General features: G+C 41.1%; 1 protein-coding gene and 1 long non-coding RNA gene across 7 annotated transcripts; one reads left to right on the top strand and one right to left on the bottom strand.

Moving 5' to 3' along the window:
* Positions 1 to 6,074: 6,074 nt before the first annotated feature.
* On the bottom strand, positions 6,075 to 232,563 carry PRKAG2 (protein kinase AMP-activated non-catalytic subunit gamma 2). 6 transcript variants are annotated; one of them, XM_052807182.1, is made up of 16 exons: positions 232,392 to 232,563; positions 164,316 to 164,387; positions 152,676 to 152,955; positions 82,029 to 82,243; positions 62,788 to 62,878; positions 42,166 to 42,275; positions 26,048 to 26,129; positions 24,467 to 24,525; positions 21,303 to 21,348; positions 20,449 to 20,503; positions 18,442 to 18,568; positions 17,499 to 17,664; positions 17,126 to 17,163; positions 14,221 to 14,367; positions 9,847 to 9,940; positions 6,075 to 7,185 (listed from the first exon to the last, which is right to left on the bottom strand). In XM_052807182.1, exons 1-16 carry the CDS (start codon positions 232,494 to 232,496, stop codon positions 7,154 to 7,156), a joined length of 1,719 nt encoding a protein of 572 aa, XP_052663142.1. In that variant the 5' UTR covers positions 232,497 to 232,563; the 3' UTR covers positions 6,075 to 7,153. The 6 variants fall into 6 exon arrangements, with proteins under 6 accessions (XP_052663142.1, XP_052663177.1, XP_052663133.1 ...); XM_052807217.1 differs by lacking the exon at positions 232,392 to 232,563 and adding an exon at positions 177,579 to 177,739; XM_052807173.1 differs by lacking the exon at positions 9,847 to 9,940.
* Positions 63,774 to 72,646, top strand: LOC128150755 (uncharacterized). The gene is made up of 3 exons (XR_008238164.1): positions 63,774 to 63,909; positions 64,088 to 64,462; positions 72,308 to 72,646. It is a non-coding gene; the product is annotated as an uncharacterized LOC128150755 (long non-coding RNA).
* Positions 232,564 to 245,553: the final 12,990 nt, after the last annotated feature.

The following is a 245,553-nucleotide window of genomic DNA, read 5'->3' as shown; positions in this document are numbered from 1 at the left end:
CGGCTATGAAGTGCTGGCAGTTGCCTGTAAGGGAAGAGGGGTGTGTGTGGAAAAAAAGTCGTTAACTATGAGATCCAAGCGGTGGCGGGTTTCCCACTTTGAAAAAAGCGAGTGCTGCATGTGCTAGTGGTGACTTCGGCACTTAGTGGATGCAGAATTTAAGGGAGAAAGACATAAACAGTAAACCTGTCTTTTTTCCTCTCTACTGCTACTTAGTTTGAACACAGGTTTGGTAATATTTACCCATTCCACATTTTCTTGATAAGTGGACGTTGCTTGGAAATAGAAATAGGGTTTTCTATGTGCATCTTGTCTTTTTGGGGGATACACCGATACCTAACATGCAATTATGTACAACTCATTGGTACAACTAAACCCACCCAACAGCTTGATGATGTTAAGGGAGATGGGTTGTCTTCTCCCTGATCTGAACCATTCATTCCCATGTGCTAGCATTCATCTAGCCTGGTAAGAGGGCAGGGAACAAAAGCAAAAGAAAGCTATACACTAAAGCAGTTTGCTTCTGAAGAAGCAGACAAGCTTTAAGGAGGTATCTGCATTTTTGGTCTGATGATACCCTTCGTCTTTTGGATTATAGGATCTTGAAGGCTAAGTACTGGTAAGCTGTGAAACAATAGGTATTATGGCCTTTAGCAAATAGGTACAGGACAAAAGGATAGTTATTTCATGCGAAAAGGTGTGTGTGGGGGGTGTACTTTGTCAGTGATGGCTGCAGTGGATATCATTCCGCATGCTCCTTCTCCATGTCCAGCTCTTCCACTCACTACAGTACAGATACCCACTTCACCACAGCTCTGGAGTACCACACCGCAGGGATTGGTGCGATCCTGCCACACGGACGGATTTGGTGGGCCTGCAGAAAGAGTAGCGTGTGGAAATCCTGCTTTTGTGAACAGATATTGTTGAAAGCTCGCCAAGAGGTGTGGAGGGGCAGTCCTGCCTGATGTAGATCACTGTATCCCTTTTTGCTTTGCGTGTTTTAAAAGACCTAAGTCTTCTTAAAAGATGGGAGGATTGCAGCAGCCATAATCCTGCAGGACCATCCCTTGTGTAGCTCTGCAGCAGTGCTGTCATCTCCGCACTCACTCCCTCTGGAACCATGCCATGGTCCAAAATCTGGGCTATTTACTGAGCCAGAGGACTGAAAGAACTGAGTTAAGAGTTACCTTCCAATGACATCAGTAGATTTGGAAACAGGTGAAGTTTGTGGTAGTTGGTGCTTTCAACTTCCATATCCTTACAGTTCTTATGACTTGCCTGTTGTATTCAGGCACTGTGCTTTTCACTCTGCTGAAACCTAATCTGCATTTTCAGAAAATATATTTGTACCCTTCCACATACTCAGAGTGGCAAGCATCACTATTTTTTCATTTGTGAGCATTTCTGGTTTTGCTCCCTCCTTGATACCCCATTTCTCTTGATCAGTTCTGTTCCCGTACTCCCTTTTTCTTAACCCACTCACCTTTTGGACCCTTCTCTATTTATCTTGTTTCCGTTAACCTGCACTCCGTCACTCTGTACTCATTTAGGAGAGCTCACTACTGCAGGGTTTCTGCTCCCCCCCTTCAGCTGCTTTATTTACTGCCTCTAACTGCAATAGAGTTGTCCCACTTTAGGATACCCTCCAAGCTTGCTCAGTCTGTGTTGCAGCAGGAACACAGAACTCATCCTGCCTGGGCACAGGTGTTTTTTAAACTTGCAGAAAAAACTATGACTTTCTTTTCTTCCACTTGTTCTTTGGAAGGAATTGGCTAATAATCCTCATTCCATCAGGATCACATAAGTGCTTCATTTTATCTTGACTGGGACACTCAAAATACAGACAAATACAGAGCTTTCAGGGAACTTTGACATTTCTCCACACTCTAGGACTTGGTGATACTGCCGAGTGGCTTTCGAGAGCACTCTGGGATACTGCTACTCAAGCGGTAGCAGCTTAAGCAGAGGTGAGAGGATCTGGATTGCAGTAAGGCTGTCATTGCATTTCTGCCCAGGTGAAGTTTAATGCTTCTGGAGTGCTCTGGTGCAGAGGGAGAGCACACCTTCAGCTGTGAAAATCTAATCAGGGCATTCTGCATTAAACTGGAACTCCTGCCATTTATATATTTGGGGCTGAACAGCTTCACACACTGTGGCCCTTTGCTGAAGTTCTCTCCCGCTCCAACAATCTTAAGTGTAACGTTCGGGTTGTGATTTCACAGTGCAGTGTTCCGTAGCAACAGTAGCACTAGGGATTAGGGCTTTGCCTGTGCATTCCCTGGTCCTACTCCAGCTTCTTCATTTCTACAGTGTTTGCAAGTTGTGCTGTGAACTACAAAGGAGTTCAGAGGACTTTGGGACAAGTGACGTACACCATGCACCTATGCACTGGCTGTACTCCAGGCCTGCTTTATGTCTCGCTTCACCAGATACTCCTTCAAATCAAATGTAGCCTTTGTATCAGTTCAGATGATAAATTACATTAATTTTATTGTAAATGAGTTAACAACAGACATGGTCAATGAATGCAGCACATCAGGTGCAGCCTAGGTTCTGAAAGAGAAAATACCAGACAGGAGAACTGCAAGCACCAATAGAGTATGTGTGTGCAGCGAGATCAGGAACAGACATTGAGGGAGGCTGCAAAAATGGAACGTGTCTGTCTTTTGTTGCATATATCTGCGATGGAGGAAAAACCATGATAAATTTCATGTAGTAAACGTAACTCAACAGTTAAGTATTTTTATGGTAATACAGTACATACAAACCCATGAACACTCTGCTCCTCAGATTCCAAATACAGAACAGCTCTGACTTGCACATTCATTACAATTCCTGTAACAGCAATTACCAGTATAATTACCTGCTCTGTCCTTTGGCAAATCAGGACCTTCCCGAGGAGTTTTTTTGAAGTGTGTCCAGTGTTTGCAGTGGGCATGCTTCCACATGTACAGCATAGACTTTGCTGCCCACAGAGGTTACAAAGTACGTTCAGTTCAACCTTACACTTGTTCCTACTCCCTCCTGCATTTTCACAACGATCGTACTTTGCAATATTCAGATAGAAACACTGGCAAAATGTTAGTAGAAGCAAATTAAGGAACTAATTCAGTTCACAGGGGCTACTGACCTCACAGGCTTATGCCATACAGGTCCAGGTATGCAGCTGGCAGGGATGCGCTCTATAGATACTTCTTTTCTGAAAGAATGGGTTTGATGTACAAGTGTAGGTCACCTCCTGTTCCCATTCACTTCAGTGGGAACAGGTCTGACTGCCATCATCATGGAACAAATGGGTACTAAGAAAGTGACTTTCAAAACCACATTTAAATTAAGACCTGAAGTTAAGAGTAAAGAGCAGCGTCTGCAGAACATTCTTTTTGCATAAATGCATTATGTGGGTACAAGGGTAGTATTAAATTATTCAGAATGACGCTTTCCTCTGGAAATTGCCCCTAATAAGCGTTCAATATGGGAGCATAAGGGGTGAAAGTTCATAAAAGCTTTGGAAGTAAACTGGTTACTTCTAAAAGTGACTGGAGAGCTCAGTACGAACGGTTCATCAGCCTGCTGTGTGACAGCATTAAGCGCATGTCGTTTCACTTCCAGTTGGAACAAAACTGAAAGACTCCAACTTACCCTATGCTCTCTCCAAAGATGGCAAGGAGTGTTCTCAAAGCAATGCGTAGTCTTGGAACCACTTCAGTCAGATTCCTCTTGTCTGCTGTGAGGACAAGAGCTCAGGCCTCAGAAAGTGAGGCTGGTTCTTTCTGTGTTACCCAAACTTTCCCAGCAGAATAATATTCCTTAGTAAAAAGATGATGAATAGGTCTCGGATATGCAACAGTTGTAGTTCAGTTCCTAGCAAACAGCAAATACTGTCGGGGGGGGGGGGGGGGGGGGGACTTAAAGATCTCAGACCTTCTAACTAGAAGGATTCCAGAAGTAAAACAGGAAAATGTTTTCATCAGTCAAGCGATCAATGCCAGCAAAGCGTGATTTTTCCTGAATTAGTTCAGAGCACCTCTAGATACTGAAAAATATTGAGGGCTGAAGTCCACTAAGAAATGTTTTCTTACACCTAAACAGCTAAAAATACCCAGAGTAGGTAAAACCCAAACTTAATCTCCTCCCTTCCAAGACCAAGAAGCCCTTTAGAATAATTATCTTTCACAGCCCTCTCTTGCTGGGCTAGGAAATGCACAGGGAAGCACAGGAATCAATCCCGTGTTTTACAGTCCTGCTGGTTGAAATAGATCCATTTCTGCAGTGTCTCACATCCTCAGGACAGATAGATCTACGCTATTAAACAGGCTTTCAGCAGAGTCACTGGGGAAGCTTACTGCCATCTCCATTTGCAGCATGCTCCTGTCTGGGGAAAGAAAGGGAGTGCCTGGAGCCATTGCTGTGGTCTCAGATCTATAGGTACTGCTTGCTGCCTGTCCAAAGGAAAAAAAAATGTACAAGAACTTGAGTTTAATGATGTTTTATTCATTCTTTCCCATGGCTGAGGCCTCTCACGAGCCATGCAAAGTCCTAGGTCAAAGCTTTAGTTGCACTGTCACTTTAACCTGATACATGCGGCAGTGCTGCTGAGTCACCCCTCACTTGTCTACCCTCATTTACTTACTCCTGTCCCTCCCTGGTGCTGGAACAAGCATTTTTCTAGCTCTGTAGTAAACTGATCTGTATTAAAAATGACGTGATTTCTTTAGTTGTGTTTACTGCATCAGCACTGGTACTTGTGCCAGTACAAGCAGAGTGCCTTTTTGATAGCACTGCTGTTCATTCATGCTTGCGGAGCTACCACTGCAATTCTACTTCTCACAAAATCAAAGCTCAGAACTGAATTCCAGAAAGGGTGGAAATTCTCTAAATACAGTTTTGTATCACTGAGGAGGCTGCTTTCTATGATTTTGCTAGTCCTTTGTCCACAGCACGTCAACAGCACTTGTAATAATATTAAAATAGGAAGTCTGTACATGGTTGTTCAAAAACTGCAAATTCATTCTGGCTTTCTGCATACTAATTTATGCAGACAGGCCCAAAGCTGTCTGCATGGAACAGGGCCAAAAGGCTTTGTGCTAAAAAATAAAATATATAAAGAAGTACCTACCGGTGGTTCAACCCTTATCTCAAAAATCCCTTGAATATAGGGCTGAAGAATATGCTCATGCATATATAGCGATAGGTAGAGAGATCTCATGATGCATTTAGGCAACTCCCTGGCATCCCGTCTCCTAGAGGAGGCCACAGTGCAGGTGCTGGAGCCCTGTCCGGGCTTTCACAACATTGCATCTGTGGGGCTTGGGTGGCATTTGCAGGTAGTACTGCCGACCACTTACCCTTAATACAAAGTTCTCATCTACCACAAATTATCCCCTCCACACACCCCACAAAGAATGAGAGCCACTATTTTTAGTTTCTATCACTCCATCTCCCCAACAAAGAAATATCAGAGCTGTGCTGATGTCACCTCTGATGGTAGCAATTGGCACCAGACCCTAAGGTTGCTGTTGTTAGGCCAAACCAGCTACTTCAATTCAATACCATCCGAATTGCAGGGAACAGAGTTGGTATTTACCTAGTCAGAAAAGGTGCTGGAGAAGACTTGACAATATTTTTCACAGAGTAAGAAATAAATAAAGTCTAAGAGAACAGTTTCCATTACATACTACAGGAATATTTTTATACATGAAAGATGCCAGTAAGAAGAAAATTTTCACACATTTAGTTCAAAATTTAAATTCTTACTGAAAGTGAAAACGTTCTAAAGAATGGGGGTTTGATTACTATTAAAAACCTCACATTTTATAAAAGCAAACAAAACTGTTAACCTTTTACCTCAATGTTTATAAATGGAAAAATAATGGATCAATTTACTGCATTATTCCAGTACAGTATTCAGGCTGGAAACACAGTAAGAAGTAGTACTGCCTGCATTATTTCATTAGCATAAGCTACCTTTAAAGTCGAAGGAAAATAAGAATGCTTCTACACCTAGTTTACACTAATCAAAATGCACGTACATTTATACATGCAAAAGAACTTGGCAAGAACCGCTGAAAACAAACTGATGTTGTAGGGTTTAATTTCTTGCATCTACAAGAATCTACAATTATAAAAGTCTCATCTTCAAACTTTACAGTACATTTACATGAGCAAATACCCCACAGCTTTCCTCACTCCTCCACTTCTGTACAAATCATATACAATAAAAAGTTTCGGTTTTGTTGTACAAACATCGTTTTACACTTTAATACAGATGAAAATACTGTTCCCTGGCACCTCATTTCCTCCATGGTGCCTGTGTGTTACAGGACAGAGCACTTTTGATCCATGCTTCTGGAATCTTCAGCTCAAGTGATACAGACTGATCCACGGGCCACAGCTTCTGCAACAGTTTTAAATAATGAGAAAATCTACCACTTGTTTGTATAACAATCAACAGTTTATTAATGGATATGGTGAAATTTTAGCTATCCACCAAAGATGTGTAAAAAATTGTCATGAAAGTAAAAATAAATAAAGCTGTTTTTAAAATCAGTCTTGTTTTACATCTCAGTTCAGAATGCAACATTTAACACAAAACTGTCATTGAAGTTTTAAAGAAGTCTACTGATATTCAAATTACAGCTTTTATGACAAATCTAATGAGAACTGAAACTGATTTGGTTTTGTTTAAAGACTTTCACATTCAAATACAGTGTCTCATTTAGCACAATACTTCCTTTGACAGTGATGGGCAACAGTGATGACATATTGCTGTATTTTGACATAAGGCACTATGATATGAATATGCCATACACTTGCCTTATGTCACATATATCCATTGCTGACCAGTGACTTCTGTCAAATGCAAAATGAAAAAGTTTCAGAATACAGTGCATTTTAATGAAGGACATCATATGAAGTCTTCCAGCAAATGTTTTGAAGACATTTTGAAATACAAGCCTACATTTTAACATAAGCTTTTGTCATGCTGCTTTTTTTGCGACATCACTGGGGGGAATAGACTCATCATCCATCACTAAGTCCCAATACACATTCTCAACCATCCTGCTCTGTTCTATTGCAGTCACTGTTCTTGAGACAAACTTGACCCAGTAACTTTGTTCGAGTTCTCCTACAAACGTGTATACATTCACAGCAGTCATTCGCTTTCATTCTCCTTTTGTTTGGCACCTGTTAACAGAAGAGGAAAGCATGCGTGATTTCCTTATGCACATAGCACTTGGCTTCCGGAAAAGCACTGCTCATTCTGAATGCTGGAACTGTGTCTGACCACGTTATCAGAATCTCAGTACTGGACACCGTTTATAAAGAACATACTGCAGAATTGCTAAATGCTAACGTAAAACACAGTAAGGAAGGCCTTGAGACCATTATTGCTTTGAACTTCATTGGCAAGGTAGTCTAAGTAACTCTTCCGGGAAGTTACTAGAAGTGGCTTTGAAGATTCTCCCCAGCACAAAAATTTATTTTAAAAAAACCCAACCAAAAAGCCGCACCCCAAACCTGTCCATCAGCTTAGAAGCCAAGCTTAATCATCATAATAGCCTCAAAAAATGAAGTCCTGCCTGAGAACAAACGATGTAAGAATTCAGTTTAACTACACTGTGTTGATGGACCCATTTTTCCTGGCTCAGAGGCAGATTTTGCTTACAGCAGGGATCCAAGAGACCTGTTCAGCAGGACTATACAGCATCTAGCCTCTTCTCCAAGTACTCAAACTAGCCACATGCTGGGCAACAACTGAACCCTATGGTGAGTTTGGCTTCAGCATCCAACTCTAGAGAGCAAAAATCTCGTGCCAGCAACCTGGAGTTACTACTTGTAATGTATAATCAAACACTAGAAGATTCATTAAATACATCCAGTTTTCACACCACAACCGATACTTTTTTCCCCTAATGTAGGCTGGTCTTAATTCCTGCCAGTCAATAAATTTTCCTTTCTAGTCTGTGAAGAGAAATGGACACTTTTAGGGCATGATTTATCTGGTTGTTCTTACGCATCCACTTTAAGAGGTATATCACACTCTGGACTCTACAAACTAGATCTATGTTGCAGACATCCTCACTTCATGAGACAAATCCCAATCTAAAATCGGGCAGTTGCCTGTGGAACTGCAATATAATGCCTAACTGCTCCTAAAAAATGCCTTCCCTCACCTCGTCTCTTCCAGTGGCATGATCCTGCCCCCTCTGTTGCTCTAACCCCTGTACTCAGTACTAGACTCTTCTGTGAGCCAGTTTAGTGTGCCAAACTGACAAAACTGCAGCTTTTTTGCTGGCTCAGTTTCCTGTTTGATCAATGAGTTAAAGCAGCTCACAGAGGGATCTCATGAGCATGGGTGCTGCCCACACACTAAACACCAGAAGCACATGGCCCAGAGTATGGGAGCAGGAACTGCCCTTTTTAATTACAGAGCACTGTTGATATCAGCTCACAAGAGTTGCAACTTAAGTGTCCATGTAATTCCAGTATAACAAAGCTCTTGGTTTGTCAGTATCCAGATTCATCTTTTTTGTCTAAACTTTGCTCCATTAACAGTTAAGTTCTACTCTCCTTGGATCCTCCTACCCTCCTCATGAGGGAAACTACGTCCTCTGCCTGGAGAGGCACCATCTGCCTGTCTTTACATCTTCTTCTTAGGAGGGACATATGTCCCTCCATCTCCTTCTAGGCAATAAGCCCATTTGACCCAGGCCTTTGGGCTGATTTCTCATCCATACCTTTCACAGAAAGCTGGGTTACTTGCTCTTCCAGGTCCGTAAAAGGAGCCAGATACACTAACATAATACCTCCAACAGTATCACCGATTACTTCTTTTCAGAGGAGAAACCTTATTATTTTAAAAGCTACATTTTTTTTTAAATCTACAGAGAAAGACATTTACAGTATCATGTTATCTATCAGTGCAAGTAAGAGATCGCAGTTACGCTCACATTTAGACTTCCTTTTTTGAAGGCTGTACCCAGCTCTGTTTGTTTAGTCTAAGGGCGTTTTTTTGAAGCAAAATTGTAATCCTCAAGATGCTTTTTGTCTTCCTTACAAAGCCAAAAGAGGGCTTTGCTTTAGTTCTTGTGACACTGAAGTCATTTATGTGGTCAAAGTGAAGTTACAATTAAGAACATAAAGCATGTTAGTAACTTGGGCAAAACAACAACAACAAAAAACCCAACAAAAAACCAAAACAACAAAAAAACCCAAACCAACCCCACTCAACCAACCAACATAAAAGTAGCAGAAATAAACCTATCATTGGATACTCTTGTTAAAAGGAACCTGATCATGTTTAGTAATACACTAGAGATTTCTACTGGAGTAATTCTGGTGATCTAGGGTACTGCCTCTGACATAGTTGTGCCAACCAAAACCCACAGCGTAGCTGGACAACTGCAGGGCTCCCAGGAGGTGGTTTTGCAGAGCTAGTGGAAAGCACAGCTGCATCCACACTAGGAGCACTTGGCCAGAGCACAGAAATTCAGGAAGGTGGGGAAGGCACCCTGTTGTAGATGTTGTCTATACATACAACATTCAACTTCATCCTGTTTTTCCTGTTAAAACATTAATCAGGACCTTTTTTTCTAATAAGAAGATACATGAACAGCAGTAACATTCATGAAGTTTCTGCATGCATTCCTCAGTGAACAAAAGACTGGCAGTTAATATTTTGTCAGCTTTTTCCTGAAGTGAAATGAAAAGTGTATTTAAGAACTATGATCAAACAGTTACAGAAGTTGAAAATCGAAAGTTTGTCATTGTCAAATAAATTAAAACCAGTAGGGTGTACACACTACCAAATGACTTATGGCAAAGGACAGGAGGCAACATCCATACCTGCTGGCGTGAGTACCAAAGCTTGTAGAATGTCAGAAAGGGAGATGATACCCACAATGCTATCCGCTTCATTCACTACCACTAAACGATGAACCTGCAAGCAGGGAAAATATTTTGAAATATATTTGCCTGACTTAAAGTAGTAGCTGAAGCAAAGAACCCCAAAATCTTAAAGTAATGCAGTATGAAGACAAGTAGAAAAAAAAAATGGTTCAAAATGTTAGCAATACCAACTCACACAGCAATACAAACATGCTTGCCCTACATAAATGAAAACTAGTACATGTTTCAAAAGCACACAGCTATCTGACATGGCAACAAAATCAGATTTGAAGTGACAGCTAAGCCAAGATCTAGGTCTTTAAAATACTTCTGCTCTCAAAAAGTGGCACTCACATCAAACACTTTTCCCCAATTTACAGGCTCTGCCCAACTCAGCCTGTGATCTCAAAAAATAAGATACAGTAATAAAATGAGGCTTCCTGCTGAAAAATACTTTCTCAGAGAGGGGCACAGCACTAAAACTTGTTGTATCTTTACATGTCCAAGTTGGGTTTAACCTAATTTTTCTCACAGGGCTACACAATTGAAACTGACTACCAAGTTCGTTTTAAAATCTACATTTTGCATGAAGACAGAAAAAAAGATTCAACTTATCTGTGCAAACTCACTGTAGAGTTAATAAACACATGGACACAACTTGGAAGAAAGATTTATCAACAGTAAGACTGTATTTTTAAATAATGATCCTTACAAATCTATTCTAGGAAATATTTTATAGTACAAAACTTTTGTCCTAACTGTAGGGAAAGTAGGTGAATACTCCTATATCCTGAGGCTCATTGGCCAGAGCAGGCTACAGCAGTGAAAGACCACTGCAGGACCAGGAGAGTGCCCTAATGTCAGTGCTGGCACCAGAGCCTGCTGCAAGTGGGCACAGAGTTGTATAACTTAAACATCACAGCTGAACCAGCTCCTAAGTAAGCAATCCTAAAAAGGGTGTTTGTCAAAAGCTGAGAGCCTACTACATGTTTACTTTTTACCTAAGTGAATTCTCTCTCTTCACTATTTTAAGTTCAAACAATCAGATATAATGGTGAAGAAAGTGAAAAGAATTTTTCTCATCTTCTCACAGAGGTGACAACAAGAAAGCTTCATCAGTCTTGATTTAATAGATATGTTAATTTATGGTTGAGGTCAACCGCTTCATTGCTAGTCAGATACAAGGAAAGAGGAGCTCTGAATTATTTGAACAGTCATACCCACCTGACGCAGAGAGGAAAGAAAGGGGGGGGGGGGGGGGGGAGAAAATATTGTTGCATTTTCTTTTTGATGAAACTATATTGTGATATTTTAGATGGCATTATTAGTTTTTGTATATGCACATATTTAATTGTTTTATTCTTCTCTCAGTGTAATGAATTCAAGAAAAATGGACAATGTAATTGTTTCACTTCCAGTAAGATCAAGCACTCGTCTGGCAGCTAAAAATAGCTTGTAGTTTTGACTGACTCATTTTGACATATAATCTCACTGTGTGTGGCAGTGTGCTTCCCCCTCTCTCACCCCCAGCCGGACCTGTATTTCCCATAATCCTGATCAAGTGATAATCACCAGTGGATGTGTCTGCTGTGATGGCTGCATCCATCTCAAAGTGGATTTTGGGGAGACAGATAACAATACAATAACCAAGGGCTAATTTGAACAATGCGCCCACCTAACCACAGTGCTGGTCAATGTCCAACTCAAGCCAAATTTGGAAGAAGCTAACATCTGTAGTCGGGATGCAAATATGACTATGAGTCAATTATCTTACTCCATAAATAGTGGACAGCCCAGGGCCCATTGAGCTCTCCTGCACAGCAGCAGGATGCCAGGGTCTCCCCTTGCGTAGGGATGCCTCTCAAGGTTACTCCTCGAGATGGAGAGATTCCCTGCTGCAACAAATTCTCAGTGATTAATGGCATGCTAAACTTTGAAATCTTAGCTAAGTGATATAAAGAATTGATTGTGCATATACAATGCTTTAGACATAAACCACTGGCCAAGTCTGAGACTAGGAGTGGATCCAGCTGCACCTAAACTCCCCCCTGAGAAGGAGTTTAGAAAGCAAGGGGGTCCTTTCTGAACCTCATAACTCAACGGGAGGGTCTCCCTGACAGTTTTGTCTGACCCTGTACTCTATGCAGTAAGTATCAAGTAAACCTTGCCATTGAATCTTCTTAAACCACTGTCGCATTTACTGTCAAACTTTGTTAAATCACTGTTTTATATCAATAAACGTATTGCTGCTACTGTCTTATGAGGGAAGTGTGTCACTCCATCTGCAACGCTATGTTTAGACTGAACCAAAGGGTAGGAGTTGTTCTTAAAACCCAAATGTCTAAAACTTCTTAACATAGTAATAAAATTTATCTAAATTTGAAATTTGAATATCAGCAATGCTAAAATTATTCAATTTCAGGAAGAAAATCAAGCAGATGCACAAAGTTACAAGTAAACATTGCTAAATGGAGGTTCTAACAGATTATTAACAAAGTAGAAGTTTTGCTCACATCAAGTGTATGTATGGTTACAGCCCTGAAGATTAAAAAAAAAAAAAAAATCTTGTAATTGAAGTTAAAGCATCTAAATGGAGTTGATCACACCTTGGAGACAACTGAAACTGGTAATACTGATTTTCTTCTGCAGAAAGGCATAACAGGGGAGGAAGACCTACATACTCATTCACCTCCATGTATAAGAAAGTTCCCAGTACCAACAAACAAGAAAAACAGTACCAAAAGAATGGAAAGCACACAGATAAGTAATTTACAAGAGCAGTTAGTGAAGGATTCTTCACAAGAATGTACTTTCTGGCCCTGTGTATCGGGTTTGTGTGGCACGGTTTTGGTAGCGGGGGGGTTACAGGGGTGGCTTCTGTGAGAAGCTGCCAGAAGCTTCCCCTATATCCCACAGAGCCAAGGCCAGCCGGCTCTAAGACAGACCCATCGCTGGCCAAGGCCGAGCCCATCAGCGATGGCTGCAGTGCCTCTGGGATAACAGATTTAAGAAGGGAAAAAAAGTTGCTGGGGCACAGAAACTGCAGCCAGAGAGAGGAGTGAGAAGATGTGAGAGAACCAACCCTGCAGACACCAAGGTCAGTGAAGAAGGAGGGGGAGGAAGTGCTCCAGGCGCCGGAGCAGAGATTCCCCTGCAGCCCGTGGGGAAGACCATGGTGAGGCAGGCTGTTCCCCTGCAGCCCAGGGAGGTCCACGGGGGAGCAGATCTCCACCTGCAGCCTGGGGAGAACCCCACGCCGGAGCAGGTGGGTGCCCAAAGGAGGCTGTGACCCCATGGGAACCCCCACTGGAGCAGGCTCCTGGCAGGACCTGCAGATCTGTGGAGAGAGGAGCCCACAGAGCAGGTTTTTCTAGCAGGACTTGTGACCCCGTGGGGGGCCCACACTGGAGCAGTGTGCTCCTGAAGGACTGCAGCCCATTGAAGGGACCCATGCTGGGGCAGTTCGTGGAGGACTGTCTCCCATGGGAGGGACCCCACGCTGGAGCAGGGGAAGAGTGTGAGGAGTCCTCCCCCTGAAGAGGGTGAAATAGCAGAGACAACATGTGATGAACTGACCGTAACCCCCATTCCCCATCCCCCTGCGCTGCTGGGGGGGCTCGGTAGAGAATCTGGGAATGAAGTGGTGCCTGGGAAGAAGGGAGAGGTGGAGGGAAGGTGTTCTGAGATTTGGTTTTATTTCTCATTATCCTACTCTGGTTGATTGGCAATAAATTAACTTTCCCCAAGTTGAGTCTGTTTTGCCCATGATGGTAATTGGTGGAGTGATCTCTCCTGTCCTTATCTCGACCCACAAGCCTTTGGTTATATTTTCTCTCCCCTGTCCAGCTGAGGGGGGAAGAGTGATAGAACAGCTTTGGTGGGTACCTGGTGTCCAGCCAGGGTTGACCCACCGCACCCTGTTTCACAGTATTTCTATGACAGCAGTGCAGGACTCCCTATGCATTAACTAATTGTAGCCATTAAATTTCCTGAACAATATGCCAATCAACCCTAGCTGTAAGCTGGAATTTAAAGAATTATTTCTCTGCAAAACTTATGGCAGGCTTGGAATAAACTTGATTCTTTCAAAGCAGCTTTGCATGCAAATAACCAACTATTATTACAGATTTACTGTGCAATATTTTGCACATCCCTATAAGCACCTATCATCTAAGTCTATAAAGCAAAGTAATACCCAACACATGTAGTTATGAAAAAAATACTTCCACCGAGTAACCAAAATAACTTGAAAAGGATAAATTTCTACTGTTTATTAGTTTGGTAATACAACTTTTAACTTACAGTAAAGGGAAAAACACAAAACGAGCTCACCTCAGCCTTCACTATTCTATCCACAATGGTCTCCAGTGTTTCCAGCATACTACACTTCACAACACCTTCAAAATACTGAGAACGGTGCTGTAGGGCTTGCGTCACCGTGATATCTAGGTTATTATATGTTTTTTCAGCAGCAAGATTCTGGAAAAAAAAAAGAAATAAAAAAAACCCCAAGGCACATAACACATCTCAGTACTTAGTAATAAAGTACTCAATAAAGTAAATATTTTGGCATCAAGTAGATACACATTTCTGGTGTAAATTGAGTCTATTCCAAGTCACATATTAAATAAAGCAGATGCTCTTCAGCTTCAGTTTTTGGGAACAGTCAAGCATGCAACTGTGTTAAACACCATATGACAGACTGGGTTAACTGATAAAACTGTTTTGTGATATGCATTAGGCCAGTGAAAGTCTCCTTACTTTGCTATCTGATATTTGGCTTGATGTCACTCATCCTGCTTTTGCCATGAGTAGAAAATGTAAACATGAAGTTCTACAGATTTTAGAATATACAGAATATGCTTTAAGAATATACATTTTTTTGTTGTTTGTTTTTCATAAGATAGGGGAGAACACCAACTGCTCTGAACACCACCCATGAAGTAGATCTTAGTGGAGATCTAAGAGAACAAATTAGACATTTTCTTCACCTTTCTTATTTGTGGGCTCAAACTCCCTCTCCTGGACTGTGCTGGCACTGCCATTTGACAACAATTTTTTTGCGTGTGTGTGTGTATATGTATTTTAATAAGTACTATAAAAATAATATAAATGAAAACCTATCACCACCACTAAAACGAAGAAGATTAAAAGAGTTTGAAAGCTGACATTCTCAACTTTCATTTTAAGAACAGGACCATGCTTGTAGCAAGAGGACTTTGTCCAGACCAGCTAAAGCTTTCTTTGTAGGCAAAATCATAGCGATATTTTGTTAAGTGTTGGCATATCCTGGCCTCTTCATTTTGTGTGCCAAAGCACTGAAGGAAGAACAAAGACAGACCTTTACAATGAAAGCACTGGACCAAGCAATAAAATGAAATTAATTTTTGGCTAGAATATACTGTGATTGGTCAAGTTTTTGGATTGAATTACACTGAACATGACAAGATAGGTTTGAGATGATCATGAAGATACAAGCAGTTTTGGTTTACTCATTAATTCCTACTGAAGGACACTAGGAGAACATAAAAAAGCCTCTGCAAACTGAAGTCACCCTACACAAAATAACTAGTGTAATATAATGCTATTTCTATACCATCACACCATTCCCAGGTTTTTCCCATCAAGAACCTGAAAATGAATTCAGAACTCTATTAAAATGAAAGAAATCTATCAACTTAGCCAGCTGTATATACAGGCATAGCTTAAAATACTGATTTAAGTAAGCAATTAGCCACATGGTTTCAAGTTAAATATCACCAGTTGAATCTTGCAAATTCTATGTTTATTGGAAGATAAGATTATACTTTTTTTTTTTTTCTCCTCCTTCTTCTTTTAAAGCTTGAAGATCAGGTTGAAGCAGACTGATGAAAACCTGGAAGCCTCAGCAGTGATTATCTTTTAAGAATAGCATCTATCCCCTGGCCCCATTTAATAAGCAAACTAGTATATGTGAGGAAAATCTCAAATTATCAGTAGATGCCCTAACTCCTTCCCATGTTACTAGCTAGGAGCAAACAGTTATATCCTAAAGCCTTTGCGGTGTTTTTTTTCCCTGACCCCAGTACATAATTTTTCCAAAGAAATGATCCAGCATCTTAAAAAAATCCTATAATTTTTGTTGCCCCATCGCTTAAAATGAGGAAAGAAGTGAAAAACATAAGGAACCCTCTTCCTTTTGGTGTCTTTCTGAAAAAGAACAGCAAATAAAGGAAACATGTCCTGCCTCAAAGTCTAATGCAGTTACAAGATAAATTGAAACACTGAACCCACCAGCTGTGAAATTTCATTGTCTTTCGTATGTTAGATCACTTTTGCTACAGCTACTACCTATTCCCTGACCAGCTTTTATGGCAGAACAGGATCTTACACAGTAGAGAATCCCAAAGAACAAAAAGAAACAGCCAGAGATATTTGTATGCTTAAAGTATTTCCATTTGGGACTTTTCTCCATATTTCTGAAAGCATTCTATGCAGCATTTCAGACATCTGGATTCTTCATTAGCACTAGCAGGCTGGTGGAACAAGCAACTTGGGCACTTAAATCTCTAAAAAAATAAGGTATCTATCAAAAGTTCCAATTAGAAGGCAGGTACATACAGCTGGAGGGGGGACAGGGATAAAAAAACCTAAATATCTTTTTCCAGTTTCTGAAGACCACAAGACTGGAAGAGCCCTTGCTCTCTGAGGTTGGCAGACCATGGCATGAATCTGACTACACTGCTGCACTCCTGAGGGAAAACCAGAAACAGTGGCCTGAATTAGATCTAAACCAAAAGGAATACAGATGCAATACTTTGGAGCCAGAGACTCACACAAAAGCACGGGCCAATTCACTGAGAAGGTCAAGTCATACAAAGTACCCAGACCGCATGGAGAAATTTGCATTCTTTTTGAAAACAGACTGTGGAATGGCAGCAGCTGGGAAAAGAAAAACCTATCTCAAAAATAGAAACAAACATAAAAAACCCTATGCCCTCTTTTTGTAAGAGTACAGCCAGATCTAGTTTTGGGTAATATCCAGAGCAGTAGATGCCTGTGTGCAAGTAGTATTACTAAGGATAGCTTAAATAAAAAATAATAATAAAAAATGCTGTGGAGGGTGAATTGAATGTTTTACTCAGTTTGTTAACTACAGCCTAAGGAACAAAACAGCCAAAAGTGACATATTAACAAATTAATTTGCAAATGCTTACTGCATATAAAATATTTAATAGACTTTAAGAGGTATACTTACTATTACATCAAACTTGGAATAAATATCTACAACTTTTCCTAAAAAGAAAAACAAAAGTTAATAAAGTGCTTAAAATACAAAATTAGTCTTCTTGCTTCCTGCTTTCATTTGTTAACTTATAATTACACAGAAAGCAAACAGACAGGTCAAGAAGGAAAGATGGGAAAAAAACCCAAACAATCTATCCAACCATGAAGCTCTTCCAAGCCTATCAACCTATATCTTGCACAAATATTTCTTTATATTCCCCTTCTCCCCCACCTTTTTTTTTTTTAAATTTTTTTTTATTCTTTCTCCTCCCCCCGCCCATTAATCCAGGGTTCAGCACCATTTATCTTACCACACTTCTGTATACAGAAGACCCAACACACACCTGACTCATCCACAACAGGTAATGCCGATATCCTTCTCTCTACAAATATATTCAAGGCTTTAATGATAGGAGTGTCTGGATATATGAAGGCAATGTTGTGGTAAGTTCCTATTCCAAGTTCATCCAGATTCTTCTTCATAAAGGCAGGCTTTGGCATCTCTGACATCTAGGAAAGTCAGAATGAATTTATTTACAGTGCAGTTTTCTGCACCTACCATGTCTTGTACACCTACTGTGTTTCCACATGATTTGTATATATAATCAGGAAATCTGTATTCACTCATCCATCTACAGATTCCAAATGATTGTTACAGATTACAGTAATCTGCTACTAGATTAACATAAAGCCAAAACAAGCTCAGATCTAGACACATTACTTCTGTTCAAAGCAACTCTAAGACTATGTAACTATATTTTTTTTTTCATTTATTTTTGGAGTAACCCATCACTAAAAGCTTTTGATCCTAAGATATGTCATACCCACTGAAACTGCAGAGAGAAGACAGCAAAACATACTATACACTGAATGCTTATTTTGAACTCTTGTTCCTTTGTTTGGCCTCCTATTCATTCCTGTGACTAACGTTATTCACTGTAGCCTATGATAATCTCGTTTCTGGGACACAATTCATTTTTCTTTTCATGTAAACAAGCTTCTGAACCTGAGTAGATCTTCCAGAAAGGACAGCAAATTACTCATATAGCCAAGACAAGTCCTTGGTGTTTAGGTTTCTTTAAATGACTAAAACAAAGTAAAGGTAATGTACAGGTCCTATATCAAGCTTTAATTTCTCTGTTATCAAAAAAAGATATGCACAGAGACAATGAATATGGAAGTTTATCACAAAGTTTCTATACTAAAACTTAAATTACTTAACATTAAAGATGTCTACTGGGCGCAAAAAAAAAATCAGTTAAGCATAGTGTAATTTTAAATACTTACAAAAAGCTGGAGGAACTTGAGGATTCTTTTATGGGTAAGTATATAAAGTGCATTTCCACTGACTGGATCTATAACTGGCAATCTGTGGATTTTGTTTTTGATCAATGAATATACAGCATCAAAAAGGCTGAGGAGAAAAACATTTTTTTTTAAAATGGATGAGTTCTAGCTAGTAATGTCAAGTAATATATACACATATTTACAAACTCCCATGAAGCACATATGATGAGTAATTATTTGCATTACCTTTAATGTTATAGAAAACAGAAGTTAAGGGATTTCAAATTAAACTTTTGCAGCTGGTAAAACACATCAACAATGATATGCTCATGAACATCTAAAACCAGTAAGAAAATGTGATGGAAAGTGACTTTTTGTGGTAGAAAACATAGCAGAAATATTTCTTCACAGGTATAAATTGTTTTCCCAGTGAGTGCTGTGCTTACAGTTCCCCTGTACTCAGAATGAATATTTCTGTTCAGAGACAAACAGTGAAAAACAGTGTTCTTGCACTTAATGCATCTCAATGCCAAACTTTTATAACATTTTCTAGGATAAGTACATATATGCAATTAAGCCAAAACAATTAGAACTTCACTGAATTATCATGGGGGATTGGCAAAAAGTTATTCTCAGGAGATCTGAAACATTCCTCCAGATGCTGCAGACTATGATTTAGCAATACTCTGACCTGTGCAAGTCTGCTCTTCTTGCAAGTAACAGTTTTTTTTTTTTTTTCCTTGGTCCTAGTAAGACCTTAATAAAACAGCTGACCACCAATTGCAATAAATTAGTAAGTAATAAAGTTAGTAAAATTTGATAAACACCTACTTGCTGAAGTAGACTTCTTCCCATAGATAATAAACTATATGTTCTCAGTCCATTACAGGGATGAACTATCCCCATTTGATATACATGGAATCAAGATTCCCACCATTGCACTGTAGATTCCACTGACTGAGTAAGCATTTAACTACTCTTAAGTGCTGCAGTCTGATTGTCACAGAACCCAAGTCCATTTCTGGATCAGGTCTTAAGTTGATTTGCTGTATCCTTTCATACATGTCCTACTGCATCTTCTTTATTGCAATACTTCTCTTGCTGCACCTTTGACTGAAAACAATTGTACTACTTTGTCTTAACTATATTCTTTGCAACCAGCTACCATTCAAAATACATTCCTTATGACTTAATTGAAGGACTTATTCATGACTTAATGGCAATTCAACTGAGGATACAGTATAACATTACTTCGAGGTAATCACTAGAGCTCCCTTCACCAGTTTCCTTTGATAGGGCATAAGCAATCTTATTCCACAAACTGAAAGCAAGAATCAGAACTCCGCTCTTCAGTTCAGCGATTAAGTAGTACTCAAGTTGTTAAGTGATCAACTAAAGCTCTCTCTCAAGTTACCTTTGGTAAATAATGTGTAACGGCAGTTTAAAAACTATTTCTTTCAAATTCCATCAAGAAGAAAAGGACAGTCATTTATATTTTAAGGAACACAACCTAGTAGTAGAGCAGAACAAAACACACAGATAATGTCTTTTCTTTAGTTAAGGGAAGTCACTTGTGTTGAAAAGTACTGTAAGTTTTCAATTACTATGATTGCTGAGAACAAGACATCTGAAAGGCTCTGTACAGTTTTCGATTTTCGTGAAACGAACATGACTTGCAGACTGGTTTGAAGGGTCGTCATGTTGCCTTTTTGGCATGTTTTTGGGCAATTAATTTTGATCCATGTCTAGTTCATTTACCAGAACAGTTACACTAATAAAAGACAAAAGTTTAACTAAAAATTCTCTTCTTTGAATAATTAAAAAAAAGTCCTCACTCACAATAAAAAAAAAGCTCCCACACCTTCTTGATTATATTAAAAGACTGTCCTTCATTATTGTACTCTAGTTTAAAATATGAATTGTTTCTTATTATATAAAGTCTTAAATTCAGTGTTGAGATGGAGTTAGTTTATTTCAAGTTAAGCAGACTGAAAAGCAGAATCCTACCTTGCATCTGGGGAGATGTTCACTAAAGGTTTAAATGTCTCTTGTAAATAAAGCTCTGTGTATAGAAAATTAATAGACCATTACCACTTTGTATGAAAACATTAGCTTTTTTATGAAAGCATTTTATGAATCCATTCGTACAAAATTAAGTGGAAGACAGACAGCAATATGTACAGTTACCTTAGTTATTCTACCACTTATGCACATTCCTCTATATTGACATTAAAACCCCGAAAGTTTTAAAAGCAGGACTAAACTGATTACCACCAGGGGTCACTGCAACAGCGGCAAATAATTCTTTACCAGTTCCTTTTCTGTGAGGGGTCTGCTGCATGGAGTACTTCTATGTATTATTTCATGGCATATAGTCTATTTTTTAACCTAAAGCTTCCTCCCTGCATTCAGCACTTCCGTTTACACTCAGCACGCTGTATAAATTTCTAATTGCAACATGCAATTCACTCGGGCATAGCTTGCTGCTCATCCATCAGTTCACGCAATAAATAGGGTCATCTCTTCATTCTGCATCCTAGCTCAGATAAATTTCCATTCCACATATATTTATCAACTCTACAGCCATACATGCTGCCTTATTCCAGTTTCTTTTTTTCTTTCTTAAAGAGCAAGATGGTACTAATCACAAACGAGTGGCAAAGTAGTATATAGCCCAGTCCACATACTGTTTCAGATAGAAAAACAAGCAGCAGGAGCCAATGGACAAGCTTTTAATATTTTTGCTTTCATTAAAAAGTATGTGGAGAGAGACAAGCTAAATCTATGATTAATTAAAAATCCACTATAGTGAAAAACATTAGAACATATTAAATTATCAACCAAGTAGTAAATATTCTTACCCCTCCAGGTTTCTATCTTGTGCTCCTCCAATTCATAAATCTGAACCTAAAATTGGTAGATGGAAAGTTTAGCTTGAAGTATTAATTTTAAACCCAACATCATTAATGATATTATAAATATTTGAATAATTTCTTTACATTTCATTGCAGGCAATCCAACAAAGTAAGAACAGTCCAGAATAACATTTCTTGGCAATAATAAGAAGAAAGGGTGCAATCCTGCTCAATGCAGAGTACCATACTGGACCTATAATTTCAGGGGACAGGAAAGATCTTTTACCCGCCTAGGTTTGTAGTCTAGATCTCTTTTAGACTCAAAGACATCTCATCAGTAATTTATCTCACCTTAAAACAATCATGGCAGCATAAACCCTGTGATGATTCCTCACACACCCAAACCAGTAAAAAGCTTACCCTGATCACTTGACTCCTTAATGCTAACAGAGATGAATTTTACTGTTACTTGATTATAAACAAGCAAGAACACTTGGTTTAGTGGCTCAGTTCTATCAGAAGAACTGACATTGCATTCCGCCACCCCCCCCCCCCCAGTTTAATCTTTTACTGATGTTACATTCTTCAAATGTTTTCAGACACTGCATCTAAGCCATGCGTGCTCTCAGCATTTCTCCTGTGCCAGCAATGTTGCTCATCTGACCTGTGTTCAGTTGGTCCCAGGAACCAAACAGGCAAAGAAAAGTTACAAAAAATGTTAGTTTTCTGCTGGTTTAACTTCCTTAACTGGCTCACAAAAAGAACAGGCAAATGATACTGGACAAAGGATGCGGCAAGTCTGCACCTTTTGATGGCAGCTTATTATCGGATCAGATCCACAGTAACATCAAACCACTCTCAAGAGTCCAGTCTTCAAAGTTTAAAACAAAATAAAACCAAAAAAGACATGGTCACGTCACCAACTTCCAGCTGTTTAGCAGCTATTTCACTAAGTTCTTTGTCAAAAGACTGTATAACCTCCCTAGAGCAGCTCCTTCCATCTTGCTCATGGTTTTCTAAAAATATTTCAGCTCTGAAAGCTACCTTTCTCTAAAGGTATCAAGCTGCAAGCCAGCCACTTGAAATAGTAATTGCACTTGCTATAGCCTAGGCCAAAGGTACCTGTCATCCCTTACTTCTGTCTCCTCTATCAGGTACCTCTGCAAACACTGCAGAAGCTGAAGACTTTATAGGTGAAGGGTAGAAGTCTCCACAAAGCCTACTACATTTATCTTTGAGCTGAAGGAGACTACACTTAGATCACTCTCTGGAATTAGCATCCTTTGAAGAGTATAAAGGAATGTTAAATCGATATTCTATAATTGGACTACTCAAATATACCATTTTTGGCTGACATAAGAGATACCTATGTAAGTTAAATAATCTTTTAGGACACTTGACAAAAAAGGCAGTTAAGACAGTGGAGTGCAGTTCAGAAGATCTACTGAAGTGATCAGAAGAATAGGAGACCACTTTAGAGGCTGATGAGGCTAAACCTAGTTCTTGGACCACACTATAGGGAAAAACTACCTGGATGTTCCTCTCAATCATTTAAAGATATTATCTAGTACATGAACAGCAACATGCTTCACACTGTATGTGTTCTGATGCATTTAGAAAGAATGACTAAAATACTTACGAACTATATTTTCAGCATAATTTTACCTATTAAGACTAGGGCATTCCCTGATGGAACATTATTTTAATTTTTTTTTTCTTTTTTTAAATAGAAGAACACATCAATCACTCAAGTCAAATGTCACTTCTCGGCTATTCCTCCTTACTGCTGCTATTTGAAGCACAACCTATGGAATAGATGTTAGACAATGTAAACAGGAGTGACAACAGTCAGACCTTAGGTAAAGTTACATGGAAAAATTGGTAGTATTGAGGTTGAGGGTCATTACAATATGGAAACCATTTTAAGGAAGTTACCAGTGTGCAATCACTTCTCATTTGCTTCTCCCACCACCTCTTGTTAAAGAATTTTTTCCCCTGGGTATTTACAAGAAGAAAGGACAGTGTACCACACTATTGGCATCTGACAAGACTTTCACTATAATTTAAAAAATTAACATGAGTTTTGAGAAGCCTAATAGATTAGATGTCTGCTTCATCCCACTGTTCTTGATTTTTTAGCTAGTAAAATGTAGTACATTTGTTTTAATTGGTTGAGGGTGAATTGTGATTTGACAGGAACAAGAAAGGGATGTAAATGTATGAACATGAAAGCTAGGGAATTTCATCAACTGACTGCCAATGGGAATTTTAAATTACAGTTAATTGAAGTCAACAGATCTCCAACTGATTGTGCAACTCAGCCATGTAACTAAAATATTTGCATATATTTAACTCGTTTAACTTGTTTATTCTACACCATCACTCCCAAGAACAGAGTAACCTTTTAATGCATTCAAGCCTCTGTAAGCTAGCATTCCACTTAACTGCTATTCCTTTTGGAATAGCTCTATCATAGTTATGAGACAAAGATGATTATATAAAACACGTGAACCACACATAGCTACATACTTGATTTTTAAATACAATGAACTTTTTCACATAACTTAAAGACATCCTCCCCAAATGCTCTTTGGTTGATGTTTGCCATTTATATAGAGCTCAGATTGCTATTGAAATATGTGCTTTGAAACAACCTGAACACAAATAAATACAGTGATCAATAATCAAGTATTTTCCTTCATACTTTTTATATCACATCTAGTTTTTAGTAAGTGTGTTAAGCCAGGTCCTTCATCCCAAATGCATTATTCATTAGTTGCAAAACGAAGCGGAGCCTCGTATCCAAAATGAAGGCTATCATTATGGTAAGCACCACACAAAACATAATAAATGGTAGTACTCATTAAGGAAATTCCTCATGTTTATACATGTATAACTGAAGCAGACAGATTGCATTACCTGCCCAAGCTCATAGGACCTTCATAGCTAAAGCTGGGAACTGAACCTAGGTATCCAAATACCATTCTATTACCTTGCTCACAAAGCCATCTTTTCTTTCAAAAAAACACCCGCAGTGAGTATACCCATGATATATCTAAGCTTCCAAGGACTTAAATAATAGTAACAATCATCATCAATCTTTCAGTCCGATATTTCAGTCTCTGTACTGTATGGCAAATGATAAAAGTATTGCTTAACATCATACTTACCATTGGAGACTTATAGTATCTATGCAGTATGTTAATGAAATCTGTAATTGTTAACATTCCTGTAACAAGTGATATACAAAAAAAAAAAAATGTTCTTCAGATATATACTTAACATATAGAACTTCCAGTTTTTTTCTCTATTTATATTCACAGTATGTAATTTAATAAACGTTAAATCCATGTAACATACTATTTGTGTTGGACTAATCAACAGTGGAATTCCAAAACTATGTATAGTCACTTTCACATTGACACAATACTTCAGAATAAAAAACACACTTCTGAAATAATATTCAAAATTATAACCTATGTGCTTCTCCTCTTCTTTCAATCTGACTCAGAGAAAACCTTGAATCCAGACTGCATCCAACCCCAAAAGCATGGAAAGAAAAGCAGGGGTTTAGAACATCTTTAAGCATAGGAGACTTATCCTTGCCTTCCATTTTCTTCTCAAGTAAGACACATTCTCATTATGTACTTGCCAAGTCAGGCAGACTCTCAGACTCAAATGAAGGAACAGTATGATCCATTTTCTTGAATATTACTTATTAAAGAACTTAATATAATAATTTCCACAGTAATCCTCAATGTCTGTATTGAAATGTGACTTTTTTAAAAAAAAGAGATAGTACATCCATAGTATATACATTTTAACCACCAACACCAAACTATGTAATATAGTATTGATGATTAGTTTAGTTACCTGAAAACACTAATCTTTGAGCTTTCAAGTTCTAAATTTGGGAAGATGTAATTGCTCCACTGTTTACTACTCTTACATCTAAACTGAAGAAACTAAGAAATGGGGAAGGGAAAAATTAATCTGGAGGTCAGCTTTATATCACTAGAGCTTAGTTACAGACAGAAAATTAAATTAAAGACACATAGCATTCCTATGATATATTGCATGAAACTACTGCTCCACCCCCCTTGGCTTTAAAGTATTTTAACAAATGCTTTGTAAAGTATCTACCATTCATTTCCAAAAATCCTCCATTTACATTCCAGGTCAAGTAATAATATTTGTAACTGTGACTATGACCCTGTTTTCTAACTGCAACACAGATCTAACTTTGGAAATTTATTGTTGTGGCAATTAATTACATGACTTTTAAAAAAAGCAATACATAGATCTAATGTTTTTCTCCCAATATGGGACATATCTGTAGCATTCAACATTAGTTCTGGTATTTAAAGATTTTTCAGTGCACCTTACTGATAACGTGCAAAGACATGCTCGTATTGCATGTATATTGCTGTAACATTAAATTCTTCCTTTTTATAGTTCTTATTTTCAAATTTCCTTTTTGTGACCATTACCTTTATTTTTAAATACAGTGAAATGCACATATTTGAGACCAAATTTCAAAAGGTCAGGACCTAAAAGAATAATCATGATTCTCAAAGCACAGCAACACTATGAAAGCTGGGAACATTTCACTTGTCACAAGGAGGAAAAAGAAACCCTCTTTGTCAGTATAGCTCTAGGATGTTAGACAATGGCTAGCCCCAGACCACTTTCTGCAATAGTAAAGCACCCTGGAAATTCAAGTCATCCCGATTAATGTTAGAACTACTTACCTACAAAACTTTGTTTTTTACTTTCCCACAGTGGAGCTGCTCTCACACCATTTGCCACCAAGGCAAAAAAGGCTTTCTTTACCTGCAAAAAGAATGAACAACTAAACAAATCTTTGCTCTTAATTTAGCACACCAGACACCAACAGAAGGGTTTCCCCAGTTACTAGGAAAAAAATGCAGTACAAACAGGTAGGTGTCATTCAAGCTAGAACAAAGACTACAGACACCAAACAAAAACTTCAAGCCTTTTACTTCTAAAATGGTTAAAAAGCTTAGAAAAAAGCTTAGCAAAAACAACCTCAAATTTATTCGTGTTTGATATTATCCATAAAAGTTATACCCCCCAATCATGATGTTGAATAAATCTGTAATGAATTATCGCAAGTGTCCAGTTTACAGATATAGCTTAACACTTAAAGATTGTGCTATATTCTAGTTAATGTTCACTATAGCAAGAGTTGTATAAAAAAAGACTGAAACAATAAGTCTCGTTTCCTCTCCAGCTTTTAGACTCATGATTTATACAAATTAAAATGGATTGTTTGATTATTTTAAATATGACTAAGCTATGACTGAAAAGGACTAGATAGCCTGTTTTGCTGCTAAAGAAATGTAACCAAATGCTTTCCTTTAATGAATTAACCCTCCCCAGTTTCTCAATTAGAGGTTGTAAGGTTATAGTGTCATTCTCAAAAGAAAAGAAAAACCTCCCTGTGAACACTAGTTCTCTGAAGCATGAAGCAGTCAGGCTCTAGTGCACCTCAAAATCCTGATCTGGTGATATGCTTGAGCATGTTATCATTCCTGTCCTCCCCGTACCGCTAAATAGTCTTCACATGGAAAACACAATACAGAAGTGATGGTTCTTGTCCAGGTCTTGACCTGGCACAAAACTAGGACCTAGCCAATCTGTATCTCTACATCCATGAAACTGGTCCTCGGTCCAAATAACACAGAAATAGCAATCGCAATTGCTTGATGATTGCAATCTGAACAGACCACTATTACACAGTGGTATCTTAAGTGTCTACTTCAAATTATGTGCCAAGGGGCTCCTCTCCACAACAGATACAGGAATAAAAGGGCTTCACAGTCAATGGAATCAGCATCCAAAAAGGTAGGGGCAAACAAAAATGTAGGTAGGAAAAAAAAAAAACAAACAAAAGAGTAAGTCTGCAACTGTTAGCTACAACCTCCTTGGAAAAGTTTGCAAAGCCATCCATATGATAACCACTATCGTATGATACTTGACAGAACCTCCATTTAGACTCTATTTGGTGTTATAATGTAGCAATTTAAATTTCTAAAAGTTAGTAAGACTTCTACTCCGCACCAGAACACATCACCTCTGTCTACACTTCAGTAATTTGCAGTGCATGTTTCAAATACATGAACTCCAATCTAAGATTAGACTTCTGAAAGCAATCCGTATTTCTTGCTACCTCTATGCAGCCCAACTGCCTTCTCTCTGATCGTGAGAAGGAAATCTACCCTCCTGACCTCAGCAGATGACAATTCTCAAAGCTGCCTCCTGACTTTACAAATGCTTCTGCCATATCATCAATGAAGAGGAATAATGTTCTGCTTAACAGCCACCTCTAAACTGCATTAATACTGAAGAAGCCATATAGGGAAAAAAATACCCAGGACCACAAATAAGACCATAAGATACACACCACGTAGTATTTATCTCGAAAATGGTTAAACAGAAAGGTCCCAGAGGTATTTAGCCACCTCATAACACAAGCAGGAGTCAGGCAAAACAAACATTACCAAATCCACCACAGGAACATATGAACTCATAAGGAAGACTGAAACCATAAAGAAACCCTCCAGGCAGGCACATGAAGTGTTCCCACATAACAGCATCACACTTACAGTTAATGCAGCAAAAGCTAACAGCAGTGAGCTATTTGAGGAGCAGATACGAGATACAAGTGAGTTCACACAGACCAACTCCACCTTGGGGTAAAATAAGTTCTAGCCATTCTTCAGCAAAACAGAGTAAAGTACACTCAAACTGCCTAAAGCTGAAAGCCTGCAGCTTTGATGCATTTCCATAATAATAGCTGTCACACGAGTTCACGGTCACTGTCAGCTTATGGCCCAAGTCTTCTGCAAGAGTAAGATGTTCAAGCTGTATCAGAGCAAGAAGATAACAACTAATCTACTAGAGCCAGGGGGAAAATAGCTTTCTGTCAGATAGGAATCATGCAACAGAACTCCTCAAACAAGTCTACAAACTGCGTAATTGATAACCTGGAAAAGAAGCATGCCCACAGCAGAAAAGATGTGGAGAGTCAACTAACTATAGGACTTCAGGCAACCTCCAAATTCTTGCTACTACTTTTTCCTCAGACACAGTAGCAGCAAAGACCACCACCTAGTACAACGTTCAGATGGGCAAGATGGTAAAATCAAGGTATTGTTTTAGATTCAGCAATGATACCTCAAGAGAGGCAATTCCAAAGATATACTAGGCAAGTAGCTGAGCTTGTAGACAATCCAGAAGGAAAAGAATGTTTCCTCAAAGGATCAGTTCTTGCCCTGATTCTGTTTGATTTATTTGCAAGTTATTTGTCTCCAAGAATCTCAAGAATCTTCAGTTAGACAGTCTTGTCTAGCTTTAAAAGACAGATTTGGGAAAAACTGAGGGCTGCTGAACAGATACAGCTACTGAGATAGCTCACGCTTAAATCCTTCATAAAAGACAGTGAGGTCAGCTTAGGTATTAGGATATTAAACATTTGATGTAGTAAATCACCAAAATTTAGTAAAGAAATACTTAAACTCATCCCTCTGGGCTGTCCTAGACCACAGCTTAAGTGACATTCCTGTTTTCTTCAGTTTTATAGCAGAAAGTGTTATACAGTTACCTTTTAAATAAAGCAACAATGCCATCAGTTCTTAATGTTAATACTTGTCTCTTATTTAAATAATTACAAAGCAAAAAACCAACTTCATTCTTATTTGCTAAAACTGCTTGCGAGCACAAACACACACTCATCCACTCACACTCTCCTTTAGTTTCTGTGGTTTACCAATTTCAGTTGCCCAAAGTACTGCTTGGTGGCCAGCCAAAGCACTTGGGTGTGGAACTGGGCTTCCATCCAGCACATTTAGACATTTCAGCGATGTTCTTGCAGAAAATACCCACAAGGACCTTCCTTTCAGATTATATATAGTTTATAGCCTTTGAAGATCTAAACCACGTCCCATCTTTGGACCTCCAACAGCGTTGTTAATTCTCGACCCCACCAGCGTTGCTCTTTCTCTGATCTTGAGTGTTGGACTGGCCTGACCTTCATAAACCATTGTTCGTCAGCCAGATCCCATAGATTGTTGCTGTCCAACACCATGTACAAACATTCTTTAAACACAGCACTTTTGTTCTTATTAACCATGTAGTGGTCCTAACAAACACACTGAACCATTAAAAATGGGATTTATCTGCCCAAATTTAGACATTGTTCCGACATATATGCTGACCTTGAATATGCACCGCATCTCTTCATAGACAACCAGGGGAAACAGTCATTTCTGCGGCATGACTCACCAGCCTTAGACAGACATTAAGTTATATCCCACAGATGCCGTTTTCCCCCTCACTGACTGTAAGATGTCTAGACATTTACAGTTTGCTGAGGAATCGCACTTTATGTGACTACTTGTCTTCTGCAACATTCTGCCCCTTAAGTAGAAGGGTCATGTTATAGCAAAGGAACACAGCGACTGAAATCCTACGTGTATCATAGATCACCTCAACAATAGGTGCTATTACACTACAGTGAGCAGAACAAGAACAAGGTTTTCTTATTACAGGAACTCATTACACTGACTGTGAATATGCTGAATAAAAGAACAGACTAATTTGGGTTAGACAGGACTTCTGGAAGTCATTGCTTCTGTGGACCATTCAAATATTTCCACAATAAGTCTTAAAGAGGATGTAGTCTCTTCCAGTGTAACAGTCATTATCAAGAAAGACCGAGTTAGACCCATAACATAGGAAGTCCCTTTTTTTTCAGGTAGTAGAATATTTGTAAAACCTTGTCCCTTACGGTTAGTGAGCGCCAAAATAGCTTGATTACCAGGCAGTAACACTGGAAACTGTGGTAGCAGACAGAAGATTTCACCAGACTACAGAAAACGTTTTTCCTCACTGATGGGAAATACTGAAAGGGACATTCCTCATTATGATATGTCAGACCAGTAATCTTACAAGCCCTTGCAAAAATGCTCTCTCAAGTAAACATCTGTCAATGAGGGAAGCATCTGAAAGGAAAACTGAGTATGAGCCTGTTTCCAAAAAGTTAGTGTGTGTACACAGACACACTTTTACCTTGCTTTACCTAACACTATGTTATGAAAACTGTACCTACATGCATAAGCGACCAGTGGGTTTTAAACCTGTCTTCCAGGACTGTCCTATAAGGTAAGTAAGGTGACTGCTGTTGTCACAGCAGCTGAAATGACTTGTTTCATTTGCCTTGCAAAAAGGTTCTTGTCTTTGGCAAGACGTTGAGAGAGAAGAGCTGTCACAGTTCCTGGTGCTAAAAGGTCAGTGCTGAGTAGAGTAGAGAATGCTACCGTGCTGAAAGACACACAACTCAGCACCATTGTCTCAATACCAAAGTTGACCTGGAAATCCGGAAGGTAATAGAAGCAAGAAACATAGTTATGGAACACCTTCAGGTATGCCAGTACCAAGCAAGATGATGACGCAAAAGACTAGTAGCATGGACAGTGTTAAAAGATTTGCCAGAACTTCTGTGGTATGACTGCCATCCAAGGGCAAGATGATAAATGTGTACTTTTCTCGCTTCATCTTTCACTGTATAAACCAACACCAGGGCGTTAGCTTTACTTGCCTGAAAATCCCCTGATGTAACCCCAAGAAATGTCTATTCTATCAGATCAGAAGAGAAAGGAAGAAGCTCCATCTTTTATTTTTTGGCACAGAGCTCCCATAAAAGCAGCATCAGACCCAGCTGATCCTTGACACTTTTATCATCTCTGATTCCTGATGGATGGATGCTCAAAGGTGAACTAGAACACTCATTGTCATTTTCACTGGATAAGTTGACAAATTCCCAGTCTTATCTCATGATGATTTTTAAGGGCTACAAAACTTAGAGGGAACACATGCCTCAAATTCACATGTGGACCATGGTATCAAAACCAAGTATTTCAGGCGATCCCTGATGAACAATAACCCTTCCTAGCACAATAAAATACAAAGTTTCATACATAGTTGAAAGACATTTGCAAGAGGAAGGCATTCAGTCTTAGCAAATTGGGTAAGAACAGCTGAAGAAATACCGTAGAAAGTTAAACTGATATACCCATATACTCACATGCTCTAAGTATTAAACAGCAAGCCATGGAGTGCCTTCTCGAGGGGTCCCTTGTAAAGGGGAAAAAGTTTTCCATTTTCAAGGGATAACAGCATGTATGTCTTCACAACATGAGCAAATATGACAAAGTCACTCTAGAATACAGTCTTTGTTCTCACTGTTACAGTAAGAAGGCACAAGAAAGCTACCCCAAAACTTCTCTCTTAGAGGCTAAACACTTGCATTTCAATAGTTCTTACCAAGTAAGACCACCAAGAGTAGTACAACCCGTCTTTGTTGTAACAGGAAAACCATCAGGCCTCTGCTGTGACCTTTGTACTGCATAAAAACTGGGCAACCTACACTTTACTCCCTTGGTCTAAATGTGTTTACGAGCTGACTGACATGTACTGGATTTGTGTGGCAGGGTTTTGGTAGCGCGGGAGGGGGCTACAGGGATGGCTCCTGTGAGAAGCTGCTAGAAGCTTCCCTGGCTCTAAGTCAGACCCACTGCTGGCCAAGGCCAACCCCACCAGAGATGGTGGTAGCGCCTCTGTGATACCGTATTTAAGAAGGGGGGAAAAAAACCTGCTGTGGAACCTGCAGCAGAGAGGGGAGCGGGATGTGAGAGAAACACCTATGTAGACACCCAGGTCAGTGAAGAAGGAGGGGGAGGAGGTGCGCCAGAGGAGGGGATGCCCCTGCAGCCCATGGTGAGATGGCAGGCTGTCCCCCTGCAGCCCATGGAGGTGAGCGGGGGAGCAGATGCCCACCTGCAGCCCGTGGAAGAGCCCACTCCGGAGCAGGTGGATGTCCCCAAAGATGGCCATGACTCCATGGGAAAGCCTGTGCTTGAGCAGCCTGTGCCTGAAGGACTGCAGCCCATGGAAAGGACCCACACTGGAGCAGTTTGTGAAGTACTGCAGCCCGTAGGAAGGACTCATGTTGGAGAAGTTCATGGAGAACTGTCTCCCATGGGAGGGACCCCACGCTGGAGCAGGAGAAGAGTGAGGAGTCCTCCCCCTGAGGAGGAAGGAGCAGCAGAGACAACATGTGATAAACTGACGGCAACCCCCATTCCCCGTCCCCCTGTACCGCTGGTGGGGAGAGGTTGAGAAAATCAGGGGCACAGTTGTGCCCAGGAATAAGGGAGGGATGGAGGGAAGGTGTTTTAAGATTTGGCTTAATTTCTCATTATCCTACTCCGATTTGATTGGTAATAAGTTAAATTAATTTTCCCCAAGTTGAGTCTGTTTTTTGCCCGTGAACATAATTGGTGAGTGATCCTTCCCTGTCCTCGTGTTGACCCACAAGCAGGCCTTTCATTATAATTCTCCTCCCCATCCCATGGGGGTGGGGGGGAGTAGTGAGCAAGCAGCCTCCTGGTGCTTTGTTGCCAGCTGGGCTTAAACCACAACATTGACTCTCAAATGCTTTTGATGCGAAAAAGCAAGGAATGGGGCAACAGTTTCTAGCCCAACATAAACAGGACTATATTTCTTTAAGTAGCATGGCAAGTTCTCTGGCTGCCCAAATCTTGGCATATCTCCAAGAGAGGGAAAAAAATGAAGAGTCCCAACTATTGCTACCAGGGAGAGGCAAGCCTGATGATCTAGCTGCAATAAGACAGGTTTATAACATGTCTCCCCTGCTACTCCCTCACATCACTAGAATCTCAGGTAGTGCTTCTTCTGTATCAGAGGCTGTAAGGCAGATCTTGAACAAGGAATTCATCACTGGTTTTGTGTACTTGTTTGACAACGCAGCCAGTGAAGAGGCAAACCAAGGTAACTAACTACTTGAGTCATACCAACACCATGTCAAATAGCGTGCAAGCCAACTCTAAAGTCCAGCAAGTTATAACCCTTTCTTATCTGAAAAATACTCTTCAACAATGATGGGAGGTGCTCACACTGTCTCCGCTCCGTCCCATCCCCCCCCCCCGCCCTTATTCACTCTCAGCTTCTACTGAAAGTCTTTGGATCCCAGGTAATGCAATACGGTCCACTGGAGAAGTCTAACCACCCAATTTTCACCTGAACAGTGGCTTGTGATACAGTACTTGGGAACATAGAAAAAACACAATACTAAGTTGAAAATACAACTTTGCCACAGAAAGCTCTTTGGGCAACCCTCCTCTTCCACACTGTCAGCATCATCTTCAAAGGATTTATTTCTATGGCCTGAAAACTTTTGCAAACTAAATTGGAATCAAGGACTCTAGCATTCACACCCAAATCCCACGATCATCACCTTGATAATACAAAAGCTGTACAAGCTATATATTCTCCAAATACGTCATGCACTTTTGCTTTGAAGCAATTCATACCCAGATGGCAATGACATTTAAACACCTTCAATTGAGGAGAAATAATTCTTCCCAAACAGAAGATCTGAAGCAAAGAAATTTCAGGGAGGTGGACCAGTTCTCCACAGAATCTCCACATCAGCTTTCCCAGCAGTCAAGAGGAAATTGAAAAACACTTCTCCTAACTTGCAATCTAGGGATGACACCTACTATCAGAAAACAGTTAAAGTTCTCGCAGGAATTGCTCTCTTTATGTTTCCCAAGAAGAGGCCAACAAAACACTGGGAAGGATATTAAACATTAACTTGCAATTCCTTTTTTTTTTGGTCTTCAAATAAAGCTGTAATGTCCCATCCAGACATCTTTCTAAGTCACAGAAAACTACAGTCCTGTACAGGAGCTATTTTGAAAAGTTAAAAACCTCTTTTGTAGTGCATATATATAGTTCAGTTTTTATAAATTGGCCTGTCTGGAGGCACTAAACTGTATGCAAGACTACAACCAACCATCTCAGCGTGATGACTGTTGTATTCAAATTTATTTTCCAATTATTTTCTTCTTTGGTCTATGAATTTGGTAGAAGCATTTCCTCCTTGAAGGACTATGTCTTTAAAAGAAAAAAAAAAGGCTACTTAAGGACTTAACAATAAAGACTTTTGCCTAGGGCAAGGGCCAAGCAGGTCTTGAAGAGAAGAACTTCCTCCTTTACCTTAGTACACCGTCAAGTAAAGCAGAGAAAAATTGGACAAACCTGTTATTAACTGAGTGGGTACATTTGCTTTAACATCTGAAAAACCCCAACCAAAAATATCCACAAGCAGCTCTTCTAGCTCATGTTGAATTTTGGAAAGCCTACATGAAACCAGATAAAAATTCAGTTCTCTTCTACATTCACAGGAGATGGAAAGGGAGCACTCCTGGTAGATGATGTACTACTAGTGGCCATAGATTGCTTAATAAAATTTAAGAGCTGATGGAGTAACACCCTTCAGACCCAAGCCAAACCCCAGAAATAATAGGTAGGGTCTTATCCTCAAGTTAAAAGTATGCAGGCACATGTTTTAGATTTCTCCCCAGAAAGCAGGTACTATGTCCACATGCAGAAGTCTTCCCCATACCACATCCACATGCAAAGGTTGCAATCCAACTGAAGACACCAAACCAAGACCTCAACTGATACTCTATGTCAATATGCCCATACTGCAGCTGGCAATTAAGGGCTCTCTTTCTCCCTCTACCACCACACACGTGCTGATTTAATCAAGACCTCTTCTGGTCTGCTCATCCATGACAGCCGCTGGTCCATGATTATAGTCAACTGTTACTCCATCTCAATAAGGTACTCTCCTGATACTTACTTCCACCTGCTGTTTGAGGGGAGCCTAAGCATTCTAGTTAAAAAAAAAAATAATAAAAAAAAAATGCACAGCTCTGTTTTTGGGGGGGAGGGGAGGAGACTAAAAAAAAAAAATCACTTCAAGCCAGAATTTATGCTGCCAGATTTCATGCCACAATGGGTTAAGAGTAAGACATTAGGTAAGCCTCATTGGCAGAGCCATTGGGACCAGCTGCATTGGGAAGGTACAGAAATTCTTTCACAGATTAAGATCTTGCCAGAAAAAGTGGTGGTGGGGTGGGGAAGGCAAGAAGAATGATGCATGACTTTCACTCAGCTGAGCACAAACACCTTACCTACACCCTGTGTAGAACAAGAAATTTCTGCTTAATTGGTACAATGAATTCATAGTATCTTCTTCCAAGATTCAGGAATGAATGCTTCCTATTGGTTTTGAGAGCTGCAGGAATTAAGCTCCTATGCTTGTTGTGTACAAGCAATAGGAGCAGCTCTGAAAAAACACAAGAGTCTTCTCATATTATGCTACTGATTCCAGCCTGATTTCAGTGAAGGGAGCTTTTATGTGGCCTGCTCAACTGCCTTAGCCCACATGCCAGTTAGAAGAAATTACATTATTCTCTTACAGTTCTGTGGGACTGGTAAGCAAGGAGGGGTGTTCACACCTCAGAAATGCAGACAGTATATTAGTTTAAAATTTAGCAAGTTCGACAAGGAAAAACCTCAAAGCCAATTAAGGAAGAGACAGTCAACCCTCTTGTAAAACTGTGAGAACTCTGTTGTGACAGCAGACCCAGAGTCTGCTGTGTGTTTCTGGAAGCAAAAGATTCTACAGCATTCTTCCTGGAAGCCTGGTCTATCTGATTACCTTGGAGAGAGGCAACACCCCAGTCAAGAATGACCTGGAGGGAACAAGAACAATAAACCCATTTACTGAATAGAGTCAGCACAAGGAAGAGAAATACAAAGTCCTCTTCCACTCTTCTAATGTGGAATCCGTTGCATGCTCTGCAGAAGTTAGAAGTTATATTTACTTCTAGCTTGTTAAACCACTAACAAAGTTTCCAGAAGACTGTTCCAAATATATTTCTAGTTATGTGGTAGAAAAATAAGTATTGAGCTCTTAATAGCACGTGACGTTACTGACAAAAGCCTACATTAGTGATAACAACATCTGGTCCATTACCAACCTAGATAATTTCATTAAGAAGAAAGGTTAAACAATCTAACCTTCAAGTCACGCAATTGTCCAAGATTTCTTCAGGATATAAAAGGAAAGCATCTTTAGGATTTTGAAAGCTTATTTTGATGACTGTTTCCACATAAACTAATAAAAATCATGTTTATGGAAAAGTGCTGGACAAATACTTTAAAAAACAGGTTCAAGGCCATGGTGAGCAAAAGCTACATAAGTTTTAATATTAAAACATGAATTTACTTTTAACAGGTTAAGAATATCACTTAGCCAAAGGTTAGATAGAGCTTTTCACCCCACGAAAGCTTATACAAACTTCACAAGACACAGCCACTACATTTGCTAACATACCATTCCTGGGACTGCAGATTGCCGCTTGACACAGAGCAGGGAAGTCCCTGTCTTATACTTACCTCTTACATTCCTCTTGGAGGGTTAATTGCTCTGCACTACAAAATAAACTAATCCTTCTCATCTTTATGTAGGCTGGGCAAAGTCAAAACAAATTAATAAATTGGTATGAAGGTCAGACAAAAATCTGGCCTTAAGTAAGCTTATAGAGTTAAGCTTCAGAGACTGCTATAAGCTAGGTAAGAGCCATTTGCTTTAAACATTCAAAGAGTTCAGGGTGGGGGGGATGGGAAATGCGCTGGTCTCTAAAGAAAACATCACAACGTCAAACATGCAGTAACAAGGAAAAAAGTGAAATCACATTAGTAGATGGTGTTAGTTAGACAAAAGTAAACCAACTAATAGAATATGAACAAAGTGCTATATTTTGTTGACATTTTAATACAGGAATTACTAAAATTCCTATTTTCCTTCAAAGCATTATTAGCAGTTTCAAATGAAAAGATCAGATTGCTGTGTCACTATATGTGCCTGATACAAGTTAAAACCAACAAACAAAGGCAGATCTGGCTGTCATCTTATTTCCCCAGATCACTGCCACATTAAATGCATTAACAGTAGTAGAGTACTCAAATACTCTCCTGAAGACACAAGCTGGTACCCAGTAAATCTGCATTCAGCTCACTGCTTTCCTTAAGTCTATTATAAAAATAATCCAGATCCATTTATTGAATAATTAGAATGAAAAAGAACAATAAGTGAATGCTCATTCACAGAGTAGCCCTTCAGGGGACAACCATCCTAACCCCCTCAAAAGGGCTGTGAAATCTTTGTTCTCTTATTGTTTGCATCTTGGGAGATGTGCAAGAGATTAGAAAAAGACAGTTTATCCACTGTGAGCCGCACACTGTTGCAACTTGCCCAGTTTCCCCACCATCCACAGAGTCAAATTTCCAAACTTCACAGGATAGCTCATAACATCTAACTGTCTCTTGACTCCCTTCCTGGTCAGATCAGACTTTAAAAAAGTTTTTAATGTGCATCAAACAAAGATAGCATCTTCTCTAGGAAAAGCAAAAGGCTGAAGCTTGTCACGAACAAGGAATATTCATGGGTCACAGGCAGGGAAAAGCCACAGCACTGAAGCAAGTTCAATATGGTTCTATAAATATTTATGAGAAGCAAATACTTACAGGCTACATCTGTATTAGTAAACTAAAAGGGTGAAAGAACAGCCCACTGTCAGTCTAAATCTAGCACTCTCCCAGACAATATCTGCCACTTCTCAGGGTTCAGTACAGGCTAGGGACCATTTCGATTAGGCAGACTAGATGCAGATACTCTGTTTTGGGGGAAATATAAACTAAGCTATACTAACGCAAACTGAGCTGTGCCAGTTGGCCTCAGGCAGGTAAACATACCTTGGCTCAGTACATTTTATTTATTTAGTATAGATGTTGCTCAAGTCTGTGCCAAGTGGCACATTCTCCAGCTGAAGCGCAACACAGTTCACCCTTACCATATGATCTGATGCCTAACGGAAGTGCATGACATATACCACTGCTTTCACAATAGCCAAGTGTAGGTGCCAGTTGCACAGGTGTATTCTTGACATGTAAGACCAGACTAGTGTGCTAGCCCTAGAAGCAGCAACATGTTTGGTAGCTGCTGGAATTGAAAGGCCCCTGTGCCTTCTGACTAACAAATAAGAAGGACTGAAGAGACTGTCAGCCCACTCCTGCTCTTTATTAGCTACTATTTCTGCTATTGAAGGCCTTCTTTCGGTTTCCAGTGTAATGGCACCTTACCAGCTCCTCTCTTATTCAGGGTTAAAGCAAGATTCCTTACAAATCTTTACACTAAATCCTCAAAGACATTGAGACTAAACATTTACTTCTACGAATAGATGTTGCTTCAGCAGTATGACTTGTGCCATATTATATAAGTTAACAACTCCCACAGCTAACAACAGTTTTAGAATACTTTCCACAGTATCTCATGAATAATTTTCCAGGGTAAAAACATATGATGTGTGCTGTGATTGCTGACCAGTAGAGGGAGACGGGATACTGTTGTCAAATAAAAATCCAAGGGCAGAATCTTTCAAAGGATGCCATTAGGACACAACACAGCTCCATTTTTTCTTCTTCTTTCATTGATTGCTACTAGCTTATACTAAGGAAATGAAAGTGAGCCCTTATATATTCTGTTTTAGCTCTAGCATTATTAAAAACCTGAATTCAAATCTTTGGAGAACTTTTTCAAGGCAGCAGGCTTTTGTTTTGTTTTTTAAATTAGGAGAAACACTAATATGGGTAGGGGTGAAACAGATCCAGGAAAGACAAATATCTGCAAAATCCTCTCAGTTTGAGAGCTTTCATGGACACTGAATGTTTCACAAAGCTGTGTACTACATTTTCAAAATAAGAACTGATACAAAGTCCTGAAGTACTGGAAAATATATAATTTATATATTAAAAATTAAAACCCAATATTTTAAAAGTGTTTGTTTGACTACCCTTACTAGGTACATTCTCCACCATGTACTTATTCAGCTGTTTTAAAAAAAAAAAAAAGGCAATTCAATTTTTATATTCCAGACACATGTATGTGTACCAGCCACACTGATCAAGCTGAAGAAATATAATGTGTTTTGAAGATACTGAAGGTGGAACATTAATACAAGGTGCTAGGTAAAGAACTACAAAGGTAAATACTGAAGGGAAGTATTTAGAAGTCCTCCCAGCAGTGTAGCCCAGGATGAGCACTCACATCAACCTGTTTAATGATTCTTAGATAACCCTCTAATTTACTAGTTTTGCAAAACCTGTGAAGTTGGAAGACTGTGACAATGCCGGAAGAGGACTACTGCTTTACAATAATATTATGACTTTATAAATTAAGAATAATGCAACTGGGATTAAAGGTAATGGTGCAAAGTAAAAAAAAAAAAAAAAAAATGCAGTTTGGAGAAAAAAAAAGCTCCTCACCAGTAATCCAGGTTCAAGATATTGCCCACATTTGTCATATACTGAAGTCTGAATGAATAACTACAGACTTCCCTTCTACCACCACTGCTTTCAAATAACCGGAGAAGCGGACTGAGAATATGACCCCATGATCATAGACCAAGGCATGCCTTGTTCTTCTCCAGTTGTAATCCATGACCATCATCAGGGATCCCAAATAAGGTTCATTCACTCACTCTGCTTCTCCAATTATTACTTCACGCTGGCTCACCAACTTGAAGGTGAAACTCTAACTTCTTTACGTTAACAGCATTATCCCAACGCAGCTCCAGCAATGAAAACTGGTTATGTGGCACAATTTTATGTAATTCATCAGAAGACCTTGGGAATCCAAAAGGAATGGGTGACCTGCCCCCATGGCCCCAAGGTTAACTGGTTCATGGAATAAAGAAAATTCACCTTTCCAATTGCAACAGTGACTGAGCTCAAGCCTTTGACCCAGGTGACCACTGACAGCTGAGAACTGAACAGGTTGTAGGTCATGCCAACAAACTGCAGGTACCAACTCCCAACAGATTATCTCATAGTGTGAGAACAAATATCCCCTGGAATCAAAAAAGAAGCTAATAGTCTTTGAGAAGAGCTGAGAGAGTGACAATAAACACTACCATCCCAAATTCGACCTTTGAGGTCAAAGGAGTCTGAATTTTTTAGTTCAAAGTGGAGAGTCACTCTCTTTTGTGCAGAAGATAGGAAAAACTGCAGACCTTTTTCCCTCTGAGATGGTGAAAAAGTCAACACAACCAACCTCCCAAAGAAGCCACCTTCTGAGAGACAGAGAAAGAAATCTCTGAAAAGGAATGTAGCAAAAAGTATTCATTAGTATTATATCTAAATGTAACATACTCTTCATTAGAGCTTACAGTGCTTGCACAATCAGAATCCATGTGACTGGTGAAACGCAAGAGAAGATGCAGTTGAAAGACTATTATCAAAACAGTCAATAAGTGGAATATACAAAGAAAATCAACAATGTGAACATTTAAACTCTGTAGAACTGATGTCTGTGTGCTTGAAAGCTCTTCCCCTAAGACTATAGGCTACCTTTTTCCACCTCTAATCACAGATCAGGTGTCTTTTCACTACAAAATCCAGTGTCCAGTAAAGCACATTGAAGAACCCTAGGGAAATAAGACTGTTTCACTGATACCAAGGTGCATAAGGATAAAATATTTCCAGCAGAAGTCTGGCTTTCTGGGTAAAGGAGGAAATAATCTGACATGAGACACCAGTCACCAACTTACATTCAGCATTGCCTTCTTGGCTACCAGATCAGCTAGCAGCAGGAGGTCCTTTGGCACATGGGCAGAATCTTAACAGCAGCCATGCTCAAGTTTTAACATAACACTAGTACTAGATAGGATACTTACCTTTAAGGACTCAGCCAAGGCATCAGAGGCAACACACTGAAGCCTCAGTGCGCTCAGAGTCTAAATAAATTCAAGATGAAGGAAACTCCCTCACCAGCGAAATGCCTGGATAATTGAAAAAGTCCAGTGCTGAAGTTGAAGTTGCTTTTTTTGTACTGAGCAGTAACTGAAGCTCCAGTTCTTTTAGCCATGCTGCAGAATTCAAGGAGGATGCTGTTGGTCATTGTACAAACAGACTAATACATGTGCAGTGCTCTTGATCCACCCCATTACTTTGCCTTATGCAATGTAGGCCTTCCATCGTTTAGATCATAGCACTCAATCTAGCATTATATATGATTATCTGAAACGCAAGATGGTTCTGTGAGCATTTTGGGACTAAGTATATATTACATGGTTGCCTCTGACTGTGGAAAGCTGAAGTCTAATTGAACAGTACATTCCAGACCAAAATTACTTAATGGGCTTAGTTAAACCAGAATTGGAGCATCTTTAAAAGGAAAAATACGCCGAAACAAACAAAAACCAAAGCAAGACAAAAAACACCAATTCAAAATCCAGGAAACAAAAAGAAAGCCACAGCTTTCTACCACACTGCAGAACAGATTAGTCTGTTTCTATAGCAGGCAGCTAATGCCTTCTTTTGGCAAACAAACTCTTCAGACAGAGCCAAGAGTCTAGCAGATGATTTCCTGATTAAAAGCAAAATGAGAAACTGAAAACAAAAATTTTCTGGAGAATGTAATAATTTGCATAATTAAGCCATCCATTTTAGTCCTAAATTGTCTTACCAATATAGTGGGAACAGGCTCAAAACACCTGGATACTCTTTAACTATTGCACAGGGATCTTTACATAAAATGTCTTTATGTAAATTCTGATAGCCATGAAGAAGCCAATATAAGTTTGGGTTCATGTGAAAGTTTTTTAGATAGTGATTCCAACTGCAAAACAAATTATATCCTGTCTTTCTGTTCTGCTAGGAAGTCTTCCCCCAGCTCCTCCTCTAGTTTAACATGTAAGATACAGTTGAAACAATATGGTTTTGTACAGTCAAAGCACAGCATTATGGGAGAATTTATCTTCAAGAGATCAAATTTCATTTGACACTCAGGAAACACTCATTTAAAAAAAATGAACTGCAAGCAAAGGCAGACTGAAAGGAGAATACTCACTTGTAGCGTAGTGTCGAAAACAACAAGCTTAGAGCTTGTTGGAACAATGTCATAACACTTGTGTGACCTCATGAATCGCACATAAATGTCACTTTCCGATTCTTCAAGTGCTGTAAGTAAAAACATTATGTTGTTTTATTTAAGTAACCTTAAAAAAAAAAAAGTAAAAAACATGCCACATCAACTGAATACCACTTCAGAAGGACAACCCTAAAGCAAAACTCAAATTCACACTTTCCGATCTGGACAAACAGTCAGTTTTGCACTTTGCATTTCACACTTATCTTTCTTTTCATATTTAATATAACAAAGACAAAATGCATTGTTCTTCCTTGATGAGAAAGGACTTCCATACTAAAGAGTTATATTTCAAAAAACACCTTGTTTTTCTAACAGCAAACGATTGGAATATGCTTCTCAACTCTAGTTATGTACAGAGGAAGCCAGTTTGAAACTGAAGTAGTGTCAGGCTTGACTAACTCAAGCTCCTTAAATTAATATTTCTCCAATGTCATCCCTATCCAGTCCACTTTTCACAGAGTAATTTTGTATTTTCTAAAGAGGCAGCAGGCAAGTTATGTAATCAGTTCTGTTCTCTTCAGGCTACTTCACATACAGCATCACGAATCCAACGCTTTATTTATAAAAATAGGATCCACTTGGCTGGAATTGTTTTAGTGTGGCATATCTGTAGGAAGGACATGCAATCCAGTGCATACTAACTTAAATTACTTTGCATTTGTCAGAGTTTAGGTGCACATGCATACATTCTTCAGATCTGCTCAGGTACGTTAACTTTTTGTTTTAAAAGCAGTTTGGCCCTCCATTCTTTACAGCAGGTACCTAGAACTTGATCAAGGCTAACCCCTCCATCAGATATGCACCCTTTAGATCCTGTAATAATGCACAAAAATTTGGGCACATGTTAAACTTTTGAAGAGTGGAGAAAAAAGAAAACAAACAAAACAACCTTGAAATACCTACTGATCACTGAAGAACTTCATATTAGGAAGCTAAAAAACTCAAAATCGTCATTGGACAGCTAGATTTGCCCAAAATCAATCACCCAGCACTGGACAAATTATTTGTTGCTTCCACAGAGTGGCTCAGCACAGCTTCTTTAGTCCAATTCTACAGAATCAAAGCTGGACCTCCCCTGCAAGTGGCTACTCTAGGATACAGGCAGTCTCTTCTATGTACTAAGCAAGTCTTTCATCTCCAACTCTCATTACTCTTTAAAAAAAAAAAAAAAAAAAAAAAAAAAAAAAAAAGCCTTTTCCCCACTGAAACACAAGCAATGTGAAATACAAGTTCCATAGGAATACAGAGGAGAGTCTCGAACTAGGACGAAGCAGAAGAAAAAAAGAAAATAATTTGTTGGATTTATGTTCCTATAAAGGTCAGGACCAGAAGTAAAAATAGCAGGAGCTAGGAAAAATTGATAAGAGATTAGGAAACCATGTGAGCAAACTGATAGGGAAGGGACTAGGCAGACAGACTTTGACAATGCTGGTAGGAAGCAACCTTTATGAGATGATCCCAATGGGGAACGGGTATTGACTCATCAAGGGCATGTATAGAAGAGGTTAAAAAGGGTAGTTTGGGACAGAGAAACTCCATAATATACTAAAACATTATCATCCTCTAACTTTTGCAGTAGCATAAACTACTGTCTGTACAAAATTAATTTAATGACCCTGTGATTGAGTGAGTTGCTGGGGAGGGGTTGTTGTTTTTTTTGGTTTTGTTTTGTTGTTTTAAATACACAAACTAGAAGCAGGGAGGGGATGAGACACTAAGCATTAAAAACAATATTACAAGGACATTTAGATGACATACCAAGAACTCTGGTCTTTAGAAAGTTATGGTCGTGAAATGCAGTCCCTCTGTGTAGTCACAGAGTCCTTATCTACTTTAATCTCAACTTTTTCCATGGGACAGTACACAATGAGAACTGCACTTGAAATGGTAAGTCAAATCACCAGTAACTAAGACTGGCTACTAACATGATCAGTAACCATTAGAGAGATGCTGCACTGTCATGTCTTTCCCCAGCACTACAAAACAGAACAGGACAAAACTAATTTCTTCCAATTTTAGTCCCCTGCCTCTTTCAGTAGATACATTCCAATTGCTGCAGCAAGCAAGACAGCGGTCCAATAGTTCTGAATCACCTGCAGACCAAGTCTATTCCCCACACTGACTGAAACAGACATTCTCCAAAACCTTCACCAAGTACCCAGAAACTACTACAACCTTATGTACCCAGGGACGTTACTATTCTAATTCTGAACCTGTACTTCCTATTGAGTCTGTAGCTTTAACCGTGAGACTTTATATACAATTAAGTATACTACAGGTAGAAACAAGCATAGGGACACCTCAAATAGTTGATAAACTACAAAACAACCAACTATTTTTAGCTGAAAAAATTTACACTCTTAGCAGAGCACATCATTGCTCAATACAGTCTTGCCAACTTACCAACATTATGCAAATTTAATGTATCACAATAGCAAGCACAGTAACTATGAAGCAGGACACGTTGCCAGATTTAATCAGGTAAGGCTGTTAATGGCAGCCACAGTTAAGAACTCTGTATGGACCAGCACAGTGAAGGTGTGCATAGGTTATAGAAACCCTCCTCTCAACTTACCATATACTCCCAACTCTCCAAACACAATTTCAGCTGGACGTCAACAATCCTCACCCACTTAGGGTGCATGGGATTGGTTAGGTGCTGTCTCGCCTTACATTGTCTTCCAACTCAGGGGAGGCACCACAAAGCAACTGCTTCCCAAACTGACACTGGAAAGTTACAATTAGAAAGATTCAGAAGCACAAGATAGCTATCTGTGAGCACTGTTTAACACCCATATAAATAGCTAGGAAACCCTAGCAGGATCTGAACAAGGATCCAATTGTCCAGCTGGAACTGAGGTTTATTTCTACAGGAGATCCTTATACTATAAATAAGTATAATGCTCTGTTTCATTAGTTGCTAACTAAACATGCAAAACATAAGCAGCACTGATTTAAGTCTTATGTCCTACATAACTTCATCAAGTGTCTGTTGGAAAGGATATTTAAGACCTTCTAACACCTTCAACTACTTGGGGTTACTAAACAGATGCCATAGCCTAATTCTTTGTACAGGATTGTATGTGCACTATGTATATACAGCTGCTCAAAGGACAAAAGGTCTCTCAAGCTGAAGGCTTAACATATCTCAGGGGTACACTCACACCCGTCTTTCCTGCACAGCACGAGTGGACAGGGTGTAGTCTTCTTTACAGTTCCTCTCACCTTCCAGAGGACAAACTTACTGCTTTTGGTTGTATCCAATCACCACTGTGCTGCAAATACAAATAATCAAATATAAACATCCTAATCTCCACTAGGATATTTCTACTTTATTACCTCTTTATTTTCTAGTTCCAGTCTTATTTGTTTTTCCAATAAACGCTCATCCTTTCTGGCTACTATTAAGCTTCTGCAGTCTTATCCAGTACCTGCAAAGAAGTACTCCCTTTGGATGGACAAGAACAGATGCCTTTCAGCTTGACTTAAAAATCTTACTCAGTCTCTGCATGTCATCTTTGATCTGCATAGGAGATGATTCACCCAACATGCAGGAGCTGTGAATATATACTGGCCATTCTTTCACCATGAAGTCAGTAACATATTCAGATGTTGATAAGACAATGGTGTACTACATGAACAAGAAGTGACATAAAATCTCTGCTCCTGCTTGAGGAAGTGACTGAGGTATCCAAAATTAGATTTACTTGAGAAGCCTCATTTGCAGAAGCCCCAGTTACAAATTTAATGCTTAAGATGTCCTAAGCTGTGTCACACTGATGGGCCACAGAGAAGGACTACATGCTACAGCTCAACTTCTTAGATCAGGGACTTCCTTAGCAAGGCCTCCTCCTCCTTGGAAGCTGAACTGGACTTGCAACTGTGCTAAACACCATCTGTCCTTGACGTTCCCATCAACTGTATTCCTTCTCCCTTGGTCAGATGACCAGTGTACGCCTTTCTCATATTGCTTCTGCAACAACTCTTGCAAGGTGTGGGAAGATGGAAAGGTACTAGACGATTATGATTGCCCTGGCATGGCAAAGGCAGTTGCAGATAAGCCTTACGGAGTACGTTTGCAGGACCTTAGCTTAGGTCTAGATGAAGACTTAGGACACTGCCTCCACCCAAACCTCAGCTTCTGTAGCTCATGATCTGGAAGTTAGTTGGCTCACGGACAGAGCAGATTCCCAGCAGGAGGCATCTTAATCTAGAGCAGGATGAGCGGAGGAAAAGAATCCACTAATAAAAGTAGTTGAATGTGTACTTCCATGTGGGCATTCACTCATGAAACCTTATTTCTTGAAGATTCATGTGAAAGTTATTTTTTGCAAGTGGACATTCTCCATGTGCACCCCCTCTCCCCAAGTCATAGGTGAAGGCAAAAAAATCCAGATCCCTAGTGCTGTTTTCTGCAATTTTTAATAAAGCACAAACAGAAGTCACCTGAAAGGTTACAAGATTTTTTGACAGTTTAAGACCTGAAGTTAAGAGCCTCATCATACAGCCTTTTACAGAGTAAATTCTCTCTCTGCATCAGCATTTTATTTATTCCTACAGGTAGAGACCCTTTAAAGAGTGGAAAATCAATCTGCTTATATTTCTGCCACTCCCCAATCTTACTCACCTAAGACCAAATGATTTTCACTCCCTTCCTGTCTCCCACCCTTCACTAACATGAGACATGCTTTAACGTTTTATTTCAGGCAGTAAATATTATTTACAAAAACATCACAATTTTTTTTTTTTAGCAGAATAACTATTCAGCAATACTGCTTCAAGAGATTGCAGTGGGACTTGGTACTAAGTATAATTGTCTATTTAGAGAGCTCTAAGGTAGAACTATCATCTGAGTACTCCTCATAAATGAAAGGGAAACTTCTGCAGCATTACTGAAGCCATTTCCTCAGAGATCTACTGAACAGATGCCTTCAGTTCCATTCATACCTTCGCCACCATGCAGGGCGCTTTTCTACTGTAGCTTTCCCCTCAGAATTTCAAGGCCTTCAAAAGAAGAAAAAGGGGAGAAAAAAAGAAGCTCCTACAGATGAAGAACAGGAACACCCAGTAACATGTATGGTCAACACATATTGCAAAGCTTCCAAATACTGCCACATAAAAACCTATGGAAAGTTCCTCAGAAGTGTTTACTGCAAACCACAGACTGTATTTCTGTTCTATATTCATACTGGGCTGGCCCAAAAACAAGATCCTGGACCACATGTGCTTCCTAATTTCAACACTACAAAATCATGACCTTTCCTATTTATTTTATATTATAGCTATATTATGGTCCTTGTATTTCTGCACTGGTATCCAGTCATATTTCAAGTTTAGTCTCTGGTTCCAGGAGTGTTTGAAAGAAAGACATAGGGTTCCACAGAAACTGTGTTCTCTCATCTGCTTCAAAGAGTTAATTCCACCACAGACCACAATCATGCCACTGCAGCTCTCTATAGCACCCCTGCTCCTCATGGTTAGATTGAGAGCTGGTAGCTCTAGCACTTCTCAAACATTTGAAGAACACAAAAACCATTCTTACGGGCCTAAACAACTGTTTGTATAACTGCCATTTCTAAGTTTACTATGAAGTTAGGTGCCAAATTTTAAAAGCCCTTTAAAAAGCAAGGAAAAACCAGCCAATAGCAGTATGTAAAAAATATACTCAGCTAACTGTCTAGCTAGGTGAACAACTTAGAGAAGACACAAACCATATATATACACAATAATTCCACCATCCCCCCCTGATTTTTAATCAGAATCAGTCTGGGAAAGTGTGCAACTTTAAAAGCTTAGAGTTTTCTTAGAGCAGCAGGAGCTAAGCACTGCCAGCACCCAACACTAGACTCTTCAGCTTCACTACTATTAGCATAACCATCTCCTCTCAGCCAGTTCAGATGGTGGACAAAAGGGAATGGGGAAGGAAGTAAAAATGAACTTTTGTGATATTCTCACGTGTACTAAATAACCTAGTTACTGGAAAAAACATTTTCTTTTCAGTTACTGCACACATACATATCTGTACTTTAGGTTACTCCAAGTAATACTCCTATTATAAAAAAAGTCAAGTAATATGTTGAAAATCACATTTCAGATGCTAGAAAATTAAAATGTTACAGTTAAGAGACAAAAGATATTTTTCATCCCAATGTTTACTACAGAACTGATCCAACAGCAATACATTAGGTGAAGTTTATTGGTATAATTATGCTGATAAACTTTACTAAAAGAGGTGTTATACCAACAAAAGCACTCTATACTATTCTCTCTTATATCACTTAATCAAGTAGAATAGTATATATAGCCTTTTCTTGACACAGAAATTAAAAAAACACCTTAGACAAACACACATCATCACAGTGAAAACAGGAATTGGAGAGTTGTTCATGTACATCTGGCTTAAGCTGCAATTTAAAAGAGAAATTTTTTCACATCCCTAGCCAACGCTCCTTTGTCAGCAAATAGAGAGTAACTGTACCTTTTCAAAGGCCAGGTCTAAAGATACGGCTCCAGAGCAGCATAAGCAGCAGCACAGCATAGTAGCAGCAGCCGCTGATCCCTTTGCACTGGCTGTGTGGTTCCATTCCCTCCCTTGCACTGCTTCTGGATTTATACAAAACTGTTCCACAAGTTGGCTGGAAAAGCTGAATTTGTCACAAGTTATCGGCTTCCTGATAGTGCCAGTTTTAGGTCTATTCAGCTCCCATATCTAGCCATGGGGCAAGCAGATTATTTCTGCTCTTTCCTTACACTAGAAGCTATACAGTACAAGGACACCATCCTTGCTGTGGCAGCTAGCCATTAGATCAGGTTAGCTATGTCAAATGGTGCCAGAAGACACCACAGCGACTAATCACTTAAATAAGCCAGCGTGAGTTACCCTCTCTCCCTACTGTTACAGGTAACCCTTGGCAGAGTATACAATAGGTGAAAGATATCATTAACCTTATAAATTGTTCTGCCTGCATTTTTACCTGAAAGTTGTCACCAAAACTGGCTATAAAGTTTCATTTCACCCCCAGTCTGAACTTCCTGAATGAGTTCCTTAATATCCTTGACAACCTCTCCCACAATGTTCACAATGCAGGAAATGGTAATAGTCCTAGTGTAAGTCATTAACATGACACCTCTAATAGATCCTAAAAAATATCCAGAATGGATATAGTTAATCCACTCCAAGAACAACAGACATACTACATAGTAAGAACCACAAACTATTCCTCAGATGTTTCTACAAGCTCACCAACAGACCCTGGAACATGACTTTTAGGAGAAATGGAGGCACCTGAATGAAGAAGAGGGGTTTCAAGAACAACATTCCAGAAAAAAAATACTCAGGTAGGATTTTACCAGCATTGCTCAGCTAAGGGACAGACAGAAACAGATTCTGAAAAGGAATCCAGTACTACGCTGTAAACAGTATGTTGCTGTGATCACGTGCAACAGCTTTACTTGAACCTACCTTCTCTAAGAGAAATATGACTAATTTGTTAGACTTTTAGATAGGTTTGAATGATACACAGACAAATTAAAATGTACATGGTATATCCTGTGAAAAGCATGGGAACTGAGGGACTGGGAGAGAACAACAAGCAACTGCAATTTTGTCACAGAATAATGCACTAAGAGGGCATGACTTTCCAGTCTGCTGAGCTGTCTGCTGAAGAGCCAAGAACACTGAAAACAGCGGACAAGAAACAAGACACCAGAAGCTGAATCAATGTCAGACTTGGTAGGAGAAGAATACTAACATAGTTTAAGAAGGGCAAGCACAGAAAAAAGAAGCGATGTTGTACTGTATAATTTGATTTCTGTTTATTCAAGAGGAAACTTTTCTCAGAAGAAAAAAACCCCGACCAAAATAACCGCCCATGTAATCAGTCACAGGATAAGGCTGAGTTGTAAAAAAAGATGGAAAAAGTGGGAAGAGATGGTTACAAGGATGCCTACTCTAAGTGGCAGGAGATAAATCATCATTAAGATTTTAGAACATGCTCGGCACAACTTTGTTGGAGAGATGGCAACCAAGGCTAGCAAAGGATTACTTCTAATTTCAGAGGGGAAAAAAAACCAAACAGGTTTAAAGTCTAATACATAGCAAGTAATACGATGACAGTAATAGGAGTTGACTATTCCATCACAAGCTTCAAGGATTTGAAATGCAAGGAACCAAAAAGAGGATGTAGTGACAGAGACAAGATTTTTTTTTTCTTTCCGAAAGCTGCAAAAAGCTTTAAAATATCCTGGCAGACCACACATTGAAGTTACACAGTAGCATTATTCATGCAGCCACAGGCTATACGATATGCATGTTGCAGATTGAACGTTTCCCACCCCAATCTAAAGGAATGCATGAGCTGGCAGCTAAAGAAAGATCATAGTAAGTTTACAGATGTAAGATACTCTGATACAAAGAAGTGATAGGAAGCCTATCTAGAGATGAGTATCAGAAGCTTCTTCAGTGATCCAAGACTAATTCAATTACATATTAAAGCATGAATACATGACGTGACAGGAAGAATAGGGTTTTGAAAAGAAGTGTGAGCACACAGGGACAACATTAGAGTAAGTAAGTTCTACCCTGCTAACTGTATCTCACCCTACAAGCAGGAAGAGGGTCTAGAGGTACACAAAATAAGAGGGGAGAATAGGTACATTAACAGGTAAATAAAAATGAATAGAGAAGTAAGTGCACAATGTCTTGTTGCTTGAGTCTTCAGAAAAAGGTTAATCATTTCTAATAATAGTGACAAGCTAGAAGAAACCATAACACATCTTAAAACATTTCCATTCAAGAATTATATTCTTAGTTGCTTAAGACACTTTTGAACATAACATTCAGGACTGCTTGCATCTACACCTTTTTTTTTTTGCACACATTTTAGTATGTCTTTTGAATTCTAGAGTTTGTGCAACTGTTCAGTCACTTTAGATCAGTAAGGTAATTGAGATGTTTTCTCCCCTTGTCACAAAGAGTTGTCTGATGCAGAGACAGCAGGTTATTATGCGTGTAAACAGGAGTCACCCTAGTCAAAAACAACGATTTCTGAACTCTGCAAGCTCATGAAGGAGAAGATACAGTACCAGTCAAAAGGAAAGCCAAACAAATTCAAAATCAGTCAGAATTCTTAGATAGGTATCAAAGCAAGTTATTAAAATCTGTGTATTTTAAGTACTTACAAAAGCAGCTCATCAAAAGCAAAGAAGAAAGCCAATACTGTTGTGTCAAGAACAGTTCAGTCTAATCAGTTTTTACTCAGAATAAAGTGATCAAATGGATGGAAAAAAAGAGGGCAGACAAAATTAAAAAAAAAAAAAAATCACAGTATGCTTGAGACCCTCATTTCAAAGCAAGCTTGGATACTACTACATGTGGAAAAGATACTGTAGAATCACCACAATGTAGCTGCACAGCAAGCAACTGCAGCTGCAGCAAAACTAGTAAGATGTCTTTTTTTTTAGTGGGTTTGCAAGACTGGATGACAACTGTCTGTTTTCAAAAAGATATGAAGTCCAGTTCAAACTCTTCTCAAAACTGGAACATTTGCAAGGTCCACCTTATGCGAATTAGCTAGTGCAGAATGGCATGCAAATTCATGCTACATGTCTTTAGTTTTCTACAAGTCACTCTGGAAGAGCTTTTACCAGTAGCTTGACATTTCACAGGGAAAACATTGTCAGAGAGTCTCAGAGGATTGGGGCTTCCTTTTATCCAGCATTCTCCTTAGTGATCTTCAAAACAGGAATAGAACATGCTTCAAAGAGTTTGCAGTAAGAGTTAGAAATGGTTGCAAGACTTTAAACCTCACAGTATCTTCAAACTGAATTCATAAGTGGTTTGGAGTTAATATGATCTTTCAGAGAATACCAGAATCTGACATGAACACTTAACTGGACGAGTGCAAATTAGGGGAGTGACTCAATAGCGCTACTACTGAGAAAGAACTACCCTGTTATTAATTTGATTTGCTATAGCAGAAGTAGGGAAGAAAAGGCACAGTTTGCTTAAATGAAACAACAAGCAAACCAAAAACCCACCCCAGCTGTTAGAGAGCTATTAATGCATTCCAGAAGCTAGTTAGAACAAAGCAACCTTAGGACATAGTACAGTCTCCTCCCTTAAAGATCCTAAACATGGAATGAGACAAGTGTCCACAACTGCATAAGCCCATCCTGCTTTAGTGAAGAACAAAAAAGATTGTTAATTCCCGAGAATATTTCAAAAGATCCACTCTTCTGTTTTGAGGCTTAAATATCTCCACTTCTTCAAACTTCAGTAGTAGCTAAGACTTGTAAGAGAAAACTAATATAAATAGCTGCCTGAAACAATGAAAAATTCAGATTGTGTTTCAATCTTCCTTGTATTCATAGCACACTTCAAAATCTTGCACTGGATTTTGTTTCTCATTTTTGGAGTTAGTAAGTCCTGGTAAATGGGCTGAGAAGTTAAAACTCCTTTTTTACTGTAGCTCTCCATTGGCAGTGTGGGTAAACAAATGATTACGTGAGATTTGAGGCAGACAAAAGTGATGAGCAGCTTAAGAAACTTCACATGCCAGAGCTAATCATAGTAACTCTGAAGTTTCTTGTCCAGGCAGGCAGAGAAACTTACTTGTTTACAAGCAAGAGCTGCCTTGTTTAGGGACTAACTGGTAAACAGTATCAGAAGTCCAACTTTTGAAACAGCCCACTATCACTTAAATCAACTTTTAGTCAAAGTTAAAGATTTGTACTTTGAGGAGAGGTACATCACTGTGGTTTTGTGCATAAAGGTAGCAACTTCAGCCTGCAACCTAATAATGCTTCTAAGATTTTCACCACAATAAAGAATAAGTTGACCTGAAGAATTTTCCAAAACATGTTCAAGATCTTCCCTTGACAACAAGCACTATGATTTTTCCCTAAGCATCCCAAACGAAGATCTAATTTAAGATGTCGCCCGTCTGGAATGCAGGCATGCTCTTCAAGATTGCGAGACACAGGCCACAAAAAACCAAGAAACTAAAAATGGTATTAAGCGTCTGATTATTAATATCAGCAACCATACGCTGGAGAGTTGCATTCAAGGAAGGTTTAAGGTATGCAATTGATGAAAGAATAAACCAGCCTGTATCCTTAGTATCTATACTGAAAGATTGGTAAACAATTTGAACTTTTGCTGTTTCTTTAAAGCAAGCATAAGTCCTACTATATACACAGTTTGCACACACTTTTAAAGAGATAGCCATTTAAGTCTTTTAGGAACTAGTTTAAGATCAAACCTAAACAAGCAGCTTAACCAAAGTATTATTCACATGACAAGTATTTTCAAATTGAGTACACAGCATCTTCACAAGCCACAGTTGTATCCTTACTGAACAGGGCAAATATCTAACCTTTAGGAGATCTTCTACTGAAGACTAACAAATCTGAACTCAAAGCATCATTTATATAATGCTTTAAGGAAAAAATAAATTTTTAGACTTAAGTCTTAAGGACTTTGGACTATGTTTGCTGAAGAAACAGTTTTGTCAGGTCTAATAAACTGTTGGGTCTCAAATTCCAAATGACTACTTACAGCATCTTAACTTGAAGATTTTAATAATTCAGTATTTGTATTTTAATTTCTCTCTAGTTTCCCCTTACACATTTCTTCTCCTTCCCTCCCTATACATGCCAACATTTTCTAAATAGCTATTATTGCTATTTCTTATTAGAAATTATAAATCTATATGCACACTCTAATAAATTATGAAGTGTTCCATTTCAATATACCACTTAAGAGATTTACCTAATGGCAGGCGTAGCTGGAAGCTTAACAGAAAAAGAATTAGCAGTTTCCTAACTAAAGCAGGTGAGATCCAACACACATTCAATACAGTACATTCAGACAGTTTTCTGGAACCTAGTTTAGAAGTTCTATTGATCCATTCTCTATACCACAGATAAACTGCAACTTCACCCAAAGCTGATCTTCCTCTGAACTCATATGATGTCCATACAGAGCATTGTTGTGGTTTTTTTCCTTTGGTTTTTTGTTTGGTTGTTTTAAAGGAACTGACTCAAAAATACCAGAGACTTCAAGCAAGACTATGGCAGGAGAGATACATGCAACTGCTTGTGTAGAGCAAAGCATTCAGCTTCAGCACTATGGCGGAGTCATTTATTAACAGCAACCACACAATCCCTTTCACTGAGTGATCCCGCTCCATCCTGAAGTGACTCAAAGCATTAGAAATCCATCCTACAAACTCACTCCTATAGTAACTATGCTGGAAGTTAAGAGTATTATTTCAAAGCTTATACAGGAAGAGTTTATAGCCATTTGTTCTTGTGCCAATGTTGTTCTTCAGTTAATTTTCCTCCTTGGTGTTTACCCCCTTTCCACTCCTTACAGGATGTTTTCATACATACAGTGGTATCACATCCCTTCTTGGCTTTCCTTTTACTAAGCTAAATGAGCAAGGCCTTTTAGTTTCCTCCTTTAGCACAAGTTCTATATTTCTGGTCTCAAGAATGGCCCTCTTCTATGCCTATCCTGGTTTGCTCCCTTCTCCAGCACCTCAGATATCTTCTTCCTCTGTGTCTTTGCATCAGTAGAAACCCATGAAACTAAGCAGCAGCAAAGAATACCACAGTGTAAGGGAATGGTACGGGGGGAAAAAAAAAAAAAAAAAAGTTTGATTCTGCTGCTTAAAATGCCCAGTGTCAGAACCAAATACTCAGTCACAATGCACAGAAAAGTAAAATAACATTGTAAAAAAAAAAAAAAAAAACCAAACCCAAACCCAACCAAACAACCCCCCCCCAACCCAACTTAAAAAAAAAAAAACACCCTAAAAAAGGCAAAAATAAATTTTCACAAATAAAATCACTCGTCTAAAGCACATGAAAACTGCTTTTAGACAAAAGCAGGAGTGCCATTTAACTTCTGCCACAGTCAAAATTGGCAAATTCACCAAACTGGTTCACATAAAACAGCAAAATCCATATAAAATTCAGCAGAGGAGGAAAGAATCTAAAACCAAGCTAGATTTATTCAAATACTATTCAAAAACTACCTTGAAGATATCTACATCACATTCAAAAACCTCTTAGATGTGGTTTACTCTTAGAAGGATAGGGTTATTTAAGCTTTCCAAAGCTCTGTCTAGATGCCAAGCTGAACACCTAAAAGTCAAATTCAACTTTGCTCTAGCATAGTTATGCTTTTATTTGTATTAAACTGCTTTGGCTACATGTTAATCCTAGCCATTGGTGCAACCCTTCCACAGAAGGATTTTCCCCTAAACTCCCAGATTTTCCTTTTGTCAGTCTTCTCTACTCAGAGGAGCCATGGTAAAGCCCGCACAACGTGCATCCAAATGCAAACAGTCTCAGTATGGAGAGGTACATTTTGTTTCAAGATGCAAGAACTGTTATGAAAAACAGTAACAACAACTCCTGTACTTATGTTGGAAATGTTACATTCCTTAAGATGTTTTGGGCTTAATCTGCTTCCCCCCAAACCCATGCAATGCTAGTATAGTTGTAAGTTCTGGAAGTCAAAATATTCAAATCAATAAAGTAACTGCAGACAGCTTAAGTACTACCCAAAGAGCAAGCTCGTAACAAAAAGCAGTGCTGATGTAAGTGACCTGACTTAAAGAAAGGCTCCACAGACAAAGCCCTGTGATTATCCACCATCAAGTTATCGAAAACACAGTACACATTACAAAAAGTCCTATCTTAAAGGACAGTCACGTCTGTTGCAGATGATTAGTAAGCAGAAACATTTCTTATGATTGTTTAGCAACAGCTATATTGAGCCAACTTACACAAATATTCTATCATTCTTGTGACATTGGCATTACTTCAGTTTAAACCAAGTCACCTACATCTAGTACTCAGTCATGCCCCAAGGCACTAAGTTTTCCAAGAGCACTGACTTGACCACAACAGCCAAATTTAACAGTTGAGCTTATCAAACTACCAAGACAATACCAGTGTTTCATCTATACTGTCCTCCCTGTGTACGCAGGGCATTGGAGAGGTGTATCAGACAGAACATTGCAGACCACCACCTAGGAAGTTTCTTGAGGAAAGGACTCTGTAGTCACCCTACTCAATCCTGGTAATGCTCAGCAAAGCAGTCACAGGCAAGTAACAGCATCTTGTAGTGATCTATAAGGCAACACTGACATTGTCACATCTTCCATGTCTATCATTGCTCAAGCACACAATGCTGTACACTCAATACCTCTAAATTAGGGGGTTCTCAGGACACTTGGAAGTCGAGCTGACATTGTCCAAAGTCTTTGACCTTATATCAAGCTGTTGTTTACCAATCATGATAGCCCACTATCAAACCAAACAGCCTCTGCATCAAGGGAGCTCTGCGTGGAAGTTATTAGCAGAGTTGACATTGTCCCTCATCTGATGCAGGTGAAAGCAATAGCACTAGCTAGAGCGGCTAGTAAAGGTTACTGTAAAACAGTACTTCACATTGGCCCAGACACTAACATGTATATATCTGAAGCAGTAATGTCTTTCAAGTGTAGGAAAATACCAAGTTGTCTTAATATTCCTCACAGATAGCTGCTGGCCAATAATGGCTTTCACTCGGAAGATAAAGTTTGCAAATCATGCAGGTGCAACACTACCTGGACACCATCAGCCCCAACACTTCCTGTAAAACTGTTTTCAGTTGCTTGCAGCTTTGCCAAAGCAATTACACGGACTCATTGCCATGGTAAGCATTTTTCCGTAGTTTTTTTTCTAGGAAGTCTCAGCTAGAATGGTTTCACTGTTTCCAAGAACAAGTTAGAGAAAATAAATATTTTGACCACATTAAAATTTTATGAAAGCTTTTGCATCGAGAGGCTCCTGCATCCCCCAAGACCCAAAGCAGAGAGTTTCAGAGCATGCCCTGTGTAACACAGCTATATTTTTTTGCTGTACTAAAACATCACTTCCCAGATTGGTAGGGCTTAAAAAATTTTGTTTCCTGAGAAAGACTGCATGCTTTAGCTGCTATGAACTGCTTATTTCCTAGTCAAGACAGAGTAGAGCCTTCCTCATTGTAAGACTAAACACCTTGTTAAGAATAAGGGAGTTTTACCTTACGTAGGAGCAGGAAAAGTTAGGACTGCTTGGAGATAGCAAGCACTGGGCTGACAAGAAGAACCACGTGCAATACTTGCACAAGGTAAAGACGCGTATGCGGATTGTGGGAACAGTGTCTGTCCAAGACAACAAAACTCTCAATAGCTTCTTTTACACTGGACAATTACAGTTTTATACTTTCAATTACCTATCATTTTATACATAATTTTCATCTTTCAACTTTGAAGGTGGAAATTTCCAGGAGAGGAAAAAAAAAATCTATGAAATTACTGTATAATAAACTGGCAGACAAAGGACCTGAGATTGCCTAGGACGGCAGGGTACTTAATCATAATTTCTTGCATAAACTAATAAAGTTGAACATTTGAATAACCCAGATACGTTATTCTTTAACTCTGGAAAGTACATCACAGGAAAGCCCATCATCCCATTGATACTCTTTGTTGCCGAAGGACGGAAAAGTTTAAGCTGAGTAAATTCAGTGGAATAAGTGGTTGTCTATATTTTCAGATGCAAGTGTTCACTATTACTTCAGATCAGATAGCCAGGACAAAAAGCACTCAGAATAAGATTTTTTTAGAATCTGTTATTGTGCCTCATATCACACCACAAAGTAACTCTAAAGCAGGAATAGAAAATAATCCCAAACTCTAAGATCATATGAAGTCTATTAATACCAATTATCATCTCTGCTTAATAATTTCTTGCTAGGTCCACTTGGGATTCTCATCTGCTATGGAAAAGTTCATGTGAAACATCCCCTATCACTATCACCATGTACCCTGATATCTCAAAGCATATCTTGTGGGCAAAATGCCCTTTCTGTACTCCAGAAAGCATCAGCTTTAACAATCACATAATGGATGTTTATTAGGAATGAGTTACAGTTGCAAAAGGATGCCTTAACTTTACTATATCCTAACCTGAACACTTGATCCTTCAGTCTTAAGAACTAAACAAAATCTAGTATGTACATCAACATGCATTTTATTACAAGCTTCTTTTAACTATTTTTGGCCCCGAAGTGACATCTGTTTTCATACCATGATTCAGATATTCAGTTGACAGCAGGAGGCTGGCAGACAGGAAGAGCTCAATAATAAATTACTTTTAACAAGAAACAACAAGCAAATCTGTAGAGCAGGGAAGGAATGACCCCAGACACAACAATTAGTTAAGAGGAGATGCAATTACTGGTGAAAGTCTCTTTCAGGAGACAGCCAGAAACGAGTATGTGACAGAAGAGATGGATGATACAGGATGAGCAAGATGAAGGCCAGAGCATTACTAGGAGAGATTCCACTCTAACACAAACTGTTTATCAAATAACTGTTTAAATCCTGCTTTCTGCAACAATCCAGAGAAGTAGAGCATTCAAGAGCTAGCACATCAGTCCCATGACGCTGATGCTACAATTGCTGCACGCACTTTGCAGAATTCTTTTTTTCAGACTAGGAATTGAGCACAGACACAGGAGAACCCTGCAATTAAGTTAACTCTGTCTGCAGAAAACACCTCAGAAAGATTCCCTGAGTTACCAGATGCTACAGAAAAGTAGTTAGTTCTGCTTCCAGTAGCTACTACTTTATTACCCAGGCTGAGTAAATGGAAGAGATTAACATGGATGAGAGCCAACTTTGCAACAAAACTAGGTTCCAAAATAACACACTAAAACTATACCAATTACATCAATACAATTGACAGGCATGCATTTGCTACTCATTTGCTACTCTAATCCAGTTTCTCCTCTCACAGCACAGGTAGCTGTTGGAATACAACCATTTCTGGAATTCTACCTTAACAAATTAAAGCTCGTAAGTGTAAATTGTTAGCTAAAGCCCTTTTTCATATTAGATCTTCAGAATAATTTCTCCTTGCTCTTTTCCAAGCTCATCGTATCCTCCATAAAATAAAACCCAGAATTACTCTTGACATCGATCAGAAGTAAAAACAACCTTAATATAGAAACATGACTGCACAAACACTAGAGCTGAACAAGCAAACCCACAATATGTATGAAGATAACCAGTTTTTGATCATTTATATACATTCATGAGAGGTCCCTCAGCACTAATCTATTTCAGGCTACAATGAGAAACTCCACACCCATCAGCAGGTAGCTTTCATACTTTTTGAGGAGACGTAGGTAGGTCACTCCCATCCAAGGAATACCGAGCAGGATGAGTTCAGAATATTTTACTCTAATAAGTTTTTCTGTTTATTTTTAAACAAAGCATCCTTCAGTTAAAAAGAGACTCTGAACTTCTTATGTGAGAGTTTTTACTTTCCTGCTCTGACTGCTGTTGGGAAAAAGGTCCTTTAGGGAGTCCTGAATAAAGTAAATATCCACTGGCCTATCCAGTCCTTCTCCTCTATGCACATAATCAGCCTACAGCCTGTCCTATTTCAGCTGTAGTGCAGTTGATGCTGTTCAACAGCATCTCACTAAGATTTGCTCTTACACATCACAAGAGCAGTATTATTAAGCCAATGCTAGACAGAACTAGTGGCCCACCAATAAGAAGTTGCACTGATCCTAGAGAATCCAGCCAGATATATGAAGACGTTTTAAACCAAAAAGATGACCAGCACTTCTTTCTGCGACAATAACATGATGTCTAATACTGCCCATGCTAATTATGTACAAAATAGTTTATATACATTCTTTGTATATAATGCATATAATGAAAAAAATTGTCCTTCAGTTGACAATACCATTTCATTTAAAAATCATATCATCAGACTAAACTCCGCATATTTCGTTACGGTACTACTGGGACAATAAATCTTTCTAGTACCATTTTTTCAATTTAACCCTCTTGATTAGAATCCAAATTAAACGAACGCCTTCTGTTCTTTCACATTCTCATTTGTATAACCTTTGAGGAGAGTGACAAACAAAAATTCATTTCAGCATACCGAATGGCATTCGGTGCACACACTGAGCCTCATTTTTCAGCTCTTTTTATTAAGCTCTCTGTTTCACGAAAACTGCAGCATGATTTGACGCACAAGATAGTTAGCAACTGTTGATGGATACAGAAACTGGAAAGCTAGCAAGAGCAAATACTCAAAAGTAGAGGCAATCAGGAAAGCAGTTCCAAAACAAGTTTCAAATCTCTCATTTAACTCACAATTTTAGGTTATCAGTGGAGAGACTTTGGCAAAAGGTCATCAGTTACAGTGTGGCTTAATGAACCACTTAATGAAATTTATCAAGATTTCAAATAAGTTTCTCAACTCCTGAGCGCTTAGGACTTGCCATCCGACAAAAAAGTGAACACTGTCAGATGTCATTTTACTCCCCCACCCCCAATACTAGCACAAATACAACTACAGCAACTAGTGCAAAAATTTAGGTCATAAAATATGTACTGCAACTAAGCTGCTGCATTTCCATCTGCATCTCACTTTTCTATGATTCTTCTTCTATAGGCTTCCTCATATAGAAGCAATCTGGACAGTAAGTTTTGGTCTGACATTCACACTCTCAATTTTACTTACATCTTACCTTCTGAATACAGCACTCTACATCCTTTCCACTTGGCTTTAAAATTAGACATAGAACTAGGTTTTCATTAAGTCTGAAAGGCTAGTAAAGCAACTGCTTCCTTTCAAAATTCACATACTACTTTAAACTGGTCACAGGTTTGCTATTTGGCATTATCTTTTGACAGATCCCTGAACTGCTCTCACCCACCCAGCCTGAGTACCCACATACAAAGCCTTAGTTTTAAAGCTAAATGAATTAAGAGACAAAGCAAAACAGAAGCTTGAAAGCCAGGGAAAAAAAATATTTAAAAATTACCAAACTTTCCAAAGAACTCAGAAAACACTGCAATAAGATAACCCAAGACACAGAGATATTCAGCCTACTCAAGTGTCTCCAAATAACACTATGTTACACTGTTAAAACTGCAAAGGTATTTCAAAACTAAGTTGGTTTTTTTTTTTTAACTAGACATCCTTTTCAGATATGTAAATTTATAAGATGTTTAAAATAGCTTTTAAAATGGCTTAACTATTAGTGATTCAGCAGGTTTTAGGATCTCCTATTTGACAGTAACAAGCTTTACGTAAAAAAATAAATACTTAAGTCAGTAACTTTCTAACTCTCCATGAGCATAAAATGAAGGCCTCACTAAAAACAGTTAAACAGGGTGAGGAAAAAAAGCTACAAGTTAGCAACAAACCTCTTGCACCAAATATTCCTATTTAACGTTCAAGATTCACAAAGGCGCAAGTATTTCATTGCAATTCAAACTCTGTCTGGACTCCTAAAAAAAAAAAAAAGCTTAAAGAATCCAATTGTTAAGAGCTTCCTTTTCTCACGCACAGAAAGCTTAAAATAAAAGGTGTTACTTTTTCAGACCAGTCCCACAACTGTAGACAGCATGCTAGTAACCAAGAAGCTGGCTTATTAACACACTGGCTTAGAATTTCTTTTCACAGAATGACTCAGCCTACTATTTTCAAAGTTTTCCTTGAATATTTGTCCCATATTTTACAATAGCAGTCACCAACTACGGAAAAACATATCCCATAAATTCTTAGCCACTTTACAATACTGAGCATAGTGATTAGCTATGCGTCCACATTTGCATCCACTAATCTAATCCCTTCTGAAAATGAAAGCTCAAGATACTCAATATAGATCTTTCAGAGGTAAGCAAATGCTTTGTGCAAGTTCGAGAAAAAACATTCATGCTTCTCCACTGCACCATTTAGTGCTTCCAAGATAGAAAAACTTGCCAGGAGTTCCCCTATCAAGAACACCACACTCCGTTAAAACTGCAGCTCTTAATAGGACAGCGAAGAACAACGTAAGAGGGCAGCCACATAAGGAAAATTTAGTTTACAGCTGTCTGCTTTAAACAGATGTATGCATGTCCATAAGGAGTAGAAGCTTTAGTTGAAAAAGCTTTCCATCACTGCTCGCACCTTGCTCTTAAAGTCTATATTTGGTATCGCAGACATATTCGAGGAGAATGAGTGCTTTACAGGGAGGAGGAGGAGGAGGAAGAGGGGATGCCATGAAGGTTGCCTTCCCCTCAGTGCCAGGGACTCTGGCTTACTGGAACTGCAGATGAAAAGCACGCACCGCCGAAGCGGCCGCGGCCCGGCAGGCGCAGGCATGTGCTGCCATCGGCTATGAGGCGGCGTGCGAGTCGGGCTGCAGCCACAGCCCGGGCTGCAGCCACCGGGACAAAAGCACCGCAGAGGGATCGGGCCGGGAGGGGAGGGGAAGGGAAGGGAAGGGAAGGTTGCGACCCGCCCCGCAAGGACACGGCCAGCGCGGGCGGCGGCACCGCGGCCGGCCCGGGCACGGCGCAACCCCCTCCCCGCGGCGGGCTCCTCGTCGGGGATACCCCGCTCCCTTCCCTCTGCCCAGAGCCCGCTGGGCGTGTGGGTGTCCACCGACCCGCCCCCCGGGCCCCCCTCTCCTTGAATTTTTACCTTCATCTTCGAGCTCTAGTTTCTCCAGCATCCCTTCGGAGGCGGCCGGGAGCTGAGAGGGAGCCGGAGCCGCTGCCGCCGCCGCCGCCGCCTGCGGGAGGGAAGAGAGGAGAAGGAGATGAGCATCCAGGCGCGGACTCACCGGCCCCGCGGCGGCATCGGAACAGCCCGGCGCGGCGGAGGGGAGTGGCGGCGCTGAGGGGGCGGCTGGCGCGGTTCCCGCCGAGCGCTGAGGAGAGAGGGAAGGCGGGACGGGCGCTGCGGCCGGGCGGCGGCGGCGGCTGCCCCCTCGGCCTCCCACACGCGCACGTCTCGGTGTGGGCTGCCTCTCACACCCCCCACCACCACACACACACCACACACACTGAGGGGGGAGGAACCGGGACTCGCCCTTCCTCCCCCCTTCGCGGCGGCTGCGCCCAGCCCATTAACCCTGCGGCCCCCGGGCTCCCCGCCGCCGTGCCCCCCGGAGGCGCCGCCTCTCCCCCGCACGGAGGCAGCGGCCGTTGGCGGCCGTGAGGCCCGCGGGGAGGCCGGACGCCCTTTCGCAGAACAGCGCTTCCCGCCACACCTCGCCGCCGCCTCTCCCCCGGCCCCCCCCCCCCCTCCGGTGGAGGGATTGGTACGTTCCGTTTTGCTGCAGTCGAGCCCGTTGGTTAGCAGCGGGAGGGGACGGTAACTACCACTTCCGCGCGCAAAAGGGAGGGGTGGAGGGAGAGGATTACTGCCCCAAGAGCTCTGCCAGGCCACCCGCCTTTCGCAGCCCGCTCTGCAGGCTCGGCTGTTCGCCTGGCTGCTTCGGAGTAGAGCCGTGCAAGAGGAGGCGGAGGGGAGGAAAGCCCTCCTCCCCCCCTCGCGAGACGGGGTTGGTATGGTCCCGCGCGTTCACCTGCAAGGCAGCAGCGGGGAAGCCGGCAGTTCCACTGCCCTCCGGGGTGTGTGTGTGTGTGTGGGGGGGGGGGGGGGTGTTGAGGGGGTTTCCCCCGTGTGTGACAGGGAGCTCCCGCACTGGGCCAAGCCGCCATGCCGAGGTACCCGCTCCGGGAACAGACGCGCTCGTTTCCATTTAAAACGCTCGAGAAGTTACAATTCAAGATTAGCCCGAATGTCGGCATCTTCTGTGTAAGTCGCGCGGCTCCATCAAAGCTGGCCGCTAACCCTCGGAGCAGCCGCCTGAGGAGGAGGGAGGCGGCCTTGCGGCTGAGCGCCCTCCTCATGACGTGCTGCAGCTCAGCCAGAAGTTAGGGGGGACTTGACCCAGGGATTAGTGAGTGAAATTCTAGTTTACATTATGCAGCAGATCAGACAAGGTGATCCTACTTCAAAAATCACTCTTGAAGAAGCAAAAAAAAAAAAAAAAAAAAAAAAAAGTGACTGCCCCGCCATTGCCGTCGCTACAGGCAGTAATGACAGTTTCGGAGCTGTTCTCGACCGCACTGGGTGTGAGGTGGCCTGCCTCTCTGAGCTTGCCCTCCAGCACCTGAGCACATAATGCTGACAGCCGAAACCACTTGCTGTTAACAGTGGCTGAAGGATGGAGTTTGCTCCGTGGGAGGCAAGAATAGGATTTATTGCACCCAGCTTTACAAGTCTGCATCTGAGCTTCTAAGCCAGGCTACAGCAGAATCAATGGAAATAAGGAAATATTTGGAACAGATTCATCATTTAGATTGTGGTAAGCTATAGCTAGGCTTCCTTAACTATAACGAATAGGTCCCCACTGACTGTTTAGGAAGCCCAGCAGGACCAGTTCACACATGGATGCTGTAGAGGTGGATAAACAGATTCTTTCTTTGGCAATGGCAGCAGATCTTGTGAGCAGACATGCATGCATGGTGCTCCAAAGGAGTCACAGGAGCCATTAGAGAACATTTAAAATCTATTGGTCCCTAAGGAAACGTTCAAGCTTCAAAAGTTCAGCAAGTCCTTCAAGGAGGGAAGGTTGAATAGATCTAGGATAGCACAGTAATGTGCATATAACATAGGAAAGTATGAAAGATAATTAGAACTAAAGCTATGATAGGAAGAGAGCGCCTAAAATTATGGGAAAACAGAAAGCTGTCTGTCATTTCTCAAGTCCAGAGACGTTTCAAGCAAGGAAGCTGACCACTAGTGACAGCTTCTTTTTCCCAAGCTGCCTCTTTCTAGGAACACTTTTAAGGATAGACGAAGTTAACAATATCCAGTTTTTCTTTACTGTAAAGGTCCTTTGGAAAGAAAATCCTGAAATACTCCATTCCTGGTGGTATTTTTAAGACTGCTAGGATTCAATAAATACTCTCAACTGACCAGCCACAGAAGATACCAAAGCAGTTCATATTAATTTATAATATTTTCAGCCTACTAATTAAAATGCTTTGGAAGCTTTTAATTATCTCTGGGAGGTATCTTTAAAAACTCTAAATAATTTATCTTTCTTATCATGTACCTTGATACTGATAAGAGTTTTTAACCTCTTTTGCTAACCAAGAGAAGAATAAGATGACATATTTGATTGGAAATAACTGTCATGATTTTGTTTCTTTTCTTAAAACAACAAGTATTTACTCCCCATAATTATTTAGTAAGCACCAGCCATGAGGAAGTACAACTCCAAGGTTGTTTGCAGCTGGAAGTGACACTGAGTTTTCAAAGGTGCGCGTTTCATTTCACCTGCTACAAAACACGGATATGTTTACAATAAGTAAGTAAGTCAGTTAAGCCTATTTCATGCAATGAGGTACACTGCACTGTGAACCTCCGAGTTTACTGCAAGATCAGGGGTTTACAGTGGCAGTATCTACATTCAGACCAAGAGTACTATGAGAAACTCAGGATAATATAAAGGCAGTAATTTAATATGTAACAGAGATTTGTAATGGAAACATTATAGCTATGTTGTAACATCCACACTGCTCAAAAAACCCCAAAGGAAATAGAGAACAAAAGGCTGAAACTCCATCCTTCACTCTGCCTGCAGCCTCACAATTTGTTTAAACCAATTTTGGAACAAGCTGCTGGTCATGGCGTTCATTTTGCTCCTTGCTTTGCATTCTAGCTCCTTGTGGTTTGTAGGCAACACAGTGAATCAGAACAGGAAACTGATGCAGCTGAAAAACAAAGGGACTAAAAGAAAAGATTGTTTTTTATCCAGATCAGTTCCTGATCCAACTCACTGTGCAGTTGTATCAGCTAGCACCTGCACAAGGAGCACCAAGGGCAGGAGTGACAGTGGGACCACACCTTCTGGAAACAACCCACTCTTAAGTCAGCTTAAATCAATGGTGAAAGCACCGTCTTGTTCATTATGAACTACTACAGCATTAGACAAATTAGCAGATATTTTTAACAGTCCCAGGTATTACCTCTTTCTACAAACCCTGCCTGCCATTTTACAACAGGATTACTGGTTAAAGATAGGGAAAAGATCTGTCCTTCAAAGGACCTATATTTCCCACCAAGATGATATTATATATTGTAACATTTCAATATCTGTTTATTGTGACTATTAGTTCTACTGCCACAGGAGGTTTCTACTTACTATGACTAAGGGATTTGTCTAGATCATGGTTTAAATGTTCGCTATCAGAGTGTGTCAGGTAACCCATTTTAACTGTTTGAGATACCCAATGTGACAAGACAGTATATACTTCATATATTAAATACTGCTAAGCAAAATAAATTTTATATATAAAAGTTTAGACGAGAAATATATGCAAAACCAAAACTGCCTCAATATATTTCTTCTTTGTCAGGTTTCAGTTCGTTTTTTACAAGGACATTACTTATGCCAAAAACCATAGACCTACAACATAACGCTAATACAGAAGCTTAATACAGCAGTGCCAGCAACCTTTGTAGAGGCAAAGTAAAACAACTCAAGGTTGATACAACAGCAAAAGTCATAAAAAGGTGGATGTAAACAAAAGAAGTTTTAGGACTTCTGGGGAGGCGAGAACATAATTTTTAATAGGTAACTGCTTACTTTGTCTCTGACTGTTTTCTTTAGCTTGCTAGGGTAAAGGGAGTGACTAATAATCTGCAGAAGTAAAATCAGCCCTGTAAATTGTATATGCACTTATAATGAATATGTTAAAACCTATTTGATAATCTAGAAGTCCTTTTAGTCCTATGTCCTATTGAAGGAATCCCATTATTTCCATAAGAACACACTAAGTATTTAAATTGTTGGGACGGTTCAGGGTTGTGAACAACAATTAACATCAGCAGAAAGTTATTTTTTATGTAGTTTCCTGCCATCTTTTCTCCCTGAATTAGCAGGAATGCATCCGTTGGGATAGGGATCTATCAGTGGCAGTCATCAGACCAGCTATATCAAAATGCTTTGAACGACACCTACTGTGTAGCTTTTCATATTGAATGAGTTACCATAGGCTGCTGCTTTTGCAACCAGTGGAGAAACAAACATTTCTAGGACATCATTCACATGGTCTATTATAGACAACTACTTAGGATAAAATGATTTGCAGTCACTGTACTGACGAGATGTCTACATCTCCATTCGGTCAGGTTCATTCTGCTTAGCATAACTATCTGTAAGGGAAGGTTTGGGGAGGGAGCCAAGAAACTATAAACTACTCGGTGTAACTTTGATTCCAAGATGAATAAGAACAAATACACCCATTTTAAGTAGTTAGAGGAAAGAAAAATCATCAGTAACAGCCAACATGTATAAACAATGCCAAGCCAATCTGTCACTTTGATAACAGGTCAGAAGTCTTGTGGTAAGCAGATGCAGCAGGAGTTAACAGGACTTTTGACACTATCTTGCATGACACTCATGCAAGCAAGCCAGATGATAGTCTAGATGAAACGACTGCTAAAGGTCACAACAATATTCACAAGGAAGGTAATAAGATTTCTTTATCTAACTGGAAGGGTTTAAGAGAGGGTTCCACAGAGGTCTGTGTTCTATCTAATATTATTTAGTGTTTTCACTGATGATTTGATGAAGGAATAATGAATAACCTGATTGTATTTTCAAATGGCTCAATGGTGAGAGATGCTGCTCTTTTAGGGATAGCCTTAGAACTTAAAATGATCTTGAGAATTGCTGCAATGCTTTGAAAAACAGGATGCACTTTGATAAGAGTAAGTAGAGCGCGTTACACAATAATCAAATGCAAAAATAAAATGGGAAAGGATTGGCTTGCAGCAGTCATGCAAGCAAAAGACCTGAGAATGAAACACAATGTCAGATTCTTAGAAAAAAAATCACACTGTCTACAAATGTGTTATAGGTAAGACACGGAGAATCTGTTCTACTCATTCCCTGGTTAGATGCCAGCTGGGATACTGCATTCAGTTTTGGGCATTGAACTCAAGAATGAACCAAGAGAATCCAAAGAAAAGCAACAACAATGAACTAGGAGTTCAGAAAACATGACCTGTAAATAAGGACTTGAAAACCTCCCAGTTTCTTAGTCTAGAAAAAAAAAAAAAAAAAAGAGGACTGAAGGAAAATGTAATAAGTCTCCAAATACCATGTTTTTGCAAGAAGGAAAGTGATAAACTATCTTCTGGGTCCACTGGTTATGGGATAAGAAGTTATCTACTTAGCCTTTAGCAAGGAAGTCTTAGGTTGGACTTTGGGAGAACTTTCTGAACATAACAGCAGTGAAGTACCAGCACTCTTTGCTGAAAAAAACTGTAAAATCTCTGTCATGGGAGGTTTTTAGCAACAGATTAAAAAAAAAATAAAATTGGGAATTATTTACATATAGTTGATTGTGTTGTGGGGGAAAATGAATTTTTAATGTCCTTTCCAGACTTACTTTCTTATGTTTCTATTTTTGTCCAAACTTTAGAAAAATATATTTAGTCTTAGTATGATAATTCAATGAGAAGTCTTTATATGTATGTTTTGTACAAAAGCCAGTTTACTAACAATCTAATACAAATGTAAATTTGCTTTGCCTTCCCCCCCAAACAAGTAGCCTTAATTCTAAATTAGAAAAATTCTAAAGCAAATATTGTTTGAGTAATAATAAAGATTATGTATTCATCTTTGATGACTGGCTAGGAGTAGAAAGAGCAACCTAAGAAAAGAAATGCTGCTGCAAATGACAAGTCTGTGTGGAACAGCTTACTCAAGTATTGCAACAATAATTTATTTAGAAATAGGCATTTCCAGGTAAATTCAAGGCTGCCTTTCTCAAAGCTTTTCCTGACTTTTCTACTCTTCCTTTCACTCTGATTAATGAAGGCTTAATACCGATATGCTAGGGGTGCCATCTGCACAGCTCATAGTTCAGCAGTAAAACTGAATGCCCTTTGAAGTACTTCAGAAGAAAAAAAAGCTACTTACCTTATAAAACCTAATGGATTGAAGAGCAACAAGAAGGAATTCCCATCTAAATGCAAATCAAGGCAAACCCATTTTGAATGCAAGAGTAAACTACAAATGGTGATTTTCCCACCATTTGCTAGTGCTCCTTATTACAATTACAGTTCTATACAACTCAAGTAGTTAACAGCTCTTCTTCTGATGAGCTGTCAATGAACAACTTAGAAATTTTCTAAATGTATGTCATAGATATGCTTATTCTGTTGCAATCTGTTTGTGCAAAATTAATTTAAAACACTTACTGCTTATTTTTGGTTTAATTTAGTCTGGTTCATGAAGTGGAAAAAGACAGAAGTTATTCGAAAAAAAGGTTTCATCTGCTGGTTAAACTGTAAATTAAACTCCTACTTGTTTTCTGCCAGAGTGTGATAACTGATACCAGTGATATCACTAGAACACTAGAATCAGTGAGGCTGAGATTAGGGTCCCATCTCGGATCCCTTCTGTATTTAAAAATGCTAACTGCATGGTGAAAAGGCTGACTGTGGGGTGGCAGTCTATGAGTCTATTAGGTGGTTAGAGAACATGGTCAGTCCCAGTGAAGAGCTCTGGGCCTGGTTCCGATACAAAGTTCTCCTTACCTCGAAAAGCTCAGAGTGAACAGAGCAGCTGTCCAGGAATTGTAGTTTCTACCATTTAAATGGATAATATAAATGGAACAGCAATCAAATTTAGCCAAATCCTAAGGAAAACAAAACAAAAAAAGGAATATAGGAGTGCATTCGGCACTAGGAAAGATGACGAAATGGACAACTTGCATTTGTACTAAATCTTCACTGCAGTTACAGTACTGAGTGTTGAAATCTGTTTACCCTGAAGACATGTGAACTGAATGTGCAGAGTGATTTCACATTTTTAGTGGAGAGCCCTTCCTAAATATATCTGTGTGGAAATGAATTTGCAGTTTAATCCCAGTAAGTTCTGTCACTGACTTAATTGAGAAACAGGATAGATTTACAAAACCTCCTTTGATCTAACACCAGAAACAAAGAACCTATCTTACACATGAAGAGTGTCCTGCAGCACCTCGCTTTAAGGAAAAAAAAATGGTACCAGTGACAGTAGAGTTAAGCACTTCTAAAAAATAAACTTCAAAGGAAGTAAAAGACCAAGGAATTGTCTAGATCTCCAGCTAAATTCTTACAGAGAAGTCAAGGCAGAAGTGGAGAAGAGGCAGGATTTGTTTACGTAACCTCTAATCTCTAGCTGTGTGTCTGATCCTGTATCACTCTGCAACTCAGATAAGGCAGAGTTTTGAGTCAAGAATATCAGAGGCATTCTCTGCATAAGCCTTTGTGGCCAATATTCATTCCTCAGATTACTCATGTAGAATATAGGTGGAGTCTGAATCAGTATTATCAGCGTGACACGTTATTCATCAAACAGCCCAACAATTTAAATTCTGCCCTCTTGAACACAAAGTTCAGAAAAGTTAAGTACTTGTGAGGAACTAACCTGAGCTTGTAAAGAAGACTGATGTTACAAGCGTGCTACCAGATTCTGCAAACACAGGGATGCTACTTAGTTTTAATCCATTCCAGAGTTTTTAAGTGTTCTTGTCTTAAATGTTTGTTATCGTATATGCTCAAAAAGATATACTTTAGCTGTTTTCACACATATGCTTGAGTGCTCCTTAGTCTCTTTGAAATAGGATGTACCTCTTATCAAACTGAGGGCCACGGTTAAGGGCAAGGGGAAATTATTGCCAGAGAGCGCTGCTGTAATCAGGTGATAAGCATGATGACAGTAGATATTTTGTTATGACAAACATTTTTAAAAGCCCTAAAGAACAGATGGTAGAAAACAGGTAAGCATCCACTAATTTAAAGTGAATGGAAAAGAAGAGTAAGTCTGAGCCCATATTTTCATGGGTCTTCATTCACTGTCATTGAATACAGAATTATTTGTGTTAGTTAAAGTTAAGCACTTACTTACTTAAGTACTTTAGCTGGATTGAGGCCAGAGTACTGATGAGTAATCTGCAGAAGAGAGGCCACTGAGAATAACAAATTTAAAAAAAAAATACTCAGAGCCAAATCTGATTTAAATAAACACATTTACTATACACCATTTCGCTTTCTTCATTTTAGTGTTGTATTTCAAAGCCTCGGTCATGGATAGTGACTTCACTGTGCAAACACTTACTACACCAGCTTTCAATGATGGTATTTCTTAAACTTAAAATGAAACACCTTTTCCCTAACAAAGCCTGAAGTTAATTGCTACTTCAGGCTTCAGTAAACTATGCAAAATTCTAGTAACCTATTAGTAGCCTACCACTAAGATGTAATTTTCATGATCATCAGCAGTTTTGAAAGGCTGGAAGCAGATCTATTGAGCCTAGATGTTAGCAGGATGATGCAGGTCAGAATTACAAGGGTGATTTACTGAAAAATAGAGACAACCTTCAGCTCAGAGCTGAATCACTCACAATCTCAACAAAACTTCTTCAAGAAATTTACATAGACCTGGACTGAACAAATAATTCACTCTGTGGCATGAACAGCACTAAGGAGCAGGTAACTGCAAGCTAAACATGGAGCAAATGAGCTGCGCTATAGATGGCCACTTTCTGCAGAGCTTATCATGACTGAGGATCTCAATACTCTATAGGACTCCAGAAGGAGTATTTGAAAGCCATATCAAAGAGGCAGGCAAAGATAATGAAGTATTTTTCAGTGCAGTTCTAGGAGGACTTTAAACACCTAAGAAAGACTTCCTCATAGCACTTGGGCCTTGTGTGTTTACATTAGATTTCAAGCCTACCCCACAGCTGACAAACTCCAGGCATGAGTGCCATCAGTGGCCCCATTAAAACTTGTGAAGTCTATTATATCAAGGTAACTACTATTATGCGTAGACAAACCAATATATTAATAAACTTCCTTCAACACAGAGCCTATGGTTGACCTGTAATCTCCAAATTAATTTTTGACAAAAAGCTGGTTTTCAGATGGCACTGAATCTGTGTAGCTTGAGGAACCTAACCCTCTTCCTGAATTACTTCCAGATCTACTGCTGATCACTCCAGGCCTAATTTTTGTGCACTGCTTCTTTTTTATCATTACGCACAAAGGAAATCTGCAATGACAGCAACATGCAATGGATACTTCCTTCTGTCATGCATGCTTTCCCTTTTGACAGCCTCTTAACTATATCCTTCCATCATTTCAGGTACGCTACAGGTGAAACCAGATCGTCCTCTGTACTGGTTCTGTGGTTTGACACCATCTGGAAGGACTGAAGCAAGGACTGTGTTAAGAAAGAAGCATATCAAGTGTCTGAGCTAAATGTTTTATGACTATGAACAATATCATAAAGAGACATGGAAATACTGGTAAGGCTTTTCCCTGTATTCCAGGAGCTAGAATTTAAAAAAATCCAAATTAGTTCCATGCTAAGGACCAGGGATACACGTCCAGCAAGCCTGCCGCCATGCTCATGTTACTGCAGAGCTTGTGGAGGTGTGGATACAAAAGCATATTCACAGGCAGTGGATACTTATAGCGTGGATATGGCAAACACTAGGTTCATAAGCACGTAAGCTTAGATGCAGATTCAGTCTGTAGTTAAATGTCTGCAAAGAGCTGAAATTATTTCTTGACATGCTGCCCTAGGGCTCAGAAGAGCATCCTACTTTACAGTGATCTTTTGTGTAAATCTTGATGTGCTCTGAAAACATGATAGGTTTCTATACACAATTACAGTCTGCAGTGTAAAAGCTTGTTGCTACAAACTTTAAATACAACATATGCTATCTGTGGTTAACTTATCTGAAGCCAGTTGCAGCTCCTGTTCTAAAAATATCTGAGTTCAGTAGAACTTTTATGTATTTATCATCATAACATCGCTTTGACTTAGAGTAGTATAACCCCATTTTTTTATAAATGGGAAACTGAGGCACTGGGAGACCAAGTGACTTAGAGTTGCAGGAGTGATCTCTGCTAGGGCAGATGGTGGCAGCCAGCTCTCTCTGATCTCCAAAGCATTCCCAGCTACTGGCACTATATTATTCTCCTTTTTAAATTCTTGCTTTCCTTAATGACTTTGCAACTGAAACGCTCTTTGAATTCTAAGATTTCTTCTCTAAAACAGCGACAGCTAAATGCTTGAGGCCATGAGAAAAAGAAGGAAGGTTGAGGAAGGCATCCTTTTCTTCAAAATATAACCTCTATACCTGTAAAATCTTGGATGGTGGAAGAAACTACTTGGTCACCAGTTCGTATTATGTCCTTCTGTACCATAGCCATGCTTGGTGGCATCTTGCTGTCTTTTTCTGAAGACATATTCCAGGAAAGAAAGTTGTGCACTCTCCGTGGAAACTATTCCTCACAGTGCTCCCTAAGAAATCAGCTTTGGCAGCATCCTGTCCTTGTGTGCAAGAGGTCTGTTGGGATGTACTCTTATGCAGTCATTATCAGCATGCTTAAGGGAAAGGGGTAGGAGAGGAATCTTTTGTCTTCTTTCATAAGCCATGTCTTCATCAATAGCTGTTTCCATTTATGTAAGGAGCTGGATCCTGAGGTAGTACACGCCACGAATGTTTCCAAGTAAATACAATCCCAACACCCAAAGCTTGAAAGGCCAAACACACAACAGCAGGCAGATAGCGATCTTGCACCTGCTGCTCTCCCTGCCACTCAGTGATTAGCTATTTTCGATTGTCGCCAGGAGCTCTCTTCTGATTCCCAAGCTCTTTCCCTCACTTAGTCTTTTCTGAACCTTTAATGTTTTACCCAACTCTTTTTTCCATCTTCTGTCTGTCCATCAGCTTCCTTTCTCATCTTCAGTACTTCTGCTAGTCATTTGTGTTTTAATAGACAATAAAAATTGTACAAAAAGACCCTGATCCAGCAATGTGACTTGGCATGCACATAGCTTTAAGTGCTGTAGTACTGTTGACTCCAGCAGGACTACCAATATACTTAAAATTAAGCACACATTAAAGTGCTTTCCTGGATCAAGGCCATCATCACACTGACATTAACCAAAACAAAACAGCACCTGAGATTCAGCAACATAAATACATAGCAACCTCAACCAAACTCAGTGCTGTAACCTTCAGGTTACCTTTCTTCAATGCCTTCTGTCATTGCTAGCTATGTTATGGCTACACTTAAAATCTATTTGGCAAGCATATACTGGAAGTAGTGCTTAGGAACGATCCTGTTTAAGCCAATGCTTTCTTATGGTTTTAGAATTTGCCTAGCCTGTTTTGCTAGATCAGGCTCTTGGACAATAAGGTCCTCAGGGCAAGAATCATGTTTATTTTTCTGCCTGAATCATATGTGCTCATATACCACAAAATAGCAATTAGTAACTTTTTGTTCTAAGGTACAAGGAAGAAGACTTTCTACATACTGCAGATGCCCTGGCTTGTGCAGTTATAAGTGAAAAGTATGACAGATAAAAATTTCAAAAGTCTAAGGTATTAACCTTATCACTGGCAATTTACTGTAGCCCTAAACATGCAAAAAGACTAAATTAAAACCTCCTCTCTTGAATTCTGCCCCCTCCTCCTCTTTTGGTGACATTCTGCCTCCGTTACCTTTTCTCTTTTATTCTCTGTTGATTACTTCACTGGTTTACACTTCAGCTTATAAGCCCCATATGGTAGGAGCCTTGTCCTTTGTTAATCATAAAATAAGATTATGCCTACCTTGGGCACTGTACAAATCATTATTGTCTTCCTACAAATGTCTTCCACATGGCCCCACCCTCAGTTCCAGCTGAGAGTGCTGTTGTGAACAAGCTCAAAGAATAAATATTTTGCATTCATTTCACTAGCACAATGGAAACATTTTTCCAAGCTGCTGCCAAGATGGTATCTAGTCCTCTTCTGAGTCAGCAGCCCATGCAGCTGACTTTCAAATGGCCAAACTTGCATGATTGTGATCTTAAAAGAAAAAAACACAGACACAAGCTGTATTTTTAGAGCTGTATTGCTCTCCTCATGCACAAGCAGGTAGTGACACTATAAAATATGAAAGCTGGAGGCAAGAAGCCGTACAGAAGCGAGTGTTGTTTGTGATGTCCCCTTTATTTCTCCAAACTTCCAACAGTTTATTTCATCCAGTCAGAGGAAGGGACTGGGGAACATTGTGAGGAAGTGAGAAAGGAGTATCACTGCTTTACGTAGTCCATTTCCTTTTGGTATCAGCCAGCTTTTTACATTCTTTGAAGCTCTGTTAGTCATTAAAGTCAGTGTATCTAAAAATACAATATAGACAAAACCAGGCTAAGAGAGATGAAGATGGCGAGGAATTCGTAGAGTTCCCTTCCATAAGCATTTTTTGCTTATTCTTAGCTGTATTTTCACTGTAGTCCGATACATAAGCAGGCATGGTGCAACAGAACAGGTTCAAAACTGTGCATCTTTCCTCCATTCTCATGGAAGGACCTTGGTCTCTAATCCCTACTGCTTTGTGAATAAACAGCCTAGATGGTAAATAATTTTTGTGTTCCAAAATTGCCCAGATGTAGCTGGTAAGAAATTGTCAGAGATCCTATATTAAGCTGCAGCTTTACATTAAATCAAAGAGTATGTATCTGGCTTCTAATCACTAATAGAGCTTACTCTTATGAGAAGTTCCAATCTTCTAGCAAAATAACAGGATGCTTATTAAATTAACAAGTCCAAAATTCAGAAATAAACTGTGCCATAAGAAATCAGTTCAATGGGTAAAACCAGGCTGTCAATCTTAAAGCACCCTCTTTATGTCATGTTACTTATTCAAAAGATATCTATTTATGTAGACACATGAGGCCAGATCCCTAGGTTTAGCCTTTTTATACCATGCATAGTGCAGGACTTACGGTGATAAAAGTAACTTAGCTTTAAGCCACTAACTCTGTCTTCAGGATGCTGGGGTCATGATTTTGGCCAATGTGTATCTTAAAAAAGACTCATAGATGCTCTAGTTTTAATTGCCTTAGCTACTTATAGCCTTATGAGAGCTGGCAAAGCAGCTGGGAATTGATTGGACTCAGCATTCTGGCTATTCATCTTTTCCACCTAGCCTTTCTCCTTTTGATCTAGGACTAGGAGGAACAGGAGTTGTAGGACTTTATGCCATTAAAATAAATTGTCCACTGAGTGAATCCATAGATAGTTGATCAAATTATCTCTGTGGCTGCAGAAAAAGCCACAAGCTGACACAGACACACATTTCCTTAGGGCAGAAAAAATCATCTTTATGCAGTACAATTTCTCTGCATCCTAAGATTGATTGCCACGAATCTGAACACTGCAAAACAAGAATACAAATACATTAGGAAACCAATGTTTCAGGAGGGCGTGACTGGACATTTTTTCTTCTAAACCAAATAAGTAGCTTTAAAAAAAGCAAATTAACCAGTAGAAAATGGATAGTAAGATTTTTGTTGCATATTTTAAATACTAAAAGGGAAGGAAAATACCAAATGTGATACAAAAGATATGACTAATAGGGAGAAGGTGAAGCGGGAAAACAGAATATTAATAAAATGGGAGCTGTAATTAAGAGAAGTAGTGTGGTATAGCTGAAGCTTTCTATTTTTGTGATGTTTAGTTCCAAATGAGTTTACTGGTTCATTTATTCTTTATGTCCCACTGAATCACACTACGGACTTTCTAACCATATTAAGTAATTCTCCTGTGAGCCTATATTCAATTCAGTGGAGCTACCGTGATGCTCTGTCAAAGGAGACTGAAATCAAATCAGGTGGGCTCAAAACATTTTCCCTTTAATATTGTATGTAATTGTTACATAGTTCATCAGTTATTCCTTTACTAGGTTTGCAACTATATTAGATACATGCCAACTGTTGGACAAATATATACCATTTTTACATTAAACACACTTTCATGTGGACAGCAACAGTTCCAGTAGAGAGAAATGTTTAAATAATGATAGCTTGTTACAGCCCATAGGATCTAGTAGAGAACAGATCTGTCTCCCAAAAGGAGTGCTGGTATTACGGCACTTAAAACTAGCCTGGACATAACAATGCTGCAAGAGCTTTCTTCACTGGTAAATGACAGCCTTTCTGGTTCATGTGATCAGTTTACTGTGGTCTAAATCAAAGCTGAATCACAGTGATGTCTTGGCACTCTAATATACTGCCTTAAACCACATGAATGCTGAAATAGGGAGTTCTTGTACATTTGCAGACTGGATTCCTTTTTTCCCAGCCTGTGCCTTTGTTTTTTTTTTTTTTTAAAGACAGCATCAGAATCAAAGAACACTTTTCTGTTCTCTTCATCAGATTTAAATCTCTTTAATCAGCCAGCTAGATTATGGAGCTCTGATAGGTGGCATGGCTTTTTGGAAAGAGCCAAACTGAAGGACCTGCTGCACATATCCTGGTTCCCAGGCTCCTTGCCAGCAGCAGGGTGTGATGTAATAGCCTTTCACGCTGAACAAGTTAACAGCCCTGGTTTTGAGTTTACTACATTTTGGCTAAGAAACAGCATGAATAGCCTTGCAGGGAAGTGCTACTGTTTAACAAGCAGGTAGCTGCAGAAACAATCTTATTTCCCTCTCTGTAGCTAGGACTGGAAGAAAGTCCCAGCTGTACATTACGTCTCTCCTTTTCCATATGCTGGAGCAGCAAGGACTGTGTAAAATGAATACAGACCGGACTCTTTCAGTCCCTCCCGAGTGCTATATCTGCAGTTTTAACAGGACTTGCTCACACAAGCTTAGAGTAAGTCTCAGACTACCTTTTGGCTGAGATGCCCTCTTTTTAAGAACGTTCTGGGAAATCACTTGGCTCAGAAGTTATTTGGAGAACAGTGGTTAACTACACAATCATATGGAAAGGGCCATTTGTAAGCATGATCTGGCTTTGTCACTTCTGAGCAGAGGAAGCCCCAACCCTGTTTTTCACCAAAAGAGAACTCAAAGGCAACTCCTCAGTTTGGAGCTAGCATCTTCTTTCTCTGGCTTGGACTCCTCTCATGCTGGGAAAGGGGAAACCCATAAAGGCCAGGAAATGATGTACCACAAAAATGCTTGTGTTTGCAGGAGACAGGCAATACTGCTGTTTTCACAGTGACTTATGCATCAGTAGAAGAAGAAAGGATGAAATGAAAAGAATACAACCACATTAAGCTCAACATACTACATTCCACTTTAAAATACGGGCAAAGCGGAAACAGGGCAAACATGTTCGTTACTGAATTTGCAACCTCTCTACATTCCTTTCACAGTTAGTAATGTCACATAAGAGAAGAGTTATCATTTACCACTTACTGCCTGAAGGTTACACAGTCCAAACAACACAAGGCCAAAGTACAGAGTCATGAACTATACTATGAAAAATCAAATTGCTCCTTCCCCATTTAATGCAGTGCACAATAATCTTTTGGTATAGCTTTGATCTCTTATCAGCTGAATTTCTCATTATAACCTTCTAACTCAACCACTAGGAACAGCTACACACCCAGAGGAAAACCTGTAAGAGCTGCTGCAATAGTGTGTCACAGCCTCATCACATCTAGCTTTCGGCACCCAACAAGTGCCTCAGTTAGAAATGCAACACCTGCAGTCACTCCCTTTGTAGTCAGCGCAAAAGGCTGAAGATCTGATTCATCCCCTGCAAATGCCTCCGTGTGGGATACGGAGACAACTAGAGCTACTATACTCCCAACTTAAGCAGCTCAGATAGGTTTCTAAAGTTAGGTGGGATAAATCCAGACCTTAGTGATTATCACAGACATCCATTTAGCATGAGGTTAATTGCTGAGGTTTGTATACTGTGTTGAGATGATACTCACTGAAGGAGGATCTCCCTCTGTCAGGAACTGTCTCCCACTTTTTATCCCCCTCACCAGAATCTAAGGCTTAAAAATCACATCAAAACATACACTGTTGCAAGTGCTACTAAAACATGAAAGGTTTTGATTACATCTGCTGGGAAATAAATATTTTTATTCTTTCCTCCATGCCTTCTCTCTTGCTGAACAGATTTAACCATTCTGCGCCACAGTCTCAGACATATAGAAAACAAGTACACAATCAGCTTCAAATGCAGTTAATTATAAAAATGGGCTAAGATTAGTTCCAAGTCCTGATACTGCACCTTCCTATAGTTATCTGCTGTTCTGTGGGTTTTTTTAATAATAATTCCGGGTCTGGGTCCAAGGGTTCCTCTTTGCTACTGCAATATATATAGCAATCGTGAATCATTTAGAATAGTCCTGGGATCTCACATATTATCATCACTAGTTAAACAATGTAATAAGTAAATGAGATTTAAGTTGACAGAACCCTGTAGGTAAGAGTCAACTTCTCGTTTCATAAGTCAACATAGAAGCTTCCCTGTCATTAAACTGATCATGTAACAGCATGGCCACTATGAAACCATTTATCATATAATTTATAGTGTGTTTTTAAGATACTTGGAATTGTTATGCCAAGAAATGGTGATCTAAGTAAACAAGAATTTGAGTTTGCCTTTTACAGATTTGTTTATGGCATGTGCATTATGAAAATGTATTTATTAACACACAGCTCAGAATAAATCTTTGAAATACAGTACTCAAATTAAGAATGTTGGTCTACTGCTGTCATATTTGTAAAGGAATGCTAGGTAAATAACTTACAGGGATCAAAAGACACAACAGTCCTGAGTGAACACCCACCAGCTTCAGATTCATGCCCTTCTGCAGAAACTTAGCCTTTCTCTTCTCTAGCAGTTTCTCCTACTAGAAGAGCATGGCAAATCTCTCTGTCTGGTTTCTGTCGAGAATTAAACATCCTCTGTTCCTCACAGATCTGTAGCTGCTGACATTTGTTCCCAAGTAAACCAAAAAACTAATGATTCACTAGCAGCCCTGCACACTCACTGTTCTCAGATATAAATGAGTACAGAGGGTACAAAACAAAGATAATCAGGTGCTATACATCCTATGTATTACTGTATCTTCTGAACAAGAAATATTTGAGTCAGACATACTGAGTTTCCATCCAGATTCTCTCTTGTACATATATACAAACACAACAGTTGATAAATATTTGCTGAGAATTCTGTTTCTTTATTCTGGCATCTTCTACTCAACTTCATATTTTCCAAATCAGCAAATAATTAAAAACAAAACAAACTTTTCAGTCTTTTAGTCAGTGGAATGTGCTAAGATTATGTTGTTTCCCCATTTCTATTCTAATAGGCACGAAAGACTCCTCTGTAGCTGCCTAACATGAATACATGCATATGCAAATAATATGGCTGATATTGACTGAAACGTACCAAAAATATTTTTGTGTCCTACAAGCCTTTGAGTTTCATAATTTATGTATCCCAAGACTACTACTTACATAGAAAGGCAGTGAGTTGGCTGGAGAAAAGTTACTGCTGGAGTTGCCTAACTATCAATGTAGGATTAATTTTATTTAATACTTTAATTATTTACTTTTGCATAGCAGCAGAACAGAAAGTCTGTATTTTGTAGGGAGAGTTTGGCTTGCTTAATCTAGAAAAACAAAGGTTGGCTACAGGTACAACAGGATGTAACAAACAATGAATGAAAATGGCTATTGATTATAAGAGCAAATGGTCATAACTTGTCCATGAAAAAAATCGGTTGAAAATCAGAGACTTCCTAACCTTTACAGAAAGGGTCCCCAAAATAGGGCATGTGTTTTACTGGATGTGTGTGAAAGACTTGAAAGTAGTATGTGAACACCGATCCAGTACCTAAACACTTTCAGCATAAGAACGGCTGCTGCTACTGTGGAGGTACCTAACACAAAAGCAAAAGGGTTTTGGGATTGCTATGTTAGCATATTCAGATCCTGGAACAGCTTTCCCATGGGCAAGTGGGAGGAAACTTCCCGCTTTTAAATAAATTACTAAGAACTGGAATGAAACAGAACTTGTAGTCGTTCAACAGGGAAACAGACCTCATGAACCTTTATGTCCTTTACAGGTCTAGATTTCTAGATACAGAAAATGTCAAAGATTTTATATTCTGAGGGAAAAAAATTAAGAAGAAAATCTGGGAAAGACACATGCAGGGTAATTAACTCTGGTGACAGATCACAGTCTGCTAGTTCCATGAGGCAGGGGAACAGTAAACAGAAAGATACAGTCAATGCAAAGGAATTAACACAGAAGAGAAAGAAGGAGCAAAAAAGCAGAGGAGAAAAGAAAAGAAAAGAAGACGACCGATGCCTCTGAGGCTTAGGCTGGCCGAGGGAGAGGGGAGGAGGCACAACGGCATGCAGCGCGGATGTTGCGGTGGGGAGTATCAGAGGTTGGAGTTCATGTATTCCCAGGAACTGCTGAGTTCATGCATTCCTAGGAGCTGAAGAAACCACTCTTATGAAGTCACCTCTACTACGTGGGGGGCTGGATAAATACCCCGGTAGTGCTGCCCTTCTTTCTCTACTCTCTGAGCTGGGGCAGGAGGTGTGATAGCAACTAGTGCCATTAGACACCAGCTGTCTCAGTCATCTCAAACTCCAGAGGCAGCTGGAACTCAGAACCCCTGCAGCTCATACTGTGAATTTCTTTTTGATGTGCTCTCCTTGGCTGCTAGTTCTCTCATCAGCTTTTCGTAAGGGAGATAAAAGACCATCCTAAATAAAATTTTATCCTTCTCTAAAGTGGCATCTCAGCAGTGTATGCTGGGATCCATAGCTACTGCAAAACTTGTTTGAGAATAGTGCAAAAATGAGTTCCTATTTGGGTAAATCCGAAGGGGAGCTACCACCTTTGGAGTCCTAGTGCCTTGTCAGCTGAATACTGGGAAAGCTGAGACAAGTCTGAAGTAAAAGGCCCATGACATTGTTCTCGTTCTGTTCCACAGTATGGACATACATGCTCTAGCCCACCAGTTGTAATACAAGAAACAGTTAACACACAACCCTGTACATTTCCCAGTGGAAAACTGGACACATGCTTTACTTACTGGTTTTGAGGTAGCACAGGGAGCTGGTGTCATGATAGGAGGCTTGGCTGCACTTTGAGATGGAGGCAAAGAAAATCTCTGCCCTGTGTCTGGAGGTGAAGAACAGTGAATCCGTGTTTCTAGTCTCTCAGGCTCATGCTTGTAGGATTCAAGAGGAAACGTGGGCTGCTTGGTCACTTGTGTTGGGGTAGATGGAGAAGAGGAGAGGCCGGAGGCTGTAGACAAGAATAATTACCAAAGATCAGTTCAGAAGAAAAGCAGACAGAAATCTCAGCTTTACAGTGAACCTGTATTTTTGCATCACATTTCCCCAGATTAAAAGTATGTATCTCACCTCCTCGTTTATCAAAGGGAATTGCTCTGCCTTGCCTTTAAAACTCTTTTAATCATTCAACTGGTTGAACAGTCTGATCCATTTACGGGGAGGCCAAGTGGCAAGACAAGAGTGCTGGAGATTCGTGTTGTATTAACCTCCTGTCTGATTGCTTATTTCTAAAATGATCCTCAGCACTGGTATTACTTTATTGTTATAATTTTAATACTCCTGTGAGTCTTGGGATTACCTCTATCTCATGGCAAATGGCTCAAGAGCTTTAATGGTTGCTTTTTCTTCTCTTTCATTATTTTAACAGTATCTCAGCCAGCAGTTAGAATAAAATTAGGAGCAGAGGTGAAACGAAACAGGGCATATTTCCCATGAGCCTCAGTCTGCTTTCTATAAGGCTCTTGGCAATGCCTTTATACAAACTAGAATTGTTTTCAGCAGCCCTTGAGGAGAAAGATTATTCATATCTTTTGCTGAAAATCAATATCAGCAGCAGATCATTTCTCTTGTGAGCATCCTGTTTTTATTTGACACGTGTTATCTACCCCAGCTGTATTTTTGGTTACGTTCTTAGGGCAGTTCTGAATTGTAATCAAACAGATCATTTAAGCTATATTTATTATCCATTTAAGAAACAGCAGACATCTACAACCAATTAGAAAATTCAAGTTACAACATCTGTGTTTCCTGTTATATCTATATGTACGTCAGCAAACAAAGGATGATTCTCTTATGCCAGCATAAATCAGGACAGACTTAAATGCATAAAAACTATAAGGCTGAACAGAGCTACATATTTTAAGTGGGCTATATGATCTCTGAATTTGGTTCACTTCTTGTACTTCCAGAGATTTGTGCAGATGATCAGTTAGTCCAGAGAGGACTTCTCCATCGAAAGAGAGCAGATAAGATAGCATTTAATAAGCATAAAATCCCAAGCCACCCAAAAAAGTGTTTGAGAACATGATAATGCATCTTCATGATAAGTCTAGCTCATCTTCTCGGTGTGAGCTTTCAAGGCTCCACCGGAGATTTTTGCACCAGAGATTTTTTCCCATTCAAAAGCTTTGCACTGGTGTACACGCAGCCTCTACTGGTCCTTCCTTCCAACCCGGGGTAAAGTGCATTAGTACAACTCACTTTATACTCATTACCTCTCAGTGTCACATTTTACCTCACAGACAGCATTTTCAAAGAAAACTTTGTATTGATGGAAAGTAAGAATAAAACTCAGTAATAACTAAGATGCTAGACTCAGAAGACTAGAAATCCAACAACTCGGGGAGGGATCTATTACTTTAAGAAACTATCACTCCTGACATACCTGGGGAAGAGTTACCATATGATTAAAGGAATTAAGGAGGAATTTAGGTAACTGTTCTTTAGCTGTCATTCTTCATTGAAAACAACCTTTCTTGATGGCTTGTACATAGAAGAGAATTAACTTTAAGAGAATAGAATCACTCATCAAGAAACCTGCAAAATAATTAGGCTCTAATGTGTTTTATTTGTAGTGGTTTTAGTGGTGCAGTGTAATGCGTTTATTTCTTTCAAAGAAAATCCTAACTCTCACTGAAAAATTTTAGCTTTGCTGGAATCAAAAAGGACCCCCTACTCAGTCCCTCTCTTCAGTCCTGTTCCAGAATTGCAGCTGCCCTCCATGGACTTCCCCTTCATTTCATAAAGAGACCTGCAGCTCTGCCAACCAAGCAGCAATAACCACAGATCCAGTGGAGACTGGGTGTTGTAGGCAGATATAGACGTTGGCTAATGTGACATGCCATGGGGTGAGGCAAGAAGAATAACCCTGGTATTTTGAATGTCCTCAACTTCTGCTGATTTCAGTGGACTGGAGTGTTCCACATCTTGAAGGATTAAAAGGACACCTAACTTGCCTGTTCAGTTTTTGCTTACAGACAAATTTAGATAAACAGTTCTGGGGAAGATGCTCTTCTGTGTTTTTATGGATGTACAGATGTTTCCTGAGCACTCAGATTGGGGTTTGAGGTGGATGGTGGCTGTAATTGATGCGAATGTAAAACCACAAAAAGGGAGAAAAACACCATTAGACCTTAAAGTCTTGCTGGTGGGATGTGTTCACTGTGCGCTAATGTATTCAGCAAGTCTACAAAAACCATTTCCAGTATCAACAAGCTCTGCCAAAAGAGCTATTACCAGGCATAAGGAAACCACATATTCACTCTCCTAACAAGGCTGGCCTGCCAAGTATAGAGGACATCTATAGGACACAGGACGGTGAGGATCAAAGGAGACCAAGGAAGTAACATCTCTTACATCCTATGAAAACTATTGCCACCTCATTATAGATGTGTAACAGCACAGCCAGGACAGACAGCGTGGTTTCCATTTTATAAGAAAATTCACTGGTGGTGAATCTCCTTTTCGGTGCCAGCCTTGGACACTTGTCATGAGTTTTTACGGATGAAGAGCATCTGTGACTCCAGCAACTTTCCTGGGAGCACTCTGAGCCTTAGAACTGACTGTTTCAAGTAGGCACTTAAAACATAAAGTACTCACCATCAGGCACACCCTAATATATTTGAGATTCAATTTTTCCATGACTCAGCTGCTGCACAGAGGTGGAGGGAAAATTATAATTATTTTGCAGGGTATTTGATTAAATTATGTAATTAAGCTTTTCAATCTTTGGTATTTAAAAGCCCACCTCATAGCATTATTGTGGTATCTATGTTATTTACATTTGTACAATACTGAGATTGAAAGAATAATCCCATAGGAAATGTTATTTTTATGATTATTAAAACAAAAGACTTTTGGCTGCTGTGATACAGCTCAACATCCTTAACCCTACAAAGGATTTTATAAAAGCCTGCCACATAAAAGAATGAAAATCTGTAATATATACCCAGACCAAAATCAGTTCAGGAGTAACAGAAATCTGTATTAACTTGAATCATATTGGACTGCCACCTGAACAGGCAGCATTGGTGTAAATATATCGTCATATGTATGTGCAGTAGTTGCTCTGTTCTACTACAAAAGGAGTCCATTGAAGATACAAAATACAGCTATATCCCATGGATGAAAATAGTTCATTTTGGAGAAAGTATGTATAAAACAATTAAGCAGTGAAAACTAGCCAACAATTCTAGAGTCTTCTATAATGAAGCTGAAAAAATTCAATATGTATGTAGGATTTTGGAAAACAATCTTTGAGATTGGCTGCAAAATCTATTGGTTCTGGTAACAAGATGAACTGATATGGTAAGTAATTATCTCCTATGCTAATGTTTCTTTCATCAGACAATGAAATGCATAATGAAATGTGATCTTTTCATGTTGAGAATCTAAATAGCTCTTCCTTTTTCTGTAACAAAACCCAAGAATTTTAGACCAAAAAATAAAAGAGAAAAAATCTAGCAGATCAGTTACTGTGTCACTGGCTAACACAAGGTTTTGTCCTATGTTTTCTATTCATCGTCCCTGTCCAGTTTTAAAGCAGTCCGAGAGTTTTGCTTTGTTCTGATTCATCCTGGCATTTCCTTTCTGGGGACAAAGCAAGAGTGAAAAAAGAGGGTAACTTTGTGGTCTCCGTAATTGGTGAATCATAAGTCCTAACATTTGCATAATTGAATATGCATATGAATAAGTATTCATAAGAATATAGTCATACATGGTGCAAAATTGCATTAATGTAAAACAACTTTTATATTATAGTATAACTATTCAGAACATGTACGTGAGATCCTAACAGAACTAAATACCACTAGTCTTAATTTTGAGCAATATGGGGCTATCCCTAGTTGCCTTCTCCCTGTGACAGTGTTGTCTCTGATGGCACGCAGTGATGGCCCAGCATGCAGTTCTGTGTCTGTATTTGAGCAACGTTAGCTGGGATCTAGCTGCACATCACAGGTTGGATGCAAGAGTCCTGAGAAAGTACTGCTGTAAGAGCAGAGCCCACGGCTTTGGCCCAAGTTAGCATGCAGCGCTGGCTGGTATTTGGTTGGTCACAAACACATCAAGATAATGTTGCTGCTTTCACTTGTTTCTCTAGGTATTTGCAACTATTCCTTTTAAATAAAGCCCTTATTTTGCACAGCATGAAGTTCTCCACCCACCTACTTGGGCATTCTGATCCAAACCAGCCCTCTACTGATACATAACAGGAAAGGATAAAGCGCTACGTTGTCATTCGCGTACTCCCAAGGGAAGAAGGGTGGCTGCCCTCCTACATTTCCTACATTCCCTGGGTGACACCCACATTAGTTCTGTCACCTACATTTCATGCCTGACCTGGCAGGATGCATCTGGCGGTTGCTGGGAGGAAGGATGCTGCTCACAGCCCAGTGATGCCTGCCAAAGCCTCCCTTTTATATCAGCCCTTTTCCAGAAAGAAAAACAGCCCCCGCCCCCATGAACCTTTGGAGCCACCTGCCCACAAATGCTGCTGCTAGGGATTGCAGGGATGTGCTAATGCTCCTCTACAAAAGGGTGGCTTCAGGTGGTTCGTAATAAAGTCACACTCCCTTGTTGAGGGCTCAAAGGATATAGCCAGCAGCCTGCTCTCAGACTTTACCTTTTTATTTGTGTGCTTAAGATGAAGTTGCTAAAAGTGGTGAGAGTTACTGGCCATGAAATACAAATCACTTTTGCAGTGTACCTCTTCCTAGGGATCACACCAGGATTCTCTAAACCTGTGCCCGATCAAGCAGATAATGCCATTGCTAACACATAAAAGCTGTTGCTAAAATAGCTTTCCAAGTTTATATATAGGGATATATTCATTTACCATTTAGACTGAAACTTCTCAGAAAAAAACAAAAGGAATTTCCATTTGCAGTGGCTCCATGTGACTCTTTTTGTCTGATTCCTTCCCAGGACAACACTGTCCTTTCATTTCCATTCTTCAGCTGGCAGTAAAACAGAGAAGGCGGCAGGCTGTGGCTGCTGAATTTTAAGTAGTTAGCAGCACAAGTGAATCTGAGTTGAGCCGACTGTTCATTAAGCTGATTCACTCTTCAGACACAATACTGTGTTAATTTTGACACATAAGCAAATTGATGCAAATTATGTGAGATGAAGTTTAATGCCACTTAATGGCAATAAGACTATGAACCCATCAGCAGGTAAATGGCTACTGGCTGTTTCTATTCAAATAGTACTGGTGATATTGACACTAAATGTTGTAAAATAGCTGTTAATTTAAAAAAAATACATAAAATTAAGCCTGAAAAGTAATCTTGAGGTTTTGTAGCAAAAAATATGACAGATACTGCCCAGGAAATTTCCTGCCGTATCTAGCATTTTCACTTACACACCAATTCAGGATGCCTCCTGCCCTACAAGAACTATAGCTTCTACTGTCAAAGCATATAGCCTGTATCTGTGATCAACAGAGCGTCACCTGTATAATGGCCAGGCCTTCCAGTCCTTCATCTAAGCTCCCTGGTTCCGGCTGAGCAGCATCTACCTTAGCTGCATTAGTAAGCACATTTGTTTCAATCTTATTGAAACAACTCCATGTCTTTTCACGTAGCTGGTACACCATTCAATGGGAAGATTACTTGTTTCCAAAACATCTTTCAGATTTTTTTATTAATCAAAGGAAGAGAAAAATACACCCTTTAAGTCATTAAAATATGATACACTGTCTGAAAAGTTTCACAGGGAAATGTATATTTTTGCAGTAAAAATCTACTTCCTTTATATTAGTTCAAACATAGTAAAGGAAACCTCTCCTTACGTGGTCTCAGCCACAGAAATACCTGAACCTGACAGCTCCAACTTTTGCTTTAGAAGCTATTTCACTTTGTAAAACCAAAGACAAAGACGTATCAGTTTCCAGGATTCAGCCTGTTCTACTCCACTTGTGGTCTATTTACATGCCTAAACAACTAACACCTTTTCCTTGTAAAACTGAGAAAATCAGGAGCTGAAGAGTTTAATTAGTAAAGTTTTGAGAACTGTTCTTCTTTCTGAAGATCTCGAGGCCCCTTTATGAGGAAAGGCTGATGAGGAGAAACACCTTCCCAATGCTGCATCCTTTCAAGGGCTTACTGCAGGTTTCTCCTGCGCTGCTGCTTAGTCAGAGGATCTTCCACCTTGCCCAGAATCGTACGTTGGTTATCTTACATTTGTTAGATGTACTGGACAAATCTGGAAAGACTTGACATGTTATGTCAGCATGGCTTACGGAACATAACTGAAATAGTATTTCATCTCCTTAGAGCAGCTTTTCAAATACCCACCACCTGGGAACAGCAAGCAGGCTACACCACCAGTCTCAGATAAAGGGGGCTTTGCAGGCCTTGCGAGGTTTTGGTTTTGTGTTGTTTTGCCTCTTCAGGGTGCGCTGCGAGGTTCTGGATATGTTACCAAAGCAGTCATCGCCTCTGCACTGTCAGGCTGGATCAGTCCGACAGGCTCCCAGCCACGGGGGATATACGCTGCAGAGCTCCCCTGGCCCCACTGCACAAGCATCCTTGCAGGCGGTTTCTACCCTCTCCTCCCAAGCTTAGCACCTTTTTGAGACTGAAACCTCCACAGTGACTCTGCGTTTTCACACTTAGTTCTTAACAGTTACTCTCTACAACTAGATGAGTTTCATCGCTTTGGGGTTTGCATTGACTGTTTTCAACAGACTTGCATTTTTCCTTTATTCAGCAGACAAATTTCTATCAGAGTATGTGAGTTGACCAGGGGGCTTGATGGTCGGGAGAGAGGTGGCTGTCAAGGGCTGTGAACTTGGGCTCTTAGGGCTATAGGCAAGCTGCAGGAAGTAGTACATAGGATCCAGACATGTATACAATTATGAATTTGTTGCTTTTAAAGCAACAGATACATGGGATCCAAATGCAGCCAACAGACCAGAAATCCTGGCGTAGAGCATCCCTCCCAGTGGGATTTTTCTAGTTCTCATTGGCAGGAAGGTTCCAGCCTGGCTTCTAACTCCTGATTTTCTGCCACCCTTTCTCCTTTGTCTTGCAAATACTGGAGAGAATACTGTGGACAGCTAACTCATAGCAAAGAAACAGAGATCACCCACGAGCTTGATGGCAAAGAATGGCTTTTTTTGGGTTTTGGTTTTTTTGAGACAGCCAAATGCACATTCCAGTGCTGTTTGACAGCTTGACAGGTGATAAATGAAGAGGTCCTGGTCATGGTTGAGGCAGCCACTGAATAAGTACCTGAGCCAGGCATGAGCAATTAGCTCAGCATGGTAATTACATCGAGAGACTCAGCACCAAGACTTTACCAGGCACCATATGGCTGTGGCCAGCACACACTGTCAGAAACACAGGCAACACATACCTTGGCAGCACAAGTGCCAGTGATAGGAGCAAAGTATTAGCAGTGATCCTCAGCAGGTAACAGCACGATGGGGAAACATCCTGTAGAACCACAAGAAGCAGGAGGAGGAGGTTTGGGCGTGCATCTCTATAAGCAGCACACATGAGCAAAGAATGCTTCATCCTCCTGAGTGTCCATCACCCACAAAGCATGGGGTCAAGAAGCTTGCAAATACCAGCTTTTCACTTTCTGAATCACCTGGCTGACTTTCCAGTCCTGCCACTGAGAGCAGAGCAAGAGGAGTTGACAAGTGCCACCTTCCAAACGGCTCCTGCTGTACACAAACCCAGGACCGCCGATAATGGGATACGACGTTCTGCAACTGCTGCCTGGGGGTAACTGCTGGGGTATAACAAAAGCTAACTGTGCAGTACTATGATACCTATCTAAAAAGTCACTAAAATGAAAATCAATCCCTCCATTCAAACTGTGCTGGAAAGACACATGACATTTGTGCAAACCGCGAGTTTCTTTTTCTGATCCAAACTAGATGACTAATGAGCATAAGCCTATCCATGCAAATAAGCCACGTGCAACAGTTGGCCCTTATCAACATACTGATAACTGCTGAAAGAAAAGTCTCCTCTGACTTCCCAGCCCCGTATCAGCACGTTAGCCAGGCATAGCACTACATCACATGGCAGAGATTCACATGGTCACTTGTACTATGTGCTGGTTAGAGCCGGCTGCTGTGAGAAACAGTGCCTACAGCAGAGCTACTTTATTTACTTAATACACCACCTGGCATTTAAACTTTCACAGAGTACTTTGTGTTCAGAGGCTTTAATGAAATAACTTTTGTTTTCTATTTTAGCAAAGACGTCTGGCTGCTAAAGCTAACCTTTAACAGCTCTTTCCACATTAACCTCAGTTGTCCTATCTAGGCTTTCTTTGCTGTTTTGAGCCAAGCTGAGTTAAATGCTCCCCTGCCGTTACAGAAAGCTGCAAACTGGCTGTCTTTGGTGACACTTCAGTGGCCAGCACTGTCTGTCTCTCCATCGCCCTGTCCTCTGCTAGAGGCTGCTATAACTGCTTTCTGCCCCAGCAGCCTCTCCCTGGTTTTGCACAGCAAAGCTTCCAAAGCACAGTTACCATCATCATCGTTCGTGTTTTACTTCTGGTAGCACCCACTGCATGCAACGTGCTTCACAAACATAAAAGATAACACAGGCCCCGACCTGAAGGGTTTACATTTTGAGAGGCAAAGGAAAAGAGGAGGAAAATTAAGGGGGGAAAGGTGGGAGGGGGAATGTTGTATGCACAACATATAAAGACAAGTTTGGAAGTAATTACTTGCTTGTTCTGATGCTTAATTTCACACTTATGGATTTCATACTTAATCACTGCACTAAATGTCAGTTTTTCAAAAGCAGCTGCTTGGGGGGTTGCAGAATAGGGTAAGTTGTTGCTTCTCCTATGATTTACAATATGCTCATCCAATGTAAATTTAAAAACTGAGGGAACTGAGGCAAAGATTTTCTTAGCTTGCTTGTTCTGCATCAGTGCCTTAACCACGTACCTTATTTCTGTAACATGCTAAAGGAGAGAAACACCCCATAGAAACTGAAAAAAACCCCAAACATTTTACAAATCTGTCATTAGAGGTCCAAGTTAATGAAAAGAACAGTCTAAATCTGAGCCTGCAGAACCCCACTGAAATCACTGTGGGTGATTTCATCTGCACAGTACATCTACTCTCTGTGTAACCGAAAGACAGAATATTAATGCACATAAAGACCACTAGGATATCCATTTACAGTGTACGCATGAAAGCCCCAGGGCTGGCGCCAGGGGAATGCGTACTGTAATGCTGCACACAGCCACGACTGCGCAGCAAGAAGGCAGGCGTTCAGACTGTGCCACTTTCTGAGGTTCGGAATAGCAGGTTATAAGGCTGTTGGAGCAGAGTCTTCAGGACTCAGGTCCTGGGAGCTGCTCTCTATTTAATTTATCAGTTCACATTAGCCTCAGTTTCCTACTCTTACAATGAATAAAATAGCTCTAGAGGTGCTAGTAAAGGCATCAGAGTTACAGCTGGATTGCAAGTCTTGCAGCACAGTTTACTGTTGTGTTATTTCCTGCAATGCTTACAAGGGCACTGAGGTGAGAGTAATTAAATATTTGCAAAGTGCTCCAAATCCTCAGGAAAGCTGTAGCTAGAGAATGAAGCCGTAATTTGCAATTTCTTTGCTTCTGAAATTCATGTTTTTCTTTATTAAAAGAACAAAAAAATCTCCCTCATCCTAGCTCTTTTCAAAATTCAACAGGAGTCCAAGCACTGCTTCAGCCTGTGGCATTTTCCTCTCCCCGCTGTGTCTGACTCAGACTTCTGTCTCATCATAATTCCTATCTTGCTAACCTGGGAATTAATCTTTTTGTGCACACAAGGCACAGCAGAGATGACACAGTGCTCTCTAGCACACCTACCAAAGCCTTCTGAAGAAATAACTAATGACTTCATGGCTCTTGTTTGATTGAAAATAAATTGCTATGGGCCTGCTCCTGTTCCTTATGCCACTGGGTAGTATAATTTCCATTGCCTTCATTGGTACTGGATCATACTTTTAGTTGAACATTAGTGCAGTAAATGGCTGCTTTCTCTAGACACTAGCCTGCTCCAAGCCTAACCCTCTCCTTCCCATGAAATGATCCACGCAACACCGGCTTTCTTCTGCCTTTCACGATTAGATCTTGAAGTGATGTAGGTTACAACCGACCTCAGATCTCTGTCCTTCTGGTTAGTTCTAATCCAGACTGGTCTCCCAATGCAGTACAAACACAAGCACAAGGATGAGGGCAGCAGGAAAAGGGCCAGGAAGAAAGCAGAATCACTTTGTACAGTGGCATTGCTGGTTTATACCACTTGAAGTGTACAGAAAACAACAGCCCAAGTTTTGCTAACAATTGCTATGAACAGAGCTGTCCATCTAGGATCTGGCTGAGGGCGCAAGGGAGAAAAAAAGGGAGAAGGTGGCTGCACAGCTGTGTACCAAACCCACAACTATATCAAAAGACTTAAAATACGCCCTGAATCGGGAGGGACTTATCTACCACTGGCAAGTCCACACTTCCCATATATGAGGAATCAGTTACCATGTTATTTTCTTCTCCCAGCACAGAAGCTGGGTAACCTTAAAATCAAAGGAAGCCCTGTCCTCTTGCTGTGATTCTCCACACCCTTACCCATAAAGTAAGTACTGTCATGATACCCAGCAATTAAATGAGGCTGAAGAGCAGCGATATCACATCTGTACCTCAAAACTTCAGGATGGAGCCAGGAGTTACCCCAAGAGGCTATCAGAGGTATACTAAAAGGTATGCCTACAAAGTTTTAGATGCTGGTGTTGCCACAACTGTGCAAGTCAAACATGGTTAGCCAGCATGCTACATGCTCAACAGAGCCATGAGCACTTTGGCCCATCCTACTTAAAGAGTTCAGCAAGAAATGAATCCCTACTTTATTAACAAAAGCCTAAACGGAACTTTAAACACATACCTGGATAAATATCAGTTAGATGAAATGAACACTCACCCTGGGATATTTAATGATTCTATCATTTTGGAGTTCCCCTTAAACTCCATCATCATATTCTTCTTACCTGCCTATAGTAAAATTCAAACTCATGGGAGGGGACTAAACTTCACTGATGTCCATTGCATTGGATCAGCCAACACCTGGTCCGATTTTATATCTCTATTGCCAAGTGTTTATATTGACCACACACATTTCTGGTATTTCTGCACCAACTACATGACACAAGGTTGGCCTGTGCCTTCCCAGCCACATATGCTTTCTTGACTCCTGATCTGCCTCCTTCTTCTGCAGACCAAGCATCTCCTCTCCTCTCTGTGCTTCCTGCTAAAATGTTACATCTAACGCTCCACTTCGGGTCCACTAGAGACTGATGCTATTAGAATAAGTTAGAGGAATTCCTCACGCATTTCCTTTTTTCTTCTTATTTCACCTTCTGTTTGCAGGCTGACTTAAACTGTCCTCATCCACTTGCCTACTCACCAGAGGACCTGCAAGACCAACCCCCAAAAGCATGCCACCGGCTGGCTTCCTTCACTTGCCTGCACAACAGGTTGCAGCTGATACCTCCTCTCAACACCCAGCTCTGGGGTGCTGCAAGCTCCTGGCAGGAAAAAGCACAAGTGCCCTTCAGTAGAGCATGCTTACATTTTTCCAAAGGGCTGGCCAGGCAATTTTCCTCTCCAGGAAATCCTTCCCCTTGTCATCCAACCCCAGCTTCAACCCACAGCCCATCCCAGGTCACTATTAGAGCATGCCTCCAGCACATGACAGCAGTCACATTCCTGGCTTGTTTTACTCCTCAGAGCTGTCATCCTGCTATAAAGTGTATGAAAACAGTAGGAGCCAAAAGGACTCGGCATGTTGAAAGAGAGTACCTAAATAGCAGACTCTTTGGAGCAGGGGACACCTTCATGCCAGAGATTTCCCTCAGCGGGGAAATCTGATGTATTTAAGGAGATCTACCTTTGCCCTTTCATTCTGCCTTTCCGTCCCATGACACCAGTTCTCATGCTTTTGCAGGTGTCTCTCTAAGTCCTGGGAGACTTCGGCCCATCAGCTGTGGACAGGCAGTTCACACTGACACTCTCAACTATCCTTATTTCACACTCAAGTCAATACTCTAAAGCGGGCTAGGGATTTCACAGCCATCACTTCAGTCCTCAGACTCAGGAAGGCTGAGCCGTGTCTGTTCACGTACAAGACAAACCCAGAGGACTAGCACACTTTAAACTGCAGATGCTAGGCAAATTCAGCAGCCATAAAAATCATGTAAGGCGAACAGAGTGCTTGGTGCTTCCATTGCATCAGGAAAAAGCTCAGTGCATCTCCAAGCAGGTACATTTGAAGAGGCCCTTCCTCCAAGTTTGCTACCTCTCTGACTAGGACCAGGCAATATCTGAAAGCTCAGACATAAGAGATGCAGACAAATCTATGATATGAACATTAACATACTACAAGGGGAAAAAGCAGAAACAACTCCAACTGGCTAACGTGCCAGAGAAGAAAAGCAGGTCTTAAATATCTCATCTCAGTATCTCCTTCCCTAGATGGATCAGTAAGAAAGCTACATCCATTCCTAGAAGATGTGCATTAGAGAACAACCTGTGGGCAGTGATCTGACCGCCTGCCCTATTGTTTTTTGTAATTCTACAATGGTCAAGGAAAGGAAATGTACAGAAGACACCTATGCCCTTTTATTTAAGGCTTTAACCCTTCAAGGATCTGTGCACACAGGGGCAGACGTGGAGAGGGGCTTCAGAGGAGGCTGCGAGGAGGGAACCCGAGGGCAGGACCAGACTTCCTGGGGAAGGGATGGCCTCACCAGTCAGGACCAGATCGAGCAATTGGTGAGGCTGCTGCAACAGCCCTGGCAGAGCTGCTCTAATGCTGCTCTTCAACTCAGAGTAGATGATTACCACAACCTCCACCCCACCGCCCTGTCCACCGACACAGCTGGAAACAGACAGGGTTCAGGGCTTCGAACCAGGAAAAAAGTATGTTCAACCTAAAACCTTCTGAAAAGCAGGAGGCCTCTTCACAGGACAAGCGTGATCCCGGCAAGAGGAGCGGGTGCTTCACTGCTAACCTGCCCCAGCCCCCTGTGCAGGTCTGTGCGGTGCACAGGCAGCCGAGCAGGGTGCTAGTTATGCAAGTCCTGACTCAGATGTCATGGAGCAAAGCCAACACTGCAAAGGCCGTGGTGAACAACTGTCAAATGATAAAAGATTTCAGTCACTGCTGACTGAAGCTGGATTTAACCTAGCAGGGAAAGGCTTTGTATCTCATTACCGACCCGCTGCGTCAGTCACTTCCCTCCCCAGCTGCACTATTTTGACCTCATTTCTGAAAATAAATTATGAGCTGTTTTCTCCTTGTAACAAGTAACTATTGCACTGGAAAGCTGGTTGGTTTCAGTTGTTAAAGGAAGGCAGTGCTGCAACCTATTCCTCGAAGCATGGGCAGCTCTGGACAAGAGCATCACTACCCCAATCCCCGCATATCCCCTAGATACCCAGGACTCCCACTCAGAAAGCCATTTAGATTGAATCTGCCTCCACAAACAGACCGTGACAAGTTTTCAGGCACTTCTGCAAGTAGTAAACCACATCTATTACCCTAGTTTACTGAACATTGGCAAAAATGTATTTGATGCTGAGAGTCATCTGCTGCTGCTCAACACAAATGAATCAGTCAGATGGTAAAAGACCAGCTGGCTTTAAAGAGCCATCTAGATAAGGGTTTGTGGCTGATAGCTCATTAGCTGAGCCAGGTCTTGCAAAAACCAGTCGAGAAAGGGGACTGGTGTCTAGTCCTTCCAGTCCAGATGCAGAGGACATAAGATGAGGAGACTGTATTTGCCAAGAAAACCACATCCTTTGCTTTCCTGAGCCTCTATTTTTTCTGACAGCTGATTATGTTCCTGACACCTCCAGAAAAATAGAAGATGACACTGCAGAGACAGCATGAACATATGATCTGTAACTCCTACCAAAAGCTTACAGATTGACTGCAAAGAACATCAGGAAGTTCTGCAATGTTCTCCTTTCAAGAGAGGACAGGATAGTACTGAATAACGCTCATGGCTCTCCAAATGTTTCCCTAAGATTTATCCTTACAGGCTCTTGTCACATCAGGGGGCTTCAGCAGTTCATTTGCACCACTCGTTCCATCACACTGTAAAGCTGTGGCCCCAAGAAACTTTTTTTTTTTCTCTCTTTTTTTTTAAACTGTTGCATTGATTGAACAGATATACTCTGTCAAAGTTTCACCACTGTAAAAGCAATTCAATCACTGTTTTGTGGAAGGTAGCTGGTATTTAGCCGACACTTCTTTCTTGATGCAGGATTGAACATGAAGCATCACCCTGAAGTTCTGTTGAACTTGAATGGGATCCGTCTTGGAACAACTCAGCTGTATCAGTGTTGGACCATGGCTGGTACAAGCTGAACACCAGCCTAGGCCAGCTGAGACCTCCGGACCATCACGTGGCTGGCCACTAGCCTTGCAGAGCTTATGTCCAAGGTATTCACACTATGTGGAGCCAAGTGTGGGATCTCTGACAGCGTTTGCTTTAGCCCTGTCCGTCCCAATGATGCAAAAGGAGTGCTCAGCCCTATTCCAAGCACAGATTGTGCCAGGTTCTGCCACCCCACAAAGTCCTGGAGTTTGGGTGAAAGCAACTTCCTAGCACAGACTTGAAACTTTACAGGGTTAAGACCAGCAAACACAGTTTTTGGAGAAGGCACTGACTTCCATTCAACTGTGGCAGCAGCAAGAGTGGTAGTAGGATTAAACCAAGATGAGACAGGAGCTGGGTGTGCTGGTACTACTGGTATGGAGCAGGCACAGCAGGAAGGTTGACAGCTCAGGAGCTGGGGGAGCAGTTTCACCAAAATTATGATTATTTGTGTTACTCTGTGCTCTGAGTGCATTGCTTCATCTCGGCAAACAAAGCCGCAATGAAATTAAAGGGCTCTGACAGCAAATCAAAACTATTTAATGTGAAGGAAAATAATCAGACCTGGATGGGGGGCTTGGGCACAGCTGGCCGCAGGAGGAGGTGAGTGCTACAGAAACAAAAAGGGTATCAGCCAGAGCGGGCTTAGCCACTAAAATGGCCAAGGTAAACAAGGCACAACCTTTGCTAGGCCCTCAGCAGTATGCAATTGGAAAAAGGATCCCTGACAGACATAATTATGTAACTTTGTCATTGCTGAGACACGACAGCTCTAATCGATGACCTTCCTTCCCCATGCCCTGTGTCCCACCAGTGGTGAAAGTGCTCCCAGCCACCGCACACCTACGTACAATGGCAGCGTGCAAGAAATGTGTAGAAATAAATCCATGCAGGAACAACAGAATACGTCACTAACTGTATTTTGTTTCATTCCTTTGATCTGTCACCTGAAATCAATCAAAATCCAAAAAAAATATCCCAAACCTGTGCTTAAAAAATATGTATCACATTGTTTTCATTCACATTGATGAATCCTTTTCCATTTTTTCTTGTTGATGTCTAAAGCTGGAGTTTTAATGACATTTTGCTCTGGCTCTGTTTTCAACACCACTGATGATAAATACATGCCAGCAGCCAGCTGAAGCAACAGTTGCTGCAGATCCAGTGTCAGAGTGTGACAGACATGTGGACGGCTGCTGTAGATGGGAGGACACGCAAGCGGGGACCCTGTGATTCCCGGTCACGTGCCACAACGTGATCAAGGAAAACTGGCTCAGTCCTTTCCCTCGATCTCCTTCCTCTCCTCCTCCCCTTCCCGAAGGAGCTGTTGGCTTTCTTCTCTTGTGCTTGGAGCCATTTGGTTTGGCTGACACAGGGGATTTACCTCAACTAAATTAAACCAAGACAGGAGAAATGTGTGCTGAACACAAGGAAACTATCTGCCAGCAATATATATGAAGCGAAGGGTGCAGGAAATGCCTCAATATTCACAGCCATCCATGGCCATGTCATCCCTCCTTTACTCAGCTCTGGGCTCTCCCAGAGACCTTTCAGGCAGATCTAAAACCTTCAGCCAAGGGCTTTTCTGGCTCCCCAGAAGGCTTTCCTTCCTCTTTACTGAGCAACGACGCTGAGGAGGGCGAGGGTCCCCTTTCCTGCTGCTTGCAGGTGTTTCTTTACTGTTCCCACTCTCCCTGGAGCAGCACTCTGCCCAGTTCTTCTCTTCCCCCACCCCTCCTCCTCGTCCGTCGATCCCTCCTCCAGCACCCGATGAACAGGACTCAAATTCAGGACTAAGTTTGGAAATAATCATGCAGTTGCACTGGCAGAAAACAAGTGTCTTTGACGACATCAGTAGCAGAGACGAGGACCTTGCTGGGAGCCAGGTGCTGTCCTTGGGGCGGGATTTCATTCCCTCGTGAAGATTACAGGGCCGATTTGTGCTGAAAATGCTGACTTTGCTATGTCCTCCTATATCCCCATGGGGATTACAGGACTCTATTAACAAACCTCCTCCTTCCCCTCCTCTGCCGGGAGCATCCTAGCACTCATGGTGCTCCTGCTCTCATGATTTGCTGGGGAAGAGGAAGCAGGAGTACAATGTGCTCTCACCATCACCCTCTCCGCGACCAGTAGCATCACTTATGCATGAGCTGGTGCTTGCCGAAGTATGGGAAGGTCAGATGGCTCAAAGCACAGAGCCAGATTTCTGCAGATCCCAGGAGAATCGGCATCAAATACAAATATGTCCATTCAGCTCTGCAATATTACCACCGATCAGCTATGCCATCCCAAACTACTGAGCGCTTTGCAGAAAAAAAACAGCCAAAAACCTCACGACAGAGCTCTTCTACAGCAGATTATTAACCACTTTATAGATCCTTTCCAGGCTGCAGTTTGCTTTTTCTGTGAAGAGAAAGTTATTTGCCAATGCAACTGCCTTAAAACATGTGGCAATGCATGTTTCATCTCTTAAAAGTGATTGATACATTTGCTTAGAACAAGAGGCATTTTTAAAGACCAAAGCCAACATTTGGTGGTGGAGGCTTTGCTAAAGCAACATGGAGTCATGATTCAGCATGGAGAAGTTCTTCCTAGGTAAGTTCTCCGGCCACAGAACTACTTAAAGTGTCAGTTTAATGCAATAAGGTTGTTTATACCTGTAGCACACTGCATATCAGTTGATCAAACTGCAACTTCAAAGGTGTCTCAAGTGCTTGGAAGCAGCAGTATGGTTAATTAATAATGTAAAACAAAACTCGACAAAGGCAAGACATCAGCAGTAGATTATATGGGGCTCTGCAGAAATTAGCTTCCATTAGACTTAATCAGAGCAGCATTTCTCATTCCCCTGAGAACACAGATGCAATTTATTCCTTGAGCTACACACTCACTTTTGGAGTCAGACCCATTGTATCATTTACATCAAATATGTAGAGCATTATCCGCAATAAGATGTAGACCAAAATAACAACCTACACATCTCGGTTTATTAAACCATGATTTATATGCTCCCAATGGCTAAAAGTTGCTCTTCAAACAGGGGGCAGAAGCACAAACTAGTCCATTACCTTCCTTTTCTGAGAGGCCCCAGCAATGCCATCAGCACATCCCCATTCCTCAGCAGAGACATGCATTAATTCATGACTTTTCCTGGGCAGCCAGGGCTGGCCGAGTTCCCACCGCGCCGAGCTGGAATGCGAAGCTGCCCCTTCCTGGCAGGCTGCTGGGGTCAACCTCTGCCATTGACTCAGCTGCCCCTGTTTGCACTTCGGTTGCTAATTGGACCCCTCTAACACCATGGAGATGACTCCTGCTCAAATATTTGGCTTCACGAGAAGCCAACTTGCAGATAACGTGTAAAACGGAATATGGCACAGAAATTCATGGGAAAAGCACATGCTTATCATGATGGTAACACATGGGATGTCTCTAGTCTGTAATGTGGCTAATCATGGCTTTGTTTGTTTAGGGTTTTTTTTCCCTAAAGACAAACTTTCTCACTTTAGGGCGCTTTCAGATCTGATCTGCTTTCCATCTTCTATATATTTCATCCCACTTGGATAATGAAACAGATTCTCCTTACTCCAAGTGACACCTGGGCTTCCCAGTTCTCCCACACGAGTGGAAAGCTGCAGTGCATAGGTCTGCACTGCAGACAGAAACAGATGGTCTGGATTTTATTGAAATGTCACGAAACCTTCTTCCTTACATTAGCATCTGTAAAACATACACATTTCAAAAATAAACCACGTGCGCTATTTTCATTTCCCCCTGCTCCAGTCCTACCCCCAGGGGATCTTTATGCCTTGCCTCTAATGTAGACCTTATTCTTTCTGGCTGAGGATGCTGGGGTCCATCTCCACTTCTGTGAGGAGGCCTAAAAATGTCCCCAGCCATTCTGCTCAAGATGAGGGTGGGTGTTTCTGTGATTTCCAAACTGAGTTGCTGCCCTTGTTCAACGCTTCTCCAAAAAAACTCCCTCTGGGATTCACAGGGGGTCATTTATACATTAATAAGCCAATGCAACTAATCTGGGCCTGGATTCTTAGGGTGTGTGGATCTACTACATACGGACCATTGTTTCCGAATAATGTAGCTTCTGCCGGCCATAACACCATAGAGTGGCCAAGCTAACCTTGGTCCCAAATACCTTGTTTTGCTCAGGGTATGTTCAGATCCGCTGGCACAAACGCTGCATCTCGCACTCCGAGTACGGTATAGCAACACCAACAAGCTGTTCCTCACCTAGAATGTAAATATAACCCAGCATTTCAATAGCTGTGTTATTATAAGTGGCCTTGATATGGCCACAGCAGAGCTACCAAAACACTGGATTAGACGTACATGTTTTACAAGCCGATCCAATTTTAACTCATTCATTTATTGGCATCACACGCGGTTCAGCTACCTTGCTTGAATGTTGCACAACCAAGAACAAGAGGCAGTATTTTCAAAAAGTACCATGCCTAGACCTATGCACGTAATGCAGCTCTAACAATGAAGCTAACTTCTGCTTTAGATGCTTGATTTTCCATTGATATGTCCCAGGATTAAACAAACAAAACTACATTGTAACTATACAGCTATTTTAGTGCATATGGTCCTACTGTAATGAGCACATTTGTATGTACGTATTGTATTCATCAGTAATACTGGTTTCAAATGCCACAAAAAATCACCAGCTAAACCTTCAAAGTGTCATGGTATTTAAACCTATAAATGTCAGGGTTCCTATCTGCATTTTCTTTTTTGAGACATTAAGTCTTCCCAATATTTCTCTGCACCTGGATGGGGCTATAAAATTCCAAGGAAGAAAAAAAAAAAAAGCTTTTATTTTCGTTTCCTTTTTTTTAAAGAAAGAAAATGAAAGCTTTCATAAAGTAACATGATTCCAGAAGCCAGGGACATTAAAGACTATGGATTCAATAAGTTGCAACAAATTTAGACTTGGCAATTCTGATTCATAAATTGCTTTTGATTTCTTTTCTCATTTATACACACATATGAAAAAGAAATATCTCAACTTACTCTGATTTGTACCTATTTACAAAGCAAGAATCAGACTCACATTGTACATAATATGTTCATAAAACCAGTAAGTATTTATGAGTTATGATCACAAAAATCACTGATCAGAAATACCTGTAAAATGTTTAATTGAAATAATGGTGTAGGTGATAAAAAGGAGGGAAATTAAAGAGGATACCAGCTCCTAAAGCAAATAAGCTGATTCCTCTGATTCCGCTTCCCTTTCTGTGAATGCTAGCGACATTTCTTACCTAACACACAGTGGTGATTTATGACTTGCTATGTGATGCTATGAATATATATGAAGCTTCTTGAATTTTACACAAAAAATATTGGGGAAATGTAAAATAGACTACTGCATCATCTTAGCAACACTGAAATATGTGCTCCACGTCTTCAAAATTGATGGAAAAAGTGGCAATAGGGTAATACGTTTAATCATTGTTGTTCATAAGTGAAGCTGTACTTCAGGAGAGGGGAAATGGTTTGTGATTGATTCCTTCTCTCATTTCACTCACAAGCAAAGGCCTTCATCTAATTCCCAATAAAAATCAATGGAGAGATTTCCAGTGAACCTTACCTAGACTCCAAATAAGTTAGCAACTTATTCTATACATCTGCTCGTGCAGTTCCTGCCTCAGAGTAACTTCCAAAGAAATTTGTTCATATCTGGCTTGCACAGTCTTTGCCACTTTTACTCCCCAATATTTTAAAATTCAAAAGAACTTAAACTACTGTATTCAGGGTTGGCTTTTTTCCCCCTCCTTAAGTACAGTTGGTCTTTTCCATGCATGCATTAGGTTTCTATAGCAATGTGTGTTGTTACCTAGGTTATGGCGAGGGATAGTATTTTCATTTGGCTGTGACATTTGATTAATTACCAGACTTACAGGCCACCTTCCAGCTGCCTGTACCTGTGTTACCTGTGTGTACTTGCACATGTGTACACACGTACATAAACAAATTAGGGGAAAAAAATCATAACTTGGGTTTTTAGAGCCCAGATTTGCAACCATTACATGTAGAAACCCAGGCTGGACACACACCTTTCAAATTTCCTATGAGCAAAACTATACTGCGTCTTAGAAGAGTTAATTTTGGGGACTTCAGTATAAAGCCATGTCCAAGAAAAAGAAGAAAACAAAGCCATTCTCTCTGATGTCCCGTAAGGTATATTAAAGAAACTAAACTAGAAAGGCAGATTTAATGCCTACGATATTAAAAAAAAACCCCAAAACATCACCAGTGGAAATAGAAGGATTTATACACCAATAATGTGGAGAACAACAAGGCACAATTATGGTCCCACCAGCCAGTACAAAGAGTATTTATGTGCGTTAGTGGAAGGACTATGGAATTCAGCGCTATAAGAAGCCAGCAAGAGGAATCCTATAAACAGTGGAAATACTTTTAAATTCATACAATATTTATCTAATTGATTGCCACTACATATAACAGCACTGCTCTAAATTCTGACCACCAAATGCATAACAGAATGGGGCTGTGAAGGCGCCTCACTCATTTCACAGCCACATTGAGATGCCTTTCCACGATCCCTTTATATTTGATTTTACATGTTCACACAACTCCCAGACTTGTCCTGGTGCCATTTAATTAATTGAAATCACTCCTGCAGCCTGAGACTGAAAACCGAATGTTGTAATCCCTCTTGTTTAAATCAAGATGATTACAAATGTGGGCAAACATGATGCCTGGTAGGTGTGCCTCTCTAAATATGTCAAAGAATAATCCACGTGCATGTCTGACTGCCAAGCCATGTGGCTTGGCAGTCTTGCTGTAGCGGGATAAATATTATGCCATTCAATAGCAAAGAGACACCTGGGCTTAGAGCAAGCCCGAGTGAGGCACCCTAAGGTTAAACCTCTGATTTTTACATTTCTTGCTCTTCGCTGAGAACTTAGCACATACTTTCTTGCCACGGCCAAACCCACCAGACATGGAGGCAAAAGGTCTCCATAAAACCAGGCAAATGCACTTTGGGGAGGACAGGCCACAGAGAGGCTCTGCAAGGGACATCGCTGCCCTCCGTAGCAGCGAGGACAGGGGCAGAGACGGGCTAAACCAGCCAAAGCATGGCTGAGGGGCAGAGGGATGAATTCAAACCTTCCCCTTCCCCAGCAAGAGCCTTGGGTGCTCATGCTCCTGGGACAGAGGAGCAGCTTTGCCTCAGCCAATTTTTTTTGTCCTTCCATCAAGTTGATGGATGCATTGGGTCCATGCTGGTGGGCTAGGCGACCTGAGCAGCCACAGATGCTCTCACGAAGGGGCAAAGACAACCACAGCTGCCGAAATGCTCGCCATAGCCCTGGATCATCTCTGCTGCTGCTGCTCCACAGCCCGCAGAGGAGATTCTCCCCTTTGCTCCCTCCAGATAGCATGGGTACAAGCCTGGTTTACACATTACAGGGATCTGGACAGAGGCTGATAATGTATTCTTAGATCTAAGTGGCTGCCAAAAAAATCCTCATGGAAATCAAGCAAAGCTGCTTGTGAGAGCAGTTGAAGACAAGCTAGTGTTTGTCAGACATCTACAGATAACTGCCAGGCTCGAATACTCTAAACAGTACCAAGAATTTAACATTTAGTCATACAAAATGCTGAAACCCAGCCTGCCAGACTGACAAACCCTGTGTTTTTAACAAGGGTTAAAAAAAAGAAGATTAAAGTAACTCTGCTCATTTTAAACAGCAGAAATGTAGGAGGAAAAGTATGGTTTGATGCTTTGCAAGCAGGGAAGTAAATTCAGCTCCTGTTGCATCTTCTGTGGGGAAAAAAGGTGTAACAGCAATTCCAGGCAAATGTGATTCTGGAGTAAGAAATAACCGTACATTTCTGCCCTTAAGTCCCTCTGCTGATTGCCACCTCTGACTCATCTGTCCCCACACCCATATTTCAACATTATCCGCTATAAAAAGTTGGATTCGGTAATGTTAGTAGGACAGATGCTTTGCTCCCTGTCCTGTCTGTATGGCAAGGTTTATGCAAAATAAAATAGAAATCCTTGGAGCTGATAGAAGCAGTTACTGCTATGAATAGTCCCTCAGTGAGCTATTCACATGAGGAAGCATTTACAGTGTTTGAAAAGCCAAGCCCAGAAATTCTGCTGTGATTTTTAATACAATGAAACCCTACATTTACTTACAGCATTAATAACACCTGGATACAGAATAACTCACTGAAAAGCACAATGGATCATATCAGTAGTATCTTATACTAACACCAGTAACTTGTGTACAGCCACATTGCTTTAGACTAGTGTGCGTTACCAGTTAAAGCACCATTTCTTGAACACTTCTAAGATACTGTGCCTAATCCGGCATAGTATTTGGGTTTAAATCACATGACAACAGGAAAGCCTAATTGCATATATTTTATATACAAAATAAAACCATAGGAACTTGAAAGCCTACAAGTTTGTGACCCGTAGCTGATGGACTTCAGGTTCCCACCAGTGCTCAAGCATCATACGAGTTTGATTGATCCACATTGTCTCCGGACCCAGACCGTTCCTGCTTCTGGAAAAGTCACGCTCAGCACATGCCAAAGGAGGCAGGACAGGAAACCAACCCAGAGGCCCTACGTGAAAACCTCTTCTATCAGGAAGTGAAAGGCTGAAATGAAGGAAGCTATGTGTCAGCTAATGAGCACTGACAGGACCAGTTAAGATTTTTACAAGTGGATTAGATGGCAAGAACTCACCCATGTACCTTCCACAGCCCATTAAATCATTAGGATGAAATATAAGGAAATAGAAAACAAAAAAAACCCCCCCACCAACAAAAAAACTTTCAAAGTTTCTGCTCCTTTCTTTCCAGTTCTGGGAGTCTGACATTCCTCCTCCTTTTCAGAAAAGTCTCAGAAACCTGTTTTCTGGGGGAGAAAACCTGTTTGGTTTTTTTTTTCTTGTTTGGTGACACATTGCATTACTACTTGTGCTACCAACACCTCCTTTCTGGAAGCGTCAGCATGCGCTCTGGGCTGTGCGTCCTGCCTCTCCCTCAGTGACTGCATTGGTAAAATAAAGTCCATGAGCTCCAGCACAGCTGCCTCTCCCTAAGGAAATAGCTACAGCAGAGGACACCACGTTTCCAGACTCACTCCCAGAACTGCAGGATGATCCGAAACTCACTGGGGATGCAGCAGAGATTTACATGGGAGAGCAAACACCAGCTGCTTTTCTGAAAGCCTTACATTGCATTGACCAACATTTCATATTCATCTCAGATCAATGAATCTTCAAATCATCATCCTATATTATTGTGCATCAGATGGTGATAGTTTAGATAAATTAAATTAGGGAAAATTGGTGGTAATGGTGAATATAGTGAAATTCTTGCAAAATGAGGCAGATTCAGGACTCTTACCAAATGCAGCCTCACAGTAGGGAGCTCTTACTTCCATGGGTTTTGCCAGCTGGGTAAACAGAGAGATTAAGGCAAGAACTGTAAACTTGGACCTGACACCCAAATCGATAGTATTATTTTAAATAACTTCCCCAGTGCCTTAGCTAAGGCACTGAGCACCCACTGGATTCACGGGTTGCTGAGGACACTCTGTAACGCTGAAAATTGTTCTGCCATCTCCACAGGGCTTTAGGAAGTGAACTGCAAGCACCTGAATGGGAATATTTTTTATCTGATTTATCCAAGATCACTCAGCAAACTCTGATCAAGGAAGAAAATCTCAAATCTGCATTTCCCCTCTCTCTTGTTCTAAGCAGTATATGCATTAACACCCCAATCTGATATGGCAGTCCTAGTCATCTGAAATTCAGCAGTATACTTTCTTGAGCATCCTTTTAAACCTCCTAATATAAAAAAAAAAAAATCTGGGCAAACAACATGCTGACTGCAGTAAAGAGCATGTCTGTACCACAACCAAGAAATGTGAAACTGCAGCCATACAGCCACCAAACCTGCCAACACCTTGGGGTATTTATGCAGGTGGCTGGCTGAAAGCTCCCTGCCACAGGGTTACCTGATTTAACTAAATTAAAGCCTACTCTCTACACCTGTGGGGTGGCTGTATGTAATCACACCACGTCAGAGGCAGACTCACTCACACAGTCCATCAGATTTCTTCCAAGTGGGCCATTGAAATGCCTTAAAAATGTGCTGGTTTCCTCTCTGTGTGGTCAGCAATATCTGCTGTCATTGTGAAATTAAGGATTATTCCATGTGTCTGTTCAATTTTCCCAAAATCAAAATATAATCTCACATTTAAAGGGATGCAGCAGCCACAAAAATCCCATTCTGCCTGAATTTCTCTGCTTGCTCTTACTCTCCCCTATCCCTTCTGACACCACCAAAAGCTTGTATAGAGAAATAGGCTTTCTCCGTTTGCTTATTCTGAACTTTCTTCCCACTTCCCAAGTATAATCCTGCTGTTTTTCCGCTTTGCTTTTGTGGATTCAGGAAGAGAAAGAGCTTTAAAGTGGGGACCCCCCCCCACAAAAAAAAAATTACCTGGAAGATTTGAAATCATTACAGAACCAGAACCAGATTTCTGTCCCAAGTATCTAGACTCCAAGTTATCCCTTTAATTGTGAAATACACAAAAATCACTGCACCCATCTGTCAAAGACAGGTGACTGCAATGAAATCACAAGGCGTAGATGGGCATTCTGCTAATACTTTCTGTCCTAGACACTTTTCCATGAGAGAGCAGCAGTGGCTGTTCAAGTAGGGGTGGCCTTTATCAGGATGGAAGAGGTGTGAGCTCATCTTGGAGTTAGTGATGGGCTCTCCTTTCAAGGGAGGTCTCATTATTTTTTGGCTTTATCTTTCTCACAGACCCTAATTGCATGGTTCTTCTACTCTGGTGCTCAAAATCTCTTCCTGAAACAGATGAGCAAAAAAATAAATGCAATTTTCATAGCTGCTATCGATGAGGTTTTAATGGCAACAAGGAATGCTGGTTGAAATCCTGCCTGGCCAAATGGTGGGCTGCCAGTTCCTCTTCCCTGTGTCCTCCCAGGGCAGTTGGAGGAAGGTGTTGTGAGACACCAGAAGCTGTGTAGGGGATGGAGTGTCCCCAACAACTTCTCCAAGGTTTCAGATCCCTTACAGAGGCTGCATGTGGGACATTAGTTATTAGGCTGCTTGGCCTGGGAAGACATCTGGCTCTCCGGTCCTTCCCACTGAGCTCCTCAGACCGGGGGAAGGATTATGGATAAGGCATTAGCACTAAAAATGAGCCCTTTTCAGTAACAGGTTGTGGAGAGACACATACAGTCAAGAGCACAACACCCAGCAAAGCATTTGCGTGAGCATCTAGAATGTCCAGATGTTTCAGTCTTTTCAAAATTATAAAAAATCTCTACTCTGAATATCCTGAATGAAGGTCTTGAGACAATTGAGATAAAGAGCCTAACAATAAGGGACCCAAATGTGAATCCACTGGATGTAAATCTGTAATGGATTTGCATTTATGGAGACATGGAGCTGACCCTTCACATGCAAAATGTTTTACACATGAATTATTACCATGCAATTCAGTTCCACTGTTTATCTCATTCCTCTAATGTGTTCACGTCTATCTTCTAAAAAGCAGCATGGGCAGAACTAGTCATCGTTTCCTCAGCTGCTGATCAAAGATGAGAAGTTCCCATATGCGTAACTATTTCTGCATGCAAGATGCAGTGCATGTATGAGGATGTGCACACACACACACATGTAGCAGGTATGGCCGTGCCAGATCAGTGGTTTATGAAGATACAGAGACAGATACAAACAGCCTTGGGTTTGCACAAATTCCTAATGTGTTCAACGTTTTCAGAAGAGATCTACACAGAAATGAAAAGTTTCATCTAATTCAACTCTGGATACCCCCAGTGAATTTGCTGGAGTTATAGGACAGCTAGATGTATATGTTCCTCTTCCATATATGTCCTCATGCTCATTCTAGGTGCTGAGCACCTGGGAACAGACCAACCACATGAACATAATCCCACTATGGTTAATAGGATCAAATGGGTCAGAGCATGTGATGTTTTACAAAGCTGAACCCATATAGTGGTGTTGGGAGATAAAAATAATCTGAACAAAGTAAATGAACTAACTAAGATATTCTCCATTTAATGCTATAGTTAGGCATTATTTGAAATAATGTCCTTCCCACAAATGGGTAAAGCTAAAAAGATTATTTATAAAAGCACATAATTATGAAAGATTTGGTAAACTCAAAAAAAGGACCTTCTAATTACCAAAATATTACCCTTAGTAACTAAATCACTGTTCAGCAGGAAGTCAGTGTTTGTCCCTCTACCCTTCACAAAACTCTTTCAATTGGAAAAATGAGCAGAGACCTCTGCAAATGCACCTGCCCACGTGAAACACATACTGATGGGAGACCTGAAGACAGTTACATGGGCAAAGATAATTGAACACAAAACACTGTCTTTGGATACACAGAGAGAAAACTGACACTGATACAGTTGAAGGCACCCTAGAGCAAATCAGCCCCTGGGTTACTTGCTTTGTAACCCAAGGAGGAGATATAGTTTGTCTGGCCCACCCTCAAAAGTGTTCTCAAGCAACAAGTAGGGCAAATGAATTGTATGATGCAAATGTGCAAAACAAAACAAAAAGTGGAAGATCAGCAATGCTAACTTAAATAGGAGCATTCGTTTCACATAAACTACACCGTCCAAGGTGAGCCAGCCAGCAGATAGGTCCCCTTCATCTGAGCAGGGAAGTGCAATTTGAAACAGCAGGTCTTAGGGTGATCTCTCTGAAATAAAATTTCAGTTCTGGTTTTGATACTGAATCCATCCTGGCTGAATTCCTTCATCTCTCTGTGGCTCAGGCACATCATCTTCTGTAAAAATGTGGAATGAAGACTGAACACACTATTGCTGTCCCAGACCATGGTACATTATAGCAGACAGAGAAAATGCATCATAAAGACTCTTTAGAACTGCTACACTAAAACCTCCCAATTGAAATATTGAGGGAAAATTTGGTTTGGGTAAGTAACACTAAAAATGTTATGTGTAGATCCAATTAGTCTTTTTCAAATACTCCTATTATTAACACCAGTCCTGCTACAGTCCCCCGTAACATCCCTTTGTTACCATCTTACCCTATTGAAAATGGACTATTTGTGCTCCTTGCCCTCTCTTGTAGAGGCTGTCTTCGCTGCCACTGTTAGCCAGGATTTACTATATTTGATTTCTTCCCTGTGAATGAGAAAAAAAAAAAAAGACCTACTGACTTCAGCAAGAGCAGCAGCAGCACCCCTGTGATTTAGCTGCACCCTCCCTGCTACAGTTTGAATGTCAGCAGCAACCCACTCCCCGCTGAGCAAAGCAGCTCAGCGTTAAAACATCTCTTAATCTAAGTTAGAAACTCCTGTGTGTGAGTAGAAGTCAGCTGGGGTGAAACTCAAGCTACCAGTACAGTGAAGACAACTCCAATTTTCATCCGCTACAATAACTCCTCTTCTTGTAACAACTCATTTTCCTGAATGCCTCTCATTAGGGGTTTCAAAATTGCATCAGTCAGATTTCTTTTGTCAAGTCTTTTCTCAAGGTTCAAAAGAGGTCTAAGAGACTGAGGGCAAGGAGGGAATCAGTCTGCATCATCATATCACTTTCCTGCAAAATATTGCATTTGAATACAATTCAGCTATTTTGTTCTTAGATCCTTCACAATGCCTGAGCAAGCAACACAGAGCTGAACTTCTTACTTTTTCAGTGTATTACTACATTTGTCATCTCGTATTTCTGTTTAACAAGAAGGCATCTTCTCAGTGTCTTTGATGAAGAATATTACTGCAAAGAACATAATCAGCTTCCCCTGCATCTTCTTGTCCTGAAATGTTCCTTTTGCTGCTAGATAATGGAATAAATCCAAGATTTCCATGTGAGTTCCTGTTTCCAATCCACCAGCGAACAGTGTGTTCTAGCACCTTAACTACGTGCTCTTCGAACTGTCTCCTAAACTGCAGACGTTGAAGCTCCCTTCATATTTCCTGTTCTTCAAGATGCCAGTTGAGCTGGGATGAGCTCTGACACCTGTCACTTAAACACAGCATTTAGCATGGTCTAAGCAGTGAGTAGGTTTAGTCTGGGATAATGAGCCTGAATTTTAGAAACTGAAAAAGGGATACAGACCTGTCCCATACGCCTTTAGCCCCGCATATAGGATTTTTTTTCCATCTCCCTTTCAAGTCGTAGTCCTGAGAACTTGAACATCCAGCTTTTCATGGCAGGAAGGTCTGTGTGTCAGGTCGTGTAACCCAACACGGACAGAAGTCTGCTCCACGGCAGGTGAGTTGGCACTTAATCTAACTTTTAGTTATCTGAAATGTTAAAGCAGGCAGAACTTTTGCCAGCTTAATTTAGCTGATTAACAACTTTTGGGAGGAGAATGCTCTTAATGTATAGAGCAATATCATTTTACAAGTACAGATAATTATTTTCCAGGAATGGCTTAAAACTGTATACATTAAAGAATAGTTTTGATAAGCTATGTCTGCCCTAGGGTGTATGTCAGGACAGCTCTTGTCATAAAAACCTTTAAAGTGAAAAAGCTCCACATTTCAAGTCTCACCTATTTCTGCCTCATTTTCATGCCACAGCAAGAAGGGACACTAGGTATGGGCAGCGGCTGGACATGGGGACTGAACTGCAACACACCAGTGGCAGACCCATGCCTTTCTCCTCCTCCAGGCAGGAAAGGTGTGGTAGCCATACAGAGCTGAGATTAAATTTAGGATCAGACTTTGCTGAACTTGTCCTACTCATCGCTTCTAGCCTTGCTTTTATCTGCTCAGCACTTCACACGTTCCCTCTGCAACATCAGCCTTTTGCTTTCAGTCTCTCCTTATACCTTGATAACCGTGATGCTAATCAGAATATGGGAAGATAAGAGTCAAGGAGGATTTAGACAGAAAACCCCGAGGCCGGCCAAAAGAACAACTGGGCAACAGGCAGATTGCTTACATAAGGAATCGGTAACAATTTAGGACGTTGAGGTAGTATGAGAATCACAAAGTGAGATAATCTCTGTAGTTATTAGTTACTTTCACAATATCTTGATGGGATTGATCAATATTATCAGCATTCTACAGATGGGAAAATAGGTTTTCTAATCCCAGTTGTGGTCTCTTCATCACAAAACTGTGGGTCTACTTATACATCAGCAATTTTTTTCCATGGCATATATACATCTATATGCCTCTATTTGCCACATCACCTTACATACTAACTGATTATAGCATAGCTGTCACCACCATACTGGAGTAGGTCTAACCAGGCATGAAGGCACCCCAGTATGAACGGGCATACTGTCGGGGAAGTGTTGCTCTGAGAGCAATTTGCCCATGGTTATAACTCATCAGGAAGGAAAAAAAACCCCAACAACTCATTTGCACATATAAGGTTTTTTTCCTCAGCTAGAGGAATGCAAATGCCACGCAGCCTTTACATTGTCTCCAACGGTTTGGCTGATTATCGCATCTCTAATTCCAGTTCACACAATCCACACAGCACTTTCTTATTATGGATGTGCTGCTGACATGTACAAAGACTGATTAGATAGTTAGGCACAAGCCAAGGAAATAATAAATACACAACTCCACTTTTCAGAGAATTATTTTACTATAGGCTCTTGTGTGCACAGTTTAATTTGTTGTCATAGTTTGATTTCTGCCCTTTCTTAGCAAAAAAATTTCCAGGTATTGAGTTAAACCTTCCAGACAGATAAATCACGTCCTAACATTTGTCAGGTTTATCATTTTCCCATCTGTTAGACAGTGAATTATTCTTGACTATCCTTATTACAGCTCTTACAAAGCTACCTTCCTAATTTATCAGTGGGCCAGGAAATGCTTTCCCCCTTATGTATATGTCCCACCTTGCAAATGTACCCATTCCTTGTAATCAGTATAGGAGAAGACTACACCACAAAGGCCAAGCACACTTCTTTTCAGGTAAGCAGCCAGTTGGGTGGCCAAGAGATGTCTTCTGGTTGCATGCCAGAGGGGTCTGGCTAAGCGTGGATAGTCTACATAGGTAAATGGATGGGCTGCAAAATAAAATACCCTCCTTTTGAGTCAAGCTCTAGTGCTCGGGCCCGAGGGTGGCATCAGTGGTGGCCTTGTCTTAACCGGTCACTTAAGGGCTATGGTCAAAGGCAGCTTCATAATACAGAGGTGCAGACTGAGTTGAAGCTACACACTGCAATAGATGACCATGGGTTTCTATTGACCAACCTCAAAGAGGACTCAGTAAAAGTAGAAAAGATGCAGAAAGGCTGGTAAGATTGATCAAAGGTATGGAGTAACTCTTCAGTTTAGGAAAAGATGACTGCAGGGAAAGGATATGACAGGGCCTGTAAAATCAGGCATGGGATGGAGATGGCAAACAGGGAAGAGAGTATCAGATGAAAGTAGCAGGTGGGAGGCTCAAAACAAATACAAGTAAATACTTCTGATATATCATGTTCCTAAACAGCAGAGCAGGTGCCGTTGTAGGAGCTAGAATTTTGATTCTGAAATGCAATTGGACCACGATCCTGGAAGAAAAACTCGTCAAGGTCTACCAAACACCAGCTGTAGCTCAGGACGTGAGCCACAAAGTGCTGAAGGCTGGGAGAGTACAATGGGAAACATCCTTACGTTCTTCTCCTGTTCTTATACTACTCCCTGCACCCATGTTACTGGCAATTGGCACAAAAAGAGACTGATCTGGATGGATAATTGCCCTGACCTCGTACATTTGTTCTTGTGTTCTAACTGAAAATGAGTTTCAAAGCAGTGAAAATAGTAATGTAACCACACACCTAAGCAGAAGGTGCCTTTATTCTAGTGTTATCCACACTATGATTATGATAAAACACTTAATTTTCTATAGCGTAAAGTTTACCATTTGTAAAATGATACTAATGGTGCCCATCTTTTAAAGATACTCCAAGATCTACAACTGAGCGAATAACACAATGACAAGGAGTTACCCATGTTATTAACCAAAACCTCTCAGCCACCTAAGTGTGTCAATATGTGCTGGTGCTCCAGTCCAAATAGTCAAGGGTCTGTGACAAGGCCTTCAAACAAGATGTAAAAAGACATCAGGCATTAAATTTGATTTTCAGAAGCACCAACTGTTGGTGAATGTTTAATGCCTCTTGAGGTCAAACCCTCCTTTTTGTGTTTAGTTTGGAATCTAGAACAGGGGGCTCGGGCTGCTGTTTTCAGAAGCGTGAAGAGTCAAGTCCAAACCTATGTGGCCTGCTTATGGTTATGAGATGTTGCAACAGCACTGACAGGATCAAACCTGGTGGATTCCTGACTCCTATTAGTAAAGAAGTTGGGGAGGAAAAAGCAAGCTGGAATTGCACTGCCTGCAATGCAGAGAAGATGTATCCAAGTCACCTTTAAACACAACACTTGGATAAGCTGTGTCAGCACAGCTGCGAAACTTGCCTGAGAAGCAAGGTAAATTACAAACTCCATTACAGGGCAGTTAGGAAGCTACTATTCTCCTTTAAATTAACTATTAGCTAATTTAAAGTTGGCTTCTTAGAGTTATTTTGCACAGCAGGGACTGCAGTAGCGGCACGCTCACATCTATGTGGTCACCCGGGGCTGAGGCAGTGCTGTGAAGCTACCTTGGCAGCTCTTCAGCTGCAACGAGACTCATGCTATTCCCCATCCCTGCACAGAGAACAAAACCTCTGCTATTATCATTTCTTCAGTCTAATTCTTTTCTAGTTTAAGCTGACTTTCCCCTCCATGTATGTAGCCTCACAGCTCTAATTTTCAGCTGAGAGCAAGCACCAAGCGTATCATTCCAGGTTCTGACCAGCCACCAGCTCCCTCTGACAGAGAAGCAGCACCTCTCAATCTCCCAGACAGTTTTGTAATTAAATTTTTAATAGTGCTGCTCACTCATGTTTTTTGTAGTAGGCTTTCATTTCAGCTGGCGACCCACTCCCATAACATAATCATTTCTCTACAAGTCTCCTCAGTTAGGATTAGTTTTGTCAATCTTGAGTATTACAATTTTTCCATATTAATCTCCTACATCTCAAGGTTAGTTTATGCTCTTGCGATTTCTTGTAGGGAACTTGCTGCTTCACTTTGTGCTCTGTATCATACTGGTGTTTATTCTGGGAAAAATGTGTAATGATTTACAATAAGACCCTTGTTCTACAACCCTTCGGGTTTCAGTTCATATAGACTTCACATAATCTCCAGTTTTTCCTATTACCACTGCCAGGAAGGATCTCCATAAAGTTTTAAAGAAGGACATGGCTGACAGAAAAGAAAACTCTGGTATCCTTTTAAGAAGGAAGAAAACAACCCCAAATCTGACAGCAATTGAAAGTTGCCACCTACTCTGGGGTAAGGAAATTTTTATTGCAGGGTTGAAGCAGCAGTCTCTTTAGAGACAGAAGAAACACTTCTAACTGTCTTGCCAGCTAAGAGAGGTAAAAATCAGTTTACTGTCATGAAGATATCGTATCAGGAGAATACTGGTACTAGGAACTCCGCTCATTCCTACAGCAGATTTTGTATCCGTGCCAAATCTGCTGCCAGGCTGAAGCTGGGAGTAAAAGCACTAAACAGGGCATTTGCTGGCAATAACTCCTGCAATTTGGGGGAATTTTTCCCTTTTGGTGTGTGTACTGTTATCACCTCCAGTAACGGCAACCAGCACCTCCAGAAGACTTGGCTGACTATGAATGCACAAGTCTTTGAATGAGCATGTACAGTGACCAAGGTTCATTTGCTCTCATCTCCTTCTTAGTAACGGCCGTGTATTAGAGACATTCACCCAAACATCCTCTCACTCCCCAAAATAAAGTGCCAGAGGGCCAGAGTCACGCCTGGGGTAGGTGTATGGGCTTTGCATCACAGGACCTTTTCAATGAATGATTTTCTTCTGTTTAAAAAAACTACATTTCCATTTTCACACCTCCATGCCTCCTGTTTGGGAGTGCGCTTAGGATTTCTAATTACTTTGCTACGCAGTTCCTTCATGGCTTCAAAGCTGATTAAAAAGAGGACCCAGTGAAGAGGTGAAGAATATGGGTCACATCCCCAGATGGTGTAAAAGCAGTGGATCTCAAGTGAGGTAAAAAAATGTAACAAGAACTAATTCTACTTTTTTTTGCCTTGTAATAATATGCTTTAAGCTTGAAAAGAATGGTGGGAGTTTGGGGGTCAGCAGTATCTCTCACCCTCCCCCTCTGCACAGGTATTCTCCTGAGATGGTGCGTGTCACTATTGAAAGCTGCTTCTCTTGGTTCTAGGAAGATGAACTAAACATAAAAAATGCTATTCATAATACTAAATAAAAATAAGCATCAGAATATACAGGGCAGGGGCAGTTAAGTGCCTACACATTTCAATATCAGCTATGTCTGCGAATTGTTAGCCCAAAAAGGTCATTAAAATAATCTGGCCTTTTATCAAGAGCAAAGTCTTGCTGACTGATAACGCTGAAAACATGATGCTAATTCCAGCCATCTCTGGAAGCTAATTTAACCCTTTCCTGAGCATCATACATACTGACTGTGATATACGAGCTATCTTAATGCAAATTCAGTTCTTTTCCCATCAAAGGCATTTTCTGTTAATTCTGTAGCTCTTTAACAAGCTTTTTGTCTTGTTGCTATTTTGCCTGCACACCTACTGCCCTATCTTCACAAGGATTTATTCCGTTCCCTTCAGATGTAAGCACTAGCTGTGTTTGGAGGAAAAATAAGCTCAAGTATCATTTGCACTTCCCTTACAGAGGACCCTGTCCCTATCAGGTGCCAAAACACTCAGCTCCCATTAACTTCAGCATGAGATAGCAGCTTCACTAACAGCATTCAGCTTTTTTCAGGTTTGTGTCCCTCACAGATTTCTGCAGATGCCAGTAACAATTTCATAAATGAGTAGGGATTTTGATAACTTACATACAAGAGCATAGAGGGCTATCAGGTCTAATGACAGAGCTGCAGATCTGCTTACTCAGAAGATAAGATCCCTTACACGTCTTAACCGAGCTAAGCAACATCCCACACAGTTTTCAACATCCCCTGTGTGCTGGGTGATAACTGCAAACACATCCCTCTGATAAAAAGTAATGCATGCCCTTTGCTAAAGCGTCAAACCCACTGACACGGTGGGGTTTCTGGATAAACAGATTCCCCTCAAATATTTGGTACATGATAGATTATTTATAAGAGGTTTCAAATGCTCCAGCCTTCAGTCAATAGCTGACTCTACAGCTCTCGCTATCACTGCCCCTTTTGATTTCCTTTGGTTTTCTTTCCTTGAGATCAAGGTGATCTATTTTTAGTGCAGGGACTGGTTAAGTGAGGAGTTACTATAGTGACAGATAGCTGATACAAACCAAGTCCCAGTGCAATTCCTCCAGCTGGTAAATCAACACTACCCAAAGTGGGGCAGCAGCCAGGGGTGGCCAGACACTGCTCACCTCAGGGGGGCATTAATAACTGTCCAGGACTCTCAAGGTCACATTTAATGTATGTGAAATGTCTGGAAGGCAACCTGGGAGGCTTTTGTAGGAAACACACCTCTTGCTGCCTTTGTTGGCCCAATAAAAGAGTCAGTATTGGTCTTGGGCTTTGCAGTGGTCTCCTTCTGCTGGTCTGCTGATACACATCAGCTGTACGAGCAGCCCTAGCTGCCTCTACCTGAGAAGTCACTCTGTTCTTGAAAATTTATTAAAACAAGAGCAGTTGTATGTGAATGTTGAGAATTGGCTTGGAAAAGATGCACAGTCAGGATATTTGCAACTTAAGCTTTCCTTGCAACTGAACAGCTGAGCATCACAGAAATGTTGGTTGGAAGGGATGTCTGGAGGCTGCTTCTCCAATCTCCCAGTCAACGCAGGTCTGGTATCAACCAAGACCAGGTCAGCCATGGCTTTGGCTCACTGAGTCTTGAAAACTCCAAGGAGGGAGAGGCCACAACCTGTGCCAGTGCCACACCACCCTCTTGAGGGAGATTTTGCTAACATCCAGTCTGACCCTCCTCAGCCACAAACTCTTATCTTTTATCACCTTTGAAACTGCCCTTCAGGTAGTTGCAGGCTGCTGTTAAATTGCCCCTTAGCCTTCTCTCTGCTGGACAAAAAAAGCCCAGTTTCCTCAGCCTCTCCTCACAGATCTCAAAACATGTGCTCTAGGTCCCAAAACATTTTGGTAGCCCTCCAGGGAAACCCTCTCCAGGTTCCTAGCATTTTTCTGATGGGGGGACCAGCAATTGGGACACCCTATTCCAGGTGCAGCCCCACCAGCACCAAGTGGAGGGGGATAATAACATCCCTTGACTGGATTGCTCCATTCCTCCTAATGTAGCCCAGTATGTGGTCGACCCTATTGATGATGACAGCACATTTTTTGATTATTTTCCAGATTATATCCACCACAACCCCCAAGTCCTTCTCACTGGGAGACAGTCATCAGTGCCCAGTGTGCACTGCTGCATAGGCTCACCTCACCATCCATGTCACTAATGAACATTATAAGTCCCCATACTGATCCCTGGGTGTTGACCATCCCTAAACTCAGGTACATCCCTTGGGAAATGTCAGCATTATTCCAGCTTCTCACCTTTTCAACTCAGTCCTTCTCTCAAGGGGGCTGGTATAATCCTCACCTCTGAACACCCACCTGACATTTGTTGGCACTATCGCAGCAAAAACATCTCCATTGCAAACTTTTTGTCTCCCTCATGTCTCCAGTTGACTTTCTATCTCATTTCTCCCTCATCTATATTTCTTAAATGGATTTCTTGCCCCATTCTTGTTTATTATCTCTAATTATACTACATACAAGCAGTGGAGATGTCACAAATTATCTGTTCGTCTCCAGGAACATCGCCTGCCAGGAAAGGCAGGATTGTCGCAAGAATCCTGCGTACACTATCGTAATTCTTGCACTGACTGAAATAAAACCGCGGGGCCAGATGGGCAGGATCTGTTAAACAATCCGGTGACTGTAGCTCCGAGCGTGTCAAAAGGGTCCTTGTTACCCCACGGAGAACACAGCACTGGGAAGCAGCTGTTTTCTGATGCATGGAAAAAACTCTGAGGAAACAACAGGATGCTCGTAATTAATGTCAGCTAATCCTATCATCCCTCCTCCAGCTAAATTGCCCCAACTTTATCTAAGGAGGAGCAGATAAAGGACAGGACGGGAACTCTTCAGTGCAAACGTGTGATGCAGCGTTAGGCTCTGTCCTTAAACCAAGTAAGGCTGTGTGACCTTTCCAGTATGGAGCATTCAAGCCTCTAAGCCAAGCCTGCCAGCAGCACAATGATATCTCACAGAGCAGCCCTTCATCTCTTGAGACCTAAGCCTTCACGTTTCAGTACGACTCTGTAATGACAATAAAATGGCTAAAACAATTTTGAGGCATTAAATCCCACCGCTCCAAGCACTTTTAAGTTCTTGAACTGCTTTAGGTTGGACAAGAATAAAGGTGAAAGTAGAAAACAGCTGAATCCTGATAATTCCTGGGATTTGCTGATCCAATAAACCTGACAAACAAACTGCCTTAACAACATCTTCGAAATTGCACTCTTGGGCAATTCACTGAAACTTTGAGCAAGGAGTCAATAGTCCAAAACATTGATTTCTAATTAAACAAAAGTACCCACCTACCTAAATGCTACTGTCAAGTGAAATTTTAGGCTGTGAAAACAGATATGGGCTTGAAATTTGCTTTTAAAGCCTGGCAACAGGATTTGTAATATAGATGCATGGGAGTATAAATAAATTGTGGTCTAGCTTAGCACATTCAAATCAAGTAGAAAGTCAGTCTAGGATAACAGCTTCTCATGCAGATATTCTTCTGAAAGTCAGAGCCCTTGAAGTACAAGTGAAAGAAGGAGGAAAAAAACCTGGTGCAATAAGGGTGAGAGTGCAATTTTGATCATGCATGGAAACCAGGAATTCCACTGACTTTTGGCATGTAGGTTGCAACCCTCCAGCATTCAGCATGAAGACACTCCAGGCTGCATTCTTTAAGCTGAGATGTCATGTATGCAAGTCTTATCGACACTATTTTCTTTCACCTCAAAAATGAATCAGATGACAGTTAATTATATCACAAGGTAACTAAGCTAGTTTTCCAGCCTTATATACATATCAGAAGTGACCTGGTACCTGAAGATAGCAGAAGTGAAGGATGGAAAAAAATACAGGTAAATACAGAAATATTGTCTGCTTTCAGAAACAGGCAGTGCGTGCATCCGCTTTTGCTTGCAGTCAGTGTCCAGCTTCCTTCTGTCTCAGTTTCTCCTTTTCCACCTCAATGAACCCCTCCACATAGTTGCATTTCACAGCTTTGCCTAGATTCAATCCCAAGATTTGCTTTTAGTTTCTCTCTGTCTTTCAGGAATAACATTCATCCTGCTGTTCCAAATGACACTATTTGAATAGCAGCAGAATTAAAGTATCCTTAAGACAGTAAAAAACTGAAGTATCTATGATGCTGCTGTGCCTGAGGGACAACTATCTGCACCCCCAAGCACCAACAAGGACCATAACCACATGGACTCCTCCCAGATGGGAGCTATCCCTGCCGAAAACCTGTACAGTTTGTAGAATAGCCTGCCAAAAGGGAGGCTGGCCCTGCTGGTCTCACCCACCACGTTGTTGACAACAGCACATCAATGCTGAGTAATTCAGTCATTTATAGTAGTATTAGTATTTTTGATCAAACTTTGCAACAAGATACACAGAGCTGCCTGGAGCAGGACTGGGAAGAAGTGTCAGTGGGCAGATTCATTTGCAGCACTGATCTGTAAATTTGTGCCTCAAGAGAACATACTGTATTTTCACATGTATAACCTGCCCTTCAGACAAAAATAATTTTCTTTGAAAATAAATTACTTGGAGACTTTGAATTCTCAGACAACTCAGTGTGAGAGCAAAGAGTCTACAGCTTCTTTAAGTCCACAAAGAAGGATGCAGAGGAAGGATGCTGCTGCACTCTGCACCAAGAACGGAGCAAGGGAAGAGTCCAGGGCAAAGCACTCTGCTCAGTATACCTCCATTTCAATATCCACCAAATCAGTGGAGGTTTTCTGGGGTTTATTACTATCTGAATTTACTGGTACCTTCTTGAAAATACCTTGCTGATTCTATTGCTTCATGGGCACAGTCCTTTTCCCCCCATTCAGAATGCTTTGAAGCTGTGTACAAAGCTGGGATGTGCCAGAAAGCACCAGCACAGTGACTATAAGGAAGCAAAAAATGGAAAAATAAAAAGTCTCAAACATTTCATCACACTCGTCACCACTTTCCTCCTTCCTGACAACCAACTGTAGAAATTTCACAGCTTCCAGGTCTCAGAGCTCTCTGTAGTACAAGATTAATTGGTACTGATCAGCCAGGGCTACACATTTTCTAAAATCACTGTCAGCTCAACAGAGCACGAAAAACAGTAGAGAAAATTATTAACAAACCAAAGCGGTCTCAGTTTCTCATATGCAGTCTCTGATGCTGGTGGTTTTAAGCTGCTTTTCAGGAGCAACAGGATTTTGCTCTCTCAGTTCATTTACGGCAGCTGCTGGAACATGCAGCGACCCCCTCACTCTCATTTATTTCTCCAGAATTTTTTTCGCCATGGTTTCTCCCCCACTGCTTCACAACAGAAACATCCCACTAGAATGAGAAAAATAAGTATCTCAGCTCCGGTCCTCCCACAAGCAGCATCACCCACTTTGGGGCGCAGCGCTGGATGAGCTACAGCTGCCCAGGCTGGAGGAGCAGGAGATCAAGTCCTGTCTCCTTTTGCAATTGCTTCTCCATCCTCCTCCCACACATTTTCTGTCCCTGTTCTCAGTGCAACTATCCGCAACCTGGCTTGTGCCGATAAACAGTTATGTGAGCCAGGCTGAAGTATCCCCTGGGTTTCCGTTTGCACTTGGAGAGGTTGTGAACTGCCTGCTCTTTGGTTTGCTGAAAGCTGTTGCCCATGGACTGCTGTCTGAGCTGGTTGCATCCTATGGCATGTTGACTCCACATGGTGATCTCTGATGCAGTCGTCACATCTCCGTTGTCAGGAAGAAAGAGTGCGATTTCTCCGCTTGACACATAATCCATACTCACCCCCAACTCCAGGTGTCCGGGAAGGACCATGGCAAGCTATGGAAGAAGACCTGTGCATTTTTGACCAAAAGGGGAAGACATTTCCCCTTGGCTTGAGTATTTAAAGATACTCTAAAATATGGCACCTCCCAGATCCCATCTAGAGACTCAGCAGCCTTCAACCCCACAGCGGTTAGCAGGGACATGGGATAAAACATGTGCACTGAGTGCCACCAGTGTGGCTACAGCAAGTTACGGAGTGACTTGGGGACAAGCCCCTGCCCTTCGCACTGGGACTGCCCGATTCATGTACATGGGGGAGTCAAAGCATGTTTGCACGTGTATGTATTGGGGTCTGAGTCATTCAGCAGGTTCACTTCTAATTTAGTCCTAATTTGCCCCTAAATTATAAACAGCTAGCAGGGAAATTGTCCTCGAGAGTGTTGTTGAGGTGGGACAGGTCTGGGGCCAAGGAGTAGCACTGAGGTTTGCCTGGAGCCCCTTGGAGCCAGCTTGTCAGGGCTCAGCTTCTGCCCCTGTGAATTAAAATCCACATCAACAAAACCCCTGAGAGCAGCAGCATGGGCAAGGAGAAGTTCATCGGCATTTCCATGCAGCTAAAAGCCTCCAAAATGAGTGGTTTGAGGCTAAATGCCTGGGCATAAGGCAGCACTGGGGGTCATGGCAGCCACATGTGCTGCAGAGCAGTTTCTTCGCTGGGCACTCATGGCTCGGGTAGGGAAGAAACACTTTTAACATTATACCTTTTGCATGTGTCATTCAATCCTTCACGGAATAGATGGTGTCCTTTAAAGGGCAGAGCAATTAGCCTCGCTGGGGCCAAAAAGTTGTCCCCTTCAGAAATGCCACAGAGCCTATCTATTTACAACACACCAGGCTGCAGCAAGACCCAGCAGGTGGAGAAGTGGCCAGCAACCCTGCACAGGCAAGGAGCAACTGCAAGAGGAAGGAGGAAACTCTGCGGTGGTGATCCAGAGGTTGGAGAAATTTGGGGTAATCCCAGTCCTCAGCCCTGCCAAAATCATATTGCATAAATCAGCTTCCCTGCTGTTTGGTGGATAGCTCAAGCTTTGAGGTCTCTCTGTTGGCTGCTCCTCTCCTGGAGCAAAGCTGTGGGCTCTCTGCCTTCACCCCACAGCTTTCCCTGCTCTCATTTGCTCCTGGTGCTCGTTCATGCATTTCTCCTTCCACTCTCTGTGTGCTCTCTGCTTCTGTTTGGCCATACTCAGGTCTCCTCTTGCTGTTCACTTGGCATAAAAGGACTGTAAGGCTCCAAAACCAGGGAATTACAGAGATTGCCATCCTCGGCAATGCCACCCTTCACTTCTCTACCAGGATGCGAACCTCTTCATCGGTGCAGAGGAAGGATGGGGTTTAGCTCAACTGATACACAGAAGAACGTACTACTTGATAACTTCAGTTGCAGTGGCCTGACAGTATCTACCCCGGATAAGATGAGAAGCTGTGCTGGCCCAATCCTATTTACAACAACCGGAGGACTCTTCCTTAAAACACTTACAGAGATGGCCATGAAAAATCAGAAATTCCAGATTCAAGTAGTCCAGGTGACAGAGCACCCCTTTCTGGGGCATCAGGGGATTTTTTCCTCTTCTTTCCTTTTCCACCCCTTTTCTGAATACAATCCAAGCTCATTCAGCAACAGGGAAGCTGCAATGGCAGCACGGTCACCCTGGGAGACCAGGGTGGGAAAGCTGATGTTGGATTGCTGTCATTCATTTCTCATCCCTGACGGTAGACGGCAACTAAATGGGATGCACCAGTCTGTGACTGAACCTGATGAGCCACCAAGTCTGGCTGCTACCGATGCTCCTGGATGCCACTAGATACTGATCATAGAACCTGCTGAGCACCCGAGGTTCCCTTGAGAGCTGCTCAGAAAGTGTTTATTAAGGCCTAATAGCTACGAGATACAGATTAAATCTAGAAAAATAATGTAAAGCTTTTGTTTTGACTCTTGGTGCAGGACAAATTATTTTCTCTGTGGAGGAAGATATGGATGGGGTTTAGAGTTAGACTCTGAGGAAGCAGACTTGCAACACTATGTTTGGTGCTTCCAGCAGCAAATCCTTTTGCAGATGTTACCTATTCCCATCTCATTGATGAAACCACAAGAAGAGAGCAAATTAGTGGCTCAAAGTGCCATTAATCACTCAGTCAACAAATCGCACGGGTGTTTCTGCCTAGGTGAGAATGTAGGGGTTTTAATTAGAAATTTGGGAATAAATTTTACATCTGGGCAATCTGTAATCTAAATTTTACCCTCTTCTTGCATAAACTCTGTTACCTGTCTTTGTGCATCTTGCTGACACTGTGAAACTCCAAAGACCTGGGTCATATCTAATTCACATCACCTTGACCTTACTACCACTCCAGCAGAAACCCTCAGATGGGTTTAGGAGAATGCAGAACAAGGCACAGTACCTTAGATTTAAAAACACTTAACTGTACAAAACAGGAACAAAAGGAGAAGCATTTGCCAGAAGGACACCTTAAAAACAACACAATCCACCACTAAATAAATTGCAAAACATTAAATAATAGAAAAACAAGTTTTCTGGGCAGCCACCCATCCATCAGTTGCCACTCCCCACCACTAAATCTGTATGTACCTCTCCACACCATCCATATGGTCCAACAGGACTCATACCTTCATCATTCTGCTGGATTTAACGCAGTGACTCCTGACTGATAAAGAGTAAAAAAGAGCCTTGCCTATTGTACAAGTCAGCCTCTCTAAACTGTGCCTTATCTGGCTGATTCAGTGTAACATCAGTTTTAAACCTCTTAGTCACAGGACAGAATCTCTCAGCAGCACTCGTGGTCTTTGGGGAGTCACAGAGCTGTAAAACAGCTACCATTAGTCCATACAGGAAATGCATTAAATATTATATTTCTCCACTATCCTTAAGAAAAACAGCCAGATCCTGTTGCAAAACCTGTTGTCTCCCGGCCAGCTAATCCCTATGTGATACATAGATACTCTCTGACACACACAACTGGGCACCTGTATTAGACTTAATACTCAGTGACCAGGAAAAGCTTTTGATTAAGAGAGAATGGTCCCTAATTGCAACTCAAACACAATTATATTGGTAACTGCAGTATCAGAAAGGTGGTTTTGAATGCATTACATATCAGATTGATATGCAACTTTTCTCTACTTAAAATTAATCTTTCAATATACAGTGTTAGCCCTAACTTAGCATTTAGTTACTATTCTTCAATTAAAGTAACATTAGCCAACAGCCCCTTTTGAATGTATTTCACAGCGTTTACTGTAAAGCTTCCTGTTCCACCACTCTTTTCCTAAAGGCTATATCTGATGTGTGTTACAGGTATCAGCTCAGATGTTCATCTCTGGTGCAAACCAACATAGAAATAACCTCCACGCAACTACTACACGATTCAGTCAATGAAATTGGGAAGCACAAAATTGTTGCTTAATTATTTGCTATCCCCCACTTGTTGCCCTCTCCCAAAGACTAATGTCCCTCCTTTTCGGATGGGTAACACAGAGGGTCCCTACCAAACAGGCCACGAGGATCGGACTGGCGTCTCTCCGAGCTTTTGCACTGCTCCTTTCTCTTCTTGCTCCCTCTAAAGCTACCAAAACGCTTCATGAGCTGCAACATGCGCTCGTGTGGCAGCAGCTGTCGGTCATGCCCAGGACTGAAGAAAAAAAGCAGCACGAGGAGCAAGGCAAGGTGTCGCTTACACCAAACACCCAGGTACGAGAAAATAAAGCTCCAGAAAGACCGTGTGGCTGCAAAAAAAGTCCAGCTCGCTGGCGGTTCAGCTCCAAGGCGCTTGGTTGTGGTCTTCGTGGAAAGCCGTTCCGCAGCAGGCTGCCAAACCTCACACGCCAGGCACTTCCAGTCTTAATTCCAGCATACAGTAACTCGCCTGCAAGTATCTGCAAACACGGGGAGAAGTTCAAAGTCTGCCCAGCTTGCAGCCCCGGAGCTCTTATCCGTCAGTGGTCAGAACCCTCCGAGACCAAAGCAACGTTTCCCAGTGGATCAGCTCATGCGGAAAAGGTCAGGAACCACCTGATAAGCTCCCTCGTTCAAAAAATACTAACTATGCAAAGGAGCCACAAGCCCTCTTGAAGGGAATTGTCATGTGCAGCTCGGCATGATGACTCTTTAAAAAGGCTGTAAAAGGAAACCACCCCTGGACAGACAATTCCTGGCAGTGAGCGTCCCGGGCACACTTGCACTGTGACATGACATCACCCAACTATTTTGATTCATGTGTGCTGGGTCTTCGCAGCGACAGCATAGTCCAGCTGCCTGTTGATGCGCTCTGAAACGCTCGGCCCTCTGTGACTAATGACTAATGGATTAATGGGAACGAGCTTCTGCCAATTCATAAAAAGAAGGCTGATACTTTCTGGAACCGTAACCAGAGTGATGAGCTGGATTTTCTCTAGTGACATGCCCTCACTGTGTTACGCATATCTATATAGTCTGCATAGATTGCTCCATTCAAAGTTGCCGTCTGCAAAGCAAAAGGCACCCGGGACAGCTGTTTGTAACACAATTGAAATCCACCTCGTGGTCTTTTCAATGAGACAAACATTCACAGGGCTGTTGCTCATCCCAACCGGCCAGGGTGTATTATGTTAGGCTCTGAGTCTGTACATTTAGAGCTGTTTATTTTAGGAAAGGGTTGATCAGCATGGGCTAGATCTTGAGCAGCTGGAAAGGGGTGCAAGCACAAACCAAGGCATGGTCAAACTATCATAGCCAACCTTCCTAAGATTACAGTAAACGTTCTGTTAAATCAAAAGCTTTTTTTAAAGTCACAGAGCACCAGCCTTTCCTCTGAACAACACTGGAACTTGAGGCTCAGATTTTTCAAAATTAAAACCCTATATGAGTAATGAGAGTCTTATCTTTTTAATTCCTAGGGGGAACTGAAGGTCATATCACCTTTTTCCTCTACAAAGAAGCATGCCTTTTTCTTTGTGCCCATGATTGCTCCTGGGACTTAATATCATTAGAAAGGAAAAGAAAGAACAGCCATGAATACCGCAGAAAAGACCTTTATCAACACAGATTCCTTACAAGCTCTGGTCTTTCAGAAAGATGGCTGCCTCTAAGGCATCAATGCAAGGATGTCCCAGGATTTCAGGGACCCCAAGAGAAGATGCAGAGATGACAGCAGGTTCCTCTGCCACCCTCAGCTACCAGGGACTTCCCTCAGTCTACCCTATGGAGAATGTGGAAAAAGGCAGTACAAAGGGCACCTTTGTTCTTCCACCTAGCAACCAAAATAATCAAATTATTAACAAGATACTTAATTACCTTCCAGACAAGGCTCTCACTGATATCGAAGTGAGGAACCACAATAATTACTTTAAGGCTGTTCCCCACCTTTTCCCTCCTGACTTGTCCTCCTACTTTCTTTCACCCCCATCTTTGTGGCCCTGTTTTAGCTCTGCAAGTGAAGATCCCCGTGCTTTTCACCAAATAACAATCTTTTACATAAAATAGCCTGTCAGCACAGGGCTTTTAGAAAGCCCCTTCTCCAGCCCCTCCCTTGAGGCTCATTGTTCACCCAGTGCAGAGGAGAAGCAGTTGGAGCAATGAGAAATGTTGAGGGATTGGCAGGGAAAAGTGTCAGTGTTATTTAAATATTTGTTTTAATGTAGCTGTAGGGAAGTGTCAAGCTCTTCACACCCCATCTGGCCGTGTGTGACCACCACATTTACCTCTGCAAGCTTCATCTTCACTGTCCCTTCCCTTCATTCTGCCATGCTCATGCCACCACAACTGAGACAGTAGCCATAGTGGGACAAGCTCTGGTCTCCCTGTAAGTACGTTTCATGGGCCACCTCTCAACCTACTTCCATAAGAGCAGTGACCTTCACAGTCCTTCCCATTTGAAAATCAGCTCCTCAATAGCAAAACTGAATCTTCCTTGCTGCAATTTAAGCCTACTGCTTCTTGTCTTATTCACTGTGCACACGGAGAACAGATTGTTCCCTTCTGCTCTGGAGCAGCCCTTGACATATTTGAAGACAGTTATCCAGTTCCCTTTCCAGTCTTTACTTGGCCAAAAACACAAGAAGCGCTGCCTACAACACCAATGTAATCTGGACCTCAAGTTTCCCCTCCTTAGAAAAAGCATTCCTCATTCTTTAGTGGCCAAAGGACTGCTGGGAATGACTCAATGTCATCAGAAACCAAAAAATTTTAATCCCTTTTTAATGAGATAAGAATTGGTATTGCTTCAGCATAGAAACAGCCCCCTTTTGATAGAGGCCAAGGATAAATAGTCACTGATGACCTTTTCAAGCAGGCCTGTTGCACCAGGAGGGCTCATTTCCCCTTATTAAGGAAAGCAGCAAGACCCTAATGTTTCTGCACAGAGCTACCAGAAAACGAAATGCTGTTTAAGAACTGACGTTCACAGTAATTTGTTAAAAACAGCACTAAGTGCTTTGAGTATGATCATTGTGTCTCCCACAGCTAATGGTCTAACAGATACTAGCACATTTACACCGGATACTATATCTTATTAATGATTCCAGTGGAAGGATCTTATAAAACTAATAATAAAAAGCTGGGCTTCAAAGAGCTCCTTTGGGGCCATCTATGTTCTAGAGATTGAAAACACAAATCCCTTCCAAACAACCATGAAATGGACTCTTGTCAAGCTACTTTAAAGTCTCCCAAATTAGTTATAGCATATTATGTTTCTTGAGCTGCATAAGAATAACACCATCCCCTTCCAAAAACCATACACGGGCTCATTCTGAACAGTACCAAGCACTGGGCAGCTTAATAAAATTATCTGGGAGGAAGGAGCAAACAAACAAACACTCGTGTATGAGTGTGAAATGCTTCCCTGGTCCTGCTGGATGTGCTAAGCTGGCCAGACCTGAGCCATTTCATGGCCTTAGAGCAGCCTCCATGCTGACAACTCACCAACCTGCCTCCAGCCCCACCACCCTCTTGCCCCAAGTCATCTGTTTCTCTGACAGTTTTACTTTGATGACCTAGTGTCAAGTCCAAAAAAGAGCCTAAAAAAGGCTCAAGAGCTAAAAACCCACCCACTTCTCCTGGAAATCTCCCTTACACTAATTCTTGCCTTTATCCCATCAGCTGCCTGTGTGCCCAATCCACCCAGCAAAGTCCTCCCCTGCTCATCCCAGCCCTCCATCCCCTTAAACCACCTGTTTTTTCTTTTTTTAAAGGGAGGCTGGAGCACATAAAGTAGAAAAGACAAACCGCCTTCTACTGCATTTTTCACTAATTCACAGGGTCATATAAGGAGAGGAGTCTCATTGCAGGAGTCATCTCCAATCCAACCTGAAAAAGCCCCATCTGTGGCCCAGTTCCTTCTTCATGATGCTTCTTGCTTTTCAGTTCTCCATTGCTCAGGATAAAACCACCTTTTGTACCTGCCCCCAGTGATTTAACGTGACTCATCAGGCAGAAACATAACAAAAATCTTCCTCTCTCTGGATGCGATGTGAAGATTTGTTCTACGAGGTAGAATTAGGGGTTGAGTCTTCAGATTTGGTCACCATATAGGAAATATGGGAAATGCCACCACACCAACCAAGTGCAGCCATCATGGTGTGTCTGACCCAGACGTCAGAGTTTTGAAACACAAACTGATTCATCCATCTCACAGAGGTGTCAATTCTGTGCCGTGGTGAAAAGACTTTAAATGCTGATATTTTGAACCATTTCCTCACTTGACTTTTTAACAGGAGCTTTAACCTGAAATACAAATGCAGCAGCAGAGTGCGGGGCAGGCAACGGGGACCAGTTAGTCCTATCAGGGTTTATTCTGGTGTGAAAATGGAAAAAACAATACTCTCCTCCTTGAAATTAAAGAGCTTATTTAGTGCTAAACAGGAAGGCTAAAAAGAATATGTATCCCCTGAATGACAATTAATGCTTCAACTAGCTTCTGACTGCAAATCAGCAAAACTAAGTATTTCCCTTTCCTCATTGCTGAGAATTTCCTTGTTCAAAATTCCTTCTGTTTTTGTCATTGCTCAGAGAAATAAAGTTCAGATCCACCCTTAGAAAGGTAAAGCATGAATCACGTTTGCATTTCTACATGGATCACGTTTCTCTGCCTTGTTGTCCTTAAAAATTTCCCTAAATTGGAATTTTTCTAATTTTCTCTTTTAAATTCTACAGACTGATGTTGGCAAAATTAAACATTTTCCATCATTGTCAGTGGTGCCCGGACATGCTTACAAGCCTCACAACACCAGACTGATTTTAACCGCAATCGTATTACATATAAATAGAAAACTTGGAAAATATTTCAAAATAGCACGCAAAAAAATATGTAAAAGAGATCTTTGCTCTAAAAAAACCCCACTCAAGACTACAAGTGATGCAATGCACAATAACAAAAAGCCTGTTTTGCCCAAACACCATTTGCAGGCTGGTTGAACAGAGCATGCAGCTTGTGTTTTCAAAGGGAAATACAAACTACCACTTTCTCCATCTGGTCTAAGTCCAGCTCACATCCCATAAAAGAATTGCAAGTTTATGACTCCAAGCTGGGCTCAATTACTTCCCATAATCATAACCAAGTGTTTCACTGTAATGAGTTTTTGTCTTTATCCCCTTTTTTTATACTACTTCATGCTGCTTTCACTGTGCATTAAGAAAGATTCCAACCTCTGAAGCTGTCAGGCTGGCACTAAATCGGTTTTGAAAAATCTGAAAGTTTAATTTTACTTCTTTTTAGCAGTCCCAAAGGTGCACACTAGATTCCCCAGAACTCTTGGCAAATTACTTAGAAATTACATCCTGGCGTCTTTGTGATGTTTTTCTATCCTACCCTTCCAGAGCTTATAATATGAACCAGCAGTAATAGGAGTAACAGCGATGGTAGTGTTGGCATATTGGTGATTTCTAGTAAGAAAACCACTGTATTTCAGGCTCAGAGCACCTACCCCAAAAGACCCATAAGCTGGGACCGATGACTATGATCCTATCCAAATGATAATTTTATCATTTCCCCACATCCTACTAATAAACTGTGGTGCATATGTTTCCAGCAGTCACTTCTTTAGCAATTTCAGTTCATAATGTGAAAAATTGAGCCATTCTTATATACATTGCAATCTGGCTGTGCTCAAAACAGCAAAACAGTATTCGATCCAGCAAATACAGGATGTCTGGTGTGACAACACCACTCCTAAAATTTAGTAAGTCCTCAGCTAAAGGAAAACATCTCAGCGGTAACTATTATGAAAAAATAGCAAAGGCAATAAAGTTCCTTAGAAGCATTTTTCCACTTGTGCTTTTCTCATCTCTTCTTGCTCCTCTTTCTTCTTGCTTCTCTCAAGTCTTTCAAACATATCCATCCACAAAACCTTGAGAAGGAGATAGAATTCACTGGAACATCACAAATCTCTTTTTCACCCTCTTCTTGTTCTTCTTTCTTTCCCACTTCCTCACTTCTCATGGAAGATTGGAACAGATTAAATGATGTTAAAGTTAAAATGGGCATTGTAGGGCTGAACAAAATATCCCCTTCAGTTTAAAGAAAGTTTTTCAACCAGCAATGAATGGGTCGCAACATGAATGACAGCAAATTAATGAGCCAGAAATTACTCTAAGAAAGTGATACATTAGGGGTGGCCAGTACCTGAAGAGTGAAATTCATATCACTATCCCATAGTGAACACCCCAAAACACAAGAGACTACAAATCAGAGCACCACGACTCCACAGAAATACAGTTCTCCACTGACTCTGCCCTAGGAGATTTATTTGGAGAGAAGAGGAAAACTCAGTGAATCAGCAACGGTTTGCACCAATCCTCAGCTGTCCTCAGATGTCAACCCTATACAAACCTAGTGAGCATCCTTCGTTGCACAGCCATACATTTGCAATTCATTAGCTAGTAAGAGCATTAGGAGTAAAACAGCTTCACACACATTTACTGCAATTTTAACATTCACGTCAACATGGTTATCGCAAAATACAACTTCAGTGACAAACACGCACGTTGGAAGCAATGCCGTCATCCTAAAATCTAGGTGGGATGATGAGATTTCAAAGTAATTTCAAGTTCTGTATCCCTCTGGTCCCCACAATAAGCAGATGAATCTGACAGCAAAAGCCAAGAAATTTGCTTATGCACAAAATATGACAACGAAGAGACTCTTCTCCTGGCTTGGTATTATTATTATTATCTGCTATTTTTGGTTGAAAATAATCTTAAGTGTTCCCTAACAATAAAAAATGCTGAAAATGCAATGTTGGGGTTGACGGTCATCCCACAAATGACCCATTCCTATGCCACAGTCGATATAATAAAGACACATGCGCTATATATATTATACACATAAAATTAGACATGGTGGTCAGCAGCATCCTATTAGACATGTGAGACAACACTAGAAAAGCTGACTGAAGAGAAAATTGAACCACACCTTGAAAAGCTAAATGCTTAGCTAACACTTGAGAAGCCTTTCTCATTCCTGGCTCCAGCAACTTCACTGACGACGCTCCTGTTCTTCAGTGATGAAAAAGAGACCTCGTTTGGTTGAGCTGCAAGAGAGCAGCAACTTCGAGAGGAAGGAACCATTCCCCGTGAACTCCTAACCCCAAGGGTGAAGGAGTTTGCATATGTGTGCCTCTCCTGCTCTTAGCTGCTCTGGTGGTGCAGGAGAGCCTGAGGTCTACGTTCAGGATAGCTATAGGGGTATCTGATGCAGGTGTTTACACAGAATGGACATCTTCCATGAACTATTGCAAACATCGCTTTGTCGACAGTGAAAGCAGGGTCTTGTAGCATTACACCAGCGGTGATCTGAATTGCTCATTGCACTCAAGCTCAAAGCTCACAGAATCCCAATGACTAGCTGGGGTATCCATAGGAAGGGGTTTAAATACTTATTATAGAGCCACCGACAGTGTGTTCACGTGAATGACTAAGGACATTGTACAGGACCGGATCTCAATCCGATGAACTAAACACAGGCGTAATGCCAAGAGGGGAAATTCCTAAAGGATCACCCAACACTGCATTGTCATTACAAGTGGGATTGCTCCAGCAAGGGGATTATAATAGAAAGGGAGGAATCCACTGTGAGCAGACAGGGACTGCACTGAAATCCAACCCCCTGCACAGCCTCTTTGCATTGCAGCCTTGGTCTAGCTGTTCAAGCCACTTCTAGCAAATACAGTGCACCTTCATCTGGTGGTTAAGAAACAATACAAGGGATTTAAAAAAAAACCCCAAACACACAACCCCCCCCCAAGATCTATCTTCATTTTCTACCCTTACTTTGCCTACGAATTAATGATTCTGAAGTACTGCTAGTTGTAAGCAAAGGAATAAACCCAAGTACATTGCATACTTTAATGTCATAATAATTGAACAACTGGCAAACTAGCTCTGTTAACTTCCCAAGATAAACATCTAGGGAAACACCACCAGCTAGATCTCATATAGAACCTTTTCATCTTCAGCAGAAGGGAGGTAAATACCACAGTTTGTAGCTTCTTTGCACAAGAGAAGTGACTTTCCAAAAGTCCCTGTGCAGCAGGCTGGCATGAGGGCAGTGAGGAACAGAACAAGACGGAGGTCTGTTGGACTCGACAGCTCTTCTCCTTCCTTTGCAAGAACATGACATATTGTTCACACTGTGTTAAACCACTGTGTGCATGAGGTGGCTGTCTCACATGCCCCAGCTCCAAAGAGATTACTAGAATTAGTCGCCCAGATTATGGAAGATCTGCCAGAGCAGATGGGAGTATAGAGGAGGAAACACTTGTTATCACATACATGAGGTCTGGAAGGGAAATCAATCAAAACCTTTCTGGTTTCTCTTTCCAGGTTGTTTTTTTGGTTTGATGGGGGGGGGGGGGGGGGGATTTTTTGTACCCAGATCAAACATAGCAATTTTGTTAGCAAAAGAAACTTTACTGACTTTTTAAGAGAGCTGGAAGCATAGTGAGAAAGACAGACTCTGAAGCTTACTGAGATGTAACAGAGGTACCTTAGCAATCTGCCAGGGTACAGAAGGGACAAAGGAGGAGACAGTGGACATGGAAGGGAAAGCTGGCACTGTTTTACTGTCTACAATGAGCTAGAAACCATACAAGCCCCAATATTTCCCATTTCTTGATGATTCTACCAATTCATGTAACTGGCAGACAGGTTACTTGGAAAAAAACATCTGACACATCCATGGCATCCAGCTGGGAAGCTGCTGCGACTGCAGGAGCCACAAGCCTATGATGGGAGTGAATCAAGGGACAATGTGGGATGGCTTGGGTGGTAAAAAGTTCCCTGTTCGTGCACTGTGCAAGTGAAAACACCAAGCACTGTGAAGTTCAGAGTTGTTATATTTAGGATTGTGTGAAAAATCTCAGCGGGTTGGCTGGGACCAACACAGACATGAACTAGAGAAATCTTTTTGAGTCTTTACGCCTAGATGACAGAAGGGCTGGAAACCTGGGAGCTACAAGGCAGTAAGAGAATATTCCTGGAAAAGCCAGCCCTGACAGTCTGCACACACAATACCTGGCAGGAGAAAAAATAGTCTGAAACCTTTTCACAACAGTTATTTATAAAGGAAGAGACTTTAAAGGCTGTCAACTGTGTCCTTCAGGTGAATGCCTGAAAGCCAGAGACCGAGTGTGGAAGAGGCAACCTCACAGTAACTCCTTGCACAACACTTCTTTGGTTATTTAGGTTTTAAGATGCCCTTGTGAATCAGAGGGCAGGTACCAGTGCTCAGGCACATCCCAGCTCGAAACAGTTCTGAGGCTGACAATTTGCAGCCAGCATCTTTCCCAGTTCACTTCCTTGAAACACATCAAGCCTTAAATTGAGGAGAGACTTCTGGAACCATGAAATCTCTTTTAGTGGTGACTTTTAGCTTAGCAATGCATTGGGCAACTTACACTACTATTTGTACCTTGTAAAGTCATTTGAAAATGATCTAAACTAGTATCACGCATAACCAGAACTTGTTGTACAGTGCCATCAGATTCCCAAACCTTGTCAAAGGTCAGCATCTTGCAGTGGCTTCAGTACTTAAAGTAGAAAGCACTCTACCAACTAGCTCTAGCATCATTAATCAATTTAAATTCCACATCAAGAATCAAAGCAGAAAGTCAGTGTTATGGTTACAGAGCTCTGGATATATCCAACAACACAAAGCCCAACTTTTGAATTTCTTGGTCTGCCCCAAAAGCATCCTGCATCCTTAGTCGTTCACGCAGGTGTCTCCATTTTCAGCGTCACGTTTCTAACACAGTCCTATGAGCTTTCCATAATGCAGCCTGGTGCAACTGTGGCTCTCAGAGTCAAGGTTGCCTAAAACAGCCTGTAAAAACCTATCAGTGTTACAGACTGAATGCTTTTGTTATTATTACATAATACATATTTGTGGAAAAAAAAATACTCTGTCACCACCTTGGCAGCTAGCAATAAGGCCTAGCAAGTCTGACAGTCATCTTATTTGCAAGCATGTCACTGGAGCAAAAAATATTAAAACCTCTGTCCTAATAGACACGAACAGAAACTATTGCTCTAAGCTACGTATTGCTGTAAACCAGGTAGGTTGTTTCCAGTCATAACAAAATACCCGTAGGGCAGAGGAGGGGAGGAAGGAACACTGAAATGCGGCTGAGTATGGTGTTAATAGATTCTGGTTTTATTCTCAGCTCTGCTACTGGGCTACCTGCACAACCAGGGATAACTCACATCATCTCTGCAAGAGCTTCAGATGAAAAGCCATTTTCAGACACTGTGTGTTACTGCACTGCAAGTGTCTTATGCTTAGACCAACCCCTTTTCTACCCCTATTAACCAGAAAGATAATTAAAAATCTTAAAGAAAACAAAGACCTACAGCAGATGAAGTAGATACTTACGGTGACCGCAGGTTTCTTACTTTCCTTCCTGTTTATTTGCTGCCAATATCCATTACAAGCCTATGTGTTCAAAGGCAAACAGCAAAACCCCCGTGTCTTCAGGAATTGCTTGGAGTGGGGCAATACAAGCGCAGGGCAGAGAGCATCAACCCTCGGCCCAAGAGACCAAACTCCCACTGACCTCAGCAGCAAAACCCAGGCTCACTGTCAGCAAAACTGAGCTTCTCAAGAAGTCCTTATACTAATTTGAGTGGGTTTTTTCCTGCACAATGTGTTAAAAGATGTAACACAAGCTCCTGCATCAAGCACAGCACTGACAAGGAAGGTCCTGCTGGTCTTTATTTTGAGTCACAGCCCTCAGCATCACCAGCCTAGATCAGTCGCTTCAAATTCCCCCTGCACCCTTCAGCCCTCCCTACTTACAGTCTCCTGCTACAAAATTCACAGTCTTAAACTACAGTAATTAATGAAACTTCACCAAAACCCAGAGAAGATCTGCTCAGGGTCGCGCATGAAGCTCTGCGGGAGCTGGGAGCAGAGGGTGATGCTCCTGCCCCAGTCTTTACACTCCTTGCCCGCAAAAACCTGCCACACCACAGCTCGCACAAATCTGGCGTGGGAGGGAAGGCATGGGGCACCAGCAGAGTCCAAAGGACTTTCTGCAGCTTAGCAGCTCCCCCTGCATCTCCTCCTAATGTGCTTTAGCTACTTAGCAAGCAGCGAGCTAAACATCTTCATGTTTAGCAACAAGTTTTACTGGATTTTTGTGTCACTTGACCTTAATGATTGGGAAGCTCTTTGTGTCTTACTGACCTTTTCTCGGCCGCTGTCACAAGGCACTTCCCAAGGTGAAAGACAGTTTTGCTTTTGCTCCAAGAGTACAAAACATGCAGCCGTGCCTGGAGAGCACTCAGTGCTCCCTGTGTTGGGCCGCAGCAAAGAACAAGGCTGTCTCCTCAATACATTTTTAACTTCTCAGCTCCAAGAAAAGGTTCAGCTTTGCTGTATTAACACATCCAGTGCAAAAATACCTGCATTTCAGTAAGCGGACACAGGGAAACAGTGTCCTTTCTTTACCTACCCTGCAGCACAGTCCCTACAGCCTCGCGGGCACTGAGCCCATCGGGCTGTACGTATTCTGCCCCCAACAGTCCCACCTTACCCCTTTAAGACTGCAAATGCAAGGCCTTCTTCCCTTCATATATTAACATTATTACTATATTAATAAAGTTCCTAACTTCATTTAGCCACTTGGCTTTTGCACTATGCAAAAAAGAACTACAAAGAAGAGGTGGAGGCTCCTCTAATACTGCAATCTATAGTGCAGTGGCAGAAGTTGCTTATAAATGGCTTAATCAAATGTGAACCATTCCTCAATGCACAGTAAGTATCTGTGTCCAAGGGAGACAATAAGAAACTTAAGGGGAAATGAAGTGCCAGGTTGAGAGAGAAACAAGGAACCACACACCTTTCCAGCCATGAACTCATCAAAGGTTTTCTCCCTCTGAATTTTTGCAAGATGTGCATGTGCTGTGTGTTGCTGAGCCTCACATCTGCTGGACGGATGAGAAACTAATTTCTAAGAATTTCAATGATGTCAGGCATTTTCTTTTTTTAATGTGACCATAAAGTGGCAAAAGCTGTCAGTGGCGCTGGCAATAGCTTAACAGAAAATGTTGATGTTGCCTGGATACTGAGGATTTGCCTGCATGTCTGCATTTGACAGCAGTAACTCCTAGGGATTTTAGTTTTTCTTTAATACTCTGAGTGCCATGCAAGCATCTCTCCTTATTCAGATCCTTCCTCCTCTCTCCTCCTCCTGTTTTTGGCTTTGTAAAACACAAACTAATTCCTCAACTGTAGTAAAGCCATAAATAAGAAGCCGTAAAAATGTTTTTCTAGCCTTCTTTCTCCAAGGTTGAACTTTTCAGTTATATAAGCACTTTATAAAATAGCATGGGGAAAGTATATGAGAATCTGTTTATGTGATTAAGACTTGGCTCCTTCTTTACTGTGGCCCAGTGACAGTATTTTATGCTTTGCATTTGCCACCGCCAAGGTTCACTCAGCTGTCTCTCTGTGACCTCCAAAGCAGAAAGGAGCAAGATTTAACATTGCTTTTCATGGAGTGCTTACAGTAAATCATTACTGGTGGGTATCCATGGAGTCTTGGGAAGAAAGAACATTATTAAGCACCTGTTAATTTTTCGTTACAGTGGGTGGATTCCAGGTTTTCACTGATGGCAAAAATCCAGCTACTCCGAAGGGAAGCAAATTTTCCCCAGCCTTTCCCCTTACTGCTGTCCTGCTTCCAATCTGACTTGTGCCTTAGTGTTTGAAGAAAGAGTTCTGGATGCCATTTAGTGAAGTGCTGTAGTGTTTTACTATCTTTTATGGTAAAGAATTTGGAAGGACTTGAGAGAGATCTTCAGGCAGAAACAGAAACAGGACCAAAGTGCATATACAAAATACAGTACTAAACTCCTCTTCCTGGCAGCTAGATGACAGAGAAGTAAAAAAAATCCACTGCAGATAATTTTTCCAGTCTGGTCCCTGACATGGTTCCTAAGTGAGGAACAATGCACAGTTATCCCAGTGCTCCGCAGCAGCAGATATCAGCACTCTGTGGGGTTATTTTCCAAAGGAAATACGTGCTGTTCGGATACTTCCTTTAGTGCCACTTGTTTTATTTACTTAATAATGTCACAGGCTTTGCATATGCAAGCATCCAACTCTCTCCTTCAACAATCCCATCCCAAACATCAGTGCCCCATTCCCACAGAGCCCTTCTGCACTGGGGAGTGACTCGGTTTAGCCACACTGAAGTAAACGGCATAGTCTCCTCCTCCTTGCAATTGGTCCTCCAGAAAAAATCCACATATCGTAACACTAAACATCATGACAGCATCACCTCAAGAGAGTAAATAAAGCTTGAATGCAACAAGAACACGTACCGCAACCTCCTAACTCCTTCCAACTGATGCCAACCACAAAGCAGTGAACATGTGAGGTTCATCTACACAGCGTAATTCTGTTTCCCCTCTCATCACAGCGGTAGCACACATGAGATTTTGGACACTGTGCCGGTTTCAACAGCTCTGTGGGGAGGAGAAGACACCTTTCTGTCGTAGCACTCCCAATCCTGCAATTTAACCACTGGTAAAAAATTTACATGGAAAACTACTGATGCTGTCAAAAAAACAGACGGAAAGCTTGAAGCAGAAACGAGCCCTTAAAAATATCACATCTTTTCAATTTTAAAACTGGAATGGACAAAGCAGTAGGCAGTGGAAAGAAGGGTGGAGATGACTCAACAGGCTTGTTTTGTGGCGATGCCTTTTGCTGTTGCCTTCCCCAAGCCTCTTGTGGCTGGGAGCCGTAAGAGCACTTGCATGGTTTGAAGATGCAAAAGCGGGTGCATGGAGGCAGTGCCAGGACGCTCACAGTGAACACGCACAAGTGCATGAGAAAAACTCACCTCCTCCCAGCTGCACATCTCTTCTTAAACACAAAATGCAATGAAAGAGTGAAAATGATGCTGTGAATCCTGAGAATCATGCTCTCCAAATTTCTTTTCCAAGCACAGGTGAGACTCCCAGCCCAGCCCAGGGCAGCTGGACCTTCTCTTGGCTCTCTTGGCTAAACTAGAGCCAAACTATGGCAAAAGATGCAGTACAGCTGGTGCAGGTCCATGCTCCGTTGGCATTCCTGCTCCCTGGGTTTGTAGCTGGGCTCCCCAGGGAAGCAGCTGCATGCAGCAGATTTAAGTTTCCCATTCTACAGCACAGTTGTCTGCTTTGTAACTCCTCCGCTGACAATGTTCACTCCCTCCATATCCCGCCTTTCCAAACAGAGAGGCTATGGGGGCTTCCTGTGATTGACACAGTGGCTTCCAGCTACCCCAAACAAAGCTCCAGATACTCTGCCTCAAAGCTCATCCCAAAATGATGGGTCAGTTTAACAGCAGCGTGACTTCTGACCAGTGCTCATCAGCAGCTTGTTTGACTGTAATGTGATTTAATTGCAGTGACGTGTCTTTAATAACAAAACCCATGCCAAGAAACTGCAGTTGGAACAAGAGCTGACCTAAGGCCAGTTTCCCAAGGATTTTCACTCTTAACTTGTGGCTCCCTGGTGCCACACAAACTCTCCTGGGTCACCGAGGTGGCTGCAGCCACCCAGAGCTTCTCCAGCACCTGCCACAGCCACATGTAATGAGGTACCTTACCCCAAATTTCACCCTCTGTAATGGCCACGTGCTCCTCCAGCACCATCCTCTGAAACTGGGGATAATCCCAGAGTAGCCAACATCTTAAAGTTACCACCAGGGCTTACGCCCTTAAAAAAATATCTGAGATTTCACCTCCCTTCATCACGCCTAAACTCTGGGGCAAAAGGAGAGAACGAAAAATCACCATGAGGCAGAAACCTCCCTGATGGCATCTCCCTTGCAGAGAAGCTCCACCCCACCACCACCCACAAAATCCAGGGGGGTCTTGTCTTTCAGGATTTATCTGACTGCATGGATATGTGCTACTGTTGTTACATGGAGATGTTCCATATAACACACAGAAATAAGACATGCTAAATTCTTTTTGCATTTTCATACTCTAATATTTTTTACACATTCTTTGCCCCAATGGTCTGGATAATACTGGAGCATAAGTCCATTTTCGTTAAACAAACTTGAAAGAATCATGGCCCATCACAAAGGAATACCAAAGTGATGGCTATTAATTAAATACATTAATGCAATTAAGAAAAATGCTAAATCTCAGTTTCTTTCTTGGTCTTTGTTTCTACAACAATGAATACTAGGGAAAAAGAAAAATGTTCCTAATTCCTGCAGCAAAGCCCGTATCTGTTACCCCATAGCCATGCATTTGACCATTTCTCTAAATTCAGAACATCTCTCCCTGCCTGTTTTCCCTTACCACAAGCAAGAATTTGCTGATAATCCACATATTTTTCTGCAGACTGGGCTTCTGATTCAACAAAATCTAGACAGCTGTACAAACTGGTTTGCGTTAATCCCCACTGTTTGCTTGAAAGATTACTGTGAATGCCAGCGAACGTACAAGATGTCAGATTGGCGATAATCCTCATTACTTAGTATTTACGTTTTTGAGGAGGGAAGGGTCATAATTAGGCTTTTGTCAATGAGAGTGCGTTGACTGCATTGGAAGTAAGGGCTTTCCTCTGGCTTTGAAGGACAAAACCCAACACAGTAAAACTTAGATCCCCACATAGGAAACTGTTCCTTATTGTTCACCACCTTCATAAGAGTGATGAGCAAATATTGCTGAAATTAGCCAAAATATTTCCTTTTTAATTCTCTTTTTCTTTTCCTTTTTTTTTTTCTTTTTGTTAAGAAGGTCCTTTTTTTTCCTCAAGTCAACTGGCTTAGGTGTCTCAGCAAGGATTTATACTATTAACTTCAGGCACCCAAGTCTGGAAATTGTTCCACTGTATTTAGAGCCCAATGGTCAAATCTTCCCCTGTGTCACTCTGAGAAAATCAGATGTAGTAAATCAGATGTGTTTAAATACACATAATACAGCAGAATTTGATCTTCGCAGGACAGAAGCCACATTTTAATTAGGTTTGCTGAAAGGAACAATACTTTCTTCTAAAAGATGAAAAAATTCAGCTAACTGCTTATCTAAATGTTGGCGTCAATTCATTTTTGAGGTTCGCTCTCCCGAAAAAGCTTAGGCCACTGTTGCCTCGCTGAGGACTCTTATGCCAAAACCCCTTTTTTATTACCTGGCTACATGTTTCAGCCACTGTTCGTGCTTCTTGTCTTTCAGAAATCCTTCAAGGCGTACCTAGCATGGCCAAGCTCACCCCTTCTCTAGCAAACACAAAGAGGGAGGCACTTAATATAAATGCTAAACACAGAATAAATAACATGGGCACTATTTGCCACCTGTAGCTACTCTTGTTCCAGTGTTACGCATTAGCTCACGTGCAATTCTTTCACCCCCTCTCCAGAAAGTCTTGACCTTCACAGTGTTTAGATGTGGATTTTTATTTTGCATGGATTAAAGCCAGTTTTGGCCTCCGGCTGCTCGGCACTATGAGGGGCACGTCAGCGTGTGAGAGGAATTGGAGCAACCGCATAACTGCAAACAGCATCATCCTTTTGGAGTTACAGCTCAGGTTGCCAAGCGCAGTTCTCTCACCATTAAACAGCTCCATGGAAAGACCGTGAACATGAAGAGCTATGGAAACCTTATACTGAGGTTAAGCAAACAAATCTGACACCAAACCTTCTGCCCAGCTCAGGCAGGCGATGAAGCTGATACATTCACAGTGACCCTGAAATGAAACACTCAGGATTCCCAAATTACAGTGTTTGTTGAAGAGTATATGATTAATGGCTTACCTTTACATGCCTTCCCCAGCCAAAAATGAATTGCATTAGGGTTTGTGCATTTGTCAACGCAGTTAAATGTCTATCTTGATATTGAGGGCCATATCCTGACCCGAGGGCAATGGCAAACCCTCCTGGGATGAGGAGAGGAGAAGCTAGTTTCCTGAACAACTGCAAAATTATTGCTTACGTAAGTTGGAGGGAGGGATGTTTTATTCCCTGCTGTTTGAACGGGTTTAGAAGAAAAAAAAAAAGAAAAGAAAAAGAAAGCATAATAAAAGGTCCTCAGCATCCTGCTCAAAAACTAAACCAAAGCATCTCCAGGCAGGCAAGGCAATCCCAGCCTCTCCATACAGCAAGGAGGAGCAGCAGGATGCCCACAGGAGGGCACCTATGTTTCACAGTCATATAGGAGTTCCCAGGGAGATGCAGTTTGGGCTTGCACAGTGTGGCACTGTCTGGCGTAGCTACCCGCACGCACTTGTCACCGCAGTCCTGTGTCACACATCTATGCAGGGCTTTCAAAGCTGCACTTACATTTCAGGTTCTGAGAGCCGTAAACAGCAGGAGATGCTGCAAGAAGCAAACCACAAAGAAACCCCGTTGCAAACTGTCGCAGTTACCTACCAATAAAGTGTGCTTATAGGAACCCCAAGGCAAGCTTCAAAATAATTTAATTAAGAAATTGAGGTGTTTTGATGGTTGATCACCAAAATTTCTGAGTAGTTGTTTAGTGTATCAAGTACACACAGATTAATAATTTCCATAATCTAAGACAAGAATTTTTTTAAGATAGAGAAGAGTCTTCAAATACTGGGTGAACTCCACCAGAAAAGGGCATAGCAGAAGCCTATAGAGAAAGAAAACAATTTATTTTAAAAAGAAAAAAACCACAAACCCCCACACAATCCACAACCCTTTTTTTTTTGTTTGTTTTGTTTTGTTTTAAAGCTGAAATAAGAAAATTTAGATTTCATTAAACACTTAGTGCCCCATGCTAGAACCAGCCATCCCTGGTGGGAGGGGAGGGCGGTTAAGTCTATTGATCCATCCTAGGGATCCCAGGCACAGGGACCTTTGTAAGCTCACTGCTGGCTTTAGGTTTGTCATTTGTCAACCACCACTGCTGGTTTTAGGATTGTCATAAATCAGTTAGTTCCTGACATTTGGACCTTTCCAGCAATGCTCTGTAGATATGCTGGTTTAGCTCTTTAGCTGGATAACAAATTCTAACATCCAGAAAGTGGACCAAAGAGAAAGCAATCTGGGGAGAATACCAGTTACAGATTATTGCTAGTAGTGTACAGGTGACTCTACAGACTAAAATTTTCCCTTCAGAAGGGCCTCTATTCAGGACATTACTCTCAAAATTACATTCACTACAACATTTTTGCTTACCACAGCTTCACACTGTACCCGCCATGAATCCTCAGCTCGCTGCCCCATCCTTTGCACTTTACTTTGCAGAGCACCCACACACACCCACTTAGCAGCACAAACCATTTCATACACCGGCTGGCACAGCACAGACAGGGCTTTTGAGCATTTTACAACCCCCATCCTGCAAATCCAAAAATAGTGCAAACTTTGGGGAGCATGGACCTCCAGCTAACATGCATGTGTGTGCTTGTGAGTAATAAAATGCTTTTATGAACCTGAATTGGGTCCTTTGCATGGTGTCATCCTTCATTCAGTATCTCCCAGACTGTGCCAGGGAAGCTGGTCAGAAGCTTTGCTGGATTATCAAAGCACCTGCAATAACAGTTAGTGGCTCCCAATACACATATTATCAAACGAATTTCTTTAAAGGTTATGATGGATGGGAACTATTCACAGGTCAGTGTCCAAAAATTAGACCCAAGACCCATTTTCTGACATGAGTTGAAGACTTTGCCTGTCGTCTTTTCATTTTAAACTAAGAACATGACTTACAGCTTCCTCCAGCTGATGTGTTCATTATTTTAAGCACTATAAAACCCAAATCAATTAACTCACTAGGATAGAAAAACCTAAACCAATTCATTTTTAAAAGTGGCATCTTTGTTCTCCTTTGCTTTGACAAAGGAAACATGAGCTTACTTCAGTCAACTAGAGAGCAGCACGAAAAGACTTAGCTCCACTACACAGATTCAGGAGTATAGGAATTAGTTAGATCAGTGACGTCAACATAACATTGGTGTTACACCATTTCCACAGCCCTTTCACCTCTCTCAAACTGCAAGCACAAAAAGGCTTCTTGCTAGATCTTCTAATTCGGACTGATATTTATTTGACTTAGTATGGCGATGAGGAAAAAAATCCGAAACCTGGCACCATGCAGAGCTTTATACTAGAAGATATTTTCTTTGCTTTTCCACATCTCCTTGTCCCAGTAACAACCAACCTGCATTTATTTATTGCTGTATAGACCAAATGGGCCAACGATGACTCCATAGTTGCATGATCACTACCCAAGTTGCTGTAAGGTTGGAGCCAACTCCTGACTGAATCAAAATGGATGCTACAGGCTCTCCTTGCCCAATTCATGACTCTGCCAGTGACTGCTGGAAATGACATGGCACTAAAGCAGATGCTGGAAGCTCACGTGATGGTTTATACCAGTTCAGCTATGAGACTGCGGTGTCTGACCGTGCTTACTTCCCATACAAATGGGAATGTTATCTTCAGCTGGCTTTATGGTTAATAGGAAAACAAATACACAAGTGAAACCAGGGAACAAATCTAGTAATCCATGCAGGCAAGTAGCAGAGTCTGTGTGAAGTCTTAAAAACCCTCTGAGTCTAATCATTGGTTATCACCAGGGCTCTCCTTCAAGATGCTTTCACAGCCCCAAAGGTTGCATAAAGCAAAGGCTTATTTCCACAAAGCCCATAAATTGGGACACGAGAGTGATCAACACCTCACCCTATTGACTCTCACAATGCATAATGATTTACCATCATTGTTATGGTTTTTATTTTCTTTTTAAAATCAGTGTTTTCATTCAGTCCAAGCTCAGTCAAAACTCACACTGACCCAACAAGGGCTACATAAGAGCTACAGGCTGCTGGACTGAGCCTGGGATTTAACTGTACTTTACTTACTCTACTATATATACTATATTCCCCAAACCATGCATTCTTCTGCCTTGTGATCAGGTTCTTTCATTCCATATTTTTCCAGATCAGAAAACCAATTGATTCAACATTTATCACATTTATTCAGCCCATTTTTGAGGTATTTTCCACGGACTTTATCTAAGAAGCTGAGAACCCATGATATCTGTAAAGCTTGGATCTGATACTTTTAGTGATTAATAATACTTCAGACTAACCACATATCAAAAGAGCTTGGATACACAATGCATTTTCAATGGGATCATGACAAGCATTCACTAAGATTCAGATAAAGCAATGTACTTAACATTAAATTTGTGAATAAACCCACTAAAATAAACACAAATTCTCCAGCACTTATAACCAAATACTTGCTTAGGGAAAAATTTCTGAAATGATTGCTTTAAATGGAAAATGGACACATAAATATGTTTGAAAATCTGCTCCTACATGTATTCCTGGATTTTTAAATTACAGATAGTTTAAAAAAAACCAACGCACAACCTCAAAAAAATCCCCCACAAATTATTTCCAAATGATTTCCTTTGATTAGACAGCTTGAGACTTCAAAACTCTTTAGCTTTACTGTTGCTTACATTACTACCTGTGGTGGAACAAAGTCACCTGCACATGTGCACTGCCATGCAGACCTCTCTTATCAAAGGACACAAAGAAGACCAGCAGTGAAAGGTCACCAGGGTTCATCAGCCTGTAAAGAATATAAAAGCATACTGGATGTACTCCACCTATGCAGATAACACTGACCATGGGAAACTAAGGTGAAAAGGGAAGCGCATTGAAAGATATCTCCAAATAAACTAAGACCAATCACCATAAGCACGTTTTAGCCAGAAGAACCATCTGCTGCTGACAGCAGGTGTCAGTAACTGGCAGGAGAAACGGTGCTGAATGTGGCTGGTCTTTGGTCATACAAAGCTGTGTGTGGTATCAGCTCGGCTGCAGCCATGCTGACACATGTTGTCTGCAAAAAGTCATTTTTCTAGTGTAGATGAGACCAAAAGGAACAGTGTCGCTCCCCCTGTCTGCCTTTGTGGACAAAGTAAGCTTGAAAAATTATGATTAGATGTTTTTGCACAGCAGTACTGGAAAATAGAGCAAGACAAATGAAATGGTTCTGCTCCTTTCCTATGTTTTTATGGGATGACGGTGGAAGAGCCTACGCCACCCTCCCAAGGTGAACCTGGACCGAGCAGCCCCATCCTTCCCCAATCTGCTCCCCTCACCCTGCATCGCGAGGGTAGTCACAGCCACAAATCAAAGCTGTCTCGTGGCCTTTCCCTCTGGCATCCCACCCGCCTGCCCGTTCAGAAGGCAGACTGTGAACACAGATGAAAAATTGAAGATGAAAGTGGCCTTAGCTATTTGGCGTCCTGATGCAGGTTATAATTGATTGTTCTCTACAGTTGTGGTCCGAAGGCTGGGAGTGTCCAAGACTATGGGATGAACTTATTGATTTAACAAAGAAAAATCCAAATATAGACTCAAGCAGCTGGCATGAGGAAGGACATCCCATCACATGGCACTGAGTGTCATGGAAAGGTATTTCTAAAGAGTAATGGTGGGAAATAGCTTGAGCCAATGGTAAATGAAATGCCTCCGCCTGGCTGCTGACCCTCCACAACAGCCTGTCTCAGACTAAACTCCACTGCAAGTTATTACCTAAATGTCATAAATATGGAGTAAAATCTTGGGGGGAAATGAATTTCAGTATAAAGCTTGAAGAAAAGTTTTAGCACAGATCAGCCACACTTAGAAGGCCTTCAGGGGAGCAGAGCTGAATGTGGCAACATGAAACCCTGCAGAGCTTTCCCCATTTCTTCCCTGGGCTATTGCAAATGAGAGCTACTTGCTCCATCTATGGGTAAAAATTAGTACAGTCATAAGCTTTTCTTAGAGAGGGCATAGTCTAACCACAAGATGTTCTCCAAGAAAATAAATTATTAGAATGAATAAAATATAACCTCTCTGTATGGCATTTCACAGTCTTCTGAAAAAAATACTCTCTGGTCCTTTGTTATTGGAGCACCAGAGCCCTCCTTATGGATTATTTTGGAGCACCACAGTTAATAATATTGAATTTTAGGAGAAAAATTACTAAAAGACAACAGAAAATTAAAACTTTATATTGAAAAACATTTCCTTCCTCAAATATAGTGCAAATTCACTGTGATTCAAATCTGACCACCCGCTTCAAGGTGTTTGAGAGCTGCTTAATTTTCGATTCAAAGTTCATAAACAACCTTTACTTCTGAGCTAAATTTATCTTTTGATCCCACCCACTGCAATTCAAAGCTTTAGGTCAATTGAAACCTTTTAATTGATTTCCTTTGCTGTTAAAACTGGCAGCACCATCAATGTGTCATGAGTATTGCTGTTACTTGAACTGATGTTTTGGGAAGGGGAAGCAGGACTGGAAAATGCCTTGCTGTCCTTCAAATGAGGCATTCACCCCCATGGAAAAAGCTACATTTTAATGACTTATATTTCATACAACCATCTACTTTTAATAAAATATTCAGGGTACTTGATTTTAGCCTCTCTGCAGGGGTTGCTCCCTAATTTCCACTCAGTAAAATAAAGCTCTCCTCATTTATTTGTATATGTATTGGCTCTGAAGGGAGAGCTCATGCAAGAAAAGTGTAATCTGAATTGTGTTTTCCCCCAGTGCGGGTCATCCTCCTGCATTTACTTTGGATCACCTCAGTTTGCTTTACTGAGAGTAGATTTGTGCCACTTCTTCTTTCTCTTAGCATTGTACTTTCTCACGTAAATTTGTATACAAGAGAAATGCACTCCCTTCACAGACAAGACTCAATAATATCTTAAAGCATCAGGTCCCAAGCTGTTCCTTGGGAGAGCAGTTCATGCAGTTTTGAGCAAACCTAAGACAAACTCGGAAGCAGTTCCACAAGGCTGCCAATTTTGAAGTCACTTTTCACAGCACCTCAAACATCAGCTTGTACCTCTTCACTCATACTTTGTTCCTGCTGTCCCTGAAAAACATCTAGGAAATCAATGTCAGCTTCTGTAGAAGCATCCTGCCAGCTACAGGTCACAAGTGCTATTCTAAAATTAGAAAACTCCAATTTACTCATTTTTTCATATCCAATTGTCTACAAATAATTAAAATGTAATTGTTCAGTGTTCCACGGCTGCTCATGTGCCTATACTGATGGGTAAAACCCAGGTATTGAGCTCCCCATCTCATAGACCCAAGTCTCTGCTTGCAGAAGGCACCTGGCTTTGGGAGGTGTAAGGTGGGCAGCGCTGGGTGGGACTGCATCTACCAAGCTTCACAGTGTGGGTGAGCAGCATTAGCAAGTCATCTGCACCACCTCAAAGCCAAGCTTAATTCATCCCAAATGCATATTCAGTTTTCCATCGTCAGTCTAACAGTGCTGTTGCAAAAAGATTCTCAGACAAAAAAGAAATTAAAAAGCCGAGAATTAAATTTCCAAGCACTCGTACAGAAACGCAGCACGCAAAGAGCTGTCTTGGATTTTTCTGTGGTGAACTTCCCGAACTGAAGGGGCTGCACCAATGGCCAAGCACACACCTCACCCAAAAAGGTCCCCGCAGAGCCTCTTCCAGAGGGGGCCGAGGTGGATTTGCTGCCTTTTCAAAGGTGGGAAGCTGGACGCGAAGCCCCAACCAGCAGTTTACTGTTTCAAAGCTGTACTTACAAAATACCTGGAGTGGCTGGCAGCCAAGTACATGTTGTGGGAAGGTGTTTTTCCTTTCAAGGGCAATCTTTCGTCAGATCAGAGCCAGGGGGTTATGACCAGATGCTGAACTGGGGTAACCAGAGGGAAAAGTCACAAAGATGAGCTTTTGGCTCTTGCCAAAACAAGTGATAAAATATTAAAGATGAGCAAAAGGTTTAAACTCCCAGCCTTAAGTGGAAAATGTTTTAAGCCTCACGTCTGCGAATCACTTTCTGTTTTAATATTGTCCTACCCTAACCATTAATGCCCTTCCTAAACTGCATATATTCAGAAGACAAAATAACTTAGCTGGGAAAAGAGCAACTATATGGGAAAGAAAGGGCTGCAAATACCACACATAGCCTTTAAAATGAAAACAAGCTAGGAAGAAGTTGCTTCCAAGAAAAACAAGGAATATGCGGAGTAACAGGTTAGTCTGTGTTTTGAACAATGCGTGGGAGGAGGAAGTGGAGGGAAGACGGGCTATGTTATTTAAAACAAAGGCTGCATATACTTCCCCCACATACTGCTCCATGATGATAGGGAAAGGAGTGCAGCACAGACTCATTTCAGATAAAGTGGGGGACAAAAAACCCCTAAGCCCCTGTGAACTTTTATCTGGTGCTTTTTCTTCTAATTGCAGATTGCCTGGATAAAATACAGATTTGATATAAACCCAAAGGGAAGACTCCAGTGCAGAGTTTCCCAGAAGAGCCGTGGCTGGGAGGGACTTCTGGAGCTCTTTGGTCCAACCCCACCCTGCTCAGAGCAGGGCTTCAACATTAAATTGGGGTGCTCAGAGCCTTCTCCAGTTGACTTATTAAAATCTGCACGGGTAGCAATTTCACAGGCCCTCTGGACCCCTGCTCCGATGCCATATCATCCCCATCAAGAACATTTTTCTTACACCTGCCTGGAGTTCCCCTCACTGCCTCCTGCCCTTTTGCTGGGCATCCCTGAGATGCCCAGCACTGCCTTCTCCATAACCGCGTTAGGTAACTGAAGACAGCAAAAAGGTCTTCTCCTCCTTCTTCTTCTTCCCCTCATACCACATGCCCCAATCCCTGACCAATGTAGTGGCCCTTTGCTGGATCAGTATGACCCTGTCTCTTTTGTACTGGGGAGCCAGAACGGGACCCAGCACTGCAGATGTGTCTCACTGGTGCTGAGCAGAGGGGGAAGATGACTTCCCTTGACCTGCTGGTGATGGTCCTCCCAGTGCAGCCCAGCACACAGCTAATTTTCATTTTAATACTATTAAACCAGCACCAGAAGGGATGTAAAGGCAGGCAAGCATGGCAAGTCCATCTGATTTCAATGCACTCACAGTTTCAGAACTGACAAAGCAACCTAAGTCCCATTCACTTTTAACACAGGTATCCCAAGCTGCTTGGGAAAACGGGATTTTAATCATGTAGGCTGTGACAATTTTGAGCAGTGAAGCATCTATGCACCTTCAGAAATGTGGAACCACATGCTGGTTTAGCTCTTCTCAGAGCTCTTCAAAACAGTGTCTGTGCAAAGGTCTGAGATAGCTGGTCTGAGGAGTGTCTGAGAAGTCTTGTCACTCAGGTAACGCTGTTCAAGCCACAGAGACTTTGTTTTGAGTGGGACGTAACCAATTAACTTAGTGTTTTGTAGTACATAGGGTTATTCTTTATTTGCAAAGTACCAGAATGCAAAAATTTTGCTTGTGAAAAACTACATAATATGACAGAAATGCTAATCCACACATTTCCTGAAGTCCTGAAAAGGTTTTCTTAAATAAAACTCAGTAAAATTTAATTAAATATAGTAAACCCTAAGAGCATAATTCATTACCGATCCCTGTTTAGCACATTCTGAATAAAATAAACTTTAACGTGGTAGTGAAGGCTATGTATCTGCATTAGTCTCTCTGTAAGAGAGCTAAATGACGTGAAAGCACCTGGAAAGAAATGCTCTGTTTTGCAAAAAGCTGCAGAATGGAAAGAGTTATCAATTTAAACAGCAATTTTAATCATCACACCACTTCCAAGATGTTGTCCCTCCTGCCTGAAAAACAAAAGACCATGAACACCCAAGCCCAGCGCAATTCCTGCAACCCTCTTTGGAGTAGCAGGGTCATGGGTATCTTCTGTTAGCTCAAAAATAGCGTGGCCCTGTTCCAAGCCTGTTCCTGCGACAGTGATGTGACCTTATCAAAAGGATTTTGCTGACTACTGGAAGATTCCTTTATTTAATATTCTGTTGTACCTAGCTAGGACTTAAACAGTGCTATTTGCTTGCATAACTCCCTTAAAAAGTCACAAGATGGCTTTGCTATGCAGTGTATATTGCTGTTATTCACGCAGCAGTGAGCCCTTCTCTGCGTACTCAATCAGCAGCATATTGCCTACGCAATATTTAAACCTATGGACCTAAATGGATGTCAATTTTTGTGAGGCTTGAAAAAGAGGGGAGCATAAAAAGCATACTTGAACTTTAAGGCGGAGAAGAACAAATGTCCTTGAATAGAAATGATGCTTGGGGTCTACTTGGAGTCCTTCAGAAACACTGACTCTGCTACTTTAAAACTCCTGAAGGTGTTTTAGAGAGAGGCAAGGACTGGAAAAGATGACATTTCAATTAAGCTGCAGCAGAACTTCTGGTAAGCATAAAGAAAAATCCTATGTGGGTTTGTATAGCTGTGTTCTTGTGCACAAAAGTCACTATGAAATTACTTGTTCTCACTAAAACTGACGTTTTGAAGAGAAACTCTGATAAAGAAAAACAAGAAGGTCCCTCTACACTATTTAAAAGTCACTGAAAGCTATCAGTATGTTGCAGGAAACATATAGCCAAACGTAGGTATACGCATCACTAAATCTGTACCTATGTTGTCACAGAAGATTTGACAACAATTTATCATTGAGTTATTTCTTCTGCTCACAGAAGGAAAACTCGCTGTGGTCTGACAATCCAGCACCCCCAGTGGCAAAATATTATTCCTCTCTTTCCCCTGTAACTCTGTCCCCTTCCTATAGCCACTAACCCGTTGGGTAGACCAGGTTTGGTTTATAGACCAGCACTGGGAACCTTTATTCAGCAAGAAAGTTTTAAAATCAAAGCCTTTTCTCAACCCTGCTTATTTCTGAGTCTTAATGGTGTGTTAGCCCACGGGCTGCTGAAGAGGTAAAATTTGTGCCCAATACAAAGCAGGCAAGTGCTCTGAACCATGGAGGTCTACGATGCCTTTCATATTCTGACAGAGGAGCTCAAACACTCCCTTAATGGTCATTTGATTGGAAACACATACCATTTACTTCTATCCAGTAAAAGTCTCTTTCCCCTCCTACAACAGGGCAAAGAAATATCAGTTAAAAACCAGCTGAAATTCTCTACAGAAGCGAGTCTCCCTTAGCTCCTGAGATGACATCCTTTCTGTGCCCATCTCCACCACAAACCCCATGAACATCTCCAGCTGTTCTCAAGTCCCGGTGCTGACGTCCAACCAGCCTCAGTGAAACCACCTAGAAAACTCCCACTAACATGGATACAGGATTTCTAAGCAAAGCTTTGAAGCATGATTTCCTTTCTCAGCCTTGTGTAGGTATCCATGGCCCTGCAGAGGTCATACCCTAATGTCATGACCCTAGTGTCAGAAACCCAAAACCCATGGTCAGTGAAAGCGACAATGAACAATTAGCACATGCCTCATCTGCACTTACTTCACTACCGCAGGTAAAGTATGGGCCAAGCCCAGAGGTACCGTGTATCTTCCTGAAATAACATGAGCAATTTCTTACTTTTTCTTGATCTGGAGAAAAACTTGATGCCCCCAGGAGAGGTAGACGGGTTAGAATTGGGGGAAGACTCTTTGGAGGAGGACCTGAAGATCCCACTGAAGCTCATTCGGCGTGGGGAGCGTGGGGGAGACTCCTGGTAGGGGAAGGGGAACACTGTTTTGGGTGAGCCGGGGCTATGTTTGGACCTCACAGGGGCAGAAACAGGGCTGGAAGGTCGGTTCTGGAGCCCTTTTGAGAAAAGGCCTTTTGACGGACTTCCGGCAGAGTAGCTTTCTTCCACCTGAGGAGGAGAGAAAAAGGAAGAAAAAAGAAAAAAATCACCATTAATTCAGTTCAGCTCAGGCTATCAGGATCTCTGAACTTGTCTCAATACCGTCAAATCCTGTTTATTCAGGTGGTGAATTAGCCAGACCTCACCTTCCCCAGCGCTTGCCTCCACTGACACGCTGATGCATGTGTGCCACCTCTGGGCTCCACGCTGCCCCTTGCTCTTAAGGACACGCTGAATTTCACAAAAAATTTCAACATGTGTGCATACATTTTATTATCACACATATAATGCAGGATTTTCTTTACTTTTATTTGCCATACGTCCCTCTTCCTTCCCTGGACAACTGAAAGATGACAGGGAATGAATTTATTTAAGGCAATGAATGATCGCCATTAAGGAAACACAGTGCCCCAAAGTCTTCCTCCCGAATTTAAGCACCCATCTACAGTACTTAAATCTCCATCGCATGATGTGACACAGCACAGTACACAAGCTCCCAAGCGCCTGACAGGTCTCTGCAATGCCAGCCACAGCCACAACTGTGGGATTGCAAGTCCGGTCCCCAAAATAGAGGAACCATTTTAGAGTGATGACATTCCTGCTAATTACCCTGTCCCCAAGCTTGGGTATGACCTTTCTAACAGCTGTATCTCTTTTGGGACCTGTGCTGGCTTTCCAGCTACCCTGAATATCTGTGCACAACACAGCATTGCACTGTGCGGGCTTGCCCAGCGAGGGGGGATAAAAATCCAGAAAAACAAACAAAGAAAAGGAGCAAAGATAAAATTATCCCCACATACAATTAACAGAAGCTGACCCAAAACCTCTGTGGGATTTGCCTGTGCCTGGGCTATATGTAGGGTTTATTTCCTTCTGGATGCACAAAGTACTTCTGTGGGTATGAGGCTGCTTTTTTAGCTGGGGGCATTTCTCATGAATGAGGAGCTCTGTCCCTGGCAAAAGGCAGTGGTGGGTTTCACGTCTCCAGGGAACACGTAAGCAAAGGCCACGGTGTATGTGCCCATGGGTATAGCGTTGTCCTGGTTTCAGCTGGGATAGAGTTAATTGTCTTCCTAGTTGCTGGCTGGGGTTAAACCACGACAAGTGTGCCGCTGAGTTTCAAGCCCTTTGCACGCCTGCTCCTCTCTTCCCAATTACACAACACAAACCAGGAGGTATGGAGCAGACAGCAACTTCTGCCTGTGAAGATGTCACCCGATGTGTCTAGTCTAGTCAGTCTAGTTAGGTATGGGCGTTGTTACCATGGGAGTCATTATAGGGAAAAACAGCATCTTTTATTAGGATGACTTAGATGAAAGAAGAGATGAATGAAAGCCTCATAGGTACATATGCCTGCCTTTTGGTCAGTGAAGGGCTTGTGTATACGAATCCAGCTAAAAATGGTCAGCTGAGTTTAAAACACACATGCAATTAACTCCCTTTTCAAAATAATGTTTAGCCACAGCTCCAAAACACTTGTAGAAATATGTACGAGCAGCACGATGGCCAAATACCTGCTCCCTCCATAACACAGGATCCAACGTCTCATAATCCTTTCTGTCTCCTGCATATGCACTTTGGACCAGCTCCTCTTTCCACTTGGGATGGGACAGAGCTGGAGTGGGTCCTGCTCCATGGGAATTGCAGAAGGGCCTGCAGAGAGTATGGTCTCCCGTTTGGGAAGGTTTCTGACCTAAAAGGCAAGCGGCACATGGTCTGGGAGAGGACACTAACAGTGTGGGTCACTAAGAGGGGCATAGAGATGTGCTTGCACGGCACAGCCCTGGACAGCCAATGAATTCTGCACTGTGCTCCTCTGCACAGCACAGAGATGTCTGGCAGGATGCACAAACGCTTTTTGTACCTGTACACTTATTTTTGACAACATAGGCAAAAATACCTCAAAAATATACTTGACCTTTTGCAGAAGAATTAGAGGAGCATTTGCCCTCAAGGAGAAATTTTTGGAAAGGATAAATCAATTCTAACTGAAGCACTAGGTACCAAACACTCTGACAGTAACCATCAGAGAAGAAAAAAATAGTGTTTCAAGCTTAATGCCGTGGCCTGAGCCTCCCATTTGCCTCCCAGCTCTGTCACGGATTCTGTGTGCAATCTTGAAAACTCATTTCATATTACACATCTTTTCTGCCATGAGGACCGTGTCTCCTTTATTCCCACTCTAAGTCTTCTGGCACACAGACCTTCTCCCGGTGAGTATTTATCAAGAATAATAGGGCACAATCCCTCGACTGAGACCTGGAATAATAACTATGCTATAAGTAAATTAATAAACAAATAGCACTTTTGTCATGGGTAAATAGTCCCAAAGTGGTAGCTTTTTCATAAAAGCTCATTAACTTTACTAAAATATCATCTGTAAATCATCTGAGACTACTTATATGTCATTCTCTTCACAACTACACAGTCCAGGAAACAACTAAGTAGTGCAACAGCACCTCCTTTTGCATAGTGATTTAGACGTCTGTTGCCAAATCTACTGCCTGCAACTGGAGAGTAAGAACATTTTCAAGTTCATTTTAATCATAATACAAATCTGCCACTAGGACTATAACTTAGGACTGTTTCCAGGATGGCAATTTCATTATAGTTTTTCCTGAAGTGACAAGCTATGACATTTGTAAAGCTAAGAGAAGGACGTCATTCTGGTGCCACCCTTAATATTTCATGTCATCTTTTTTGCATGGTTGGTTGGTTATAACAACACACTACTAGGAGACACTTTTAAAAGACTATGGTATCCTCACACACTAAAGCAATTCTAGAAATGTAAAGTGTCAAGCAACAATTTGTCAAATAACATCAGTATTCCCTTGTACACACAACTCAGACATGAAAGCAAATTGTTCTCAAATTCCGAGCAGAAGCAGCGGGATGTTTTTATTTATTGCAATCACAACCAGTTGCTTTCTCTCCATCACACCAGGCAGATGAATCAGCTAATTGTTGGAGCACCAGGGGCACGCTGCTAAATACACATGTGCATGCTACTAAATTAAAGGAAATTACTACATCGAATTCTTCCCCAGCCGCTCCACACGTTAATTATACACAGGTTACACCCACCATCAAAGCGGATAAATACCTGTGATTTTGCTTTGGGAATTACAACAGGATTGCTTTCTTAGAATATTATTTGAGGCTAATGGATTGTGAATTTTAAACGATGGTTAGGTGCTTCTATGAGTAAAATCAGCAGCAACAACAGTTATCACAGCATATATAAAAGTCACAAGGCAATGTTAATTTTCATGCTTCAGCTGGGAACGTGAAAGAATCTCTGCTGTAGAATAAATCCCACCATCCTATGCAGATTTGGTGTGACGACTCCGGCAGTGGTGCTGGAGGCAGGTTACACAGCTAGATGGATCATCAGCCTGTTCTTCATGCTTTTTGGACTCTTTTCCTGAAGCTACAACAGGCAGGTGGGCACAAAACTCCCACATGTGCTTTGGAAAGATAACTATTCCTCCAGCTGAGCTGTAGCAGCAAAAAAAAGTATTGCACCCTGGTTTCTCACATTAATAAACCTTGTACATCAGTTTGTGTTGGTCCAGGAAAAGCAGTGAGAATGGGCATAAATAGGAAACACACCTAATAAATGCACGTGGTGACATGGCTCATTTGACCCTGACCAGATAACTGGCCTTTGGAGATAAGGAATCCAAACTCACAATGGAAGTACAACACAAGTTAATGCACAAATAAGGTCTAATCAAACAAATTGAAAAACTCCTCTAAGTATGAAGACTGTTCACCTAATTAAAAAAAAAAAACACCAACCAACCAACAAAAAAAGATTCCCTGTGTTGGCTTTGTGCAGAGCATATATGGGATCTTTGAGCTCTATGCCTAACCTTAGACTTCTTAAACCTTAAAACTGGTTATGTTGGAGAGAAATGTCAGCTCCTGACTGTATGTCTGCAGAGAACAGTGCAGCGGGAATAGGGCTAAATTGGCAGCTCGGTAATAGTGCCAGTGCAACCCTACCCTCAGCCTTCAGCAATGTGCTCCCCAGTGAGGTTAAGCAACCGAGCACAGCCCCGTGCTGCATCAGATGTGCTGTTTCTAGCAACTGACTTCGCTTGTTCAAGGCTAAACTGGTTACCTTACATAGCACTGAGCAAATATATCCTAAAATGCTTAAGACATTATCAGTTTTCATGCTTCAAAGCACGAAAGGATCCTCAGCTGGGGACCAGGGAGAGACTTTGCTCTGTTGTATACACCAAATGATCTTAGACAGGTTTCTAAAATACATCCAGAACCGGCCACTGTTGAAAATAAAGCAACAAAATGAGACATATCTTACAGTGCTTGACATCTAGCAGACTTAATGTTCAATTTTTGGAATGAAACTTAAAGTGATACTGTGGCACTTGCCCCAAGCCAGGCAGCTCTGGAAGATTTAAACGCAAGAAACAGCATTCTGAAAGCTGCCCCTGTCATTTCACCTGGATGAGGGAATCTTTCTCTCTTCCTAATCTCTTCTTCCTTTCTCCTAGCTACGCACATTAATGGCTTAGAGCCACCCTGTGATGGACCAGCACACCCACACCTTCATTTTCAACAAACTCCTAGACAACAAATTCCCAACATAAACCACTACCAGTCCCAGACTACCCCATACCGGTGAATAAAACAGCTGGAAAGAGGCTCAAACCATCGAGCACTTGTCCATAAAGCTTTCCTGCTCACTCACCATCTGACAGGGATTTAGCCTGTGCTGTAAGCACTCCTCAGGTGCCGCCTAGGCTCGGACAGAGCACAAGCCAGGGACAGTCCCAGGTTGCATGTGGCCACCCTGCTCTAGTGGGTGCAAGAGTTCAGCTCTGCAACAGGACTGTGTCCAAGCCCTTCATCTCTGGGCCAAGAGAAAGCTCCCTGACCTCTTTTATTTATTGCTCCTGTTGACATACCCCAAGTGAACAACCTTGTATCTTGTGCTGTTAAGAATTATACATCCTGAAGGTCATCCAGGTCTTCCTGTATAAGGTCCTTCCCTATGATGAAAAAACCACCTCTCTTTGCATCGTCAACAGATTTGGTTAGTATACTTCTATTTTTTTGTCTCAGCCTTACTAGCAAAGACTGAGGACTGACCTTGGAGAAACCCCGCCAGTTTTGTCCCTCCACCCAAAAGCTATCCTTTCAATACCAGGCTGCCATCTTTCCCTTCATCTATTTTCTTACCTGACTCGCAATTTTTCATCTTATTTTACAAGAAAGATTAAAGTGCGCTACATTTAATCACTACCATATGGTAATCCCCAACGCAATATGCTAAGAGACCAAACTATTCATACTTCACCACAAACTAGTCTCTTTTTGTCCACACACCATCTCAGTTCTGCCTCTTCTCACTCACAGGCAGAAATTTTCCCAATATTGTCGTTTTCTTTCCCATGCTTTGTACTGAAAATCTAATCCCTCTGTATTACCAAATAAAGTCCTCTCTAAGAAGCCATTTCTGCTCCCAACCTAGAATTTCAGGACCACTTAACTGCAGGGAAGAGAAGCGTCCTGCCAAAGCGATGTGCCCAGAAAAATGAACAAGCTCTGCTGAGAAGACACTGACCATGCACAGGCAGAGGCTGTGTCGGAGCCGGGGAAACCCAGGCATCGCCCGTGTCCCTGCCACAGCACCTCTTCACGCCCATGTCCTCTGCTCCCCTGCCAGGGTGCTCCAGTAACGGGTCCTTTCTTGGGCACACAGCCTTCCCCAGAGGATGCCCCCCCTGAAAAATCTCTGGCTCTGGTTCAGTGTCTGGTGAATTCAGATTCATTTTTCAGAACAGTCAGAAAAAATAATCTGTCTGGAATACAAATGGGCTCAAGCTAAACAGCCTTTCAAAATGCTTCTGAATTTAAGCAAAAGTTATTAAACACTCCTAAGCTCCATTCCTTTTTTCTCCAACACCGAATAGTTGGGACATTTATGGAGCATTTGAGTTCTGTTTGCTTTTACAACAGTGAGTTATTTGACCTTTATTTTGCCTCTTCACTTAAAAAGTTTTTTGAAAGGCAAGTAACAGAAAAGGAATCACCTCCCACCATCCTTGACAGGGACAGTAAACACAATTAGAGACGATACACCAGATAGACGTCTGTACTTGTTTCCTGCCCTTCCACTGAATCTCAATAAAAAAGCCCTTTGATAAAGTTAATTGGATGATTCTTTCATGCTGCTGGAATAAAAGAGCTCACAGAAACACAAGAGCTGACTTCATTAGACTGAAAGGTAATGAAGGACTTACTCTTCCAGGCACCATGTGGTCACATTCACCACCACTAGTTCCCTTGGTTCTGCGTGAGCAGTTACAATTGAGATGACAACGTATTTTACAGGATCAGAGATGTCACTTCCCAAAACTAAAGTACAATGACACTTTCCCAAATTAAAATACAATGGGATGCGGCTGGCTGCTCTGGCAGGCTCCGAGAGCTCTGCATTGCTGTACGGATGGTCAGGGTAAGGTTTCCAGCAGCGAGCAGGGCTGCTCAAAGGCAGAAGCAGGTTTGAGGAAAGGTGAAAGCAGGGCTGGCTCCCTGTCCACTTCCTAAACCTTAATTGCATTTATTTTAAAGCAGTGGGTGGGAAGGAGCCATGCACATGACAGTGCAGTGGTTGTCCCACGTACCTTTGCCCTGAGGCTCACTGCATCCACTGCAGGTGCCCCATGCCAAGGCTGTGGCACCATCCAGGACATGCTCCCCATCCTCACTGCTCATAAAGAAACGGATAATTAAAAGACTGGGAAAAAATAAATTAAAAGGAGTGAAGGGGAGGCTAAAAATGGCATATTTTTTGCTTCTCCTCCCTGTTCCAGGGGTTGCTCGTGCAGTTCCCATGAGTCACTGAACAAAACAAAAACAATGCTGGGACCAGAAGCAGGATAAAGCGCTCCTTGAAGTCCTTTAATATTGGAGTCACTCCTCGGATGTTTTCTGATCCTAGTTCATCAACGCTTTCCTGCATTACTGATAACAGAACTGTGAGTCAGTGCCAAACGCAGTTGTAACAAACCCTCTACTTTTCACCCTATTCCTTTGTTCGTACATCCAAAAACCAAACTAATCTTTTAACCACCGTGTCACATACAGAATCCATGTACAGCTGATTACCTACAGCTATTCTCAAAATCTAATCAAGGCTTTGTGACAGACTTCTCAAAAATAAAGTCTGCATTATTTCCTCCTAGGTGTAACTGATCACAATTTGGCCAAACTGAGATGGACTGTTTGCTTGTAAAATATGTTTTAAGTGATTCAGGTCCTTCTACATTGGTGAGTTTCCTGCTCAGAGTTTACTATTCTTTTGCCCCTCATTTTTGTATGGACTACAAATTGTATCAGTAATGAGCCTGTATTTCTTTCAAGTCACTGATAAAGTATGATATAGTGTAGCAACAGAATGTTTTGTCTGCCTAGAAACAAAATTTTCCGCTGATGAGTCTCAATTTGTTTTATCAGCCAGGTTTTTATTCATTTAATAGGCACCACGTTTCTTCAGTATCATTCCAGTTTCTTAAATCAAAATGTCTTGTGCTACTTTTTTATATACATGACACCGATACTATGACATTTTCCAACCAAATTTATAATTCATTTAACCCCCCACATTTGTTCAATAAGAACTGTTTACCATTCATTCCAATCCAAATGAGTCTATTATAACAGCATCATTAACTATTCAACATTAGATATTTCATTGTCTTGCCCAGGACTAATGTTAGACTGACAAACCTGTAAATTATCCTAACTGCAAACATTGTAAATATTAACACAGTAATTGCTTTTTTTGCAGTCTTTCAGAACTTCATCTCTGCTCCAAGATTTATTAAAAATCGGCACTAGTCAGAGAAAGGTCTGCCAATTCATTCAAGGGTGTTTTATCAGAGTTGTTTGGATTTAATTTTAAAATGTCTAGCTTTAGCATCTTCTGCTTTAAATACACTTAAGTCATTAATAGGACAGAGTCACCATTGTCATCTAAGATAAACATCTCACCAGCTTTTTCCCCATGTAGAGAAAAGAATTTTTAATATGCGCTTCTATTCCAAGCCTTATTCTATATTTTTATGACAATTCTATTATTTCCATAAAGGAATGGATCAATATCATTCTTCAAACTTCTTTTCTTCCTCCTCCTCCCTCCTCCATCTATAATTTGCTAGCTGCCTCCCCATGGACAATTTTCTCCTTGTGTCTTTTCTTCTCTCTAATCATTCACAATCCTGGGCTTTCAGCTGAAAGCAACGGCTACCGGTTTCCTGTAATTTCCACACCTTATCCTTTAACCTACATTTTAGATGAAAGATCTATAAAAATTCAAGGTGTTAAGACCTCTAAAATTCATAGAGCCATTTGGGTGCAGAGGGGCACTCATCTTTGACTGCTGCCCTGCCACACTGTACCAGAATTATTTTCTGAATGATGCTCCACATCACTCATGATTTTCCGGGCCTCTAAACTGCCCCTCTTCCACCGTCTTTTCCCAGACCAAGGAAGGTCCCTCTGCAAGGAGGATTCAAGCCATTTCTGGAGAGTCCTAGCTTTGAGCATGGGGCAATCAGCATTACCAGTTGTTTTAGACAAAGCTACCAGCACAAGTATTAAGGCATTTTTTCAGGCAATAAGAAGGGCCAGAATACCTGCCACAGGCACAAGAGCTACCTTTCTCCATCACATCACGCCAAGAACTTCTACGCAAGAGTCTTCAGAATATTACATTCTCCATCTTCAGCAGAGGAAGGTGAAAAGTATCCCTATCCCTTTCCTGCCATTGGTCATAAAGGAAAGAATATATCATTTATAATAGTAGCCATGTTAATGAGAAGTGATTAAGGCTAAACTTCAGGAAATGTGTGTCACATTCCCACCCCTGCCAAAAAATTCCTATGTGAACCTGAACAAATGATTCTGCACTTGAGTTTCCTAGCTATGTAACGAGGATTGTCGTCACAGGATAACGATGGAGAGACACTTGCATGGTAAAGTGCTGAAGATCTCTGTGAAAAATGTTAATTCAGTTTCTAAAAGCCTTTCACAAAGAACAGGAGAATTAAATTAATGGCAGATTGGACAGATGGGTTATGAACTACTCTTCTCTACCTTAATCTATAGCCCAGGCGACAGAAGAGTTAAGTGCAGGAAGAGAGACACCCCTGATGAATTGCCTGTCTCTAACATGATGGGTGAATGGAAAAGCCACATTACTGATGAAATACTGGCTTTTAATATACAAAAGTTCCACACCATACTGTGATTTCAAACTTGAACAAAGAAAAACCATCTCACTTGAAAGTGACAAGTAACCTGGGGACTTCTTTATGTAGCACCAGTATTGACTGGCAAACTTTTAGAATTAAATAAATACTGCAGTCTAATGCTACTCATTATTCAATAGCAGCAAAGATCCCATCCTTCACACTGAGGAAAACGATATGTAGGATGAGATGTGTGGCAATGGATTTTATTAGATGATCTGTTTCTTAACAGAAGTTGGGCACTGCCAGCTCATTTCTTACCACTGTGTTGTGTATGTTGAACAGAGCTCCAAGTATTATGTTAGAAAAAACTCTGAGTCTTATACACTCAATCAAAAAGGTCAGTTAAAAATGCAATTTCAGATGTTAAGCCCCAGTTGCATGGTTATTCCAAAGTTAACTGCACTTCCATAAGCAGAACTTGATCCACGTCTGGGGAAAAAAAACCAGCATTTACTAAGCCTGTAAAAAGGGGCAACTCCTGAAATGTTCTTCCAATTGTCCCAAGTCAAGCACTCATCAAAAGAGAGTCCCAAGACCAGTAAGAGGAAAAACAGGGGATTCATAAATGGTAAAGTGGAAGTCATTAAACAATATCATGTAATACTACACATGAGCAAGATTAGCTTTGGTGTATTTTTTTCTTCATGACTGAGATTCATGCAGATTTCTCACCTTTCTTTGGGAAAAGGAGGTGATAAATGGAAAAAATCAAGTTTTAGCTAGAAACCCCTGCCTTCTTCCAGCATGACAACCCTTTCCAAAAACATCACATTGTTCACTTTATTCAAACCCTCCAAACAAGCAAGTTTTGGTAACACTGTATATTTTAGCTTCCCTGGCATCTAAAAGAGTTCCTCTGCATCAGTGACTCCTACATCAGTTTTAAGACATCCAATGCAGAAAAGAACAAGGCCAATGTTATAAATATATGCAATTACTGATGGATTGCAGAAATTTTTTAAACAACTGTCCTCTGCTGCAAGGTGCAAAGGGATAGAAACTCATGCTGTCAACAGAGCTAAGTTATTGTTCTAGATGCAGATTAGCTTCACTAAGGAGATATTTATTGCTTCACCTGCCTTGAACTATAAGTGCAGACTCTTTGACAAATAGCTTGTAGCGGGTTTAATCTTCACAGAGGTCCACAGCCTTGTAAATACTGACAAGTCAAACTGGTCTGTGTAGCTATGAATCAGCTTTTGGGGTTATCTACTGTTCAGAGGAGTACCTCTCTTCACCAAGCCTGTAACTTGGCTGGTAGGATGCTTACATTTAGCAGACCAGCTTGTACTTCAACGCTTTGTGAAAATGATGAGGCCAGGACCTGAAGATGACAGATCCCACCCACAATTTTTATTACTTTGAAGATTGTGTAGGCGCTGTATAACCATCCCTAATGTCATCCACTGAATATGCTCGCCTGATCATTTTAAAGCGTGCAAACTCTGTGAATGTATTAGTTTAATTTAATAGTGGGCCATCAGAAAAACACATCATAGCAATGCCTCCAGAAGGATAACCTTGAGTTAATCCCACATCAAGAAGGAACCTTTCCACCTTGTTTACAGGAAGACCCTACCGTTATGGCTTCAGCAAATGAAGGTAGCTCATTTTGCCAATGCCAAGGACAGATAGAACAAGGACACTGAACAGTTAAAACCTCTGTAGCCAGAGAGCAACCATCAGGAGGCAATTCCAGGAAAACATACCGACATCCACAGACACCTGTTTGGGCACTGTATTTCTGTAGCTAACTTTTTTTTGTTAGCTAACTATATTCTCGAGAATACAGTTATGCAATATCACTTCATTGAATTACAACAGTGTTACACACAACATCTGCAGTATTTAAAACAATATCACCAGAGGTTAGCATTGTTTACAGGTTATACTGCATAAGCACCATCATGGTAGGGTCTGCAAAATTCACTGCATTTGCCTTAGTGCATCACTCTCAACAGGTTAAGGGAATGGCAGGAAAGATAAAATCCCAGGGTTTTTTAAGCCTAATAAATTGTGTTTACCACCAAGGCACTCAACCACTACAGTGAAGGTGAAGCTTTAGAAATATCCTACCTTGCGAGAAGCATTTTTGTCTGTGCTCTCCACATCACCGTCCAAGAATGGCATGGCAAATGAGCTGAGATCCTGCCAGGACAGAGAAGAAAAATTGAAGTCCTGTATTAATGTCTTCTTCCTTCCATCAGACCACCCCATGATTGTAGCCCGTGGTTTTATTTCCAAAGTGCCCACTGCTTTACCCATAGCGATTACTGGTAAGCAATAACATGGGCTTTGATCATTCTTTTTGGCTGTGAAACCAATGGCAGATATAAGTAACAAGTGAATAGGGAGCCCTTAGCAGCGCTTGCACTACATCACCATGAAAAAGCACCTGTACAGCCAAAGTCAAAAGTCCTGTGCTAACACTTTCAAGGGGAGGTACCCAAATCCCACAGAAAAATTTGTGGGAAATTACAGTTTAAATACAGCCACTTTCTCAGCAAATGGCCTATCTTGCCTTTAGTGGGGTGTATAATCTTAGTTTAAAGAGTATTTATGGCAATAAACAAAACCTGAATGAGAATATGTCAATCTTCTGAAAAATATGTAACATATATAACAGAGGGAGAAAACAAAGACACAGTGCTTGGGGAGGAAATAACCAATTCACTTGCACAAATGAGAGAGGAGAACCCAATTCTGAGCAACTAAAGACAATAAAGCCGTAAGAAAAGCACACATGCTCATCTTTAACTAACAAAAACAAACTGCAATTATATTCTACCTCCTGCCGTCTGTTCTGTTTATGATACTTTGTGTTCCAGCCACGGGGTTTTTAGAGCTCCTTTCTACATGCATAAGGAAATTACATTAGTGTCAAGTTTAGCATGTTTGATTAGAAAAGTAGATAATGAGTAATTCTATGACCAAAACCATGGGGTTGCCTAATGCTGTGTGCTGAAGAACTATGTTTTGGATCCAAAATCTTGATCTAAATGTCAGAAATACCTCCCCAACACAGAATCTCCCAGATGCAAGGCATCACCCTTTCCAAGTAATGATTCAGTGCTTCTCTACCACCACATCTGCATCCCATTTAAAATAGTTCAAAACATAAATAAATAGCAATTTCACATAAACCTAATTTGAGATTAAATAGAGTTTAATTAAAAATTAGCACCGGCTGGGAGGTCTGCAAGGCTTGCTTGCCTTCAGAATTCAGAGCAGCCACAGGTCTAATCACATCACATTGTGTAATCATACTAAATCCAAAATATGCTCAAAAATGTGTAACTCGGGCATAATCCTTACAAGTGTTTTAAAATATTCTGGTTACATAACGAACAACAAAAATAAGGAACAAAATATTGAATTACTGGAACTGAAGCACATGGGAGTAATTCATGCCAAGTTGGAAAAAAAAAAAACAAACCCCCCCCCCAGCAGCAGCCAGGCTTGGCCAAACTGGCCCCAAATCATTAGGCCACAAACCAAAGTATTCATGACACATTAGTACGCTCCCGGCTCTATCTGTGCAAACTCAATGGGAACTATCTACAAAGGCCCAAACTACAAAGCACCAACCCAAATATGTAACTTCACCTTCATTGCCGTGCTTTGGCATCTGTGTTTCACATCACCTTTGTTTGCAAATGAAAACATAAGCAAACACCTCAAAACCAAAAGAAGAGGCAATTTGTTTGGTTTAGATTTTCACTGTTATGAAGATTTGACAGACGCTGAACCAGGCACCGCAGCACCTTAAAGAAAAGCTTCCCTATTAATTTGCTTATTCTTATGATTAGTTAAGACAAAATGACTTACATACTCCATATAAAAATTATTCAGCCATAAATGGCATTTATAAACACTGTCAATAAATGGATTATTATTCCTACTTCATATGTTACTGCAAGACTGAAGTGAAGGATCTCTGTGAAGAAGTTTAACAGCCTAATGGAAAGTTACACAAAAACATAGCCCCTTGTGTTTACTTTAATTTAGCCAAAGGATTTACCAACATTTTCCTCTACCCATCTTTGGTAGCACAGAAGCTGGAATCTGATGTGGGCTAAGCCATTTTCCATGGAATAAATCAAGGAAATAACCTCTTTTGAGCTCCACATATTAGCGGCCCTATATTGCTACTTGTTGTAATCCACGGAGAGAAAACCTGCTGTTTGGGAAGGCTGGAGACTGGATGGAAGAAACTGGCTTTAAGGGGACACACATCTAGTAATCAGAGTTGAAAAAGCTGTTCGGGAAACCTGAAACAGTTGGGAAAGAAACCATAACTTCTTCTTTTGAGCAGAAACCTTCAAAAACAGGAGGGGGTAGGTAGGTACAACTGTTTTCCTAGGAGCTAAATTTCAGTTCCCAGTTACAATTCCAAGCTTAAAAACATGTATATATTAAATTCTAAAGTCTAAAAATATCATGAAACCCAGCTGATAACTCTGTTCTAATTTGTAACTCTCAGATATGATGGAGATATGCTTATTTCACCTGTCTTTAAATGCAGAACAGGAGATCTCTACTTGTAAGCAGAAATAACTGGAGCTATACCTCTCTGGACAGCATGAGACCTTTCTTTGTTAATACAGGGCTGGAGGACATTTCAAACAGGATAATAATTTTAGGACTTTTAGTCCTGTGATAAAGTCTGTAATTGTAGCTGCTACCTAACAATTTTTTCATCTTTCACTTTCTATATGAAAAGGCATCCATTTACAGAAGGAAAAAAATACATATATCAAATGCCAGGCTCCAAATATTGCACTCTCAATTCCAATCTGTTGGTTAAGCAAGGAAATATTAGATGCTTATTTTCTCTTTGCATGTATCACTGCAGAATACAGACTAGTTAACTATTTCTTTCTTGTGTTCCTCTTCATCCAGAAGTACATGTGACGATGCAGTTCATGATACAGTAACTCTTTAAAAAAAACCAAAACAAAACAACTCCAAAAGTGTTGCAAAACACCACAGTACTTCTTGACAGGCCAATGGTGCAGCCTCAGCTCTTATCACATATCCGACTGCTCTGATCTTATGCCAACTAATACATGTTGAAGGCTCACTCTGCCATTAACCTGGGATTGAAACTGTTCTTAGACAGCTCTCCAGCTCTGCTTACTGTGCTTGGAATAAGTGTCCTGGAAAATCACATGGTTCTGGAGAGACATTTAAAAAACTTCTGCCAAAGGCATACAGTGATGTGTTGGTACAAGGAAGAGTGCTTCTCGTTTGAGACTGCAGAGCCCTGGCTGAAGAACAAACAGCATCACTCCCTGTATCCATCAGTCCTGCGTTATATCCTCGGATAAACAAATTCTGTAGAGACCACAGTCTATGATCATCCCTGTAAGAAACAAAGGCCGCCAGAGATTGTAGCTCCTAGTGCTGCTAACCTGGAAATTAAGAGTATGCAAAGTCTGTTTTGCAAAGTTGTGTTAGCTTTCCTGCCACGCTCCTATTCCTCAGAAAGTCCTTCACATTGCTCAGCGCCATCTGACAGCCAGATATCACTCCTACCACCCCCCATTAGAAAAAATGACCTCTTGAGTAGTTTAGATTTACTTTACAGCCACAAAGCTGCTTCAGATTTATTTTGTTTTTGATCCACTTTTATTTATAAGAGGTTATCATGGCAGCTCCTGTTATATTTGCTGAAGAATACAGCCCCAGGGACATCAAAGCATTTTCCAGAGGACAGCAGAGCTGTGACACAGCAAAGCCATGGCTCAGTGCTCCGGCTACCAGGCAGGCTCCCTCCTGGGGAGGGCAATCTCCCACACCACCTTCTCAACAGGTGATTTTCCAGGACTTTTCTTATTGATAGCACAGGAGGTTAATGGATCTAAACAAGCAACTAAATTGACTTTATTGTAGTTAATAGGCTTGTCTGCTGCTTTAGTTTTTGCAGGGTATAAGTCAGGATAACACAGTCTGCAAGCGCACTTACCTTATCTACCCCTTCTTTCCCTATTTCCCCATGGGGGAGAACAGAATCTGGAAGGTTACATATTCTTCGCACTAATTTCTCCTCCAAAGGTGAGACTAATGCTAAGGTGATTCTTGTCTTGGTTACCCCTACATCTAGAGGGTGATCCGTCCTAATTCCAGCTCTCTTTCCTTCTCCTTTCCTTTTATTCCTTATATCAGAATACTTAGGATTATGTAAAAAGAAGGAAGAATAAAATTTTTGTTCTTTGATATTCTGGGAAAACAAACAACCTTTTCTCAGAACTGTTTTGGAGAATAGGAAGGAAAACCACATTTTAGGATACAGAAAGCAAATATATTGGCTGGCATAGCATAGCCAAATAGCAACAGGAGCAAGATTTGGTTAGCCAAGCCATTTTTCACCTTTTCCAGCCAGTTTCGCTGTTCCTTTCCTTACTGGCGAGGATTCCTGCCAAAAAGGCTTGCCCAGACATGCTGGTCTGGATGCTGCTGCAGTTGGAGACCTTAGTGTCAGAAGAGGGCTTCCAGCAATTCTGTTGTGGAGGCTGCAAGCTTAAATAACAGACCACTAAAGCCTTGAATCCAGTAAACAACACAGAATAAACAGGATACTTTTTAAATTATTGTTTTGTTTCAAGGCTACTTTGGCAGCTAGGCTGATAAAGCTTCTCTGCAATGGCTGAAGCCAAGGAGCCAGCAAGGCACTCTGGGGCATGTTGTGATTGAAAGGTCAGAGACCAATTTCCAAGGTATTTTGGGTGGAAGTAGGACCTTTTTATGGCCCTGCTCAACAGTGGTCCAAAATTTCAGGGCTGGGTATCAAAAGAATATTTCACAAACAGCTCCCTGCTGCCATCCTTTGCAACTGTCCCTTCAAACGCAAGGCATGGCCATGAACAACATGGTCATGTGAAATCTCCGCCCATGGTGGTGGGTCTATGTCCCATGAACACAGTCAACTCTTTGGCCATGTTTCAGAGGTGACTCAGGTCAGAACAGTTTCACGGTAGCCCTGTGGTCCGTCTCTGCTGAGAGGCTGGGTTCCTCAGCTATAAGCAACTTCAAAGTCCTAGCGTAGGTAGCATCATGCAGTCCTGACTACTGATGGTGTCACCTATGAGATATTATTTTCTGCTTCATTGAGTTCTATACATGCGCTAGGATTGCACCAAATTTAAGGATGTGAAATGCCTGCCAGACATTACAGTTTCTTTTTACAACATAACTCAAGCAGGAGGTGACACTTTACTAAGACAGCTTTTCAAGATGGGGAGACAGCTCCTTTAATAAAATAAACAAAGAAAACAAGATAGAGAGAAATTAAGCTGAGTGCTGACAAAAGCCCTGATACTTACAAAAAATTGCTAAAAACTGCACTCCTCAGCATCACACCTTAACAGGGCTCTCAGTGTCTCCTCCTCTGCTAATGTTACTGAGCTATAACTACTTCAACTATCCTACCAAGGACAAAGAAAGTCAGGATTTTTATTAACATTAGTTGTGAACGGTTTCTTTCAGCTCAGTCTGCACCCCAGCAGATTTTTTTTAGCTCAATCTTGGATTTGTACCTATTACAAGCCTATGTAAAACTCTGAATAGCAAATACGCTAAAAATGCTAATAGCCTGTGAGCAGAATCCAAAGTTTGAACTCTGTGGAATAGAGGGCATAGCTTGGTAGCTCTGATTGAATAGAGAATTTTCTTCTTTTGAGAACAACCCTTTCTAGAAGCCTTTGAGGATTTATATAAAATCACTCAATTATTGCACAAGGAAAGATTCAAAACTGACATGCACAGGAATTTCTGTCCTTTTGTTTTTGTTGTTTTGATATACTAGTCATAGTATAGTATAATAAGACTTGGTACATTGCTTTATTCCTTTAGGAGTAGGTTGCTCATTGCTTTGCTCTTCTCCCTCCCCCATACCATCTAGACTGCAGCATGTGTTTTGGAGACAGATATATAAGTCGTACTGTGAGACTGAGCATGCTGGTGACTAAGTCTCGGTATGACTCAATGGGAGTGGGCAGTAACAGATGTACAAAGCTGGTTAGATTTGTGCAAGCCAGCTTTGTACTTCACAAGGCTATTCCAATTTATTTGTTTGCTATTACTTTTAAGACTATTCGTATTAAAAAAGAACGATTGAGTGGGTCTGGAGAGTTTTGAGATGGTAGAAATGAGAAATACAGGCTTGATTTTGTCCGCAGCATGAAGATGCGAGAGGCAGCATGGTCCAGAAGTCACCCAGGTGACCGTGCAGGACCAGCTATGCACACTTCAATGTCAAGGTGCATACAGCATCAGATTTAAAGTAACAGAGGGTAAATCAGCCTAAATGATGTGCCTGGAAGTAATGGGAAATATTCAGTCCCAAAGATGCATAATCTAAAAAGTTAGGGAGTATTGGCTGGCTGAAATCTAACCCAGATCTCGGTATGTGAAAATCCCCATCCATCTGGTGAGTATTCGATGTCCTGTATCAAAAAACCCGCATACGAAAACTTTGCATAAGAAAACCAGCCCACATGTAATTTCAAGGCATTTCTTCCAGCTGCAACAAGAAACAGTACTAAAGAGCTACTGAAGCCACTTCTCCCGTTCTCACCCATGGGTCACCTGGCTTGGATTGCCACCACATGGTCCAAAAGAGCTGCTAAAACTAAGAATTTCAAGGGGAAGGCGATAAAGAGAGCCATGAAACCAATAAGTCCTTGAAATTTCCCTGAAAACAGCTGTCCTCCAAGCTGTTCCTCCTGAGTTATCCTGATCATGGGATACCGGCAGCCTCCAGCACACCCCTCTCATTTCTAAACCTCTTGACTGATCCTGACAGCATTAATGTCCAGCAGTGTACAGCAAATTCACCTTTTTTCTTCTAAGGCTGTAGACAAGGTTCATCAACAAGAACTGCCAAGAGACTGTGGATTGTTTTTTGTTTTGTTCTCAATCTCAGACTTAAATCACTAGAACACATTCCTACGCTGTTCACGGAAAAAATGAAATTTTCTTTCAAGATTCATGCTCTCCTGCCAGGGAACACCACTGTATCTTCTTGGTGATTCAGCCTTTGCAGATGCGCTGAGCACAGATAGCCTGGGGTGGGATGCAATCAGTTCTGCCTGGAGCCCTGTAACGTTCATAATGTCCAGAAAGCTCTGGGCTGTATGGAAATGCTCTGATGAAGGGTACTGCTCTCCACCTCATCACTAAATCCCAGACCAACATTAGGGGCTCTCTGACAAAGCCTGAATACGATCCCCATGCACACGACAGCCTGGTTTGTCAGCTCCTTCACACCACGAACCACACAGTGCGGTGACTGGCAGCATGTTTATTACAACGGCAGATGGACAACCTAGCAAATGTGTAAATAACAAAATGTCATTTTAAAAAAAATAAAAGAGAAAGTGAGAGAATAGCAGAGAAAGCAAGTCAGGGAGGAAAACAAAATTCTCAATATTCCCTGTGACACTATGATCCACACACAAACTCATTATTAAGTGCTATTCCTGGGTACTTAGCTGAAGACCACCTTTCTCTGGTGAGACAAGAAGCACCCAAACTTAAGAGACACAAGGTGAAAGGAGAAGATAACATACCTCAGACCTGGAAAATGTGGTCAGGTGAGCAATGAGGGAATTAAGAAACAACAAAAAGACATGACTATAGGGAAGGACTGCAGGAGACTGGAAATCTTACCTTTCAGATAGCACATACTCAGTGCCAACAGAATTGCTTTCCAATACTTATATGGCTGTCTTACATAAACAAGACACAGGATCCCAATGTATTTGCAGAGAAAAGCACGCATTTGCTATAAAACTTAACTTCAGCAACAGTGAAATAGCAGAACCGCAGGAAACAAAAGATGATTTTGCCATAATGTAATGAAAACACTTGAGATGCTGCAGCATGGGGGCAATCTGAAGGGGATTCAAAACAAGGATCATCATGAGGCTTTCTAAATCTTCTCTACACTTCAGCTACTTTAAAAGTCAATGTGGTTTACATTTTTTATGTTTTTCTCCACTATCTATAGGCCAAATCTCTTAAAAAAACATTTCCTCAAGGAAGAGTAAAACAAAACAAAATCAGAACTGAAAACCTCCAGCTGATGGCCTTATCCGAGAAGGACTTGCAGGGTTCTCCCTTGCATATATATGACTAAAAAAGGTGACATTCACACCAGGCAGAAAACCTCTGTTATAAAGACTTGAACTGCAACTCTTTTTTGCAGTTCACTGCATTTAGCAAAACAGCTGCCTGTTGCCTCCTCTTTACATTCTTGTCAGTTAATAACCGTGAATAATCTTAACAATCAGAAGAAAGCTTATAGCTGGAAAGCCAAGCAAGCAAGGGACCTGCTCTGATCAAGTAGCCCCTCAAATAAAGAAGAAAGGAAAAAAAAAAAAGTGTAGAAGCGAAAAGGAAATTAGGCAAGGAAAGGAAGAACAGGATGGCTCTGTGCTTGGTGTGCTGAAGACCTGAATGGGAGGTCAAAGGGGACAACACATGGAGCCCACGACAAGGGAAGATTCCCCTCTTCATGCTTTTCTGATGCATTTTCCTACATCACTCTGCAGCTGCAGAGAACAATTTCACATCTACAAAGTTTACAGTCACTTTGCTATAGCTTTTCTTACAGTTTTAGCACCACATGTAAGAACAGATCATTATATACAATATGCTTTATTTCATAGGCTAAACTTTTTTCTTTTCCCAAAAGAATGGATGTCTTCATTCTTCACTCCCTGAACTCCTTATTTAAAGGTGCATTTTGCTGAAGCTGGCAACATAAAAAGCCCTCAAGGACAGAATAAAGCTCAAATTCTGAGAGATCATCTAGAAAACATTATCACATTCATAGTACAGTACTCTGTCCTAAATCCAGTTTATATGTCTTTCAGGTCTCACCCTTGGCTTTGAGCTGAGAGATGCTGAGATTTGGTACCATTATTATTTTTTCCAGTTAGCGGTGCCATGTAATACTAATAAATTACATCATTACATCTTTCATCCTGTGGGAATCCAAACTGCTTTACAAACTGCATATCCAGTCCAGAATAGCTTCATGGATGGACTTAAGTGATAAGACTTTCATTGCCTGTCCTGGCTTTCTGGTTTACCTCTGGGAAGGTATCAAGGATGGGATATCTGTCACCTAGCTTCAGCCATGTAAAACACTATTCATCTACCCCACACTTTTTGTCCAGCCTAGAGAACAGGGAAAAGCCAGCACCTCCAATGGGCAATTTGCTCCCATTTGCCTGGTATGGGAGAGGCTGGACAACTTGCTTAAACTTTGGATGATTCAACATAGGATTGCCTTTTACTGCCTCTTACCTCTCCCTCTTTACTACTGATAAAGTGGGAATAAAATAACTTATTTTCCTTTCTGTCCTCTATTTAGAAAGCAAGCTGTCCAGACAAGGGATTGTGTCTTACTGTGGGCATGTCTACATGGCAATCGCAAGCATGGTTTACACCAGCTCACTTTCACCCAGCTCCACACAGCACCGATAAAAGTGTAGCCATGACAACACACGGCTTAGCGTAGGCTGCAAAATCCCCATGGGAGGTTGAGTAAATACCCCAGCAATTTAGCTCACTTCGAGCTCCTCGCTCCCGCCGTTGTATGGGTGTCAGGACTCAGACGGGCTAATTTAAGCCCAGCTTCAATCATGTCTTTGCTTGCAGTCTAGACACACTGTAGGCATCCATACAATGGGCAGCACAATGAGGTCCTAAGCTCTGTTGGCATTTCTATGTGTTACTAAGATGTACATTTTCTTTACACAGCTTTGGCTGCTGTGTAGAAAACAGGGTGAACTGTTTGATGGGGTGAGCACCCATTGTAGTGAAAATGAAGGAGCCACTGTGTCCAACCGAAACAACTAGAATTTAAATTTTAAGAAAACAGGCCAGCTATACAACCTCTGAGGAAAGCATGTTTGTTAAGCGAATTGGCATGATCTAAGGGAAATGTCCAAGGGATAGTATATCTCGTACTTCCAGGCCTCCTCACACCAACTCCTGGGCACTCATTAAGGCTGTCTCAAGCGATGTGCTTCAAAAAGCATCACAGCTCTGCTCAGAAAAAGGTGTTAGAAGACACAAATGACCATCTCTGGAAGAAAGATGGATAAAGTATTTACCCATCTGGAAAATCTTGTGAACAATGAGACAAATGGAAGAACACAACAAAGGGATTACTCACTCTCACTTGAAATAGCCATCACTGAAAATAAGTTTTTTGCAGTGGGTCCAGTTTGGAAATAATCTTCTTATGGAAAGGGAAGGACAGAAATAACACACACTGAGTTTTTTCTAATTACTGTACATGCAACGCTAAAATTTTAAGGCGATATTTCCCCAAATAAACTGCAGGCTTCTTTCAAGGGCTATCTATGGCTTTCATTGGTATCTTTTTTTTTTTTTTTTCCCCCCAGAAATTGTTCCTAGTTTAGATCCAGTGCAGGGAAAAAAGCCTTACAAATGAGCCATATTCACTTCTGGGTCCTCTAGTAAGAGTGTTCTGATTTTAACCATCTTATTCTTCATGTGCCCATTTAAGCATCACGATTACAATGGACCTACCTGAACATGCTGTGGAGAAAAGACAAAAAAACACACATTCAGGTAAATCCAGCTGAAAACTTAAGCTCGATATCTACATATACATGTTGCCAAAAGTAATTTCTGCCCTATGCAATGGTTTTAAAACCCAGCAGACACTGGTGAGCTGAAACAGGCAAATCTGCATTTGATTTGGCGGGCAGTTTGTGCATCAAAATGTGTCAAGAAGCATTTGATCCTGCTTGGAGAGTGTGGGAAACATTTCCAAGTTAGCAGGACACCCTGGACATGGTGACAGATGGGCAGAGTACGAGCCTGGCGCAGGAGAGGCCATTTTATAACTGGCTGTTGCTCCAAGCCTTGTGGCAGACAGTCCAAGCCCATTTGTCACAAAAAAATAAAGCTCACACTGGAATTACCAAACCAAGGTGCAGGGAGAGCCTCTGCCTGTGGCTCACCCTGGTACGGACACCCACCCTGACAAGGAGCATCACCAAAAACCTCCCACAAATCAAACAAGCACCCAAGCAGGAAACAAAACTAAGCAAAAGACAACCAAACCAATTTTTTTCCTCGAGGTGAATTAAATCCACAAGCAGGAAATTTTGATTTATAATAACATTTTTTATTCTTCCTTGGCTTTTTATTTTCATAGAAAAATACTGATTTTTTTCCTCACTACCAAAAATTAAGTTCATGCAAGTAATAAGGCCCTAAAAAAATAGTGGTTATTTTTTTCTCATCAAGAATGTTGATTTCTATCCATACATATTGAATAGCTGTACAACTATTAGTAAGAATTTAAATCCAAGTTTTATTAACATTCATTTTGAGCTCTATTAGGAATGGAAATTGGACTTAGAATTGCAGTCAGGCACTAGAAGTCATTAAATACCTATTTGAAAAGTGTCTTTTACATCAGACCAAGATGATAAGTTTATCAAAACATATATCAGTTCTAAAAGCAAAAGCATTAGCACCTACAGTGAGAAACAGAAACAAACTTCACTGGTGACTATATCCTCCCAGATGTAGACATGCAGAGCTCATCTGACAGGGCATCATTTTTTTTTTTTTTTTTTACACACATATAAAACATGCTCTCATTTAGGAGAATATATATGGCAAACATATGTAATCATATAACATGTGTATACAGACATAACAACAAGCTCTTACAGGCTTTTTAACTGCCATTTCTTTTAAATTTAAGATGATTAAATATTTCTTGGCTCCAAATCAGCTTGTCACTGGACCTACTTGGGTGGCCAAACATGCTGAAATGACACAGGGATTTTCTCTTCCTGATGGAAAACCAGTGGCTGTTTGCTGCCTGAAGCAAACTCTGGCTACAGGTGATTTCCACCAACTCTGTCGTTTGCCTTTAAAGGTTTGCAACAATACTGCTTTTCATTCTCCTAATTTCTTCTTGATGAGTGTCAGACATCCTAGTACAGATTGATGGGAGTGGGTTTTGGGGGGGTGGGTGGTTGTGTTTATTTCAAACTGTGGCGTTTTTCAGAATAAATATATTTTTATTCCACTCCCAGTAATAAAAATAGACTAAATTAAAGTGCCAAAGAATCCTCTTTTGCTGGGTTTCCTGCTGCCTCCCTTTGGATCAAGGGTTGGCCCCATGTCAGCAGGATCCATTTCATCCTCCTGCCCATCGTTCCTTCTTCTGACAGATGCTCCTGCCCCCCCAGACTCCCAATTTCGGCAACTTCAGGTTTCTCTCACCTCCCAGGGCTGCTCAAAGTCAGTGCAGCCTCTGCTTTCCAGCCTCTCCTAGACTCCCAACTCTTCAGCCCATACAGGGGATAGAGCTGAGGGTGAAATCTCTTCCCCAAAGGCAGATACCTAATCTCTCCTGTGGCCTTTAACAGCAGCTAAAACACAGTGACCAACAAGCAAAACACACAAGATGCTGGCAAAATACCCTGCATCTTATACTAGAATAAATTTCAGTTGCTATTCACCAAACCCCTCCCATCAACCCACTAACGGAGCACCTTTAAACCCTTCAGGCTTCGGGTCTGATCCCAGGAAGGAGTCAGCCTCGTTGTTATCGGACATTCATTATCTCACAGGTCCATTAATTGCAGTGCAAATTGCATGTGCTCAGCATTAATTCTGGTAGTGGAAAGGGAAAAATGCAAGAGGAACACATGAAGCCCGTAATATGCCTCTTTATCCTGACAAATCTCATCAAATATTAAATTAAAATCAATAAGCAAAACAGGAGTTCCTAAAAACCTGCGATTTGGGGTTTGCAATGACTAGCCACAGCAATTAGTTGCCCAGCAGTTCAGGCTGCTCTGAGTCGAGCAGTATGAGAAACAAGGCATTGCAGGATGCAGAGACCAGATGGTTTTAGGCTGAAATTAAATAAACACCCCCCAAAAGATAATCTCTCTTTCCAAAACACTAAGTAAAAGTTATGCAAGGAAAAAAAAAACCAAGCTACATTCTTTAATTAGATAAAAGAACATTTTGTTCAGCCTTGGAGTATCTATTGTAATTAAATGCTCTAAAAACAGGACAACAGCCCTGTGCCAGCCATGCATACAAAAGAGACAAAACACGATGAAAAAAACCCCAAAATACCCGAGAAACATGCATTTCTTACACAGCCTGAAGAATGCCTGCCTCTCGGCAGAGTTCTGCAGTGCACTCAGGCATCCACCTAAATGAATGCAAAACCTATTCCCCCTGCTAAGATAAATAAATTAAAAAAAAAAAATCAAATGCAAAGAAACCCACAGACAATCGAGCCCCATTCTGACTTACAGCTCTGAAAAATCCTGCAGTCTGGCTGGAAACGTCCATTGAAGAACTGCATTCAAAGCTTTTCCCTAAAGGCAAGCGCATTTAAACATCTCAGGCTCCGCTACTGAAGCTGATGCTGCAACAGATGGGGACCAGGGCTGGGTGTGTTCCTCCTTCCCATCGCGGCACTGCGAGAGGACGGCAGGAGCTGTAGGTAACTCAGGAGAAGGCAGGCGACGGTTTTCTCCCTCGCTGCAGGCTCCCTGCCAAAAATGCTTTAGGCATCGCAGGATTCGATTACGTGACTGCAGCAACCTGCCACATTAACTCTGACGGGGGCCAGCGACGCACACGGACGGTACAAGCAGGTAATTAAGCGCCGTATTGGGTGCATTAGCTAAATGTCGCGGGTACACCAGGGAAGTTGGAGAGTTCAAATAACGGCAGACGTTTTTAATGGGATCAGAAGAAAAAGGGATCCTGTTTTCAATAGCAGAAGTTTCAGATAACTGAGGCTGCATCTGCATCAGTATCTAATACTTGGGGGAAGGCAGCACAGAGCAGCAGATGCATTTTCAACTCCTGGAGTATCTGCTGCACCATAACAGCCTTATTCCTCACTTAACCACAAGTCCACTTTGTAGCTGTACAAAAGTGACATTCTTTCTCCAGGCTTAAGTTCTCCCATCTGCAGCATGAACAGAGGAAGACTTAATTGACTTTGTAATTTATTATAAAGAACTCACTGGGAAAACACAGTGTCCGAGCGCAAAGTGTAACATTACTGTTAAAAGTAAAGATAATAGCAGAGAATTTGAAAGGGTATCATGTGAGCAAGTGCTAGCAGAGCAATGCAAACTCTCCCAGTAGGAGCTGAGGGACAGTGGGGATCTGAGTTTTCTTCTTCATGAAGGATTATTTGACAAATCCCTCTTTATAATCACGTTCAGCTCTGATTACTCCACCAAGCAATCTCGCAGTGTCCTTTACTGGCAAAGAAATCACCCCCCCAGACCATGGGGCCATATCCTTGGCCAAGATGCTATCGAAAGCTGCCACAGATGAGGTCACCTCTGATAGAACAAAGATAACATGGAGGCAAAAGGCAGAAAGATCATCTCCGCGGCTTCCAATATTTTAACAAAAGGCATCAAAATACTCGTGCAATGAACTGACACCTCTCTGGAGAAACAGGTGGCCAGATCCTGAGCCATGAAGCATTGCCAATCCTTTCTTGGCCATTTCAAAATAACATTTGTGATGATATATTGAAATACTCTTTAACACGGAGGGTTTGCTTTAATTAATGGCTACTAGTCACTAAATCATTACAGTGAGGTGGGCTTGGCTTATGCATCACTCTCAATTTATTTATCCTATTCGTCACAGGATCCTGCACCCCTTTGCAACTGGGTGAAACCAACACCGCCCTTAATTCTGTATAAATCAAATAATAAATGTCACTGAAGTCAGGCAGTTTTTCTTCAGTAGCAACAGAGGTGAGGTCCAGCTGATGACCCTCGTGTGCCAGGCAGAGAGCACATGCTAGGAAAAGGCCGCTGCCCTCCCTTCCCTCGGCGTGCTAAGTGCATCTGATAAAACAAGTCCCTTTGGAGCAAAAAAGCTGAAAATGGTACATACTGTTCACTTGCAAATGGCAGCTATTACTCGAACTATTTTAAGACAAGCTCAGTGGCAGCCCTTTTTAACAGAGAAATGAACAAATATTTAGCGTTCAGAAGGTTTTTCCCCAGCTAAATGAATATTTTACACATGCAGAATATACAAATAGTTTAAGAAAATAAACAAGCTTCCTCTTAAATTCTGTTTCAGGGGTACCAGAGAAACCAGTCAACCAGCTGGAGGAAGCAAAACACATTTGTGTCTCTCCCACTTGAGCTGTAGGAGAAAGGAACGCATCTGTGGCTGACCTAGAGAGGGCAAAAGGGAAGACTGCATTCGTCTTGGAATAAAAGAGGTTCTCCTACAAGCCAGACTGCAAAGCAAGGTTCAGCTCAAATGCTTCCCTGTATAGCTAACTTAAAAGGATTATTCCGATTAGAGATCAGATCAAATAAAAGGGGTATTAACAGCCAGGAAAATGTCCCATATCCCTAAATCATCCCTTTCAAATCACTCACAGGGCTCAGTTTGATGTAGCCAATTTCAAGAATCACCCAGACCTATTAAGCTGGGTTTTTTTTTAAATTAATCTGCAAAACCAGTTCTGGTCTCAAAGTCTGATTTGGCACAAATTCTACCTCAAAAACATGCCTTTTCCTCCCCCACCTTTGGATAAGGAGCATGAAGCAGGAGAAACAGATTGCACAACTACATCTCAGATAAGCAGAACAGTTAATGGTTTAGATACCGTTTCATAAATATTTGCTGAACTAGGTTTTGGGTTCTGTCCAGTTTCTGACATCCACGAAAAACACTGAATAATGTGCCGTTTTCTTTCATCCTTCTGGGATGAAAAATAGGCAGAGGGGTTTTATTGTTATCATTTCTTACCATTATTTAATGACTACTCACATTTAAGTTGATGGGTCCTGCCAAAGAAGCCCAAGCTATTCTTGAATCTACAGGCCTGAGGTGTCAAAATCACATTTCTGTAAATAGTGATGTATTCTTTATTAATTAATTAAAACCTCTCTTATGACTGAAATAGTCCCAGTTCAAATACCTGTGCTCAGATGTGGCTGGCTAAGCAGCTAGTGAAGATCTGAGAAAAAACAACTTTATTTCTGAATAAATACCTGGTTTCAAATTGGGATTTCAAGTGCATGTGCTCTGATCAGAGATGCCAAGGCTCAGGACTCAAATGCAGCAGCCTTGGTGACAAAAAGCAGTGGTGAGTTAGTGTACAACATCTTGCACAAGATGGTGCAACATGAGAAATCACCCAAATAAAGTCATTAAATTATGTTTTCAACTGTACCTTATTGACAAGTTCTAGGAGTCTCTATGAATAGGGATCCAAAATTCCAACTGTTTCTTTATATATTAAGAACAATGTATAAGCCTCCACAAAATGCTTTATATAATCTACATCCCATACAAATAAACTTTTCAGATTTAAAATTTCTTTTTTTCAGATTTTTAAGTCTTTGCATTTCAAGCTCAGCAGTTATTATTCATTATATAACTACAGGTCTTTAAAAAAGATTTAATTTGGGGCCACTTCTAGATCACTCACATATTTGGACTGACCATATGATTTTCACACTTTACCAGGCAGTAACGCTGGGAGAGAAAAATCAGCAAAACCCACTTGTGCCTCTGACAGTGAATCAAACATTCATTTACGGCCCAAAGATCAAACCAGGAGGAAAGCAGATTCATAACTACCATATTTTCACCAGTATAAAGCTACAAAATTACTTGCTCAACTGAAACAGAGTCAGTGTTGTACCAGCTGTACCTTGTTTTTCCATTTGAAGAGTTTAACAGTTCTGGTTTGCAAAAATTCAGAGCCAGCCCCTCAATCAGCGTCATTTGGTTGAACACAATTCCTGCACAATTCCCTTGAGCTGTTCCAAAACACCAACTCTATTTCATCTTTTTGGTCCAAGTACAAGCCTGAAGTATCATAAATTTCAAACTGGCAGTACAGCAATCTTCTACAATTTCCCAGAGGATAGTGAAACTGCCTGGCTATTGGTTGGTATTATTTATATTCTGTAATTTTCCACAAAGATCGGGTGGTTTTATAAGTACTACATAAATTAGATGAGTTCATAGGGCCTGCTTTCATTATAGTTTCCTTGTTCTTACTAGGCAAACAGTCCCTTGAAATCAATGGAGCTACTGTCTGTGAAGATACCACTCAGAAACACGGCAGCATATAGCTATTACTGAAGCACATGCTGAGCCAGAGCTCTGCATGGCAGGGCAGGGCTTTTGTTCAGTGCATAATTAAGAAAGATTTTTCATATTTTTACAAGGAATGCAGTCATCATATTCAGGGTTGCCCTATCCCCGCTCCTACTGAGTGCAGGCAGCAGCAACCAAAAGCGACATGCAATACAGATGTGCACCACAGCAGCCTGCAGCCAAGAAGCCAACGCACTTGGGGGATGCTCAGGTGAGAGAAGCAACTCCTTGAAGGGCAGGAAAAGCCACAGCAGCAGTTGGGACACCAGCAGAGACCAAGGGAAAGATGAAACGGGGAGAGAAAATTCCTGAACTGCACCATAAACTACACCAGCTCTTAGTAGGACACCCAAAGTTGTCTCTCAAGAGTTGATGTTTGGCAAAGGGCAGCTGTGATCTGCAAGGGTTGGAAAAGGGTGTATAAGAAAAAAAAGCATTAAGACCCAAGAACAGGAGTTAGGGATGAACTGTGGTGTGCATCCCCCCAAATCAGGCAAAATTGGCAATCAGGGTGGCGGAGATAGTACAAAATGGAAAGAGAGGGGAGCAGAGAAAAATATCCCATGAAAAACAAAATCCACAGTTTATTCCTTTATCATCTCAAAGAATCACAGTTTTTTCTTTGCAATTTTTCAGCATGATCTACCAAGCAATGAACCGAATAGCTGGGATTCCTGACTCACTGCTGACGAGCCAGAAGGAGAGCAACCATGTGAGAAACACCAAACCCATCTCTCCCAGGGGAGGGAGCACCCTGCAAGCCTCTGCAATGAAGGTGGATCACACTGCGCCAGAGATGCCTCGGCCAGCTCGGGTACCAAAAGCAAGACATCTGTATGCTTGAATTAATACATCCAGTTCTTCAGCAGGACTAAAGCAGAGGGGGTGGGTGTTTCTCTGTATTTACATATATACCCAAATGCAAGTGATATTGAAATGATTAGGTGTTCATACAATGACAGTATTGAAGGCTGCACAATAGCAGCCTTGTGCCCCACTCCGCACTGACCCTTCCCACTGCCTTTCCCACCTTGTCCCCCTGTCTAGAGCTACGCAGATGGAGGGATGTAGCCTCTTTCCTATATCATGGTTGGGAGGAGGAGGCTGGAGGCACTCCTGGAGAAGTGCCAGTGCAGAGCTGTGCTGTGTCTGGGATCAGCAGAGGTCTCCGAGTGACGGGGGAGAATTATGAGCGTTGGGCTAGGACATGGTGTTCAATAACTCACAGAGCGAAGGACTGACACTTTGGACTGTAATCCTCTATGGTGGAGGTAAAGTCCCTCAGAGATGTCCTGATGTCCGAGGATGAATAAATCGGAGAGCAAAATTAATATCAGAGACTTGGTGGTAACTTGGCAGTCCCTCATTCAGCCTTGCCCAAGGCATTCAGAGGGACTGCAACACTGGTATCAGCAATGCTCCGGGAGGCTTTGAATCAGAATTGTGCAAAACTCAAGGGTAGTGATCAGTGACCTGAATTACACCCTGTGGGCCAGCTCAGAGCGCCCAGCGCTTTCCCTCTCTAACAAAGGCACTGAATTTTAAAAGTCCTGAAAGAAAGGAGATGGGTCTTATCCTGCTTCTAGTGTACCGCTTATGGGTTTGGCTGAGAAACACCCTTTGTGGAACAGAAATAGTCCCACAAGACAACAGAGGAAGGATCATACTGCAGCATCTGGAAATGGGAGAAAACCACATGGGCGTAGGAACCAGTGGGTTAAGAGTAAGAGCTCCAACCATGGGCTTCAGCAAAAAAATCCTTGTATATCTGTGTGCATACCCAAGACTCTTTATTGGGACCCATGAAACGTGTATTCTGCAATATGACTTTTCAGCTTCACTGGTCCCAGAGAGGGACCTCTAAGGACCAGCAATTCATGAGGACATGGCAACAGCAGCATGAACAGAGATGCCTCAGCTTTGCTGCTGCCTCCTTGATCCCTGCGCTTTCGGGCTGCTTCGTGCTCCCCCACTCAGCAATGTGCACTGCTCTTGGGGGCTGCAGCTGCAACGAGGATGGGGGAGTCAGTGCCAAAAAAGCCAGGGGAATGGGGTGGAACAATGAGGCAGCAAGGAGAAAAAGGTGATGGTGATTAGCTCCACATAAAACCAGTCACACCTGAACTGTCTATAGTATTTTAAGTCTGGCTTAGAGTTTGTGGCTGAGTACATATAATGCTACAGCACTTCTGCAGCTCTCTGGAGAGCACTAATTATTTACCCAAAAGAAAACATCGCACTACAATAACATCACAGCACAACTATCCAGGAATTAAGATGCTCTTGCACGCTGCACAGCATGTTTTATTTTCTTTGAACCTCATGGCTATTTGTCACCCATCTTAGGACTTAGTCACGCTGGATGTTATTTCATCTAAGTTGTCCCCGTGACTCCAGGGTACAGGTAAATTACCCACGTACTCACACCTTTGCACGGCCTGGCTAGGGACAGTATGTTCTTCACGTTGGGGATTCTGGGTTTTCTAAGGCACTACGAGCACGTAGCAACTTTGCTGCACGCAGGCTTAAACTATGCAATAAATAGTAACCATTAACTCTGAATTGAAGCAAGAGCCCACCTACAAAAGGATAAAGTGGCTGCCTACATACAGTAATGAGCAGTTAAAATGTCATCAGAGGTTTAGAAGCTGAAGTACAAAGATCTCTGCTGGTATCAACCAGCTGCTGAAAAAAATGGAGGTAACAGCACCCTGCAGCATTTAAAGTAGGTCAGCACTGCCAGAAAAATAAATACCTTTAAATAAGTATATTGCAATGCAGAAACCTGACACAGAGTCACAAATTCACCATAAAGAATGCAGCAAACATATTTGTCAGCTTAATGAAAATAAAGTAAACCAGTTTACCCACTCATTTCCATTTAGAGACATGCAGTGGTTGGGGGCTGAATGTAATGGGTACAAGCAACATGGACATTTGTAGACTGGCATGAACACTTTAGGAATAGTTACATCCACAGTATTATGCCAGTTCCTATCGAAAAGAGCAGTCAGACTTTTGGACTGTAACTACAGATGATTGCAGGGATTTTTGGAATACAGATGGACCATTTACGTGACAGCCAGGCTGTTTCATCTGCTGCCACAACACCTGCGGGTTGCCCAGCTCTCAGGGAAGGATGCTCCGGCATGGGCTGGGGCTGTTGGCAGAGCAGCCATGAAGGAAAGGGCTGGTGCTTGGGGCACTCGACTCCTTCTGCTGATGCTGGAGCTCAAGGACCTCTCATCAGAGCCACGTTCCCTCCCCAAAAGGATGCAAGATGCTTGGAGGCAAAGCCCCACTGTTTTATTGTGGCATCCGCTAGCAGAGTGGAAGGAAGCCATGTGGTAATGAGGTCTGAAATAGATGTCATTTATGATAAAAGTTCAGTGCTTATTTAACAGGCAGAAGCTTGCAAATAGCAATTCTGTATATAGGATGCACCCGGTGAGAGTGCAGTTATTTTAAGATTAAATGTTTGATTTCCACCACAGGGACTTAGTTACAAAAAATAAAACAAAAAAAAAACCCAAATAAGAGCACACACAGAGTTTAGGTTTTACTTCCTAATTTTGCCATGTCAATAATAATTTAAAATAATCTACCCCCACCGGAAAGAAAACCATGCTCTCAAAGTCTCTGACCACAGGCAAGAGCACTTTAAATACATCCTAGAAACAAAAGTTGCCTAAAGAAAAGTGAACGCAATTTGATTTTACAGAACCCAACAAATAAACAACCAACAAAATTTAAAAAATCAAATACAAGTATAAATGATCATTGCAGAAGAAAAGCTTATGCCTGTTTCTTTAGTATTCTGGTTTTGGTTTGGTTTGGTTTTTTGTTTGGTTTGGTTTTCTTTTTAAAGGTAAGACACACAAAGCAGTCACTAAGGCATACATAAAAGAAGGGTATTTTTCACTTAAAAGGTTCATGAAATAATTTAAAAGGGGAAGTCTTTTAAAGGCTGTAAACTTTACACCCTACAAAGAAAAGGGTGTAATCTGTCACTGGATTCGTCTTATTCATACCCCGATCCTGATCAACAGGAGTAATAATGTGTGTGAATAAATATATCTATCTGAAAATATACACTATATATATAGCTACAGATACATATATAAAAGCTAGTGTTGCATGTGAATATTTTTAGGTCTTCCCACCTCCCATGGCCCATACTCCCTGTTACATCTATATTTTAAGTGATGAAAAATGGCTTTGTGGTTGAGGCTGACAGGGTATCCATGTTTTATTCCCAGCCACCGCTTAGGTAAACTCCAGCAGCCCCAAAGGCTAATGGGTCTCTCTTCTCAATCAAATCTTGGCTAGGTTTGTTTAAGAAGAATTAAATTTTATGTTTTTTAACATACTTTGAGCATTTTCATGGAACTGGAAGAAAATTTTTTTTTTTTTTTTAAACTTAGTACGTTTGACACAATATTGGCCTAAACTCACAAATAAAATAGCAGCAGCAGCTACAACCCACAAACGAAGCATCAGTTTTTTGATTCCTCACATTGAAGTCTTTTTCCACAGACACCTGGGCTTCCAGACATGCCCCAAACACCCCAGTCTGAACTAGGGGCAGCACCACAAGCCCCAAACCTGCCACGTTTGTTCAGCAAACTGGCCCAATGCATCATTATTGTACTGGCAGGGCTCAATTCACTAAATGTTGCTAAATTCCTTTCCCAGTTCAAATCCCATCCTCTTACCTAAGGAAGGGACACACCATGATATTAATAATTGTACTGTCAGTGTTTTCTTGGGGAGCTAAGCCTATGTGTGAAAATGAAGAAAACACGAACGTTAAAACCTTTCAAATTAGCAGGGGCCCAGAGGCTGGCAGGGTACCAGCAGTATTTCCAATCCACTGGTTGCATAGCCTGGCTGCCTAGTTGAGACTTTTCCCTTTGAAATTCCCTTTCAACATTCTTGTTCATTCTTTATCTATCATTTACTGTTTACTGCACCAAATTGGGGACATCTCTACCAGTTTATGTGAACTGGCAAATAACCTACTAACATTACCGAATCATCTGGCCCTTTCATTTTCTGCTTACAAGGGCTTCTGTCTTTCAGGCATCACCATTTTCAATTTACTACTCAACAGCTACTTCTCATTATCTACAGACATAACCCAGTCAACCTACTTCATAGAAGATTCCTGGCACTTATTTTAATTCTTGCAGGATAGCATTTGTGATTACAAGGTGTGCCGATGTGAAAATCCCACCAAGAACATTTTCATTGACATTGTTAGGTTGCAGACATCTGAGATTAATTTCCAGCTGCACCTCACTTCAGTGAAATCAAGCAGTACAGCTGAAGAACCAGCCCTGAAGAAAACCAGAAGTTAGCAGAGATATCCCACTTTCATATCTATCATCACTACTAACAAAAACAACCACTATAATTATGCTGCAAAAATACTGAAGGCTGCAATCGGAATATTAAATTATGTCACATCAATTTAAAAGATTAACCAATTTGATCCAACATTCCCCAAGTCATAGAATAGCCCAAGTTGGAAGGGACCTCGAAAGATCATCTGGTCCAACCTTTTGTGGGAAGGGGAGCCTAGAAGAGATTATTGAGCACCCTGTCCAGTTACATCTTGAAAACCTCCTGGCATTTCCATAACTCATAACCACTTTGTTATATTGCATCTGTTTTAATCACTATGTTACAGTGCTGTGTTGGATAACATATGTCTAAAAGCTTGCCGAGCTTATAGAAATCACCCTGCAAGTGCCCAACCGCTTCCCTCCGGCTGTCAGCACTAGATTAGCTTCTGAACAGGAACAAGTCCCATAAACAGCAAGATCATCTGTTTTGAAAGCTGGAGACTGAAATCTTGTTTCTTGGGCAACATTCAGTAATTTGAAGCACATTCTTATGTGTTTGATAAAATGTCTTTTCCTTCCTTTTCTAGTGTTTATGAGTCTATACACATTTTCCAACACGACCAGGCAGCTGGTGGTGGATGTGGGTCCCAGCCCCAATCTCCAAGTTGACTCCCCGTATGGCCCTGGGCAAATGTGTGCTTCAGTCTGGCAGGTCTTATTTACTGCACTGATTTATCAGCAAGAATCACTTTTCCACACCAGGCTGTGCAGCTACTTTTGCAAAATGCAGGGGTATCAATTTAGAACAAGAAGGCATGACCACAACTCTTCTTTATTTATATTTACCAGGAAAAGGAAAAATCATTAATGGCTGTTCTCACAACTTTTCTGTATATAGGATCTTTTTCCTCACCTCTCTCATTTCTCCCCTCCTGGTTGTTCTTTGCTGCTTCTTTAGACTATATGCTATTCAGATAAACCACCTTTTAACAGAACATTATACAGTAACAAGTATCATTTAGTTTGATTATGATATAAAGATAATAACATGGTATTAAATAAGGAAGCATCAAAGAACCTGAGGGACCATTTGGCCATGATACTAGGAGTAAGTATGACAAACATCACCTTTGGATCTTTATCAACAAACAGAGTGTGGTTGAGGGCTATGCAAACCACTCCAGAAAGTCTTTCAACCTTGCCCTTGCTGTTGGATACCTCTGCAATGCTCCTGCCAAACATAATCTTCCCCTACAGTTCATTAACATATTCTGAAAAGAGAATTTTATTTACTTTAGAATATGTTAATTACTATGTGCATGTATTATTAGCAGCATTTTTTTTCAAGAATGCACAAGTTGTCAGCTATTTTGGAAGAAAAAAAAAGAAGGAATCACAGCTACAAAATACTCCTCGATTGCCCCCTCCTAGCACTTGAAGTGAAAACATTGTGTGTGGCATAATATGCCAGTTATAATGTCCTGAAACAGAATAAACATTTCCATCTACGTACAGCTGGAGATACCTGTTTCTCCAGGACCACTGCCTCTCTTCTTGATTGCAAAGCAGCTTTTGAAAAGAAATTTCCCAGTCTTTCAACCTTCCAGTCTAATGCTCCTGAAAAACCCATGTTTAACAAGTTGCAGGAGGTCCTTGGGGATCTCCTGCTGAAACTCTGACAGCACACAGGCATGTGTGATAAACTGTCTTCCACCTCAGCTAAAGCTTTTTTATGCAAGGTTTTTCTCTACAGAATTCATTCCTTGGTGTTAGAGCCTGATTACCTCTCTTAGGGCCCTCAGTACAGACTTCCACTGAAATTTTATCAGTGGACACTATGTCTGTGAAAGGAGTAAGAGAAATATCTCTAGCTTGATCTTTGCAACATAATCTTTCATCGCTTTTGGAAGCTAGACTGCGAAGTCAGATTTTTGTGTAATACAGTGACAACATCTCAAGCATCAGTAGATACAGAGCTATTTTGGTTTATTTTCTCTAGGGCAAGAGGAAGGGAAGCAGAAAGGAACTGGGAAAAGAAAATTAAACCCCTATAACTGCCTGGAAAACACCATTTCAAATGCTGATTTCAAGGGCATGGAAGGAAGTGACCACTGACTGGGACTATATTTAAATGTAATATGAAGCTTAATATTGTGCTTATTTTTAGGCAAGAATAATAACTATTCCCCTTTCTTCTGTACAAACTTGTTCTAACAGACATCCTGTCCAAAGAGTGATCCAGGGCACCTTCTAACATAGGCAGGAGTGCAGTACGATGCTATATGGCCGTCTACAGGAATGTCAAGGTCTCTTTTTTTTTCCTACCACCACAGAGATATTAGCAGTGCATTTCCACAGTGGAGTTTCCTCCCCCAGGTCCAAGTCCAACATGTACTCCAGTCAATGATGATTCAGGTATTGTGTCAGACTCTAGACTACATCCCAGCCAAAAGCCAGCCCAGCCAGTATCCCCCAAAATCTCTTAGCCTTTGCTTAATCTGTCTGTGATAATTTCAGCTGTGGTTGTCCAAGCGACATCTTGCCCAGACAAGTGATTCAGAGCCATCCAGGGAAAGCTGAACACTAGCCACGTTCACTAATTTATTACATTGCTAACCTTCTTCTTGAATCCATTTCTCACTTCAATTTTACAAAAATAGGTTTATCTAACTTAGTGCTAGAGTTTGAGGTTCATGTACGGAAAGGACAAACGTTATGTCCCTGCATGGACTGAATATTGGATCACTGGGAGAAGAAGAGGTGATTCACACGCTCAAGGTTACAACAAATGGAGGGGTTTGGGACAGAAGGGATTTCCTCTTCTTTGTTCCTTCCTGCCCTAATGTGAAAGTGCTTTGTTTGGTTGTTTTTCATCTTTTTATGTGTGGTCCCTTTTCCAGGGCCACCTGGGAAATCTATCTAACAAATTCTTCCTGCCAGGAAAGTAAATTTCAAAGTAAAAAGCTGATAGAACTCTTGATTACTCCAGTCCCTTTCCTGTAGCACATTATGGTGGTGGCTTTTGATTTTCATGACAGGTCTAAGCCTTGCTATTGGAAGCTGTGAAATGTGCTGTGGACTATTGTGTGTCGTTGTGTATAGGGTGTAATAATGTTCTGTAGACCCTTCTAGCATGAAACCTTTGGAGATGGCCAGTACCAATGCTGACAGATGAGCACCTCTTAGAAAGAACTGGAGTCATTCACACTGAACAAAAAGCAAGCACAGCACTTCAGGGATGTATCTTCAAGTTTCCATCTCTCACACACATATACACACCCACAACAACAATATGCTCACTGGCAACAAGTGCCATTGCACACAGATCCTTCTAAGACACTCCATTTGTTGTTCTAAGCAACCACCAGATCAGCCTGTTCCTCCAGATGTAACCGCAAACATTCAGCTGCTTAAACTACGCTCTCAGGCCAAATTCATCTTTTTTTTTTGATTGAGGAAATGAGGTAACAGGACAATACAGAGCAGTCCATAGCAATCTTACCCCACTACTAAACTTCTTCAGTTTATAAAAATCATGAAAAGGCAGTTCCTGTGTCAGCTATTCAGAAAGCTGCACAGCAAGTCAGTGGCTCTAATACCTTACAAAACTAGTTGAAAAGTCATAAACTTGATATATGGCTTCAGCTACAGCCACATGCTCAAAACAGGGATTGCATCTGAATATACTATTTGGCAATTCCTATTTTAACAACCTGTTTTAAGTTGCCTTTAAGCCTTGCCACACTGTAATGAGAAAGGGCAGAAATTTTCCAAAGCCGCGTCTGCCCCAAACAGGAACTAGCTGGGAAAACTTCAGCCAAAATATTAAAGCCATTTCTAAAAAATGTTGCAGAAAATATGTCATTTCTGTATAAGAAACAATTTTCTGGTGAATTTTAGAGGGAGATTTCTAGCTCCTCCTTGGTTTGGGTCAAAAAGTTTTGATTTGGCAGGGCAGACTGCATCAGGCAAACATTTTTGTTCTCCTTACAAAAACTCATATAAATTCAGTTACTTTATACAGGGACTTTGCCACTTACACTGGACAAGCACTGGCAGCAGTGGGACTGAGTAACTGACATCCTCAAAAGAAGAGAGGGAGTATGGGAGAGAATTTGGCCAGACTAGCTAGTAAGCAGCTACGGTGTCTGGAAATATCTCAAAAGGAGCAAGGGATTGAGAGGTAGAGGACAGAATCTAATACTTGCTGGGCAAGGGGATTGAAATTGAGTTCAGACATCCACAGAATGGAAAGTGGGATTAAGAAGCAGTCATGAGGTAGAGACAGTACATCCTGAAGCATAGGATGGGAGCAAGACAGCTTTGTTGGGAATGGGCAGAAGAGTGTTCACTATTGCCCCCCTCCAAAAAATTAAACAGAATCAAGTCCTCCTGACAAAAGTAAAGGTACAGGATTGGGTCATTTGACATTATGGGCAAGAATCAACTAAGATTAAGACACCTAAGCTCAGGTGTCTCACCACATGTGGCTACATATGACCTAGTGTTTAAACTCAGGATAGTAAATGGATATGAAGGGTGGCATTCGGTTGCCTAAACAGAGATCCTTATTGCCATCTGAAACAACAGAGGAGAAGACACAGGGCTGACATCTGCCACAGCATCTACACAACCTATGCGCTACAGGAGAACACTTCAATTTGCCTGGCACCCTTTTGCAGGAAATACGTTATTCTTCTTTGTGATTGACATACCCTCTTCAAAGAGAGGACAGGAGCTGGTAGCCCAATGTCTGTATATGTACCAACAAGGAAGCTGAAGGCCTTGCAGGGTACCTTAGCACAACTGCAATGGTAGGCTACAGGCTTATACATGGGCATCTTAAAGTCCTTTCTTTTCTACAGATGCGTTAAGATGGACAAGCTACTTGTATCCAAACATTTCCTAACTTTTGAGGTGCTGACTTTGTAACCTTACTAATATTCTTTCAACACATCTTGTGTTTGCTTATATAAAGTCCTTATATATTAATTTGGACTGGGATAGTCAGAAGCATGTAACAAAATTCATACAAACCTTCTTTGATTTGTAATAGCCAATAAAAAGGCACCATGCATACATAATGCACAACATGTTCTCTACTGATACCTTTGGTACCTTTGCCAACTAAAGCAACCCCAGGGCTGGTTTTCCCAACCACTAAAGACAAATACGGTCAAACAAATGGTTTCTGAAAGACAATAGCAAGGCAAGATTGCCACTGAGAGCAAGGCCAGTCTAGCTTGATTTCTCTGCCTCCTATTTCTCTGTGCTTGAGGAATTCACACTCACTGAAAACTCTTTATGTAACTTGTGAGGACCAAAGAGGAAGCTCGAAGCACCGTGAAAAGGTTAGTGAAGAGAACAACTGGAGACACATGCATGTTTCGCACTATGTTAACCACAAACAATTTTTGTTTGAAATCTCAAGCACAAGATCAAGCAATTCAGGCCCCAAACCTGATGCGGATATTTGGCAATCACCAATCTGTGTGCAAAAGAATAAAGAAAACCCTGCTCTTTGTACTGCTGTTATAGCTGTTTACTTTCTGGCACAAGTTTGCAGTTCCTGAGATCTTATATGTTCTGTAACCACAGAGCTGCAAAGGTTTGAGAACTCTACTAGACCTTGGGCCAACAGTTCAACAAACAACTACAAAAGAAGAGTTCAGATCTTCAAAGAGAAAGAGGAAGGAAATCAACTGTCAGCTAGCTTAAAAAAAAAAAGGAAAGAAAAAAGATGCAGATGATTTATCGCTTACCAGTTTATTTCAGAAAAAAAACAAGCCCTAAGAGCCTATGAGCCTAAGCGTGAAAGGGAACAGAAGCTTAAATTTTCCCCCTTCAAGGGGACACCATATCTTTTTCAGCAGGGATGGGCTATGTGGACCTTCACAGAGCCACCAAAGGGCAGTCTGTCCCAATCCCTCTCCTGTCGGGTGAACAACCGAGATGTTTAATGTTGGTGATCTACCCAAAGCTAGAACAAATCATGCATTTCAGAGAAGGAGAAGCTAAAAATCTTCCATGAGAAAGAACCATAGCTCACACATACACCTATTAGACAACTGCAAGAGAAAAATATCGTAACATTTGGTTTACTCTGCATATCCCAATCTGGGGATACAGAACTCAGCCAGGACTTACCTCTAAATTGCTCTTCGCATCTCTTGTGATCAGGGGAGTCCCAGGCACAGAAACTGAGGTCAAAAAGATCTTTTCTCTATGCTTCCCTTGCTGATCTCAGACAAAGAGGAGGAAGATGAAGCCTGACTAGAAAGCATAGGAGTGAAAAAGAGGCACAGAGATGTCATAAGAATCAAAAACTAAGGGCAAGAGAAGGCAGCAAATAACAGAACAGCGTGGAGAGATAAAAAAGAGTGCACATGAATAGAAGCAAGAGAACAGAATACAGAGATACAGCAAAATGGCACGGCAGCTAGGAGAACATCCACAGGAATGGACAGGAAGCAGAGAAAGTATGGGGTGAGATATATAAGGGATGGAAAACAAGAGAAGAGTCAGAAACAAGCAGGTCTGTCATTTCACAAATGGCAGAGTTACAGGTTTCTGCTATCTGTATTACACACGCAGAAAGGTTAAATCAAAGCCATCTCAGGAACCTCAGCTTTTTAGGCCTGATTTTGTAACTGTGCAACATTTCAATAAGAAGTTCACAGCTCCATGCCAGATCCCCTAAGTGGGGATGCACAGATGCCCTTGGAAAAAACCCACAATATTCCTAGGATAATGCCAGTGCATCATTGCAAAACTGTCCTAACATCTAATATATTTCAACTGATTTTGATATTCTGTTGCTATTTCTTCTGACCAAAACTTTCTGATTTGTTGCTTTCACTGAAGGAACAAGATGAGACAGAAAAACAGCTAACCGCAGAGAGAAGAATGGGACCCCAAGACAAAATCAGGAATCAATTTTCTTCGATTTCTCTTCTCTCTCTCTTTTTTTTTCCTCCCTCCCATATTTCAATTGCCTTATAAATCTCTCATGGTTCTTACAAACTTTTAAAAGGTGTATTACAGAACTTTTTTATTTTTATTTTTATTTTAGTACTTCTCAATTATTTAAGAAATTGTATTGTTACTTTGGGAACATGTCTTCTCTTCTAGGTTACTCCATTAGCAAGCACATATTTTTTTCCCTACAGTGGAAAAGCAGATTTCTCGAAGCAGCATCATACAGGATTTTTTTTCAGATATGAAAGGAAGTTATTATATCAGTGATGCCATCCTTGCCTTAACCAATAGTGGGCATGCCAACTGGCTTCATCTGGTTATGGTGCACTGCAATTTACTAAATCACGTAACTTTAGGGAGTACTTCATTTTATTTAGCTAATCTATTGATACACTGTTATCAGTTCAGCTGGCTAATTTTGGCAATAACACATTTGCATGTGTTTCTCATTATCACTTCTTTTACTCCCTCTTATTTCTGTCCTTTCATCATTTTGTTCTGCCAGCTAACACACATATAAAATACAAAGGCTTTAATTTTCATCCTTGTTAGATATCAGTTCCCCATCTCTTAGGCGCACACTGTAGCTTCACATACAGGATACAATTTATCCCAAACACATCCTAAAATGCACATATTCCAACATGATTGCATCTTCTCTCAGTCTAAGTGTTGTTCCAGTGTAGCTGAAGCCTATGAAGTAAAATTTGTGTCTTGTCCTTCAGGGGCTGAAAGTCAGGATTATCTAGCTTAATCTCAGTCTTTCTTATCACCACCTCTGCTAAAACCTCAAGCTCACACATCTACTTCTAGAGGACTGTGAGGGGAGAACAAGATCAACTGAAGCGTGCTGCTCCCCAGACACAGGTCTATCGAAAGAAAAGCTTTGAAGATAATTGCACCCTGGGCCAACACACCAGTGGGAGCCCACACAGAGGCATTCCCAAACAAGCACATGTCCCCAGTCCATCTCTTAGACCAACCAACAGAAAAGCTGAAAGGACACTGGAAGTCTGCACATCTGACTGGACCAAAAAAAGGTCAGCTAGAGCCTGCCAACAGCGCAACAAAACCCTATGCAGCTTCCATGCAAGCCATGTGTCAGGCCTTGCCAGTGGCATCCCAGATGCTCCTGCCTTCAGAGTCTTCTCAGGGACTCCCCAGAGTGCTAGAGCAGTTCTAGGATATCTCCCAGTGATTCTAGGGGTCCCTTCTGTATCCTGATGAAAAACTAACCCAACCAGTTGAATTGGTCCTCACAAAGACATATCCCCATCCACCGTTTACTCTGATGTAAACCAACAGAGCAAAACCATTCAGAAATGACCACATTTATCATTTGCTCCAATATTACGTGCCAATAGCTATTACAGAAATGCTCTCAGAACTTCCCTGCCTCTTGACGGTTGTTTAAGCCAAACACCCCAGTAAAGTTATATATGAGAAAAACAAGGCTAAACCCCAATCTTATCATCCATATCCACAAAAACAGTCCAAGCTGAGAGAAACACTTCAGGCACCCACATAATGTTTTATAGGCATCATTACTGGCCAGAGGTTGAACAATTGAGATTTATACTATTGACTGAAGACATTTCTTGTAAGATCTACAAAAGGAAGTGACAATCTGTAATTTACTTTATTTTTCTAAGTAGGACTGTAGCAAGAGTATAGGAAAAGGAAAACATGATTCACAGTCCATGTATAATTCAATATGTTTCACTTAGGAGGACAGAGCGTTGTAGTTAGTGAAAAATAAAATAAATTTTTTTGCCAAAGAGCTATCACCAACTCAACTCACAATAATTGTTTCAGTTGAAAGAGTGCAGGGTTAGTTTAGAGAACACAATTTAATGTTATCCCAAATGATAAGGCTCTTAAGCTTTCATAGTGAAAGAGCCAAATCAGCCCCAAACAACCCACAGCAGACCTCCCAACAACTGATGACTCTCAAGTACTGTTTGTTAACAAATACCATATAGTATTAATACTGATAGCAGCCCAGAACCTGCATTATATTGCCAACAACAGCAATGTCCACAGGTCATGTTTCCCTACTGACATCCGTGAACATTTTGACCACAAATACATCTTACATAAAACTAAAGAAATATTTACATCAATTATAGCAACTAAGAATGACTTCATGAAAAACATCTTACCTTCCTCAAGTACCTCAACACCTTAAAATGGTAATTTGGTTCTCTTTGTTGCCTGCCCTCTGTGGTTGTAAGGTTTTTGAGCAGTTCCTAAATAATGCCACCTTCAAGCCAAAGAAGTCTAAATTCTGGAGGCAAGGCAGCCCAGCAGGCAAACCATTGGGTTGCTGGGAGAGAAAGAAATTCTGAAGCCAAAATACTATTCAGAAGTTTGAAAATAAGTTAGGAATTTCCCCCAGAAAAGCTCAGCAGCCAAGAGGCCTGGCTGAACTGCTGGCTGCCTGGGAAACATGAATCTGGATGGCTCTTCAAGGGACAAGGCATTCACCTGCTGCCAAGGAGCGACAGGTCTGCTCCCATTCCTGAGCTGCAAACAGGCTGAAGTAGCTTTTGCAACACACAGGGCAAATTAGCATGAAAATGAAGAGCAACAAATTAAAAATGTTACAAAGATGAAGGCGGAAAGTGGTCACAAATAAGGATTTTCCAGGCTGCGACTGATTTGTGGGTTCTTCTTCAATTATTCTGGGTTTATGAGATCATTACTACAAGTATACTCATTAAGCCACTATAAAAATTTGGTGAAGCTGCTCACCCAGTATTCACTCTTATGGAATTGCGTAAGATATCTGTAGGCCAAAGTTTAACATCAAAGTTCAGAGAAATGCTGATCAGGTTAATAAGGAGTGGAGTTCACAATAACATGCAAATAAAACTTCTCACGCCTAGAGAGTTCTACAAACACATTCTAATTCATCTTCACAATAGCTCTATTGAGGAGATAAGGACAAATTATTCTCCTTTTTAGAAATTAAGGAAAGAAAAACAGAGAAAGTCATTTACCCAGAGTCACTGCAGGAGCAAGCAGGAGCTAACGAGCTTTTGATCTTTAGTGACGCACTAGTCGGCACATGTCTCAGATCTACCCAGGCACCATTTCTCACCGCAGCGAATTCCTCATTGCGAGGTCTGTGCCTGTGTCAATACTGTCAACTGAAATTTCAACAGAAAGACATGGGAATACTTTCTAATGAAACAGTTCGGCAGCGAGATGAATTAAGGACTGATTCTGCTTGCAGGCTTGGCACATAAGTCTCATTAAAGTTAACAACAGATATGAGACTCATGTACAAGGGAAAGCAATTAGAGCCTTAAATCCAATCAACGTTGGGTTTACTGCGTTGTTACACTTCAACTTCTTTACTGCCTGCACTGATGCTGCTTTCCCAAGGAAGTTTATTTGTACTCGCATTCTTCTTTCTGCAGCGATTTTTCTTAGAGAAATGCAAATATTCTGTGTTCAGCATTGCTAACAGGGCTGCCTCTGTGAGTAAAAGTGGTCATACCTGGGTAATTGGTGAGGTGAGGATTAGGGATGGTTACAGAATTAAGGACTTCAAACAAAACTATAAGAAAAGCTTGCAATTCAGTAAGGGCTGAGAACTGCCCAGAGGGATGAAGATGTACACATGCTCCTTATTTCTTTGTTCAACATGGCAAAAACGCACCAGGAGATTTTGGGAAACAGCAACTTTCTTGTCAAGCAGCAGGTCTCCACTTTCAGAGGCAGGGTAGCTCAGTGGTTTACATCTCACATACACAAACATACACAGTTAAACTAGTGTTCAAACTAACAGCCAAGCATTGTGTTTGTTTTTTTACCACAAATAGCTAGAATCAACCCAGGGAAGGACTACACAGCGGCATTTTGGCTCCACAAAGCCCACTTTGCCTACCTGCTTAGCACAAGGCTGCTGTCCTCCCCACCACCCACCAAAGCCCCTCTCCAGGTTTGTTTCTACATCCCAGACCCTCCAGGTCACAAATTAACAGACAAGGCTGTCTTTTTGAGACCCTTACTCTGTTTACCTGGACCCAGTGAAAGCTTATAAGTGGCACATGCATATTACACAAGAACTGAAAAATAAAGCTTGTCAAGAAAACATGATTCACACACAGAGCTGCAAGATGTCAGAGCAGACATAAACTAGGGAATATTTCAAGAGATGTATGAGGTGTTACATGATAGAACAGTCTTAGACTGGCAATAATACAAAGCTTGGTCATTTTTAAGCACAGAGAGAGAAAAAAAATTGTGTATAAAAGCTTCTCAAACATTCTTGTCATCAAAGGAAATAACAGTCTGCTCTCCACCAGCACGGGAAGCACTTTCTACCCACTCAAATAATAGCCATAGTCACCTGTGTGACCACCAAGGTCTGCAGAGGAAATCTTTAACTCTTTTTTCTCAACTTGTACACAGGCAGTAAACAAAAGCATCCAAAAATATGTATTAGAAAATATATATAAAATAAATATGACTGCATTGGAGATTTTTCTCTTTCTGACTGGTACTTTTCATCATCCAAATGAGGGAATTACAGAGCAGGAGGCACAACCCTACTCTATAATTTAAGATTCTTTTGGGGGATCAACAAATTACTGCAGCTACCCAAATGAGAATAAGATAAATATCTTACATGGGTAGGTTAAGAATAAATCACAAATTAATCTAATTTAAACTGAAGCAGTAAACAGCCTCTGAGTCAAGAAGAAACAGCAGATACAATATGCCTTGAATTCTGTAAAGCTTCTTACATTGCCACACAGGACATTCTCATAACCAAATTAGAGAAATAAGGTATAGATAAAAACCACCGTGAGAGTGCCCCCTCTCAAAAAGCCCTCAAAAGGGGAACTAGTAACTAGTGATGGCTTGCCACTAAGGTTGGAAGACTCCTGCATAGCATTACTGCTGGCCTGGTTGTCAGCAGTGCTTTTATATATTACCTGGATAACAGATTAGAGAAGATACTTCATAATAGTTATGAAATAATTTCATTTAGACTGCATGAGGTTTCTGAGCTTTCTTAGGGACAGCAACCAGTATGATCTTGCAAACTGAGAAATGGTCCTCATCCGTGAAATGAAACACTATAAACTACAAAGTGCCAGAGAAAGGAGGAAGGAAATGCCTCAAGATGAAGCAGGGAACAGCTGGCTATTAGCTGGGCTGCTAAAAGGGATAACTACTTGAGGATGAGTCAGTGACACGAAACTGTTGCAAAAAAGGACAAATGTCACAACAGGTATACTAGGAGAGATTTCAGACAGCATTAGAGGCAATTTTTCCACTTCATAAGACTTTTAAGAGTCCCTTTCTGTAGCTTGTTTTTCCAGAGCTTCTTCAAAACACAGTGCCCCAAAATGGAACAGTCCAGAGAACAAGAGGAGAATTATCAAATATGGTCTATATGTTGATAGAACTGGGGTTTCAAGACTAGGAAAGAGAAGACAAGAAATAACATGTCAATGGTCAAATAGTCTCCATGGTCACTAAGCCAAGAACAAAAATAAATCAATTTATTTTGCAGGAAATAAAATTTAGGTTGGACACTAAGGATAATTTCCCGTCAAGATGACGACAAAGTTTAAGAGACTACCAAGGAATGCTGCAGAACATGCTGTTTTGGAAGGTCGCATACTCTACTAGTAAGAACTTCTGTCAAAAACAGCTTAGCTAGAGGTGGCCTGATTTTGTTAGCTTTGGAAGCTGGATCTGAGTTTTGTAATGTCCCACACACTCTACTTTCATGGAAAGGGTGGTCTTGGATGAGGGAGGCCGTAGTGTCATCTCTTCCTCCCATGTGGATTCAGCAGAGGCATCTCTTCAACATGTACATCTGTCTGTGTGCAGGACCACGATGAGAGAGCTGGTTGTGGGAGCACCATGTGCTGCTTAAGCAGGCATTCCCTCTTTTCATCGGTCCTGCTGGCTCTGCGTGACCTATTGGCCATCCATGACCTCAGTCCAGTCTAGCTACACCTATCCTGCTTTAGTGCAAAAGGGTGGACTGAGTCATCTCCTAAGATCCAGAATGGAAAGCAAACGCTTCCAGAAGGTGCATCACAGAGATAGGGCTTAAGACCTTGGCTTTGATTTCACAATGGCCGAACCCATTCTAGTTTCAATTGTTTTCTCCCACAACAGACAATATAATTATAAGCTGTCTGACGATGCACAGCAGGAATTAAATATAGTTTTCATAACATTAGACCTGGCTCCCTTCACCACATATCACAAATGCAAAGAAAAATGTATATTTGAATAGTCTTGGTCTTAAGTGGCTCTAATAGCTCTCTCACATGCTATAGTCTTCAACATACTCTTACAATCACAAAATTTGTAACCATTTTTTCCCCCTTTCATTCAGTGCTTATGTATTCAAATTATTCATGCTAGAGAACAACTTTCCACAAACAGGATTCTATGCAAAGTCCGTAGTTTTCAACAAATTACATAATTAACATAGAAAATAACCCCTGAAGTGCATGAACAAATGTTATCCATTCTTGTTTGTTCCTTCAATCACATCGACTCCATTTTCCCTGTGCACTCAGAACTTTGAGATTGGTGGATAGTGCATTTGTGCATTTTAGCCAGTCTTCTGCTCCCACAGTGAATGGGCAAGGTCCTGTAGGTGCCAACCTTTTCGTCTCTCAAGTCGTCTTGTCTGCACAATTCCCTATTCTTTGGCCCCAGAAACATGGCATTATTTTGGCAGAAACTGCACCTTCCCTTCAGCAAAACCCAGAGATCACTTTTGGGAAAGAGAGCTCCATAAAAGGTACAAAGTTTAACTCACAAACAGGTCAAGCAGATTTTCTGATCAGGTCTTTTTTTTTATTCTATGTTTACACTCCAACCAGGCTAAAATCCCACCCAAGCTGTTCACCAAACACTTCAGCTACATTTCGGCGTTCTTGCAAAATACACGAGCACTCCCCAGTTTTCTAATAGTGAGAATGCAGTACAAAGACTGCCCATAAAGTCAATCACAGATTCAAGAGCAAAAAGTGTCCTGACTCATTAATGTTCCTCAGCCAACACACCCTTTGGCAACCAGCTCCATAACCCATGAGAAGATGAAGACTGGAGTTGGGAGAGGTGAACCAGTTGTCACTGTATTGTAACACCAAGTCACACCATTGTCCTTGTTTGCTTTGCTGCTTATGGATTTTTCTTCATATGCTGTCTGGATAACACTGATGAAAGCAGAAACACTGATGAAAGCCCTGTTCCACCATAGTGGGCTTGCTGTGATAATATTTATATAATAAATAGGTGCTGAGAGTACAAGGGTGAAATATGACCCTGGCACGGTATGACATTTAATAACTAAGCAAGTTTTGGAGTTTCAAGGTACAGAAACATTGGCCTGATTAGTGTCAAAGCAATAAACACTATCTTCAAAAGTGTTTTATTACGAATGCAGAAGTGAGGAAAGCAAATTTAAACCAGCTAAAAATGAAAAGCTTTCATTTCAACACAGTTCTTTATTCCTTTTGCTTTTAGCTAGAGAAACACAGGCATCACACAATGCCCAACCAGCCATGCGGCAACCTGTCCGATTTACAGCAGTGCCTGGCAATTTAAGGTTTTCCTTCAGGTGCTGACAGTCATGATGAAAAAGAAAAGCCACATGACTGATTACAGCCTGTGCTCTCTCTGGAAACACAAAATAAAAGAGGGATGGGGGAAAAAACCCCAAACCTTCCTGTTTAGGTAGAGTTCAGGAGCTAGACAAAGAAATTATACTGTTATATATGTCTATCCTTCTGTCCCAGACTGATGAAGACATTGCTTGTGATGATGACAAGAAAGGCCCAGTGTGGTGACAGGTCAGGCAGGTGGAGGATAGCAGGCTGGCAGTCATGAAAGCAGGACATTCTTCCTTTGACCCTCAACTGCTCAAATATCAGATGCAAATTTTAACTCTCTGGTTACCAACGCTGGATGCCAGAAAGTGGTAGTGAGCAGCATGGTCATCTCATTTAGAAATGGGGCCTTATTTCCACCAAACAAATTTTGATCCACTAATTTCTAATTCTGGTCATCTCTTGTTTTCCAGTTATTGTCTTAAAGTAGTCCCTGGGGACATCACCAAGCCTAATTCATTCTTTTTCTCTGAACTATATTGACCTCTATAGAAAAACACAGTACTTCAGAGAAATTAGAGAACAGGCTCCGGGTAAAGCTTTCTGTCCCCCTTTTTTTGAGAATAAAAACCAGATTTACAGTCTGAAAGTCTCTGTACTAAAATCAAAATTTCCAAATATGGGTCAAATTTGCAGTGTAAGGACTTTAATTATTCTTTTAAAACATAATCTATGCTTTCCCACAGTTATCCTATAATTCATTATGCAAGTAACCAGCCCAATTGTACAAGGGAGGCTGAGAAAAGAACAAATTTTCACCATGGCATTAGAGACTGACAACTGCTGGAGGCAGGTTACCAGACTTAACTGACAAATTATTTCACCTGCTATTGCAAACCTTGCATTCCTAAGTACTTTAGAGAGTCCTCTTCATAAACCTCTTAATATGCCACTTTAAACAATTCCCAGGCTGGAACATCCAACTCAAAGTAATATGAAGTTAACCCTCACCAAAGAAAACTCATAGCTTTAAAATGTTGTGCTCTACAGCAAATTTAGCTTGAGACAGATACTTGCAAGTTCATTCAAACCTGACTGATCTGTAAAGGCAGAGGTTTTTCTTCTAAGATGGGAAGAATTGAAAGGAAATTAAAGGTTAAAAAATGATTAAGATAAAAATCATGCAAATGAAGAAGCCACAAAGAAACAGGAACTGCCAGCTGATTATTTTTAACAAAACGCAAAACACCAAGGTATAAGGTTGAAAAAGGTAACTTATTAAACTGACAATACAGATGAATTAATATAGCCAGAAAGTTTTCCTTAACTGTTTGCAAATTAAAGTATGTGTATATAAACCTGTCTAGGTCAACAGCAATTTTACTCCTGAAATAAGATGCTGTTGTTGGGGGGTATAAAATCTTCCCAGATGTAGATTACAATTCCTAAATCCTGGAAGATTGCATCATCAAGTCAACAGGACACTGAATCAAGTCATTACTGTCACTGACATACTTTCTGACTTCTAGTAAGTCATTTCTCCTGTGTTTGTTTCTGTTGAAGCCCCTCCTCAGCTTTGACCATAAATAATATAAACTCCTCCGAGCAAAATTTTTCTTTCACTGTATGTCTACATATGGCCTAGCACCAAGAGGAACCAGGATTTTACCTTAATGCAACCAGCAACAAGGAGAGATTCATAAATCCCTCAAAGGCTATTCTTGCCACGTAGCTGGATTTCTGCAGAGGCCAAGGAATGTTATACAGTAATTTCTCCATTAATCCCAAGCACTTGTGTTTGACCTGTTGTATCCCTTCCACTGGTGATCTCCAATTCTGAACGTAACTGGCACTTAAGACTCAAATACATTAATTACAGGTAGAACATCTGATGAGGAATTTAAATGTAAAGCAAAAATCTAGCTGTCAGTCCTCCATGAGTACAGAAGTTAAAAACAATCTGCACTAGAAAGACCATCTGATGTACTATCACCTGATAACTTACAGTCCGTGTTTGACAAGGATCTAATAATGCTTATTCAAGGAGATTTGAATTGTTTTATGATCTTGAATCATGCACAAAGTGGAAGGGACTTCCAAGTCTCTAGTCCCACCTCCTGCTGAAAGCAGGGTCAACAGTGAACTCCAACCAGGTTGCACAGGGCTTTAGCCAGTCTTGTCTTGAAAACCTCCAAAGATTCATAGTCTTTCATGATCTGAAAGAAACAATCCCTTTCAAAACAACACAGGAGTTCTGGCCTCAAAATAAAGTTTTTGTGTGATACTCCTCTAATTCACTCTGACATGGAAGCATTTTACTATTGTACTGAAAGTGTTTCCATCTCACCTTCTCTCTTTTAGCCCAGCAGGCTCAAAACACATCTGCAGTCTTAAAAACCCTGGAGGTTGCACCGATGATAGAGTGAAATTCTGAGTCCATGTAAGCTGGAGATGGAATATTCTCAGATTTCAGTAGAGCCAGCCCTGGCTACAGGGCCCCAAATATGCAGAGATATGAACCTAAACTCAGAAATTCTTACTTGGAAGTATGGTTGATAATTATATTCATTTTAAGGAGACGAACTGCATTTTCAGCTGCCTATCAGTTTCTTAACCAGCAGATGAGTCTAAAAGGCATTTCTCTAGCATCCAAAACAGGACCATAAGATCAGAGGATAGTTCAGGTTGGAAGGGATCTACATAAATCTTTATCCCAACCTCAAGCTTAAAGCATGGTTAGCTAGAGGTCAGACCAGGGTTTTAAAAGAAAAATATACCCACACCATCGAAGTGACTCTACAAACACCCCATATTTCAAAAAAGGAAAAAAAATACCATATTTTTAATTCAGTATCATCTCAGTTTTTGGAAAACATAATTGGAACATTCAGTTTTGGTTACACAGGAAAACAGACAATATTGGGTGGATAGTGAATTGTTTTAGTGTTGTATAAGACATTGGTTAAAAATCCATGTGACTTCAAAGGGAGATTACACAAGATTATAGACCTAGGGTGAAATTCTGGCTCTGATTAAAATCACTGGCAAAAATCCCACTGGCTTGACCACTGCCAGGATTTCACCTCTAATCTGAAGTGCCCGTGTTTTACCATGCAAACCCACGCATGCAGACCCAGATGTATCTTACAAGTGCATCTCTCTGCAACAATAAAGCCTGGAAAACTTTTTGCAACCTCCCCCAGAGCTGTGTGTGGGTTTTGTCTCATTTTTAAGATATTCTCTCTTCCACTGTAGACTTTTCTCTCTATACAAATTAGAAAGACTGTGTATGCAAGCAAAAACAATTGAACTTTCTGGAAAAAAAGCTGTGAAACAGATTTTTCTGTTCTTTCAAGCCATGGGTTTAGGGATATCAAGGAACACAGAAACCATCCTCCCATTCCACTGCCTTCCCCACCACTGGTAAAGCTGGAGAGACCATGCTCCACCCTCAGTAATGGCAAAAGGGTGTTATCCTGATACACAGTAGTTTGCAGAGCATCCTTTAGAAAAGCACCCTGAGATGAGGGCAGTGCCTGTGAGACCCAGGTGAGCACTGAGGTGGAAATACTGTTTACATTGGAATTTTACTGCACATCCATGTTCTTTTTAATGTCCACCTACCTTTACCACAAGGATGCTACCAGGGGAACAACTCCATGGCCAAAAAAACAGCCTAAAAGCAATCACTGAAGTGTTCCTTGTGCCACAGATAATGTTTCACGTGGAGACTGGCAGTCCAAAGGCAGTCAGATTAAAAATAAATTCTGACCCTGATTCTTACAGTGTTTCTTCTTTCCCCTGGGCAAATCCCACTTGACTGTTCCAGCGTGCCCTGCACCACCAAGCTAGCAAGCACGAGGCCAACACCTCTACACATAATCAACATGGCAACAGAGAAAGACCCAGCCATCTTCCATGCTATCCAAGAGGAGATCATCTGCAGCTGTCAGTGCACAGTTAAAAACACGCATGGTACAGCCTCCTCGGATGCTGTCTGGGGATGCTTGCTCTTCCCAGCAAGTATAGAGGTTACGCATTATCATATATTCTCCCCTGCCAGGTAAACCCAAGGCATCCCACCTTATTCTGGCAAAAGGCATTGCTGGAATCCATCCCAATGCCACCAGTTGTGCTATTAACACAGCTCTGCACTTCAGCAAGAGGTTTCCCCAGTTAAAAAATGAGCATAACACTCATTTACAGCAAAAGTGTTGTGACAGTTAGCTGTGTAATGCTTGTAAAGGCCCCTGAAAATATAAATCACTCTAGTGGTGAATTATTAACCTTGACTGTTATTGCTTATGCAGAACTTTGGGTTGGGGTTTACACAGGCAAGAGAAGATGAATTATAACTTGTCCTAAAAGCAAACTAGGAGGAAGTGGAACACCCTCAATTTTGCTCTCATGAAAAAATGCAGTCACTTAGAGCAGCCTGAAGATGCTGAAATTGCCAAGCTCACTAGCCAGCGTACAAGAGTGCTCAACTGAGCACTAAGCAAACAGCCCACAAGAAAGGGATCAGTCGATTCCTGCCTCTCAGCAGCACACAGACCAGCAATACAGTTTCACAAACATATCAAATGCTCCTTCTCAGAATGGCCCAGTTAGTTACAAACCTTAACATGTACACAACTGAAAAGCATCAACTTGGGAACGAACCTCTTCCCAAGCCCACAACTGTGCATTTTGTCATAAAGTTTGCTTTTTGTAATCTGCTGCTGTCAGGAACTTAACACAGCAACAATAATTTAAATTCCGGTGTTAACAGAAAATATCAGCATCTTCAATCCAAGTTTTAAAGTTTTCAGTGTTTTAAATATAAGCAGTGTACTCTTCTGTGCCCAATGCAAACACTACATGACTGTTACACTGCTGGGCTGTGGAAGGAGCAAGAGAGGCAGCTGTGGTTGCAGGGAGATAGGTGCTTTATTAGTGCATGCTCAGAACTGATATGGAAAATCCAACACAACTTCTACATGAAATTACACCCCTTGTAATCCTGGAAATGTGTAAAACACAGCATGTGAAATAGAGACAGCACAGGTCTTGCTTTTAGAGAAGTTAAGCAACTGTCTAGTTTCTTCAAAAGGCCTGTAGGATCCACAGATCTTTTTTTCCTTCCCAAAATAATCAAATCATAGACATAAATCTATCACAGATGTCTTGCACTATGAACTCTACTCTCCAAAAGTATCAACATCCTTGCACTTGTCACAGCCTAAACAGATGAAAGAGCCAAATAACAAGAAAAATTAACCCACTGCGAGCAATCGTTACAAAGTCAATAAATTTTTACCTTGATCGTATCTCCCTAAAGAAGGAAGCACTGCACTTTAGAAGGCCTCAATACAAAGATTATGAGTTAAGCAGTTTAGGTACCTCTGCAAGTGAAACTGTGGTTCCTGTGCTGATACTGGAAAACTTTTGCCGGCTGTAGTAGCAGAGCAAGCTAATTTCATCAGATGATGGGGAGCTATTAGCTTAGACCTCTTTGGCTGAACACACTGTATGTGCTAATCAGAATTAATATGCTTGATTCAGCCACTATTTCTTTATTTGGATCTAAATGTTCACAAAATCAGCAGGGATTTTTTTTTTTTTTTTTTTTTTAAATCTTGCTGCAGATGGAAATTTCCATACTACAGTTCTGCAATGACTGTAAACAGGAGACTGGTTTCAACATCATCAGATCTTAACCCTTTATATAAAACAAGAGCGGCTGAATAATCTGTCGGGAAGGGAGATCAGGGCAATCAAACAAGGGCTCTGTGCAAAAAGGAGGAACTGAGACTGAGAGCTACATTTCTGCTCAGCTCCCCATTTTTAAACTCCAAGGAAGACAAGGAAAAAGGGGGGGTGGAGGGTGGAGAAAAAGGTCCCTAACTTTGCAGAACTTAATACTTTATTGTTAAAGTCTGCATCTGCTCCTTAGTCCAAGACTATATACTAGCTTGCACATGATGAAGTAAAGAAGTCATAAGAAAAAAGCCTATACAAATGCTACAGGATTCCTTCCAACTCCCTCACCTCCTAATTCAAGACATATATACACTTTTCAATACCGGATGACTTTATTTTTGAGCCATGGCATCCAAAATTTGACATCTTTAGTCTTTTTTCATTAACCTGAAGAGTGAACAGGGACAGAGTATGCATTCTAAAATACAGTCTTTCTCATTCACATTACCAGGCTGCTGTGTAGGAGAAGCAGCAGACGATACTGCGGGCTTCCACCATCCATGCTCCATATCCCTCTAATTAGCTGTACCGCTGAAGGTGCAGCGACTCTGCCTCCGTCATACCTTTTATAGAGCATATTTTCCGGAAATATGTGTACACAGGAAAAGGAGACAGGGTTTCTGAGTTTCCAACTCTTGTCCTATGCACAGCAGTTGATTTTTAAGCTAGTTCAGGATTTGCCTCAATCTTCAGACATCAATGGAAGGATTAAATGTTTCAAGGGTGTATTTATATAATCTGGGCCCAAGTCACCTGAGGGATATATTGTCCCTGCCACAACTCTCCATGGCAGCAGCCAGGCAGGTTTGCTTTGTTTTCCCTCCAAGGAAGGATAAAGTAAAATGACAATAAAATAACAGTTTTCAAAAACCCAATATCTAAAGATTTAACAAGTTCCACAGCAATTTGGGGTTAAATCCCAAATTCTAGGTCTTCCTTAAGGCTTAAGTATAAATCAAATGCAAAACCATCAAAACTTTGCGGCACATCTAGCAAACACAGACACATATTTCAAGTTCAGAAAGAACATTTCAAACCCTTGAAATACAACCAATCTGGTTAACAAATGTACATTCTCCAAGCAGAGATGTTCTGGTTCATGACTTCTGTACTTTGTACCAAGAAGTGATCCAGCCTTGTGCAAAGTTTGCAATCTCCGTTGGAGAGGACTTCCCCCCAAAAGTCTCATTTGAATGTTCCCAACTTTCATAAGATTTACTAGACTTGTTTACTGTCTGTTGTTTAACATGCTATTCTCGTAAAACCTTCTTGCTATGCTGTTACAGCAGTCTGAACAAAACCAAAAGCCAGATCAAAATGTTTAAGCTTCCTTCTACTTCTAGCATATTTTTGCCACCAAGGGACTATTGTTTGGTCCCTATAGTTCTACATCCACTAATTAAAGAGTGCATCCCATCTGCATTGCAATACTAACCATGCAAAACCAATCAACCATCTATCACAGTCATGAATTGAAATCTGTGAAGTATCATACCACCAATAAAACCAGATATTATCATGTCCTTTCAAAGTAAGATGAATCTTCTCCCTCATAGAGCAGTTTCCTTTTATTTTTTGCTTAAACGTAACCAGAGGGAGCTGGAAAGCCTGGCCCTTTGTGAGTACCAGTCCCCTGAATTCCTTGTCTGAGTTTGCAGCCTATGTATAGTTTTTGATTAATATTTATTTGACCATTGTGAAATTCTTTTGAGTTCTGCATATCTTACTAGGCCTGGTTTCACTAAACTGGCAGTGATGGCTGTAAGTTAAATTTTCCATTTTTATATGCATTAACATGGATACTTTTTGAGACTGTGTTTTTATTTAAAAAAAAAAGTGCTGCACACAGAAATGGCTACTTTCATACAGGTGTGAGCAGGGGCTATGGTTTACTGCTGAATTATTGCATAGATTTGAACACACTGCTCCAAGAAAAGATCTCTAATTGTTTAGCGGTTGGGCTGCTGGCAGAATTCCCTGCCTGGGGCTGCTTTTATAAATAGGCCTGAGGACAAACAAACAAGCTACTAATAACAAGTCGACTGTTCTGTTTTGAAGCAGCACTGCTTTGTGTTGCCCAGCTCACAAGAAGTTCAGATGGCAAATATAGCAAAACCCATGGCAAGAAGCAAGGGTAGATCATGCCAGGAATCAGTGGCACTTCTATTTCTCTAAAATGCTAAAATTTCAGTTCACTAAAATAAGCTTAATTTGGGGGAAATACCAAAATACACAAGCCTGTGTATGGCTGTGTTGTTTCAGATCTCCATTTCCACTATTACTAGGTAAAGCTAAGAAATGAGGTAAAATGGCTTATTAACAGACATCACCAACTCCAGAAAGCCTAGTGAATGTCTAAAGCAAGCTGGTCTTGCTTTTTCCACCAGCTCTTTTCACCATGTCCCACTCATAACTACATCAAAGATCTGGACAATACTCAGGACATCCTGTTTGACTCTTATGAAGTTCTCAGATTTGTCAGGAATACTAAGGTATCTCATCACAGCTTTTACTGAGAGCTTCTCTTTCCATGGGTAATCTATTGGGTACTTAACACAGAGCAGAGTTCAGATTTTCTGCCACCTCTATTTCAGTCTGTTCACCTAATCTCATCACACCGCAGATTTTTTTTCTTGCTTTTAATGTTTTGGGAAGGTGATTTAGGCTTCCCAGCTAAATACTCAAACCCATTTATTGATCCTTCAGTACCTTTCTTTGAGAAAGACACTCCAGCTTGGATATCTTTCTCTGGTATTTCATATACTTCTTCCTCTTTCTGGAAATAACTACAACATCAGTAGAAGACATTTTTCACCTTTGGCGTTGGAAACGTACTTGTTACCAATCAATGGAAGCCAGGGGAGTTTATATGGGAACAACCCATCCTGATGCAGTAACTTTTCCAAGCAGTGCAGCTATAATAAATTATTTTGGAGGAAAGTAAGGAAAATTAGGCCCCTTACCCTTTTGAATTTCTCTTCTGTTGCTTATGGATCTTATCTCTGTTACTTGGAGGATGACCTTCACCAGCGTCTATTGGCCCTGGCTTCCTTGATATAGACATCATATCTTTGCTGCCTGCTGCCCGTTTTCTCTGCTAAGCTTCCTCTTGGAGGGGCTTATTTTTTCTTTCCATAACTGCATTGGGTTTGCTTTGTTTTGTCTTTTGTATCCTCCTTGGAGAGCACACTTTGTTCCCGCAACCCTCCTCAAAGACTTAGCAGCTCTCTTACCTCTTTCTTTGTATCATTCAGCATTAGCAGCTTAGTCTGCGAAAACAAATCCTCTTTTTTGCTGATAAGAAGACCCACTTACGCTCTTCCTTCCCCTTTGTTTTCTCCTCTCTTTGGGGAGAAGATCTAGCTAGTTCTAACACCACTTCATGTGATGACGCAGGCAAGAACGTGAAGTCCAGTGGACCATATGCAATTGCTACCGAGGTGAGCACTTTTCTGATAATACCCAGAAATGATGGAGTCAGCACGGATTAAGGAAACAACGAAGCGCTCAGCATTTATGGTGACACACTGATGCATTTCAGGGTATGTGCTGCAGCCCCAGGGGAAGCAGCAGTAACATTGCTAGCACAGATGAAAGGACTCTAGGTGATAGTATAAAAAACACATTTTCCCAGAAGAAAATCCTCTCTGGTAGAACTACATTGGTCCTAATAGCAGCAGAGCAGAAAGAGAAGCTGGTAGGAATAATAGTCGAGAGAGCAGCAGCTGGTTTCTCTCCAGAATCACCAGCCAGAGAGACACAGTTCCCTTGGCACAGCAAATGCCACGCAGCCCTCCCAGAGAGTGCCCTCATAAATCAGCTTCACTGCCACGAGATGAATTTGTACTTGGTTGAATTTCAAATGGTCCACAGTCTGCAACATAAAATCATCACAGCTTTCAGCAAAGCATAACTTCTCAGACCTCCGCAGGATCTTGGTGGGGTGAACAGACACTGAAATGGACATCAGCATTCTCTCAAGGGGATCTAGACTGGCAGGTAAGCCAAAGGCAATGCCAGGCCAGGGGCTAGGCAGTACCTGCTCTCTGGATAAATGGACTACTACAGGGCTGCTAATCCAGCAACTTTTCTAGAAGCACTAAATCCATAGGAAAAGAAAAAAAATAATCCTTAAAAAAGCATAAGCATTACCAAATAAATTACTTAAACATTTCACTACATTATTTTACATACATGCAAACAGCTTTGTTCTTGAAATCTTGCTGCATCTCAGCAGGTATCTAACAGCACAAGAAAACCTTCAGAGCACGCACTTACACAAGAAGGGGGGAAAAACGACATTTTTTTCAGCTTTAACGAAACCAGTTGTTTCTGCCGTCCTGCTATACCACAGCTGCTCCAGCCCCACCGTCAGCTTTAGCCAATTGTTAAGTCCTCACTTTTCAGCACACAATGCAGCTGAAAGCCAATTCGTCTGGTAGCACCCTTGGAAACGAATCATTATTTGCCCAGGTCTTGTATTAACCTTTTATTTCCCTTGAATATCACCACTGAAAAAGGACAGCTCACACCCTTCAAAGAGACTAGAGAAAACAGATAGCAAAAAGAAAATTTTAAAAAAAAGGAGGTAAGACAGGAAAGCAGGGACTAAGAAACATTTATAAAATGTAGCAGAAAGAAAAAGGAAGCAAAGCTTTAAAAATTATTCCAAGCATTATCAGCCTCTCAAGCCAGCTGGGGAAGACCCTGAAGCAGAATCTGAGCAACTTCTACTTCAAATGAGCTCACCTTCTTTCAAGAACTATATACCCTGTCAATAAAACAAGTGTGAAAAGCAGGTTACCCTAAACAGAAGGAGACCAAAGTATAAGCAGGCTTAGTTCCAAAGGTCATGTTATTTTAGCCAAACCACCAAACATCTACCCCATCCGCTTGCTCTAATCACTCTACTGTAAATTTAAAGCTCTAGACAGCTACTACTGCTGCAAGGATGACAGAAGTAGCCCTAACTAAACACATTTAATACTGTCTTAACAATTTGGTCAGATAATTAGTTTGTCTTCCTGCATGAAATGGATCTATTTTCACTCACAGTTCTGCAACTATAGAGAGGTCTATAGGCTATACAACCTACAGCAAATGCTACACAAATACTTAGCAAACATAACCCCTGTTTTAGTGGGCTATAATTCAACAAACTTTGACAGATGTTCCCCTCAGATGTACATTTTTTTAAGCTAAGTTTTAGCTAAAATCAGGATAAAGAAGGCAAAGTTAGAAAAAGAAATTATTTGTCAAATTAAAAAAAAATTACAATATTGAATCAAAAAGATCTATCACTGTCACTATGACCATGAAATCTGTTAGGGTCTCGTGGGGTAACACAGGTTACCCCATGGCTCTGTCTTGTGCCATCTCTGTGAGACTCTCCCAACTCTGGCCTAGTGATAAGCCAGACAGCTGTGGGAGGGATCTCAATTTCTTAGTAAATTCTCCCAAGATTTAGTTTGTACACAGCAAACCCTCTGTTACCCCTTGTACATCCTCTTGCTGTTTCTCTTTGCCACATTGGGCCACTCAAGTGTCAGCTATCAGAGCTGAGAGTAAGGAGGAGCCTCTTGAACGCTCTCTTGCTGGCATCCTAGGCAGCATGGGGGACAACAAGGAATTTCAAGTCCCTAGTGCAAAGAGAAGTAATAATCTTTCCATGAAACAACTTACTGAAATCTAAGTAAACAACCTTAATATTTTTAAGCTAAGCCAGGCACCTTGGTGACGATACCAAGCCACGGGGCTCACTCTCTATCAGAAGCACCAGAATATCTCACAGGAAGGACTGGATAACAGCAATGAGTGGAGGAACAGAAATCAGGTTAATTTAATCAATGTAATGAATTTAGTTTAATCCCTAAATTATGTACTTATAGACTATAATTTTGTCTAAAACTTAAGCATTCAACAGCTGAATAGAGACAAACTGAAGTGTAACTGTCTCGAAAGGTTAACTAGGAGCTATCATTGTAATGCTGCTATGGATAAAGCATGTGTGATTACAGCATGCACCAGGAAGCCTCCAGAGCAGATAAAAAGCTTTAATACCATATATATATTAGCACTGTGAAAACTCATCTGGAATAATGTGTACAGTTCTGGTCATCTGCTCAGGAAAGGTTAATTCAGCTCGGAACAGGTGCACCAAATGACTATTATCTCGACAATGAGGGCAACACAGAGTCTCTCTTGTGGGACGTGACTAAAAGAGCTTGGCTTGCTTAGTTTCACAGTTCACAGCTGAGAGTGCATGGGATCCTTCTCCAAAGTTACATAAGGTGGATAAACACCAACAAGGGAGAAGAGAGATAAAGGACACTTTGTGGGTGCAATTAGAAAATGGAAACTGATTGTGAATAAGTTTAAGTTAGAAATTAGGAAGGAAAAAGAGTGAAATTCTGGAGGAAAGCTTTAATGAGAACAAGAAACATCACTACTTTTCAGACTGATGAAGTTTATTACAGAGAAGATACAAGGGGGCTACCTACAGGATTTTCCTATAGGAGCAGGAAATGGAAATAAAGGGCAGGTTGAAGAAGGCTCCTTCTTGCTTTATGCATCTTCTAGAGCAAGAAGGGAAAGGAATAATAATTATTTATAGCACTTTTTTCTAGGCTTAAGAAGTTCTGATCCTATTGTGGAGACCCAATAGCTGACAGATCTGCAGAACAGAAACAGTTCAGCTGTCTAATGAATGAAAGAGCAGGAAGGGCTGTGGACATCTGGAAAGGAGTCATTCTACATATAATGTGAACATAAAAATATAGGATGATTCAGAAAGGTTAATTCTGAACTGTTTTCCAAATCTGGAAAGAGACTGGTACACAACATGTGGCTACGTGTCAGAGAGTGACCCCTTCAGTGTTCAGAGTATGCCAATCATATTCTATTACTAAAACTGCATCAAAACATACTAAACTTGTCATAAGAAGTCCTTGCTCCCTAATGCCATGCTTCTGGTCCTTCTCAAAAACCTCACATCAACTGTGCTGTGAGGATTATATGCAAAAATACACATGGAAATACGGGCGTATGCAGGCACACCCGTATACATATACATATGCCAAACATGGGATACTACTCATAAAAACATATCACCTGCTTATACAAGAGTCTCAAATGCCTCAAGATTCGATGAAGAGCTGTATAATGACTCCAAAGGGGAATCAAGATGATCCTACCTATGTAAACTAACCAACAAGCAGAAATTATCTCCATAACCTACTGAATAGCCTGGAAAAACAAACAAGCAAGCAAACACTATTTCTGTGAATCTGAAAGAAATTTATTTTTAATAGATTTAGAGAAGCTCAGAAAGAGGAAGGAAAAGCTTTAAAAGTGAAATTACAAGTAAAACAGGACAGAGAAAGAAAAGAAAAAAAAAACTTTCTGAAAATGGATGGGAAAGGGAACATAGAAATATACAGCATTGGTATTTCAAGCATTTGACCAGCCACCACCATAGTCCCTACTTTCACCTGTCTCAGCCACCTGGAAGACTACTTTTATCACATCTAGAAAAAACAGACCCTCACTGGGAGAATGCTGAACTCATCTGTCACTGTCTTTCCAGGTTCAAACCACAGTTCCCACGGTGAGGGCGTCCTTCGCAGCATACGCTCTTCCTCAGCTCTCCCCAGGGCTTAGGGAACAGCCGGCTCTCCAGAGGCATCAGCTGCTGTAACTTTGGGAGTCTGGTGACCTGTCTTTTAAAATAGGGGGAGTAACTTCCGTTGCTCCGTCAGCAGTGCTTTTATGGAGCCAAGAGCATGCCAAAACACTGCTTGCCCTTGCATACAACTCGAGTAACAAAAGAGCAGCTGTACTCAGTTTAAGGCAAGGCTATACTTTCCCATCCCTTATTTAACACTGGCTTATTTCCAACAGCCTTAACAACAATGAATGGCAGAGAAGGGATGTTTTATGGGGAGCCATAGGCTCATGGTGCTATCTGATCCTGCCTCAGTTGGGTCAAATTGACTTCATCCACAAGTGAAGGCAGTAAATCTATTGACACTGGAGTCTGGCGGCAGACCTCATCACAGGTAAACTGCTGAGGCCAAAGGGAGCCTCATTATAGTTGATCTTATATATGAAAAGCTCCATACGGAGTCAGTGCAGAATCAGGAGTAGAGTAGGCCAAGATATCTGTGAGTAGGCCAAGATATCTGCCAGTGCTGAATTACCTAGAACAGTCTGACTTTAACCATGATGGTTTTTTTAGCTTACATATAAGACTAGGGAGTCATTGAACTCTACTTTGCAGCTTGCTATAGACTTGGGCAAGTTACTTGTTACATATTTGCTTTCCAAGCTTTAAAACAGAAATAATGATACTTCCAGGGCAACATGGGTATTATTAACTCAACCATTCCTCCTAAACATTTTGAAATTTGCAGAAGGAAAGAGATGGAGGAGGGCAGTGCATTAGGGTTATTATATTACATTGGCTCTCTTACCAGGCTTTCATTTGAGGAGAGTTTTAAAACAAATACTTGGATCAAATACCCCATCAATAAAAACCTGGATATCCTCCAAAAGTCCACTTCATTGGCAAGTTCAAATAAAGCAGGTCTCCCTGTGTTTAAGGTGTAAGTGAAAACTTGAGTGCACAGAAGGTTGATATTAGAGGGTACACTTCTACGATCTACACTTATCTACATGATAAGAGCTATGATCTACAGAGGATAAACTGAATAGCATATGGATAACAAGATGAGACTGGGGAATATCAGGATCTTGCACGTACCTGAGAATTGACAGTCCAATGATTGGTGATATTTTACATTTCAGATTCAGAGTAATTAGGGTATTGATATTACTTGGTTCACTAGGAACCCCTCCAAACCAGGGCCAGTGCAGGCAGGCAAAGTGCTACAGAGGCGCTCGAGTTTACATGGAATGAAGAAAACCATGTTTTTCTCTAGACACAGAGAAGTAAACTACTTGTGTCCATTCAAGATCTTACAATGCTTTCCTTTAGAAAATGAATTTTGACTCCAAACTCTGTTCCACACATTGCATTTTTTGGCAAAGTCCTCCTTATCAGATATTCCAGATGAAGTAATTTTCTTGAATTCCTGCATAAATTTTCCTAGTACTGCTAAGCACCAGCAAAACACCTAGTGATCTCTGTCCCAGCTCTATCTACATGTCAGTCATGTACGGCAAAACATAACTTCTAAAGCACTTCAGAGCTTTTCATATGAGAAGGTTTGTATCAGTTCCAGAGTTTACTCCACATACTCTGTACCCAGCCAAGTAACTGCCAGAAGGTCAGGGGAGCGAGCGCTTGGTTTGGGCTACATGCTCCCTTCAAGACCAAGAACAAAGCCATCAGGGTGTTAGGGTCAAGACTGCCATGTTACAGACTTCAAGGATATCCTCTTCCTCTACAGCCGTGACACGTGGAAGGAGAAGCACAGCTGGATCCAAGATAAAGCAAGCTTGTGGTTAGGAGGTTATACTGTTGCTCGCAGTCTGGCTAGACTTGGCTTTAACCACCAAATTGACTGTGTATTTTTGGACTGGTGAGAAAATGAGACATTCATAACCCGATTCAGAAACTAAAGCTTTGGACAAAGTTTTAGATTAATCTGTTAATGAATTACCAGCAACAGCTGAGTTTATGTTTGACTGAATTTCTATGGTCAGCTTAATGAATACATATACTTGGAAAAGACTTAACCAAGATGAACATTCGTACTCACTCTGCTTTGAAGTTACACATAAAATATACAAATATGTTGCACCAGTCGCAGTTGCTTTACATTTAGTTTCCCAACAATAAAAAGTCAAGAGCAAGAAAATCTTAAGGCTATTGCCAGAACATATAATTAAATTTCCTTCCCAAAGTTATAACTTCCTGTGCAGTCCAGCCAATGTGCCAGACCAAGAACTCCAGCTCCAGCCATTGGAGGTAAGTCCTGTCCTTCCATTGGTATCATGGATCCTTTTCTGAACAGTTGTGTAAAATGACACACAGTCAGACTCATGGACAGCAGTGCTGAAAAGCCTGAAAAACAGAATATCCTAGAAAGGAAAAGATGAACTTCTTAAGGCCTATTTTTAATTAATTACCAGATGGAAATGAACCTTTCTTGGAACTTCTGGAAGCTTCTCAGAAAAGTCAAGCTTTCCTTGGAACTGGCCTTGTGTGCAAACTGGGACAGATAAAAGAAGGGTTTTTTCTCTTAAATAGATTGTGATAAATTCTGACACAATGCTCAAAAAAGAAAACAACATTAAATCACCATGAAGACTCCAACAAAACAATTCTAGCCAAGTATATGTACCACACATAAAAAACTCATATATTATGCAAACATACATAAACCAGTCTGAATTTACAAATCCTCAGCCTGTGCACAAAGGCATACTTTATTTAAATGACTGTTATAAATCCATATAAAGTACAGGACTTAGCCTTATAACTGTCTCGATGTCATATAGTTACCAGGCCTCTATTTAAACAAAATACAGTCTGTCAGAATGCTGTTTGGCCTTTTTATATTTTGTCCCTACAAGGGGGATGTGAAAGAGAAAGGCTGAACTTATTTATTCTGGTCTGGGCACTTTGCCAATACTCACAGAGATACTGTACTTTTTCTGGCTCACAGCGAGTTCAACCTCTTACCTGCCTCCCTCTTACCTGTTTAGACCGCTGGAAGAAACCACAGCTACAGAATTACAGTTGTAACACAATCAGAATAGCAGAGAGGGGGAATCATAGCATTAGCCTACCCTGGTTTCACTCTCCCATCTCCATCACAGATCACTTTTATCAGGCATTTTGCACTGTTAAATGTGGTAAGATTTGTGGTAAGCAGTGTTGTAAAAGTTATCTGCAAGGAGAGAAAGCTCTCAGCAGAGCATCCAGAAGAAACTTAAATATTTGTCAAATTGAATTATTGCAAAATTGAAAAAAACCCCTCATATTTCAGTATCCATTGACGAGGTATTTACCAGTACACCATACTTCGCTCATTTATACTTCACACACTCACAAGCTTTAGGTAGTTCCTTCTCCCATCCCTCTAACCTGCAGAGAACCTAACGAACTCTTAACACTTTCATCTCATGCAGAAATAGTGCCTCCAGCTCTGACCCCACTGATGATAGCAGTTTCAGTGATGACGGGGAAAATATTCCCGCTGAGGCAAGTAACACTACATTCACACCCAGCATATGTAGTAGTGAGCAGCTCATACAGCTGGAAATCTTCTTCCAGCAGGTTCAGCTGCTCCCTCCCCTGTGCTGAACAGGTCACTTAAGGCAAAAAAATATTCTTTAAATCCCCTAAAATGCTAATTGTATTGAGGGGTATCCTCCATGAAACAGCAGGAGCCTTGTGGCTCCCATTAGCATGAAGTATCCCACCCATGGGCAGCCAAAGTCATCAAAATTTCTGAAAAACCTGATATTCATCCCTAATGTCTGCCTATGTCTCAGGGATGTAAACAAACCTAAAAATCCTTTCCATAAAGACCCAACATGGAACCCTGTGACACTGATTTTTGTGGTCTTTGTATTTTGTGGTTGTGGTGGGTTTTAGAAACTCTATCTAGAGACAGCAGCTAGTGCTTTTGGCTGGGGGGATACTGCTAGGGGATTATTTGCGTGGTGGTTACAGTGGCTTTCAGAAATCACAGGATTACAAAATAGGAACACACAATAAAGAGAAATCTGATGTGAAAACTGGAAGACTGGAAGAAGACTGAGAAACTAAGATCTTTTGGCAACATGCTCAAAATCAGTCTTAGTCAGCAAAGATGTTTAGGAGATTGCTGTGAAATGAAGTTCCCGGCCCAGTGCCAGGAAGTCAGATTTCCACACTACAATGATAAATATCTTCAGTGGTAGTTGCTGGAAGGCCAATCCTGCCTGTCAAAATAGAAGCACCACAATGGACTGTTGTGAGGAATTTTATATGATGAACTTGATTTGCGCTCTGAGCCATGATCAGTCTTCAGGGCTGTCCTCATGATAAGTTTCACAGCACTGAATTTACATAATTTTAACTAAAAAGGGATAAATCTAACTCCTTGGATAAATCGTCCTATCTTTCTGTGTTCTCACTTTTCTGCAATGCTATCAGCAATCATATTTTTACAGTAAATAGTTTTCCATCTTCCTTAACTCTATTATCATTTTCCATTTAAAACACACTCTGGCATAATCAGACTGCTTTTCAAGATCAATCAGCCCTGGTAGGAACAAGTATCTGTCTTGGTGAAAAAGCAGTTGCATTGGCATAATCAAGTTACTAATGATAGGTCCATTATATAATCAACAAATCGGTGTTTCTGCTTGCTATTCCCTTTCCCCTTGCCTCCATAATAGTTCTCGGTTCAGTTAGACATTTGCGATTCATTTAGTAAATGGATAAAGTAAGCATTTGGATTTTTACCAATTGTGTTGCATCGTGCTGATTACTAATTGCAGCTGTTGTATTTCACTGCAGAAATACCTCCTTTTCAGCATAAGTATGATGATCTTTCAGACATAGATGAACATGCAGGTGCCCTGTGTATCACCTGTGTTTTCTGTTTCCTTGATATAATGAGTTTTTTCATCTCCAGGGGATTATGAATCCCAGCATGGGCTGGTAGCTTCCCTGTGTAGCTAAAGTTCCACTGTGTGATAAAGCATAGATCTCCTCACTTTACTTTATGAATCTCACTAACTTTATTAACTTCATTTTCAATTGCTCATAATTTCGTATAGCTCCCATCCTATGGGATAAATGTTCCATTTTCAGGCTCCTCCTACCAAATGGTCATCCCTTCATCATTGTCTTTACCTGATTTTTTCAGAGTTTAAGCAAAATACAACGTAGATATTTCAGCACAACAGTTCTTGAGAGGAAATTCTGGTTTTCGTTATGAATAAAAAACCCAAATATGTCATTGTATTCTATTTTATTTATTCTATATAATTGATCTGCAAAGCACTTCAGCCTGCTGTGTGTTAGAGGACACAGTATGGAAGAGAGTCACTTAGATATTTAACTCCACTTCAGCAGAATATATTTTGAAATGTCACTAGCATGTTACATTAATAATTAATTCATTTAAATTTCCCATTCCCAATATTTAGGCAATACCAAATAACTAGAACCAAAAATTCACAGATAATTTCAAGCTAGCTTGGCAGTAAATTGCCACTACCTTTTACAATTCGTGGTTGCTGAACTCCACAACCCCAAATAGCCAAGAAAGCCTCTAGAGGTAAATAAATAAAAAAAAGAAACCTTCTAAAATTATCTGGCAGGGGCAGACAAAAGCAGAGGATTCCTGTTGTGGGAGTTCTCCTGTGCAACATGTACATTCCCAATGAGCAAGCCCAGGCATATTTGTTTTTATACAGTTGTTTCCACACCAAGACACATTTCCATTCCCCCCTCCCTCCTTCTGCTTTTGTATTTCATCGTTCACATCAACAATTAGTGGAAGTGCCTGGCTGTGCCTGTTCACATTGTTCCCAGACTTTTCTCTCCCCCAGTGAGCTCTGAAGACCATGCATTATTTGACATGACATGACTTGGAGGCCTTCTACAGCAACAGCCGTATGCAGGGAAGCAGACAGAGACAAGGAAGAAAGTCAGTCCTAGTTACAACTATCTGGGACAGTAGGACTCAAATTAATATGCATTAATCTCTTAGCACAATACCCCAGGTGACTGGACATTAAATTACTTAGTCTTGTAAACCAAATAAACCCAAACCCCACCAGAAATAAAAACAGCCTAAAGGTCAAGATGCAAAGTCAGCTCGTTGTTCTATTTGTTTTGTGACATTAAAACACAGGATATGAAATCGAAAAGAATCTTAGTACAGCTAGAAACTAAATCCAGATGTTTTAACATCAGGCAGAAGCATATTCATAATGTGGGGTTTTTCTGAAATAATTAAATATCTATTGCATTTTCCATCACAGTTCATTTCTCTGCAACATGAGCAATTTGCCAGCTTGTACATACACACTGAATTTATTCAGTTTATATTAAACAGCTGCATGCAGGGCAGCTTCCCTTCACACACATAGGCTCTGCACTTGTGTCCTTACATGTTTTTTAAATTAACCTACTCAAGTGCACAGAACATTCAAGACCATAAAACATAATCAAAGGTACCTATTGCTCTCTGGAAATGAACTCTTAGAAATATCTTCTCTGAAAATGGATGTTTCCTTTGAGTGTCTACTCAATATTTCCTCTCATTTTGTTGCTAAAGTCCGGAGAAATTAGATTTTACCATTCCTCCAAGAAGTGATCACCAGACATATGTCCCCAGATGTTCAGCCTGTGTGTTCCAACTCTCATCTATTAAAGTGCATATACTGATCACTCCCATTGGTATTACCAGCCTTTGCTTTTACATGTGTGCCTCTTCCTCAGTTACTTCAACTCAAATACAGTAAAAGCTAAAAGCTTGTTTTACAACTGATATGCATAGAGAAATTTCAAAGACTAGGTTGGTTACCCCCTCAGCTTCTCACAACCTGAGGAGCTCCCCTGTGTCCTCCTGTCTTTCTCCAGTGACCTCAAGAAGCAGCAGCCCCCGAAGCAATATTGACACTGACTTGCAGAACTCCAAATACTTTAAACCCAAATACCTCTGCTTCATAAACATGCTGACAAAAAGTACATGTAGATTATGGCAGTGAAATATATTTCTCCTCTAAAAATATTTACATTGGAAAGTAATTTGAAATAACTATCCACAGTGAGTCTAAACACATTAAATGCCTACAGTAGTTAGCAAAACTTTAAAAGTTTACACAGGTAAAAAATACATAAATAAAAAATCCTCTCAAATTTTAAATGATTGCAGCTTTTTCTCAAATTACATTGAAAAGTTGAAGGGAACAGAAAAGGAATTTCTTTCTGAAGTCTTCATCATATGTAATACTTGGTCACTGTCGGTCAAACATAAGGTCGTACATAGACTTTATCATGTGTCACAATGGATTGCACTGCACTAAGTATCAGTATTAGTTTCAGTCTTTATCATCAAGAGAACAGCTGCTATTTATCTCTTCCCATATTACTTCCTAGTATTACTTTCAATCTCTGTTCCATAAAAAACAAGCTTCTGACTTGGGGTTTTGGGGTTTTTTTTTTCCATTTTAGGTATCAGGTGCAAGAGAATGTTATTGGGAGTGGAAAATTAGGAAAATCAGCTTCTGTTTTGTAATACAGGTGTAAATAGCAGAGGGGGAAGAATGGCATCTTGAAAGCTTGAAAGATGTAAAGATCGATTTTCAAATGTATTTAAGGACATCCTGATGCAAGTGGACTAGTAGCATTTTCAAATACTGCAAAGGAACCTAATGTGCCTAAATTATTTTGAAAATCCCATCTCTCTGAACTACTAGGCTTCTTAGCACCTTTTTTTTTTCCTCAAGGATTAATCTTGTGAATGGCATTTCAAGTAAACTTGAGTCATCTGTTCTTGGATTTTTGGATCTCAGATTATAGACAGATGGACATCAAAAGTCAATGAATTACCAAGGCTTACCAAGTTACCACTCACTTGTTTTATCTGACAATGTACACCATGAAAATAAAGCATGTTGGCTAACTAAGAAGGCATTGTAAGACAACATGTTTTATTCAGCATTGCAGTGGGATAGGAGGATACACATAGTCTGTTAATAAAGCCAAGTGCCTTGTTAACTATTGGTTGAGGTCCACCAGGACAGCTGCTGAATATTGGGTGAAAAACATTTTTTTCTTACTAAGTAATGGAGACTAGCCCACTATTGTACATGGTTAAGTAAGGCATGTTTCCTCTTTTACTGACTTCAGTGTTTCAGCTGAAAATCAGAAGAGTTCATTTAACAGCAACTTTTGCATGCCAACTGATGATGCCTCCACAGGTCTGCCACAGTGAAAGGAGCCAGAACTCTAAGTACACAATACAGAAAAAAAGGAATTTAAGTAATTGCAGTTTTTGAACTACTGGTATTACTTTATAAAGAAAAATGCTGGCATGTACCCTCCTGCATCTGCATAGCTTAGAGCGCGTACAGTCATTCTCAAAAACATAAAAAAATATAAGGAAAATGTATAATTAATCATCACCCAACTAAAAGAAGTCTATTAAATTAGTATTTACCTTTAACATCAACTAGCTAAATAAAAGGGCAAAGAGAACAGCTGAATAACATCTTCTACCTCCCATTCATTTCAGGCTATAAATCTTATGTTTATGAATAATGTTGGCTCAACTTTTCAGATGGCAGAAGCTCTCCATTTTCCCCATAAAAATGTAAAGTTGGTCTAGCATTAGTGGAAGGAATATCCAAGAAGAACAGTGTTGAGACCACGCTGGTATTCTCTCTCCTGCACTAGCTGGCAGCAGTACTGGGGAATGCCCAGCTCCAGCAACTGGAAAGACAAGTCAGTGGAGTACAGAATGCAGACAGGATGCCTGCAAACTCTTTGGAGGGTGCTGTAGGTTGAAGGTGGCTGGTCAAGTGCTGTTTCAAATGTCCCAAACCTCATGTGCTTAAGTTTATAGATGACTGCTAAATGGCTGCAGATGCCAGATGCCTTGTTTCAGGAGCTCTACAACTGATGTGCCACCAGCTATTCAGAAAAAAAAAGACTAATGTTTCACAACTTTCAACAACCACATGAACCACATGGAGGGTGTGATAATTAGGCACACTCATTGAAGTACCACCTTTGATGCTGGAATTTAATATAGTCTCCTCTGATTTATCTAATAACCTCAATCCTTGGTCTTCCTGATCAGACTGCCAAGAGTCCTAACAGTGTTATTTTAGGACACAGCACGACTGTCTGTAGACATTAGACTGGAATCCTTTCACTTCACAGGTATTTTCAAAAAGCAAAAGGAAAAATATTTTCCATCACTGCTGACTTAGGCTGAGCTTGTACATGGATCCTTATGGGACAAGTAAGATAGGAAGAAGGTTGGGCTTATGGTTAAGATAAATGAACTAGGTCTCAAGACTTCATGAGTCCAACTGTCACACTCCTGTACAACATGAGGCAAGTTGCTTAAACTCTAACCACCTACTTGAGCATCAGTACTGCAGGGACAACATCGTTTCCTCTCACCTGCCTCCAGTCTGTAACACCTATGAAGGCTTTAAATTCTTCAGAGAGTTTGTCTTTACTAACACATGTATCCTTATGCATGCGTAGACATCTAGTTCAACAGCGTTCAGTCATGGATGGAAAGAACATCCCATAAGATGTTTCACTGTTTCAATGGGGCTCACTGATAATTTAAAAGTTTCTTCTTTGTGGACCTCAAGCTTCAGCCGTTCAGCAATGCAAAGCTTACATCAAGGACTCTCCTCTGCCCAACCTCAGGCAATATAGCAGAGATTCAGACAGCTAGGTGATGATTTACTGCTCTTATCCCTGAACTGTCTTTCCTCATGCCTCTTGGTTTAGATCACACTTCCAACACAGATGCCATGATTAATACTCAGTCACAGCAAATTCCCCTCTAATTAATTTATGCAAAAGGAATGACAACACATGATGAAAACCACATTCCAGAAGATGCAATGCTCTACTGAGAAGCTGGCAAACTCCCATATGTATTGTGATAACACTGACTAAGCACCTTTTAAAATCTCTTCCTTACTGTCCCTTTCTTCCACAAGCCTTGTTGGGACTATTGTGCCTCCAGTTTCAACTCCCATCTCAGAGCATGCTTCTCCCAGAAGTCTCTACACTACATGGCCAAATCCAATTCAATCCCCAGATGTGGGGACAAGATCCAACCAACTGTGGAGTTAATTTCAGTGTGCCTGTGTAGTAGCTGAACAGTATTTAGTTTCAAGGAGGTTTCACTTGCCCAAATGCATTCCTTCAGAGCAATGAAGTTGTGCAGTCTCCATCCTTGGAGATACTCAGAATCTGATGGGACACAGTCCCGAGCAACCTGGTCTACCTGACCACAGGGTCAGCAGGAGGACTGGACTAGACAATCTCCAGAGGCCTCTTCCAACCTCAACTATTTCATGATTCTATAAAATCACTTGTCAGCAGTTACACCTTTTAAAGGCCATATCACCAAAAGCAAGACAATACAGGCTTAGCAAACATATTAAATGCACAACTATTTAAAGGCATAGAACAGTCCTGAATCTGTGGAAACTTGTCAAAGATTATGGCTAGGTAGCAAAAATAGAGCCATCGTGATACACTTCAGGATTCTGTGCATAATTCCAGGTGTCTTTCTCAATTTCCATGTGGAGTCCATTCAAAATAAGTGGCATGCAGGTAACAATCCATTTCTTCCACTAGGCAGGCTATAGGCAATGCTAATGGCACCTGTTTAGTCCATCACATTCTTACAACTATACCTTTTCTATGGAGAGCTTGTCTTCATCGAAATGTTTCTTCATGCTTGGATTCAAATTTTACCCCTAATCTAGCTCACCAAGTACTGATTTCTCTAATTCCACGGAAAACAAGTTTTCAAACTTTTCTAAAGGAATCAACAGGCACATAGCTTCCACAAACCAGATCTGAACATCAGTCATTCACAAAATACCACGAATAAGCCTACAACTGAGCAGGAAAATCCTGTGTTTCATAGTGCTGTAAGCCAGCACTCTGATCACTCAGATAGCTTTTCTTTCTTCAGCTTGCAGAAGCAGAGTATTTTCTTATCTTCATTGTTCCAGCAGCATTACTGACGTGAAAAGATGACTGAAAATCGCACAATGCCTGGTGTAAATAAATGATGATAAAGGCTTCATACCATGGCAGAAAATGCTTCTAATGCACACACTTCCTCCTAATGAAACTCCAGATCTATGAATGTGTTCTCCAGCAGCTTAAAAAAGGCATATAGCTCTATTACCCTGGTTGCAAAAACAGATTAAGTCTTCAGCTTATGACATAGGTTCTGTTTTTGGAGGAGAAGGTCACAGGGACCCTTTGCAATAATGACCATAAGGTCTGAACAATCACTGAGTGTGATATAAATGACAACCATGAAACACATACTGCAATGCATTTGCTATGCATCCCACTAAGTCACGCTTACATAATGTAATTTACTGTCATGCTAAATTATATGAAAATTTAAAGGACGCTGTATACTGTTCTATGAATCCTCAGTGTCGAAACCTGAAGTACCATGTTGTGTTTTGATTCTCTACCGTGTAAATAATGCTTTCACGCTTTAACAATTTTATATGTAGTTATATGCAAGCAATTTAAGAGAGACAGTATTACAGAAGCAAACACTAAACTGAAGCATTATATTCCAGTTTCTACAACTACCTAAAAAATAAACACAAAAATGATTCTGCAGCAGAAATTGTCATACGCATCACTGTTTCAACTCACTGCTAGTACTAGAAATAGTTCAGTAGTAGCACAGCACTATATCACCAAACCATCAATAATACATTTATTGATGGCATCTTATATTCACGTGTATACGTAAGTTCTCCTTTCCAGGAGAAAAAACATACTCCATTCAAGATACATTCAAGCTGCTTTTTGTCTTTGAAGACATGCATAACTCTCCCTATTTGTTAGGCCATAACACTTTCTCCAGCGTGTGTACAGCGCAAGCAATAGTAGCAAATTGAGACAGCAGTCCTCTGCAACCAGATCAGGCTCTGAAAGCAGGCTAATTGTCAAAGCCTGATGATCAGTCTAGGGTAACGTAGCCCACAAAGGGGCTATTTCTATGCCAGACAGACATATTCTGTGGCATCTCTTGTCTGCTACTGATGTCTTCCTTGATGCTTCATTTCTTTTGTAACCAACTCTGCTCTTTCATTATTCCCTATGCATGGGATGCCTTTTGATATAAATTCAGCTCTTTTTCAAAGGGATGAGAATTATACATGGTACTTTACTCAACATGAATGTCCACAATTTGGTCTACAGCCAGCCATGCTGACACAGTTTTGGTTCCTTTCTACTCCCATTAGCCTGCCAAGCCAGCACACAGACACACCAACCTACTTCCATGACTGTCCATACATCATCAACAAAATGATTGTTGAATCCTGTCTTCAGGGTCAAATTCTGCTTTTGGTCACATCTGAGCAGCTCCCTTGAATGCAATGTAGTGCCCAGGTGAAATTGGGCATAAGTTGAACGTTGCAGATGTGTGAACAGGCACTGGAACCTCCCAGGTGGAGATCACTACTTTCTGCTTCACTCCTGATTCCCCTAGGAGCATGACATTTTCTTCTGTTTTAGTAATTCCCAATATAAGCATGGTGTGAGTAACCTTCCCTGAGGCCAAAAGTCTCACCATCCACATTTCTGTGAGGTTCCTTCCACATTCATGACTTATTCCTCCAAGGAAATTAATATTTTTCTGAGCCCACATTCTTCACAGGCTCACAGGTACAAATAAAGGAGATTGGATGAGACCATTTAGGAGCAGAATTTCCTACCAGAAAAAGTGATGTTTTAAAGAAGCAGTACTTTTCAATAACCTGATGATCAGTTTGTGTTATGCTTTAAAAGCAAAAAGACTAAGAACTTCCTTAATTACAGAGGCAGCTATTATGACTACAAACATAAATCCTTTCTTTTTTCCTTCAGGTAGATTCAAAGTGCAAGCTCAACACTCCTGAGGAAATACCACTTGCCCTTCAGGTCCTTAATAGATCAGCCCTTTAGGAAGGAATCCAAATTTAAACTTCAAGGCCACAGAGGCTCAGGACAACTCAGAGTCTGCCCTATGAGAGCAAGGGGCAGGACAGTTGCAGATTTAATTTTAGAGAAACATTTCTCTCTCCTCTGTCTCACTCTGCCCCCACCTCCTTTTCCCAAGAAAACAATTTTTTTTTTTTTTCATTCCTAGATCACATTGGAAGCTGATTCACTCACCTCCTCTGAAAGAACTGACCAGCTTATTCCTCATCTGCAGCTTCCTAAAGTGATCCCTACACTGAAGTGCTATTCTCATCAGCCCACCCAGCAATTACCGGGAGACAAGCACCCTGCAAAAAAACTGTGACAGAACAAAATAATTTCACAGTGATTTATTAGGCATCCAGCCATTAATGACTGCAAGTGTGGAAAGCAAGATGGAGGGGCAGAGCCTGAGCCAACACTAGCTGTCAGAACATCATTGTCATCTATCGGGTTAGAAATATTGAAGCCATCTGATGTTTCAGCCTGGCATCCCGACGTAACAACAGGCCTGGAAACAGCAATAAATTTGCACATTGAGGAGACTGTTCAAAATCATAGAGGTTGACAAAGAAATGGGAGAAAGTGTGCAGAGATGTTTGTTTGTGTGACATTGAAAATAAAGGATCATAATCTCCAAGAGCATCTTTCTAGTGCACCAACTCTGCTGTCAGGGCTGAAGTACCAGAGGCAACAGACACTTCACTGAACTGAACTGAAAGATGTTTTTATATTCATTTGCAGATGTTATTTTTGTCCTTACTGTGAAAAAATCTCTTTGTTCATTTGAATAAAAAGTCACCTTGTGATGTATTTGGGAAAAATCCAAGGAAGTGCCAAGGTTCTGCAATTTCCACCTGCTGGGAGCACCAGGTGCTTGGCACTTGCCATGGTGAAGCTCTTGAGACAGGTTCTGCCCTCAGTTGCACTAGTGTAAATACAACATAACTTTGCTGGCACTGACTGAATTATCCCAGATGAAATTCAAAGTAAGCAAGAGCAGAATCTCTCCTTTTCTTTCCAGCGACATGGGATTACAATGGTAATGTTAACATTAGAACAGATCAATTTTGCAAAATGACAAAAGAACATACTGATCTCACTGCTGTGAGCTCCTACTCAGCAGACAATTGCATCCCATCTTAGAAAAGACTTTTTGAAATGTTCAAAGCAATGTGCAAGCATTAACTTCTAATGGCTTAAAAAGGAATTTTATAATGCTAATGTCTTCATATTACAGATGTGATGCATCTAGAGAGCAAAGGTTTCTATTCATATCTGTAGCAGCTTTCAAAGGTATTTGGACCAGAAATTTCCATTTAGGCATCTCTAATTTCAAGAATTCAGAATGTGCTGCTGGGAAAGACAGAGGGTGATATATATGACCTCTACTTTCCAAAGGCTCCTGCAGTTATATTATGGTCCATCGAAATTACTAGTTGGTTAGTCAGTTGTGTATTTGCAAGGAAAACAACAAACAAACAAAACAAAAAGTTGTTCAGTTGATGCAACAATTTAGCAAGTAATTCCCTGCCATGCTAACAGAATACAGTTGCCCCCACTTTACTCTTGGCGACTGAACACCAAGTTGAGAGCAGATAGGAAACCCAACTGGCAGGAACTTAGTGGTCTACCACTATTCCCAGAAGCAAGGGTTGGGCATCACCCACTTGTGCCGAAGGAGAATGAGCACAGAAAAAAGGTGAAAATAGAGTGTTTCCAGAATTTTTGTATCATGTCTTGTTCTTGCTTGAGAAAGATGTACCTGAGAAATGCCCTGGAGTGCTGCAAGACACAAAACCAGCTTTCTTAAATTGATACATCTTTTTCCCACTGTCACAGGCAAACCCAAAAAATAAAAATATGTGGGAAAGGGAAGAAAAGCATACAACTTTCTTTTCAGACATGCTTATTATTCCACAATCCTCTAACCTAATTGTAGCGTATTTTGCACTATTCGCCTTTTTTTTTGCACAATATTTGTTGTTACTTTTTCAGTCAGCATTTCTACATGACTAATAAATATGTTTCAGGATAGCCTGCACCACAGCAGTACCTTTCTGTCCCACTGCTTTCTGTTTCAGAATTGACTCCTCTCTCCCCTCCTACTCAGACCTTGTTAGTCCTTCTCTTGTTCCTAATTTGAAGATCTCAATGAGCAAGAATTACATGTCTCAGCAATAAACATGATCTCACAGCAACACAAAGAAGAGGATGAACAAAATAAAAATTACTGTCTGGTGAAAGCTCCCTTGACAACTACAGCTACACTGACAGGCGCCACTGAAATAATAGGAACGATGCTTCAAAACAACAGCCAAGAAAACGTTATGAAAGAGAAAAAAAAACAGTCTAAATGGATCTTTTCAAATGCAGATTCCACTGTCAAATGAGGAGAATGAGAAAAATGTTCTTTCTTATAGCACAGTCATATTTAACCTCTGCCAGATAACAGAAAACCACCAAAAATGTGGGTACAACCTGAAAGATCCTGAGCCCAATAGTCCATTTCAGGAATGCTACAATGATGCAGAATGCTACAATGATGCAGAATGGAACAGAAGGATCATATTTTGGGGATGGAGAGGAGGAATGAAAGGTGTTATCTTATTACCAAATCTTGAATTGCTTCCAACTGGGTGAACAATAAAACTCATGTTGACTTCAGAGCAATATCAGGCATTTGCAGGCTTGTGTCTGAATAACTACCACTACCTAGGTGACAAGCTGCATAGCAAAGAAGCCAAGAGATTAATGAACATGAAAAATTATGGCCCACTACTAATGATGGTCCATCCAAGACAGAACTAAGGCAACAGTCATGAAGAAAGGTTGTCTACAAGCTTAGGGAGGCAATTAGGAAAAAGCATTAGTCTTCCTCTGTCAATATTGCTTAAGTGTGAACAAGTTACTTAGGCACTTTTTCCACCTTAGCTTCACAACCATAAAACAGGGAAAATTGCTGTAAGTACTGGTGTGGTCAGAGTTATCTGGTGGTCGGAAGGTATTTCAAAAGCACCAGATGAATCCTATAAAAACCTGCAGCAACTGCAGCATCTCCCAAAATACCTATGGCTCTTCAGCAGGCAGAAAATGAAGCTTCTTGGAGCAGAGGTGGAGATCCAGCTGCACATAAGTTCCTGGCTAGACTGAGTCAGAGGTGGGGGGGCTATGGAAAGAGATGACATACTCAGTGCAGCGAGCAGGATGGAAAGGAATAAGGTGCACAGGGAGAGTGGCGCTTTGGTGTGGTACATTTTATCTTTTTCGTATTTTACATCCCTATTGTGAAGTACTACTGGTAACACGGCAAAGATTATTGCCTAAAAACGCCAGTCACAAATGCATAGGCAACACCCATGTTAGCAGAAACAGACCCTTTTCTCCTAGTACTGAACGCAGTCAGAGTTCCAGAAGTTTGGCTTAAGCTCTTGGGCTTGCATTCCTCTCCAGAGAAAAATGAAATCTGCAGAAGAGACATGTATTTCTCCTCCATTTTATTCCATACACTCAAGACACCTAATAAATTTGCTTTGACTTCTTATTCTTCCCTAAAACAAAGGAAAAACTTAGAACCAGAAATATCTTTTTGCTCCCTGGTGAACTGGCAGACACACGTGTCGGACTGTTTCCCACTTTTATATAATGAGATTTAAAAAAAAAAAAAAAAAAAGCCAAAACAGATTGCACAGGAAAAGATACAGGGACTCTGCCATTTCTTGCCAGAAGCACTGAAACCAAAAGCACATCGGGACTGAGAATAAAAAACTAAATGGTTATGTAGATAACAAGAACATCCTAATAGTAAAGAAAAACAGTAATCAAAGTTTTGAAAGGCATGTAAACTCTGGAAGAGAGAGCCAGCCAGCCTTTTAGTACTCACTGGGAATAGAGAGAAAGTTTTGGTCTGAGGTTATTCTGTATCTATATACTAGTTTCTTGCGTGTTTCTTTATAGTGTGGATATACAAAACAAAACAGAGTCGGTGAACAGACTGCATGGCTCGCTAGTCTGCTCCACCACAGCAATACAACTGTCCCTGCTCTTTCAGCAATAAACAGACTGCTTGTGTCGAAACCTGAGAGAGCTCTGGGCTTCCCAGCCCTGGGAAATTCAAATGTGGACGAGTTTTGAGAGAGGGAAGAGTCAGATTAAACACTGATTCAGCCACAAGGCACGGACAGTTCCCAGAGCCAAACCCGGGGATGTTGAGACCAGCATTTGGGGGTGAACAGACCTTTTGCTAAACCGTACTGTGAGTCTGTGTGTGAACTGGATGAGACATACTGAACCAAACCCACAGCCCAGGGCAGGGAAGCAGTGGTGCAGCCGGAGTTATCCTCGCTCCTCCGTGCCACAGACACTGCACCCTGAGCTCCCAGCACTGCACGGGGGGCAGAGACCAGAGGACCCCACCATGCTCCAACCCACCCCAGATGTGGAGGACTTGCCTGTTGCACAGGCTGCACCCCCAGCCCAGCATCCCCCAAACTCCAGACCTCAGCAGCAGGAAACACCTCTCCCTGCCTTTCGCTGCACTACATGTCAGAGAAAAACATGCTCCAGCGCCCAAGCCACGCCAGCTGCCGAAGGGGAGGAAGAGCCAGGAGCCACTTACGGGGATGTGCACTCGCAACATGAGTTTCTTCTGGCTGGAGGTTTTCCTGCTGCTGCTGCTGCTGCTGGAGGCATCTTTCTTCTTGTCCATGGCAGTGCTTCCCATCCCTTCACCCAGGCGTGGTGCTGGGCAATGGATCTGGAGAGTGAAGCTCCTTTTCCACCTCTCCCCACCGTCCAGGCTCCTTATTTTCTTTTTTCTTTTCTTTTTTTTTAATGGCCTTAGGAAATTGGAGGTGGGGGGGGGGGGGATAGGAGAAGCAGAGGGAAGGGGAGGAGTTTCTCCAGCTCCGGCCTTTAATCCCAGCAGCGAGGTGTCGGGGGGACCTTCTCAAGAGCATGAGATGCCCTTACAAACGCTGCTTGCCTTCTCACTCTTCCGCCCTTTCAAAAATATCCGGAGCATCCTGGGGGGGTGAGAAAGTTTCCTTCCCCTCGCCCAGCCCGGCCGCACTCTCCCCCGAAAGAAAGAAAAAAAAAAACAAACAAACCCCCAAAACACCCAAACGCCACAAAAAAACCGAAAAGAGGAAGGCGCTCGGGCGAGGCTCCTGGCAGACCGGCGGTCGCGGGGGGCCGGGCCGGGCGGCGGAGGGAGCGCGGATGCCCCGCGGAGAGCTCGGCGGGCGAGCGCTGCCCGGCGGACCCCCGCGGGGAGCCCGGCCGGGGAGGGAGGAGGTTCCCGGGCGCTGCCGAGAGCCCCGGCCGGCTCGCCAGGAAGTGCACGACGAGCACAACACAACTTTCCTCTGCGGCCAGCTCCGCAGCCCGCCGCGTGTTCGCGGCCGCTTCCCCCCGGCCGCCCTGCCAGCCCCCCCCTTTTTTTTGGGGGGGGGGGGAGGGAGAGGAGCTGGGGCTGTGCCCGCATCCCCCGGGCTGCTGGAGCACTGGGGTGGGCGAAAAGGCTGGGTTTCACCTTGCCAAAAACGCACAAAGGCGGCGCGGTTCCTTTCCCTCCCTCTCCCAGGATTTCTCGCGGTCGTGCCCTAAAGGAGGGTTATTTCCCCCAAAGGCACCCCTCGGTCCCCGCAAGCGCTCCCGGGCCAGCCAGCAGCCTTGAGCGAGTCGGCTTTGCACGGCCCAGCCCGGCTGCTGCAATGGCGCCGCGGCCCGAGGGATGGCGCTGGGCAGGGGGACCAGCCCGGCGTCCCGGCCAGGCTCACTCCCGCTGGGCAAAAGCACCGGGCTGCCCTCCCCCTTGCTGCCAGGGAACTTGTGCCAAGCCCCGGAGGGCCCCGGTCCGCTCTTGAACATAGATTTCCCCCCCCCCCCGCTCCCTCCCTCCAAAAAGCCTTCAAACGCCAATTCGGCCGAGCGAAAAGAGGCGGATCACGCCCCGCGGGGAAACGATTTTGGCGTTACAGAGTATCAGAAGACGAAAAGCTTTCAGGATCCGCTTCACCTGTGGCTGCGCCGGTTGCTGGTGTTTCAGAGCACGCTGCCTTGCAGATACAGAGCAAAACCATGCCAATGCCACCCCTGCTGCCAGGCAGGCTTTCAGGGCTGAGATTTTTGGACCGCAAAGAGAGAGAGATGCCTTTGCCTTAAAACAGCCAGTGGTTTTCATACACACAGAAACAAACAGATGTTCTGGATCAAAATCGGAAGTTTTGTTCTAGAAAAAGAAGTGACTCTTCTTCCCTGGACAATCTCTACACCGTTTTACACCGTCTGAATTTGAGAATTGGACCAAGCCTGTTACAGCCACAGACCTTTGATCACATCACTTAAACACAGATTTTCACTGGGTTCAAAGCTGTGCATGTATGCATTCACAGAGTCTGCACCATAGTTACCTCTAACAAATCTTACAGGATTCTATGATAAAATGATTTATAAGCATTGAGGGGAGAAGGGGAAGTGTTTTCCAGAAAAATCTAATTATCTTCTGAAAAAAATATAGGACTGTGATGGTTATCTTCAAGAAATAAAAGAATTCAGATTTACTTCCCTCCTTATGGAAGTCTCAGGATTTAACAGATACAGGTATAAAGTCAGTAGCCACTTCTCTAAAACCATACAGAATCAAATAAAAATATGTACCCTCTTCTTTAATGTTATACATAACTGTCCTATAGGTTCCTACAGGACATCATGGAAGGAAACAGACCCAGAAATGAGACCACAGGGGTTAACAACATTGTCACCGCATCAGAAAGGAATATTAATGGCACATGGACAGAAGCAGCAGAATTCCCCCAGACAGTAAATGGTGCCTGGGGCAGCCTGGGAGTCCCCCCAAAAAAGAGGAAAAGGTCTGTAACAGCCACTTTCCCCCAACATTTATATAAACTCTTCTGCCGACCAAGTGCTGCTGCCAAGGGATATGGGAATGACTGACCCCTGGAATCAAGAAGTGAGAAAATTACTACTGAACATGTCTCTCAAAAAACTGTCATGACATTTTTCATTGCAAGTATGGTCTTGAAAGTTAAAAACTAAAGAAAAAAAGAGGTAGAATTTCTTTAGAAGGATTTTAGCACTAGGCATCGTAAGTAAGCAGATCTCCTGGCTGTTCTTTATTAAATTAACAAAAATTTGAGGTGGAATAAAATCTACCATAGATATATAATCCATTCCCTTATTTATGCAGAATTGTTTCCTACAATATTATAATTTATTTTCCACATTTAGTATTTTAAATCTAAATTCATTCCTTTTCTTCTTGTAGGTTATTTATATGAATAATGGTGGATAATGTAAAATAAGTTTCAGGAAGTAACATAATGGCAGTATGGCCAAATTCCCAAACCTAAAAAACCGCCATGAATCAGCCTCCCCCCCAACATGATATAGCCTTAAGCATATTTCTAACTTCAATAATACCACAATGTGGGGTTATTCTTATTTTTCTCCTTTGATCCTCTAAGATCCCAAATATGACCTTTGATCCTCCAGTCATATTTTTAAATTTTTTCATTGCAGCTCTGAGGATTAGAGACATATTTAAAAAAAAAAAAAAAAACAAAGCCAAAATCCTCTTACAGCTGCTAGACTTCAGGAGCTTGACTCCCCATAAAATCAAGTGTTAATAAGACCTTGCTATAAAATAAAGGAATCACCAGTTATTTCAGACAGTAAGGCATCATGTTTTTATCCTTTTTTTTTATCTTTTGGGGACAAATGCAGCCATCGTATGAACAACCAACATCATAAATACTTTTAACGAGAGTTAAAATTATTTTTTCCATGTTAAATCCTGTCAATTTGACTACTAACAACTGTGTTTTCAGAGGCATGTAAGCATCTAAATTACTAATTTCACAGACAAATGGGTACCAAAATACTTTTAAGAATATAACCCTAAGTACTTAGAGGTTTCATGCACCCTCGGGGGGGAAGCAGAAGAGCATCTCAAACACACCAGCCACATTTTGCTTCTGCCTAATACCACCTCAGTGCTCCCCATTACCAAGCCATAGCTGTAACTCAGCAGAAGTAGCATGTGCATTTTGGGCTACACCCCGTCACAGAGCTTGCCCTAGTTATTCCTTAAATACAGGTTGAGTCAATTTTTCCATGATAAATTCCCAAACTACATTCCTAAGTTTATAAAATAGCCATAAAACTTTGCTTTGAGCCTTGGTTGTATCAATTGTAGTTGCCATAAGTAAAATAATATGTCACCAGCTAACTTTTGTGCTGAAATTTCACATGCAATATATAGAGATTTTTTAACATCTTTACATTTAAGTGAAAAAGTGTGTCTAAAGAAAGTGGTGCATGGGGAGAATTATGTGAGTTGCTGGTGGTTTTTAAATTTTTATTAAAACCAGCATTTTTTGCTAATGCTTTAAAGTTTGTTGTTAGTAATATTGCTAAGCACTCATATATTTTATTACAGAAAAAAACTATCTGTGAAAATAACTGTTGTTCTTTCTCTTCAGATGACATATATTAATCTTACTGTGAGCATTTAATGTAGATTTTTCACACATACAATCTGTAGCAGCCACAAAAACCTGCAGAAGCCCCATTTTGGGGGACTAACTTTCCCACTATAAATAATGCCTGTATTATACCAGGATAAATATTGTAATTTCTCAGATCAACCACATTATATCTTATGTATGTGTATACATATGTTCTTACTTGGGACTCTCGAACCTTTTTAAAATGTTTCCAGGATTTAAAGACAAATCCTTGAAAATCAATATATTTTGAAATCTGGATGGCCAAGAACTTGCCTGGTTGTTACTGGTATCTGGTATCCCAGCACCTACTATGCTTCATCACAGCTATTTTTATTTTCTTCTTATGCTAACCTTTGTCCATGTTGGTCTCTGCAGTTCTCTTTCTGCCTGCCCCTTTCTGCTCTGCCTCATATTCCACCTCTTATTCTCCATCTTTCCCTGTTCTCCACTTTGCTGCTCAGTTTCTTGAGCATGCATGAAGTCAACTGTTCGGTTTCTGTTCACCGTATTTATTAGATTGAATTCAACCCTGCTGCACAGGGCTCCTTAACTTAATCAACAGCACAATGTAATTAAACATGATGCAATATCAGGATGCAGTAGTCCCTGCACAAGTCTTTTCTGTAGAGGCCAGAGAGGACACACACCCCTACATCTGTCTGCCCATACTCACACTCTCACCTGCTACCCGCTGACACTCAGCACAGTGCAGGGCGCAGTTTTCAGGTCAAGCAGAATATAGTCAACACGAGGAAATACCTGTAGAGAGCTAAATTGCATTTTTTGCAGCAAAACTGCAATTAAAATGGTCTTCTGTGGGGAAGTTTGCAGGGGAAATTGCAAGCCTGCCAAGAAAGCCTAACTTGCTGAAATAAGGTGAGATAATGAGGTTAATGAGAGAGGAACTTCTGGTCCCCAGAAGGTCCCCAGGAGCATAACAGCACCAAAGACTGAGAAGTTTATGCTGAAGGAGAGAGGTTGTGTGGTCAGGTGGCTGTGCTTCCTCTCCAGGCTGTCAGACGCCTTCTAGTAAACGAGTGGTTACTGAAATAAATTCTCTCTTGTCACTTGAAGCCCTGCAGCACATGGTGCTGTTTTAAAGCTGCATGCTCTGGTTGAGCCATTCTGCCCTACAGCTTTCTCCCTCTTGCTGACACTGTTTCTGCTGATGTGCTGGTCAATCCAGAGCTGCTGCACTGATTCATGCACTGAGTCAGTGAGATGTCTTCTCATCCAGACCATAACACAGAGGAGAGGAAGTGAGAGAGAAGCAGTTTCACAGGAACTTTCTAGGCTGTTTCTCTAATTTAATCTGACTGCTAATTTCTCTCCAAACAGCCAAAGGCAGGGGCAGTTTTTTGAGTTTTCTTTCCTGAAAGTGTCTCAGTTGCAGATCTTGTGCAGCTTGACAATTGATCCTGGGTATCAAAAAGTTTCAGAAGTCTTCATTTGAAATGAGTAGGCCCACGCAACGGATTAATTTGGTACGTAGAGAGCCATAGTATGGTTGGCATGGGCACTGGTGCAAGGATTGGCAGGAGGCTCCCTGTTTTGCCATCTGCAGTGCTTGCCTCACTATCTCCCATCTGCACGGCTCCACAGCCATAGTCCTCCCGCAGTTGCCCACATATTCCATAATACTGACACCACAAGAACAGACGCAACCACGGTAATTCAGATGGGTGCATGATGGTGTGACCCGAACCCCATTGCATGGTTCGCATTAGTACCAGCACTGTACTGTAGACTATGGTGACAGGTAAGTTCAGATTCTCATTTACATCACTACAGTGTAAGAGTAAAATGAGAATAATACTTAGTGTCATCTCTGCATAGAAAGTAAGTGTCTGGGAGACCTGATTAGGTATAAACATGAAAAACACATCTTTTTTGAACCAGGACAGCTTGATGAAAGACCTTGAAGCTGATTTTTCAAGGTTCACACAACCTCTCTTGTTTCTGAGTGCCCGGAGAGCCTTCCAATGATCACCTTCAGAGATAAATATCTTTTTTTTTCTATATTGGTTTCTATATACAAAAAAATTTCCATTAACTGGAATGACGCTGTTCAGCCTCAAGTTTTCTTAGTACTGAAGAATCATAGAAGAAATGGACAAAGCCCTGTAAAGCATCTAATTTCCTCCTTACTGATATGGGAAAATTTCTTTTGTATTTTCCACTGATTGTGATTCAGACTTTCTGGCTGTTAGCCAGACACAATACTTAATGCTTTTGATTTGCATATATAGGCCTACAAGTTAGATAACCTCAATCAAAATTTAATATAGAAGATTATATGCAAAACCAGTGGAATGATATTTGTTTCCCATATAGCGCAATTTTTGTCAGTCCTGCAAATTAATACAGAGAAGTACGAATAGGCTTCAAGAGGAGTCTGCTTTTCATTTTCTTTTCCAGCAGTATGCGTAATGCAGTACATTAGCTAAAAGAGCATTTAAAGGAGGCAGAGGCATAGTTCTATCACATATGTGTGGGCACAAGAACAAAAAGTGTTTTCAGCAGTAAAAATCTGAAAATACTTCGATGTTCTTCCCAGTGAACTGGGAAGAATTCAGAGAGCTGAAGAATTACAAACGTACTTTCTGTGAGCCTTCTCTGTGCGGTAATCTCAGAATTTATTCCTTGGCATAGAGTGTGTTGGGCCTCAGACAGTACAGTAGGCAGTAACAACGCTTTCTTTCTGGAGCAAAGTGAGTGAGACTGCCCCAAAACATCAGCCTGTTACTGCTTGGTGGTGCAGATGTAAAAAGAGGTGAGGTTCCCAAAAGCAATCATAAGCAGTCAATTCCAGGATGGTCCGTAAGATCTCAAAGAAAATAATTTTTGCATGTTCAGCTTCAAATTTATTATGATGCAAAGTATTGGTGGCAAGGTGTCCCAGAACACACCTGTAGCAATGTTCCTCCACTTGAGTTCTGCCCAAGGCCAGTGGCCAGGCTCTGTTTAGGGAAAGCAAAATTGCACTGACCAAGAGTATTTCCTGCACAAAACAATTTAAACATGTTTTCTCACATGGTGTTAACTAATAACAGCAGAGCACCAGAAATCACATTATGTGTGGAGAACCGATGAGAAGGTGATCATTTATGGATGAGACAGAGGAGTGAATAAAAAAGGAAGAAACTGCAGAATGATATGAAACCTCATCTGCACAATGACTTCCAGAGGATCAGAATACACACTGAGACTTTGCTTGACTACACAGCTTGGCAGGACCTATGGATATCACAACATGAAAGCAATAAGATCCAAACATCAGAAAAGCATGAGAGGTGAATCGCAACTTCTTGTTTTCATAAATTGTATTTCTCTTGTACTAAGAGCAGAGTCTTTCCAAATTAGTCTTGCTTGCAACAATGCCAACACATTATTTAATCTCCAGCTAGCTATTCTAATTGAGGTGCTGCAGAAATTAGCTTTATGCTTCTCCATGCATGGTGAGCACAGGCAAGCATGATGAGCAGGTGTGAAGTGTGCATTGATGCAGATCCAAGACGCCATCTCCCCAGAACAAAAGGTGACATGTTGGAAAGGTTGCTCAGAAACAGTACTTTCATCTACACTAGCAAACCAAACAGTGTCATGGCATGGGCCTGAGCACTGTCCTGTGACTGTCCATATTGTTAAATTGTTCACAGTCTCTGCAGAGTTTTGGCTCAGGCTAACTACAACTCTCCAAGACACTGCCAAGGCATAGTTCAGGAGTTAACACTGGTCAGGGACCATTCCCAGTAGGAAGCTTGACATGGCTGCTCTGTCCCAGAGATAAGAGTTTTACTACAAGCCTTGCTGTACCAGTTGCCCTCCGGGCAAGAAAGTCATCTGAGGTCTGCATCCTGGACCTGTGCCAAGAGGATGGAAATGTTAGATCCTGGCTTCCCTGCATGCCTGGGCTCTCTGCAAACAAAACTGAAGTTCCTCCTCAGTCTTTTCAAGGCCCGTCAGCAGACCACTTCCATAGGAAGAGGCAAACATAATGTCCTACTATACTACTACTGTTTTCAGCAGAAAATGAGCGATGCAAGGAGGAATTCTCTTCACATTGCACTGAGGTGTATAATGATGAAGGTACCAAGGGTCATAATTATTAGCAAATCATTCTGACACATGAATGGTGATGGATATATCCAGTTAAAGACTGCAGATTGTGCATTACCATAGCAACAACGGAATTCCAAAAGAAGTATGTATTTATAACGTAGCAAGTGCAGATTTAACACATTTCATTTTTCAACTCAGTCTGAGATTCTAAAGCCAGGAAAATAGCTTTAAATCTCTCCAACAGTGTTAGAAAATCGTGCAAATGACAGTAAGGAAAGATTTAAGGTGATATAATTTCATGTCAGAAAGAACTTTTGTTTTGAAATATCTCAAAATAACTGTATCATTTTTCTTAAGATGATTGTCTAAAATCTTATCAGGAGAGTTTTAGAAGCAACAAATGTCTAGAGATGACCCTAGAACATAAAGGTGCTCCCCACGCTGAAGCCAAGAAGTTCCCAACAGCTGCTAGTTAGTGTCAGTCAGTGTAGCTTCATTGAGATTATTAATTTTTTCTCAATTAAAATTTTTATTATGTCTTATTATGCAAAGTTCCTGGACTTCAGAGTCTTAAAAATGAACAGTTAACACTTGAGATGCATATAAACTCAGTAGATACATGTAGGATAAAAAGCAAATTAAAGAAAAGGAACAAATATGAAAAAAAAATAGTCCTTACCTTTGTAACTGGTAACTGATAGGTCCCCATTTTGGGCCAACTTAATTACTTTCAACTGAAAGCAGTCAGTCTTCCCAGCTCTCTGGGTAGTAAGCACGGCAGGGAGACCATAGAGAACAAGCCTTCAATTTATGTTATTTTAAGTCAAATTGACTTCCCATTTGTGCTGTTTACTCCTTATTCAGCAATCAGCTTAGAGTGTCAAACAAACAGAAGCAACCGGCAGGAATGTCTTGTTTTAGTGAATGAGGACATGGTCAGAAGCTCACAGAAGTGCTGGGAAAGTGTGGAAGACAATAGGAAGTATCGATACAGTGCAATTGCCGGCAGGAATCATGAAGGGATGGGATACAAAAGATCTGCTTGGAAAAAACAGATGTCAAGGTCATATCCACTTCTACAGACCAAGGAAGTCACGCTTCCAAGGGTGAGCGACAGGGTCAATGTGGAAAGGTCTCCCAGCTGGAATATATGACAGCTGCTAACCAGACTGAAAGAAAGGTGGCTTCTCAGTAAAAATCTTGCAAAATAGCACACAGAGAATAATAATAATGTCCTAAAATGCCCTTATGCCAGCCCTGAGAGGTCCCCACCTACAAACTAAGAGCAAACCCGAGAAGGGGGCATTTGCTTGAGCCACAATTAGAGACAAAGATCATCAGGTGTTTATTTAGCAGGAGAACTGGTGGAAAGCTAAATGGCTGAAAGGACTGCAGCATCCCCTTAGCACCACTAATACACGACACTTGCATGGGGTGACATGATCAGACTGAGGCCAAGCAAAGAGTCATGTCTCCTTCTCTTCCAGTGCCCTTCCCTATTCACAGAACAGCTAGATCTGGCAATGCTTAATATCATGAACTACTAAAATCCTGCAACAAAACAGAGCTCCTGGTGTGAAAAAGTGGTACTGCTGTATGACAGAAGAGTAAAATCAGGAAACACTTATAGGAGAGGAACAGAACCTACATACTGGAGGAGAATGAATAGCAAGAGGGAGACTGAAACAAGATTAAAGTCCTGTATCAGGTGAGATGCAAACAACTGCATCTGTTTCTGCAGGCATCTCTGCAAGCTTCCCAGATGACAGGAAATGTATAACCTGGAACTTATGGTTTTCTTTTTAAATATAAATTTATTTTCTTTTATTTTCTGGTATACATAAAAATGTGGGTGGAAAATGTGGGAGACTCTCTAAACTGAGTGAAATATGTTCATTATGCCCCAGCATTACTGTAGACCACAAAAGACCTGTTTCCACTGGGAGATGATCATGAGGTGAGGGGTCTCAGTGCTCCACTCCAGCGTGTCCTGGTAAGCTGTTATGGGACCACAGCACCCTGGGTGAGAGGAAGGAGAGAGCAGTCATTCTCCTGCCAAATATCTTCCTGCCCATCAACGTTACTCTTGATGGCATGAGGCTGATAATGTGGAAGATTTTTTTTTATTGCACCATAGTAAGCTCTACTGAGCATTACTCTATTACCTGAACTGACAGTAGATTTATCAGTTATCCAGAATTATCAGAATTATGAATATCTGAACTGATATTTAGTATCTAGGAGATTATAATGACAAGCATTTTGTGCCTGGAAACTCCAAATCAGAACTGTAACACCTCTGTATTTTGACTACCATATACTACAAGAGTAATTAAATAATGTATAACTGATTAAGAATATAGAAGAACCATCCATATGTAAAAATCACCATAAACAGGTCTAATTTTATATTAAATGCAATGCCAAAGTAAAGATACAGAATTGCTAATATACAGACATAAACATATGTGCATACGTGGCATATATATCTCAAACCAGTCTCAAGCATTCCATACAAAATTGGCTACAAGGTAACTATATTTTCTAGTGAGGAAAAGGTGTTGATAGTTTTTGTTGGAAGCAGGCCATTACTTACTAAAGTTGGGGCTAATCCTGCAATCTTATCATAACGCAAGTTTTGTTTTTATCAGGACTTCAGGATCCATATTAAACAAATATTATCTCACTGCCAAAATAAAATGCAAAGTACTTGGTACAATGTGTTTGATATAATGGAATATTCAGATTTGTTTTTCATATGCCACTCTCAGGCATTTGATAATCAGAATTTACTTTTTGATGTTTGGATTAACAATTACACTATTCTTCAAATCCCTAAGGCTATCATTCAACTAAGGAGCAAGACTTGAGTCCTGGGAGTGGAAACTCAGGCATTTCATTTTAAGCTCTTTGGAGATGAAGGGACAACTTTTCCCATTCATCTCTTCAGAATCTGACAGTAATCCCTTAGAAAAAGGCTTAGTCCTACCAGAACACAGATGTCCCATGAAATTAGGGCAACTTCAGGAAAAAATATTTTTAGTACATTCTGCTCATTAGCACTAAAAGAGAAGCTGAGGAAATCCCAATACCCTAACAAGTATCTGTGAAAGTTCACACAAATATTTATCACTGAATCACACAAAAAATTACAGCTACAATAGTAATGTTGAGTGAAGGATACCATTTTGTTATCTGTAAAAAATTACATCTCATTAATTCTTTTCACAGTAAAGCTGCTTCATTATTTAGCCTCTGGGTAAGCAATTACTAACAAAAGTTGATCCTGGGTAGTGTATGCTGTTTTTCTCTTTAATATTTACTACAAGAGACCAGATATTTCAAGTCACAGAAGCCAAATTAAAACAAACCCCCAAATCTGAAGAATTGCTCTAAGCAAATAAAAAGTTCTTGGTATCAAAGCATTGCTGGGCAGGAGGAAACATGTACTTTCTCCTTGAAGAAAACTGGAGAGCACTGGAATTACAGATTTACAAACTCTTTCAGAAAGCATCAGCCTGACTCTGAGAGTGTTCTCAGCTTTAGCTCAAATCAATTAAGCTGAAATCTAAAGTCAACACAAGAACAAATGTAAAAAAACCCAGCATGCATACATTTAGTCAAGAAGATAGAAGAAGTTTCTTATTATATAAGAGCAAGCAAGTTCTGGAATGGATTTTCAGTGATAAACAGGGGCAAAAAAAGGGCAATATATTCATGAAAGGGATTATATACAGTATGATATGGGTAATAACAGGTGATTGGACTATGTTCCCACACAGAATGTAAACATTAATCTCAGAATTAGGCCCAACAAGGTGTGACTACCAAAAGATTAATGTCAGATTCACAGCTGGATACCACAACTGAGTCTGTCCTGCCATTATATTGTTCAAATATAGCCCCCAGCTTACCTCTTATTCAGAGAAAAAAAAGGTAACCCTAAAATCTTGGTGCTCTTAAGCTACAAAGCCTAGATTGAAAGCACCACAGATTAGCTCATCTATCAAGCTCATTTTGAGTTATAAACTGAAATTAAAGAATTTACTCATTTGGGTGAAAGACCATTATTCCCTTACAAAAACATGGATAGAAGTTAACTATTCAAATGCTCCAAATCCTCTGACATTTTCTCAGAATGTATGTGCTTACCCAGAAGGAAAGGTGAGTTCTCCCAAAATTCACTGGGAAAGGATAAAGAATGACTCATTTTACCGTAGACCTACAGACTGTGAGATAGTTCTGAACATTATGAGACTCTTTCAGAGGTCCTGGCATCTCCTGGAAGTACCATGAAGCCAAAGAAGGTATGGCATCACCATGAGTATAGCAATTCAAAATGCCTTCTCAACCAAATATCAATTAGCCTGGTAAAGATTACTGTGATGAAAGTAAATCTTTTTGTAAAGCTCAGAGTATTTTAGGGAAGAAATAGTCCTGTGGTATGAAATCTGTGGAAGCAGGGCACAAGGCACAAGGCAATTCTAGTTGGAGGAACAGGAGTACAATCAGTGAATAAAAAAAGAAAAGCACACAAGTTAAGGAAGGCAAACAAGGGTGGAGGCCAAATCAGTTCTCAGCTGCCACTGGACATGAGAGTCCCAGGCTACATGCGCTCTGACACTAGTATTGACACAGTAATGCATTGTCCTCTTTGTCCCCCCAAAACTCTGCAAGTCACTGAGACCTGCTCCTCTGAGTCAAATGTCTCAGTTAAACTTCAGTTTTATAGTGGTTTGCAGACACAGTTGTGTAAATGCTGAGCATCTTGTGGAGCCCTTAGAAACTTCCTGAAATCAAATGCTGAACTTGTCTCTTGTGAGTAGCACAAAAGCACAAACCAGTCTTTTCATGTGCTGTTATCACATTAGATCTTCAGCTTTTTTTGTAGTCTTACAATGAGCCAAAGTAAACCTATTTTTCATGCATACCATTAACCTACATTTTCTCTTTTTTTGGACAGAAGAGTTTTGGAGCCCTTGGTGATAAACATAGATAATCCTTGCTCAACATTTTAAAATGCGCCTATTTAAACTTGGTATGAGTATTCTGCAGATTTTTTTTTTAGTGTCCCTCTGAAGTGTTTGCATGCTTTCTGCAAAGAAAATAAACAGAACAAATATTATGGCACCACAAGTTGGTCAATTATTAGCCTTTGCATACCCAGATCATGGCCTTTCTTTACAA

This window comes from Harpia harpyja, chromosome 1 (genome assembly GCF_026419915.1).
Source record: "Harpia harpyja isolate bHarHar1 chromosome 1, bHarHar1 primary haplotype, whole genome shotgun sequence".
NCBI lineage: Eukaryota > Metazoa > Chordata > Aves > Accipitriformes > Accipitridae > Harpia > Harpia harpyja.
The sequence above is the reverse complement of the archived record's forward strand: the minus strand, read 5'-3'. Positions and strand labels throughout refer to the sequence as shown.

Coding starts and splice junctions, on each gene's coding strand:
- PRKAG2 (XM_052807173.1), bottom strand. CDS start 232,496: ATGGGAAGCACTGCCATGGACAAGAAGAAAGATGCCTCCAGCAGCAGC. Junction 20,504..21,302: donor CAAGATAGAAACCTGGAGGG/GTAAGAATATTT, acceptor TTCTATACACAG/AGCTTTATTTACAAGAGACA. Junction 14,368..17,125: donor ATTCCAAGTTTGATGTAATA/GTAAGTATACCT, acceptor TTTTTTTTCCAG/AATCTTGCTGCTGAAAAAAC.